General features: G+C 35.5%; 11 protein-coding genes across 17 annotated transcripts; 6 read left to right on the top strand and 5 right to left on the bottom strand.

Annotated features, from left to right (window-relative positions):
- Positions 1-406: 406 nt before the first annotated feature.
- LOC120635864 lies at positions 407-4,991 on the bottom strand. The gene is made up of 4 exons (XM_039907059.1): positions 4,697-4,991; positions 3,061-3,241; positions 2,527-2,715; positions 407-1,025 (listed from the first exon to the last, which is right to left on the bottom strand). Exons 1-4 carry the CDS (start codon positions 4,878-4,880, stop codon positions 866-868), a joined length of 714 nt encoding a protein of 237 aa, XP_039762993.1. The 5' UTR covers positions 4,881-4,991; the 3' UTR covers positions 407-865.
- Positions 4,992-5,483: 492 nt separating this feature from the next.
- LOC120635872 lies at positions 5,484-8,635 on the top strand. The gene is made up of 2 exons (XM_039907076.1): positions 5,484-6,089; positions 7,603-8,635. The coding sequence occupies exons 1-2, from the start codon at positions 5,773-5,775 to the stop codon at positions 8,606-8,608; spliced, it is 1,323 nt and encodes a 440-aa protein (XP_039763010.1). The 5' UTR covers positions 5,484-5,772; the 3' UTR covers positions 8,609-8,635.
- A 3,298-nt stretch (positions 8,636-11,933) lies between these two features.
- Positions 11,934-16,980, bottom strand: LOC120635701. Of its 2 annotated transcripts, XM_039906816.1 has the most exons (3): positions 16,700-16,980; positions 14,447-15,796; positions 11,934-11,957 (listed from the first exon to the last, which is right to left on the bottom strand). In XM_039906816.1, exons 1-3 carry the CDS (start codon positions 16,854-16,856, stop codon positions 11,953-11,955), a joined length of 1,512 nt encoding a protein of 503 aa, XP_039762750.1. In that variant the 5' UTR covers positions 16,857-16,980; the 3' UTR covers positions 11,934-11,952. The 2 variants fall into 2 exon arrangements, with proteins under 2 accessions (XP_039762750.1, XP_039762749.1); XM_039906815.1 differs by lacking the exon at positions 11,934-11,957 and having other exon boundaries at positions 13,991-15,796.
- A 909-nt stretch (positions 16,981-17,889) lies between these two features.
- Positions 17,890-21,867, top strand: LOC120635546. The gene is made up of 3 exons (XM_039906562.1): positions 17,890-19,049; positions 19,504-20,238; positions 21,599-21,867. The coding sequence occupies exons 1-3, from the start codon at positions 18,080-18,082 to the stop codon at positions 21,865-21,867; spliced, it is 1,974 nt and encodes a 657-aa protein (XP_039762496.1). The 5' UTR covers positions 17,890-18,079.
- Positions 21,868-27,169: 5,302 nt separating this feature from the next.
- LOC120635690 lies at positions 27,170-29,780 on the top strand. The gene is made up of 2 exons (XM_039906799.1): positions 27,170-27,326; positions 28,537-29,780. The coding sequence occupies exons 1-2, from the start codon at positions 27,191-27,193 to the stop codon at positions 29,424-29,426; spliced, it is 1,026 nt and encodes a 341-aa protein (XP_039762733.1). The 5' UTR covers positions 27,170-27,190; the 3' UTR covers positions 29,427-29,780.
- On the bottom strand, positions 27,320-30,134 carry LOC120635689 (protein ALP1-like). Its single transcript, XM_039906798.1, has 2 exons — positions 29,775-30,134; positions 27,320-28,412 (listed from the first exon to the last, which is right to left on the bottom strand). The coding sequence occupies exons 1-2, from the start codon at positions 30,098-30,100 to the stop codon at positions 27,518-27,520; spliced, it is 1,221 nt and encodes a 406-aa protein (XP_039762732.1). The 5' UTR covers positions 30,101-30,134; the 3' UTR covers positions 27,320-27,517.
- Positions 30,135-38,671: 8,537 nt separating this feature from the next.
- LOC120635687 lies at positions 38,672-112,159 on the bottom strand. Of its 5 annotated transcripts, none has more exons than XM_039906795.1 (26): positions 112,093-112,159; positions 108,355-108,460; positions 107,662-107,829; positions 104,537-104,609; positions 103,676-103,797; positions 93,082-93,142; positions 91,992-92,129; positions 91,072-91,142; positions 82,286-82,334; positions 75,524-75,690; positions 74,857-74,907; positions 74,634-74,715; positions 73,523-73,703; positions 72,152-72,371; positions 69,333-69,515; positions 68,961-69,165; positions 67,362-67,518; positions 57,427-57,594; positions 55,833-55,905; positions 54,016-54,077; positions 52,223-52,398; positions 46,793-46,940; positions 45,453-45,622; positions 44,834-44,918; positions 43,183-43,362; positions 38,672-38,841 (listed from the first exon to the last, which is right to left on the bottom strand). In XM_039906795.1, the coding sequence occupies exons 2-26, from the start codon at positions 108,456-108,458 to the stop codon at positions 38,675-38,677; spliced, it is 3,261 nt and encodes a 1,086-aa protein (XP_039762729.1). In that variant the 5' UTR covers positions 108,459-108,460; positions 112,093-112,159; the 3' UTR covers positions 38,672-38,674. The 5 variants fall into 5 exon arrangements, with proteins under 5 accessions (XP_039762729.1, XP_039762730.1, XP_039762726.1 ...); XM_039906796.1 differs by having other exon boundaries at positions 75,524-75,669; XM_039906792.1 differs by lacking the exons at positions 38,672-38,841; positions 43,183-43,362; positions 44,834-44,918; ... (12 more) ...; positions 74,857-74,907; positions 75,524-75,690 and adding an exon at positions 78,148-81,695.
- LOC120635688 (piggyBac transposable element-derived protein 4-like) lies at positions 82,627-85,503 on the top strand. The gene is made up of 2 exons (XM_039906797.1): positions 82,627-83,279; positions 83,547-85,503. The coding sequence occupies exons 1-2, from the start codon at positions 82,955-82,957 to the stop codon at positions 84,974-84,976; spliced, it is 1,755 nt and encodes a 584-aa protein (XP_039762731.1). The 5' UTR covers positions 82,627-82,954; the 3' UTR covers positions 84,977-85,503.
- LOC120635692 (craniofacial development protein 2-like) lies at positions 87,385-90,176 on the bottom strand. Its single transcript, XM_039906800.1, has one exon. It carries the CDS (start codon positions 89,924-89,926, stop codon positions 89,000-89,002), a length of 927 nt encoding a protein of 308 aa, XP_039762734.1. The 5' UTR covers positions 89,927-90,176; the 3' UTR covers positions 87,385-88,999.
- A 798-nt stretch (positions 112,160-112,957) lies between the features above and the next one.
- LOC120635571 (segmentation protein cap'n'collar-like) lies at positions 112,958-156,911 on the top strand. 2 transcript variants are annotated; one of them, XM_039906583.1, is made up of 6 exons: positions 112,958-113,092; positions 113,969-114,105; positions 121,280-121,453; positions 122,525-122,764; positions 123,540-123,708; positions 156,053-156,911. In XM_039906583.1, the coding sequence occupies exons 1-6, from the start codon at positions 113,035-113,037 to the stop codon at positions 156,091-156,093; spliced, it is 819 nt and encodes a 272-aa protein (XP_039762517.1). In that variant the 5' UTR covers positions 112,958-113,034; the 3' UTR covers positions 156,094-156,911. The 2 variants fall into 2 exon arrangements, with proteins under 2 accessions (XP_039762517.1, XP_039762518.1); XM_039906584.1 differs by having other exon boundaries at positions 113,034-113,156.
- Positions 156,912-161,442: 4,531 nt separating this feature from the next.
- On the top strand, positions 161,443-208,181 carry LOC120635596. The gene is made up of 14 exons (XM_039906606.1): positions 161,443-161,887; positions 181,797-181,894; positions 185,010-185,177; positions 187,964-188,077; positions 188,932-189,085; positions 191,156-191,301; positions 192,907-192,985; positions 195,285-195,376; positions 196,295-196,483; positions 198,872-198,979; positions 200,421-200,591; positions 201,470-201,589; positions 201,904-201,957; positions 202,837-208,181. Exons 1-14 carry the CDS (start codon positions 161,716-161,718, stop codon positions 207,076-207,078), a joined length of 5,907 nt encoding a protein of 1,968 aa, XP_039762540.1. The 5' UTR covers positions 161,443-161,715; the 3' UTR covers positions 207,079-208,181.
- Positions 208,182-211,130: the final 2,949 nt, after the last annotated feature.

Raw genomic sequence — 211,130 nt, 5'->3', positions numbered from 1 at the left:
TGCAGGTTTTCTCATTTTCTATCACCGCTAAAGCAAGTTATATTTTAATTGCTTAAACTAAAAACGCACATAACTCCAAAGTATTAAGAGTTGCGTGACGGGTATTGAACTTGGTCCATCCGAAAGGGAAGCCGAAGCCCTACTCACTAGGCTAGCAGTTTCGTGGGTTTCACTGGGTTTCTTACAAGGTTATGCATACAGCAGGTAAATTGCATAAAACGGCAAAAAATCTCCTTCTATATGAGTTATGTAAATTTTAGGCAGTGCTTTTGTGCATGTATGAAGTGCAAGTGTTTTTATTTAGTAGATATTTTCAAATATATGTTTAGTAAAATAAAACGCAACACAATGATTAAAAATGTTTTTTATTACAGTGAACTCTAATAATACCACTGGAACAGCGGGCCATAGGCAAATCACAACTGAAATCTCTTTAATGGAGTGTTCCGGAACTCGCCACGACGACGGAAGGGATATGACAGTGTTCATAATTCAAATTTTAGTTCCCAGGACACTCGCGTGACAAGTCCGAAATTAACAGCGCCAAAATGACGTCAATAAATTAAAGTCCAGCCAGTGACAATAACAGAGGTCAATGTTAAATACATGATCATTTCTTATTTATTATAAAAACACTGTGTGCATAAAGCCTCATGTAGGGTCTGGAAGTAATTTTTTTTTAGAAACACCTGTTTTATCTGCACTCTATTTTTTCGCACTTTCATTACGTTTAAACACATAAAAAAATTCGATAAAATAGATTAAAGAGAGGTTTTCTTTGCGCAAGTCTGCAAATTATTTTCTTAATAATTTTAAAATAAACTTTACACTAAAAAATTTTTGGAGTGTAGTTCGTCACAAAACGTCACTCATATACGTCATTACGTTGGCGCGCTATCGCCAGGGCACGTAAACGGTGGTGCGGGTCCGACAGCCAATCGTAGTCCTGATCGAACCGTGACGTCACAAGCTTCGCGACCAACCACCGCATCAGTTCTATTTTCTCCGTTATAATTTCTAGTCTCCTGGAAACAAAATTCAAACAATTCCAAATTCATTTCATTCAACGACTTTAACGAACCTGCTGACGGCAGATCAGAATACAGTCCGACGAGTAGTTTTCGCATATCAAACTCTGTATCCTCAAAGTAAAATGTGCCTAATATCAATCATTTTAGAGTTGCAAATCCTGTACTTGCGTTTACAAACTTTCTGTTATATGACAGAGCTAAAGAATTGTAGGTAAATTTGAGCTTTAAAACTATCCCGATAAGGTTCATTTAACTCTGAACAAAACTTGTACTAAGGCTACAGTTGTCCCCACCCCTCCTCTTTCCGCGGGTGTCATATAAGGTGACTAAAGGAATATAATGGGGAACGGGCATTGCTCACCCAATATAAGGCCTTATAATAATAATGGGGAATGTTGAGTGGACAGTTATTGTTCCGATCGTCGTTTCAGTCAATGGTCTTCTCGCGAAAAGCTTCGACCTACATCTTAAGAAGTTTTCGCCTTGTTTATGGATCAAGGGTCGGATACAGAAGGCAGTAGTCCTTGAAACGGCGCGTATTGTGAGGAGGTTCCTCACTCTGGAGCCCTGACCGCCGGTTGCTTGGGCATTCAAAAGCCCGGCAAGAGGAGGGTGGATTTTTTTTCTTATAAATTTTTAATAGTGTAGTTGTTGTAACCATTGTTAAGAATTTAAAAAAAAAAATGAAATTCAATAAATGATAGAATATAAAAAAAAAATAATAATGTTATTACCAAATTGTGGGTACATAACAAGTACACATTTCATTAAACAGACCCTTCACAATCAACTGTCACAGACAATGTGCAAATGTTTCTAAAACTAAAAAATTAAATATAAATTACAATTACAAATGTTGTTGTACAGTTACAAAAGTTAACTAAGTTTATATAACTGTAACGAAGGTATTCTTAAATCCAGCAGTGTACTCTTATAGGTTTTTGAAGATAATTATGCTTATACAATGTGTGAGCTAGTTACGAGATACTGTTGAAAGCTGCATAAGTACATTTCACAGGAAATCACTCTATAAAAATATTTATTTAAAAGATTTCATTTTGCAATAAAAATTAATTCAAAAAAGAGGCATATTCATTTTGCAATAAAAATTAATTCAAAATTTTCTAAGTGTTTACTTTTGGCAACCCTATATAAGATAAAAGACCGACACACCCAAAGTACCTATGCTACACAACTAAAGTGACAAGTCACTTGATATCTGGTTTCTTTCAGTGAAAACAACGGCTGTGGTTTACTCAAAAACTTACGGCTTTCGGTTTCACAGGTAAGACTCAGAGACAGTAAATAAAGAATGTGAAGTTATATTTCGGTTTTTGATTTACACATTGTATAAGCAATTTTGAAATATCGTATTAGACTGTTTCTTGACTCTCCGTCCTTTTAACTTACTCTACATCAAAATTAAAGTTCAAACAAACAAACAGACATTCGCAATATTATTAAGGATTATTACGTCCAGATAGTTACTACTTACTTAAACATGGGTCCATCATTCAGTTCCTCATTTGTCTCAACTTTTGGAGTATCCTTCAACTTTCCTACCACTGTGTCCCATCTTCTCTGCGCTTCTAGAAGCTTAGTTTCAGTCTTTTCGAGTACATCTTCTATGAAGCACAATTGGTTCTCATTTTCACCATATTTCGTTAGTTCTGTGATTATCTTTCTGAAAAATAATTTAGTAAAATTGTATGTATGTTGATGTAATTTGACTTTAAAATAAAAAAGGGAAACTCTGTAATTAGTTCATGAAGCCTTGAAGGGTTTCATTACTTAAACATATTGCTTGTGCAAAATTCATTAAATTTTGCACAAGCAATATGTTTCGTGAAACGTCAAGTCAGATTGACTTTGCTGTTATTGTTGTAGAAATTGGGTGTGGATGTCTTGAGGCATTGATACTCACAGTATTTGATGTCAACATTTTTTTTAAATACCAGCCTCATTTATATGTTTTAACAGTACATAACCAAAATCCCTCTTATTGCAACAGGATTTATAAAATACTCACTCTTTTTTCTCAATAAATTCAGGTTTCAACTTCTGATTAGGTGTTGTCAGTAGATTCTTAACCGTATTGGTTTGAGTGATTGCTTTGACTACCAATTGCTCGACGATCTTTGATGATACTGCTTCTTCATAGTCTAGTATTGTCTGCTCTGTTTTATTTTTCTCACTGACTTGTGGTGTGTCTGAGAAAGGTAAGAATAATGCAGTGTGAAAAATAAAATGATATAGCCAATTTTTTTATTGAATTCATGTACGAGATAGCCCTTCACTGCAATCTTAACTGTAATCTGTGGGATGATGCAGTCTAAGATGGAAGCAAGCTAAACTCTTTCACGCCTACTTTTGAGAATGTCCCATTTTTGCAAGCCTTTGCTCACATGAAAGATTTCTCAATTCCCTTAGCAGTTTATTGGCCCTGAACCTTAACAAGCATTGAGTTCAGTGTAACCAAATTACTAATTAATCAAATGTCTCTGAGACAGAACATAATGTACTTAGATGTAGCCTGTGAAGTATTATTCCGGTTTTGTTTGAAGGCTTTCTTACTTATATTGAGAAATGCTTTCCTAATTGTATTAGTACGGTTTTACTAGCCAGGTTTTACTAGCTTCAACAGTCATGTGTTAAAAATAGTTAAGTACCAGGACCAACAATTTAACATGCACTCTGAGGCATGAAGCCGGATAGCCCCAGATTCCAGGGCTGCCATTGTGTATTTTTAATAGTACCAAATTCCCGCCCAATAATCCGGTCATCTTATACAGGAACTTTTGACTATTACTTGCCTTTGAGACCAAGGTATGAAAACGTAAGTTTTTTTATGGCTGTATCTGAATTATTACAGTAAAAGCAGTGTGTATTTGTTAGCACAAAAGTGGTTAACACAAAAACTATTATCATTTCGGTTTAACAGGTAAGTCTCACAGACAGTTAATAATTTACCTCGAAAGCCTGTGACGTAATATTATAGTTTTCATTTAGATGTTGTATAAATGAACATGAAGATATTAATGGATAAGTGGATCACCACTTTATAATCATACTAGCTGTTGCCCGCGACTTCGTCCGCTTTTGTTTTTGTTTTTCGAAAGACTTGTGCCTCATAAATGTGGCAGCACTTTATGTATTTAGGATAGCTCAGCCTGGTGTAAAAACGTCAAACACTGTCGTCCCCTCTCCCGAGAGAACTGAGCTTAATTTCGGGATAAAAAGCATCTATATTACTTCTAATACCTACAGGAATATGTGTACAAAGTTTCGTAATGATCGGTTTAATAGTTTTTGCGTGAAAGCGTAACAAACAAACTTACATTCACATTTATAATATTAGTAGGGATAGGGATTATACTAGCCTAGGGGTTAGAGCGTTGCGTTGTTTACTTAAGGGTGGGACCGAGTTTAATCGCCCGAATTTTTTTAGCAGCTAGGTACATTCTGCAATTCAAGTTACAATGAAGGAAACCTGCATATTGGAGAGTGCTCCATAATGTAACGTTCTCAAAGGCGTTTAAAGGCTCCCAATACGCACCTGGCCTGGGGGATGGGCTAAAACATACACCCTTCTCATTCTGAGAGGAGAACCTTGCAGTGTAATAATTTGACGTAGTGGGTTGATGAGGCTGAAAAGTCGTACTAACCTGCAAAAGATTTCGCCTCTAATAATCTAAATTTTGAAGTTAGAAGTTTAACATCGCGTAATTTCTTAGCGACTACATGTTCGAAAGGTTCACTGAGTTTAGCAGAGAATAATTCCGCCGAGACTTGCCGCAAGTAGTGCTCGAATCCAGCAGACACATCTCGTAAAGCTTTAAAGGCTGACATTTTAGAGGTAAGTTTAATCTAGCAAACAGTTATTGTTTGTTTGCAAATCCTAACTTCTGAAGAAAGCCTCCGCAAAACAATTCAAAACAACGGTCACTCTCACATCAACAAACAAATGTTCACCACAGATTAGAAATCACAACAAACAAATGTCAACCACAGATTATAAATTTAGTTACAACTATATCATTAATCTGTGAAATCTTGTGCTGTTTTGGCACTACGAAAAGCCATAAATCAAAAGAAGAAGAAGAATCTGCGAAAAACTCTCGAAAAACTGGTTACAAACCACACACTACGTAATTCAGATAAAGATATAAAATTAGAGGTACAAACGCAAAATATAAAAAACACTTCCATTAGAAATATTAGAAATGGTGACGGTGCATGTACTACCTGTTACAAAACAAAAACTTAAACACAGATTTAACACGTTTTATATTTATTATATTAAATTAATTAAGAAAACCTTTGAAAATCGATTATATCATGCAAACATCAACTGTTATTTCCTACTTAAATGGTCTGTGGTGAAAATTGCGATTCCTATGATCTGTAAGTTATCTGTGGAGTGTTATAAACAATAAAAATTGCAGAAAAAAATTTGAAAACAATATATTTATGGCGTTTATTTTGAAACACAAACTGCAGATACAAAAAAAATATAGAAATTTTGAATTATTACTACATGGAGTTCACAACACAAAAATGAATTAAAACCAAGCCTGGTTAAACAAACGCTCAAACGCAAAAACCGCTTGGTTTGGTTGCAGTAGCTGCAGAGCCAAACAAATATCAAAATTTCAAAACAAGTAACATAAAAAATGTATTGAAACCTGGCAGCGATTTCAACTCATACCGAAATACTTATCTCTTTACAATAGCCAGAAAAATGGCCGAAGATAATATAGTCATTCAGGCCTCGTCGTCTATGTTGGACCATTTAAAGATTGTCTCGGATGCCGATGATATCCAAGCTGATTATATAGTGTGTTTACCCAATGAAGTGTTATTAGATATATTCTCATATTTGAAACCGAAACATTTAGTGAAATGCCGCGAAGTATGTTGGAGGTGGAAGAACATAGTGGACAGTATGTTAAAAAGCGAAGTTCTGTGGCGGAAGCACTGCAAAATTGATTTCATAGACATATACAGATCAGCCTATTATAAAGCGCATCCAGGACTCACGTGGAATAATTTATACAGGTGATTCTTATTTCTTGTTACAAAATTATTGAATGGGTTGAATTTTTAAACTACCACAAGAGACAGGGTTTGGAGACAGAGGAATTCCCCTGTAGCAAAATCTGCAGATTTTGCCTACCTATTTTCATATCGTATATGTCTGAAATAGGTTGTAAGCCAGGTAAAAAAACATAATTGTAACTTAAGATAAAGAAACATATTTTTCCACCAAGCCGTACTTACTGCCTTAACCCCTTCTCACTGTGGGTCTCCAAGCTTGCTCTGTAGTGGGTCGGGAATATGAAGATGATGACGACAAAGATACAATTCAAGATAACTAAAATATATACTTTTTGCTATATAAAAACTATCTACTGCTAGGGTGCAAAGGCAGCCTTATAACCGAAATTGTGTTAAAGGGAACCTTCCATGGGATATTGGTGAGCCCTGTGGTCTTCTAAGTCTGAGGGGAAGTCCCAGGTTCAATCCAGAATGAGGACAATTTCAGATTTTATTATTTCAAAATTTCTAGTCCAGGTTTCTAGGCTGTGGCTAGATACCACCCTACAAGTTAACTGTCCAGGTACTCCAGGATACTACTGTTTAGGCACCAATGTGGAGAACAAGCTGTTACCCATGTTTATTACAGTGCTTCCAAATCCTGTAGGAATCATTTGTTTTCCTAAGAATAGGTGGCCTAGGTCACTCTCTCTCCTTCCGAATAACTTTGTGCCATACTTTTGCACTTTTAATATTAGTTAGGATAACTGCCATATTCCTAACAGGTAAACACGAGACAAGAGCTCATTTGTAGTGAATAAAAAAAATCTCACCTGATAGTTAGTTATGATGCAGTCTAAGATGCAAAACCCTCTGATTGGAAGAGTTCTTTAGTTAATAAGTAGACTGGTATAGGCATCTTATAAATACATATACTATGACAATACACACATTGCCATCTAGCCCCAAAGTAAGCATAGCTTGTGTTATGGGTACTAAGATAACTGACGAATAATATACATAAATACTTATAATATACAAATATACACCCAGACACTGAAACACATATATTTTCATCACACAAACAATTTCCAGCTTTGGGAATCAAAGCCACAGCCTTGACTCAGAAAGCAGGGTCGCTACCCACTGCGCCAATCGGCCGTCAAATATATAATTATAATATACTAGCTGTTGCCCGCGACTTCGTCTGCGTTTGATTTTGTTTTTAAAGTATTCAGTATCGTTAAGCCTTAAATGAGTATAGTTGTATATATATGTAGGTATAACATGTGACTGTCAATTAATTAAAGACAAATAATTTGCAATAAAATAAAATTGCGACTATAATTAAAGATCTAAGCTATCCTATCTCTTAAGTTGGACCAGACTGCTCACGGTGTGCCAATTTAATTTAAAATCGGTTAAGTAGTTTAGGAGTCCATCGCGGACAAACATCGTGACAGGAGATTTATATATATTAAGATTTGGCCTGGAGGTGTTTGCGTCCTCACAATAATATTGTTGTTGCTTTCAGATCCCTCACATTATGGTCCAAATTGGAACACGCAACAGAATTCCACGACGAGTTCGCCTCAGCGTCAAGCAGTCGAAATGAAATACGCGATTTCCAAGTACTAAAACACGGCCAATTAGGCGTGCACACACGTGAAGGTATAATTTACTACGATATGAAAACGCTCAACCAATCGAATCGAAAAATCATAACCGGAGATTACTTGCGCTATTACGAAAACGACGAGTTAGTAATCGTGCTAGCACTGACAGCACATCTACATGTCATCCGCAAAGTTCTCCGAACGCCACGTCACATGACAGAGGCTTGGTTCCCATCCGTCATAAATTTCCTCATCCACGAAGATCAATTGTACTACGTTACCACCAACAATAATATATTCATATGCAATTTGTCCAACGAGAAGATCCAAAGCAGCCTTTTGATACATATGGAAGATGGAATCATGTGTATGGGGCATAAGAATGGATATCTAAACGTGCTTACGTACCTGCGTAACATTTTCACAGTTGTTGACGAGGTGAACGTATTCAGACGGACATTAGATGATTCCCAGAATCTGTTCCACGAGCTGGTCAAGTACAACCTATTGGATAATTTAGATTGGAGGGTATTTTTCCTGTGGCTGTTCATTCTGAATCGCACAATACCACATAACTCAATAAGGAATATAATTGTTACTAAGGTATACGGCGATGTGGTTTTTGTTGGCTCAATCTTGGGGGTGTTTCGCATATACTGCTCTCCTTACTTGAATAATGAATTTGATATATTCAATACTGAACCGGTGAAGCAGTATAATTTCATGGAGCGCAGCGACTGTCCGGTGCTCTCTGATAGTCCGATCATACAAATTGATGTCATCGAGGGGGAAGATAGCCATACAGTACTAGTGGGTATGCCCAAGAAGATAGCAGTTATCAAATTCAGACACGACATCCAATTAAGCCCATCTAAAATAGACCTAGGCGATCTTCAGATCATTGAAGTTAATGATACTTTGTAACAATGAGGTTTTTAATACTTCAATTACTAGGCATAGTATATAATATATATATATATATATGGTAGTATATAGTATATATATATATATACTACTATATATATATATATATACTCCATATTACAAGTGCATGGCATGTTTTTTTGTTTTAAAAAATAAAATGTAGTCAGTGTCACTCGTCAATGCATTAGGTTGTTTTATTATAGGCTGTATTTTTTTTTATGTACGCAACTTCGAATTATTATCTATATAATCGATTGTGATTTTTTTTTTGTTTTCGGTACAATTTATTTATATTATTATGTCAGAAAAACAAAAAAAAAAGGCACTTAAAGAATGTAGGATACATAAGTAGCGATCTCTGCCGGGCAACCTTAGAATTAGGAGAACACAATGTGTAGAAGCCAAAGACTTTATTATAACTGTCGTACTTAGCTGTAGCAGATTACCCCGTTCCTAGACCGCATAATAACTTACCGACAAGTGACATTGCAGGCAGTTAGTTCCTCTTTGCATAAGACTCATTATAATAGTTTCCGCCTTACCTTGATACATTTTCATATTTGTAAATATGACAAATCGTCTTGGGCGCCCACTCAGGATTTAATTCGGAGCCCCTAAAATCTACTTCGCTAATTACATTACAAAAATGTTGTTCATGACTGCCTTGTGTTTTTTTACCCGCTTTTTAGGGTTCAGTAGTCAAAAAGGAAACCCTCTTATTATTAAAAGATGTGTAAAGCTAGAATATTTACGCAGTGTTCTGTCTCACTTTATCTGGCAGCCCCTTTCATATGTCAGAGTGTGACAAGAAACTGCGTAACTACTCTGACACTACACCACGATTGGCGATAAGACGGTAATCGTATCGTGTTATTTAACTGATACATCTGATATGTAATTTAAAATTTAAGCCGGGTATACATTAGTCGTAAAAAAGGCGCGTTCATCACGCATGCGCTGGAACTACGATCACCGGTTCCCCGCACGGTTAGTATAGTAACAAACAAAAACATTTATCCCCCGATTATATCCCCCCACAAGGGATAAAATGTACTTGTCCATCTGTCAAGCACACGCACCAGGGGAAAGGAGAAGTATACCCTCGTTTGACATTACAAGTATTTTTATTATTCTGATACTAGCTGTTGCCTGCGTTCTTCGTCAAGATTTATTAGCGTTTTATACAAATCCCATGGGAACCGTCTGTTTTCCAGGGATAAAATGTTACATTCCTTCCTTTCAACTGACTTTATCCAAAAATCAAGTTGACCGGTTGCTTAAATTAGGGCGTGAAAGAGGGACAAGAAAACACACAGTTCATATTTATAGTATTTATTAATAAAATAAATTTTATCAATTTCATATGTAAAAGCTGTCAAAACTTCAATTTGATCCCAGATACTTTTTGGATATTGAAATACCCAACCAACAGTGGCGTGAACTCCATACATGCACAAAAGCACTGCATACCCTAAAATTTTCGTATAACTCGTAAAGGGGAAGGTTTTTTCAATTGTATGCCATCTTCCTTCTTTATGCATACCCTGGTCAAAAACTCTGTGCACGCCACTGGCAACCAAAGCGGTTTTTAGTTTTAGTAGCGTAGATCCAAGGGAAGCCTTAAAAAACAACCGTTATGACCTATTTACACGGGTCGTTACAGTGGTAACGCCCCGTATAGACCGGCCGTAAGAGTAATTTTAGTGTTAGTAAACCTTTTTGTGTCAGAAGTACCGTCGCCATGTTTATTTCTGCCTCCGCCAAGCACCTTTCTGTTTCGCTAAATTGTTGATGTTGGAAAAGAGTAACTGCTGAGTTTCTTGCCGGCTTCTTCTCGTTAGAATATGCCTTCCGAACTGGTGGTAGAGTCACTACACACAGACAGATTTGACGTTTCAAAAGTGCTTATATGTGTAGTGCTTATATATAGTATTAGTGCTGTATCTTCTCCCACAGCTTTATCAACTATTAAGATAAGATGTGTAATAATAAACGGGGGTAAACTTCTCCTATTCCATGTTCCCGTGTTTAAGCAGGTGGAAACGTTACTTATATCCCCTCAAAGGGATATAATCGGGGGATATAGTTTTTGTCGCCGGCCCGTGCTAGCCTTGCTGTTAAGGCATATAAGGCCATGATTTTCCAAATACCATCAGTTGTAGCTGCCCGTCAATTATTACTAAAAAAAAGTATGTGCTTATGAATTACGCATTTTGGTGTTGCCATAGTTATTCTATTCGTACTTAAATGCAAAGCTTATACTTGTTATATGTAAACTGGCTGTTGCCCGCGTTCTTTGTCCGCTTTACGGCTACGGTTTTGTGCAATACCTGTGGGAACTGCTTATTTTCTTGGGATGAGAAGTAGCTTATGTCACTCTCCGTCCTTCCATCTAACTCTATGCCAAGAATCCAGTTGGTTGGATGCTGACTTAGGGCGTAAAGTAAGGACAAACATACAAACAAAAAAAAAGTTTTTTTTTTTCAGTGATTTATTTTTTCTTCTGTAGTGTTCAGCTTGTCTGTCTGTTTGTTTGATTGTTACAACTCAACCGTTGAACCGATCTTGATGAAATTAGGTACACATATAGCTTGCATCGACAAACTTGGTAATTAAGGGATCAGAGAGTAACATAGGGGGGTATACATCAAAATGTCCACGCAAAACGGAGTCACGGGTAACAATTGGTTAGATAAATAAATATACTACGACAATACACACATCGCCATCTAGCCCCAAAGTAAACGTAGCTTGTGTTATGGGTACTGAGATGACTAATTAATTTATTTGATGAATAATGTACTAAAATTTATAATATACAGATAAACAGAACACACTGAAAAACATTCATGTTCATCACACAAACATTTGCCAGTTGTGGGAATCGAACCCACGGCCTTGGACTCAGAATGCAGGGTGGCTGCCCACAGTACCAGTCGGCCGTCAAATTAGTGGTTGATATATTTTATTGTCGCCATTGTTGTCTGGGGGTAACGTGATAGCCTAGTTGTTAGGACTTTGGCTAAATCTCGGGGACCGAGTTCGAATCCCAGCACGCACCTCTCACTTTACCAAGTTATGTGCGTTTTAAGTAATTATAATATCACTAGCTTCAACGGTTTAGGAAAACATCCCGCAAACATGCATACCTGAGAGTTCTCCATAATGTTCTCAATGGTGTGAGGATTCCACCAATCCGCACTGGGGCAGCGTGGTGGACTACGGCCTTAACCCTTCGTATTGTGGGAGGAGATCCGTGCCCTGTAGTGGGTCGGTTTTGGGTTCATATGATGATTATCCGTGACCCCAGTGGCGTGCACTTCATACATGCACAAAAGAACTGCCTACCCTAAAATTGGAATATAGCTCTAGGAGGATTTTTTCCATTTAATGCAATTTTTCTACTGTATGCATACCGGTAAAAACTGGTTGCACGCCATATTATGACTTTAAAACAACGACTACCGACATATTTCGTCCACTGCTTTCAGAGTCCAAGGTTGGAAAATGTTTGTGAATAACGTTTTTCAGTGTCTGAGTGTTTATCTAGTATTAATGTGCATCCCTACTAATATTATAAGTCAATGTAAGTTTGTTTGTTGCGCTTCCACGCAAAAACTACTTAACCGATCCTCATGAAACTTTGTATACATATTTTTGGAAGTGTTAGAAGTAATATAGGATACTTTTTAAACCGACATTAAGCTCGGTTCCCTTGGGAGAGGGGATGAAAGTGTTTGACGATTTTACACCATAACTCCGACGAATTATAAGCGATTTAAATAATTATTTTTGTACCATAGAGGTTGTAATATGTGTTTAATTTTGCCCAAACTTTGTGTAGATCTGATAAATGTGGTTGGAAATAGAGGACAGAACTCCTCAGCGGACAGCAGCAAACACCTCATTTAAGGCTTTGCGATACTGAATACTTTTAGAACTACAACTAAATTGAATGCCACATCAAAAAACAAAATTAAACGCATACGAAGTCGCGGCTAACAGCTAGTTTTTTATAATAATATTCAGTCATCTTAGTAGCCATAACACAAGCTACGCTTACTTTGGGGCTAGATTCCGATGTGTGTATTGTCACAGTATATTTTCATTATTTCGTGTAGCGGTTGTTACCGGGGGAAAAAAAAGATTAAATGATTTATATTTGCGTAATTTGCCTTAAAGGCTTTAATAAATAATGAGGCATAACGTTGGAATAGTTTATCAGTGTTTTCCACGCACTGACTATTGAAGGCTCTGTCTGATGTAGCGTGCCAAAACACTGCACACCGATTCCGACGTGATGCCACTTTTAATGAAATGGCCTTAGGGCCTTATAAATAAATATAGCATAATCTTGAAATTGTGTGGAGTTTTTTTTCCACGCTCTGGCATTTCGTGCTCACTATTGAACTGTGACAAATCCTTAGGACAAAACACTGCCAAACTATTCCGTCGTCGTGCCACGTTTATTTGTAAGGTACTTAAAGTTTAAGCACAATGTCATAGATACTCAACTTATTATAGTTTTAATTAAAAGGCTACAAGTATTATTAGGCTATATTTTAATGTTTATTATACTTTTTGTGATATTTCCCACTTTTCCATCAATAAATATGATGTGAACGAAATTTAAAGGTTTTTCATTTTTAATTAATATTCTGCTATTCTTTTGAACATACATTTTGTAACTAAGAGGGCGTTCATAAAATATGTGAGATGTTTAAGGGTGGGATGGGGTCGAGTCAAATCTCATCTAATCTTACGTTGGAGAGAGGGGGGTCTCGGAAAATATATCGCAATTTTTTTTCCTGATTGAAACAAAAAAAAATACTATTTTGCTCCATTGGTCTTTTTACAATAACAATCCAACGCGTTAACGTAAGAAACACATATTTAGAAAAATCTCACGTGAGTTTGTTTCAACCCCATCCGGGTGAATAAAATCTCACGACATCTCATCAGGGCTCCCCCCTGGAGGGACAGAAAATTAAAAATAAACGCATCACGTAATTTATGGACGCCCCCTAAGCAACAAAAATTAATCCTATAGCGAGTTTAATTCAAGTTCTTATATGCATTATTTATAAAATTGACACTTTCTCCAAGTGTAGATAAAATAAATATTATAAAAAGCAACGTGTCATCTCTTGTTCCGAAAGTATCTTATTGTAAGATGGACCTTTAGAAAAAGTAGAACTAAACTACAATGTTTCCTACTAGATGGCGCTACAGTCGCTACATGACTATATTATTTTAAATTAGTATATAAAGGCATATACTAATTTCGGCATTGGCGGTAGGAAAGCCGTAGCTTAATTGGTTAAAGCGCTCAGGCCGCGACTGCCAGAGAGTCGCAGGTTCAAATCCTGTTGGTTCCGAAAATTTTTATATGCATTTTAAATTAATAAAATAGGAAAGAACAATGCAGTTTAAAAATAGCGCAGGTCAACGAGAACCTGTTGTACCTAATTTTAGACTTGTCAGATTTGTTTAGAGATTTGCATGTCTTAGAAATATAGCCTATGTACTTCGGGACGTAGTAGGTGTCAGTATTGCCGTGTTAGGAATACCCTGTGTATTTCGGGGCGAAAACTGTGTCAGTATGGCCGTGTTAGAATATAATGAAAGTAAAGTAAAGTTCGTATATATGTTATGTATAGGTTTGTAATTGGTTATGTGAATTTTGTAATAGTCACGTCAAAGTGCCAAATTCAGAAAATATTGGTTTGCGTAACGAAACCTAAAGAACATTTTCATTAGTATTCATATCGAGCTATCGATAAAAATCTAAAATATCACTGCTTGAACTACCAAATATATTGCTAATTGAAGCATTACCATCCTCCAAATTTAACTCGCTGACCGACGGTGAAGAATGGTAGTTCAAAATAATTCTTTTCTCACGCTTCACTTCTGGAAGTTTCACGGGCTGTTCATAATCATATCCATAAACTTCTAGCGAATGGTTAGAAGGAGAATGACTCTTTCTCAAATCTTTTACACACTTTCGGTTGTTTCTCACTGTGTTCTTTCTTTTCGACCCAAATGATATCACTGTCCGACGTTCAAACATACATTCCTTATCTAAAACGTTTTGACTATTGGTTATTTTATTAACGTAATGTATAGATTTCTCATTACGCTTTTTATTTTTTGCAATAACTTTTAGAGCGTCGTATAAACTGTCTGGCTCATTAAAAGTGTTTGTGTCCTTTGCTAACTCTTCTTTTAAAAGGTTTATAATCTCTTTCTTGTTTGATTTCTTATTATATTTATTGTTTATTTCAAAGCTCTTCGATTTCGGTGCCAGCTTAGCTTCTCTAATAATATTTTTTGAGTATACAAATGATTTAGCTTTGATTTTCGGTTTTACTGGTGAACATCGTGTATACACCGATGGTTTAAGATCGATTGGTAAATTATTACTAACATCAAAAGCATATCTATGTTTAGATGTATAACTTATATTGTCGGGTGATGGTGAATCTTTTTTGATGTCAAGTTTTTTGACAACTGCGTCGTCGATTTCAAATGCTGTTCTCGAAACTTCGCGAACTGCTGGTAGTTCGTTATGATTCTCTGTTCTTACATCGTAAACGCTTATCGTTTTTTCTAGCAAGTCAACGAAGAAATTATACATGTTCTTGTCTTCTTTCGCTATTTGCGAAGCGATAGTTTCCGGTTCGTCGTTAACCCTTAGTTTCTTTTCTTTTTTTGATTTGCTTTCAAATATTTCTTGAGTGACCCTTTCGGCTACGATATTATGTTCTAAAATCTCTCTAATTGCATTTCTTTCCGGTTCGTTTTCATTCGTTAGTTTTATAAGATCGCTGGCAGGTTTAATTTGTACAGAATTATTTGAAGGGGTAACCGTTATTTCTTTTCTCGGTTCCAATATAATTAGTTGCTCCTTATCTGATTGCAGCATCTCATCGTTCAGAACTCTCGACCTATATTTATTTTTCTTTGTTTGATTTGTTCTATGTAGTATTCTAAATTCAGAATTATTTGTTTTTCTACACTGTGGCTTAAATTTCGTGACGTTATCATTGGCACTATCATGTATTTCTGGGTGCTGGGTACCCGTTGTTGATTTCGAGAGTATTGTAAGGACGGAAGCTAAAAACTTCTTTTGACCTGGCCGCGGTCTCCGGGGAGGTTTATTTTGGATTAGTACGTCTTTTGCTTCTGAAAAAACATTCAAGGGTTATATTTTTACAAGTAGAATTGTCTCATCTTTATAGAAGTGAGTTTTGCTTAACTACGGATGCGTTGACTTTAGCAGTTTAAGCTTGCAGAGAGACATAAGTTAACCCACAAGGGTCTCTATCCCAGAATTAGGAATTAGGCCTTAGTCCACTACGCTGGCCAAGTGCGGATTGGTACTCTTCTGTGTGAAGACTTTCTCTTTCTTCTTCGAGATCTTTAAAAACGTTCTGGGGATAAGTATGTCTCATAAGGAATCACCCTGTAAAAATATTAAATCAAAAGCATATTTATCTTCCAGCGTTTACTTATGACAAACCTAATGAAGATAAAAGACCGACACGCGCATAGCACCAGATTAGATTTTGCATGTGATGTTAGGGCTTTATCTGATTTTTTTCAGTAAAAACTATGGCAATTGCTTATTAAAAAAACATTAGCGTTTCGGTTTTACAGATGATTGTCATTTTCATATACACGTTGTAGAACTCCCTGAGTTTCTCCACGATTTTCCTTAAGCAAGTGACACAGAAATTCCTTACATTAATAATCCACGTTAGAGGTGCATACCTGGGCTTGAACATCCCAAAGGAAGTCCGAAGCTCTTACTACTAAGCTATCGCGGATTATTACTTGAGTGACTATAGATACTGACAAATTTTAGCGCTACAACCAATAGCTACCACGACCACGCTACGATCATCAATGAGAAATGTTGTGAAAACTGCCAAAAATATACTTCTTGAGAGATTCCGATGCGTGCGATGTGTGAAAAGTAAACGTTACGGAAGAAAGGTTGACTCATACGCGAACGAAGTCGCGAGGGGCCGCAAGTGTAAATATATTCTCGGATCATACACTTTCGCGGTTACGTCTAAAACTTACCCCGATTATCAATTGCTGATTGTATTTTCTTCTCAACATAAACACCCCGCTTCTTCGCGACTGACGTCTGGAAGGCAACGTTACTGAAGCTTCTTTTGTTACTAGTTGTTTTGCCGACCATCGAAGACTTCGATTTATCCACGTTTTTGAAATCCATGATGGCTATTTTTTTACTTACAACATTTCTTATATTAAGTAAAAATTGTATAGTTATGTTGAGAAGGCTGATTTTAATATTTTTTGCATTGTTGATTTCCTTATTTTAGTACAGGAATTTTGTATTTGACAAAGTGATTTTGACACTGTCAGGGTTCGGGCAAAGATAAGTAGAATATTCTTCTAAAAAAAACAAAGACAACAGAGAATTAAGAAAATACAGAACCCTTATTCGGACATTATTGCATGCAGTGCATTGTGTCCAAAAACGGTGAAAACAGTCTCACTTCACACTCGTAAACTTACTAGCTCATAAACTTTTTCCCATTTTCCCGTTTTATGGTAAACGTTAAGAACATTAGAGGTAAAATAAAATAAATAAATTTACTACGACAATACACACATCGCCATCTAGCCCCAATTGAAGCGTAGCTTGTGTTATGGGTACTAAGATGACTGATGAATATTTTTTATAAATAATATACATAAATACATAGAATATACATATAAACACCCAGACACTGAAAAACGTTCATGCTTTTCACACATACATTTTCCAGTAGTGGGAATCGAACCCACGGCCTTGGACTCAGAAAGCAGGGTCCCCGCAAACTGCGCCAATCGGCCGTCAAATAATTACTGTCAACTGCTATTTGGTATGAAGTGACTAACCGCCTGTTCGAGAAACACTACTAAAGTGGAGTGGTTTATGATGCTTCAATATTAGTCGTGTACGCGGTTTCTGTCTGTTCTTAATTCTGTGGTATACAAATGCAAATCCGTTGGTCGACTTTCCTGTGCAGAGTTAAACAATGTTCTTATAATTGGGAGGTCCCGGGTTCAGCAGAGTCCTAGTCCGAGATCCTAGCAGAGTCATTTGGGAATTATAAATTCCTAAATTTCCATACTAATTTTCCGAATTTTCTCTGGGCTGGTCAATTGCAGGCTTTGGCTGTGGCTAGTTACTGGCCAACCAAAAACGTGCTAAGTGATAAAGCGTTATGGTACGATGGTTATAAAAGTATGGGTTTAAAAATGCGCTGTGTAAAAACTCTTAAAAATGTTTTATACTTTAGTAATATTTTAATCATTGACAATTTCGTTCATTGACATACCAAAAAAATGTATTTAATCTAGATGGCATTTCAAAATTCTTCACGTTAAATCTATCTGTGCATTTTGGTCAAAATATTTCAAATTATTGCGTAGAAAATCTCATAATAAATGGAAAACAAAAGTCGTTTGAACATGAAAAAAGATAGAGGCGACCAAATAAAAAAAAATGTCAAACCTAAAGCTGTACCGAAAATAGATGCGGAAGCAACAAAAGATTTCGTCAAAGACAGAGGAGATTCTGTACCTAAAACAGTCGGGGAGAAATTCAATCCTAGAGAAACAAAACACAATGATTTAAATAATCATTTAGTCAAAAAATCTGTAGATTTTGTGGCCGTTAGAGGTGTACCAAAATACACAAAAAATATTCTCAAAAATGTTCAACACAGTGAAGCCATAAGTTTAGATAAGTCTGTTTCTAATGATCGTAAACAGAATGAGCCAGAAGGTTTATATAGATGTGCTCAGAAGCAGATTAAGCCAAAAGGTTTAGATCTGTCTGTTCCGAAAATTACTAAACGGAATGAGCCAAAAAGTTCAGAAAAATCTGGTCCCAATGATACTATTAAGCCGATTAAGCCAAAAGATTTAGATAAATCAGCTGCCAATAATATTAAACTGAATGAACCAAAAAGCTTAGATAAATGTGCCCCTGGAAAAGGTAATTCTTTGCTTATACCGCTGAATACCAAATCAATAAAAAGTAAAAATTTGGTAGAGAAATATGGTCCAGTTGAATCTGTAAATACTAAACATAATGAGATATTAAGTAGAAGATCTAAGAAATTACATCCTATTAGTTTGGTGACTGATAAAGGTGATTCGAAAACGGTAAAAGATAAAAAACTTAAATCAACTAAACATGATGAAGTACAAAACATGGATGAATCAAAGAATATTGTTTACGTTGCTAAGAAGAACGTCGTTAAAACTGAAAAACATGTGTCTCGTTTATTAGATGTCGATGAGAAGAAGCGAATAAGGGAGAAATATACATTTAAACCCAACGCTAAAGCTAAAAATAATAAAATTGATGTCAATAGTAACTTGGAGGATTCACCAGTTGAAGATAATAACGGTTTGTATTTTAATTACATTAAAATATGAAATGGTAGATGTATCTAAAACAGGAAAGACTTGATTTCGGTTCTCGCAAGACATTTTTGAGAACTAAACTTTTAATTTTAGCTAATTTTAGCCTCGTTCACGTACACTATTGATTTATCATTTCATTTTGATAAATGCGCGGTATGCAGTATTCATAAGGTCTTCTTTTGAATATACAATAGCACATTAAAATTAATGGGTTATATGTGTGCTTTAACTATAACAAACAATCTTCGATAAGTTATAAGATGACTGCACTAACACTAGTTTTGACACGTCATTGATAACTACTGCCAGTCTCAACTTGATAACTACTGCCAGTCTCAACTGCCAGTCTCATGCAGGTTTATGTAAGTATCTAACATCTGTAGGCTGTATGACTGCGCTAAATAATGCAATTTAAAATATCTTTCCCCTATCGACAGATATTTTTGAAAAGCGTAAAAACGTAACAGATAGAAAAGAAAAGTTGAACGATAATGCTTATTTCGATAGCACTAAAATTGATAGAGCTTCCAACTCCACAGAAAAATCACGAAAACGTCCAATCATAACGACTATTGTGGCAAAGAACGATGCCACCAAAGTATATAAAGCCGTGTCATTTGCTAAACAAAAGCGAGAATTAAGTGATAAGGTTTTGATCAAACACATCAATATAAATATACCGAATGATGCGCTGGCAGAATATCCAAAAATACCAGCGTTACCAAAGCCGACTTATGAAGATAACTTGAAAGAAAATATGAAAAACCCTAAAAAATCTCAAAATAATGACAAAAACTTGATAAAAAATATGAAAACCCCAAATATTTCTCAGGTTAACGACGAAAACTTACTGAGAAATATGAAAAAGCTAATGACTCATCTAAGTAGTGCGGGTAGCTTGGTGAATAACACGAAAACAACAAATGTTTTAGACAGCAATAATCCGAACTTGACGAAAAACCCAAAAATATCAACTGATACTTTACTCGGAACTTCTAAAATAACAAAACTGTTACAGTGTGAAGCTATCGGCATGAAAAAATTTGCGAAAGCGCCAAAGATCATACAGAACAATAACTCTGTTAGCAGGACAAGTGTGAGAACGAAAATAAGTAAGAAGGATAAAAGGAAACGTTTGAAGTGTAAACTGTCTCGATTTTCGTTAAGTCCAGGTGAGGCTAATAAAAGATGTTATACGCATCATTAAACTTCGGTATATTCTATTATATATATGTTTATAACACCTATTTAACCCACTTAAAGGACCACCTTTGTTTGGTATATTAGGTATAGTTTCAGACCAGTATTATAAAGCATGATATTGCAAAATTGTATGTTCTTTAAACAGATAGAAATACTGCTAACAGATGACGTTGGTGGTAGATTAGATCACACTATCATTGTGATTTTTAAGGAATATAATATAGGGTCTTGATAAATTTAAACAAGTACTTGGTGATCGACTTTTATGATACATAGCTGGCGCTTTCTAAGCTCAAATTATGGATCTTGCAATCCAGAGGGAAAATGGCGCCAGCGTCTGGTCCAGAAAAATCTAAATAATAAACATGCATTAAAGTAAGTTGGGTTCTTCGGGTAAAGGCCTCCTCCATCTTTTAGTTACTTTTTCAAAAAGTTGCAAACTCCTCGTTACTGGTACAAATCGCAGAATTTTATAGCGCCAATTGTAAACTCATCGCATATTTTGTATGGGGACTGCTAAGCAATTGCTGTGAAAGTAAGTGAATTGGACACCTGTATACAGCAGTAGATTAGAATACAGTTGACACTACCCCTTCCCTTCCCGTGTGTATTATACGAGGCGACTGAGGGAATATAACAGAAAGCGGTCAATAGCACCTTTTTGCTACCCGTCTGCCTACGTAGTTATTATGAGGAAAGCCTCTGTTGGCCTATCGTCCAGGAGTGGACTGCCACAGGCTATTAATGATTCATAATTTGGTCCGCCTGATTTGAGCGCCTATTAGGCTGACGTTGTCTATTGCATAGTAGCAGGCGTTGCTTTGCGGAATTCCATTATTATATATCATGAAAATTAAGCTTAATTTGCTATACTCCGCGAACATACTGTATGGTGTAATTTATAATTTCTTCAATCCTTATACTCCACACCAAACAGCTGTTCGGCAATGTACCCTCACGTGACGCTGCATATACCTTTTTACCAGTGCCTGATTAAGCAAGCGCGGGGCCCGTAGTAATTTCTTTAAAAGAGCCCTTGTCTTGGGTTCTTAAGTATAAAGTAGCAAAAATACAATTCAATACTCAATACGTATAAACGTATCTTAAACACAATACGTATTTGCTATCGATAGGTTACAATTTTGTGGGTAATTAATAGTGTAGTAAATTACTATAGGTGATGTCTGTGTGCGTGGGCGTGCGCGTGTGCGTGTGCGTGTTCGTGTCTGTCAGTCAGTCAGTCAGACAGAGATGAGTGGTATTAAATATGCGGGGCCCGCAGCAATTGCTACTCTTGCTACGTGGTTAATCCGGCACTGCTTCTTACAGAAAGCGCATCGCCGGAAACGGAAGTAGCAAAATGGGCGCCAAATTCCATAGACGAACACACAAAACCGTACTATGAGGCGTGGGTCACTCCAACGTTGTCGGCCGTCTCTAGGGACCCCAAAAAGGACAAGCTATATCACGAGAATCAAAAGCTCATCAAAACTTTAAAAAAACTGATGGAGAGAGAGTCCGAAAGCTACGAATTAATTCACGAAAACTATATGGATGCACGCTTTACGGGGAAGATTAAAATTAATCATAGACAATAAATATTTGTTTTTTTTTAGATTATTGTTTTTTTTTTGTCTTTTTTTTCTTTATCTTTCAAAATTCAAAAAATTCAAATTCAAAATTGAAAATTGATTTATTTCAAGTAGGCCTTTTAAGCACTTTTGAAACGTCAAGGCTGTCTGTTTGTAGTGATTCTACCACCGGTTCGGAAGGCAGATTCTACCGAGAAGAAGCAAGCAAGGCAAGAAACTTAGCAGTTGCTCTTTTCCAACATCAACAATTTACATTTTAACATTCATTTTTCTATCTTATGAGAGCTGAAAGCGGAGCCGGATGCTTCCAAGCAACCTTGTCATCTTTACCTCAGAGGTCCGATTTTAATGTGGTGAAAATTCAAGGTATCCTGAAGAAATCCAGCAAAACACCCCCCCCCATGTCGTGGGGCTGGGGCTCTCCGAGCATGGCGAGCTCTCGCGCGGGGGAGTGGGTGGTGACGCCGTAGCAACCCCTCGCGTGGTAATCGACAAGTGCTAATCCGAAAAAGAAAACTAAAAATAATTTTTCGTATCGGTTTATAAATGACAGAGTTCTGAGCTATAAAACTTTTAAACTATTCCACTGAATTGAGAACCTACTCCTTTTTCGTAAGTTGGTTAAAAATTAAAAAAATTATCTTATAAACAATCTTCAGATCTTCTAAGAAATTTCGTAGATAGGTACATCCATATCCACAAGGTGGGAGAATGAGCTTTCTTTTCTTTTCTAAAGCTTCAGATTTATTATATACTAATTGTACCCTGCCACGCTTCGCTGTGGCACATTTTTATTGAATGGTTGAGAACTGAGAAAGAAAACAAGGGATACATTACATATGTCAGAGTGTTTTTCTCGCTTTCGGCAGATTGCGCGGTCACTGGTACATCGATCGTTAAAAAAAACTAGTTTCGCGGTCGCGGATATGTGACTGATGCAAAAAATAGATAAAAACAATCCTTGATGCGGATTATATATCATGCTAAAATTTCAGCTTGATCGGTGCAGAACTTTTTGAAGCGTACACCAACCAACATAACATTTATATATATATATATATATATATATACAAATAGACTAGCGATTCCTTGCGAGCTCTCAAAAGGGAAAAAGCTGTGCTACTATTAGTCTTAGCGTGATGATACATAAATGGGCTATCCAACACTGAAATAATTTTTCAAATCGGACCAGTAGTTCCTGAGATAATCACGTTCAAGTAAACAAACAAACTACAACTTTATATATTAGTACGTATAAGATCAATTCATTAAAAGTAATTTACTAGCATTTCGCTCATTTGTGATCTTTAAAAGAAATAAACTCTCAATAAAGATTAGATAAGGAAAGGTGTTTATGAAATAAAGCCAAGAATACAAATTTTTCAAACTTTATTCAGTTTTAGAGTAGGCACATATTTTCACATTTATTTAATCAATTAATTAAACATAACAGTTCTAATTCCAGTTTCACAATTCAATTTTAAAATAGTCTCGCATAGACCCACCACGCTGCTCCAATGCGGATTGGTGGGCTATTATACTTTAATACCGGTTATTATCACTAACTTGTGACCGGTTAGTGATACTAACAAGGACCGACGGTTTCACATGCTCTCCGAGGCATGGGGGATGACGTTACCTAACTCCAGGCTATTACTGAAAATTCTGTAATAGTAGAAACACAAAACCTAATAATTTTTGGCCCTACCCGGGATTCGAACCCGATCCGTAGCTAAACATGCTAATCGCAACATCATAGAGACAGTTAGTACTCAGTGTTACAACAGATGCTAGACCTACTTATAGTAAAGGCTTCAAATAATAATTTAAAAATTACTGTTTTTATATTATAAAAAACAAACGAGTTGGAAAATTCCTAAAGAATCTCAGATTGCAGAGATTCAAAAAACGAGTTAGAAAATTCCTAAAGAATCTCAGTTTGCAGCGATTCAAAAATTGCATTGCGTATTTGTAAATATCTATTCTGAAATATTTTTTTTTCTGTAATGAAAAAACTTTGATGCCTGATCACATAAAAACGCAACATACGAAAAACGTCTCCATCTCTAATCATATTGATCCCAAAATTAGAGACTTATAGTCAGACAAAATACTATTCGTCTTTAACAAAAAAATGTTACAACGAGCGAGCGACTACTGGAGTCGGAAAAGTTCACACGAGATTTACATATATGTATTTTGTCCATTTGAATTTATGGACAAAATACTATTCGTCTTTAATGACAAAATGTTATAACTCTATAGTCGTAAAAATATAATAGGCCCGTTTTGACATTTGTGCATAGAATGTAACTTGGAATGAAACTGAAAGAAACAATAAAATAAAAATCAATTACATACAGTGTTTTAAAAAATACGTAAATTTTTTTGCGACGTTAAATAATATGAAAGAATATATCGCGAGTATTCTTTTTGCGCTTACTTTATCGTAGCATGCAATTTATAATTGTTTGAAAACAGTTACGTTCTTAGTCTTTTTTTTTTATACTAGAGCTGTAACCATTTTTTTACTGAATATCGAAATTAAATATTGTGTAGTAATCTTTACTGCAAAGAATGAGCTTGGTTCTCAAAATGGGTTCTAAATAATGAGTCTGGGTTGATGTATCTGACCAAACGGCACATGACTGAAGCGTCGCCGCGCGCACTGCGCAGTTTTTCGTTCCTCATCTTGTAAAGTTGACTGTGCGCTCGTTTAAGTTTTATATATATTGTTTACTATTACGTTAACTTTGGCTCTTCTATTTTGGACATTGATTTAATCATAGTCATTTGACTCGATTTTTGTGTGTGTTGTTATATAGTACGAACTTTGTTTCAACATGTTGAAAAGTGGACGTATAATCAACAGCCAGTCACGCGTATTGGTTGTGAAGTTAAAGGAATACTTTGAACGAACGAACACTTTACAATACATAATCATATCAATCAAGTACTGATAAAAACTTGAATTGATTTATCGTGAGTATCGAGTCCCGAGTCTTATGGTCCATAACTAGTAACGTCGCGATGACAAATGTCAAAACGGGCCTATTACATTTTTACGACTATAGTGACGTTGGAAAAATACAGGTAACTCTGACCATGAAATATCTTCAAAAGACACAGTTATATTTAAAACTGGCTGTTGTTTATTGGTATTTCATAAATTCTACGGGAATCGTACATTTTCCCGGGATAAAAAGCAGCGCATGTGTTAATCTATCCATCCATACTTACAAACTTTCACATATATAATATAAGTAGAATTTAAAATAAGATTCCGAGCGTTGGCTTGAAGAAACGAGAATTTTCTTACGATCATATTGCGACACTCGTCAGATATTCAATGGTTTCGTCAGCGATGAACCTCATATTATAAATATGTATACTAAATTTTACGTTTTGTAATTGGGCAAAAACGGATGACAAAAAAAAATACCCGGTTAAGTTTGTTGTGGGCTCTTCTCAGTCTAGGGCGCGTTTGGAACCAACCTAGCTTTAGGTTTAAGTTGGCGAACGAAGTTATCAGTCCCCTTAAATTTATGTAAACATACATGTATGAACGCTTCATAAGTGCCTGTGATGAATAAAGAATTTTTATATTTGAATTCAATGAAACCTATGATGTAAATGACCGTCGCGTCAAAATCAAAGTAACGTGAAAATGCAACGAATCACTGCTGGGAGTGTCTGGCTAAGTTTGTTGTGGGCTCTTCTTAGACCAGGGCGCGTTTGGAACCCCATTAGCATTTGTTTTAAGTGAGGTGTAGTTATCACTTGACCTCGTAATAATGAAGACATATGAACGCTTCAAAAGTGCCTGTGATGAATATTTTTTTTTATTTAATTCAATACATGTTAGAGGGTTGGCTGGTTACATTCATAGTAATATACTGCAGATTCTAATACAGAAAGTAGTTGCGTATGAGTATCATCAATATGGGATCCATCAAATATATACCACAAGAGGCCGCTATTCTGATCAATTCTGATATTAAAATGTAGTACTCGCGGAGGATCAAAATGCTACTACATAAGGAGATTGATGTCAAACATATGCATTTGTTTTCAAGGAAGAAACAAGTCAGGTAACAATTCTAATTACCTGTATTAAGTCAATGTTTTTTTCCAGATATTCAGTGGTTTCGCGAGTTTTCAACTTCATTATTTAACCGATGATGGAGATTATAAGTACCTTCCAAAATGCTGGGAAAATGGTATCAAAAATGCTGGCAACAGCCTTAACAATGTATAACAGAAGATTGCGCCACGGATGAACATTATCGAAAAATAGCATCCACAAAGTGGCCAATTTACTACAATGGACGACAGCTCTCACATCCATTAATTTCGATGATAGCATAGACAATAGTTTCCGCAGAGGACCGGGTACAGTAAAATAGCATCCTCAAAATGGCTTATATTATAGCCGCGAAAAAAGATTATTCCTTTTTATCCTATTAAGTATAACCTTGAACATAAATTATTAACAAAGACCATAGCTAGCCAAACAAACACTTACTATTCACTATCCCTCCCACTTACTGATGAGTATGAAATACGTAAAATAATAACCTCTCTTGATGAAAACGTTGGTTGGGATAGCATCCCAGTGGAAGTAATAAAGATGGCAATAAATGAACTTTCTTTTCCGATTGCGCACATATGTAATATGTGCATTACTTCTGGAATCTTCCCTGTTGCTCTTAAAAAATCAATTATCCATCCAATCCATAAAAACGGGGATAAAGACCTATCGACCAATATCTCTCTTACCTGCCCTATCCAAAATAATTGAAAAGGTTTTACATTCTCGACTAATATCTTACTTAGAGCGCAATCAGGTGCTCTCTGATAGCCTCTCTGATAGCGCGCACTGCGCGCGCGCCGACTGTTCGCCGTAAAATTTGCGGGTAAGCACACATCATTATTAATGTATGGGTAATTTCGGAGCGTTTGGTGTGTTGTAATAGAAAAGTGATTAATTTATTTGTGTGGTGTTTTGTAGTGTCATTGCACATTTTAATGTCTTCTTAGTGTTTTAATAGCAGGTAAGGCTCAACTCACACTGGCGCAGAGTCGAAGCGACGCGACGCGTCATATTTCTCCGCCTAAAGCATATTCACCTTTATTGTTCTACTATTTAAGTACAAATTTGTGCTATGTAAATATGGAAGCGCGCGTCGACGCGCGTTGACGCGCGCATTCGCGCTCCGACGCTCGGCTGGAGTCGAGCGGATTCGCGAGTCGCCGCGCGTACTCAGGCGCAGTGACGCGTCAGACGCCGACCACAACGGACGGACGACAGTGCTGAACTACGACGACAATGGACGAAGATGAAAAATTAATTTATTTAGTACAGAAGTATGATTGTCTGTTTAACGTCAAGGCGAAAACCTACAGTGATAAAAATTGTAGGAAAAATGCCTGGCAAAAAGTAAGCGGTGAAATGCAAATTTCTGGTAAGTACTATATAATTATTATTACATTTAGGTACAGACGACAGCACGTCAAACGTAACAGTTTGACCTTGAGCTCGTATTTATTCCGTTCGTGCTAATGGCGGCTTTCGTAGTGCAAGTGTTACACTTGACGTGCTGTTGTCTGTACAAAACACACACAGTTATATTTACGTAACATTATGATCACTTCTTTAACATCGTCTGATCATTTCAGTTTGCCATGGTACTGCCCCATGCTCGGATATAAAATAAGATTTGAATGTCTCTCTGATCACCATGGCATTTGTCATAGTATGGTAATCGACTGACCGTATATCTTGTAATATACTATCACTTGGCAATTCCAAGTTTTCGAGTTCGTAATTTTCTCTTACGTAATTATGCAAACATGTGCATGCAAGAATCATAGAATCAAGATGCATTGGTTGCATTTTTATTTTTTTTTGAAAAACCTCAAATTTTTGTGTCAGAATTCCGAAAGCACTTTCTACTAAGCGCCTTGCTCGGCTTAAGCGATAATTAAAAATTTTCTTATCATGATTGTCAGACACCTGATTTCCAGGATATGGTCTCATGATGTGTTCGGACAAGGGAAATGCTTCGTCTCCTACAAAAACAAGTGGCATTTCCTCTATCATACCTGGCAACCTTTTATTAGGCGGTATACCAATCGTATTATTTTGTAATCGTTGTCCAAATTTAGAATTGTTTAATATGCCACTATCGCTGTTACGTCCATATGCTCCGATGTCAACAATAATGAATTTGTACTTTGCGTCAACAACAGCTAACAAGACAGTACTAAAATATTTTTTGTAATTGAAGTACAAACTGCCGCTATTCCAGGGAGCTCTTATATTGACGTGTTTACCGTCAATTGCCCCTATACAATTAGGAAAATTCCATATGGTTCTGAACTCCTCCTCTATTTTAGTCCATAATTCTTGTGTTGGCTTCGGCATGACAATTGGCTGTAAATGTTTCCATATTGCTGCGGAAACTTCATGTACAATTGTTAAAACAGTGCTGTATCCAACTCGATAACTTTGAGCTAAGGCTTGAAAGCTAATTGCTGTAGTCATAAATCTGTAACAATTAAAAAATACACATATAATAATACATTTTATTGAATTAAAATAAGAGTTACAATTGTTTTGTGTTACGATAATTGTTTTGTGTTCCTAAAAATTATTTTGTGTTCCTTTTTCAGAGGCAGAGTGTCAAAAGCGGTGGAAAAGAATTCGAGATTGTTACAAGAAAGCAATTAGGCTAAGACAGTTTAAGAGTGGTTCTGCTAGATCAAATGATAAGCCAATAAGATTTGAAAAAGAATTGGAGTTTTTAAAACCATACTTGCAGAACAAACCACAGACGTCTAACTTAGAGAGCTCCGAAGAAAATGACGTAAACACTGATACCGACACAAACTTGTCCGTTGCGTCGCCATCTCGACCCGAATCACAATTATCCAGTCATTCCGATACTACTCGAAAGAAGTCACAACCACTATCACAAATGTTATTCGCACAATATTTGGAAAATAAGAAAACAGAAGAAGATCCAACGGACACTTTTTTTCTCTCTATGTCCAAAACGGTTAAACGGATGCCAATACAAATGCAAGTGCTACTGAAACGACAGATATTGCTTTTAGTAACTGACGCGGAAATAAAAGTTGCTTCGAATGAAATGTGCACCTTTCAACCTGAAACAACTAATATCAACTCAACGCAAGCAAATACTTCTTCATCCATCGGCTATACAACAGAACTACGAACCGAATCAGAAAGTCTTCAGCTACAATCTAATTCCACTAACTGTATTTCTAATTCCAACACTTATAAAATGCAGCCAAATACCGGGTATTATACAACACAGCTACCAACCATTTATACTCCTTCTAACACATACTCAATGCAGTCAAAAACGTCATCCAGTAGCAACAGCATAATCCCTAATCAGTTCGAAAATAGCACTTCTTCGAGATATCGTGTGGAAGATCGTATGGAAGATCTCGACCTGCCACCTTCACCATACATACCATTGCCGATTGGGACGACGACGCGGCAACAAAGGGATGGTGATAATGACTACAGTTAATGACGTTATGTATGACTGATTTAATGCCATGATTTACGGTATAAGGGACGGTTCTCCAAAAAATTATAAATACTTATTTTTTGTCATACCTACGCCTGTACTTTCCGGAAATAATGTGATGTAGATTTTAGCTTAAAATTATGTGATAGGTAGATATGCATGGTATCAGTTTTCGAAGAACTGTCCTTGTGTACTTAATAATGCGCGTAAAATTAAAGATAAATAAATCTATGTAAATTAAAATAAATGCTTTTGACTCTTCCTAATCAATTTACATTTTTTATTTTTATTTTAATGCTTTAGAATAGAATAGAATGGAAATCTAAGCTAGCTTAAAAATGTACTTACCTCAAGCATATTGATATCCGCTCTTCAACGGAAATAGGTATTCTTAAATTTGTTTCTTGCTTTTGGATGTGAGGCCTCAAAATATTTACCAAATTTTCAAACTTATCTAAACCCATTTTATAATAATCATAAAAATATCTTGGGTCCAGACTTAAATCATTACTACAGAGTGTTCTGAATTCGCCAAGTATATGTCTTTTCTTCCATAACTCGTGAACCCAAAATTTTCGTTTTATTTTTCTATCCTCAGCTGCTGATGTAAATTCACTTTCTTCCTCTTCAGCTTCTGATATTAGAGCAATCATGATAAGATCGATATCAACCATTATAATACTGTCGAGCGAGCACCATTCACGAATGTTCGAAAGTCTCTGAACTGGTTCCGTCACTACGCGCCGTCGCGCACAATCGCGCGTCGCCTCGCGAAGACGCGCGTCGCCTCGCGAAGGCGCGCGTCACCGTGCAAAACATGACGCGTCGCGTCGCTTCGACTCTGCGCCAGTGTGAGTTGAGCCTAAGTCTATCATGTTATGTACAACATAGGTAATTAATTAGTGCTTTCATTTGCTTATACATAACTAAATGTTCAGGTTAGCTACAACAAAAAATACACATAATAAGTACTTATAAGCCGAAAGTTCGTGGTTGATTTATTATGATATCCTAGACACAGATATCTAGTTAGGAGTCAAATATTCACCCTAACATATTAAATATCACTAGCTTAAAAAGGTGAAGGAAAACATCGTGAGGACACCAGCATGCCCAATAGTTCTCCATAACGATCTCAAGGCCGTGTGAGAGAAGACCCGTGCCCTGAACTGGGTCGGTAATGATGTCGACAGATATTCAGTGGTTTCAGTGGCGAGCAATCCGACTTCAGTATTTACCGATGATCGAAGTTATCAGAATCTTCAAAATGCTGAGAGAACAAAAGAAACCTGAATCAGCTAAGTTAAGTCGCGGACCTGTAAATGACAGTTTCAAAATTCATGTTGCAACCTGTCCAGATATTCAAAGTTTCTCTAACGTTCCCATTTGCCACTGCAATGAGAATACGATGTGACGGATCTAAACGCTGACGGATGAAAACCTTGCATCCTCGAAAAGGAACCGCTTGACGACACGTCTTCGTCGGTGGTAGGATGGTGAAAGGCTACGGTCGAAGTGAAAGCAGAGGGGAAATTTCGATATCATAAAATTCCCAAATATCCGCATATAATTTGAGCCAGAAAGGTCGCCTAAATCTCCGAACGTGTGGATGCAAGCACGAAAAAGCAACTTTATCAAGATGACAGATATGCAATGGTTTTGACAGACGAATAGTATACTATTCTTCTTCAATGACAAAATGTTATAACTCTAGTGACGTTGGAAAAATGCAGGTAACTCTGACCATGAAATAACTTCAATAGACACCGTAATATTTGAAACTAAAATTCCCAAATATCCGGATCATAATGCATTTGAGCCATTAAGGTCGCCTAATCCTCCGAACGTGTGGATCCAAGCACGAAACAGCAACATTATCTAGATGAGTACCATTTGCGAGAACCTGACACCACGGTGACAAATATGCAATGGTTTTGTCAGCTCTCCAACCGCTGCAATATGGATATGGGTATTATCAGCATCTTCAAAGGAGAGAAAATCTTCAGTACAGATAACCAACATCATAACCCCAATCTCAAAATGGCTAATATAGTTGGTCAAAAAATGATGTATCATCAATGAATACTACACAGGATGATAGCTGTACACACTCATGTAAGTATCTCTGCTAAAAGTACAGGACAACAGTTGCCACGGAGGATGGAGATTATCAAAAATAGCATCCTCAAAATGGCTTATATACTACATAGGATGACAGCTGTCACACTCATGTAAGTATCTCTGCTAAGAACACAGAAAACAGTTGCCACGGAGGATGGAGATTATCATAAATAGCATCCTCAAAATGGCTAATATAGTTGGTCAAAAAATTATTCATCATCAATGACAAAATTTTACAACAAACGACTAATGGAGTCGGAAAAGTTTAGACGAATTCTTAAAATCATAGGATATCCTTAGGATTAGAAGTTTATAGTTGGACAAAATACTATTCGTCTTTTATGAAAAAATGTTACAACGAACGACTACTATACTATAAGTAGAATTTAAAATAAGATTCCGAGCGCTGGTTCGAGGAAACGAGAATTTTGTTGCGATCATATTGCGACACTGGTCAGATATTCAATGGTTTCGTCAGCGATGAACCTCATACTATAAATATACTAAATTTTGCGATTTATAATTGGACAAAAACGGATTCATCTTTAACGAAAAAATGTTATGACATAATCATCGGTTGAATTACGAACTCACATCAACTAACACAGTAATATCAAATATTTTTTTAATGGATTTCCAGAAACTAAACGAGATAACCCAACTAAACGAGATTATGTAACGATGATATTGCGACACTGTCAATCTACATCAGCTAAAGTATATACTTCAGATATTCGATAATGATTTAGTCACCGTTCCAATAGACAAAGTTGCTCCTACACTGAGGACACGCGACAATGCTGGGAGAATGGTATCAAAAATGCTGGCAACAGCCGTAACAATGTATTTGTATGTATAACAGAAGATAGTGCCACGGATGAACAGTATCGAAAAATAGCATCCATAAAGTGGCAAATTTACTTCACAGGGCGACAGCTGTCACACCCAAGAATTTTGATCATACCATAGACAATAGTTTCCACAGAGGATGGGGTACAGTAAAATAGCATCCTAATTATGGCTAATATAGCCGCGAAAAATTATTCATCCCCAATTACAAAATGCCACAAATCACTGCTGGGAGTGTCTGGCTAAGTTTGTTGTGGGCTCTTCTTAGACCAGGGCGCGTTTTAACCCCCTTAGCATTGGTTTTAAGTGAGGAGTAGTTATCACTTGACCTCGTAATAATGGAGACATTTTCTGATACAGAAAGTAGTTGGCAAGAAGTATGCGAATCATCAATATGGGATCCATAAAATATATACCACAAGATTCCGCTGCCCTAATCAATTCTGATATTAAATGGTAGTTCTCGCGGAGGATCAAAAAGCTACTACATAAGGAGATCGATGTCAAACATATGCATTTGTTTTTAACGCAGAAACAAGTCAGGTAACATTTCAATTACCCGTATTAAGGGTTTTTTTTGTCCAGATATTCAGTGGTTTCGTGAGTTTTTCAACTTCATTATTTAACCGATGATGGAAATTGTAAGTAACTTCCAAAATGCTGGGAAAATGGTATTAAAAATGCTGGCAATGCCAGTAACAATGCACTTGTATGTATAACAGAAGATTGTGCCACGGATGAACATTATCGAAAAATAGCATCCACAAAGTGGCCAATTTACTACAAAGAACGACAGCTGTCACACCCATTAGTTTTAATGATAGCATAGACAATAGCTTCCGCAGAGAACCGGCTACAGTAAAATAGCATCCTCAAAATGAGTTATATAGTCGCCCCAATGACAAAAGCTACAAATAAATGTTGGAAAAATTCAAAAATTGAATAATATTTTAGTTTGTCAGAAAAAATACTATCCTAGGAAGTAATCGCAAAAAAGCAGCATCCACACCACAGATTTTATAATAATGCTGCAGCACAGATATTTTCAGTCGTTCCAGTGGCGAGCAATCAGACTTCACTATTTACCGATGATCGAAGTTATCAGCATCTTCAAAATGCTGGGAGAATAAAAGAAACTCGAAGTAGAAACGTTAAGTCACGGACCTGTAAATGAAAGTTTAAAACTCATGTTGCAACCTGTCCAGATATTCAATGGTTTCTTCAACGTTCCCATCCGCATTTGCCATTGCAATGAGAATACTAATGGACGGTTCTAAACGCTGACGAAAGAAAACCTAGCATCCTCGAAAAGGAACCGCTTGACGACACGTCTTCGTCCGTGGTAGTATGGTGAATGGCTACGGCCGAAGAGTTCCGAAGAACTGAAAGATTTGAGGAAATTCGGATATCATAGAAGTCCCAAATATGTATTGCTTTTGAACCAGAAAGCTTGCAAGATTTTTCTAAGCGCTCTCCTAAAAGCACTAACTCTCACATTGTGGTCAAATTGGAACTTAAAAACCATATCAAGATAAGTACCATTTTAATCTGCCACACTACAATTGCGAGCGCAGAAACTCTTCACCACATTGGCAGACATGCAATGGTTTTGACAGCGATCCAACCGCTGCAATATGGATATGGATATTATCAACAACTACGAAAGAAAAAATCTTCAGTACAGATAACTAGCATCATTCCAAAATCTCAAAATGGCTCAAAAAATTATTCATCACAAATGTTACCACAAACGACTACTGGAGTCGGAAAAATTCAGATGTATATCTGACCAACGAAGAACGGAGAGCCCAGGAATAGAAGACTCCGAATTTGTTTGTTAGCACTTTGGAATACAATTTATTTAACGACAAAACGTTACAAGAAAGTACTACTGGAGATGTAAAATATTTCAAGAGGACTCGAGGAATCCATTATTGTGTAAGGAGGTTATTTCGGTACTCCAGATATTCCACAATTTCGTAACTTCGACTGGGTCTTTCCGGTGGGTCAGTCACAATAATCTATCGAGATATTCAACGGGTTTGTCTGCGTACTCTAAACTCTAAAACCCTTTGTTATTCATAGTACTATCAAACTGATGTTGGATACCAAGTAACCAACTGTTGTTGTTTACCACAATCTCAAAATAGCTAATATAGCTGTTCTAAAAATTATTCATCATCAATGACAAAATGGCTTAGTATCTCTGCTAATAGCACAGACCTGCCACGGAGGATCGAGATTATAAAAATAGCATCCACATAATGGCTAATATACTACATAGGATGACAGCTGTCACACTCATGTAAGTACCTCTGCTAAAAGCACAAAAAACAGATGCCATGGAGGATGGAGATTATCAAAAATAGCATCCTCAAAATGGCAAATATATTACATAAGATGACAGCAGTCGTACTCATGTAAGTATCTCTGCTAAAAGCACAGAAAACAGATGCCACGGAGGATGGAGATTATCAAAAATAGCATCCTCAAAATGGCTAATTTACTACATAGGATGACAACTGTCACACTCATGTATCATAGTATCTCTGCTAACAGCAGAGACAAGAGTTGCCATGGAGGATGGAGATTATCAAAAATAGTATCCTCAAAATGGCTAATTTACTACATAGGATGACAGCTGTCACACTCATGTAAGTAATAAGTAAGTATCTCTGCTAATAGCACAGGCAACAGTTGCCACAGAGTATGGCGAACATCGAAAGTAGCTCTCCAACATGGCAAATAACTACACAAAGACAGTCATCACGACTGGCAACACAATCAATGACACCTATGAAACATCAATGAAAATGGCCTCCAAAATTTAAAAGTGCACAACGAAAGTACACACTAAATAAGCAAAAGACGTGTAAAATTATACAACGCTAAAAAAATAAAAATTGCGTTCACCCACTAGAAATGACAGTACTGTGGTAATGTATTGTGGAAATCACCACAGAATACCGTATGAAGCAGTGGACGTCGAAATTGTGGTGATGAAAATAACCCCCGTTAACGAGTTAATAATCTCAAGGAACTTATTTGTCGTACGTACGTACGTTACGAAGTGGACGTAACATGTTTTACGTCCTAGTTAAGTTAGCTTGCCTAATGTTTTTTTTTTCTTTTTCTATAGTGATAGTTGACCAAGCAGATGGCCAATTTAATGTCAAGTGGAAACCCATCGCCTACATCCAATGCAACACTAAAAAGGGCATGGAAATAACACGTCCTACGTACGTTACGAAGTGGACGTAACATGTTTTACGTCCTAGTGAAGTTAGCTTGCCTGTTTTTTTTTTTCAAAGGTGGTTGGCAGAGGACCAAGCAGATGGCCAAATTAATGTCAAGTGGAAACCCATCGCCTACATCTAATGCAACACTAAAAAGGGCATGGAAATAACTCGTCCTGCTACGTGCGGCCCTGTCTCCACCAACCTGAGGCGTAGGTGTTAAGCGTCTTGCGCCTGTAATCACACCGGCAACCACGCCCTTCACACCGGAACACAGTATAACAACAATGATGCTTTGCGGCAGAAATAAACATGGAGGTAGTACTTCCCCGGACGAGCACGTGTCACAAAAAGCTCTACTACCCATTAGAGATGTTTCGAAGCGGAACAGGATTTTAGGGCATAGGACCACCGCGCTACAACGCGGGTTGGTGGGTTTTAAGCACCACAAACTAGTGATAATAACACAGACGACGGTTCAACGTGCTCTGCGAGGCATGGGGGTTGACACCGCCAGTTTGGTAACTCTCAGCTGGCACTGAGAAAGAACAGATAAACCTACAATCCAAAGTGTTCGCCCGATTCCGATTCCGCATCATTAAACAAAAACTCGTGCACCTTAGTAGAACATGCTAACAGCCAGAGAAACGAAACACTTATTGTAGACAGAAGGCGAAACCCTTCATTCTACATAAATAAGTGTGGTGGGCATGAACTCTATACATAGAGGTCCTGTAAGCAACAGTGGACCTTCACCATAAGCTGATGTTTGTGATTTAAGTTTTATATGAATACCATAAAAAATATATAAACCATAAAAACTAACATAAGCCTACATACAAAATAAGTTTATAAGAATAGTGTAACTTAACAAAAATATAAACCTAAAAACTTAAAGCAATATAATAGAAACTTATTTTAAACTTAAATTATTCGAATAATTAACATCCAAGGTCAACTTGTAATATACTAAGTTTTAACGTTTACAGTATGTGTTAAACATAGTTTCGGTCAAAGTATAATAACTTATATTAAAGTGGGCTAAAACTAGCAGCCATGTTACATACACTACTTAAATCAGATATGAATTATGATAAAATAAACCGTAAATCATTTAGTTGGATAATAGCCAATGGCGTGGATAGAAGGTATGCACAGGGTATGCTGATGATATAAAATGAAGAAAATCTCCAGTATAAGTTATAAAAAACCTAAGGATAGGCATTGTAAGAGTTATAAAAAGCCTACCCGTAAGTATTTATAACTCGTACTGGAGATTTCCTTCATTTTATATCATATGCATACCCTGTGCATACCCTCTATGCACGTCACTGATAATAGCTATTTATGCAACGGTTACGCCATGGCGTGCTACGTGCACGACCAATCGCAAGTCGAACCGGTACGAGACAGTTTTACAATTGGTCGCAAGCAAAGGGGTTGTTTAATTTATAAAAAGGTACTTCTACACTCAAATAAAAATGGCATTAGATCATGGAAAAACAAAACTATATATCGTCGTTTCACAATGAATACAAATTAAGAAAATATATCCAGTAATAACATTATTTAGTAATGTCGGTTTTTATTATTGGCTTGAAGTCAAGTTAACAATCATTGCCTTTAAACAAAGAACACGTCGTATCAAAGTGCCGCCCGGCGCCCAAAAACCGCATGTGACTGTAATTACACCGATAATCACGCCCTTCAGACCTTAGCAAATCAAGACTGCTCGATGGCAGAAATAAGCATGGCGCTAGTACTCGGTCAAGCTTTTGTCACAAAAAGCTTTACTTCTAATAAAAAATATATTTAATAATTAACGCTTCATTGACATATTATTAAAATAGCAATTCGTTCCCCAATGGATCCGATAGAACGAATTTATAAGATGCCAATCCGTTAACTATAATAATCATAAACCTAAATAGAAGAATGTCACAAAACAATAAACTTAAATTATTATTTATTATCATGACCCTGAATGTTTTAAATAGATGTAAAATATTATTAAACATCCCCTTTGCGGTAACGCGTATGCAAAATGAAGAGTTTGAACTTACATATAAATTAAATCAATAGAAAGGGATTTGTCACAGAAAAAAAGACAAGTAAAAAAAAACTAAATGTTCTTCAAATAACATATAATGACAGCACGATAAATTATCGTTTAATTCACATTTTTGTAATATGAATTGGACGTCGGGTCTCATAGAAAATTTACGAAAAAAGTGTACCTAGTTAACCTACACATGTATAGGAACTTAAATAAATTATAACATTTCAATTTGAATCATATCGACATACCATTACTGATAATTTTTGTTTGCAACAATCGCCTTATGCAGCTTTGAATGGGAGGAGTTCAATAAAATCACCTTACGAAGCCGTACGAAAAGGACAGATATGCTACTTTTTTTTATTATTTAGTTTTGTGATAGGTTTTCAAATTTATTTTGTGAACAAGAAACATATTTACTGAATACTGTTTCTTAGCAAAATAATACTTAAAAATAATAAAACAATCGTTTACATACTGGAAAAATAGTATACGCGATGTTCTTTTCTCAGTTTAGTTGAGTAGATTTTCCATGTTCTTGCCATGCAATATGTCATTTTGTACGTGTAATCTGTTAATGAAGACTTAAGTGTAGTGACTTAACGGTATGAATTTTCTTCAAGTTAGTAACTTGAAGAAAATTCATACCGTTTTTGCAGTTTCATGCCCTTTTTGTTCGCGTGTTTTTGAGCGCTAACCAAATGTCCATTCATATTACGTCAGTGATAACTTTTCATCAGCTGTACAACGATTTTTAGAAATGATTATTTATTTATTGGTAAAACTTCAACTAATTTGAATAATGCTTAGAGCTACTGTAGATACTATAGATTAAAGGAAACGTGCTGTCACTAGATGGCGCTCATTTGATACCATATAAATTTAGTCAACTAGTATCGATCATATAAGTAAAAGTAGGTAGAAAACTTCACACTAGGAACCCTGAACGCAGGTCAATAGGTATTTTTACCTGTGACCTATATCTATAAAGCCCCCATAGCCTTCAGTAGGTCGGGAGCGTCAACCTTGTATAGGCCCGCGTCAATCTTCTCGCAGCGCGTGACAGTGAGGTACCCTCGTCCCTCCTCGTCGATCTTCATATACTGTGCAGCCCTGACTAGCATCTCATTGGTGGGTGATTCGGGCCAACCTGCAAACAGTATGTTAACATCAGCTTCAGTATATTCAGTATATATAGACGGGCGATATATTGTTTTTACACGTAATACTCCAATGCAATGGAGTAGCGGAACAACGCTCTGCACACCTTGGCTAATTCTGCTAAGCTTCTAGAGTGAGCTGACTGGCTGGAGTGATCCAGCTGGGAGCCGCATCAATGGCCATACATACAACAGACGGTATCAGACCAACAAAGTACGAAGTAAAAGTAGTAGAAGTAGTAGAAGAAGCAGAAGAAGAAGCCTCGTGGTTAAAATCTCGGCATCCCAGTCGGGGGGAACTAAGTGGATCCCCGAAACATTTTTGACTTCTCGAAATTTGATTGTTTAAAATAAAACGCATCTTCATTTTTTAAATTCAAATCATTGAACCAGCTGTTGTGCTCAAAGGCGAGTGAGTCTACCAAATATTGGATAGAAACAGGCGTTACTTTGCGGAAATATATTATGAAAATTAAGCTTTATTTGCTTTAGTCCGCGAAAGGCAGGAGAATCTGTATGGTGTAATTTAAGTTTTTTTTTTTTTTTTTTTTTTTTTTTTTTTATTAACGATAGGCCAGCGTTTGACGACAATCATGCCCGTTAGAAAGCAATGATGAGGTCTAGGTTGGAGCACGCTTGCCTAGAAAAAGCCTATTCACTCTAGCCTTGAAGGTACCTAAATTATACGTGGCAGGAAACACAGTTACCGGGAGGGCGTTCCACATCTTAGCGGCACGTATCAGAAACGTGGATAAAAAACGTTTCGTGCGTGTTGATGGGATATCAACCACATAAGGATGCCACCGCTCTCGGTGTCTCGCTGTTCTGTGGTAAAACGGGGAAGGGGGAACAAGATTGTGAAGTTCCTGAGCACACTCACCGAAGTATATCCGGTAAAAAACCGATAAACAGGCAACATTGCGTCGGTGCTGGAGACTATGTAGTTTCGCCTGCGTTAACGAATTGTCGCCTATAATTCTCCTGGCGCGACGATCCACCGAATCCAAAGCTTCAAGTTGGTACTTGGCAGAGCCACCCCACAGGTGACTACAGTACTCCATGCAGGTTCGCACTTGAGCCTGGTACAGTGCGAGGCGTTGACCTGGCGTGAAGTACCGCCTAACCTTATTGAGGATACCAAGTTTTTTAGCTGCCACTTTGGCTTTGGACTCGATGCATTTGCCAAAATTGAGATTGGATGAGATGTTGACACCCAAGAGCTCAATATGGTCGCTAATTGGTACGGATACACCCCGGAAAGTGGGAGCCAAGGTGAAAGGGCTCTTTTTTGCGGAAAATAAACACGACTGCGTCTTGGCAGCATTGAACTTAACCAAATTGGCGTCACCCCAATCAGACACCTCTTTTAGAGTCAAGTTAATACGCTCCACCAAGGACTCTCTATGCTCAAGGATATCATTAGCACTGGCCCTAGGGCTGGACAAGTACCTCTCCGTAACGGTGCTGTCATCAGCGTACCCAAAAAGATTGGGATTCAAAAGATCGTTGATGTGTAGCAGAAAGAGAGTAGCGGAGAGGACAGATCCCTGAGGAACACCGGCATTGACAGCCATGAGGTTAGAAGAGTGGCCATCGACAACCACTCGAAAAGACCGTTCCCTCAAAAAATCAGATATCCAGCTGCAAAGGCCAGCAGGTATTCCGTAAGCAGAAAGCTTACTGAGAAGGCCGCCGTGCCAGACCCGATCAAAAGCCTTGGAGATATCCAGAGAGACAGCAAGTGCCTCACCGTGTTTCTCAATGGCTTCGCCCCATGTATGAGTGGCATACACTAGAAGATCACCAGTAGACCGGTTCTTACGGAAACCATACTGTCGGTCTGATATAAGATCGTTTCCTTCTAGGTATGAGAGGAGCTTGTTATTGAGTACACGTTCCATAGTTTTACAGAGTATGGACGTGATGGCAATAGGTCTGTAATTGGCCGGGTCCGCACGACTACCTTTCTTGGGTACTGGCTGCACATTCGCAATCTTCCAAGATTTTGGGACTTGAGCAGAATTTAGAGAGAGTCGAAACAAGCGTGTCAGCACAGGAGACAACTCAGGAGCACAGTTCCGCAGGACAACTGCAGATATACCATCTGGGCCACTGGCTTTACTCACGTCAAGGTTGCGAAGTGCTTTTAAGACCTCGTGCTGGTGTATATGGATCTCAGACATGACTGAGTCGCACGGTAGAAGGCGCGGTGGGGGGGTACTTCCAGCATCCAGACGCGAGTTTTCCGCAAACAGAGATGCAAGGAGATTTGCTTTTTCTGCTGCAGACACTGCCAATGACCCGTCAGGTTTCTGCAAGGGCGGCAGCGAAGAACGACAAAAGTTTGCCTCGACCGACTTCGCGAGTGACCAGAAAGCTTTACTACCACTGGGAAGAGCAGCTAGTTTACGTCCAATGCGATTGGTGCGGCCGAAGCGAGACTTTTTGAGGACCCGCTTGTAGGATTTGGCGGCAATATTGAATTCTTTTTTCTTATCCCTGACGTCCAAAGCCTTATGAGCACGAGCATCCGCCCAAGCTACAAACGCAGACTGTTTTCGTGCCTCTGCACTGGCACATTCAGCGTTGTACCACGGGGGAGTTTTGCCAGCTAGTGATACGTCAGAGAATGGTATGAAGAACTCCATTGCCTGACGTATCACGCCTGATATAGCTTTCTCACAGCTCGAAGGGTCTTTGGAAGAGAAACAAATTTGCCGCCAAGGATAGGATGCAAAGAAATGACGCATCTCATCCCAATCTGCCAACCTGTATCGCCACACTCGTCTCTTAACAGTGGAATCAGAGGCGGGAGGGTAGTAGTTTGATACAGACTTCACCAGACAGTGGTCGGAAGTACCTAAGGGAGCTGAAACTGACACCGAAAAACTGTCTGGGTCGGTTGTTAGCAGAAGGTCCAAACAATTGGGTGTATGACCGTTAACATCAGGTATCCGCGTGGCTACGTGAACGAGCTGAGAGAGATCTAACGATAATGCAAATTTGCGCGCCTCTCTCCCAGCATGATCGGTTTTCTGGTACGGGTATAGCCACTCTTGGTGGTGGGCATTAAAATCCCCCAGAAATACAAGCCTAGCAGTCGGATACCGACGCTGAACGGTATCTGCCCTTTCGCAGAGATAGTTGAACAGCTGAGTGGTCTCCTGGTCGCCGCTATGCGAACGATAGACGCACGCATAAATCGTACGCTCTAAACCCGTATCTACCAAGCACCACAGAACAGAGAAGTTTGGTACCTCCAAATTACGGAGACGTTGGCAGCAGATGTTGTCTCGAACGTACATGCAGACCCCTGCGCGAGGTTTAAAATTGTGCTCAAGCGAGTACCCGGGGTACTGCAGGTATCCTACATCTGCAGGACTGACTATTTGCGTCTCCGTAAGGAAAAGCATATGCGGCTTAGAGGTCTCAAGATGGTGATGAACCGCGTAGAGATTGGAGTGCAGTCCTCGAATGTTAGAGAGGTGCACTGTGAATGAGAGGTAGTGCAGCCGCTGTGTAACCTTACTTCTTTTTCTGTTACGCTTCATTATTATGTGGGGGTAGTGGATAGGTAGGGGAATTGGAAGTTGTACGAGATGCAGCATTTTAGATACCATGACCTTCGTCACCGCGACGCTGATGGTAGACTCGACTGGAGACCGCGGGGACGCCCGAACCCCCCTGGGAATCGCCATCGGGACCTCTCTCCGGTCGCCAACCGGCACGATGAAGGCCATCCCAGGATTTTTCGCGAGGTGGCGGGGCAGCCTTTCATAGGTGGCTAACCTACTAATTGGGCCCCCTACTACCTGCGGTCGGCCAGCGGTGCACCGTGCTTCGGATCCCGCTGCTCTCCAAATCGAGACGCCCGGCGCCATGACAACACGGATCAAAACCTATCATCAAATGCAGCACAACTGTACAAACCCATTTCCCCTCAATTAGCTACTACGAGCATCGCTCCGGAACACGACCAGTCGTATGACACAGTAAATCGTGACACATGGCAAATCATTTAGCGGCGCGGCTTTGCTCGCAGGGTGGTATTTCAAGCCACGGACCAAACCTACCACCTTTGTTTTTGTTGCTCATTTTGCACCACCCAGGGGCCACGTGTTATTTAAATATGTTAGTTATTTAAATCTTATTAATTATTCATTGTAAAGTCAACATTTCCTGATGATGCTCCGCTATCGAAGCGAAGTGTGCGTAGAGGGTACATTGCCGAAGATCTGTTTGGTGTGGAGTATAAGGATTGAAGAAATTATAAATTACACCATACAGATTGTCCTACTTTTCGAGGAGTATATCACAATACAAACACTAACCGCGAATCTCCAGCTGGGAGGCGAGCGCTGGATGTCCGTTCACAAACTCTGGCAACATCTTCCTGATAACGGTGACTGGAACAGTTTCCAGGTTTCCGTAGTCTATGTAGCAAAGGCGCACCTCCGAGCCGCCCGGACCGCCCAGCTGCTCACATAGCACCGCGCGGAACCATTGCGGGTCTGTAAACATAAATAGCGGTTATAGCCCAGTAAGACTACGACTACACTTTCGATCGGCCGAATTCGAATCAAAGCACGCACCTCTAACTTTCCTAAGATATGTGCGTTTTAAGCAATTAAAATACCATTTGCTTCAACGGTGAAGGAGAACATCGTGAGGAAACCTGCTTGCCTGAGAGCTCTACATAATGTTCTCAAACATGTGTGGAGTCCACCAATCCGCACTGGGCCAGCGTGGTGGAATACGGCCTTAACCTTTTCACCCTGCCTTGTACCCTGGCCTTATCGCTTAGTAGCGAACACTTCGAGGTAACCTTAGGATTAGGAAAACCAAGAGAAACTGATCTATCAACGCGCAGCTTTAGCCACTTGTCGAACCGGCTATAATTTTGCACACAGATAGTTTTTACAAAGCCGCTTAGAAAGGATTTTTGAAATTTCCACTCCAAGGGCATGAAAATAGGGGATGGTTTCTGATTTTCTAAGCAATTTACGTTAAAATTTTTCTATTTGAAGCAAGACATTTTTTTTAACCTCCGTAGTTTAAATTTACCAAAACAAAAATTGAACTTAACGTTGACGAAGCCCCTGGCAAAAGCTAGTCTTCAATAAAGTTGTTATAAGTAAACATTTATAATGTTTTGAATTAGTTTGTATTGAGAAAAAAAAAATACTCTTCTTTTATTATTTATTATTATTTAACTCTTTATTTGTACACCACAATGAAGTTAGGAAAATAAGAAAACAAAAGAAATACAAAGACAGAAGTAGAATACAAAAGGCGGCCTTATCGCTAAGTAGCGATCTCTGCCAGGCAACCTTTGGATTAGGACAAGATGAGAGAGAGAGCGGACAGGTATTTGATTTCTTCTTTCAAAAAAATTTGGTCTGGTGATCATTTATAATAAAGTAGATGATCCGGCGATGATTTGATCTCGCAGATAATGATCCTGGTTTGCTTTCCCAGGATAAAAAGGATACAAGCCTAAGATGAGTCAAATTTTTAAATTGGTGCAACCACACACCGATTTTGAAATATGACACATATTAAGCTTTAAAAAGGCTAAAAACTACTGTCGAAATCAGTTTAAATTTGACGGACTTAGATACATAGGCAATAATTTTAAATACATGCTATGCTCTTTACTGATTTAATAGTTTCTCTGACTACAATACTAATCATAATAATAATAATAATATCAATAATATAATATCTATATAATATCTTTATAATAATAATATCTTTATTTTATCAATCTGACCGGAACACAGCATTCTATCAATGCATCTTAGCAGCAGAAATAAGCATGGCGAAAGTACTTCCCCGGACGAGCTCTGCTGCTAGTAAAAAGAGTCTGTCATCTTAGTACCCATAACACAAGCGAGCCTCAAAGTAAGCGTTACTTTGGGGGTTAGATGGCGGCTTATGTATGCATTGTCATAGTATATTTATTTATTTATAAAAACTTACACGGTGGGAACTGAGCGATGCAAAGTTCTTCCAGCTTCGGTAGATATGGCTTTTTCCCCAATTCACTGTTACAGTATGCCTCTATCTGTAAAAGAATAAAATTAATTGTAGAGATCGTTTATTGAAGAACAAAACGTGCGTCCCTCACTACTTTTAGGGTATCGGCCTTATATATTAAACCACAATCGATTTATACGCTACATCGTGCCGGAAAGGTTTTGTCGGTGGTATCTGTTGTAGCCAAGTTTGTTCTGGAACTTTTGTACTGCAGAAGTCTTTTGTACAGAGGATGTGCTAGTATTCCAATATCTTTGAAATCTAACACGTAATAATAGATATAATTGATAGATAGATGGCTGATTGGCGCAGTTTTCAGGGACCTGCTTTCTGAGCCCAAGGCCGTGGGTACGATTCCCACAACTGGAAAATGTTTGTGTGATGAGCATGAATTTTTTTCAGAGTCTGGGTGTTTATATGTATATTATAAGTATTTATGTGTATTATATTCATAAAAATATTCATCAGTCATCTTAGTACCCGTAACACAAGCTACACTTACTTTGGGGCTAGATGGCGATGTGTGTATTGTCGTAGTATATTTATTTATTTATTTAATTACCTGCTTAGTCATGGCCGCCAGGGTGGCATCTGCCCCGGGACGCCCAGGAATCTTTTGGCAGCCGCACAAAGCACCTTGACTTATCATGCTCACATCCAGGATTTCAAACTCGCCGCCCCCGGCAGGCAGCTCCAGGTATTCCAGATCGGACAGCATGAGGGGTTTGGTATCTGAAAGGAGACAGGAGACAAAAATTTCAATCCCCGATTTGCATCCCTATATCCAATCCTTACTAATACTATAAATGCTAAAGTGCGTTTATTAGTTTGTTTGTCCATCGATCACGGCCTATCTAAGCAAGCAGTCGACTCGTACTTTTGGTATATTAGTGCAAATAACAGCACCGCGTCACATAATTTTTATTATTACTCAAGTCGAAGGTCAAAAATATCTTTTTTCAAGTAGGGCCCATAGATTGCAATTTTGATGCGTACATGACATGAGAATTACACGGTAGTGAGATGACGGCGATAACCACATTCGTAAACTTAAAACTAAAGCTACGAGGGTTCCAAACGCGTCCCGGTCTAAGAAGAAGCCCACAACAAACTTAGCCGGGTGTTTTTTTTTTTTTTTTTGTTATCGCCATCTCACAATGTAATTTTAAATTATTAGAAGAGCAACCTGGTTAGAGCAATAATTTACACCCAAGCTTTTTTATCGTTTACGTAGTCCTTTATACTATAATAGGACTTTTCTATAAGCTTACGTTTAATACAAACTTTGAACTTTTTAAGAGACATCTCCAAGATGTCAATTGGTAGTTTATTGTAGAATTGTATGCAATTTCCTTTAAACGAATTATGAATTTTATGTAACCTAGTATATTGCACTGTAAGTTTATTCTTACTTCTAATGTTTAAATTATTGCAGTTCGCATTGATGCGTACATGACATGAGAATTACACGGTAGTGAGATGATGGCGATAACCATATTCGTAAACTTAAAACTGAAGCTAAGAGAGTTCCAAACGCGTCCTGGTCTAAGAAGAAGCCCACAACAAACTTAGCCGGGTGTTTTTTTTTTTGTAATCACCATCTCAACAGATCTTCGGCAATGTACCGAAGATCTGTTTGGTGTGGAATGTTAAGATCTTAACAATTCAACATCTCCTGAGGATGTTCCGGTTTCGGAGCGGAACGTGCGTAAATGGTACATTGGGAAGATCTGTTTGGTGTGGAGTATAAGGATGAAGAAATTATAAATTACACCATACAGATTCTCCTGCTGTTCGCGGAGTATAGCAAATTAAGCTTAATTTTCATAATATATTATGGATTTCCGCAAAGTAACGCCTGCTTCTATCCAATAGATAATGATAGTGAAGATTTTAGCTCACCGACAACATCGCCACCATTTTCCTCTATCTTCTTCCAATCGGGTGTGCACATCAGCTCGATCTTCTTATTAACAGATTCTTTATTCTTCGCGATAGACAGTTTGACTTCTGCGCCACTCGGTGCGGACGCAGAGCCGTCCGGTAGAGTCTGCAACGAAAATTTTAATCCCATCAAAAACATGAAATGTACAAAAATGCGCGTCCCGCAACTCAAGTCCTCCCACCGCAAACAGTTGTGGGACCTCATGTGAGACCAAGCCAGTCATATTAGTTATGTAAGTACCAATTCAAATTACATATATTTTAAATGGACCTAGTTTATAAGAACTTTTGAAACGTCAAGTCAGTCCGTTTGTAGTGACTACCACCGCCGGTCCGAAAGCAGATTCCACCGAGATGAGCCGGCAAGAAAGTCAACAGATTAACGTAAGACTACATTATTAGTAAGATGCATTATCTTTGTTATACCTTATGTGGACTAAGTCGACTTTACACCCGATCAAGTTAGTGCATGGCAAAGTGAGCTTTATTCCGTGCGACTTAAAAACTCTGCTACAAAGTGTTTAGACAACTGACTTATTCTAAAATAAACATAACGTGTTTTTTCAAATAACCCTATGCCCGCTCCACACTCGTCGAAGAATCCGAGTGTGGAGCAGATTCGCATATTCTCCTTTGGTTGATGAGCAGAGAAGTTAAGTTTCCAACTCTTAGATAAAACTAACGACGCTAGGCGCCATCTTTTGTTCTACAAAGTGTTTAGACAACTGACTTATTTTGAAATAAATATAACGTTTTTTTTTAAACACCCATATGCCCGCTCCACGCTCGTTGCAGAACCCAAGTGCGGAGCAGATTCGCATATTCTTTTTTTTTTTGAATTACTGAGCCAAGGAAACTCTTATATCAAATGCCTAATGAGTTGGTTGGTGACTAGATAAGATAAAAGTTAAGTTTCCATCTCTTGGATAAGCTAACGACGTTAGGCGCCATCTTTTGTTTTACAAAATGTTTAGACAACTGACTTATTTTGAAATAAATATAACTTTTTTTTTTTTAATAACTATATGCCCGCTCCACGCTCGTTGCAGAACCCAAGTGTGGAGCAGATTCGCATATTCCCCTTTGAGTTGGGTTACAATTGAAAACCTCTTGTACATTACACTAAAAGTTACAAATACTTAATCTTAAAATAAAGGGCTACAAGACGGTGATGAAGCCACTAACTTCCCTAGAAACATCATTGTAGACAAAAGAGGCCTTTTAAAATAATAAAATATTGCTATTTTTTTCCACTTTGCTGTGTTCATTTTTTGTTATGTAATGGAATCAATCAAATAAATCGGAACAGGTCCACTTAAGTTGGGGGCTTTAACTGGTAACCATTAATAAAAAAAACATTACGCAGGTATAAAGTGAAACGTGCGCGGTAGAGTTTTCTATTTTTGGGACGCAATTCAGTGCATGCTGAATTAGAGTTCTTTCTGTTCTAAATTCTGTGGTTACGCGCAACTAATATAATGACTCGCACGGGATTATTTGCGCTCGTTTACATTAACTAATATAACTGGCCAGAGGCTTTCCTAACATCGCTTAAAGCAGTATTATTTTAAGGTTTATATGATCTGACGTAACGCCCCTATAAAGTTAAGAGTTCTGATAAACAGATGGTAAACAATATTAAAATAATATTGCAGTGAGTAAACGACGGCAGTAAGCCCATTGGTCTCGCATGAGATCTCGCAACTTTATGAAGTGGAAGGACTGCGTTGCGAGATTAGCATATTTGTACATTTCATGTTTTTGATGGGATTTCTTGTGGTTGGTAGGTGGTGCACTTTTTCTTTCGAGTTACATTGCTTGTTCAACTAAGGATTTTATTGAAAACTAGATTGAAACTGTTCACCTATGAAGCGTATAAAGCTATGTTATTCCATAATGGTGAGGTGGTTGTGATAACTCCTTTCGATAACTTAAAACTAAAGCTACGAGGGTTCCAAACGCGCCCTGTAAGAAGTAGTAAGAAGAATCCCACAACAAACTTAGCAGGGTTTTTTTTTGGTTATCACCACCTCACAGTCAAATACACTTAGCTATGAAGGTAAAGCACTTCATAACAAAGGTTTGTTCTTACCGTTCATGTAAACTAGACATTTAATAAAAAGTGATTAAAAACAAAATGCCCAAGTTACCGCTTAAGAAAATGTTAAAGTATATTTCCTTATGTGTCTATTAACATTTTGGGAAAAGTATTTAGACATTACTGAATTACGGTATAAATTTTTGTTTTAATCGAAACTACTCGACTAGAATGCATCAAAAATTGCAAATTGTAACTTCGAATTCGGTCAGGTCACTATCTTAAACGAGGTACTATGTACTGTTATTGTACAATAAAAACATTTTGTAATGCCCAACGTGTAACCTTTTTTTGAAAATCGTAATTATTCCGTAGCTTAGAATCAATTCAGCAAGATAATAAAAGTAATTTAACCGCTGCTAATATGTGAGAATAATTAATTTTGTTACGTGTTATTTTAGTTTTTATGTACCTAATGAAAGTGCAGTACGCAGAAAGTCAAAACGCTTTAAGGGTGCGATAAATACAATGAAATACTTGACCGTGTTTAAATAAAAATTACCATAAAGGTCTGGGCATATAGTTTTTTACATTAAAACTTTATTCAAAGTCTTTTTTTAACTGTAGTTTGTGATATTATTCTATATACAACATAGATACTCTACTTGTTACTACTCTGTAATGTTACATCGGTAACAGCGTTCGAACCAGTACTCTATGCAAACGGATATTTTACAGTCGGAAAAACTACCGGAGATGTCATGAAACTGTCGTGATATAAGTGGTAACGCCTCAAAAGTCGATGAAAACAAGTTATGAAATACATTTATTTTTACGACCATTCGGTGAAATACCAATACAGGAATCAAATTGAATAGTTACTGAGTACACTGCGAAATTTATCTTGTAGAATAAAGTAAGGTGACTTAACGAAGATATTTCAAAATTCCATTCTAAATCCGCAGGATATCATTAAATTATCAGGTCAAGTATATTTTAAAGCCCTACATGCTATTAATATAACCATATTTTAAGGTTGCACTAAAATATTTTATTTCCATGCAACCTTCGGCAATTACTTCACTGGACCGAGTGTCATGACACCGTTTTGTTTAGGCTATCGCTATCAAGATTTGAGTCAGTTTGACGTAAACTCGCTGTCATGCCACTATTTTTTTAACCACATATCTCAAAACACTAGTCTCCGATGGAATTCTTTTCTGGTCTACTTTTAAGATTTAGGAGGATTCCGAGATACATTTTATGAGATTAAAGTGAGTTATGAAATACATTTATTTTTACGACTGTTGGGTGCAATAACTATTAACAGGCGTAGATGGAACCAAATTGAATAGTTACTGAGCGCACTGCGAAATTTATCTAGTAGAATAAAGTAAGGTGACTCAACGAAGATATATCAAACTTTGCAGATAATCTCTCTTGTAGTGAAGTTAAGTGAACTGAAGTAGTGGCCCTCTTTTCTGCTTTACCTTGAGATTTATGATAATTAAAAAAAAAAAAAAAAACCCACTATTACATGTGTGGCCCTCTGAAGCTACTCTAGCAAAATGTGCAAACTTATGTCTAATTTCAAAACTACCCGTACATTTAAGACAGTCGGCTGGCAGGAATTCAACTTCAGGGTTATATAACGTATAACTACAAAAGCTAGTAAACCTCTTCGGTTTAAGATAGTTAAAGTATACAGACAGGAAACGCTCTTATGGTCCTGTTAAACTACTCTCCAGTCGGGGTAGGTAAGACATGATAAGTAGCTTTTTTTTTTTAATCTACTGCCCCCTATTAATCAACTAGATCCTACCAATAAGTAGGTAGTGTCCGAAGCTTTAACATATTAACCTATGAGAACTGATTTAAAGGGGGCATTTTGAGGCTATAACTTAGCTTGCCGCGTTCAAATGCTACCTATCATTTACTCTTAACCTTGCCACCGGATCAAAAGCACTAAGCTGGTATTTAGCAGAAAACTAAGTACCAACCTTTTGTACCACAAAAGCATTCGTAAAGTTCTAAAGAGGCACTGGGAAAGATTGCCATGATTTAAGCGTCGTCGAAGTACTCTAACTTGATATGTAAATATTTTATTTAGCATTTTCCAAAGTAACATTAAGACATAAAAGAGGGTATCGTTGAAACAAAGTTTTAATGAATGCTAATTTTTTTTACAATATTTTTTATTAGTCTACCGCCTATTATTGTAGTCTCTCCCGAATTCCGATTTACGCGTTGTATTAATTTATACTAAAGTAGAATTAGCTCCCCCCGCACCGCAAAACACCGTTACACACGATATACAGATGAGATACGATAGTTTTATATAAGGTTAATCGTCGATCTTCAATTTACGTTTCGACCCGTACTTAAAGAAATAAGTAATAAATAACGCGGGCGGGCGTTCCACCGAGAACGGACTGGATATATTTCTTAATTAATTTATAAAATGTATAAAAATTTACTTTATGCAGACGAAATCGCGGAGAGTAATTGTGATAACAATTTAAGTAGATGCATACTAGTCAATGTAATTAATTTGGAGGGCGATAAGACGCGGACGATTTAAGCATATTTTATTACGCAGACGAAATCGCGGGAAGTTATTGTGATAACAATTTAAGCAGATGCATTCTAGTCAAAGTAATTAATTTGGAGGGCGATAAGACGCGGACGACCTGGGCATATTTTATTACGCAGACGAAATCGCGGGAAGTAATTCTGATAACAATTTAAGTAGATGCATTCTAGTCAAAGTAATTAATTTGGAGGGCGATAAGACGCGGACGACCTGGGCATATTTTATTACGCAGACGAAATCGCGGGGAGTAATTGTGATAACAATTTAAGCAGATGCATTCTAGTCAAAGTAATTAATTTGGAGGGCGATAAGACGCGGACGACCTGGGCATATTTTATTACGCAGACGAAATCGCGGGGAGTAATTGTGATAACAATTTAAGCAGATGCATTCTAGTCAAAGTAATTAATTTGGAGGGCGATAAGACGCGGACGACCTGGGCATATTTTATTACGCAGCCGAAATCGCGGGGAGTAATTGTGATAACAATTTAAGCAGATGCATTCTAGTCAAAGTAATTAATTTGGAGGGCGATAAGACGCGGACGACCTGGGCATATTTTATTACGCAGCCGAAATCGCGGGGAGTAATTGTGATAACAATTTAAGCAGATGCATTCTAGTCAAAGTAATTAATTTGGAGGGCGAGAAGACGCGGACGACCTGGGCATATTTTATAAGAAAATCTAACTTTTACTATTAGAGTACGCGGACGAAATCGCGGTGAGACACGCACTCTAGTCAACCACAAGTCTCACCAAAATAAGTTCAGCATTCGTGTCGCGTAGAATCTCGATGTATCCCTCCGCCGCGGGCGTCAACGCCATCGCGTTTGTCTGGATCTTCGCCACGGACACCACCGTTGGCTTTGTGTTCAGATCCAGTTCTTGGGGGCATGCGTAGATTGTCTCCAATGTGTTGATCTCAATGTTTCCTGCAAAGGAGAAACAAGATTTGATTTAGCAGTCATTATATCAGGCATCTATCAAGAGTTTCAACAACTAGCGACCCCAATTAGTATCTACATTGCGCCCCTGCTGCAATGTATACACTAACTAGCTGTTGCCCGCGACTTCGTCTGCGTTTAATTTCGTTTTTAAAGTATTCAGTATCGCTAAGCCTTAAATGAGAGGTTTGCTGCTGTCCGCTGATGAGTTCCGTCCTCTATCTCCAACCACATTCATCAGATCTTCACAAAGTTTGGGCAAAATTAAACACATATTATAACCTGTATCATACAAAAATAATTATTTAAAACTGTTATAATTTGTCGGAGTTTTGGTGTAAAATCGTCAAACACTCTCATCCCATCTCCCAAAGGAACCGAGCTTAATGTCGAGATAAAAAGTATTTTATATTTCTTCTTCATGAGGATCGGTTAAGTAGTTTTTGCGTGAAAGCGTAACAAATAAACTTACATTGACATTTATAATATTAGTACGGATGTGGGGCAGTTTTGAGTGATTAATTCAGTAGTAAATTAATTTACTTTTTCTCTACACAGGGTTTAATAAAAATACCAGAAAACACTCGGCCTTCTAGTTCCCATCATTAAAACTAACAACTTTTTTTCTACTACTTTTCAAAATTCAGTATTAATTTATCTCATACAACAAAAAAAACATGTTATTTCTGTAAATTGACATATACTGTGGGAACGAATACATGTGATTCGACAACTTCATGTAGTCGGGTCAGTGTCCGCACGATAAGAAGGTAGGTAGGTAGATCTTCGTAAAATATTGCATATTTAATGTTTTCCTAACTATCGAGTTAAAAAAGATTCCTAGAACAAAAGTTATTAGTTTTAATGTAAACTACTTTTTCTGTAATTTTTTATAAAAGTTTAATAATTCGTTGAGCAGTTTTCAAGATTCAAGCGTAAAAACGGGGAGCGATTCTGTTTAAAACTATGTAAAGATATCTTGTCGAATGACGGCCGACTGGCGCTGTGGGCAGCGACCCTGCTTTCTGAATCCAAGACCGTGGGATCAATTCCTACAGCAGGAAAATCTTTGTGTGATAAACATGAGTGTTTTTCAGTGTCTGGCTGTTTATATATATATTGTAAGTATTTATTTGCATTACTCATAAAAATATTCATCAGTCATCTAAGTACCCATAATAAGCTACGCTTACTTTGGGGCTAGATGGCGATGTGTGTATTGTCGTAGTATATTTATTCATTTATTTATACAAGGTGTATTTATAATACAAAAAATTAGAAAATTATTTTCAAAATTTCGTTGTTTTACACTCTAATTTGCTTGGGTACCCTTATGTCCTTTAAAATGTGAACGATGAAGAGGAAACATTTTCAAATCCATACTTATAAATGTGAAAATGTGTTTGTCTGTCCTACCGTCAAGCTATAACTAAGCAACCCGATCAACTTGTCACTTAGTTGAAAGGACGGAGAGTAAAGTACGCTGCTACTTATCCCGAAAACCAACGGTTCCCACGGGATTTGGAAAAAACCGTTATAAAACGCGGGACAAAAAGAAAGCGGTCAACAGCTACTGCAGAAAATATTTGTTAGATAGATACTCACCAAACTCAATGTATTCCAGTTTGTATTTGTTCATCTTGACACTGGTCCGAATGCACAATGCCCTGTAACAAACAAAAAGTATTACATGTTTTATATTATGAAAATTAAGCTTAATTTGTACCCTCTACGCACGTTTCGCTCCGAAACTGGAGCATCCTCAGAGACTTTACAATGAATAATTGTTAAGCCTTTAAAACAAATTGCCATAGATCTGTTTGGTGTGAAGTAAAGGGATTGAAGAAATTATAAATGACACCATACAGATTCTCCTGCTGTTCGCATGGATTTCCGCAAAGTAACGGCTGCTTCCATTCAATATTACATGTTTTTTTTATTATAATTGACGGAACAAGCAGAGGCCACCAGCACAGCTAGCATGGGCAGGAAATAATTATATCCCGGGGCAAGAATAAAAATGTATCTTCTCCCACAACTTTATAAAATCTCAGAGCTTTGGCGCACAAGTGGGAATAATATCCAAATAATATATGTGTAATAATCATCATTTCAACCAATCGACGTCCACCGCTGGGCATAGGTCTTTTGTAAAGAGTTCCACAATACACGGTCCTGGGCCGCTTGCCTACAGCGGCTCCCAGCGACTCGCTTGACGTCATCTGTCCACCTCGTTGGGGGCCGACCTACGCTGCGCTTACCGGTGCGGGGTCGCCATTCCAGCACCTTAAGACCCCAACGTCCATCGGTTCTCCGAGCTATGTGCTCCGCCCATTGCCACTTCAGCTTCGCGACTCGCTAAGCTATGTCGGTAACTCTAGTTCTCAAACTTAGCCGGGTGTTTTTTTTTTGTTATCACCATCTCACTTTTTTTTTTATCACCATGAACCAGGTTAGAGCAATAATTCACACCCAAGCTTTTTTATCGATTACGTAGTTCTTTATACTATAACAGGGCTTTTCTATAAGCCGTTTAATACAAACTTTGAACTTTTTAAGAGACATCCTAGCTGTTAGCGACGCAAACAGCCCTCTTGTTAATTAATAATTAATAAATTATAAATAATTAATATTATATAAATTTGCTCTAATAAATATTTGTCTATGGTTTTTATATAAATAATGTGCAAAAAGCGGAACGTAGGTGGCGGGGGTGGCAAACCGTCATTCTGACAACCGCGGCGGTTCAAATTGTAGACGTTCACCGCAACCGACCGCAGCCGCATCGTTTAAATTTCGCAAACCGCTACACACGTTCCGAAATCCTGTGTTTTCACTTGCCCTGACCCCTGGCCCACTAGCTTAGCTAAGCGATAAGGCCGCCCTTTGTATCCTACTTTTTAAGTTTATTTTTGTTGTGTCCATTGTTTTTTTTCCTATTTGTAGGTGTACAAATAAAGTGTAGAAATAAAATGAAATAAATAGCTCTCTCCATCGCCTCCCGAGGACTCTGAGCCTTCTTATGAGGCCCAAAGTTAGCGACCATGTGTAATAAATAATAAACGGGGATAAACTACATCTATTCCATGTTCCCGTGCTTTAACAGGTGGACACGTTAATATCCCTTGGCAGGGGACATAACTTTTGTCTCCTGCCTTTGCTAACCCCTGATGATGGTCAGTGGAAAAACCATAATTGATATTAGCCTATACTATTATAGGCTAATATCTATATATTAGATTTAAAACTGGGTGTCTGGGTGTTTATCTGTAACTATTTATGTGTATTATATTCCTAAAAAAAATATTCATCAGCTATCTTAGTACCCATAACACAAGCTACGCTTACTTTGGGGCTATATGGCGATTTGTGTATTGTCGTAGTATATTTATTTATTTATTTATTTATTTAACTTGATTTACCTATAGCATAGGCCATCGCTGAACTTTCCGATCACGACCTGACCTTTCTGCGGGGGTTCCTTTATTGGGGAAGCTGTAACAACATACATAATAATATTAGAAGTGTTAAAATGTTTGTTTGTCTGTTTGCTTGTTGCGTATATTCAGTGGCGTGCACAGGGTTTTTATACATAAAGCCGGTACATGGCATAAAATGGAAAAATTCCCCGCCAATACGACTTATATAAATTAATTTGGGTATGCAGTGCTTTTGTGCATGTATGAAATGCACGCTACTGCGTGTATTAGATGTGATCATCATCAGTCAGTTACCGACTCACTATAACAGGTTCTCCTCACAGCATGAGAAACCATGCTTGCCAGCTGTGGATTGATGATGGAACTCTCAGGCATGCAGGTTTCCCCAGTCAAGGGCTAACATAAAATTCAAAAAAAGTTCGAAATTCATTTATTTCAAATAGACCTAATATAAGAACCTTTTGAAACGTCAAGTCTGTCTGTGTGTAGTGACTCTACCAGCGGTTCGGAAGGCAAATTCTACCGAGAAGAAGCCGGCAAGAAACTCAGCAGTTGCTCTTTTCCAATATCAACAATTTACATTTTACATTTTAAAATTCATTTTTCTATCTTGTGAGAGATGAAAGCTGAGGCGGATGCTTCCAAGCAACCTTGTCATAAAGAAATTCAACAATTGTATAGTAACCTTGCTGTAATAAATGTGTTTTAACACATTCTTTAAGCTTATGCATTGGTAGGTCCAAAATTACCTTAGGAATCATATTATAAAAGCGTATACTCAATCCCACAAATGACTTCTGCACCTTTCGCAGACTATATGCAGATGACACTAATTTATGACCATTTCTTGTAAGTCGACTGTTTATATCCACTTTTTGTTTATAAAGACTAATATGTTGTCTTACAAATACTATATTGTTATAAATATATTGTGAGGCTACCGTAAGCATACCTATTTCTTTAAATTTTTCACGGAGGGATTCGCGTGATTTAAGTTTATATATTGACCATACAACTCTTTTCTGCAATATGAATATAGTTTTAATATCACCAGCTTTGCCCCATAATAAGATCCCGTAAGACATCACACTATGAAAGTACGCAAAGTAAACAAGTCAAGTCTAGTCAATAAAAATAAAGTGCTGATGCAGTAGAGGTGAAGGAAGTTGTTGAAGGAAAACATTTGCCGGCCGATTGGCGCAGTTGGCAGCGACCCTGTTTTCTGAGTCCAAGGCCATGGGTTCAATTCCCACAACTGGAATATGTTTGTTTGTTGAACATAAATGTTTTCCAGTGTCTGGTTGCTCATATGTATATTATAAGTATTTATTTATATTAGTCATAATAATATCCATCGGTCATCTTAGTACCCAAACCACAAGCTACGCTTACTTTGGGGCTAGAGGGCGTGATTGTATATTGTCGTACTATATTTATTTATTTATTTATTTATATAACTTGTAGAGATATAACTAGAAAAATAAAGAAATAAATTTCACCCACATCATCTGGATGCCTGGTATTCTTCTACTATTCGATAATAAAATTAAAAAAAAAACCATTATCTTAATCTTACCGTTCATCCCAAACTGTAGTACGTCTTGGAGCACGGTATCAAACTTCCTCATAGATTCAGTGTCAGCTGGACGCACCAACGCTCTATCCAAAGCAGACGCTTCCACCAGTAAAACTGTGGAGTTGTTCTTTAGGTTCGGCCTAGGAACTTCGACTGCCGGGGCCGGAGCTGGAATATATACAAATCAAACTATACACCAAATAGATGCTACCTGCATTATTCATAAACGTAGCAGCCGTTTTATGCTATTCAAATTCAAATTCAAAATTTCTTTATTCATGTAGGCCTATCACAGGCACTTATGAAGCGTTCATACATATTTGTTTACATAATTGTAACGGGATGGTGATAACTTCGTTCGCCAACTTAAATCTAAAGCTACGAGGGTTCCAAACGCGCCCTGGTCTAAGAAGAGCCCACAAACTTAGCCGGGTAAATTTATTAATTGTCATCACCATCTTCCAGTAAATTTAAATTAAGCTATGAAGCTAGAGCAATTCACACCCAAGCTTTTTTATCGTTTAAATAATCCTTAACGTTATAATAGGATTTTTCTGTAAGCTTACGTTTTATATAAACTTTGAACTTATTGAGAGACAACTCAAAGATTTCATTTGGTAATTTGTTATAAAATAATATACAATTGCCCTTGAATGAATTAGCAATTTTGTGTAGCCTAGTAAACTGCACAACGAGTTTATTTTTGCTTCTAATATTTATATTGTTACAGTGCATTTTCTTTTTAAATTTTGATATATTTTTATGGACATAAATTAAATTTTCATATATGTACTGACTATGCACCGTCATTATTTTAACTTCTTTAAATTTATCCCTTAATGACTCTCTTGGGCCCATTTTATATATCGCACGAACAGCCCTTTTCTGCAGGACGAAAATAGAATCTATATCAGCAGCATTACCCCATAATCATTCGTCGCGTACGGGTAGTTCGATTCGGACGTTTATAATGAAATGTAATGTTATCTAAGCCGCTGGCCCAAATTATAAGGTATGGCGGGTCAAGTAATAATTAATGAATTCTTGACGTTTGTTCAAAACAAAATAGATGTGTTAGACGAATTGAGTATAGTGCAAATTTGTGCCACCAACTTTTTGGATGCGGAAATTGAAGCTGGAAAGAGTACTCTGTACAGTGCGTGTGGTGACAAAGTACGTATTGTACAAAGAAAAGGAAATGACAAGAAGAAACGCAACATAAAAGATGTCATCAAATTACTGAAAGAAGTGGACCCTGATGCACAACCGACTTTCGTTGCCAAAGACCTGGGCCCCAAGTCTGCTATTACAATTGTGTGTCAGTGATCGATCAGTGACTTCATAATTGTCAATTTTGGCATATTTGGTAGTCTGCTAACACAATGGTGTCATTATGGTGTCATTATGATTTTCCGATGGAAAACCACTGACACTTCAATGAACATTTGCTAGTCTGCTGCACAATGATAATTCAATGATCGCACGAATTGGTAGTCTGCTAATATTTTGACAGTTCTATTGATCATTGTGAGACCATTGAGACGCAATTCTGCAGTCATTGCCTTTTAGCAATATTATTGTTGATTACAATTAAATTGTGAAGTGTGAGATCATAATATTCAGATTAAGGTGGAATATTTTTAAGTTGGCTAAGACTATTGATGTTCTTCAATACCATTTGATTAAGCGTAGCAGGCGCCGTCGAGCCCGCAGCTTGCTAAGAAACAATGTAGACTACTTTAGGATATTCCCGATGCGGAATTTATAAAAAAAGGAGTTGCTTGGGAAGCAGACTGTAATGAGTCAAGTGTGGGAGCTCGCTCCACTTAGGCATTCCCAAACCACGGAAAGAAAACAACTTTAATTTTCGTTGCTTTTTAATTAAGTATAGTACCTATATCTCAGAATAAGTTATGATGGCATGGCTGTAATGCTGGTATTTCTGTTACAGTTACTGGTAGCACTAGCATTTTATGCATCTGGCTCTAAATAACGATTAACGATTGGGCAGAGAGCCCCCCACAATGTTTCTCAGATCACTGCCTCAAGAGCTGTGGGACAAATAACGGAGGTGCTTAACACCAAATTTAATAAAAAGTGTTAAATGTCCAGAGTGATAAGGATGCTGAAGTGGAGTGATGGATGAAGGAAGAAATTATATTTTACCAGTTATATGCTGAGTACTTTACCAAGAAGAATGCTTTTTCAGCTTCTATGAAAAAAATTACTTCAGATATCATAGATGGGACACATGTGGCAATAATAAGGCCAAATGTTCATGAAAGGCAATATTATAACACTAAGGTATTCCATTCCCTAACTGTTATAATAGTAACTTTAATATTGAACTCATATTTTAATATTATGTGATATATCTAGCCAATAATCTTCAATTTATTTAACAATCTGTGACGCAGATTTAAATATATTGTGCCTGCAACCCAGGCTCTGCTCTTAACTCCAATGTGTGGCAGAGTCACCCACTCAGCCAACACTTAACTCCATTAAATGATAATGGGGCATGAGGTTTTTTTTAGGTATTACTTATTTTAGGTTTTTTTAATTAATTCCAATATAGATTTTTAATCGTCAAGGTTAATATTGGTTGGATTTTCAGGTGAGTTTTTCCTCTGTGGAAAACTATGATGACCACAACTTAAATACTATAGAGGGGAGATACACCACACTACTCTATGCATGAAACTTGTGACTGTATGCAATACAGTAGAGCGCTGTAAAAGTATATTGGAAGAATGTTTCAGGTAAAGTAAATAAAATGCTTTAGATAGCATGTTAGGGTCTCCTAGATTGAAAACTGTAGTAAATCATGTACATAGTTTGATGGTCAAGTGTTTTATTTCCAAATATCTTTTTCTGGTAACTTACTGTTGGTATTTAACAATTGCACTGCTGGCAAGATTGCAGATGCATGTTGTGTTTGGCACAATATAAAAGCCACAACACAATTAAAGCAATTCTTTTGCAAGAGGCATTTAACTTTTGTGTGTTATTAAAATTATTTTTATAAATCTATGAGGAGACAAATAATACAAGTTAATAAAGATAAGACACTGAACAATGATTTTTATTTACAGTAATTTAGTTTACAAATGAATACATGTAAAAAATGATGACTCTTCAGCTGGCTTCCAATAAAAGCAGGAGGATATAATTTCATTTTGAAATCCAAACCTTTATTGTTACCCTTTTTATATTCATTCCAAGAATTATTTATTTTATCTGATGAAGTTCCTTATAGATAGAGGACAGAATTCTTCGACAGATAACAGCAAATCACTTTGTTCACGATTAGAGCCGAGTTGGAAAGCTCTATCACATAAGGACTTGGTTCACAGAGACTTCAACGAGTAAACCAGGGTCTGCTTGAAGGTTGGGCACTGCAGCAGGCTCTTGTCAAAAGACTGTGGACAAAGGCATATATTATGAGTATATGTGTTCCATGGGTTAAACATATTGTTTTGTCCTATTAATCTATTGTTTTTAATTATTCTACAACAATTTTTTACTCTGTTACAGGGATGCTGGTCACAATTTGTGCAATACCTTAAATGGGTCCACAAGTTAAATTTTTTAAAAGAAAATAGAATGGAATGAAAACCTCCTAGCTTTAGTTTTAAGTTAAAAAATGTAGTTAGCACCACCATGATAAGTACAAGTTCATTAGCACCTGTGATAAGCGTACATGAATAAAGAATTTAAGAATTTTATTAAATTTTTGATTACTCCCCATATTTGTGTTTTTTTTAATTAAATTACCCGAGATACTGTTGGAAACACACCAATTTGATACCTACTTAGACTTCATATCATGCTTAAACAGTACAAGATTGCATTACTTACTTTCACTCTTCAGTGGGAATTTATTTATAAAATTTGAGCGTAGGTAAGCAACCCAATGTCGCTTCGCCGGGCAACGTCCGTTATTGGTACAGCTGCAGTGTCCAGGCTGATCTGTCCAAAAGCAGCGACGAAGTTTGCTCGATGAGGAGCATTTTGTTTGTTTTGATTATAATTTATATATTTTCACTAGCACAAAATAACGTCAATGAAATTTAATGTCAATTCGACAGTTACAGATTAAAAATAATTATTTTTGACAAAATTTGGCACACAAAATATTGGGTTGGGTTTTTTGGGTTCCTTCGATTGTTTTACCAAATGTGATACAAAGTTCGTCTTTAGAACACAAATCAATAACATTTAAAAATATTTCTAATCAAAAATTCGCTTAATTGGACATTATTAATTAATGGTAGTTTTTTTAATTTTACTTCTCAAACACAGTTTGACCAAATGGCAACACTGATTCTCTTTCTACCACAATGCAATTATCATCCAATTACAATCCAATTGTAAGACCATTGTGAATTTAGTAGACTAGCGACTTTGGGCACAATGATAATTGGATTGCAATGGAATGGTGTCATAATGACAAATCTTGTAAAATAGCAGACTTGGGGCCCTGAACCGGTTGCCACCGGTCTCTTTTGACTATGTCGATGTAACTCGACTTTTAAAAGACATGACGACCATGAAGACAGAACTCTCCGAGTTTCAGATGAGAATGAGCACGGAAATAGTTGATTTGCGCAACTCGTTTGAGCAACAAACGTTTAAGTGCAAGGAGGTTGGTCCGCTGCATATATCGCCCGATAAAACAAAATCGCTACCGCTTACGCCCGAACCATACGCAAAGAAGACATGCCCGACAAAACCGGTTGAGACGATGTACACGCCGACGTACAGAGACATTGTGCATAAGGCACCGCGCTCTCGACGTGCTAAAACCACCCGTATTCATAGTAGTCAGACGGATGGGGATCGTGTACTAGTTGATAGCAGGCTAAAGTTAAAATCGAATGAGGTAGTTAAGGGACGGGACAATTACCTGTATGCGATGACGATTTTACTTTAGTTATGAATAAGAAACGCAAACATAAAATTAATAACTTGCGAGGGACATTAGAAAGTTTTGGGAAGATAAGGGTGGTAGAATCACAATGTTCAATTTATGTCTCACGAGTTATGAAGTCTGTTACTGAAGCTGATATTAACGACCATATTACGGACAGGGGCGAACAATGTAGTAAGGTCGAATTGCTTAAGCAGTTCCAAGAAACATCGTTCAACTCATTTAAAGTAACCATACCTACCAGTAAATTAGAGACATTCCTGAATCACAACTTTTGGCCCGCTGGACTGGTTTACCGTCGTTATCGAGAACGCAGATTTCCCACCGTCTTTAAATAATCATTTAATGGACAGAGCTAACAACCTATCAATAATTAAAATGGTCACGTTCAACTGTAGAAGTATAAAAAGATCCATAGAACAAGTAAGATCCTTGTGTCAGTTTGCTGATATTGTGGCGCTACAAGAAACGTGGCTTTTACCTCACGATCTTGGTTTCATCAATGAAATTAATGACGAGTTCGGATGCTTTGCCAAATCTTCTGTCGACACTTCCTCGGGCGTTCTAAAGGGGCGGCCATACGGTGGCTTAGCGCTGATGTGGAGGAAATCAGTATTTCCCAGTGTTACTTTAGTAGACTGCACTAGTGATAGATTGGCCGCAATTCAAGTTAACTTGGATTGTCGTCAATTTTTGATTTTGAGCGTTTATCTGCCTACAGACTCTGAAGAGAATCTGATTGTTTTCACGGATTGTCTTGCCAATATATCTGCGCTAATAGATGACAGTAACGCTGAAACCGTATATGTTTTGGGGGATTTCAACGCTCACCCTGGGGCCAGATTTGGGGAGGAACTTAAACAATATTGCTTAGATCACTCCTTGATATGTGTGGATAGAGAACTTCTTTCGGCCGATACACACACGTACGTAAGTGATGCACACGGAACCAGGAGATGGCTTGATCATTGTGTCGTTACTTGTGCTGCACGTAATACTGTTAAATCTGTTCATGTGGAATATGGTGTGTACTGGTCTGATCATTTCCCAATGGTTATTACTTGTGAGATGGACACGGTGATTCGTAAAGTTATTTTAACCAACGCGGACTACCTACAGGGAATAAAGTGGGGTCATAGACGGGATGACCAAATTAAATTATATACAAAATACTGCTGTGATAAATTAAGTTCCTTATATTTGACTAGTCATTGTGATAATTGTCGATCTTATAATTGTAACCAACATTTTTATTTAATTGATGATTTTTATAATAATATTGTATCTACACTACAGTCTGGCGCTAAAAACAGCGCGAACATTCCGAATGGTGCACTGAAAAGGCCTAAGAAAATCTTTGGGTGGAACTATCACGTAAGAGAGTGTCATCAAATGGCAAAATTGTATTATGGTTGGTGGAGCTGTAATGGTAAGCCTAGTACCGGTGAACTTTATAACAACATGATTGAAAGCCGTAAGGTATTTAAAAACAAACTGAAGTGGTGTCAAAATAATGAGGAAAAAATTAAATTAGACGCGTTAGCAATGCACAGGACAGATAAAAATTTCATTAAATTTTGGCGTACTACAAAGTCTTTAAATCATAGATCCAGCGTACCTGAAACGGTAGAGGTAGTGAATGAAAAATATAAGATAGCAGACTTATTTTCACACCACTTCAAGGTCAATCCCTTTCCGGCTCGTACTGCATTAAACCCTACTAAGGTAACTGTAGATATAACAGACACTGTAAGTTTTACTGCTGGCGATGTGGCTAGTGTGGTTCATCAGATGAGTAAGGGAAAGTCTCCTGGGTTCGATGGTTTAAGTCTTGAACACATTATGTATGCTGGCGAATCAATATTCAGAGTTTTGGCCACCCTGTATAATACTTGTATAAACTTTGGCTATTTACCAAAACAGCTTATGAAAACCGTGGTAGTTCCAATCCCCAAAAACAAAACAGGTGACCTTTCCAGCCTAAAAAACTACAGACCGATTTCGCTAGGCACTGTGTTAGGAAAAATACTGGAAAGGTTAATACATCCGAGCTTAAAGAATAACATCAAGCTGAATGATGCACAGTTTGGTTTCCGTCCCGGTCTTTCAACAGACTCGGCGATTTTCAGCTTAAAAGCAACCGTGAGCCATTATGTGAACAGAGACACATCAGTTTACGCGTGCTTTCTCGACTTAAGTCGTGCTTTCGATCTCGTAAATTATAATTTACTTTGGGAGAAATTACACGACTCTAAAGTCCCTCTAAAAACGATTAATCTGTTGAAGTACTGGTATGGTAACCAAGCAAGCTATGTAAGATGGGGCGACGCGACTTCTAGTGAATATAAGCTAGAATGCGGTGTTCGTCAAGGAGGATTGACCTCTCCTGACCTTTTTAGCCTATACGTGAACGACTTGATTGAGAGACTGAGAAGCACCAAGATCGGTTGTCATATAGGGTCCACTTGTATGAACAACTTTAGCTACGCGGATGATATGGTTCTTCTCAGCCCCTCTATTAGAGGACTTCGTAAACTAGTAGCAATCTGCGAGAGTTATGCTGCAGAACACGGTCTTAAATATAACGTTAAGAAGACAGTTACGATGGTGTTCCGATCTGGCAGAGGTCCGGGGACTATTCCGGGGGTTTTCCTTGATGGAGATTTGCTCGAGAGAGTTGAGCGGTTCAGATACCTTGGACATATTGTGACTGAAGGCCTTGTCGATGATGAAGATGTAGAGAGGGAACGACGTGCTCTGGCTGTTAGATGTAATATGCTCGCACGTCGCTTTGCGAAATGCAGTGACCAAGTTAAGGTGACATTGTTTAGAGCATACTGTTTATGTTTCTATGCATGTCAACTTTGGGTAAAGTCCACCAGACGCGCTGTCAACAATATCAGGGTGCAATACAATAATGCTTATCGTATCTTGATGAAGTTGCCAAGGTACTGCAGCGCGTCGGACATGTTCGCTAGGTCCAGAGTACCGGATTTCTTTGCGATCATAAGATCGCGAATAGCAACATTTTGGAGTCGTTTGCGAGCCTCCGATAATGAAATCCTAAGCACGTTGGCAGAGGGTCTGGACTGCTCGATTTTCAAGCACTGGCTTTCGGTGCACCGTGAGGCAAATAGAAAATAAACTGTAGTGATTTTGTAAAGGTTAGGTATAAGAAAACCCATAAACTATGACGAACTATGTAATTAATGATTATTATTATGACGGACGTGAGTTTGCAATATTTTTATATTGCAATACTGTTACTTATTATTATTATTTTGTTATTTAATTTATCTTTTTATATTCTTATAACTGGGTTTATACCTTTCAATAAAGATTATTATTATTATTATTATTATTATTATAATAAAATGCCATAGGACATAATGCTGTGAAAATTCACAAAATCTCATCGAAATAAGAACTATGAGCGATACTGTAGGAATAGTTCGATACTATACAACAAATCTCACTGCAAGAAAAATATGGTTCGATTTTATACTATTCACCATATCGCGCTGTAATAAAACGTACGAGCGGTTGACACTTTTCGCCATATCTCGCTCATCGGTGCAAAAAAACCTAGGACACATTTTATATTACTCACAAAACCTCGCTTCAAAAAAACCTAGGAGATATTTTATACTAATCACAAAATCTCGCTGAAATAAAACCTAGGAGCGGTTTGATGCTATACACTTATACAACAAAATTTCTCTACAATAAAGCGGAGAAGCGGTTTTGTACTATTCGCCAAATCTCGCTGCAATAAAGCGTAGGCCCGATTTCATACCATCCTTATATTTCATTCCTCTACGTACTCACGTCGAATGTTTTCAAGCTTTGTTTTTTTTAAAAGAGATAGGAAATTTCCAATATAGTATAAAGGATTACTTAAACGATAAAAAAGCTTGGGTGTGATTAATTGCTCTAATCAGATTGCTCTTCTAATAATTTTAAGTGACAATGTGAGATCGTGACAACTAAAAAAATAAATTAAAAAAAAAAAAAAGCACCCGGCTAAGTTTGCTTTGGGGCTTCTTCTTAGACCAGGGCGTTCGGAACCCTCGTAGCTTTAACTTTAAGTTTGCGAATGTAGTTAGCAAAGCGCCATTTATGTGCGTATTTGATAAAGAAATATTTGACTGGACTTGACTTTATTGCACTTGTGTATTACTGTCAGTTTACGCACACCAAGTGATTCTCAAACTTAAAATGTCACTTTTTTTATTCTTTATTGCATTTACAAGTGAATATAAATAGACAAATGTTGAGGAAAAACACTATTTTTAACACTCGTGATATTTTTAAATCTCTTTTTATTATTTAAACTAATTAAAAAAATTGTTTAAAAAACTTCTGTCTCGGACGTCCGTGTGTCTGTATGTGCGGATCCCGTATCTTGTGGTCACTATAAAGAGCGAAATACTTCACTTATCGAGTTGGTTTTATTTTTTTATAGGCTTCAGTATTTCGAGGAATAGAAGCCTATTACTTTTCACGGTATAATTAGATGTAGTTAAATTATTATTTAATAAACTAGCGTACCCAGCCCGTTTCGCCGGGCTAGATTTTACTTTATTTTATTTAAACAATAAACTTACATCGTTAAATTTTTAATTTAAGTCTCATAATACATTAAATAATTTATTTCTCTCCGTATTCATTCTCTTCTATTCTCTTCTCGAGCGGGTGAAGATCATTATCTACACCCAAGTACACCCAACAATAGAATATCATCATAGTAAATAAAAGCTGTATTTGACAGTTTGACAGTTCAAAAATAGGAGTGCTCCGATCGTCACCAAACTTTACAGGATTACTCGCCAGGTCAATCCGGAGATTTCCTGAATGTTTCATTGAAATCGGTCCAGCCGTTTCGGAGCCCATACGGAACATACCCACACACTCTCTTTTATATTATTTAATAATAATAAATTTAATGAGAATGAGATTATGAGGCGTGCACTTTTGGATTTTCCAACTATATTTCTCTTACCAGTGGGCAAAGGTTTTGGCACAGGGTACTCCACCAGCGGCATCCAGCGGCAGACTTCGCCCTCGCCGACCGACGCTCCTGTTTCCGCGTTCTCAATTTGCACTTTGTAGCCCTCGGGAGTTTTCGCCTTCAGAGTGATTCTAACGTTGTCGCCAATCTGGAAGAGACGGAATTTTATCGTTAACATCATGCCGCTTTGAGTCCAAAACTTGAACAATATTGGAAAGTTGAAAAAACATTTATTAGTATTAAAATATTATGTGCAACTTATGGAGAAGTTTAATTGCATCATGTTTCCAATGCACTTTCCTCTCTTTTACGTAGCCGACTTGACATGCCAGCACAATATCATAATTCAACAAAAAAAAAAAAACAAAATTTAAAATTCATTTATTTCAAGTAGGCCTACTTCACAAGCACTTTTGAAACGTCATGTATGTCTGTTTGTAGTGACTCTACCACCGATTCGGAAGGCAGATTCTACACATAAGGGCCGGCAAGAAACTCAGTAGTTGCTTGTCCAACATCAACATTTACAATCATTTTTCTATCTTGCGGGAGATGAGAGCGAAGCTGGCCGCTACCAATCTACCTTGTCATTAAGAATTTCATCAAATGTATAGTAACCTAGGAATCATGTTGTAAAAGCGTATACTCAACCCTACAAAGGAGTTCTGGACTTTTCGCAGACGATATGCTGATATGATTTTGCTATACTCGCGGCCTTTGTAACAACATTTGTAACTTGTTCATAATACCTACTTTTATATAATTATTTTTGACAACCTCCCGGGCACAACGGTGGGCGCTGTGAATTAAGTAAGAAGTCCCGGGTTCGATTCCCGGCTGGGACAATTTGGAAATTTATTATTTCTGAATTTTCTGTGGTCTTTCCTGGTGGCTAGTTACGACCACCCTACCAAAAAAGACGTACCGCTAAACGATTTAGTGTTCCGGTGTGATGTCGTGTAGAAACCGATTAGAGGGTGTGACTACCATACTCCCAGTGGCGTGCACTTCATACATGCACAAAAGCACTGCATACCCAAATTATTTTATATCACTCGTATTGGAGGGGAAATTTTCAATTTTATGCCATGTAACTGCTTTATGCATACCCTGGTCAAAAACCCTATGCAAGCCACTGCATACTCGCTAACAGGTTAGACTGCATCATCACTTATCACCAGGTGAGACTGCAGTCAAGGGCTGACCAGCACAGCTAGCATGGGCAGGAGACAACTATATCCCCGGGAAAAGGATATAAATTTATCTTCTCCCACAGCTTTATCAACTCTCAGACCACTGGCGCACAAGTACAGGAAATAACATCCAAATAATATATGTGTATCAACGGGGGTAAACTTCTCCTATTCCATGTTCCAGTGATTTAGCAGGTTAATTATATCCCTTGTCTGGGGATATAGCCCTGCTGAAATGGAATAAAAAAAAAAACTATGTCTCTCTACTCCATCACTCCACTGAGCCCAAGGCCGTCGCATCTACGCCTCTTTAGGTCGCCCTCCATCAACATTTTTGGGCTTCAAAAAGACACTTTGCTTCAAAAAAAAAAGCCGTATCTATACAGATGATACAAACCTTAACATTGGGAGCGTCTAGAACGCAGGAGAACTCAACCAACTCTGCATACTTTGGTGTTATTATTTTTAGTTTATCTGTCGGACTTATGTTGACGATTTTGCTGGAGTCTATTAACGCTGCGCTCGTGGCGTTAAGAAGCCTTGCTCTATAGTAAGCACCGTCTTCTGGATTGCAGTAGGAGAAGAGTTCACCAGGGTTTGGTCTGCAACCGAAAGAAACCTATTAGTTTTGTACACGTTGGAGCACAAAAGATCCTGGAGGGTCGAAGTGCATCCGCTGAAGCAGGCCTCATTACAAGATAGATCGATTTGTACACGTTAATGACTACAGGCTGAGAGCTTTCTCGTATTGTTTACTAATATAACTTACTTGTAGTCCGCAGCAGTTTCACTTTCAACTGAATAGTCAGCGCACAACATCTGATAGTCTTGCTCGCACTTCTCATGTAACGACAAGCAGACGTATCCACTCGCCTTGCTCCTGCAGTCAGATGCTTTGACATCCACGGATAGTAGACCAGTGTCTCCGATGGCTAAGGTTCCGATCAGGTAACTGCGGATAAAGAATTTTGAGTTAATGTAATGTGGTAATCAGTGAGAAAATTTGAATAAGCAGTGGTAATTTTTATTAGTGTTTTTACCTACACTTTGGAGGAATTATCAATTTTGTAAATTGAAAATGCATAAAAAAATTTTCGGTACCGACAGGATTTGAACCTACGACTCTCTGGCAATCGCTGCCTGAGCGCTTTCTCGAATTAAGCTACGGCTCCCCTACCGTCGATGCCGAAATAAGTATATGCTTTTCACATCAGTCTTATAGCGACTGTAGCGTCATCTAGTAGGAAACGTTGCAGTTTCGATCTACTTTTTCAAAGGTCCATATTACAATGAGACAAGTTTGAAACAAGAGATGACACATTGCTTTTATATAATTTTTATTAGTGTTTTTACCTACACTTGGAGGAATTATCAATTTTGTAAATTTAAAAATTTTCGGTACCGACAGGATTTGAACCTACGACTCTCTGGCAATCGCGGCCTGAGCGCTTTCTCCAATAAAGCTACGGCTCCCCTACCGTCGATGCCGAAATAAGTATATGCCTTTCACATATGGAGGGTAGAGGTAAGGAGAGTCATCTTATATGGGAGAAAAGTTGAAAAAGTGTCCAGTGTATGCGCTAAATAACAGTTAAAAAATCCTCCACAATGGCGCTGGTGGATGCACAGGGTATGGTATGAATGTAGCAATCGTAGATGAATTGAAGTATGCCGAGTAAAAAAATTTAATGTCATTATCGACTAAAGTAGTTAATTATTGAGAATTTTAACAACTTACGTTGTACAAAATATTGTGGTAAATATAACCTTATTTCCTTGTATCTCCATACTTCCTTGTTTATTTTTCAAGCCTACTCTAACAATATTTATATTTGGCGCTTCTTTTGAGAGTTACCCTGATGCAAATGTGGCGCCATCCTAATTTAATACATTTTGACGACACTTTTTCATATACACAGATGACTCTCCTTACCTCTACCCTCCATACTTTCACATCAGTCTTATAGCGACTGTAGCGCCATCTAGTAGGAAACGTTGCAGTTTCGATCTACTTTTTCAAAGGTCCATATTACAATGAGACAAGTTTGAAACAAGAGATGACACATTGCTTTAGGTAATTTTTATTAGTGTTTTTTACCTACACTGTTACTTTACTACAACTTGAATTATCAATTTTGTAAATTTAAAATGCATATAAAAATTTTCGGTACCGACAGGATTTGAAACTGCGACTCTCTGGCAATCGCGCCCCGAGCGCTTTCTCCAATTTTTCTTATATGCATTTTAAATTTACAAAATTAAGCAGTGGTAGTTATATAGGCCGGTGTCTATGGATAAAGAATTTTGATATTTGCATAGGATAAACAGTGAGAAGTACTTCTGCCTTCAAGAGTTGAACCCCGGCAGGCACTTGTAACTTTTCAGTAACATGCGTTTTAGCAATGAAATATAACTTTTTTTTTTTTTTTAATAATTTATATACTAAGACAACGCACACATCGCCATCGAGCCCCAAAGTATTCGTAGCTTGTGTTATGGGTACTGAGATGACTGATGAATATTTTTATGAATAATATGCATAAATACTTATTATTTACAAATAAACACCCAGACACTGAAAAACATTCATGCTGATCACACAAACATTCTCCAGTTGTGGGAATCGAACCCACGGCCTTGGACTCAGAAAGCAGGGTCGCTGCAAACAGCGCCAATCGGCCGTCAATTTGTTTTAAAGGTGGAGGAAAGTATCGAGAGGATACCTGCATGCGTGCAGTATAATGTTCTCATAGGCATGTGAAGTCAATGCCGATCCACACTGATTATGAGTGACAATGCAAACATGTTTGTAGCTTTTTGTCTGTCAGTCTATTTGTCTTTATTTGTCACGATACCGATTTTGACGGGCCAGGTAAAGGATATGTTAATATTCATTCATTAAACCCAACCAATTAACAGAGTGAAAAAATTAAATAATGAAAATGGGAATTGTTCCATACTAACTGATAGAAATTTATGAACAGTAAGACTTCAAGATAAAACATACCAACATTGGATAGAAGCAGGCGTTACTTTGCGGAAATCCATGATATATTATGAAAATTAAGCTTAATTTGCTATACTCCGCCAAAAGCAGGAGAATCTGTATGGTTTAATTTATAATTTCTTCAATCCTTAAACAGATCTTCGGCAATGTAATAATAACACAAGCTACGCTTACTTTGTGGCTAGATGGCGAAGTGTGTATTGTCGTAGTATATTTATTTATTTATTTTAATGTACCCTCTACGCACGTTTCGCTCCGACCGGAGCGTCCTCAGGAGATGTTGACTTAACAATGAATAATTGTTAAGTCTTTAAAACATATTGCCATGAATCTGTTTGGTGTGGAGTATAAGGATTGAAGAAATTATAAATTACACCATACAGATTCTCCTGCTTTTCGCGGAGTATAGCAAATTAAGCTTAATTTTCATAAAACACCAACAGATATTAGATTTTTTTTTTTTTAATTAATAAATATACTACACTATCTTGATTGTATTACTGCGTATGGACAGGCCATACACAGTAACATAATCAACATAATAAGTCAATGTACTTTATATGAGTTATTATTAAACTTACTTCTTTGGAACAATCTTCCTTGTGGGTGTAGTATCTGATACAGTAACCAGTGGCAATACTTTCTTGACCTCCGGAACTGTTTTAATTTTGGGAAGCTCGGGTTCTTTATTCACTGGTTGGTAAGGTTTACTCGGCGCGGGTATTGCGACCGGTGTAGATGCTACATTCGTTACCACCGCTTTCGGTACAGAGTGTGGTACAGAATCAGATTTTGGTGGTGCTAAAAAAAAAAGAAGAATATTTATGTTAATTTTGTACATCATGTGATGTTAGAAATTGGGACTATCTTTTATTTATATCGACTGAAAAGGGATAAGATTTACCCCTGTTGGATATTTATCATCATAATGCACGGCTCTCCTCCCACAATGAGAAGGGGGTAAGGCCATATTCCACACTCTAACCCAGTGCCGATTGGTGAACCCCGTACACCTTTGAGAACATTATGGAGAACTCTCAGTCATGCAGTTTACTTCACGATGTTTTTCTTTACCGTTAAAGCAAATGATACATAATTACTTGAAACGCACATGACTTAGAAAAGTTAGAGGTGCATGCTAAGATTCGAACTCGGCCCCCAAAATGTCTTTTGGATATAATTTCCACCAGTTTTAGGAATCTGATGTTTTTCAAGGACCAGTTGACTTTTTCTATGGTTATAGTCTCTGTCCTTTCACCTATCTTTTTTTAGTCAAAGGTCAAGTCGATTTACCGCTTAGTTAGGGCGCTAGCATAATTAGTTAGGATTTAATCATGATAACATGGCCCATTTAACAAACACCTCAAACGTCAAAGGTTGTCTGGAAGAGATCGCTTTTGCGATAAGACCGCCTTTGCAGGGCCCATTTTCTATTCTGTTTCTTCTGTCTTATGTGTTTACTTTGTGTAAAATGTGTGTGGGCAATAAAATTTACAAACAAACAACCATTTCATTTTAGGTATAACCGATAGTGCTCAGTGCAGAGCATGCATGGAGGTAGATGAAACTCCGACACACGTAATGTCCTAATGTAGAGGAGTAGCGGAGCCACGCGCAGTATACCTTGGCTCCCCAGCTTCATTCCCTGAAGCACTTGGCGACCTGGGCGGCCTGCTAAGCTTCTGGAGTGAGCTCGGCTGGCTGGAGTGAGCCAGCGGGGAGCCGTACCAGTGAAGGTTCCCGCCGATCAAGTACGGAGCCCAGGAGGAAGAAGACGCAGGAGAAGAAAAATAAGAAAAAGAAGAAGAATAAGAGTGCTTTTCGTGTGTCTTAATTACCTTAGTTTTCATATAAGGTAATTAAATTTGCGCAGAATTGTTAGTTAAGCGACGATGTATGCTTTAGTGCCTTAGTTGGGACAAATTTGGGTGTTTTTTACTACTTGTCCTTACCTCTTGGTTCCCAGCTGTCCTGCTCTCCCTCGTCAGCATCATTTTGTCTCATCGGTCGCCTGGTGTTTGTATTCCTGGGGCCAGTATTAGCACCACCACGGTTTGAGGAGTTCTTTGTGTTCTGGTGATTTTGATTCCTATTGCCTTGTTGGAATCTGGTCTGACCCGCCGGCATGAAATTCTGAAAAGGGAGCACGAAGATTAGGTGCAGTTCAATAATAGTTAAGCGTTACCAGTATTACAGTAATAAAACTATTTGCTACTCTTTGGTCTCTAAAGTATGTCTTTAGCATTCTTTTGGGGAACTATATAATACAACCAGAAGATGCTTTATTTCTTCTAGCCAGCAAGGTGCTGCTGTTATTGGCGGCGAACAGTGCTTGTTGGGAGATCTAGAAAGGGGCGTCGCAATAAATAAGTAAGCGGTCGACGTGACACCAGGGACCAGGCGAACCTGAGCCACAAACAGAAGAAGAAAAAGAAGAAGAAGAAGAAAAAGAAGAAGAAGGAGAAAAAGAAAAAGAAAGTGTGTCGTACGTCTTACGCGTTTTTTTTTTAATACGAGTTTATTTTATATAACGCACCTATAACTTTAAGAAGTTATGTTCATTTAAAGTGATTTAATAACGTCAAAAGGAATTTCTTAATGGTAAGAGATAAGTTCCACTCTCATCTACCACAAGATAGTAATAGATATTGGAACAGTGCAACTGCTGAGTTTTTGGCCGGTACCGTCTCAGTGAAATCAGCCTTCTAAACCGGTGAAAGAATCACTACAAACTCACAAATTTGATGTTTTAGAAGTGCTTATAATGATTTTTTTAAGCTGTGAGGTCAAAACAATTTCAATTTCCTTGTCTCTGTAGGACGTGTGTAGAGAGCGTAATTCTTAAGATCTATGTGATGTGGCATATATTTTTGGAGTTGCAGTAGAGCCATGCTTATTTCTGCCGCCAATTCGAATTGTTGCAATGCTATGTTCAAGTCTGAAAAGCGCTGCTGCCGCTGCTATGACAGGCAATTAACACCTACGCCTCAGATTGACGGACCAAGGGCGACACTTTGTGGGAGTGTTTATAATAACGGTTTAAAAAAAACTGGTGATGCTAACCTTCCTGGAACGATCGTTGTTTTCATCACTCTTAGAATTCGATGCGACTGGCGAGTGCGGGCGGCGCAGCGGGGCAGGGGCGCTACAACAATCAACATAACCACTTATTTACTAAGAAACATTTGAAGTGAATCTAATATCAGAAGTGGGATTTACTCAACACAATCAAAAAATTCTGTGTTCTCTTAATTATAATTATTGTAATTTACTTGACAATACTTACGTTGATTCAGCGGCTTTTATCTCCTTATCAACCTCAGTAACTTGCTTGTTCCTGTAAAAATAGAAGTTTTAATTTATAACTTATATAACTGAACTAAAATATTAAACCAATTTTGTTATTTCATATTTATGGTGATGATCGACCCAGAGCGTGAGTGAGGACTACGGTGTTAGCCATGAAAATTGGCGGAGTTGACAGAGTTGTTTGACAATTCGTCTTCGATCTTAGACTTAGCAGAGCGGCTGGCAAAGTACGCGTGTGGGACTTTTGTAAGTTTCTTTTATCCCGAGAACACGTGCAAGAGCGGTTTGATATGTACGTGTCCAGATCACTCTGTTGTGTCTGTATCCCGGAGTCAAGGAAGATGGGACTGCTCACTGGGCGAGGTTGTGGCAGACGGAGTGGTGCCGATGCACCCAGTGCGGTACGCGTCGGCAGCTGTACAACAGCACAGCAGCCGCGACCCAGATCGTGAGTGAAGACTACGATGTGTATTTACCGGTTATCTTGTGTGGCGTTGAGTTGACAGAGTTGATTGACCGCTCGTCTTCGAAAGTACGCGTGTGGGTCTTTTGTAAGTTTCTTTAATTCCGGGAACACGTGTAAGAAGAGCGGTTTATCATTTCGTTATCACTGTATGCGAGTCAAGGATGATGGGACTGCTCACCGGGCGAGGTTGTGGCAGACGGAGTGGTGCCGATGCACCCAGTCCCTCTGCTGGCACTGTGCGCCGCAGTAGGGCGCGACGCCGCACCGCGCGCAGTACGCGTCGGCAGCCGAGCCGCACCAGAGACACAGCCGCGACCCAGCGCGCTGCAGCGCGGGAAGTGATGACTGTGGTGTTAGCCATGAATATTTACCAGTTACTTGCCCTGCCTAACTGTTATCTATAGCCATGCACAAAACTTAAAACGCAGATCGCCACTCCATATCAACAACGTAGGATCTACCTCCGCTTACTTATATTACATTTTATAGCACGGAGAACCGATGGACGTTGGGGTCTTAAGGTGCTGGAATGGCGACCCCGCACCGGTAAGCGCAGGTTGGCCCCCAACGAGGTGGACAGATGACGTCAAGCGAGTCGCTGGGAGCCGCTGTAGGCAAGCGGCCCAGGACCGTGTATTGTGGAACTCTTTACAAAAGACCTATGCCCAGCGGTGGACGTCTGATTGCTTGATGACGATGATGCTAAAATTTCAGCTCGATCTGTGTAGAACTTTTTGAGTTTTCGAAGCGTACACCATCCAACATAACATTTTTATATATATAGATTAGTTTTTAGTACATTATTAGTTATTATTAAGGCAATAACCCCGCTTTGTATCCTCTGCCAATAGGGTACACATGTTGAGAGCTACCATATAAATTAGATCATGACCAAATTAAGGAGGTAAAAAAGGAGGTTATCAATTCGAAGCGTTTTTATATTCCTCAACCGAATAGGAGGTTATCCAATCGGGTGTGTTTTTTTTAAACAGAAAAAAAAACGGTTACAGATATTATGATACAGAGGGCACATAGCCGAAGATCTGTTTAGTGTTGAATATAAGGATTGTAGTAATTATAAATAACACCATACAAATTCTCCTGCTTTTCGCGGAGTATAGCAAACTTCATATTAATTTTCATAATATTATCATGGATTTCCGCAAAGTAACGTCTGCTTCTATGCAATAGTAATTCATCAATTATTACGATTCAGTTGTACAGTGACAATTACTAGTAACTGGGTGCTGGATGATAGTCTTTGGTATATCATGGATTTCCGCGATTTTAGGTTTATTGTAACTCCGCCATGGATGGACTGATTTGTAAAATTATTTTTTTGTTCGAAAGGTGTTTGTTCCAAAATGGTCCCATGTAAATTTCATATCGCTCTGATGTCGAGATTCAGTGACAGACAACGGAACTCGTCAATATATTAAAGCCAGTGAAAAAATGACTGAAATTACTGCTATTACATACTGTTTACTTATTCACAAAATATAACATAACGCCTCTACACTGGTATGGGTTATGCATCCTAAATCAGTATAAGGGTATGTTAACAAACTTGATTTTCTATAAGTAAACAATATAAATAAATAAATATATTACGACAATACACATATCGCCATCTAGCCTCAAAGTCAGCGAAGTTTGTGTTTGTTCTGAAGCTTGTGGGTACTAAGATAGTAGTTGAATATTTTTATAAATATAATACACATAAATACTTATAATATATACAGATAAACACCCAGACACTGGAAAACATCCATGTTAACCACAAGAAATTTTCCAGTTGTGGGAATCGAACCCACGGCCTCGGACTCCGAAAGCAGGGTCGCTGCCCACTGCGTCAGCCGGCTGTCAAGATTGCCAGCTAAAATTTAAAAGAAATTTATACAAAAGAAGTCGCGAGCTAACATTGAAGACAAATGGTATTTATTAAAAGACAAATTTGTTATTACATGCTTTATTAAAAACGTTAAAACAAACACGCAAACGAGACGGAAAAAATAACTTAAAATAACAATAACACTAAGACAAAACACAGTTAATATAACATAATAATACTTACCTATAAAAGTAGTGTACAAATGGTAAAAAAATATTATTAAGTCCAATGCTGCGTTATATTAATGAGATTTCCGATACTATTAATTTGAACGGACATAAATAAGTGACTTTCACGTCGTCTGCGAAAGGCGAACTCCTTAGTGGGGTTGAGTATACGCTTTTACAACATGATTCCTAAGGTCTGGACCCACCAATGACAAAATTTAAGCAATGTGTTAAATCACATTTATTACAGCGAGGCTTCCGCACAAGTGAATCATTTCTTAATGACAAGGTTTCTTGGAAGCAGCCATCTCCGCAAGATAGAAAAATGATTGTAAATGCTGAGTTTCTTGCCGGCTCATTTCTCGGCTTTCCAAACGGCTTTACACTTGTACACAGACATACTTGACGTTTCAATAGTGCCTGTAAAGTAGGCCTTCTTGAAATAAATGAATTTTAAATCTGGTATTAATACCTAGTTAATAGGGAGTAGGGGTTTTTTTTTTTTGAATAAATAATAATAGGTATTTTAAAACTTGTATGAATTGTAATATTATAGTGAGTATTTTAATTTTAATCTGTATACGAAAATCTATTAGGAAATCTTATTAATTACGCAGCAATTTCGTTACGAAATAATTAGGGACATTAAAATAATAATGCAATCATGTATTTGTATGAAATCATTATAAAAATACATTTTATTAATTGTAGTAAATATACCAGATCCTATCAAAATAATTATCCACCAAATGCAAATAAAACAACAATAATAAACAAGGGCGAAATAACCTATTCATCTTTTTGTTAGTAAACAAAGTACCAAACAACATACCAAAAATAAATATAAACAAAGTACCAAAGCAATTAAGATTTTTAAAACAAGTTGCGGGGTAGAAGTTCGTTCAGAAGTAAAACTTCAACTTCTCTCCACCCAAAGTTGGGTCGAACTGCTTACCTTTTATAACTGATGCTGACTGTTTATCCACCAGAACTATAAACCTACCCTTTTCGACCTGAGATTTCTTCTCCACTTTCCACAGCTCGGTATTCAAACCGGGATTTTTATCCTCCAACAAATCAAATATTATTTCTAAGCCATCGTTAAAATCCGGCAAAATGTGAGTGGGTATTTTAAGAACCATTTTCGTAAACCCCTGTTCATTTTCTTCAATGTAGTTAAAACTGTTTATCGAATCCTTATCCGATGATTTGCTATAAAAGAGTATTTTACTTTCGCCAACATTCAATTTTAGATCTTTATCCATTATTAATTTTGCATCTTCGGTTTTTGTTTTACTTACGGCAACATTAGTACTTGTTTTGTGTGAATTATTTGATTCGCTTGTAGCCAATACTTGATCGACATTAGTCTTTGTTTTTTCTTTTACTTTATCTTTACTTGTATGTTTTTTCGATGTTACTTTACTCAATTCTTCTAGGGTTTTTCTTTGTAATAGCGATTTCAAATGGCCGAGGTTAAACTCTACGTTACTTTCACCAATTCTATTGTTAAACTTTTTATCTGTTATAACATAAGCAGAAAGTTTGTCGATTTGTAAAACTACGTCGAGTTTCACTTTACTTTTAACTGTACTGATCTTTCTCCAATATTTCGTGCGCAGCCTTGGGTTTTGCTTTTGCAAAGTATCAATGACTTCCTCAAAATCTTTGCTAGTTTTCACAACCATGCTTATAATGCCTACTGCTCCGCGAAATTCTGTCGCCTTCAAATTCCCGTTTAATTTATCATTTATTGATTTAATGTTCTTTTCTATCCAGAGCCGCGAAGCCATATCTTGGCAAATGATGAATATGACGCCATCAAACAAGTAAAAATCATGAATTTTGGGTATAAATTTATCGTTCTCATGGTAGATAGCTTCAAAAACAACGTTTTCAAATATTTTCTTTATAGACAAATACATTGCTTCGTCGATGCGCATTTCTGGATAGTTAGCTGGGCCAACATACAGTTTGAAATCATCTGCAATGACATCTGAATAGTGGTTGGCTCTTATTTTGGTTAAAGTGGCGTTCATTTTATCAGGTTCTATGACATTATACATAGTTTTAACAATTCTATCTCTTAATATCTTCGCCTCTTCGCTTTCGATTTCTTTACTTTCTACCGTACAGTTAGATTCTTCTAAGTTGACTTCTGGTTTCTGTCTGTCAATAATTCTAAAAGCAATTTTTTCATTTTCATAAGTAGGATCGAAATTGGGACTTTTGATTACATCCAAAGATTCGGGTTCGACACCGAATTGTCTTTTCTGTTTGCCAGCAACATCGGAATAGTACTTCCAGCAATCCAGTTTTAATTTGGGATATTTTTCTTGAAGTTTGAGCAAAATTTCACGAGATCCTACATTAGCAAGTTCCTTTGGCAATCTCATTACTATTCTAGTATACCTTACTAAGTTTCTAATATCTCTAAATGTCAGTTTTAAACCTGTAGCAGTGACAAATTTCGGAAGAATTTCTGCCACGTAGTCCTTAGTTTCTAAACTATCACAAATGTATATCACAGCACCATTTGACAAATATATGTCTTGGAATTTAGGGATAATGAAATTTGTAAAACGTTGCATCTTCATATCTTTGTGCAAGTAGTCTTTAAATAAATGCTTCAATCGTCTTATGTGGGTACCTTCTAATTTATTTTGAGGGTAGCCTTCTAAAACTATAGCTATTTTAAGTTCGTTTTCTATGTGCAAGTAATTCGTACGTCTATGATAAGCAATACCTCTATTACTATCAATGTGTAGATTGCTGTTCCTGCCAACAAATAAATGTTCACTACTTTCTATAACAGACTCAGTTACATCCGAAACAGCTGCTATAGAAATATTTGCTTCATTGAGTTCCATTTCAGATTCATTTACTTTAGCGATTTGCATATTAAGATCCTCGCAACTATTATCGTTGGCTAGACTGGCAATAATTTCACTTGCCTTTTCTGTCAAAGCTATTTTAATCTCTTTCGGCGCCTTTTTAACATCGAAAGATGCTAAATTCTCTTTAAAGTCCACAATCTCACCTTTATTTTCATTTTCATTTATTTTTTGAATACTAGAAGTTTTTATTTCTTCACGACATTCTTTAACATTTACTGTACTTTTCGTGTCATTTTTGTTGTCGTGTTCAATATTATCGTTGACGTTTTCACGTTTGTTTCTCGGTGTAACTTGATTTGATCGCAATTCCTCAAGAACTTTGACTCTTGAAGCAACGCTAGACAAATCTTCATCGGATTCCGAAAGGAAGCATTCATAATAAATCTCAGAATAACCGGTCAGTTCAAACTCCATTTGGTCGTAATCTATAATATTTTTGAAGTTAGGTCCACGAATTATTTCCCCAGACACTCTATCTACAAGGAAAGAAGTTACTTCTACATCGTCATGAATTTTTTGAGCATATATTTTCCACAGATGAGTTTTTAAAGTCGGGTTGAAGTACTGCAAAAGCTTGAACGCATCATGAGCGGTCGCCGGCCAGCAGGATTTTGGAATCTTGATTACGGCCAAACATAACCTTTTGACTTTCGCTTTAAGCAGAATTAAGTTATTAAACATGCGTTCCCGCAATCCAGGCGTAATCCTAACCACCCAATCTCTACTTTCAACATCCTTACAAATGCACACAATCGCACCTCTGTTGAGATAATAGTCCAAGAATTGCGGAGTTTGCTTCATTAGACCTGCTTTCAATTGCATATTAATAATACTATTCAGTGAATGTTGGAATTGTTCCATTTGTTTTAATCGCATCTTCAATTTAGGGTAACCTGCGAGTGTAATGACAATTTTCAATTTCTCATCAACTATGTCCATGTAATCTGCATTTCTTAATATTATAAGTCTGTTTGTTTCGTCAGCTTCATCGTCGCTGTCACTATAAAAGTCACTACACTTAATATCGCACGTTACGTCACTCTTTCTAGCTAATTTAGTCAGTCTCTTGCTAGTTACATCTGATTGTTTTGTTACAGTCTCGCTTACTCTACTATAATCTGACTTACTTATGATGGATTTGGTTACCTCTGTCATTTTACTGTACCTCGAACACTCGGATTTTTTATCTGTTTTACTCAAATCTACAGACTTGGTTACTGTGCTAATGGACTTTACATATTTGTCGGGTGCCTTGCCGTACTTTACTGGTGACTTATCTTTAATCGTAACGCTCCTGTCTTCGGAACAGAGTACGCAAGTGGATGCACTGGAACTTCCTGAAGTTCCGGCTTCGTTCCACGCTCTCTGGTCACAGGAACATGAATTTAACGCCCTCTGTCGACAAAGTGCTCCACTGTTGTCAGTGCTCACGGTTTCTAAGCGTAATCAAACCCATGCAGTACCTCCTAAAGTGTATAATGTATCATACATGAAGTTTTTGTATATTTCCGTTGGTTTAGAGAGGAGAAGACGTTCAATATAGATAGAGTGAGAAATGAAATTCAGTTTAAAAAAATATTCAAATTGAGAATATTGGATAAAAGCAGGCGTTACTTTGCGGGAATCTACGATATAGTAGATGTTGACTTTACAATTAATTAAAGACTTGTCTTAGCAATTGTTTATTGTAAAGTCAACATCTCCTGAGGGTTTCGAAACGAAACGTGCGTAGAGGGTACATTGCCGAAGATCTGTTTGGTGTGGAATATAAGGACTAAAAAAATTATATATTACACCATACAGATTCTCCTGCTTTTCGCGGGCTATAGCAAATTAAGCTTAATTTTCATAATATCAAATTTAGAATATAAACTCCACCAAAATTTATATTATAAATAACCCGAAATTTATATATACATTTATATTAGAAGACATACTGTGGGATAACTGTTAGAAAATGTATGTAAAAAAAAAATTAAACTCACCGAATCTCCAGCAGCAGAATTGAAAATGCTATCCGGTTGATCGGCAGATCTGTAAAAGATAATAATTTTTGATCATCAGAGTTACCGATTTTAACATCATCATTCTAAGCATTTTATTATTCCATTGCAGGGCTAGCACAGGCAGGTGACAAAAATTATATCCCCTGGCACAGGATATAATTAAGTTGTCCACCTGTCAAAGCACGGGAACATGGAATAGGAGAAGTTTACCCCCTTTTGTTATTACACATATATTATTTCCTCTCTTCCTCTGAGAGTTAATAAAGCTGTGAGAGAAGATAGAATAATAGAATAAAATAGAATAAATTTTATTGCCTTAACACGTTGGCTGCCATAGAAGAAAAATTTTTTTTTACATAAAAAGTTTTTGATGAAATTTGGCGCGGATTGTTAAGATATGAAAATTTATCTAATTTAAAGTGAAATCGGTTCGATAGTTTTCAAAATATTTTCAAAAAACCTGACGAGGTCACCGGTGACCTGCATGGCGCTGTGAACCGAAAATATGAAAAACCGTTACGAAGGCGCCGGAGTGACCGCAACCCCGGTCACCCGCTCCCCGCAGTCGTACGCCAACACTGGAGGAGCGCGCACGGTTATATTTTCAGTTTTGTTTCGTTTTTTCGTAACGCTGAACGTTTATGAATCATGGATATTGAAACTTTAGATTTGGAAGATTTTAATATTACCCAAGAAGATTTACGTGACATCGATTTACTTGAAGCTAGTATTTTTGAAAAGATAAGACGGGATTGTGATTTGAGCGAAAGTCAAGATACAGATAGCGAAGAGATTATTCATGTTCCGAGAAAGCGCAGACGTATTTTTATTACAAGTGATTCCGAGACAGAATGCGATCCCGTGAAAAAGTTAGTTACAGAAAACATACCTAGTTTGAGTGGAAGTACATCACAAAAATGGGTTGAACCAAAGGGGCACCAACCATCTGTTATCGCCTTTACAGAGCCAACAGGTAATTGTTTTTAACCAACCATTAATTTTTAACCAACTTTAAAAAAACAGAAGTAACAATAAAACCTTTGCCGAGCTGCGCAATTTTTGTATACAAATCAAAACGCTCTAGCCAACGTATTGATATATCGTCTTAGTTGTGAGAGAAACTTGACTGCTAAGAAAGTTGTTCTTTTTTATTAGAATTTATTCATTTGTTAGTAATAATTTTCGGCTAACATCATTGCAGTTAAATGAAATATATACATAATTTTCTATTATTTTAAAGGAATGAAGGAACCATATGCCAGTCAACTGCGGAATGCTGCCCAAGGAGAATATTTCAGCCTGATGGTACCAGATAACATCTTCGAAGAAATCGCAGTTCAGACTAATTTGTATGCAGAACAACGAGAAAGAAGTGTAAAGCCTTCGTCACGTTCACATAAGTGGAAACCAACTACAAAAGATGAGCTTAAACGATTCTTTGGCTTAATATTATACATGGGTCTTGTGAAGTTGCCAAAAATCAGTCTTTATTGGAGTACAGACCGTGTTTACAGGCAAACTTTTCCTCCAACTGTCATGAGCCGAAACAGATTCGAAATATTATTGCAGAATTTGCACTTTACAAATAACGAAACAGCTGATCCTAAAGATAGAATTTGTAAAATACGACCTCTCATCGACAAATTAAACGAGAACTTTGAAAAACACTATGGGCCTAAGGAAGATGTCTGTGTCGATGAAACGCAGGTCCCATTCAGAGGCCGTATAATCTTTAGGCAATATAATAAGAGCAAAAGACACAAGTATGGAATGAAATTATTTAAACTATGTACAATACCAGGCTATACATGCAAATTGCAATTGTATGCAGGTAAAAATAACGAGGTTTTAAATACCTCACCCACAAAAGTTGTGATGTCTTTATGTGACCACATATTAAGTTTGGGACATACAGTTTCAACAGATAATTGGTATACTAGTATAGACCTGGCAAACCAACTTCTTGACAAAGATACTCATTTGGTCGGAACCCTGAGGAAAAATAGGAAAGGTTTGCCTAAAGCAGTGGTAGAGGCTAAATTAAAACCAGGTGAATATATTGCAATGGAAAATGAACGTGGCATATGTGTGCTAAAATGGAAAGACAAACGGGATGTGTTGATGCTATCGACAAAGCACTCAAAAGGGTTCTCAAAGGTTACTAAAAAGGGCAGGACAATTCGAAAACCAAGAATGATAATAGCTTACAATAAAGCAAAAGGAGCGGTCGATATGAGTGACCAGATGACTGCGTATTCGTCGCCATTAAGAAAAACAGTAAAATGGTACAAGAAATTAGGAATTGAAGTTATTTTAAATACAGCTGTTGTAAATGGATGGATTATGTACACTGAAAATAAAAAAGTTAAAGAAAGTATAGTAGAGTACAGAAGGCAGTTAGTGGAGTATCTGGTAGATTCAGGAAAGGATAGTGAAAACCCCGAAAATACTGAAAGACCGAAACGACTGAAGCACCAGTTGGAAAAGCGAGAGGGCAATGTTAGAAACACAAGACGTTTCTGTTCAGTATGCTACAAAAAAAACACTGCAATACTCGGTTATAAAATTGCCAAGAATAAAACAAAGAAAGTTGCGACATACTGCAAAGAATGTCCAAATGAACCATATTTTTGTTTGGCTTGTTTTAATAAGTTTCATCGTTATGGTTAAGCTTTTTAATTCGACATTTTAATGTTATTTTTGATTGATACTTTTGAATATAATAATTGATGCGCTGTGATTTTCATACTAAAGTTGTTTTATTTTTCCTTCAACTAAAATTTCAACCCTTATGATTTGAGCTCATAAGTACGTGTAGAACATTTGAGATTGAAATAGTATTATTCTATTATATTATTCTATCATATAAGCTATCCCTATGCTAAGTTTTACTAAAATTAAGCTTATGGATAAGTGATAAAAGCACAAACAAGTTGTTTTTTACTTATCACAAACTGTCATGTTCATCATTTTAGAAATATTTTCGAAATAAAATTAGGTAGGCAGGAACCACGGCAATGAAGTATTCTACAGCGCCACTCCGGTCACTTCAGTACATAAAATGTATTAGAAACGCATCCTCCGGCGCACAAATTCGTTCCAAAAACAGGTTTACCTTGAGGTCACCGGTGACCGTAATGGCGCGTAGATGTAGGTAGGCGTCCGGTCACCGGTGACCGGGGTGGCAGCTAACGTGTTAACTGTGTACATTTTTTTTGGTTGTTGTAAGTGGGAATAGTTCCAACAGTTTGCCACTTTCTGGCGTGCAATTTTCTTACATATTTAGAGTTTATATTAGAAATTACTATAACACTTAAAATTTTAAACTTTTGACACTAACTAAGAACTGTCAAAAATATATTCATTAATATTATAATAAGAATTAACCAAATTCTTAACCTATTTTTTAAAATATGTCCGTCTAATTTTTTTACCACGAGTGGAAATGGTTAATTTTTTTTTAATTAAATTTTAAAATAAAGATAAAGTTATCCTATTCCGTGGATATAATTGTCTCCTGCCCAATGCCATTGCTGCTGCTGGACACAGGCACTATGTAGACATTGACAGACTATTTTTTTAATTAATTTTAACATTAGATGGACCTAGCAGATTTCCCCAACCCATTGTAGGAGCAATAACGTCGTCAATTAACAGAGCAACACTTCGCAGAGCATGCAAGGTGTCCAACAAAGTGCCGCCCTTTTTCCATCGACCTGAGGCATGTGCCTGTAATTACTCAGCCAACCGTGCCTTAAAGCTAATAGCTTGGGCCCTTGATACTACTTCAATGTGAATTCAATAGTTCTGGTTCTTCTTTGCTCTGAGCCTTTACATGGAAATGTTGCTTGTTGTACGTCAAACTTCTCCACTATTCTTGCTCTAGTCATCCAAAATCGTTCCCGAAGCCTGAGATGCCACCCAGGTTGCCAAGGACTTGGGGGCATGTCACTGAGAAAATTTGTTTATTATCACAATTTAGTGATAATAACTGGAGGGCTTAACATGTCATCAACACGGTTTGTACTGGAAATTTCTCATCAGACAATCCCAATAGCTACAAAATCTTTGGCATAAGGAGTCACACACCTTTTAATCTGAAGACCAGTAGCATGCACTTAATAAATAAACAAAAACACTGCCCACCCTAAAATTTATATAAAGCTTGTATAAGAGGAGGATTTCTTGTTGTACGCTGACTTTGAGCATGCTGTTTCATAAAACTAAGTTTTATAAGCATTCATTCATTGTTCAAGCTACTTAACTGTGGAATGCACTCCTAATAAGCATACGACAGTCAAGTCAGTAGAAATATTCAAAAATGCTGTTAAAGCCCATTATCTTGAGCAACAAAGTGGTTGACTCTTACTAATATTTAAGTATGTATTGTATGTTATAGTATTTATTAGTTTATTATTTTTTATATTATTAGTATTTTATGTGTGTAATCTTGATAAGTATTAGTGTGTAATTGTTTGAAAGTATGTATATTAATAATACACCCCACCAATCGGATTCCCTTGGTCTTCCTAATCCTAAGGTTGCAAAAGTAAAAAGTAGGATACCTTTGTATCCTACTTTTTAAGTTTATTTTGGATGTGTCCATTGTTTTTTTTCCTATTTGTGGTGGTCTAAGAAAGTGTATAAATAATATAAAATAAAAATAAATGTTTGCCATTTTATGCAATTTTCCTGCTGTATGCATACCCTGGTAGGAAACCCAGTGCAGGCCACTGCTGAAGACTAGTGTAAAGATGTTAACAATTAGACTAACGAAGCAGCTATAGATTTCAAACGATAAGAAATACAATTTTCTTTCTAGTGGTTATATAAATGCAAACATCAAAATTTTTTTGACGAGTATTTTTAAGTCTGACAAGTTTTAAAAGACATTATTTAGAATATTTTTTCATAGTCTCACTCAATAGATCTCACCCTTAGGACTTTATTAGCGATTTTCACACTCCATGGACTTGTGTAACTTGTTTTTATTTTTGATTTTATCTGTCTATTAATACACATAAAATAAAATAAAATAAATAAAATAGCCTTTTATTTCAGAGAAGTTACATTAACTTTTTACATTTCATTTTATCATTAAATAAAGTCCCTTAGCTCTGTGTGCCTCACGGCAAAGGCCTCCTCCAGCTCTCGCCAGTGCTTACGATCCTGTGCCACCCTTCTCCATAGTGGACCAGCTGTAAGTTTCAGCTCGTCTTCCCAACGTCTTTGTTGCCGACCCTTTTTTCTTTGTCCATCTCGTGGATACCAATGAGTTACTAGGGTACTCCACTTTCCTTGGTTGTCTCGTAGCATGTGACCCGTCCACCTCCACTTGAGCTGATCCATCCTGGTTAAAATGTCTGTTACCCCGGTTTTGTCTCTAATATCGGAGCTCCGGATTTTGTCTCCTCTCTTTACACCCACCATGCTACGTTCCATTGCTCTCTGACATCTCTCAAAACTTTCTCTGTGGGATTTGTTTAGCGCCCAGGTTTCACAGCCATATGTGATGCATGGAAGGATGCATGTATTAAAGACTTTTTTCTTCATGTTTAGATTCATCTCCTTGCTTTTTAAAATTTCCTTAAGCGACCAGTACTTTCTCCAGCCTAGGGCTATTCTTTTGTTTGTTTCCTTAGTTGTTTGATCCTCTGGTGAGATTAATTGCCCCAGGTAGGTGTATTCTTTAACATATTAAATGACTTCTCCTCCTAAAGTGATTGGTGTTGAGACGCTACTTACGTTAGTCAAAACTTTTGTTTTGTTTTTGTTTATTTCTAGGCCAAAATAGCTACTTTCAATCGCCAGCTCTTGTATCATCTTTCCCAGTTTTGATGGTGATTCTTCAAACAGCACTATGTCATCTGCAAATCTAAGATGATGAAGTCTTTGCCCATTTACGTTTAACCCGTTTTCGTTCCAGTTTAGGTTTCGGAAAATACTTTCTAGGACAGCTGAGAATAATTTAGGGGACATCGGGTCACCCTGTCTGACACCTCTGTTTATGGGGAACTCATTTCCCAATACTTCCAGCTGTATTCGTGCCTTGCTATTTGTATAGATACCTTTGATAATATTAATATATGATCTACTTATACCTTGTTGTTCTAGGCTTGTCCATATGCGACAATGGAAGAGACTGTCGAAAGCTTTCGTATAATCGATAAAACCCATATAAAAGCATTTATTATACTCATTATACTTTTCCAGTAGTTGTCTAACCGTATGGATATGGTCGATTGTCGAAAAATTTTTGCGGAAACCTGCCTGTTCATTTGGTTGCTGTTCGTCAAGCTTTGCCTCTATTCTACCAAGAATGACCTTAGAAAAAATCTTGTATACATTTGACATTAAACTTATGGGTCTGTAGTTGCTTATATCCTCTTTTACCCCTTTCTTATGGATCAAAATGATGTGCGATATTCCCCATTGTGTGGGTATTATTCCAGTTGCTAGGATTTGGTTAAATACTGAGGTGAGCACTGGGGCCACCTCATCCATCGTACCCCTTAAGAGATCATTACTTATTTTATCCGGCCCTGGAGCTTTGTCCGTTTTCTGGCTTTTTATTGCTTTCACTATTTCGCTCAATAAGAATTTTGGTTCAGAGTTTGTTTGTATTATTTGTACCGGCTCATTTCTTGAGCAGTTATTTGAAGAGTAAAGTTCGCTGTAGAAGCTTGTAGCAGCCTAGTATATTTCTCTCCTTTTCGTTATGGTTTTGTTATTTTTCTTTATTTTCGCTATCCACTCCTTTCCTGTCTCTCTTAGTTCTTTTAAAGCTTTTCCCCTTCCGCCTGTCTTTTTTATGTGGTGCTCTAATCTCTCGAGCCTCCATATTTTTCTGTCACGTCTCATGCTTTCTCTAATTTTTTTGCTGATTTCGGCCACCTTGCGGAGGTTTTCTTTTTTGTTTTGGCCTTGTAATGCAATCCTCCTTAATTTTATCAAATTCTTAGTTTTTTCACTTAGACTACTAGTTTTAGCGCTTCTTAACTTTATTGGTATTCCTTTCAGTACTTTCTCTATCTTGTTATATTTTTCTGATACACCTAGAGATTGGTACGAAGTCTGAATGATTGTCTCATGTAGTGATTTATTTGTTTCTGTGATTGCATCGTTAGTATTATTTAATTTAATATATTTCTGGTGACTGAAATTTTTCCTTGACGTTTTTGGTTGTCGTACATTTATTTCCGCTCTAACCATCCGATGGTTTGTGTTAAAGTTTAAGTTTTGTATAACACTTACGTTAGTAAAGGCCTTACGGTAGTTACTTGTAATGTAATCAATTTCATTTTTGTATTTTCCGTCAGGTGATACCCAAGTCCATTTGCTCTTAACATTTTTTTTAAATATGCTATTTAAGAGTATCAGGTTATTTTCTAGTAAGAACTGAATTAATTTCTGCCCGTTCTTACTTCTTTTACCGAAACCGTATTTTCCTAAGACAAATTCCTCTGTGCTAATCCTATCTCCCACCTGGGCATTAAAATCTCCCATCATTACTAGATATTTATTTTGATGCCCCTTTAGAATTTCAGATAGGTCATCATAGAATTTATTTATTTCCATTGGGTCTGATTGTTCTGTGGGAGCGTAGACTTGTATTATCATCCAATCTTTCTTGTAGTGAGGTACGTTTATGAGTACTGCGGCTATCCTTTCTGAAATTACAATGAATTCCTTTATGTTAGGTTTAAAGTGCTTCTTAATCAAGAATCCAACTCCTTTTTGACCCGCGGTTTCTCCTTTATGGTAAAATATGAAGTCATCTATCTCGTTCTTCTATTGTTTCCCCTATTCTTCGCATTTCACTTATGCCTATAATATCCCAGTTTAGGTCTTGTGTTGCTAGTATCAGTTCTTGCAGACTTTCTTCGGTCCTGAGGGTTCGTGTATTGAGTGTTGATATATATAGATGTTTTTTTGTGGTTTGCTTATTTTTGTTTGTGATGATGGAGCTTTTGATTTTAGATTGACCATTTTTCGTGTAGAAGTAGTCAGTTTTTAATGTTGCTGAAGGGTTTTGGTCTTCAGGCACTCCCGCGAGGACCGGCCGTGGTGGGCCTAAAATGTATATAATAAAAATGTATGTAATACACATACATTTTTATTTTTTTAATGTATATTTTTGATAGTGCTATAGGGATATGATAAGGCAGAGCATTTTTACCTTTGCCCTAGGTAAATTTTTAAGATAAGATTGCAAAGTTCGGAGACTGACATGGCAGCCAATCTCTTTAATTTTCAATGAATTATCAAATAGAAATAGAAATATAATATATTAATGTATGTTGAACAGGTGTCCTAAGGAAATTCTTGACCTACCAATGCATACATTTAAAAAATGTGTAAAAAACGCATCTAGTACAGCAAGGTTACTATAAATTTGATGAATTCCTCAATGACAAGGTAGAATGGAAGCAGCCAGCCTCGCTCTCATCTCCCGCAAGATAGCAAAATGATTGATGTTGGAAAAGAGCAACTACTGAGTTTCTTGCCGGCTCTTCTCGGTAGAATCTGCTTTCCGAACCGGTGGTAGAGTCACACAAACATGCATACTTGACGTTTCAAAAGTGCTTATAAAGTAGGCCTACTTGAAATAAATGAATTTGAATTTGAGTTGTTTGAATAGAGTGAATGACTGGAACGGTGATTGCGAAAGATTCATTAATTTGGGCATCCACAGCAGTGAATCTATTGCAGTTGTCACAGGTTATTTCTTAACTTAAATAATAGTTATTATCTGTTAATATTACCTGTCATTAAAATTGCGAACGACTACTCTTCCATCGGGTAGAATGCACCGGTTGGCGAACTTTTGCGCACTCTGTAAAAAATATATCTTCATCATTACCATGAAAGTGCGTCATTGGTGTAGACCATGTTGACCTTGAAATAGGTATTTGATTGTTTTTCTTTTATATTGCCTCGGATAGATTTTTAAGCCTACTTATCTCCAGTGAGCCAGACGGCCCTCGCCCAGAAGTGTAACATTAAAAGACCAAGTTAACTTAAATCAAGATCATTATTTGTCAACTGTAATTACTGTAAATAATATCTCTGTAAAAAAAATCCATCTTCAATAACCTATGGTATTTCAAATCCTATAATTAATTACACACGGCAAGGTGAAACTTCCGAGAGATTGAGATGGATATAAATTAATGTAAGATTTATTTTTACAGAGGTTAAAATAATAACTAATAAATAATTAATTAGAAAATAATTAGTAAATAAATTCTTTATTAATTCTTTCCTTTTCAAAGAGTTATCGAAAAGGGTTATCGAGTCTACCGGTGATCCTAGAGCGGGCAGTTACCTTGGCCAACAAATTAGTTTGGGCATCCAGAGGGGCAATGCTGCCAGCATCTTAGGAACTGTGCCTCGCTGCGGTGGTTTCGAGGACGTTTTAGATTTTATTTAGTTTTTAAATAGTTTATTTTAGGTTATAGTTATGTATTAATAAAAATTATATACTTAACTCTAAAAAAAAAAAAAAAATTCTTACATATTTAATTAATAAATAGTTTTCAAGAAATGATTAAAATTATACTTGATTCATGACATTTTGCCAGTGGGTATTTCAATATAAAAGTGGGTGCATTTTCTAAACAGTTCACTCCAGTATGGACTCGAACTGCAAAGATAACGCCCAGTGTCTTAGTTGTTAACTTACAGGTTTCTTGCCGATGCGATTGAGGATCAGCATGCGCTGCTTGCACTGTATCTGCTCCTCCTGCAGCTTCAGATAATCCAGCTGTAGCTGCTCGTACTCAATCTCCAGTTCGGGATCCAACCCTTGCTCGAAACCCACCTGAAATATTTAGTAAAAATAACTGTTTAATGCAGGTGACAAGAAATTAGATATATTGCCATATTTGCTTAGATAGCCTCAAAGAGAATTGAAATGCTATGTGCTTCAGTTTTCTCCAAATCCTATATACTATGTTTAAAAAGAGTAGGAGTAAAATTCAACAGGCCTTTACTGTATCACATTGCAATGATGTTACCAAAATTGTTAATTTTTTATGAAACAACTGTCATACAGACACATTGTATCTTGGCAATCTTGATGACTGTTAGTTTCTAACATAGTTAAATATGCAGCAAGATACAATTTGCCCTAGAGGTTTGACCGGAACGCTAATAATGCTAATCATTTGTATCCAATAGCCCATAACAGTCCACTGGGTTATTAAAGGCCTCTCCCAAAGAGTAGATTTGCCGGTTTTATAGTTGTAGATGGCAGTTCTCTGTTAACTTCCCTTAGTTGCCAGTACAAAGAGGATGGGGAAAAATCCCCACTAATCCCTACTAATATTATAAATGTCAATGTAAGTATGTTTGTTAAGCTATCACGCAAAAACTACTTAACCGATCCTCATGAAACTTTGTACACATATTCTTGGAAGTGTTAGAAGTAATATATGATACTTTTTATCCCGACATTAAGCTCGGAGAGGGGATGAGCGTTTGACGTACACCGTAACTCCGACAAATTATAACCGATTTAAATAACTATTTTTGTACTATAGAAGTTATAATATGTGTTTAATTTTGCCCAAACTGTGGTTGGAGATAGAGGACAGAACTCCTCAGTGGAAAGCAGCAAACCCCTCATTTAAGGCTTAGCGATACTACATACTTAAATTTGATTTAGATCTACAACTAAATTTAATGCCACACCAAAAAGTAAAATCAAACGCAGACAAAGTTGCGGGCAACAGCTAGTAATTTATAATTAAAAGTATTACGTTAAGCCTTACATTATCATCATGAATACTCCCATGATCGTTGATTCCATCATTAGTGATATCCCCATGCTTCCTGCAACAAAGAAAATAATTCATTAAATTATGTGACTCGTACTGAATCTACAGGAAACTAGTTCTCCAGACACAAGTGTGATTACATGTGAAATTACAGCGGTATTTCTTTTGGATTCAGTATTGAGACTATAAAAAGGTTAACCGGTGCAAGTTCAGCTGCAAGATTGCAGCCACAATTTTTTTATACTTTTTTGAATAAACAGGATTGAGGAAAAAAAAAGAAAAGGTTTAGTAGCTAGCTAAACCTTTTCTTTTTTTTCCATTAAATTGGTATCATTGCAGAAACAGGCAACCTATATAGGGAAACAAAAGTTGAAGATGGCACCAGCAAGTCTAGCATAGGACAATTAGCTCAACAGGGAAAAATAAGTTAAAATTTATCTTCTCCTACAGATTTATCAACTCTCAGACCATTGGCGCATAGATGGAAATAATATCCAAATAATATACATCTAAATATCATAAAACTTCTCCTATTCCATGTGCCCGTAGTTTTTTAGATGTACATGTTAATTATATCCCCTGCAGGAAAGTTAATCAAAATCAGGTCACATGCTTAGAGAGAAATGGTAGGAAAATGGACAAAAAGCCTATGCAATAGTGTGAAATTACAACAAACAACAATTGCATAGCCAAGACCAACCTATGAACCTATGAATCTTTTATCTAAAACCTCTTTGTGTACTAGCCATCCTTCCAGACTGCACATTTCCCATGACTTCAGTAAAAAGGGCTGTCCAATCAGTACAACAAACATAGCCAGGAGAAAAAATTTGTATCAATTATCTCCACTGACAAGGGATAAAATTGACTTGTGTACCTGCTAAAGCACTGAACCATTATTTGTATATTATTTCTTAGTACCTTTGCTCTGAGAGTGGCGCAAACTGTGGCAGAAGATAAAACTTTTTGGGCTTTCCCTGTGGAATAAAATGTCTCCTGCACAGCGCTGGGATATAATTGTCTCCAGCACGGCTAGTATGGGCAGGAGACAATTATATCCCTGGGGAATGGATATAAATTTATCTTCTCCCACAGCTTTATCAACTCTCAGAGGTGCACCAGTGCTCTGTGTGGAAATAATATCCAAATAACATATGTGTATTAATAAACAGTGGTAAACTTCTCCTATTCCATGTTGCAGTGATTTAACAGGTGGTCACGTAAATTATATCCCTTGTCACAGGATATAATCGGGGGATATAATTTTAATCTCCCGCCCGTGCAAGCCCTGCTGCCATGTTAGTTGAACTGTTTTAGTTTACTTGTACATTTGTGATGGCAATTCTTGTATGAAATTTCTATATTGTACAAAGCATTTTGTACATAGTAAGTGTTCAAAAGGGCATTTGGTATGTAATGTCAACATGATCATTTGGATACACATTTTTTCTGGATATAGGTAGGTTGAAGGGTAGGAGATGATATTTATATTCATTCATCAGTATCAACCCATCACCAGACCACTGTGGGACACGAGTCTCCTGCGGGACACGAGTCTCCTGCGGGACACGAGTCTCCTGTCAGAATGAGAGGTCTAGGCTGTAGCCTACCGCGCTGGCCAGTTGTGGATTGGTAGATATCGCACTTGAGAACATTATTTATTTATTTATTCACAAGACACACCAGCAATTAATTGTAACTACATTCATAAAAAAAAAAAATTGTGTGTAATTACAAATTCTGTGTAGTGCCATTACAATAATCAATTATAGGTGTATACACCATTATTATGGAAAACTCTCAGAAGTGCCGGTTTCCTCATGTTTTCACCGCTTCATCATCCACGTGAAATTTTTAAAGGTTCTTTCGATTATATTCACGGCTTTAAACTTAGCACGGTACTCAAATTTCGGTGTTTATAAACTGAGAATGGTGACTTGGTAGATCAAATTGCATGTCCAGCATTATATAACATAAATAAGCCGCGTTTAATATCGTGTTTTCATTACTACCCTTTTGTTTAGCAATAAAAACAACCGCCATTTCAAACTTTTACAATGCTGATTCCATAAAAGTACCTTTATATAAATGGCACAAACACTTTATATAAATTACTACAACGTCGTAAATGACTAGACAATGTCAAACCACAAGTTGTGCCTACGGTTCATTTGATATGAAACAACTTGGAAAATCAACTTACGAATTCTCCATGGTGGTTTGCATTGACGAAAAGTACTTATTTAGCAGCATTGTTTGCCTGGCGTCAAGTTCACGATATTTAAACGCGACACTCTTTCCTTTTTTAACCAATCAACTCACAATAGTCACTAATCAATCTACTTATACGCAGAAAATTATAGAAATAATACGATTTTTCTAACTAATAACGTGTAGCGGTCAACCCAAATTTTAAAAGTAAGCACAAGTTTATCTCTTTAAGCGCTGCACAATTCGATTTGTTAGACAATAATTTTGTTGTATTCGTATAAAGCGCTGTAAGCGTCTAGAGAACATAATAACCAATGCCATGATTGGCGGATATTTGACAGATAAAACGATTGCACGAATTGTGTTCGTTCCAAAACGGAATTTTTGTCAATTGTGACATAATCTTTTCAGACTACAAACAAAATATATCGTAGAAGTAGAAAATAAGCAAACTTTTCATTTTATTTGTAATCCCCGGGAATTTCGATACTTTTTGATACTATATCCTTGCTAGGGTAATCGCATACTGCAAAATATTAATGTACGGTCACTGACGTAATAAGAAATGGACGGCGGGTGGCATACATAATTTTCGAATAAAGTTTTCCGAAGTAACATAAACTTGTATAGATATTTAAATATATAAAAACATTACGATTAGAATCATATTCCATCATATCATTACTGATAATTTTTCCTTGCAGCAATCTCATCACATTATGCAGCTTCGACTGGGCTAATTCTATAAATTCACATTGAACATAAATGTATTTTACGAGTTGCTTTTGGGGTTTTCTGGGGGAAATTCAAATATCGTGCTTTGGTTTAATCTATGTGTTAATGAAAACCGATATAATACTTCATAGGCTTTTTATCTCAATTCACTTATTTATGGAAATATTTTTTTAATTTTTAGACTCAAGCTAAATTATTTAAAGAAATCGATTATTTATTTTAGTGGGATCGAGGAAAAATCGATTTAAGGTAAATACCTAATACCTAACAAAAGTCAGTCCGGCATAAGAATCAAAAATGCGAGGCAGTTTATAAATTAAAAAACTAATAATTACGCAACTCTATATATACTCTCTTGATTTATGTGTATATCTCTGTGACTACTTTTTTCTTTGGTGTATTCTCATTCTGCGTATGGATGTCATAAACTTATCAATTGTAGCTCCAATGAGGGTGGCGGTTCCGGTTAAGATTTAAACAAACCTTCAATTAAATTAAAAAAACAAGGGCTGACCTGAGTATCAACTATGCCATAATACGAAGTACAACAATACCATTAAACGAAGTAGTTGATGAATTAATAACGATGTCGTAAAGAAATTCTAATATAGCTCCGATGTGACGTCAGACGTGGCTGGCGTGTTATAACTCAATTAAATTAAAAAAAAAAAAAAAAAAAAAAACTTAGCAACAATTAATCAGATAAGCTAACCAACAATCGAGGCGGTTAAATAAATAAACAGAACCCGTAAATACAATTAAAACACAAAACAAAAACAAATAATACCTAAAAACAATGTTATTTGATAAATAAATAGAACCTATCATTACAATTTAAAAGACAAAAAAACAAAAAAAAAATCTAACAAAAATAGGCCCGTCCTAGGAATCGAACATCCCGATCATCAAACAAGGCGGTTCATAAATAAATAAACAACCCTTCAATACAATTTAAGAGAAAAAAAAAAGTACCCAGCAACAATTGGCCCGAACTAGGATTCGAACATCCTGACCATCACAAAAAAAAAAAAAACCTGGCAACAATTGGCCTCGGATTCGAACGTACTCGCCAACAAATGAGATGATTATAAATAAAAAAACACAACCCTTCAATAGAATTTAAGGGGAATAAAATTACGCACCTATAATGGCTGCTCGCAGACGTCCGCCTCAAAAGTTGGCCGGAATCGAAAAGGCCGATTTAAAATCTAGAGCTCATGCTCAGTACATCCAAGATGCTGTATTGATTTATACGCCCGGGACTGTGGGGAAGGGGGTTTGTTTGTATTGACATTGAAGCGGGAGTAATCTCCCGTCTGTGTGGGGTGGCGTATTATTAGCTGGTTTTCCTTTAATTGGTATAAAATTAAATTTCCGAGCGATACATTTTTAACCGACAAAAGAAAGGAGGAGATTTTTAAGTCCGGGGAAGTACTACCGCCCTGCATATTTCTGCCGCTAAGCATAAATAAATAAATACAATCCTTCAATAAAATTTAACGAAAGAAAAAAAAATTACGCACCTATAATGGCTGCCACGGCGTGCAGACGTCACCCTCGAATGGTGGCCGGAATCGAAAAGGCCGATTGATAGAATCTAGTGCTCATGCTCAGTATCCTAGATGCTGTATTGATTTATACGCCCGGACAAAGTGTGGAAGGGGGGGGGGGGGGGGGTCGACGTCGAAGCGGGAGCAATCTCCCGTCTAGGGGGGAGGTGGAGGTACGTATATTGGTGTATAATTTAATTTCCGCGCGATACGGTTTAACCGACTACAAAGAAGACCAGAGAAAACTGCCCGTTTCGTTGCTACAAGAACTTTTGTATAACATTAAAGTAATGAACAGTGGATAAAGTGGTTTTTCACCTAACGCCCAAATGAATTTTAAATATATGGCTTAGCCATTTGGTTTGACTTTCACTATTTTTAGACCAATGTTTAGCATAGCCCTTATGAAAATGATCATAATTCACTAGTGGTGCGATCAATACGATTGTTCTAACTGAATTAATTCGCATTGCCGCCATATTGAAAAGAAAACCAAATGGCGGACGAGCACTTTAGCCACATTATTCAAAAAAAAACACTCAAAAACATCGATTGTAATTAAATTCGCGTGGCCGCCATTTTGAAAGGATAAGCAAATGGCGGACGGTTAGCTGCGCATACATAATATACAAAAGACCTTTCATCAAGATTGGTGCAGGGGTAATAGTAAATCGCATGGCATCGCATTTTTAATACTGGTACCTACCTATAGTATTTAAAACTATACGCATAAATTATAGCCTAGAAAAGGGTGGATTTTCCCTCAACGGGGATGACGTCTTAATATAATAAAAACCTTTAAAATAATGGAAAGAAAAATATAAAAATAAATACTATCGGAAAAAAAAGAAAGCAAAATAAAAAAAAGCGAGAGCCTTTTGCCTATACTAATAAGTATTCTTAGTTTTTCACAAACGACGCAATCATCATATTATGCACCCATTCCCGGCACCCCCACTACAGGGCACGGGTCTCCTCCCACAATGAAGAGGGGTTAAGGCCGTAGTCCGCCACGCTGGCCCTGTGCGGATTGGTGGCTTCCGCACACCTTTGAGAACAGTATGGCGAACTCTCAGGCATGAAGGTTTCCTTACGATGTTTTCCTTCACCGTTGAAGTAGATGATATTTTTAATTGATTAAAACGCGCCTAACTAGACGGCCGATTGGCGCGGTGGGCAGCGATTTGCTTTTCGAGTCCAAGGCCGTTGGTTCGATTTCCACAAATGTTTGTTTGTCCTGCCTCCACGCCCTAATTAAGAAACCAATACATTTGTCTTTTGAGTAGAACAGGCTACTTTTTATCCCAAAAAAAAAAACTGTTCCCACGGGGCATGTAAGCAAAAGCGAATGAACGCGGATAACAGCTAATCTATACACATATAATAAAATTGGAGTGTCTGTATGTAATATTAAAGTTTTTAGTAGATGTTCAAATAAATTCAAAATTCATTTATTTATTTCAAGTAGGCCTGATATAAGCATTTTTGAAACGTCAAGTATGTCTGTGTGTAGTGATTCTACCACCGTTTCGGAAGGCAGATTCTACCGAGAAGAAGCCGGCAAGAAACTCAGCAGTTTTTTTCCTATATCAACTATTTACATTTTCATGTTCAATGAATATATATACGGTACAATGTACATACACCAAAATAACATTGTTTACAATTTTTGTCCGTCTGTTTGTTTCGCCTAATCTCTGAAATGGCTGGACCGATTATGACGGGACTTTTATTGGCAGGTAGCTGGTGTAATAAGAATAACTAAAGCTATGTTTATTTTAGAAAAACTCTTCTATATCAACGTGAGATTAAAACCTAAACAAAACGTAATTGGAAAAGTTAAATTTAAAAACTACACCCGAATTATTTTATCATGAATCTTAAAACTTAAAAACCTGTTTTGTAAACAAAGACAAACGCGGACGAAGACGTGGGCTTGTAAATAATATAATACACACCCTCCACTTGGTGACCGGGCACGTATCCGAAGAGACGTCAACACGGTAGGGCGGCCGCGAACGAAATGACCGAGTCTATGTAGAAGCACAGCCTCCGCTGCTCATGTCCGGTAACCAAGGTGATGGATGTATTGATTTTGTTCTATAACGGGAATTTGCGTGGGTTGGCAACGGGGGGGGAATGATCCGCCACTCAAGGGTCCTGGAAAGGGGGTTGGGAGGTTGTCGCTTTCATAATATCCCCCGAATCACGTAGATGGAACAGGATTGTGATTTTTCCAGAAACTTCGTCGCAGGTTAAATCTAGGACTCTATGGAATAATGGAATGGTTTGGATAGGGTTAGTCTTTGATATACGCAAAACCAGACATATCTGCACGATGAATAAACGACGTAGATGGAATCCCTAGGGGGATGGGTAAAGACAAATTCCATATCTGTCGTGGTTTAGGAGCCAAAAAAATTGGATTAGTAAACTCATTTTCAACGTGTAATTTAAAAATGGAACGATCTTTTTATCCGAGATATGGTTACCTCAACTTATTATGGGTGTTCTTTAAATTTCGAACTAGCTTGCAAATAGAAAGCTTTTTAGTCAAAAAAAAATGTGTGAGCTGTCACGGGACGCCTTTTCGATGTGAAACATCGAAATTGTTTTGTGTTGTTTTTTTTTTATTTATTTTACGGCCATGGATTCAACTCCTTTAAGGCCTTTTTGTATAAGTTATATGCATAAAACTGACGGCCGACTGGCGCAGTGGGCAGCGACCCTGTTTTCTGAGTCCAAGGCCGTGGGTTCGATTCCCACAACTGGAAAATGTTTGTGTGATGAGCAATAAGTGTTTTTCAGTGTCTGGGTGTTTATATTTATTTTCTAAGTATTTATGTATATATAATTCATAAAAATATTCATCAGTCATCTTAGTACCCATAACACAAGCTATGCTTACTTTGGGGCTAGGTGGCGATGTGTGTATTGTCGTAGTATATTTATTTATTTATTATTTTTATTTATAAAAGAAGGGATTACAACAGGAGCCAGATGTGGTTTACTGAAAAGATAAAGCATACAATCGTAGTGTGATTTTGCTTTCTTTGTAGGAGGCTGGCTGCACACTTTCAAATCCTGGATTATCGCTGTCAGACATATTTTATCGTCAGAAATATTATTTTAAGTAAAACACAGGTTATCCTCACATGTTTAACGTAGTAAACAACACTGTACACAAAACTACGTATGGACAGTAATAGTACATATAGGAACGGCGTGTATTGCCACGCCAACAATCAGGTTTACCTTCGCCTATAAATGTTTCATATAAAAAAAAAAAAAAAACAAATTAACACTTTATCGCGGGAAAATTATTGATGTCAGTTGTTCGACATTGATTGTTCGAGAAAAAAAAAAAAAAAAAAAAAAAAAAAAGTTACTATCATCTTATTATATATACTGATGCTTCAAAGCTGTCTCCAGAAGGTTGTGTTGGTGCTGCATGTTGGGTTCCTGTTTATAGAATTGTTTTAAAATTTAAATGCCCTCCCGAGTCTTCTGTGTTTACCGGAGAGGCCATTGCTCTTTTGGAAGCAATCCTGTTTGCACTGTCCCATAACGTACAACAGACGGTTATTCTGACTGACTCTTTAAGCTGTTTAATGTCTATTAAAGAAAACCCCTTTCGCAGCAAATCACGATTTCCCATTATCTTAAAAATCCGGAAGGCTCTGCTCTCTTGCAATCAAAAAGGACTATTCATCTTACTGGTTTGGATTCCAAGCCACTCAGGTATTCCAGGAAACGAGACTGCTGACTCATGTGCCAAAACAGCTGTTGAGTCAGGTTCTCTAGATCATTTTAAAAATTCATCGCAGGACCTATGTACTCTTGCCAAAACATATATGGAAACAGCCTGGAAAATTTTTTGGAATGATTCCAAATTGGTTAAGGGTAAGTTTTACGCTACCATCCAACAAAACATACCAAGACAACCCTGGTTTGGTCACTCTCGGAGTACAAATCGCTGGACTTCATCCACAATTTCCCGATTGCGTCTTGGTCATGCTAGCACACCTGTACATCTGGCCAAACTCCGGATAAGGGACAACTCCATCTGTGAGTGTGGCTTGGATGAGGGCACTATAACTCATATTATTTTTAACTGTCCCAAACTTACCTATCCCCTCTATGACGTTCTTCCTCCCAAAGTCCCCCGTCCTTTGAGTGTTAAATGTTTTTTAATGTTTGTTTTCAGTCCTTATTGTAGATTTTTATGTAAATATATAGTAAGTAATAAAATTAAAGTATAATGTACAAAAAATATCCGTGTTAGATATATATGCATGTGTTGTCTGTGCTGCCTTAGGTTAAAGAGCTAACTAGCTAATAACAACTATTTCTTGGTACAAATTCAAAATTAACTTTTCATTAGTTTCACCGATCAATCTCCTTCGTGCCTTCTTCATCTACAAGACATTGGCGAAGTACCTTGTGCCCAGTTGGCACAGACAAAAGCCATAAACAAGAATTGAATTGAATTGAAAAAAGTTATTGTGCCTACTAGACAAAATGAATTCAAATCACTGACCTAATATGAAATAGACTTCGGGTCAGCGCTCAAAAACATCCGAACTAAATGGGTATTAAAACGCAAAAACGGTATAAATTTCGCGCCAGTCTTCTTTCGACAATCGCTCGAAATGGTCGAAGCTGCGTAAGGTAATTTTTTTAGCACTCCTCCCAGTAGAAGCTGCGTAAGTTGATTTTATAGAACTCCTCGTAGTCGAAGCTGCGTAAGTTGATTTTATAGAACTCCTCGTAGTCGAAGCTGCGTAAGGTGATTTTATAAAAGTTCTCCCAGTAGAAGCTGCGTAAGGTGATTTTATAGAACTCCTCGTAGTCGAAGCTGCGTAAGTTGATTTTATAGAACTCCTCCTAGTCGAAGCTGCGTAAGGTGATTTTATAAAAGTTCTCCCAGTAGAAGCTGCGTAACGAGATTTTATAGAACTCCTCGTAGTCGAAGCTGCGTAAGTTGATTTTATAGAACTCCTCCTAGTCGAAGCTGCGTAAGGTGATTTTATAAAAGTTCTCCCAGTAGAAGCTGCGTAAGGTGATTTTATAAAAGTTCTCCCAGTAGAAGCTGCGTAAGGTTATTTTATAGAACTCCTCGTAGTCGAAGCTGCGTAAGGTGTTTTTTTTAGAACTTCTCCCAGTCGAAGCTGCGTAAGGTGGTACATTGTCGAAAGCAAAAATTATCCGTGATGCTATCTTTGGTGATATATGATTCAAACTGAAAAATTTTAAATTATCTAATTTCTATACATGTACTAGCGGACCCCAACGCTATCTGTCGTGCTAATTTGTGAATCTAAACCATCCAAGGTGCCAACCGATTTGAATAAATTTTTGGTATACGTTTACCAAAAATTCATTCAAATCGGTCCAGCCGTCTAGTAGGAGTTCATTGACATACACACGCACACAAGAAATATATATATAATTTATATAACGTTTTTCGTAAATTTTGCATGTTACCCGCTGTCCAATTCATATTACGTCAGTGGTTCAAGGGAATAAATGTTTGAGAAAAGCACCATACGAGGCCCAACTATGCAATGATGGACTTACGTGTACACGTTTGTCCAACAATTCCGGTTTTTCTGGTCGCTGCAGTATTGTAGTACTAAATATTACAATAGAAAAGTGGCGTGCACAGGAATTTGGACCAGCGTAAGTATAAAGGGGTAAAATTATTTTTAAATTTAAAAATAAAACCGACTTCAACATTCGCCCAGGAACTAAAAAACAAAAAAAAAATTTGTTCCTTTGTGTACATTATTGTTGATTTTTTAATAAAAGCTCGACCTATTTCCATAAAATTAAAATGGGACCACCTGGCAAGTATGCCCTGCAGAGCAAAAAAAAGAATTTTTCAAATCGGTTCAGGCGTCTTTGAGTAATCCGGTAACATACATAAAAAAAAAGATTCCGACGAATTGAGAACCTCCTCCTTTTTGAAGTCTGTTAAAAAAGGCATAAAATGGCAAAATCCTCCTCCGTTGCCATTTATATGAAAATTTAAGGGTAGGCAGCGCTTTTGTGCAACTACGAAGTGCACACCACTGCATTAGAGTACTCACATGCTGTGACGATCTCGACTGCTGACGCTGCCGTTATCGTTCCGGTGGGAGTAACTCCCAGAATCTTGGCCATAGTTGTTGTACCTTCTCTCCTTTTGCTGGGACTGCGGTGCGTCGTTCTTCTGTTAACAAATAGGTATTCGGTGCAATGTCTTAAGTTACGGGGCGCCGGGTTAAATCCCGAGTAACATCATTATCGGCCGATTGGCGCAGTGGGCAGCGACCCCGCTTTCTGAGTGGCTTTCCAAGGCCGTGGGTTCGATTCTCACAACTGGAAAATATTCGTGTGATGAACATGAATGTTTTTCAGTGTCTGGGTGTTTATCTATAAATTATAAGTATTTATGTATATTATTCATCAGTTATCATAGTACCCATAACACAAGCTACGCTTACTTTGGGACTATGGGCAGATCAGAATACAGTTTCCAGCACCTGTTCAATAGTGTTCTCATAAGTAATACAGGGTGATTCCTAATGAAATATACTTATACAGCCTTTCAACATTATTTCGTAATTCGGTTGCACTTTGTATATTTTCTGCCCCAAATTAAGGATGCGGAGTTTGCTTCACTCGGTATTATAGATGCAATACTGCTACTCACTTGAATATCTAAATCTGGATCCAACTTTAAAAAAAGAAATTTCCAGTTGTGAAACGTCAAGTCAGTGTGTTTGTAGTGACTCTACCACCGGTTCGGAAGGCAGATTCCACCGAGAAGAGTAGCCAAGAAACTTAGCAGATTGCTCTTTTTCAACATCATTTTAAACTTTACAATGAAAAAACTTTTATATATTTTTTGTTTTTTTCAAAAAAACCTTTTGAAGCAATAAATTCAAATATTTGTATCTCTGTCTCACCTTATGAGCTAAACATATGCTAAATCTGAGTGGTTCTGTTTTATTCAGTTTCATCATTGCCAACTTCGCTTCACTGTAACAAATTAAAAGAGGATAATTTAAGAGAAATAACAATATTACTAGTTAATATTTCTACACTTGTATGCAATGAATAAATGAATCAATGCATGAATGAATGAATTCAATATTAGTGCACACCACAAAAAGTACATAAAAAAAAGAAAAGTATAACGAAACAACGTATACAATTAGGCAGTTTTATCGCTTCATAGCGATTTCTTCCAGGCAATTAATGGCGAAGAAAACAAACACAGAATACTTAGGTGGTGCATATATAAATAAATATATATAAAACAAAATTTGTAACTAAAGAAAAAAAAATTAATAAGTAACTACCAACATATGTTGCATTACTGGGAAACTGTTATTTAAGTATTGCCACTAGGTAGCGCTCATGGGATATAATCTTACCCAGTATGGTAAATAGATGGCGCTGTTTCGTTTCCATGCAAATCCTAGTTAACATCCTAAGGCACCCGAACACCCTATATCATTAGTTCCAGAGACACTCGAATGTCACATGTGAGGCTTCGAAACAAATGTAACACTCGCTCTTTTTGTAACAATACTGGGAAACAGTATTTCCTCGTCATGTCACTAGGTGATGCTCTACGGATATACTGTTTCCCAGCATAGTAAATAGATGGCGCTGTTTCGTTTCCATGCAAATCGTAGTTAACTTCCACAGGCACCCTGAACACCCTATATTATTAGATCCAGAGAGACTCTTATGTCACATGTGAAGCTCTGTGTCAAATTTAACACGGGCTCTCCTTGTTACAATACTAGAAAACAATTTTTTCCCGTTCTGTCACTTGGTGGCGCTCTTCGGATATACTGTTTCCCAGTACAGTAACTAGATGGCGGTCCTTTGATTCCATACAAATCGTAAATAACTTCCACAGGCTCACTGAACACACTATATTATTAGTTCCAGAGACACTCGAATGTCACATGTGAGGCTTCGAAACAAATTTAACACACACTATTTTTGCTACAATACTAGGAAACAGTATTTCCCCGTCTTGTCACTAGATGGCGCTCTTCGGATATACTGTTTCCCAGTATAGTAATTAGATGGTGGTGTTTCGATTATATACAATGTAATGTACAATATGTTACATTTGATACGAAGCGTCACATGTGACACTCATATGTAACATGTTAACGCTTCGAATCAACTCATTCTGACGGCCGATTGGCGCAGTAGGCAGCGACCCTGCTTTCTGAGTACAAGACCGTGGTTTCGATTCCCACAACTTGTGTGATGAGCATGAATGTTTGTCAGTGTCTCGGTGTTTATATGTATATTCTATGTATTTATGTATATTATTCTTAAAAAATATTCATCAGTCGTCTTAATACCCATAACACAAGCTACACTTACTTTGGGGCTAGATGGCGGTGTGTGTATTGTCGTAGTATATTTATTTGTCGTAGTATATTTTTTTACATGTGGCGCTTCAAATGGGAATCGAAATTTGAACTATAATTTTCAAACGGTTCGATTACAGTTGATTAACTGCTAAATAGCATACGATTCCAACCTTCTGGCTGATGTTCAATCAAATTGAGGCAAAAAAAACCGATTAAATTAAAGTTCAACACCTTTAAACTTTCGCACGCCTAATAAACGAAGCGTTGTGATGGGTATTACTGTCAGTTTACGCACACCAAGTGATTCTTCAACTTAAAATGTGTTAGCAATTTCAAATATAATTAGTGTCTGTCAATGTGCCTCATGAAATAATAAGTGTAACCACTTAGGTTAAAGAACTAACTAGCTAATCACAACTATTTCTTGGTACATATTCAAAATTAACTTTTCATTAGTTTCACCTCTCCTTCGTGCCTTCTTCATCTACAAGACATTGGCGAAGTACCTTGTGCCCAGTTGGCACAGACAAAAGCCATAAACAAGAATTGAATTGAATTGAAGTGTAACCACGTCAATATACCCTTGTTGCATACGTTTCATGACGTACATTGACAGGTAGTGATACCGATTTGTGTATAGTTACATACTGATGAGACTTGTTAGCATTGAATGATTGAGGCGGACGGCAGAGTATTATTCCAAATTACCCTTCTGATCCTACAAATGTAACTTTTTTATTTTTTATTGCTTTTATAAATGAATATAAATAGACAAATGTTGAGAAAAAACACTATTTTTAACACTTTTAAATCTCTTTTTATTATTTAAACTAATTAAAAATTTGGTTAAAAAAGTTCAGTCTTGACGTCCGTGTGTCTGTATGTGCGGATCCCGTATCTTGTGGTCACGATAACGAGCGAAATACTTCACTTATTTTACTTTTTTATAGGCTTCAGTATTTTGAGGAATAGAAGCCTATTACTTTTCACGGCATAATTAGATGTAGTTTAATTATTATTTACAAATAATCTCAATTTTATTGTAATGAATGAGATTATGAGGCGTGCACTTTTGGATTGTCCAACAATTTTTGATAGGTTTTCGACTCGTCTGAACCTATCGACGTTCTTCAAATGGTTATTGTTTATGCTGAGAACGTGAGTTTTTTTTTTGATGCAAATAAATATGCCATCTTTTGTACATGTTCGCTCAAATTGATTTAATGTTGGTCAATTAAAATCGAACCGTTTGAATATATACACACCGGTAAACTCAGAAGGAAGAAATAGGTACTCGGAGTTCGCTCCAGATAACGCTAAAATTCCCACAACTGGCAAATGTTTGTGTGATGAACATGAATGTTTTTCAGTGTCAGGGTGTTAATATGTATTATTCAGTAAGTATTTATGTATAATTCATAAAAATATTCATCAGGCATCTTAGTACCCATAACACAAGCTACGCTTACTTTGGGGCTAGGTGGCGATTTGTGTATTGTCGTAGTATATTTACAAATTAAAACAATTGCATAAAATGTGATGTTCAGTTGTTTTCTTAATTTGAAAATATTTCTTTTTAAATTAAATGACGTATAAACCAGCCAGCAACCTTATATGATAACGTTTTTTTTTGTGTTCCGCTAAATATGCCGGTGTGTGTATAGCGTTAATAGTATCAGTTATAATACCTGGGAGTTTCGTATGTTATAAGGGCAAATCTCTTATGAGGATCCTTGCTGAAGTAAACTTTCTGGATGTTCCCGTAGGCTGCGAACGCGGTGCGAAGTCCTTCCTCGTTTATAGCTTTGGTTATGTTTTTAACGTATAGCTTGCAGTGGTCTAGCTGCACACCGCCACTGTGTAAAAGAGATCAATCATCATGTCTCCACCCAAAATCCCGTAAAAAGGCCGTAGTCCACAACGCTTGCACCTTTTTTTTTTTATTCCTCTACAAAATAGCCCTTGACTGCAATCTCACGGTGAGTGATGATGCAGTCTAAGATTGTAGCGGGCTAACCTGTTAGGGAGTATGGTAGTCATACCCCTGATCGATTTCTACGCGACATCGCACCGGAACTTTTAATCTCTTAGCGGCACGTCTTTGTCAGTAGGGTGGTAACTAGCCACGGCCAAAGCCTCCCGCCAGACCAGACCAGAGACAATCCGTAAATTATAAATTCCCAAGTTGCCCCTATCGGGGATGGAACCTGGGACCTGCTACTTAAATTCACAGAGCTCACCGTTGCGACTTTTATCGCCATACATTTTTTAGGTGAGCTCAAACATTTTCTGCGAGATTTCAAGGGGGGAGCCACTGGATTGTTGTTGAGATAATAAGGAATATGTTTGACGAGTGGAAACTTTAAGTATGTGCCGCATACCTGTTTATGTCGTCGTCTGGATATTGCGCGTCGTACGTATTGTCGTAGTCATCTCTCATGGAGTCCCAGCCGTGGGACTGGTTGAAGCGGCCTCGTGACATCATCTCTGTAGAGGCAAAATGAGACGGGTTTAGGCCGTAGAACAAACAACACGCTGGCCAGGTGCGGATTGCAAGTGATATTTTAATTGCTTAGTTAAAAACGCACATAGCTCCGTAAAGTAAATGAGTCCCGGGGGTCCTTCCGAAAAGCCGAAATCCTAACCACTAAGCTACCAGCGCAGCTTTACTAACTCGTAATCCATACTTCCCTGCTATCCCTACTAATATTATAAATGACAATGTAAGTTTGTTTGTTACGCTATCACGCAAGAACTACTAAACCGATCCTCATGAAACTTTGTACACATATTCTTGGAAGTGTTAGAAGTAGGATACTTTTTATTCCGACACCATAACTCCGACAAATTATAAACGATTTAAATCATTATTTTTGTACTATAGAGGTTATAATATGTGTTTAATTTTGCCCAAACTGTGGTTGGAAATAGAGGACAGAACTCCTCAGCGGACAGCAGCAAACCCCTCATTTAAGGCTTAGCGCTACTGAATACTTTAATGTTTTTTTAGATCTACAACTAAATTTAATGCCACATCAAAAATCTAAATCAAACGCAGACGAAGTCGCGGGCAACAGCAATAACAGGGTTATTTATATTAACAAGAATGAATAAATTATGCGTATGTATTAAAAAGGAATTGACATGCCAGTTCTATATAGCTACAGATCCAATAACTGAAATCCATACACCTAAAACTAACTATCTACCTAAAAACTATTTTTCTGCCGTGTTATAGCATTAAATGCTCAGCAAAGACTAGACTGGACTTCTTCGCGCATGTCCTAGAAGTAAGCAGGCGCGCTTGTATCGATCGCATGGTAGCCGAGAGCTACAGACAGACGACATCGACTTTGCAGATTACGTGTAAATGATTACGTGTGAATGATTACGCGTAGATGAAAACCGAAATATTACTTCACAGTATGGAGGGTAGAGGTAAGGAGAGTCATCTTATATGGGAGAAAAGTTGAAAAAGTGTCCAGTGTATGCGCTAAATAACAGTTCAAAAATCCTCCACAATGGCGCTGGTGGATGCACAAGGTATGGTATGAATGTAGCAATCGTAGATGAATTGAAGTATGCCGAGTTAAAAAACTTAATGTCATTATCGACTAAAGTAGTTAATTATTGAGAATTTCAACAACTTACGTTGTACAAAATATTGTGGTAAATATAACCTTACTTCCTTGTATCTCCATACTTCCTTGCTTATTTTTCAAGCCTACTCTAACAATATTTATATTTGGCGCTTCTTTTAAGAGTTACCTTGATGCAAATGTGGCGCCATCCTAATTTAATACATTTTGACGACACTTTTTCATATACACAGATGACTCTCCTTACCTCTACCCTCCATACTTCACAGGCTTCAGAAATTAGAGGTACATTATTTACTGTCTCTGAATTCTCTGTGAAACCCAGTTATCCTCAAAGTTCTGTTAAGCCGATAACATAAACGATTTCAACGTCTGAAATCTGAGTTTATAAATATAGGACTTTAATACAAACTTCCAACCGCTATTTCACCCCTTCAGTAGGGTAATTTCTCAAAACCGTTTTGTTAGCTGACACCAACCTCCTAGAAGGCAGCTACCTTTTAAATTTCCAGTTTGTAGGCTTTATAGTTCCTGAGATATTGTGATGAATTAGTGAGTCAGTGGGTTTCGCATTTATAATATATAGAATTCACTAAAATATTAATACTCAAAATTAATTTATTTCAAATAGGCCTAGGACCTTAGGTAGTTTCGTGTTTAAAATCGATACCAAAGCAATCGTGTTTTGTTGTATGTAGTAGAAATGTAGGTAGCAGGCACATAAAATTCAAAAAAAAAATCAAAATTCATTTATTTCAAGTAGGCCTAATATAAGCACTTTTGAAACGTCAAGTCTGTCTGTTTGTCGTGACTCTACCACCGGTTCGGAAGGCAGATTCTACTGAGAAGAAGCTGTCAAGAAACTCATCAGTTGCTCTTTTCCAAAATCAGCTATGTATTTACATTTAACATTTTAACATTCATTTTTCTATCTTGTGAGAGATGAAAGCGAAGTTGGATGCTTGTCATTATTGTTTTTAAACACAGAGAAAATTTTTTAATACCTTTAAAGATTTTTAAAAATATATTTCATGAATTTATAGTAAACTTCAAAGTCCAAAGATGTTGATATGCTTTGTTGATAAACAAACTCATTTATAAAATGAGGTAGAGAATTTTAACACTTCTATTTTAATTTTCTTAACCATCCATAGCAAATATGATATTGATGTAATCATAGTGCTCAAGCACTCAAGAAAAAAGAACATAAAAACAACAGCAAAAGCAGAGATTGTTTTACTATGAGGTACATACATTTTTTTAATATATGTTTATGTATATATATATATATATATATATATATATATATGTATATATATAGTATGTAGTATATATATATTTCTTATTTTTTTTTTTATCTCTTGCCTGTGTACGCTTCATTGTTTGCACTGTCCCTCTTGTTTTCTATCATTACTTTCACCAAGGGTTGTCTGTAAGAGATTGCTTTTGCAATAAGGCCGCCTTTGCACACAACTGTAATTAACTTTTTTATTATTTTTTTTTTTTTAATTGTTTTCAATTTTACTTATTTTTTTTGTTTGTTTTTTTGTGTGTTTCTTGTATTGTTTCTAAGTTTGTGCAATAAAGTATTCTAAAAAAAAACCTAGAAAAAGCCAGAGAGTAACTCAGCAGTTGGTCTTTTCAAACCTAAATATTTTACAATCATTATTGTCTTGCAAGAGATGAAAGTGGTGTGTAGTGCTTACATACTTGCTGTAATAAGTGTTTAACAAATAATTTTATCTTATGCATTCTCCTTCTTTGAGTTAATAGCCGAGCTCTTGTCAGTGCAGGACTCCCCAATTTTCCCTGTCCATGGCTTTACCTTCCTATAAGTCCCAACCTCTTTTGTTTTATTTCTTACAAACCTATGCATTGTTAAACTGTGTTATTTTTGTAAATTATGAAACTATTAAACAAGCCAGCTAGCAAGCTATTTCAACATTGTTAAACTTCCTTATTTATCTAACTGCGTAGTCAGCTGAGTTATGTTTATCCAACCCAGTCTCTCTATATGGGCACCCTAGAGAAACATTTAGCCTTTACCAAAAAGGTTTTAAACCATATTACCAAGACCATTTTCGGAAAACAAATTACACAGTTAGTACAGAGGGACAACCGAGTCGGACATGGTAGACAAATCCAAAAAAAAAAATTAACTGCCAAAGGTTAATTCTAAGACGTATTTACGGACAAGTAATAATAATTTTAGTCAAAACACATTCCGCAAAGCCAATCTTTTTATTAATAATATTATCCTAAAAAATTACACACTACATTAGATCACACCAACTATATGAACGGAATGTTCGCATTACTTACAAACAATGCTAAATATTTGGAGCGTGTTGGCCAAACATTATTTTTTGTTCCAGAATTTAAATCGCGCCGGCAACAGTTCCCGATGAAGCACATGTTACGTCAAAACATCAATCGCTTTTATCATACCATTGAGTTTATATCCCTTCAAATGCGGGAATATAGCCCAATAAGTCAAATAAATAGAACTTTCTTACTTACCGGTAAAATAATGATTCCTCAAAACAATAAAATCGCGAAAAAAACAAAAAACCACAACGCTTCCCCTTTCGCGTTTTGGATAGACAAGCAAAACAATGTTGCTAGGCAACAAAAATAAAATTTACTGGTCTTTGATAAAGATTTAATAAAATAAATGCGAAAATGTGTCTGCTTGTTTTTGATACCTAAGTTTGACTCAACCAACATTACGATCAAAATCAAAGGAACAATCTTGGCGAAATGGCGACATTTTCATCATCATTATCATATCAACCCATTTACCGGTCAATACAGGTTCTCGTCCCATAATCAGTAGTGCTAACTCAGGCAGGAGACTAAATTATATGCCCCGATTATAACGTGCTCACATGCTAAAACACAGGAACATGGAATAGGACAAGTTTACCCCCGATTTATATTACAGTAGGTATTTTATTTGGATATTATTTTCACTTGTGCGCCATTGCTCTGAGAGTGGATTAAGCTGTTGGAGAAGATACATTTTTATCCTTTTCCCGGGGAGATTATTATCTCCTGCCCATGATAGCTGGGCTAATGGGGCTAAGGTAGTAGACTAGGCCTTTACCCCATCGGCCCGGCTAACTTGCGGCACGCGGATAACTCTCAGACACGCAGGTTTCCTCACGATGTTTTCCTCCATCGTTAAAGCAGGTGATATTTTAACCTCTTAAAATGCAAACAACTTATAAAATTTGGAGCTTCCGAAAATATGAAAAACTTTTAATTTTATGAAAAGATTTAATTTTTCGCTGTAGAAACACAACGCTTTGACATACATTTGACAATCACGATTACGATGATTGACATTGACATTTGTCATTTGACAAATGACAAACTGACATAACCTATCGTCTGAGAAGTTTGGCCAGTGCAAGTTTTCGTAAAAAAAAGTGTTTTAAAATCGGTTTAGAACCATGAAGAATGGATGATTTCGTGAAGAACGTCCCCTCCTACCAATTGGACCAAGAAATATTGGACGGTAGGTGCTTTAAATGTAGTTTCTCGAATGAAATTTGAGACACCCCAGTTCCGAGAATCAACAGGTATGACGCAAAAGTACTTGTAAAGTTTTGATTTTATTTTGAATTTTTGCATTCTTGTTACTTAGCAAAACTATATTGGAACTGCGTTTTATTAAACGTTAATCTACATAATTGCATAGTTTTGTAACATATACGTACGAGTTACGAAACTTTGCCCTACTTACACGTATATTTATTTATGTAGTAGTTTTCCTATTATTTTGCATAAACAATACTTGTTGGAAAGAGGTTATTATTCCGATGGGGTATTATACCAATCATAAAAAAAAATTTGTACCCCTACTTTTCCCTGGGATTATTTTTTAGATTATTATCTGTATTAAGTTTGATAAAAAAATTACGCAGTGTCAACCATAACATAAGCTGTGTTTACATTGAGTGAAAAAAACAAAATTTAAATTTACTTTGTTTTTTTAAAGCTAATATGTATATAATATTTTTGAGTATTATATGATATGTAACACAAATATATAAAAACTGAAATATACTCAACCTAAGTCAGTTAGTAGTAGTAAAGAAGCATATTTATTTTTCCATACAAACTAATTCAACCATTCTGTTACAACCCTATTGAAGATAAAAGACCAACGCGTGCATAGTAACTATGTTACGCAATGTGTGCCTAATAAAGTGACAGGAGTCTGAATGGCAGTGCTTTACTCATAAGCTATTAGGTTTCACAGATTAGTCTCAGAGACAGTAAATAATGTACCTCTAAACCCAATGTTACTTTACAATTAACATTTCGGTTTTCATTGACACATAGTATATTAGTCTATGATTAAATACTTGTCTGTGTCATTATATTCTAGCGCGCGGCATAGGAATGACTGTTGAAGAGGTAGCAGGGCTACCAACATGCAAATACACACAGCGTGTTCTTGAACTGAACCTTGCCGAAGATGACCTGGCTTTCCTAAAAATGCTGAGGCGACGGATTAAGAATAGAGTGAGTTTTTAAAAATATTTAGTAGTAGTAGAGCTATTGGTGACAGAGCTCATGGACATAGGTCTTTTGTAGGGATTTCCAAAAACCAACGGTCCTGGGCTGCTTCCAGCGACTCGTTTGATGTTGTCTGTACACCTCTTTGGGGGCCAACCAACCCTGGTCGACCACCAACGATAACTGTGCGAGGTGGCCATTCCAGAGCCTTGGGACCCCAACGTTCATCGGTTTTCCGATCTACGTGGCCCGCCCATTTTCACTTCAGCTTTAGAACTCGCTGAGCTATGTCGGTAACACTGGTTTCTACAGATCTCATTTCTGATTCGATCACGTAGAGATACACACATAGCTCTATTCATCGTCCACTGAGTGACTCTGAGCCTTCTTATGAGGCCAATATCAAGCGACTACGTTTGAGATCCTTGATGGCTTGTTTGCTGCTGTAACACTTTACATTTAAACAGGTTTTCAGGTTGATCAAAATAGGGCGGTACTTCGAAAGACATGTTACTTGCGTAACCAACAAAGTCACATTGTCAAAGTCAAAAATATATTTACTGAAGTCGGCCCATAGATGGCACTTTTGATGCGTATATAAGAATTACACGGTAGTGAGATGATGGCGATAACCACATTTGTAAACTTAAAACTAAAGCTACGAGGGTTCCAAACGCGTCCTGGTCTAAGAAGAAGCCGACAACAAACTTAGCCGGGTTTTACTTAAATTAACATTGTTTGGAGCCCCACGACTCTCGGGGCTCGACAGTGAGCATATCTTTGCCGGATTCGGCTAGGCTGGCTTCGGCCTTAGAGGCGTTCAGGCACAATCCCGCGGATGGTAGCTTCGCACCACCGGCCGCTCAGCCGAGGGCATGAACCAAATATCCGAAACTGCGGTTCCTCTCGTACAGAGCAGTATTACTATCGCAACGACTAGCCTTCAGTAGGGTAAACCTAACCTGTCTCACGACGGTCTTTTACCCTATTTTTAAGCAATTTTATAGATAAAATGAAATGGATACAGAGTTTCAGGACGTCATAGAAGAAGAAAAATGCAACTAACTTAGTCGAGAAAAAAAAAACGATATTTTTTTTTAATTTTAACCAGAATTGTATAAAAAAGAGGTTTTGTTTTGACCAAGTTTGCTAGCGAATAGAACCGACTGTAAGTATAAGGCGAAGAAATCTGCAATGTGTAAAATCTTGTGTTACACTGCCATCTCGTATTACACTTAGTGGTGAGTGACGATGCAATAACCGTGGGAACGTTTGTAGTGCTATGTTTAGTGGTATAAGTGCGTGGAATATTATCGGGGGGGCGCAGGTTCGGCTTACGATTTCCTATAGTTTTAATTTTCTAATAGTTCTGTGTAGTAGCCCCTCTAATACAGTTTCCTTTACCGAAAACATATGTATATATATATATATATATATATAAATATATATATATATATATATGTTTGTATCCACAATGATTCTCCAAGTTCACGGGATATTATAAGCGCAAGTGTCCGCGCGAGCACACCTCACCCTCTATTCTCTCATTTTCATAGTCAGATGAGACGGCAGCTCCGACGCGACCGGAAAGATATATATATATGTATCCACAGAGATTTTCCAAGTACGCGTGATAAGCGCAAGCACAGCTCACTCTCTATTCTCTCACTCTCATAGTCGACACGACCGGAAAGATAACAGGCCTGGACAGAGAGCTTAACGTGCTCTCCGAGGCACGGGGGTGAATCACCACCAATTTCTAAACCCCGCGCTGATACCAATTTCTTGATAGAAAAACCTAATGCTTTTTATTGGGTCTACCCGAGGATCGAATACAGAACTTCGTGGTTGACATTCAGTGAACACGAACGATGCGCTTTTCATCTAAGTTCCGTCGCTAGCCCGAATCCCCGTCACTCCTGTCGCCGGAACAGAGGTTCGGCCTAACATGAGCCGCTCTCAGGCGGACGATAACTTAAAAAAAAGACAAAATTCATTTATTTCAAGTATTCATTTATTTCAAGTTTTCATTTATTGCAAGTATTCATTTGTTTCAAGTATTCATTTATTTCTAGTACGTATAAGCACTTTTGAAACGTCAAGTCAGTCTGTTTGTAGTGACTCTACCACCGGTTCGGAAGGCAGATTCCACAGAGAAGAGCCGGCAGAAACTCAGCAGATTGCTCCTTTTACAGTTTACAATCTCCAAAATTTTCTATCTTGCGAGAGATGACAGTGGAGCCTCCTTCCAAGCGGCCTTGTCCTTAGGAAATTCATCAATTGTATAGTAGCCACGATTTATTAAATGTGTTATAACACATTGTTTAAACTTATGCATTGGTAGGTCCTAAATTACCTTCCGTCCAAAACTGCTTTCATAAGTAATATCATAGAAGATGTTACCTCGATTTATTAAATGTGTTATAACACATTGTTTAAATTTATGCATTGGTAGGTCCTAAATTACCTTTCGTCCAAAACTACTTTCATAAGTAATATCATAGAAGATGTTACCGCCATTTATTAAATGTGTTATAACACATTGTTTAAACTTATGCATTGGTAGGTCCTAAATTACCTTCCGTCCAAAACTACTTTCATAAATAATATAATAGAAGATGTTACCTCGATTTATTAAATGTGTTATAACACATTGTTTAAATTTATGCATTGGTAGGTCCTAAATTACCTTTCGTCCAAAACTACTTTCATAAGAAATATCATCATTCAATCAATCTCTCTCTCTCTCTCTACTACATGGCGATTAAAGGTAACGGCTACGTAACTTAACGTGCCAGACATATCTACGTGCAGTAGCTATGTTACTGGAAATAGCGTCACGTTAACCTTAGTAATGTTACCTCGATTTATTAAATGTGTTATAACACATTGTTTAAACTTATGCATTGGTTGGTCCTAAATTACCTTCCGTCCAAAACTACTTTCATAAGTAATATCATCATTCAATCAATCTCTCTCTCTCTCTGTCTCTCTCTCTCTCTCTTCTACATGGCGATTAAAGGTAACGGCTACGTAACTTAACGTGCCAGACATATCTACGTGCAGTAGCTATGTTACTGGAAATAGCGTCACGTTAACCTTAGTAATGTTACCTCGATTTATTAAATGTGTTATAATACATTAACTACTTCCATAAGTGATATCATCGAAGATGATTGCTTGCAGGTTGGACTGCAGATGAGTGAGTCACGGCTGCGCTATATCAAATGGATTGGGGCGGCAGTGATTCGCATATTCAAATATTTTTTTTTTAATATCTGTTAGTTATTTATTTATTTATTTATTTATTTATTAGCTTTTCAAGGGAAACAAACAGTATAATTATACATAAAAGTAATGCCGTATTTTTGTATCACATAGACCAATGAAGTTTCCACAACTTGGTTATACATATAACACGATAACATTAACCACAATTGCTTAGGAGTAAGTACCTAGCAAGCAATTATTATACAAAAAAAGAAAAAATAATAATAATGTAAGTAAAACAAAAATGAAAAACAAAAACTTTAAAGCTATAGTACTTATTTTGTCAAAATAAATTTTCTAAACGTGAAAAATTTTGACATTAAAAATGTCCGTCTCACAATATTTGTTGTTAAAAGCATTGCACGCACTTTTTTGCCGAATACCTTGTCTTCCATCTAGCCCACGCAAAGGGAGGTTTACGCCTTGCATTTAACCTACGACATGCAAAATCGGTATTACTTAGAAGTGGGGAGTCAACTAAATTATGTATTATTTTATATAACAACATTTGATCTCTTAAATCGCGTCTTTTTTCTAAAGTAATTTCAGTTGCAGATATACTGTGATCACATACTAAATTGCGACGTTTAATATAACGCAGAAATTTATTATAAATCCTTTCAATTGCATCAATGTACACGTTATACTGCGGATTCCAGCATGCTGAACAGTATTCAAGAATAGAACGTATTAAGGCATTAAACAAAAGAACCAGAGTTGACGTCTTCTTAAAATCCTTAGTAACACGCATGATCATCATCATCATCATCATCTCAACCAATTGACGTCCACTGCTGGACATAGGTCTTTTGTAGGGAGTTCCACAATGCACGGTCCTGGGCCGCTTGCCTCCAACGGTTCCCAGCTACTCGCCTGATGTCATCTGTCCACCTCGTTTGGGGCCGACCTACGCTGCGTTTACCGGTGCGGGGTCGCCATTCCAGCACCTTAAGACCCCAACGTCCATCGGTTCTCCGAGCTATGTGCCCGCCCATTGCCACTTCAGCTTCGCAACTCGCCGAGCTATGTCGGTAACTCTAGTTCTTCTACGGATCTCCTCATTTCTGATTAGATCACGTAGAGACACTCCTAACATAGCTCTCTCCATCGCCCGCTGAGTGACTCTGAGCCTTCTTATGAGGCCCATAGTTAGCGACCATATCTCTGATCCGTAAGATGACTTGCGCATGATAAAACCAAGCATTCCAAATGCCCTATTATGTAGAAATAATATATTTTTACTAACAAATGAAAAGAGTGTGTCCGTGTAACCTTTACGCGCGAGTTGAGTTTTTATTCTCTTTGTTATTCAAAATTGATCTGTTTGAAAATATTGGAAATAAATAATCCTAACTGATTACGATATTTGCCACTACAAATACACAGCGCATAAGTCAAGAAGCGTGGAGCATGTGACATATATACTGTACTTACGACCAATCTAAATTATCTTATATCTTTAAACGAGCAATTCTTGTATATATATAATTGGAATCTCGGAATCGGCTCCAACGATTTTCATGAATATTGGAATACAGGGGGTTTCGGTGGCGATAAATCGATCTAGCTAGGATTCATTTATATTGGAATCTCGGGCAAAAACTGCCAAAAATATCCTTTTTGAGATTTTGATGCGTGCGATGTGTGAACGGTAAACGTTACGCCAAACGACGGAAGTATATCGGAATTGTCGGAATTGTTGTTTCTTTAAAGTTCTATAAAACAGTTCGCGACTACATCCTAATATTTTTTTAAGTCTGCTAGTTATTTTTAAATAGCGGAAACTACACAGACGTCTGACGTAAGCGTTACTTCCGTCAGAAAAAAAATCTGAGTTACTCCCTAGTCGCGCCTTAAGAAGTTTTACTTTAAAAATATGAGCCTTGATGCCTGAAATAGAAATTATTTTATTATTATTATTATAAAATAATAACAGGCACCCACTTATTTTCATTTCATTTTTGTTTTCATCAAGGGAATAGGCAATAAAAATCGGTCACTTTACCTGGAAATAGGACTTGCATATATCTAGTTGATCATTATTGATCGAAGTTTGAAACACAATCGTGTCGCTATGCGGTTGACCACGAAATTCGATAGCTGCACGTTAGCTACCGCGGTTGAATGACGTTTTATATCGCGGCGTGATAACTGCCTCGTTGGCGTAGTGGTTAGCATGATTAACTACGGATGACGAAGACCTAGGTTCGAATCCCGAGTCGGGCCAAAACTTAAAGAGAATTGAAACCAGAGTGTAGGTACCTACTTTTTCTGACATGGATGCAAAATTTCAATTCAATCGGATGTATATTTTAATAGTTTTACGGAACAACCGTAAAAAACTCTATAGATTTATATATTAAGTATAGATATAGATAGGTAATCGTGAGGGTACAATAAAGTAAGTCTAACTTAAGTAAGTAATTCCGGACTGTCTATTGACCCTCTAACAATGTTACGTAAGATATTGGATAGAAGCTGGCGTTACTTTGCGGAAATCCATGATATATTATGAAAATTATGAATATCTACGCACGTTTCGCTCCGAAACTTTGTTAAGTTACAATGAACAATTATTCATTGTAAAGTCAACATCTCCGATCTCCAGAAAATTAAGCATAATTTTCATAATGTTAAGTAAGAGACTAACGTCGGCAATGTTTCTTAGTATATGAAGGGGTACAAAAACAAGCGTAAACCTCCCTTTTCGTGGGCTAGACGGAAGACAAGGTATTCGGCGAATAACTTTTTATCTCGTGCGTGCAATACTTTCAACAGCAAATATTGTGAAACGGGTATTTTTCACGTCAAAATTTGCACTTTTAGGAAATTTATTATGGCAAAACAAGTATTATAAGCTTTAAAGTTCTTGTTTTTTTATTTTTGGTTTCAATTTAATTTAACTTCGTTGTATAATTTTCGCTTGGTTAGGTACTTATTCCTAAGCAATTGTGGTTAATGTTATCGTTTATGTATAATTAAGTTGTGGAAATCATCAAACAGCGCCTATCTTCTGCAGATTTCTCAGTATTAGTCAGTATCTTCGGTCACGTGTCCAGGCGTAATGACGTGTCCATTGACGTGTCTTGTGGTTCAAGGGATAGTAGAAGGTAAGAGCACGCGGTAGATTTTCGATGAGATGGACGGACCAAGTGAAGGCCACAATCGAGGCTCCTCTACATGAATGCGCAAGAAAGGCAACCGTTAGAGAAGAGTGGCGAAGGATTGTAAATCGAGCCACAATACCCAGATGACGACCACGAACAGTCTGTCAAGACTGTAACTACTAAGAAGAAGAAGAAGTTGTGGAAACTTCATTGGTTTATCTATATATATAAAAGAGAAAGTGTGTGGGTATGTTCCGTATAGGCTCCGAAACGGCTGGTACGATTGCAATGAAACTTTCAGGGAATCTCCGGATTGACCTGGCGAGTAATCCTGTAAAGTTTGGAGACGATCGGAGCACTCCTTTTTTTGAACTGTCAAACTGTCAAATACAGCTTTTATTTACTATGATGATATTCTATTGTTGGGTGTACATGAGTGTAGATAATGATCTTCACACGCTCGAGAAGAGAATATAAGAGAATGAATACGGAGAGAAATAAATGATTTAATTATTTAATTTATTAATACTTACTCTCTATTTTATTGATATAAAAGTGATACGCACTATTCCATATTTGGCAAGCATACTCTAAGTGATTACGGACCAATGAACTGTAACGAATTCCGATGGTTTAAAATTTTTGAATGGCTTACAACACAATGCGGAAAATAAAACCTAAGGGTTTTAATTTATTGTCGGTCTTTTCATTATTTTTTTTATACACAAAATAACTTTAAATATGCTATAAGAACAAAAACCAACAGCTAGTCTGATGTAAAGATTTATGCTTCTCCCCTCCAGCTGGCGTCGCAGAACAGCCGTCGCCGGAGTGTCGAGCACCTACGCCAACTAGCGCGCGAGTTACGCGCGGTGCGCGCGTGTCGTACCGACGCGCTGAGCGAGCGGCGTACCTTGGTTCACACGAGAACCGAGTTGAGGAACAGCTTCGCTAAGCTACGGAACTATGTCTCCAAGGTAACTTACAGCAAACTTGAGCAAGCGTCATAAGCGTAATCAAGCTTTAAGTTAGCTGAGGAGTTGAGTTGTTCATCGTATCAACTAGTTGAGCAAGCGCCATATTTACATCACGCTTTTACTGAGCTGAGGAGTTGAGTTGGGTGTCGTATCAACTGGTTGAGCAAGCGTCATACATCAAACGTTAACTGAGACGAGACACCGCTTCGCTGAGCTACGAAGCCAATAGCAGCATTACGAGTTGAGTAAGCGTCGTACTAACATCGAACGTTAACTTAGCTGAGGAACTACCTTCAACGTTGATCCAAAATGTAAATATTAAAAACATTAAGCGTAAACTCAAAGAATACTTTTTAGCGAAGTTAGTTGGCTGACTCTTTTGTATCTCGTATAGTTTATATTATTTTGGTACTTACTACTATTAAAAATTAAAATTGACAGTCTTACTTACTATGATTTCTGTCACAATTTAATAATCGTGTGAATAAATGATTTTATTATTATATATTACTTCGTTCCTATCGTTCTACAATGTAGCAGTATGTTTTTCCCACAGCTGGTTTTATTCTTTTAATTAACACCTTAGGTAATCGTTGCAGATAGCCACCGAGGACAAACCTCTGCGGTTTTTTCGGTGTTTTTATACTAACCATTTTATTGTAATTGCTTTATTTAATAAATAAAAAAAAAAAAAAAAAAATCTTAGCTAAGTTTCAGAGCCATATCGCTAATGTAACTTACTAATAGCAACCGAGTTGAGTTGAGTGTCGTATCAAATGGTTGAGCAAGCGTCGTACTTACATTAATCGTCAACTGAGGTGAGGAATCGCTTCGCTATGCTGTTAAGCCAACGTGCAGCATCACCGCGCTAGTTGAGTTAAGTTTCGTATCAACTGTGAAATTAAAATTTTGCTATGATTTTATAGCAGTTCGGGCTTATTTATCATTCACGTAATCCTTCATTTGAAATAGGATTTTTTTTATAAGCTTGTGTGTCATATAAACCTTGAACTATAGTATTGCACAACTATTAGAAAGAGATGTTTCAAATCAAAACCAATTTACTTCCAGGTTCTCCAGGACCGCTCAGACCCAACAAAAGTGCCAGACATCGAACCGGAAAGGCTGCACGAATCTCACAACCACATCCGCAACCAAAATCACAACCACAATCACGCGAAACCGGCACCGCCAAAACCATCCATAGACAAGCAGATAGACATAAACATATACGACAACCAGATAGACAAAAATATATTCGAGTGCCGAATAGAGAAATTGGTGCAACAAAGTGTCAACCATATGTTTAAGGTATGATGTTTTTGCTAATCGCATGTAAAATAACATCATTTCTGATGATGAAATGAAAAAATTAAAATGAAAAATAATTTAATTTTTTTTTTTTATATCTTTACAAGTTAGCATTTCACTGCAATCTCACCTGGTGGTAATTGATGATGCAGTCTAAAAATACGAATCGAATTTGCACTGGAACACTAAATCGCTTAGCGGCACGTCTTTGTCGGCAGGGTGGTAACTAGCCACGGCCAAATTTCCAAATTGCCCTGCCGGGAATCGAACCCGGGACCTCTTACTTAAATTCATAGCTCTCACCGTTGCGCCATGAAGGTCGTGAAAATATTCACCTTTCACCAATCGATTTTCACTAAGCAACTCATATAACCTAACTAGCCTAGACACATGGTGTGATTTTAGTATAATTTTTTGTGTTTGTATTATCATATTTTATTAGAAATAATAGACATGTTACACAGAAGAAGATAACTTAACAAAAACATTATTACTAATATCATCACAAATAATCTTTTCTTTTTAAACCTACCCTCGTTTTTACGTTTATTTCTTGGTATGGAAGAGCGGTGTCTTCTGACACAGGGTTAGTAATACTACCCTTAAACGAAGGCTCCTGCCATTAGCGTTTACTTAATTTTATTTACCCAAATAAACTATTTTTATTTTTTATTTTACCAATTACACAGGCTACGTTTACTTTGGGGCTAGATGGCGATGTGTGTTCTGTCGTTATATATTTATATTTATTTATTTATAACATTATTTATTACAGGAAAAAGAGAAAAGGATCAGCGCTAAGACAGTGTTCATTGACAAAGTCGGTGACGTCCAGAGGATGGAGTGTCCCGACGGAGTGCTGAACCTCTGCATCAAAGAGAGGAGGTCGCACGGGCGGAAGCAGCTGGCGCCAAGACGGATCGCGTACTACGACGATAATGACGGTGAGAACGTAATAATGGAAAAAAAACAACCGACTTTGTTACACAACTAAAAAGCAAAAAAAAAACATTTTTTTACAGCATTTAAAAAAAAAATGAAGATTTTTTTTTACTACGTACATTATTATATACAAAGTACATTATTTACTAATATACATAATTTACATTTGAATACATTATATACTGAAGTACATTATATACTTAAGTACATTATATACTTCAGCACATTATTTACTTAAAAACATTATATACTAAAGTACATTATATACTTAAGTACATTATATACTAAAGTACATTTTATACTTAAGAACATTATATACTTCAGCACATTATTTACTTAAAAACATGATATACTAAAGTACATTATATACTTAAGTATATTATATACTTATTTACATTATATACTTTAGTACATTATATACTTAAGTATATTATATACTTTAGTACATTATATACTTACTTACATTCTATACTTATTTACATTATATACTTAAATACATTATAAACTTAAGTACATTATATACTTATTTACATTATTTACTTAAGTACATTATATACTTAAGTACATTATATACTTACTTACATTATATACTTAAGTACATTATTTACTTAAGTACATTATATACTTATTTACATTATATACTTTAGTACATTATATACTTAAGTATATTATATACTTTAGTACATTATATAATTACTTACATTATATACTTATTTACATTATATACTTAAGTACATTATTTACTTAAGTACATTATATACTTAAGTACATTATTTACTTAAGTACATTATATACATATTTTACATTGTATACTTAAATACATTATATACTTATTTACATTATATACTTAAGTACATTATATACTTTAGTATATTATATACTTATTTACATTATATACTTTAGTACATTATATACTTAAGTATATTATATACTTAAGTACATTATATACTTACTTACATTATATACTTAAGTACATTATTTACTTAAGTACATTATATACTTATTTACATTATATACTTTAGTACATTATATACTTAAGTATATAATGTACTAAAGTAATAAGTAATTTACTTTAGTACATTATATACTTACTTACATTATATACTTATTTACATTATATACTTAAATACATTATAAACTTAAGTACATTATATACTTATTTACATTATTTACTTAAGTACATTATATACTTAAGTACATTATATACTTACTTACATTATATACTTAAGTACATTATTTACTAAAGTACATTATATACTTAAGTACATTATTTACTTAAGTACATTATATACATATTTTACATTGTATACTTAAATACATTATATACTTATTTACATTATATACTTAAGTACATTATATACTTTAGTACATTATATACTTTAGTACATTATATACTTAAGTACATTATATACTTAAGTACATTATATACTTAAGTACATTATTTACTTATTTACATTATATACTTATTAACATTATATACTTAAAACATTATATACTTATTTACATTATTTACTTAAGTACATTATATACTTATTTACATTATATACTTAAATACATTATATACTTATTTACATTATATACTTAAGTACATTATATACTTAAGTACATTATATACTTAAGTATATTATATACTTTAGTACATTATATACTTACTTACATTATATACTTAAATACATTATAAACTTAAGTATATTATATACTTATTTACATTATTTACTTAAGTACATTATATACTTAAGTACATTATATACTTACTTACATTATATACTTAAGTACATTATTTACTTAAGTACATTATATACTTAAGTACATTATTTACTTATTTACATTATATACTTAAGTACATTATATACTTAAGTACATTATATACTTTAGTACATTATATATTTAAGTACATTATATACTTACTTACATTATATACTTAAGTACATTATTTACTTAAGTACATTATATACTTATTTACATTATATACTTTAGTACATTATATACTTAAGTATATTATATACTTTAGTACATTATATACTTACTTACATTATATACTTATTTACATTATATACTTAAATACATTATAAACTTAAGTACATTATATACTTATTTACATTATTTACTTAAGTACATTATATACTTAAGTACATTATTTACTTAAGTACATTATATACTTAAGTACATTATTTACTTAAGTACATTATATACATATTTTACATTGTATACTTAAATACATTATATACTTATTTACATTATATACTTAAGTACATTATATACTTTAGTATATTATATACTTATTTACATTATATACTTTAGTACATTATATACTTAAGTATATTATATACTTAAGTACATTATATACTTACTTACATTATATACTTAAGTACATTATTTACTTAAGTACATTATATACTTATTTACATTATATACTTTAGTACATTATATACTTAAGTATATTATATACTTTAGTACATTATATACTTACTTACATTATATACTTATTTACATTATATACTTAAATACATTATAAACTTAAGTACATTATATACTTATTTACATTATTTACTTAAGTACATTATATACTTAAGTACATTATATACTTACTTACATTATATACTTAAGTACATTATTTACTAAAGTACATTATATACTTAAGTACATTATTTACTTAAGTACATTATATACATATTTTACATTGTATACTTAAATACATTATATACTTATTTACATTATATACTTAAGTACATTATATACTTTAGTACATTATATACTTTAGTACATTATATACTTTAGTACATTATATACTTATTTACATTATATACTTAAGTACATTATATACTTAAGTACATTATTTACTTATTTACATTATATACTTATTAACATTATATACTTAAAACATTATATACTTATTTACATTATTTACTTAAGTACATTATATACTTATTTACATTATATACTTAAGTACATTATATACTTAAGTACATTATATACTTTAGTACATTATATACTTATTTACATTATATACTTAAGTACATTATATACTTAAGTACATTATATACTTAAGTACATTATTTACTTAAGTAAATTATTTACTTAAGTACATTATATACTTAAGTACATTATTTACTTAAGTACATTATATACTTATTTACATTATATACTTAAATACATTATATACTTATTTACATTATATACTTAAGTACATTATATACTTATTTACATTATATACTTAAGTACATTATATACTTAAGTATATTATATACTTTAGTACATTATATACTTACTTACATTATATACTTATTTACATTATATACTTAAATACATTATAAACTTAAGTACATTATATACTTATTTACATTATTTACTTAAGTACATTATATACTTAAGTACATTATATACTTACTTACATTATATACTTAAGTACATTATTTACTAAAGTACATTATATACTTAAGTACATTATTTACTTAAGTACATTATATACATATTTTACATTGTATACTTAAATACATTATATACTTATTTACATTATATACTTAAGTACATTATATACTTTAGTACATTATATACTTTAGTACATTATATACTTTAGTACATTATATACTTATTTACATTATATACTTAAGTACATTATATACTTAAGTACATTATTTACTTATTTACATTATATACTTATTAACATTATATACTTAAAACATTATATACTTATTTACATTATTTACTTAAGTACATTATATACTTATTTACATTATATACTTAAGTACATTATATACTTAAGTACATTATATACTTTAGTACATTATATACTTATTTACATTATATACTTAAGTACATTATATACTTAAGTACATTATATACTTAAGTACATTATTTACTTAAGTAAATTATTTACTTAAGTACATTATATACTTAAGTACATTATTTACTTAAGTACATTATATACTTATTTACATTATATACTTAAATACATTATATACTTATTTACATTATATACTTAAGTACATTATATACTTATTTACATTATATACTTAAGTACATTATATACTTAAGTACATTATATACTTAAGTACATTATATACTTACTTACATTATATACTTAAGTACATTATTTACTTAAGTACATTATATACTTAAGTACATTATTTACTTAAGTACATTATATACTTAAGTACATTATTTACTTAAGTACATTATATACTTATTTACATTATATACTTAAATACATTATATACTTATTTACATTATATACTTAAGTACATTATATACTTAAGTACATTATATACTTAAGTACATTATATACTTTAGTACATTATATACTTTAGTACATTATATACTTAAGTACATCATATACTTACTAACATTATTTACTTAAGTACATTATTTACTTAAGTACATTATTGTACTTTAGTACATTATATACTTAAGTATATTATATACTTTAGTACATTATATACTTACTTACATTATATACTTATTTACATTATATACTTAAATACATTATAAACTTAAGTACATTATATACTTTAGTACATTATATACATATTTACATTATATACTTTAGTATATTATATACTTAAGTACATTATTTACTTAAGTACATTATATACTTAAGTACATTATTATTTACTAACTTATATTATGTACTTAATTACATTATTTACTTAAGTAAATTATATATGTACTTAAGTACATTATATACTTTAGTACATTATATACTTATTTACATTATTTACTTAAGTACATTATATACTTACTTACATTATATACTTAAGTACATTATTTACTTAAGTCCATTATATACTTAAGTACATTATATACATATTTACATTATATACTTAAGTACATTATTTACTTAAATACATTATATACTTAAGTACATTATTTACTTAAGTACATTATATACTTAAGTACATCATTTACTTAAGTACATTATATACTTAAGTACATTATTTACTTAAGTACATTATATACTTATTTACATTATATACTTAAATACATTATATACTTATTTACATTATATACTTAAGTACATTATATACTTTAGTACATTATATACTTTAGTACATTATATACTTAAGTACATTATAAACTTACTAACATTATTTACTTAAGTACATTATTTACTTAAGTACATTATTTACTTAAGTACATTATATACTTTAGTACATTGTATACTTAAGTATATTATATACTTTAGTACATTATATACTTACTTACATTTTATACTTATTTATATTATATACTTAAATACATTATAAACTTAAGTACATTATATACTTATTTACATTATTTACTTAAGTACATTATATACTTAAGTCTATTATATACTTACTTACATTATATACTTAAGTACATTATTTACTTAAGTACATTATATACTTAAGTACATTATATACTTATTTACATTATATACTTTAGTACATTATATACTTAAGTATATTATATACTTTAGTACATTATATACTTACTTACATTATATACTTATTTACATTATATACTTAAATACATTATAAACTTAAGTACATTATATACTTATTTACATTATTTACTTAAGTACATTATATACTTAAGTACATTATATACTTACTTACATTATATACTTAAGTACATTATTTACTTAAGTACATTATATACTTAAGTACATTATATACTTTAGTACATTATATACTTTAGTACATTATATACTTAAGTACATTATATACTTAAGTACATTATATACTTAAGTACATTATATACTTAAGTACATTATATACTTATTTACATTTTATACTTAAGTACATTATAAACTTAATTACATTATATACTTATTAACATTATATACTTAAATAATGTACTTAAGTATATGATGTAAATAAGTATATAATGTACTAAAGTATATAATGTACTTAAGTACATATATAATTTACTTAAGTAAATAATGTAATTAAGTACATAATATAAGTTAGTAAATAATAATGTACTTAAGTATATAATGTACTTAAGTAAATAATGTACTTAAGTATATAATATACTAAAGTATATAATGTAAATATGTATATAATGTACTAAAGTATATAATGTACTTAAGTATATAATGTTAATAAGTATATAATGTAAATAAGTATATAATGTACTTAAGTACATAATATAAGTTAGTAAATAATGTACTTAAGTATATAATATAAGTTAGTAAATAATGTACTTAAGTATATAATGTAAGTAAGTATATAATGTACTTAAGTATATAATGTACTTAAGTAAATAATGTAAATAAGTATATAATGTACTAAAGTATATAATGTAAATAAGTATATAATGTACTTAAGTATATAATGTTAATAAGTATATAATGTATTTAAGTTTATAATGTACTTAAGTATATAATGTACTTAAGTATATAATGTAAATAAGTATATAATGTACTTAAGTATATAATGTAAATAAGTATATAATGTAAGTAAGCATATAATGTACTAAAGTATATAATATACTTAAGTATATAATGTAAATATGTTTATAATGTACTTTTCTTATTTTGCCGGGGTCCAAGTGACTTTCCGCTTGTACTAGCCAGGATAACCTCGATGCAAATACGATTGTTGGAATTATTTATTCCATTGTATTGCTGAAAATTATTAAAAGCAAGAAAACTTGAAAGCTCGTTGACTAATTCCGATGAAAAGTCACCCAGGAGAGACACGTGTGGATGCACATTGCTCACCCAAGTAGCATTAGGTATGTTGAAGTCCCCAAATACAATATAATAATCATCAGGACTAGCCAAAGTCAAATCCGTCATTCGTTAATAAAAATTTAACAACAAGTCCCTGTGAGCACGACATGGAGGAAAATAGCAACAATAAAAGTTCCAAGTTTGTATATGTCGGCTTTTAATGGTAACTGAAACACAATTAATGTCAGCCACTGAGTCGGGCGATGGGATGGTAGTTGAGTACTTAACTTTGAGTTCACGATTAACTGCTATTAAAACACCGCCACCCATTTTGTCCCCCCTCAGTACATAGTTACGGTCACAACGATAGACACTGTATTTGTTGTCAAATAATTCGAGATCAAAAATACTCGGGAGCAGCCAGGTTTCCGTCAGACATATAATATCATAATCACAATTTAATACACTTCTAAAAAGATTATTTGTCTTCGTACGTAGCCCGCGAACGTTTTGATAGTAAATTTTCAAATCAGACGCGTATTCTAATGGTATAAGTATAATACATACAAAATAACTATTATGACATGTGCCAAGTTGTCGTTAGATGAAACTGACGTATGAATATAATTGTGTCGCAGAATAAACAAATTATTTGTTTATTCTGCGAAGAAAAAAGAAAAAAAGAATTCACATGATAAGTAAATTGTAAATAAATGAACTAACCTACACATAATGAGATAAAACTTTATACTTAAACTATTATTTACCACAAAACTGACTTGACGCAGAATGGCGGGCTCACAAGCCATTACCCTAGCACCCTTGAACCAGGCCTGCGCCCAACTCTTTAAAGTTAAGAGACAGTGGATGTATAGGTCTTTCAAGGTAATCAGCGAACAACAAAAACATTCGGAAAAACACTGTAACAACCGAATAATTAAAGATCTTCGGACATTTTTCATAGTAAGTCTCAAACTTATATAGTAATAAAGTACACGTTCTTCATGACATACAATTTTTATAATTTCAAATACCAAAAGTAACAGAATGGACTTGACATTCCAAAACATATAGAAATATCTTATAAAAACTAAAAACATTAAATAAACTCCATGGAAATAAATAAAACACCCTTCAAGCACTAATGAGAATAAAAACCTAAAAATATTCTTTAAGCCTTAAAAGACTTAAATCTTTGTAATTTCTTGTACTAAGTCTGGAAAAAATAATATTTAGAGTAACTTTGTAACTCTTTAGAAACAGCAAACTACTTATATAAATATACTCTCTAATAAGTTCTTTTAAAAACAACAAAATCATGAAATCTATATGATCCATAAGAATAATTAGGGAGAATTGGTAGAAGAAAGTAACTATTCTACTAATATACATTGACAATTATCTCTGATTTTAATAAAAGTGACTAAACTAAATATTATAACATTATAAACAAAGATGGCACTCATTTTATTTTGAATAAATCTGCCTCAGTGTTAATGTGAAGAACGGGACTAGATTCGGATTTACGCACCATAACACTACAGTTTTTAACCCAAACAAAGCGATACTTGTATTCCTTACACTTATTTTTAGCCTGGTGTAATAACCCCTTATTTGCACTTGTCAAATGATCGATGATTTACATTATATACTTAAGTACATTATTTACTAAAGTACATTATTTACTTAAGTACATTATATACTTTAAGTACATTATTTACTTAAGTACATTTTATACTTATTTTCATTATATACTTAAATACATTATATACTTATTTACATTATATACTTATTAACATTATATACTTTAGTACATTATATACTTATTTACATTAGTTACTTAAGTACATTATATACTTACTTACATTATATACTTAATGTATGCGCCAAGTTATATTAAGTTATTTAAGATTTTTATTTCGAATGAGTGGACTGTATTTTTTGCGGTAAATTGGTGTACAAAAGAAAGATACAAGGAATCAGAGCACAAGGAAGACAGCACTTACTTGACCTTATTTTTCATGGGTAGGAGCACGCCGTCCGTTGATCCAAATATTCCTCACGAAGTCCTCTCTTCTCGAACACCACCACTTATGTTATATTTCGGCACACACATAAATATGGGAATTATGCTTAAAAGGATCTCATTGAAACTTTTAAGGTATATTATGATATTTTATGGCTTATTTTCAGGCAGCCAGTAAACTCGTATTGCCCGTTACTTTTCGCAATCGGAAAGCAAGTCGTCCGCAAACGTCTTAATCGTTTGCTTCCGTTAATTTAAGTGACAGCTCTGCGTTCTAGTGTTTTTGAGGCGTATGAGGGCGCCAGTCTCTTCACGGAGAATCGTTCAGTGCTGTTTTAGGTTGGATATGGGAGAATAGGAACACCAATGAAATTTTAAATTATTATTTAAGACTTAATTATAACTTGGCGCAACCATCCACCCGCCCTTAAAGGGTCACCTTTAAGAAAAGCTCTCATAAGGTATGAGGTAGAATTGCCTCTTTTAAGAACGCGTATTGCGCATGGGCGTATTTCATATAAGTATGTGTATATTTACGAAAGTATATTAAAAAATATTAATTATTTGTAGAATTATTATAAAAGAGAATAAAGTCTTAACGTATGAGCTACTTAGTACTAAATTATGAAACTATAATTGTTACGCTTATTGCGTCGGAAGAGGGCATAAGCGAACGACCGGACGGACGTAAGTTCTCCCGGAAATTTTAACGGTCGCTACGCGTATGACGCCGTCTTTCGAGGGATGCACTTTCTCTACTACTGCTAGAGGCCAAGCCAGAGGCGGTACGTTGTCATTTATAACTACGACGACAGTTCCCGGCGTAATAGGTACGGAAGGCGTATTCCATTTCAAACGAACTTGCAATCCGTGCAAATATTCCATCCTCCAACGATTCCAAAACGATTGGACCATTTTATCTATTAACGAGTACCTGTCAACCAAGTTAATTTTGTCTGGATTGACATCAGGCGCAGGCAAGGAGAATAGAGGCGCAGTATGTAGGAAGTGACTTGGAGTAAGAGCCGAAGGTTCGGCAGGGTCAGAGCTTAGTATTGTTAGCGGACGCGAATTGAGAAGACATTCGACCTGAATGAGCACAGTGCAAAGTTCCTCATAAGAAAGGAGCTGTTGCCCTATGACCTTGAACAGGATCGTCTTAGTCACCTTGATCATACTTTCCCATGAACCTCCAATGTGTGGGGAATTGGGACAGATGAATTTCCAAGTTATGCGATTTTCAGCGCATTCCTGCTCTAGCTTCGGGTAATATTCTTCTCTTAGAAATTTATAGAGGTCCCGAAGGTAAGAAGCAGCACCCTGGAAGTTTTTAGCATTGTCGCTATGCAGCACCTGAACAGGACCACGACGTGATAGGAATCTTTTAAACCCGGCGAGGAAACTGGGGGTGCTGAGTGAGGTAGCAACCTCAATGTGCGTAGATCTCGTAGTGAGACACGTGAACAGCACAATATAAGCTTTCTCACTGTGTACGCCACGGCGACGTACAGGAACGTATGGTATAGGGCCTGCATAATCGCAGCCGGTGAAACTAAAGGCTTTCAACGCTGGACGTGTACGTATATCAGGAAGATCCGCCATCAGCGGAATGGTTGGACGCGGTTTAAATCTAAAGCAAGTATTGCACATATGTACTCTTTGCCTGACAATACGGCGTGCCGACAGAATCCAGTACCTCTGACGAAGCAGGGCCATTAGGAGTTCGGGTCCAGCATGTAAATGTTTAATGTGGTAATAATCAATGATTATATTTACCACGTGGCCATTGCGAGGCAATATAACCGGATGTATTTTTTCAAAGCTAAGTCCAGAGTTGGCGAGACGACCGCCAACGCGGATAAGTCCATCATCAATAAATGGTCTTAGGCGATTAAATGCCGGTGAACATGTTTTATTATTTTTAATAAGAGAATATTCTTCAGCAAAATGCTGATTTTGCAGAGCGCGAAGCATTCTATTCTCTGCGAAATTTAAGTCGTCAGCGGTAACTGCACTAGTGCCGCGACGAGGCAGTAATTTAGCAAATCTACAAATGTATACAATTATACGTAGAAGTTTGCTCCACGAAGAAAAACGGAGAGCAAGCTCGTGTAAGTCGTTCGGGAGTATAGGTTTACACACAGTGTGTATAAGAACCTTCTTCTCGGGTACGTCTTCAATAGACTCTCCCTCTAGAGTTTTGAGTGGCCACTGAGACGGATGCATTGATGCCCATGGTGGACCATGCAGCCACAGAGGGTGTGAGAGAAGCTTCTCAGGAGTTACACCTCTCGATAGAATATCAGCAGAGTTCTCAGTGCCAGGGCAATGATAAAAGTTGTCTGGTGAGATATTCTCAGTTATCTGTACAACGCGATTCGCGACAAAAGTCTGCCATCTATGCGGTGAACTTTTTATCCAATATAGGGCGACTTTGGAATCGAGAAATGCATATGTAGCCTTGATTGGGATACGCTCAGAGTAAGTGTCATGTACTGTACGAAGCAATTTCGACAGTAGGACGCCACCTAATAGTTCGAGACGAGCAATTGAATGAGGTTTCGTCGGCGAAACTTTACTTTTCGCACAAGCAAGACGCACAGTGTTACCAGTAGGGGAGCTAACGTGTAAATAAACGACAGCACCATAGGCTGCGAGACTAGCATCTGATAGTCCCAGGAGAGTGACCTCGCAGTCTGTTGTCACGCCCACATGACGCGGTATGTGTAGCTTATTTAGAGCTGGCAACTCATCGCAAAACTGTCTCCACATCTTAATGATGTGTGGTGGAGCTACAGTGTCCCAATCAAGATTTAATTGCCAAAGCATTTTAATTAATATTTTGGCATACACGACTGTGGGAGCAACGAAGCCCATTATGTCCCACAGACGGGCAACAGTCGACAAGATGGAGCGCTTAGTGCATGTCACATCGTCGGGCATAGAAATTTTAAAATAGAAAGCGTCATTTCCAGTAGACCAATGCAGACCAAGTATTTTATGGTGCATGGTTTTGTCAAACTCCACTTCAGTCGGAAGTTTGTGGGACGCAGGAAGGTTATCTAAGACCTCGCGAGAATTGCTGTTCCACTTAACTAATTCCCACTGTGCACCCTTAAAAAGATCGATCATCTGCAGCGACACAGTGACTGCCTCTAGTTCGCTTGGAAGCGAGAAAGCTACGTCATCCATATAAAGCGCGGGTAGCACAATGCTATTCGCTCGTGGATATTTTGCGCCGTCGTCATTCACCAGCTGTCTTACCGTGCGCAGTGCATGGAAGGGACTGGAAGTGAGACCGAAACAGACTCGATTGAACTGGTATAGCACAAGAGGGTCTTGTGGATTAAAGCGGTATAAGAAGCATTGATAGCGACGATCAGCTTCGCGCATAACGATTTGTAGAAACTGTTCTCGGCAGTCGGCTGTCATTGCCACTGCATGCAGACGAAAATTCAAAATTATTTTAAAAAGATCTCCCTGTAAATTTTGACCGGAATGTAGCAGATGGTTCAGTGCCTTTCCAGAACTAGAACGACAAGAAGCATCGACGACTAATCTCAGTCTCGTCGAGAGTTTGTCTTCACGTAAAATCCCCGTGTGTGGCATCACGTAAATCGGAACGGGATCTTTAGAATCATATGAAGGCGCGGGAGAAATATAATCTTTCGCGAGATAACCTTTTATGACGTCATCATATGCCGACCTCAATTTATTCGAAGCTTCAAGCTTTCTTTCGAGGCAGATGAAACGTTTCTTAGCTATGTCCAAAGAATTCCCTAGGGAATATAGATCCTCTTTAAATGGCAGGCCGACAACGTATCTGCCCGTATCGGGATCTCGGACAGTAGTCGAAGTGTAGAAGTCTTCGCATTCATTATCATCAGGATTCTGAATGGAAGCGGAAGGAAGTTCTTCAAGTTCCCAGAAACGCTTGACTAAAGAGTCAATAGCAGGAGGCTCTTGAACGAAACAACATGTCAAGGCCGTATGAGTATTTATAGTAGGTATCGTAGGCGCATTGCCCATGAACACCAGACCTAACACCGTGCGCAATGCAACGGGCACCGACGGGTCGCGACGTGACGTATGGACGTCGTCGGGGAGAAGCAAATGTGGAAATAGGGAAGCTCCTATTAAAGCATCAATTTTATCAGGTACGCCGTAACTCGCATCGGCAAGCGGAATACCTTTAAGGTGTGATAGGACTGCCGTATCTATCACAGCCGTAGGTAATTTGTCTGTCACTTTATCAACAACAAGTGGCGAGATATTAAAACTAACGTTATCATCAAAACGCGAATAAAACGTCAAGTCAACCGAGCTGGATTGTACAACCTTCTCAATTCCACCGAACCCCTTCACGATAGTACGTTCTGTGAATTTAGTTTGCAAACCCAAGCGATCACAACATTCTTTTGAGAGGAAATCGGCCTGCGAAGCAGAATCCAACAATATACGTATAACTTGCCGTTCACCATTACAGTCGTAAACAGCAACTTGTGCGGTAGCCAATAAGACAGTAGTTCGCTTGTCTTCCACACGATTCATTAAATTGCTATTATACACCTGCGTAGCGCTTGTAGACGGGCTTACGCGCGTAGCGCACAGTGCTACGTCGGCGCGATCATCCGCTACGGGCGATGACGCGGTAACGGTAGGTGCGTTCGGTGGCGGCATGACGGTATTCAACTGAGGCGCGCGGGAATGTTCCTCGCGCTGGTCAAAGTGCAGCCTTTTGTTATGTTTCTGACCACACGAACAGTGCGGGGAGACTTCACATTGCCCGACTTTATGTTTTATAGACAGGCAGTTCACACAGGCATTCTTCTCCTTGACGCACTTAAAACGTTCTTGAGGAGTTAATAATTTATTAAAGTCAACACATTTATATAAATGCGCATGTGTTATATTTCTACATAGACACTTGGACGTAGGCTTATCAACCGTGCTTATATAGGCCTGATACTTCGGCGCATTGCCAGAAGTCCCGTTATTCAAATGTTTTATATTTTTATTATGACGCGTATTGGAAGGGTTTGTGACATTCGTATTCGTACGCTCAAACACCTTCGCGCGTGTTGTGATAAATTCCACAAAGTCGTCGAAAGTAGGTATATTCTTGCCGCATTTAATTTCAAACGCGCGTACACTCTCAGTATCGACCCTTTGTGTAGCTATATGTAGTATGATAAGATCAGCTAGGTTCTCTAACTTTAGGTTTTTTAAAGCGCTTACTGCGCCAGCGAACCGGTCTATGAAATCTTCAAAGTTAGTCGCAGAGGGAGTCTGAAAACCCTTATAGCGAAATAATTCATGTAGGTACGCGGAAGTCAACATACGTTTATCATCGAACCTATTGACGAGTGTTTGTAAAATGAGCTGATAATTCTCAGCACACGGAGAAATTCCAGCGATTGCGCTTTTTGCCTTCCCTGTCAGCTTCGGTAACAGATAAAATAGCTTTTCTGCATCTGTGAGTGATGGATTATTATCTACTACTGACTTAAAGGTCGTATAAAACATCTGAAAAGATTTAATGTCACCATCGAATTCTAATATCGATATGGGAGCTAGCTTCGGCTTGGCTTTTAGCAGCGCGGAGGTCGCATTATGTATTTCTGGTGTCGTATTTAAAGTTGAGCATTTTGTATGAGTTCGTTTGACCCTATTATACAAAGTCTCAAAAGCATACAGACTTTTGTAATCAGGTTTTGCATCTGAATTTAAGTTTAATAAACGTGTATTATAATCGTCTACAATAGACTCGTACTTTAAACGCAATGAATCAATTTGTGAAGATTCGTCTAGAAAATGTTCTCTTTTTTCAACGTTCGTATGAACATTGGGTTCACGAGATAAGTCAAAGACATTTTGCATGATACCGAATATAGCTTCACGTTTAGCAATTAAGATAGACAGTTTAGTATCCTGAATCTCCTTATCACTTTCGCTAGTTTTAGAATCTACTTTAGGAGGCATTTTACTAAAGTGTAAGTGAGACAATTATCTAACGATCACGAAATACCTATATTTTTATGTGAGTATGATAGGTTAATAGCCAATCATATACTGGTAAATTAAGTAGGTCGCGCGGAGTGCGGATAATATGCGCAAGCGCGCTTCGTTCGATATTACGCGTGGTCGGGTTATATCGAATGTTCGATCGACCAGAGGTTCGTATAGACAAATCTCGACCTTATATGCTAGGTCTTACGACTCTTGAGTAAATGTTTCACAACCGAAGGTACTACAATAATTAATAATTGCAAGTTTTAAGATTTGTTTTAATTGTTAATTCAATTTAAATACACTAATATTTATCGAAATATACATAAATATGTGTAGATAATTAGTATGTCTAACTGGGGAAATAGCTAGCTCAATGCTATAATGCCGCTTATGCCAGTATTACGACAAAGAAAATAGATGACGCAATGACCTATTTTATTTAAAATTATATTATTTCAATTATTAGAGCCTATAGAAGTATTCTAACAAGGAAACTAATGCTTCAATACGTTAATATGAAGGAAATGCTGTAAATATCCGGCTCGACGGAACCAAATAAATATGTATGCGCCAAGTTATATTAAGTTATTTAAGATTTTTATTTCGAATGAGTGGACTGTATTTTTTGCGGTAAATTGGTGTACAAAAGAAAGATACAAGGAATCAGAGCACAAGGAAGACAGCACTTACTTGACCTTATTTTTCATGGGTAGGAGCACGCCGTCCGTTGATCCAAATATTCCTCACGAAGTCCTCTCTTCTCGAACACCACCACTTATGTTATATTTCGGCACACACATAAATATGGGAATTATGCTTAAAAGGATCTCATTGAAACTTTTAAGGTATATTATGATATTTTATGGCTTATTTTCAGGCAGCCAGTAAACTCGTATTGCCCGTTACTTTTCGCAATCGGAAAGCAAGTCGTCCGCAAACGTCTTAATCGTTTGCTTCCGTTAATTTAAGTGACAGCTCTGCGTTCTAGTGTTTTTGAGGCGTATGAGGGCGCCAGTCTCTTCACGGAGAATCGTTCAGTGCTGTTTTAGGTTGGATATGGGAGAATAGGAACACCAATGAAATTTTAAATTATTATTTAAGACTTAATTATAACTTGGCGCAACCACTTAATAACATTATATACTTATTTACATTATATACTTAAATACATTATAAACAGTACATTATATACTTACTAACATTATATACTTAAGTACATTATTTACTAACTTATATTATGTACTTAAGTACATTATATACTTATTTGCATTATATACTTATTAACATTATATACATATTTACATTATATACTTTAGTATATTATATACTTAAGTACATTATTTACTTAAGTACATTATATACTTTAGTACATTATATACTTATTTACATTATTTACTTAAGTACATTATATACTTACTAACATTATATACTTAAGTATATTATATACTTACTAACATTATATACTTAAGTACATTATTTACTAACTTATATTATGTACTTAAGTACATTATATACTTATTTACATTATATACTTATTAACATTATATACATATTTACATTATATACTTTAGTATATTATATACTTAAGTACATTATTTACTTAAGTACATTATATACTTACTAACATTATTTACTTAAGTACATTATTTACTTAAGTACATTATATACTTGAGTACATTATATACTTAAGTACATTATATACTTACTAACATTATATACTTTAGTACATTATATACTTAAGTACATTATAAACTTACTAACATTATTTACTTAAGTACATTATTTACTTAAGTACATTATATACTTAAGTACATTATATACTTACTAACATTATATACTTAAGTATATTATATACTTACTAACATTATATACTTAAGTACATTATTTACTAACTTATATTATGTACTTAAGTACATTATATACTTATTTACATTATATACTTATTAACATTATATACATATTTACATTATATACTTTAGTATATTATATACTTAAGTACATTATTTACTTAAGTACATTATATACTTAAGTACATTATTTACTTAAGTACATTATATACTTAAGTACATTATTTACTAACTTATATTATGTACTTAATTACATTATTTACTTAAGTAAATTATATATGTACTTAAGTACATTATATACTTACTTACATTATATACTTAAGTACATTATTTACTTAAGTACATTATATACTTTAGTACATTATATACTTTAGTACATTATATACTTATTTACATTATATACTTAATAACATTATATACTTATTTACATTATATACTTAAATACATTATAAACAGTACATTATATACTTACTAACATTATATACTTAAGTACATTATTTACTAACTTATATTATGTACTTAAGTACATTATATACATATTTTACATTGTTTACTTAAATACATTATAAACTTACTTACATTATATACTTAAGTACATTATTTACTTAAGTACATTATATACTTAAGTACATTATATACTTAAGTACATTATATACTTAAGTACATTATATACATATTTTACATTGTATACTTAAATACATTATATACTTATTTACATTATATACTTAAGTACATTATATACTTTAGTACATCATATACTTTAGTACATTATAAACTTATTTACATTATATACTTAAGTACATTATATACTTAAGTACATTATATACTTAAGTACATTATATACTTAAGTACATTATATACTTAAGTACATTATATACTTAAGTACATTATATACTTAAGTACATTATATACTTTAGTACATTATATACTTTAGTACATTATATACTTTAGTACATTATATACTTTAGTACATTATATACTTAAGTACATTATATACTTACTAACATTATTTACTTAAGTACATTATTTACTTAAGTACATTATATACTTAAGTACATTATATACTTAAGTACATTATATACTTACTAACATTATATACTTAAGTACATTATTTACTTAAGTACATTATATACTTATTTACATTATATACTTAAGTACATTATTTACTAACTTATATTATGTACTTAAGTACATTGTATACTTATTTACATTATATACTTAAGTACATTATATACTTATTTACTTTATATACATTATATACTTATTTACATTATATACATTATATACTTATTTACATTATATACTTAAGTACATTATTTACTTAAGTACATTATATACTTATTTACATTATAAACTTAAATACATTATATACTTATTTACATTATATACTTAAGTACATTATATACTTATTTACATTATATACTTAAGTACATTATATACTTTAGTACATTATATACTTTAGTACATTATAAACTTACTAACATTATTTACTTAAGTACATTATTTACTTAAGTACATTATATACTTAAGTACATTATATACTTACTAACATTATATACTTAAGTATATTATATACTTATTTACATTATATACTTATTAACATTATATACTTAAGTACATTATATACTTTAGTACATTATATACATATTAAGTACATTATACACTTATTATTTACTTAAGTACATTATATACTTATTTGCATTATATACTTATTAACATTATATACATATTTACATTATATACTTTAGTATATTATATACTTAAGTACATTATTTACTTAAGTACATTATATACTTTAGTACATTATATACTTATTTACATTATTTACTTAAGTACATTATATACTTACTAACATTATATACTTAAGTATATTATATACTTACTTACATTATATACTTAATAACATTATATACTTATTTACATTATATACTTAAATACATTATAAACAGTACATTATATACTTACTAACATTATATACTTAAGTACATTATATACTTACTAACATTATATACTTAAGTACATTATTTACTTAAGTACATTATATACTTATTTACATTATATACTTAAGTACATTATTTACTAACTTATATTATGTACTTAAGTACATTGTATACTTATTTACATTATATACTTAAGTACATTATATACTTATTTACTTTATATACATTATATACTTATTTACATTATATACATTATATACTTATTTACATTATATACTTAAGTACATTATTTACTTAAGTACATTATATACTTATTTACATTATAAACTTAAATACATTATATACTTATTTACATTATATACTTAAGTACATTATATACTTATTTACATTATATACTTAAGTACATTATATACTTTAGTACATTATATACTTTAGTACATTATAAACTTACTAACATTATTTACTTAAGTACATTATTTACTTAAGTACATTATATACTTAAGTACATTATATACTTACTAACATTATATACTTAAGTATATTATATACTTACTTACATTATATACTTAATAACATTATATACTTATTTACATTATATACTTAAATACATTATAAACAGTACATTATATACTTACTAACATTATATACTTAAGTACATTATTTACTAACTTATATTATGTACTTAAGTACATTATATACTTATTTGCATTATATACTTATTAACATTATATACATATTTACATTATATACTTTAGTATATTATATACTTAAGTACATTATTTACTTAAGTACATTATATACTTTAGTACATTATATACTTATTTACATTATTTACTTAAGTACATTATATACTTACTAACATTATATACTTAAGTATATTATATACTTACTAACATTATATACTTAAGTACATTATTTACTAACTTATATTATGTACTTAAGTACATTATATACTTAAGTACATTATATACTTATTTACATTATATACTTAAGTACATTATATACTTTAGTACATTATATACTTTAGTACATTATAAACTTACTAACATTATTTACTTAAGTACATTATTTACTTAAGTACATTATATACTTAAGTACATTATATACTTACTAACATTATATACTTAAGTATATTATATACTTACTAACATTATATACTTAAGTACATTATTTACTTTAGTACATTATATACTTACTAACATTATTTACTTAAGTACATTATTTACTTAAGTACATTATATACTTAAGTACATTATATACTTACTAACATTATATACTTAAGTATATTATATACTTACTAACATTATATACTTAAGTACATTATTTACTAACTTATATTATGTACTTAAGTACATTATATACTTATTTACATTATATACTTATTAACATTATATACATATTTACATTATATACTTTAGTATATTATATACTTAAGTACATTATTTACTTAAGTACATTATATACTTACTAACATTATTTACTTAAGTACATTATTTACTTAAGTACATTATATACTTGAGTACATTATATACTTAAGTACATTATATACTTACTAACATTATATACTTTAGTACATTATATACTTAAGTACATTATAAACTTACTAACATTATTTACTTAAGTACATTATTTACTTAAGTACATTATATACTTAAGTACATTATATACTTACTAACATTATATACTTAAGTATATTATATACTTACTAACATTATATACTTAAGTACATTATTTACTAACTTATATTATGTACTTAAGTACATTATATACTTATTTACATTATATACTTATTAACATTATATACATATTTACATTATATACTTTAGTATATTATATACTTAAGTACATTATTTACTTAAGTACATTATATACTTAAGTACATTATTTACTTAAGTACATTATATACTTAAGTACATTATTTACTAACTTATATTATGTACTTAATTACATTATTTACTTAAGTAAATTATATATGTACTTAAGTACATTATATACTTACTTACATTATATACTTAAGTACATTATTTACTTAAGTACATTATATACTTTAGTACATTATATACTTTAGTACATTATATACTTATTTACATTATATACTTAAGTACATTATATACTTAAGTACATTATATACTTAAGTACATTATATACTTATTTACATTTTATACTTAAGTACATTATAAACTTAATTACATTATATACTTATTAACATTATATACTTAAATAATGTACTTAAGTATATGATGTAAATAAGTATATAATGTACTAAAATATATAATGTACTTAAGTACATATATAATTTACTTAAGTAAATAATGTAATTAAGTACATAATATAAGTTAGTAAATAATGTACTTAAGTATATAATGTACTTAAGTAAATAATGTACTTAAGTATATAATGTACTTAAGTAAATAATGTACTTAAGTATATAATATACTAAAGTATATAATGTAAATATGTATATAATGTTAATAAGTATATAATGTAAATCAGTATATAATGTACTTAAGTACATAATATAAGTTAGTAAATAATGTACTTAAGTATATAATGTTAGTAAGTATATAATATACTTAAGTATATAATGTTAGTAAGTATATAATGTACTTAAGTAAATAATGTACTTAAGTAAATAATGTTAGTAAGTTTATAATGTACTTAAGTATATAATGTACTAAAGTATATAATGTACTAAAGTATATAATGTACTTAAGTATAATGTATATACTTAAGTACATTATTTACTTAAGTACATTATATACTTATTTACATTATAAACTTAAATACATTATATACTTATTTACATTATATACTTAAGTACATTATATACTTATATACATTATATACTTAAGTACATTATATACTTTAGTACATTATATACTTTAGTACATTATAAACTTACTAACATTATTTACTTAAGTACATTATTTACTTACTAACATTATATACTTAAGTACATTATATACTTAAGTACATTATATACTTAAGTACATTATATACATATTTTACATTGTTTACTTAAATACATTATATACTTACTTACATTATATACTTAAGTACATTATTTACTTAAGTACATTATATACTTAAGTACATTATATACTTAAGTACATTATATACATATTTTACATTGTATACTTAAATACATTATATACTTATTTACATTATATACTTAAGTACATTATATACTTTAGTACATCATATACTTTAGTACATTATAAACTTATTTACATTATATACTTAAGTACATTATATACTTAAGTACATTATATACTTAAGTACATTATATACTTAAGTACATTATATACTTAAGTACATTATATACTTAAGTACATTATATACTTAAGTACATTATATACTTTAGTACATTATATACTTTAGTACATTATATACTTTAGTACATTATATACTTTAGTACATTATATACTTAAGTACATTATATACTTACTAACATTATTTACTTAAGTACATTATTTACTTAAGTACATTATATACTTAAGTACATTATATACTTACTAACATTATATACTTAAGTACATTATTTACTTAAGTACATTATATACTTATTTACATTATATACTTAAGTACATTATTTACTAACTTATATTATGTACTTAAGTACATTGTATACTTATTTACATTATATACTTAAGTACATTATATACTTATTTACTTTATATACATTATATACTTATTTACATTATATACATTATATACTTATTTACATTATATACTTAAGTACATTATTTACTTAAGTACATTATATACTTATTTACATTATAAACTTAAATACATTATATACTTATTTACATTATATACTTAAGTACATTATATACTTATTTACATTATATACTTAAGTACATTATATACTTTAGTACATTATATACTTTAGTACATTATAAACTTACTAACATTATTTACTTAAGTACATTATTTACTTAAGTACATTATATACTTAAGTACATTATATACTTACTAACATTATATACTTAAGTATATTATATACTTATTTACATTATATACTTATTAACATTATATACTTAAGTACATTATATACTTTAGTACATTATATACATATTAAGTACATTATACACTTATTATTTACTTAAGTACATTATATACTTAAGTACATTATTTACTTAAGTACATTATATACTTATTTACATTATATACTTAAATACATTAGATACTTAAGTACATTATTTACTTAAGTACATTATATACTTAAGTACATTATATACTTAAGTACTCTATATACTTATTTACATTATATATGTATGTATGTAAGTAAATTATATATGTACTTAAGTACATTATATACTTTAGTACATTATATACTTATTTACATCATATACTTAAGTACATTATATACTTAAGTACATTATTTACTTAAGTACATTATTTACTTAAGTACATTATATACTTAAGTACATAATATAAGTTAGTAAATAATGTACTTAAGTATATAATGTAAATAAGTATATTATGTATTTAAGTATATAGTGTAAATAAGAATATAATGTACTTAAGTAAATAATGTACTTAAGTATATAATGTACTTAAGTAAATAATGTTCTTAAGTATATAATGTACTTAAGTAAATAATGTACTTAAGTATATAATGTACTTAAGTATATAATGTACTTATTTATTTATTTATTTTTATTAGGACTACCAACAAAATTACATGTATTATTATGTTATGAATAAAGCTAGCCTTAGGTTACAAATGACACATAATTTCACTTATAGGTAGTCACAGCATGCACTGGTTAGTATGTACGATAACACAATTTTATACAAGCATTATTAAAAGATATGTAAATTTATAATAATAAAATTTAAACAGAAAGCTTCATAAGTGCCTGTGATAGGCCTACATGAATAAAGAAATTTTGAATTTGAATTTGAAATAGAAACTTACATTACCAATGTTAATATTTTAGGAACTTAGAAAACAAAGTTGAGGTACCTATTTATCAGATTACGAGTCACCCTCTAGCGAAGTGCCAAACGTTTTAATAATTTTGGTTTTAAATTTTCCTAATGTATCGTTTAACAAATCAATACACTCACTTTTAGCACTAAATTCATTATACAATCTACTTAGCCTAGGTATTAAGGAGTGGTGGCCGAGATTAGTTCTATAAAATTTGTGTGTGAAGAGTGGAATAGGGTACCGCGGCATACGAGAGGGAACCTTAAGGTATATTTGGCTCAACAATTCAGAGTTATCAATGGTGCCGTTTATGAGTTTATGTAGAAATACCATATCGTGTAGCCTACGTCTTTCCGATAATGAATTTAACTTGAACGACTTGAGTCGATGTTTATAAGGCTTTCTTTTATCTAATCCAATCGAATAAAGTTGCGTGAATCGTCTTTGTATACTTTCCAGGCGGTCTATGTGTACCTGGTAGCTAGGGTTCCATACGACCGAGGCATACTCAAGTTTGCTTCTAACCAACGTAGCATATAAAAGTCTTTTAGTTTTAAGTTTTTTAAATGGTTTCGCATTTCTACACATGAAGCCGAGCATTTTACGCGCTGATCTACAGATGTTTTCAATGTGGACATTAAATCGTAATTTGGCATCAATAGTTATTCCCAGATCGCGGACGAGTTCAAGTTTCTGGAGTGGGCCATTATTGATTGTGTACTTAGATTGGAAGACAGAATGTTTGCGTGTAAAACTTATGAATGAGCATTTGGTAGGATTAAGGTCCATGCCATTTATGTTACACCAATCAACGACTCTATCAATATCTTCCTGTAGGGATCTAACATCTTGATCTTTCAAGATCATTTTTGCAATTTTAAGATCGTCGGCGAAGATAAAATATTTTGAATTCTGGATACAGCTAGTGATGTCGTTTATAAAAATATTAAATAAAAGAGGCCCCAAAATGGATCCCTGGGGAACTCCTGATGTTGCTCTGAAAGTCATGGATAAGTGACCCTTGATCGCCACGTAAGAATGTCTGTTAACCAGATACGAAGAAAACCACGACAAAAGCGAACCACCCAGCCCAAATGATGAGAGCTTTTCCACCAATAGTTTGTGGTTTACCCTATCGAAAGCCTTCGAGAAATCTGTGTAGATAGCATCAACTTGATTACGTGAGTCCACCGAATCTGTCACATAGTTCACAAAGTTCGTTAAGTTTGTAATAGTGGATCTAGCACTTACGAAACCATGCTGAGCTTGCGAAAGCGCGTAGCGAACGTGGCGTGATACTATCGGGTGGATCAGAGACTCGAAGACTTTTGAGAATGCAGATAATATCGAGATAGGCCTGTAGTTGGCAATATTCTCACGACTACCCCCTTTATGGATAGGTACTATTCTAGCGCGTTTCCACATATCCGGAAAAGTGCCAGTCTGCAGAGATTTATTAAAAATCAAATAAATGGGTGAGGACAAGGGAACAGCACAATTATGTATCAGTAATGGAGGTAGGTCGTCAGGACCAGCACCCTTTTTTATGTCGAGTCTTTTTAATTTTTGGATGACTTCCTTAATGGTGATATTGACGTAACACAGATTATTATTAGACATGGTTTGTGCATAATAAGTGCTGTTTGGGAGGTCGCAGCGGCTATAAACCGAAGCAAATGAATCCGCAAACAAATTGCATACACTAGGGCCGTCAGTAGCAACCTTATCGCAGAATACCATTCTAGTCGGGTAGGTGTTTGGTGATCTTCTGACGTTCTTTAAATGTGTCCAAAAGTATTTGGGATCTTTAGCGAGGTTATCTTCAATTGTATCGATATATTTATTATAGCATTCTTGAATTAAAATGTTGCTGTTAAATCTCAACGATTCGAACTTTAGTATATATAAAGGATTTTTATATATTTTAGCTTTTAACCTATATTTGTTCTTCATATTTAACATAAAAATTAATTTATTATTATACCAAACGGGAAAATTTTTATTTCTGGGTTTAGTCTTCGGAGTGTGTTTTTTAATAATTGAGTTTAATTTTTCGTAAAATATAGTGAGCATTACACTTAAGTACATTATATACTTATTTACATTATATACTTAAATACATTATAAACTTAAGTACATTATATACTTATTTACATTATATACTTAAATACATTATAAACTTAAGTACATTATTTACTTAAGTACATTATATACTTAAGAACATTATTTACTTAAGTACATTATATACTTAAGTACATTATTTACTTAAGTACATTATATACTTATTTACATTATATACTTAAATACATTATTTACTTATTTACATTATATACTTAAGTACATTATATACTTAAGTACAATAATGTAAGTAAGTATATAATGTACTTAAATATATAATGTACTAAAGTATATAATGTACTTAAGTATATAATGTACTTAAGTATATAATGTAAATAAGTATATAATGTACTAAAGTATATAATGTACTTAAGTATATAATGTAAATAAGTATATAATGCATTTAAGTATATAATGTAAATAAGTATATAATGTACTTAAGTAAATAATGTACTTAAGTATATAATGTACTTAAGTATATAATGTACTTAAGTATATAATGTACTTAAGTAAATAATGTACTTAAGTATATAATGTACTTAAGTAAATAATGTACTTAAGTATATAATATAAGTTAGTAAATAATGTACTTAAGTATATAATGTAAGTAAGTATATAATGTACTTAAGTATATAATGTACTTAAGTAAATAATGTAAATAAGTATATAATGTACTAAAGTATATAATGTAAATAAGTATATAATGTATTTAAGTATATAATGTACTTAAGTATAAAATGTAAATAAGTAAATAATGTACTTAAGTATATAATGTACTTAAGTATATAATGTTAATAAGTATATAATGTATTTAAGTTTATAATGTACTTAAGTATATAATGTACTTAAGTATATAATGTACTTAAGTATATAATGTAAATATGTTTATAATGTACTTATCTTATTTTGCCGGGGTCCAAGTGACTTTCCGCTTGTACTAGCCAGGATAACCTCGATGCAAATACGATTGTTGGAATTATTTATTCCATTGTATTGCTGAAAATTATTAAAAGCAAGAAAACTTGAAAGCTCGTTGACTAATTCCGATGAAAAGTCACCCAGGAGAGACACGTGTGGATGCACATTGCTCACCCAAGTAGCATTAGGTATGTTGAAGTCCCCAAATACAATATAATAATCATCAGGACTAGCCAAAGTCAAATCCGTCATTCGTTAATAAAAATTTAACAACAAGTCCCTGTGAGCACGACATGGAGGAAAATAGCAACAATAAAAGTTCCAAGTTTGTATATGTCGGCTTTTAATGGTAACTGAAACACAAATAATGTCAGCCACTGAGTCGGGCGATGGGATGGTAGTTGAGTACTTAACTTTGAGTTCACGATTAACTGCTATTAAAACACCGCCACCCATTTTGTCCCCCCTCAGTACATAGTTACGGTCACAACGATAGACACTGTATTTGTTGTCAAATAATTCGAGATCAAAAATACTCGGGAGCAGCCAGGTTTCCGTCAGACATATAATATCATAATCACAATTTAATACACTTCTAAAAAGATTATTTGTCTTCGTACGTAGCCCGCGAACGTTTTGATAGTAAATTTTCAAATCAGACGCGTATTCTAATGGTATAAGTATAATACATACAAAATAACTATTATGACATGTGCCAAGTTGTCGTTAGATGAAACTGACGTATGAATATAATTGTGTCGCAGAATAAACAAATTATTTGTTTATTCTGCGAAGAAAAAAGAAAAAAAGAATTCACATGATAAGTAAATTGTAAATAAATGAACTAACCTACACATAATGAGATAAAACTTTATACTTAAACTATTATTTACCACAAAACTGACTTGACGCAGAATGGCGGGCTCACAAGCCATTACCCTAGCACCCTTGAACCAGGCCTGCGCCCAACTCTTTAAAGTTAAGAGACAGTGGATGTATAGGTCTTTCAAGGTAATCAGCGAACAACAAAAACATTCGGAAAAAACACTGTAACAACCGAATAATTAAAGATCTTCGGACATTTTTCATAGTAAGTCTCAAACTTATATAGTAATAAAGTACACGTTCTTCATGACATACAATTTTTATAATTTCAAATACCAAAAGTAACAGAATGGACTTGACATTCCAAAACATATAGAAATATCTTATAAAAACTAAAAACATTAAATAAACTCCATGGAAATAAATAAAACACCCTTCAAGCACTAATGAGAATAAAAACCTAAAAATATTCTTTAAGCCTTAAAAGACTTAAATCTTTGTAATTTCTTGTACTAAGTCTGGAAAAAATAATATTTAGAGTAACTTTGTAACTCTTTAGAAACAGCAAACTACTTATATAAATATACTCTCTACTAAGTTCTTTTAAAAACAACAAAATCATGAAATCTATATGATCCATAAGAATAATTAGGGAGAATTGGTAGAAGAAAGTAACTATTCTACTAATACAATGACTCAAATACATAAATATTGTTGAGTATGTTAACTTGATAATACCTAAATGGGCAAAAATGTGACAATTATCTCTGATTTTAATAAAAGTGACTAAACTAAATATTATAACATTATAAACAAAGATGGCACTCATTTTATTTTGAATAAATCTGCCTCAGTGTTAATGTGAAGAACGGGACTAGATTCGGATTTACGCACCATAACACTACAGTTTTTAACCCAAACAAAGCGATAATTGTATTCCTTACACTTATTTTTAGCCTGGTGTAATAACCCCTTATTTGCACTTGTCAAATGATCGATGATTTACATTATATACTTAAGTACATTATTTACTAAAGTACATTATTTACTTAAGTACATTATATACTTGAAGTACATTATTTACTTAAGTACATTATATACTTATTTTCATTATATACTTAAATACATTATATACTTATTAACATTATATACTTAAGTACATTATATACTTATTTACATTATTTACTTAAGTACATTATATACTTACTTACATTATATACTTAATAACATTATAAACTTATTTACATTATATACTTCAATACATTATAAACTTAAGTACATTATATACTTACTAACATTATATACTTAAGTACATTATATACTTATTTACATTATATACTTAAGTACATTATATACTTAAGTACATTATATACTTACTTACATTATATACTTAAGTACATTATATACTTAAGTACATTATTTACTTAAGTACATTATATACTTAAGTACATTATTTACTTATTTACATTTTATACTTAAGTACATTATATACTTATTTACATTATATACTTAAATACATTATATACTTATTTACATTATATACTTTAGTACATTATATACTTATTTACATTATTTACTTAAGTACATTATATACTTAAGTACATTATATACTTACTTACATTATATACTTAAGTACATTATTTACTAACTTATATTATATACTTAAGTACATTATTTACTTAAGTACATTATATACTTAAGTACATTATATACTTAAGTACATTATATACTTAAGTACATTATATACTTAAGTACATTATATACTTATTTACATTATATACTTAAATGCATTATATACTTAAGTACATTATATACTTTAGTACATTATATACTTATTAACATTATATACTTAAGTACATTATATACTTAAGTACATTATATACTTTAGTACATTATATATTTAAGTACATTATATACTTACTTACATTATATACTTAAGAACATTATATACTTATTTACATTATATACTTAAATACATTATAAACTTAAGTACATTATATACTTATTTACATTATATACTTAAATACATTATAAACTTAAGTACATTATATACTTTAGTACATTATATACTAATTTACATTATTTACTTAAGTACATTATATACTTACTTACATTATATACTTAATTACATTATTTACTAACTTATATTATATACTTAAGTACATTATTTACTTAAGTACATTATATACTTATTTACATTATATACTTAAATGCATTATATACTTATTTACATTATATACTTAAGTACTTTACATACTTTAGTACATTATATACTTATTTACATTATATACTTAAGTACATTATATACTTAAGTACATTATATACATCAGCACATTATTTACTTAAATACATTATATACTAAAGTACATTATATACTTAAGTACATTATATACTTAAGCACATTATTTACTTAAATACTTTATTTACCTATTCACATTATTTACTTTAGTACATTCTTTAATTAATTACTTATTTATTCTTACGTACATTATTTACTTAAATACATTATTTACATACGTACATTATTTACTTGAGATAAATTATTTATTTTTATAATTTACTTACATTATATACTTATTTATTATTTACATTCATTATTTACTTACATATATTATTTACTTATTTACATTATATACTACGTACATTATTTACTTAAGATCAGTTCTCCCGGAACTTCATCAACAGTTCCTTTATTGTGACGAGCACATATTGCTTACCTACCATCAATCGAATAAATAAAATAATCGAAGCGCAACAAGTGTAATATTATTGTGCATTTCCGGTGGCCATCCGAGGTCTACATCCGCTGCAAATCGCTTCATCCGCCGCGGCAAATGCTCACGTTCCTTTAAAAAATCAAAATCGCTATAGGAATCCCTATAATATTAAAAAAGTTTCCCCAATTTCTCCAGGAACCCTTCAACAGATCTTGACCTGATGAAAAGGAAATACCAATATAAAAATAAATAAAATAAAATAAAAAAACCTTTATTCTACTACTAATAAAAAAAATATTTTTATACATTTTTCTTTTATTACATTTTTACTAATTATTATTTACAAATTTGAATTTATTTGATAAAAAATATAAGTATAAAGTTAATTTTGTTTTGTCTTTTAATGTCTAATTCTTGGGTCTAATTTAAGGTAGAAGTCGCCAGTCGCCGTCCAAAGACCCCGATCCCTACACTTGGTCATCCAGTCTGTGCCAATTTTCTGCGCAAAAACAAATCTCCACCTTTTCTTTTGACGACGTTTATTCCTTTTCTTGTCTCTAGGTATCCATTCAGTCAGTCGCTTAGCCCATCTTGAGTCATTCATGAATGGGTGGGTATATATTGGTACTTTACAATATATACCCATCAAAAAACCGTGATTAGGCAGAAGAAGTTTTTAGGCAGAAAAGAACCGACTTTGTAGAACAACGAAAAAGCAAGAATTAAACGTTTTCTCCAAAATTTTTGAGTTAAATGTAGAAAAATATTAGATACTTTCCTTGCTAAAATTAAGAAACTAAAGTGTAAATGTCAGAGGCTTTAGACGTATATTATTTACTGTGTCTGAGACTTATCTGTGAAACTGAGACGCTAATAGTTTTTGAGCAAAACATTGGCATAGTTTTTAGTGAAATAAATCAGATACAGCCCTAACATCACATTCAAAATTAAAGTCAAGTCTGTCACTTTATTGGTACGCGTCGCCAGTGGCGTGCACTTCATACATGCAGAAAAGCACTGCATACCCAAATTATTGTATATAACTCGTACTGGAGGGGATTTTTTCCATTTTATGCCATGTACCTGCTTTATGCATACCCTGCTCAAAAACCCTGTGCACGCCACTGCAAATCGCGTAGATTAGGTACATTATTCATTGATCTTAAATAGGTACTATGCGCGTGTCGGTATCTTCAATAGGGTTGTCATAAGTAAGCATTCTTAGTATGTTTTGAATTATGTTTGTATAGAAAAATAAGAGTAAAATTTGGAAAATCCAAAAGTGCACGACTCATAAGGCTCATTTAATTATCAAATAATGAAAAAAAAATTAAAAAAAATTAAAACAGCTGTACTAGGAAAGTGATGCACAGGCGCCCCTGGTGGAATAAAATGTACATAATATCTATAGATATAGATATATCACCATCCATGTTAATTTTACATGGATATATATAGATATACACATACAGTCTTGTAGTTTTCGTTTTTTATTAATTGCAATTAAACTACACTGAATTAATTAATCATTCGCATTCAGTGACCTACAATCGTCGATTAGAATTAAAAAAAAAAAAATTAACTAAAATAATGGATTTTATCACAAGTTAGAGTGTTTTCGGGTTTCACACATGACGGACAGGAAATTTTTTTGACCTATTTTGGTGTTTTTTTCCAATTCTATTGCAGTAAATAATTTTTTTTAAAGTATGGAATTAATCACCATTAAATTATCTCGACAATAGTATGCAAAATATCTTGATTCCGTGAACTAACAAGGCTATAATAATAAAAATAGCCGCCGAAATGAGGCGAAAAACATTTTTCGATCGTAAAGCACTCTCTGATGCTTCGCATCATGAGTCGTGCAATACATATGCTTCTTTCGATTTAATATTTATACAGGCTGATTCCTTATAAAATATACTTATGCATTCTTACACATTATTTCGTAATTCCGTTACACGTTGTATAACAGGCATAACATTTTAGCATCCTGTTACAGTCTACTAATGATAAGAGATTATCCCAAAGCTTTATCAACCCTCCGAGCTTTGGCGCACAACTGCAAATACGGTAACACTGATAGCTCAGTGGGTAACGCTTCGGCTTTCCTTGACACCGAGTTCGATGTCCGGCACGCACTACTGACTTTTCGGAGTTACGTGCGTTTTTAGTTTAAGCAATTTTATTATCACTCGCTTCAACGGTAAAGTAAAACATCGTGAGGAAACCTGCATGCCTGAGGGTTCTCCATGATTTTTTCAAGGGCGATTGAAGTCCACCAACCCGCACTTGGCCAGCGTGGTGGACTTGGAAACCCGGGTATTATGAAACTATAATACGTTTTTTATTTTTTTATTACAGGTGGTGTCCTCGATTTGAAAATAAAGAAGGAGACCCAGTGACGTTGGTGGATGTTCAAGACGTACAGTCAAAATATACGGAATATTTGTTAGCCATTACGTAATAGTATACGTATAGACCAAAAAATGATTTATATTACCTACTAGCTGTGCTCGGCCACACTTCTCTATGGCTCAGTCTGATATTAATTCCCGTTCCCGTGGGAACTTAGTAATAAAATATGTATACAAACACTCTTAAATAGAAATACAATGTTATGTTAAAAAAAATCCAATCGCTCCATTGTAAAAAGATATCCTGTATGTTGCATACATTTTTGGTCCAAAAGTCGAAAGAGCCGTACAAGAAAAAAAAAATGTGCTATATTTTTTAATTTTGTAAAAGCGGTGATAGCCTCGTGGTTAAGACTTCGGCTTTAATGTCGGGGGTCCGAGTTCGCATCCCAGCACGTACCACTAACTTTTCTAAGGGGCGTAAACTTAGGAAAAGTAGCCAGTACAATAGATTGAGTTGGAAAAAAATATATTCTAATGTAAAAAAACTGAATAAAATTAAATATATATAATAAATAATTATAAATTAAATATAACTAAAATAGGAAATGGGAAATAATTTTCCATACCATTCTCTCTCATTTATGTGTTTCTTACTTTATCGTGACGCGTTCTCATTTGTTTTTTTAAGTTTAAAATCACAACGGTCCTAAAGACATTATCCACATTAAAATAGGTACACAATATACAAGTTACTTCTGAATAATTTTGCTTGAATATATTTCTCGATAGATAGTACATCTGTATTTTTATTTTGTGAAACAAGAGGCGCAAAAAAAAAAGAGAAAAAAAATATTGAACAATTAATATAAAATCTTTCTTGTGTGAGTGTTTATGTCACTAAACTCCTCCTAAACGGCTGGACCGATTTGAATGAATTTTTTGGTATGCGTTTGGGTGGCACCCTGGATGGTTTAGATTCACAAATCAGCCCGACAGATGGCGCTGGGGTCCGCTAGTAGATATATATATCGTAGAAAAAATATAGTTTTTTGAATTCAAATAATAACAAGTTTAATAGACCTACAGCTTCGGTCTCATGATAAGAACAAGACGGACGAACAAGAAGTGTTTAGACGGACAAGTTCTAACGAAATGTGGCAAATTTTTATTTTCGGCGGCACTTACAGTTTTGGACCAAAATAGATGTCTAACGGTAATTTTTTATACATAGATGTAAAAAAACCACTCGCGTACCTTACAATACTTTAAAGTAAAACTAAAGGCATAAAACGAAAAGATATTTATTCCTGCGACCGTTTTGAATACAGAAATTTTTACAAAATATATTCTAGAGTATTTAGTGACATAGTGAATTATAAAAACAAAGGTGAACATATTGTATACTCACAAAAATTTTTACATACAAAGATAAAATACATACAGATGGGGAAAAAAAATATATTTAAAATTATATAGGTATATTACAAATATAACGTTAGATATGCCAATGTGCTTTATAAAAGTTATTTTTAATTTGGACGTGCGGTAATTTTTTGCGTATTGCATGCAGTACTAAAATAATTACCGCATCTGTTTCATATTTTATTTTAACCTAGGTGGCATTCATTAATTACGTGAGTGCTTTGCATATTTTTCGACTGCCCCGGGGGAACCCTTGTGATGAAGATTTTCGACCCCCTTCTAATCCGTGGGATTTATCAGAATGCGTTTTGAACTAAATATTTCAATCTTGAGTACTCTCTTGATTGAAAGTACTTTTAAACTAAATATATAATTTGTGTGCGTTATTACAAAAAAGAAAAACAATTTGACTGATACTCTACTTTTGACGGCGCTTCCCTGGCGCAACGGTGAGCGCTGTGAATTTAAGTAGAAGGTCCCGTGTTCGATTCCCGGAAGGGCAATTCGGGAATTTGTAAATTTCGAATTTTCTCCGTTCAGGCGAGAGGATTTGGCCGTGGCTAGTTACCACCCTACCGACAAATACGTGCCGCTAAGCCATTTAATGTTCCAGTTTGATGTCGCGTTGAAACCGATTAGGTTAGCCCACTACCATCTTAGACTGCATCATCACTACCAGGTGAGATTGCAGTCAAGGGCTAACTTGTAGAAGAATAAAAATTACAAAAAGAAATACTTAAGACTAGCTGTCTCCCACGGTTACACTCGCTTGAACTAAGCGTCGTAACGTAATGTTAAAGCGGCCTCTTAATGCTTCTATGGCTTAACTATGATATTTCCTCGCGGATTTATTTTTGCAGTTAATAACGAGTACTTTAATCATACATACATTCAAGTAAATAAGTTTCAAGTATCAGCAATAGTTTTCTCAGCGCGCTCCAAATAATGAATGTTAAAGGCAAAATTTTGCCAATTCGGGTTACAATGTTGCAATTTTCTTGAGAATCTCTAATAGTTTTAGAAAATACTTTGTTATTTCATGATAATGTAAATAAATTATTAGAATCGGTGCAATATTTTTAGAGCTTAACGGGTACACGCAAATAAACCTTACTTAATTTAACGCAGTTTTTTTTCAATTTTAAATTGCTTCTTATAGAAAAAAATTACGTTATAGGTACTGCCCCCTCACGTGAGATTGGACGAGATTCCGCTCTACCCCCTTAAGGACTCGAGTAATTAATTGATGCACCTTTTAATTAAAATTTTAACAAGAACTGTTAGGTTAGTAATGATATAAAATATCTATATTATAGTTATTACTAAAACACTTCATATTATGTACAGTACGTGCCGTATATTTAAAGTAGTGGGGTGACAAAATAAAATTGAATACCCCTTTTCCAATATCGAATATAGACGTCTAATAGCAGATTTTTCGATCGATTTTTTTCCTTACTTGGGCAAACATCGGTCAGAATTTCAAAATTATGTTATATATTTTAGTTTACCTACCATTGTTTGCCATTTTTTTTTAATCTTAAGCGACCGCTCGTAAACTTGATAATGTTAAAGGTGAGAGCAATACAAATAAGATTTACTGTAAAAGATAACCTGTAAATGAGTGTCTGAAAATACCATGTAACTAAAATTAATTTCTGGTTTGTGATCGAGACTTAGTTCCATAAAACAACATTTCGTAGCCAATTCGTATGTTTTATTTTAGTTTTGGGTTTATTTATCAATAAAAACTTGGAAATCTTATATCTCTGAAACCGAACGCTTTAGATGATTTTATCTTACATGATACGTGTTTATATTTATGTTACTTTTACGAGAGAAAAATGTAATGCGTGACTGCTATTTCAAAAAAAAAAAAAAATGGCGGACCGTAATTAAGTAAGTTGGCCTCCACACTAAAATATTCAAACGCCTATGCCATTCATATTTTCATCGTAAATTTGCGATTGAAAAATTTGCATCACATAAGTTTAGTACCTATAAAGAATGAAAATATAAAAGCACCAAAATAATTTTAAGTCTATAGTGGTACTAATTCTATTGTACACAAAACTCTAAACAAAACTAAATTGACAGGTGTAAAAATAGTGACAGTTTCCACAGCAAACACCACTACTTCAAGACCGGTCGCAATGGAGGACTCATTTTCGAATATGTTATACTTGAACAACGTAGTTAACTGGATCTAATAGTTATTGGATTAAAGCTCAAATTTGCCTACAATACTTAAGTTCGGGCTTTTGACAACATTAGTAAACAAAAAACATAAGACAGGATTTGAGACTCTAAAATTAGTGAAATTAATTCCATTTTACTTCGACGATACAGAGTTTAATACTCGAAAAGGAATCCTCGATTGCGAGCAAGCATATGTTAAGGCGATTGTTAATTTAGTTTTGTTTAGAGCTGTGGTTTAGAGATATGTGTACAACAGTATTGACACCAATGTTTAATATGTGTATTTGTTATGTCCATTTTATATTTAAGCAGTTATTTGTTAATAAACCGATTTATACAAGAATTTTACAAAAAGAATTGGTGCAATTTTCTTATTCAGTATTTTTTGTTTTATCACAAGCCTTATTAATGGACCACTGCTGGGGTTGGAGATATAGTGGTGTCAAGTTTGGTGTAAATAACTACACATAACTAAATTAACATTTCTGACAACGAATTAAAATAAAACATGACTGTGTATTTCAAATCTAGTTTTGAGTGATTATTTACAGTTAACAGTGGTTTTAAGAATATCAAATTTCTGTGATATTTTTTGAAAATATTTGAAGTCCTTTAGGAGATAACGTTATTATTAAAAACTGTTTTATTCGTAAGAACGGTCTATATAACAGTAGCATTTCCATATTTTTTACCTACTTGACATCAGAACCAATCATGGTACTTTTGTAACCAACTGAAGTGAGCGCAATTTAAAAAATATATATTTTCTAGAGATAAATTATGCTTCACAAAACTAGTCAAAGTTTTGTGAAATGGACCAGAATTAAAAATGATCAATTATAAATTTAAAAAAAAAGTTTAAGGATCACCAGCACAACCCAATCAAATAACCTATTCACACCAATACCTGATTATAGTCGCTTTAAATCAGCATCATAGATTTGTATAACTTCGCATCGCCTAATAGAGAAAGATTGTTCCATTCCCAGTTGTGGGAAATTATAGGTGCTTTAAAAATACTGAATAATAAGATTACTCCTTTAGCTATAAGATACACTTGTAAAAATTTATAATGTGATGTTGAATTTAAATAAATAACTTTAGTTACCTAAACTTGAGTATTATTTTCAAAGCAAAAATAAAAGGTTTTTTTGTCTTAGAAGTGTAATTTGGTGTCATTAACAGCAGGAAAAATTTCGGAATTTATAAATTCTGAATTTTCTTTGGTCAGATCTGGTTGGAGTTCTGGCTAGCCACTTCTCATCGACAACGTGCTGTCGAGCGATATAACTTACATACGCCCCACGTAGTAACCGATTAGGGGTGTGGGTCTTATATAACTGCTATGTCCAAAAGGTTAGCCCGCTACCATCTCAGAGTTTGGAGTATCATAATCATGCAGTACCATCCCAAGATAAAAATAGTATAGTTACTATAAAATTGGTTCCATCGTGATAGTAAATTACTGCCATCTAATTTCATCTGTTGTAACTATACCAGTTCTTAATTAACAGAATAGATGGCACTTATTTCCAAATAAAGAGACATCTATTGCCCAGTAGCTTTACTACAAAGTAAATTGAAACAAATTATTTTTATTTTTTCGGAAAAATAAAATTCATTTTAACTTTGTGAACATTTTAAAAGAAAACTAACATTTTTATTTTTTTGTATTGTTTTTAAAGCTAGAATTTATCTTAAAATGGCAACACAGCTAGTTTAAAAGCGCCCCCTAGCGTCGCAAACAGAAAACTATCCTTTTGTCTTCTTCAATCCAATATGGCGGTAAACGGTGTATGATAAGTGTAGAATGTTTTGAATCGAAAACTAGAAATAAAAACCTCAAAAAACCGTCGAATCGCGATAAATATATGCAATGAATGGTGTTATCGCGGTTATGTCGCGTTGACGAGACGCTCAAGTGTAATGACCAACTTGAATTTTGTGTGAAATCCAATGTTATTTTTGTGAGAATTTTGCTGTGTTATATATTTCGCTAACTGATGTGCTCTACGGTGATATGTGGTGGTAGATTCCGCGAGAGATATGTCTACCAATGATAAAGCTACAATCTCGGGAGTGAGTGATAAAACTGGAGTTTCTGGGGGGACTGCTTGCAGCGATGTGTCCGAGAAGAAAATAAATAGGAAAGTCAGTTTTCCAAACGATGAGCACCTAGTCACACAATACTTCGAGCCCTCTAACCCTTGGCAAGATGGTAAGCCCAACTTCCACACCTTTGGCACTAAGTCAAATAATCTTGAAGGTTTCCTTACGGTATTAAACATGCTGGCTAATAAGTAGGTATTGTTTTAATTATCGTTTCATATGACTTGCCTTCGCAGATTACTGTTACTCATAATAGCATTTCGTCAGCTTCATGATCATATCCTTCAGCCATACCAACGTTGTAATGCGAAAGATTTTGTTTGTCTGTTTCTTTGTTACCCTTTGTTTTTGTTGTGCTGAAAGAACTGCATTTGTCAGCAATCATGTATGTATATCCATGATGAGGTTCAGGATCCAAAGGATAAAGGTGGCCGGATGCTACCTATGCAAGCCTCAATGGCTGAACCAATATAGGAAAAATCATGTTTGTCAAGTTTTTCCCTCAAAGTTGAACAAGTTGGATAAAAAGAGGAACCTCTCCATGACAGTCTGGAATAATATCTTACAGATCCTCAGGGAGACTTAACTGACTATGCGATATAAAAGTGATTACAACCATACCCCTTTTAACTGGAAGGTGGCAGTTAGTCCACCAACAAAAACATTCTGTCAGCCATAAAAAATATTTATTTACACTCTTTATTTGTACACCACTCAGAAAAAAGAGAGAAAAAAAGAACAAACACATGAAGAATGAAGTAGGATACAAAAGGCGGCCTTATCGCTAAGTAGCCAGGCAACCTTAGGATTAGAAAACTAAAAAGAAAAACGGGGTACACTATTTTGTACATATATATAAATATCTACATACTAATACATAAACCAGACTACACAAATACAATAATACTAGTGATAAATATAAAAAATAAATTTACTAATACATATTTTAACATACCATAAATACTTAAAAATGAGTTTGAGTAGATACATAAATTATAATAGTTGTGTTTACTGAGCAAGATAATGAACCTTAACAGCATTTTTAAAGATGCCCCAGAACTAAAACATCAAGTCATGCAGTTTAAGGAAGATCTGTCCTACGAACCCTACATAATATAAGATATTAAAAATTATAAGATATAGGCTGGAGGCAGGCATAAGATGTTTTGTATTCAGAAAATGGACCCAGGCAACGTTCCTGTAATTTAAAAACATCACTTTTGTTGTATAACAAGGAGACACTGCTTTACATTTGAATGAATGAATACACTTTTACCTTACCGAAAAACAGGCGTAACATAAGGTATTCAATTTGGCAGCTTTATCAATATATAGCAATGTCTTTGAGGCATAGCTTCATTGCTAAACCGATTTTGATTATATATGGCAAAGTGGTAGCTTGCATTGCCACCTTACATATTTCCTAGCCTATTTATTTCTAGGTAAAGCAAACAGTTCCCATGTCATTTATAAAAACCAAAACAAGTGTTGTGCAGTGGCGTTCCTAGGGTTATGAATTTGAGAAAGCACACTTACCCAAGGGACATGCTATCGGGTTAGGCCGGTTGCTACCACAGAGTCTACCTGCCAGAGTAACGTAGTGCTTGCAGTAACGTAGATAAAGAGTATATACATTATTTAAGTTAAAATATTCTGTTTATATCCTCATTGCTATCAAGTGTTAATTATTCTGTTAATTTAATTTCGGAATAGTCGAGAAAACTTCAAAATAGATATTTATTGTAACGCAAGCCCGGCTTTTCGGCTTGTATGGTAGTACCGCCACTGGTGTTGTGGGCTAGCAAGGTAACAAATTCTGATAAAATTGGAAGCCTTACTTGTACATCTGTCTGCTCCAGAGACTTTGACCCTATCCTCACTTGTGTCATTCTGTGTAAGGTTGGTCTCTGCACTACTTTGATGTCATCGTAATTTTTTTTTTTTATTACTAATCTGCAATCAGTCGCGAGACTATAATCAGATGTGCTGCGTGAGTTATTGGCATTTACAGACGAGGGAGCCATCACTCAACCGTCTGTCAATTGTTGAACACATCAGCTCGTTTTAGGTGTTTCATACGTGGTGCTACTAATAGTGAGATAGTAAGACGGTTGGGACATTTAGCTAGGAGTTATTTGTGTTATCATCATTATATCCCTTTTAAATGGTTCATTGAGAGCAACTGCTAATTTTGTTGGCTGATTCTTCTTGTTAGAGTTGGCTTCCAATATGTCCGGAGTGTAGGCAGACAGATGTATCAATTTTTTTATTTTACTACAAGTTAGCAAACAGCACTGGGTTCTAAAAGTTGTTATCATAATATGATTTTGATTTACAACAAATTGCCTATAGCTATTGAGTTAATATTCATTGTAAAGTCAATATCTTCTGAGGATGCTCCAGTTTCGGAGCGAAAAGTGCGTAGAGGGTTTATGACGAGGATCTGTTTGGTGTGGAGTATACGGATCAAAGAAATTATAAATTACACCATACAGTTTCTCCTGCTGTTCGTGGAGCATAGCAAATTAAGCATAAATTGAATTTTCATAATATAGTGCTTCAGCAATCTTTGCTAAGGCAAGAATTAATTGCTGTTAATTTGACTTTGATGCCAAATAAACCCAATGTCACTACTAAGAGGATTTGGGGAAGCAGCAACAGTTTTCTGCTCTTGATAGCAGCTAGAATATATTTTGCTCTGTTTTAGAAAGTACTAGCGTACCCAGCCCGCTACGCCGGGCTAGATTTTGATTTATTTTATTTAAACAATAATTAAATTTTTAATTTAAGTCTCATAATATATTAAATCATTTATTTCTCTCCATATTCATTCTCTTCTATTCTCTTCTCGAGCGGGTGAAGATCATTATCTACACCCATGTACACCCAACAATAGAATATCATCATAGTAAATAAAAGCTGTATTTGACAGTTCAAAAATAGGAGTGCTCTGATTGTCACCAAACATTACAGGATTACTCGCCAGGTCAATCCGGAGATTACCTGAAAGTTTCATTGAAATCGGTCCAGCCGTTTCGGAGCCTATAAGGAACATACCCACACAGTTTCTCTTTTATATAGATAGATGTATTTTTCGATCCCCTTTAGTAAAGGAATCGTTTTTTTTTGAATATTTTGAAAGTAATGGTAATAAGAATCTTTATTATCTTATAAATAAATAAATGATAATAGTAACCAAGAATCAAATCCAAGACCTTGTATATTGTTGAAAATGCTATTAAGCTAACGATGCAGCAAATAGCTTTCTTGGGAAAACATAATCAACATTACATTGTAGGTATGTTTGTTTTTGTTTGTATAATTAAGCATACGGTAATCTTTACTAAGCATTTTATAGTGTTCTTATTTTTATTGTTATTAACTGTCCGCATTCTGCTGTACATGCAAAATGAAGTTTACATATTGTGCATAATATAAGTATAAACATTTTGTTGCAAAATACAGCAATTTACCCATCTATACCATTATTATAGGCTAGATTGTTTGTCTGTTTACATGCACTAACAGTGGGAAATATCAGGCAGATTTGAAAAACTTTTTTTTATTTGTTAGCCCAATTCTTGGCTTAGGTTATAGGCTTTTTTAAAATAATGTTACAACCTGAAGCTAAGCGAATTCAGAGTAAAAACGCGTCGGGTCTGCGGTTGTGTAGAAGAGCATATTAAAGTTTGATTTACTGATCAAAAGTTTTAACCGGTGATATGCAGGTGCCATGTACAGTATTATTACTATACTATGTATATGCATGAAGCAGAGTTTGCTTAAAATGAAAAAATCTTCTAATCAGTTTAAACAGCTATTCGATTTGATTAAACTATCTCCTTTCTACCATCGGACTGCGAGGTACCGAAAGAATCTGCACCGTTACGTTGTTGAAATACCATCAACAAGTACGAAGCGTTTTGCTTCTTCCTTTCTGATCCGCACCGCAAAGGCCTGGAATGCCCTCCCAACTTCCGTCTTCCCCGATACCTATAATTTGGGTACCTTCAAATCAAGAGTGAATAGGCATTTATTTATTTATTCAATTACAAGTCCATTAAAATGTCATATAGGTAACATAATTATAATATTTTTCAAAAAGAATGTCAATCTAATGTTTACATTTGAAATGGAACCCTGTGAGGGTGCTGTAACCAGATTGAGAGGCGGACTTATTATTGTCAATATTAAATATTCTCATTTAGGAAGTCATTTATTTTATAATAAGCTTTCTCTAGCAAGTAATGTTTTAAGGAGTTTGTAAATGAGTTTATACTTCTTCGTTTATGCATCTTCTAGGCATGCGCGCTTCATATTAGGCTGCATCATCACTCACCAAAATGTAAAGTATGCATGTTGGAAAAGAGCAACTGCAACTGCTGAGAATCTTGGTGGCCTTTTCTTGGTCACTACAAACAGAGAGCCAAAAAGCATAAGGTCAAAGTCAAAGTCAAAAATATTTTTATTCAAGTAGGCCCACAGGTGGCACTTTTGATGCGTACATAAGAATTACACGGTAGTGAGATGATGGCGATAACTATATTCGTAAACTTAAAACTAAAGCTAGGAGGGTTCCAAACGCGTCCCGGTCTAAGAAGAAGCCCACAACAAACTTAGCCGGGTGTTTTTTATTTTATTTTTATTATCACCATCTCACAATGTCATTTTAAATTATTAGAAGAGCAACCTGTATAGAGCAATAATTTACACCCAAGCTTTTTTATCGTTTACGTAGTCCTTTATACTATATATAATAGGACTTTTCTATAAGCTTACGTTTAATACAAACTTTGAACTTTTTGAGAGACATCTCCAAGATGTCAATTGGTAGTTTATTGTAGAATTGTATGCAACTCCTTTAAACGAATTATGAATTTTATGTAACCTAGTATATTGCACTGTAAGTTTATTCTTACTTCTAATGTTTAAATTATTGCAGTCACATTTTTTCTTAAATTTAGAAATGTTTTTATGAACGTACATTAAATTTTCAAATATGTACTGACTATACACTGTCATTATTTTAAAATCTTTAAATTTATCAAAACTTCTGAGTACTTGAATTTTATATGGATAGTAAAGTTGTATGCACTATGAATAGAATTTCTATTCCAGTTTTGTACGTCCAAAACCATGGAATTGTACTGACAATTAACTATGATTTATGTTTAAGTTTGCTCCGATGGTGTGATTATCATTCCACCTGTATGTAGGAGTTTGAAGCTGATATTATATCCATTCGGAGAATTGGCAACGTTTCAAATTTTGCCACGATAACATATTTTACCACGTGAGATTAATTTCTAATGAGTGTATAATTTATGTAATCAAATATTTGCAGTGCAGTTTCCTAAATAATATTGATATTCTTTATCTATACTAATATTTTGAGAGGAAAGATTTGATTGTTTGTTTGTTTGTAATCTACTGCACCAATCATAATTAATCCTTCACCAATACACAGCTTTTGGTTATCTTGGGTTACTACTGCGAGCGAGAGTTATCGTTTTAAGTTTACGAGTTTCCGGTCGCGGGTTCGATCCGGTCTTGTGCATCCCTACTTTCCTACCAATAATATAAATGTCAATGCAAGTTAGTTTGTTACGCTTTCAACGCAAAAACTACTTAACCGATCCTCATGAAACTTTGTACACATATTTTTGGCAGCGTTAGAAGTGATATAGGATACTTTTTATCCCGACATTAAGCTCGGTTCCTTTGGGAGGGAATTAAAGTGTTTGACGATTTTACACCATAACTCCGACAAATTATAACCGATTTTATTAATTATTTTTGTACTGTAGAGATTATAATGTGTGTTTAATTTGGCCCAAACTGCGGTTGGAGACAGAACTCCTCAGCGGACAGCAGCAAACCCCTCATTTAAGATATAGCCCTAGAGTCACATTCAAAATTAAAATCAAGTAACTCCTGTCACTTTAATAGGATGCACGTTTCGGTCGTTCATCTTCAAAAGGGTTGTCGTAAGTGAACACTTACAAAAGAATTTTTTGAATTGGTTTGGATGGAAAAAAAAAATGCTTCTTTTGATTTAATATTTTTACATGGTGATTCAATATGAAGTATACTTATGTATTTATCAACAGTATTTCGTAATTCCGTTACACGTTGTATATTTTAAATAGAGCATAGAATATGCACTGTTTGTTACAGACCCCGAGGTTACATATATTTGCTGCGTAAGTCATCTATGGTATAACATATATAGCTCATATTACATTATTTACGCTTTAATTGCGTCAATGAAGTGTTAGCAAAAACTAAATTCCTTCCCATTATAGCGGAATGCACATTTTTTTTCATTGTTTCAAGTCACTTTAAGATCCTGTTTAATGCCAAAAATAGGTTAGGTTTCAGAGGACATTCGTGTCGGGTAATTATATATATTTTTTTGAGATTTTACTTTGAGATGTCTCTCAATGAGTTCAAAGTTTTTATAAAACGTAAGCTTAAAGACTCCCCCCCCCCACAATGAGAAGGGGCTAGGTCCACCACGCTCGCTCACTGCAGATTGGAGGACTTCACGCGCCTAAGAGAAGAGAACTCACAGTCGTGCAGGTGTCCTAACGATGTTATCCTTCACCGTTAAAGCAAGTCATATTTCATTGCTTAAATTAAAAACGCCCATAACTCCGAAAAGTTAGTTAGTGCGTGCCGTGTATCGAACTCTGTCGCCCCGGAAGGGAAGCCGGAGCCCTTACTACTGAGCTGTCACCGCTTATTTGTACATTACATTATCATATCATGGGTCCCAGCCCATGGGTCTCCTTCCACAATGAGAAGGGGGTCGGGGCTGTAGTCCACCACGCTGGCCCAGGGCGGATAGGTGGAGTTTACACGCCTTTTAGAGCATTATGGAGAACTCTCACGTATGTGGGTTTCCTCACGATGTATTCCTTCACCGTCGAAGCAAGTGATATTTTACTTGCTTAAAACGCACATAACTAAGAAAAGTTAAAGGCGTGCTGGGATTCGAACTCGCTCCAAAGTAAAGTTGTAATAGTACCCAATGGGCTGGCGCTGCTTCACGAAAAAAAAAGAATAATAAAGGTTTATTTTATGATAACATTTATCTAGATACCAAAATATTTGGAAGTGGTCCAAGATTCATATCTGTACTGGTCATTCTCCTTTGTACAAAAGCCGAACATAAGAACAAAGCCGCGGAAAAAAGATCATCATCAGTGGCGTGCACTTCATACACGCACAAAAGCACTGCCTACCTTAAAATTTATATATTTGGTACAGGAGGAGTTTTATTGGCATTTTATGGATTATGAAAATTAAGCTTAATTTGCTATACTCCGCGAACAGCAGGAGAATCTGTGTGGTGTAATTTATAATTACTTCAATCCGTATACTCCACATAAAACAGATCCTCGGCAATATACCCTCTACGCACGTTTCGCTCCGAAACCGGAGCATCCTCAGGAGATGTTGACTTTACAATGAATAATTGTTAAGGGCATTTCACAGACCCTGGTAAGCAGTGGCGTGCACTTCAAACTGCAGAAAAGCACTGCCTACCCTAAAATTTTTGTATACCTCACAAATATTTTTTTTTCCATATTTTTTAATTTTTATAAGTGTTTTTACCTACGCTTGCTTTTTGTGTCATCTCTTGTTTCAAAAGTGTCTCATTGTAATATGGACCTTTGAAAAAGTAGATAGAAACTGCAACGTTTCTTACTAGATGACGCTACAGTCGCTATAAGACTGATGTGAAAGGCATATACTAATTTCGGTATCGACGGTAGGAGAGCCGTAGCTTAATTGGTGAAAGCGCTCAGGCCGCGATTGCCCGAGAGTCGCAGGTTCCGAAAATTTTTATATGCATTTTAAATTTATAAAAAGATTTTTTCCATTTTATACCATCTTCCTTCTTCATGCATACCCTTGTCAAAACCTCTGTGCACGGCACTGCTGGTAAGAAACCCAGTTCACGCTACTGATCATCATCCAAAGCCTATAACAGCGTGTAGGTCTGTCGCAATATAACCGTCGGCCTGTAACCAGCACGCTGGGCAGACGGGCCCATGGCTCAAAATGGCTCAAAATGGCCCATGGCTCAAAATTCAAAATTCATTTATTTCAAGTTGACCTAATAATATCGCGATCGCAGTATATGGTAGTAGTAGCACAGAACACGCTGCTGCCCGCTCTCAGTCATATTCCCTTAGCCAGTTGCCAACAGTCGCCGTGAAACTTTCCTATTCCGCAGAAGCTCGTTCGATATTGCGATATTGTGAGGTCGCTATTTCGGTTTACCGCCAACTTGTCGAAGACAAACATTGGAAAATACCTATAACGGAACGTTAGGGTTGTCACCTGCGATATCCTATTTTAAGTTCAAATTTGATTTCAAAGTTTTGTTTGTTTTCTACGGCAATACACACATCGTTACCTAGCCCCAAAGTAAGCGTAGCTTGTGTTATGGGTACCGAGATAGCTAATGAATATTTTTATGAATATAATACACATAAATACATATAATATACAGATAAACCCAGCACTGAAAAACAATCATGTTCATCACACGAAAATTTTCCAGTTGTGGGAATCGAACCCACGGCCTAGGACTCAGAAAGCAAGGTCGCTGACCAATGCGCCAGTCGGCCGTCAAAAGTAGGCCTGATGATATAAGCACTTTTGAAACGTCAACGTTCGAGTAGGTAGTAAAATTATTTAAAGAAAGAATATTAATAAGAATAATGATAAATAAAGTATCACCTCGTTGTCCGCTGGGTAACTCGGCCACGCTGGCTGCACAATGTAGCTCGTGCCCGCAACGCTACGTCGTAAGGACTAGAATGGAATGAGTGGACAAAGCCTAGAAAAGCATTTAAAACAGTATACCCACAGCCGGGCTTACAGTTATAGTATTAAATAAGTACAATCGCAATGTAGAATAAAATATACATATGATTTATTAATAATTAAAATAAAAGTGAAACAAATCCCTTATTGTTTTGCCTTCCCCTTACACTGATTGAATGATAGTGGTAATTGTTTTAAGACCGAGGTCTGAGTCCTTATGAAATTTTGTATTAAAGTATCTTCTTTTTCTTCTTCTTTTTTTTCTTCTCTCTCTGGGCAGTTTCCGCACTTAATAACGTCGCTTGTTCTGTTGTGTCGAAATTTCCTTCTGTTGCTCGCTGCTCCATCCATCCTACCTCATTTTTTTAAAATGTGTATAGACGAGCGCTTGACTGCAATTACACCTGATGATATAAAGCAGCCTAACGTGGAGCGCGCTTGCCTAGAAGATGCCTATTCACTCTTGATTTGAAGTTATTCATAATGTAGGTACTGGGGAAATTGGAAGCTGAAACGGCATTCCAGAACCTAGCGGTGCGGGAAGAAACGAAGATTCGAAGCGCTTCGTACGCGTCCGCGGTATACCGACCACGTAGGGATGCAGATCCTTACGTTACCTCGCGGTTCGATGGTAAAAAGGCGAGGGGGGTACTAGATCGAACAGTTTTTGAAAACACTCCTAAAGTCAACATCTCCTGAGGATGCTCCGGTTTCGGAGCGAAACGTGCGTAGAGGGTACAGCGCCAAAGATCTGTTTGGTGTGGAGTATAAGGATTGAAGAAATTATAAATTACACCATAAAGAATCTCCTGCTTTTCGCGGAGTATCTGTCCTTACCTTATTTTTCTATACCTAAGTCTTATTACTTATCTTCGCACAGACAGATTCTCAGACTTACCGATTTTTTACAGACCGATTATGCAAAAAGAATCATAAGAATCGGTCAAGCCGTTACAGAGGAGTGTCCAAACACTATGACACGAGTATTTTATGTATATTAGACTAGCTGTTGCCCGCAACTTTGTCTGAGCTTGTTTTGGGTTTTAAAAAAATATTTTCGAATACTGAATCCTAAAAAAATTGTAATCCAAAAAATAATAATTAAATTTGAGCGGTGGATTACTCTCTTAATTTATTACGACCGATTCTCAAACTTACCGACTAAGCAAAAAAATCTGTCTAGCCGTGTCGCAGGAGTGTGTCACCGAACATTATTCACGGGAATTTTAGTCAAATATTACTTTATTCGAATAGGCACATATATGGCACTTTTGATGCGGTACATTACATGTAAAATATGACATAGAAGTGTGTTGATGGCGATAACTAACTCAACTCCGGTCTAAGAAGAGGCCCACAACAAGCTTAGCCGGTTGTTATTTTTTTATTATCACCATCCCATATTGTCATTTAAAACTATTAAAGAAGCTACCTGGTTAGAGCAATAATTTGCACACAATCATTTTTATTGTTGACGAAGTCCATAATACTATAATATGACTTTTCTATAAGCTTACTTTTAATATAAACTTTGAACTTTTTCAGACACATCTCCAAGATATCTGGTAGTTTATTGTAGAATTGTATACAATTCCCTTTAAATGAATTATTTTATGAATTACTTATTTTATGTAGCCTAGTATATTGCATATATATTAGATCGTAAGCTGAAAAACTGTCTGAAAATACGGGGCAACCCTACAGCCTAGCTTTGTCTAAATATAACATTTTAATGAATGAACGACAGCTACTTACGTATGTACACCGAGTACCTTCATAAGTTTTCGATAAATTAATCTGTCAGTATGTACCAAAGATTTTAAGTACACTTATTCAAAATTCAAAAAATGTTTTATTCATAAAGACCTTATAACAGGCAATTATGAAGCGTTCATACATTTAACATGTTACACTAATGTTAGTGATGGTGATAACTGCTATAACCGTGAGGTTAGTGGGATCGTAGGTCTGGTCTGCTGGGAGGCTTCGGCCGTGGCTTACCACCTTACCCACAAAGCCACTAAGGGGTATCGGTTTGTTACACAGACAGACATACCCCTAACAGGTTATGCCGCTATCATCTTATGCATGCATCATCAATTATCACCAGTAGACAGAAATTATATCCCCCGATTATTTCCCATGACAGGGGATATAATTAACGTATCCACCTGCTGAAGCACGGACATCTATATTTATATAAAAGAGAAAGTGTGTGGGTATGTTCCGTATAGGCTCCGAAACGGCTGGACCGATTTCAATGAAACTTTCAGGGAATCTCCGGATTGACCTGGCGAGTAATCCTGTAATGTTTGGTGACGATCGGAGCACTCCTATTTTTGAACTGTCAAACTGTCAAAATATACAGCTTTTATTTACTATGATGATATTCTATTGTTGGGTGTACATGGGTGTAGATAATGACCTTCACCCGCTCGAGAAGAGAATAGAAGAGAATGAATACGGAGAGAAATAAATGATTTAATATATTATGAGTTTATTGTTTCAATAAAATAAAGCAAAATCTAGCTCGGCGAAGCGGGCTGGGTACGCTAGTATGGAATAAGCGAAGTTTACCCCTTTTATTATAGCACAATATAAATTATTTCCACTTGTGCGCCAGTGCTCTGAGAGTTGATAAAGCTGTGGGAGAAGATAAATTTTTATCCTTTCCCTGGAGAGATAATTGTCTACTGCCCATGCTAGCCGTGCTGGTGACCAATCAAGTGCTAACTTATGGTAAAATAAAATTTAAAAAAAAAACTACGTACACCGCCCGCCACTATTCCTGTATCAATAGACGCGCGGTCTGCGTGAAATTTGGCGGAGATGTATGTGTTTTTCTTGTTTATATATAAATGAACTAGCTATAGCGGACGATGTCGCGGGCGACAGCTAGTTACTAATAGTTTAAAATACCTTCAACCTCATTTCGGAGTACTCGGTACCTAAAGCTAGGACCTAAAAAGTATATGTGCTTGTTCAATACAAAACGCGAGTGCGGTGGCGAATTTATGTTCGCAATGGCCGCCAGGCGTTTGCGCGAGTGTGTCGTGACGTCAGAGGTTTGAAAAGATCGGACGGCGACGATCTATTATTTTTAATCGTAAATTACCTACCCTATGTGGGAGATCACAAAAATTTTAATTTTAGAACGATACTACGAAATTAACTATGAAAATTTTATACGTTATATAGGTAAATAGTAAAGTGAGAGAGAGTCACTGTAAGACTGATAAATGGATATTATACTAATTTCGGCATCGGCAGTTGGAGAGCCGTAGCTGAATGTGGTCAAAGCGCTCAGGCCGCGGCCTGAGAGTCGCAGGTTCAAATCCTGTCGGTTACGAAAATTTGTATATGCATTTTAAATTTATAAAAAATTTAGAAAATTCCTTCTTTTTTGGGTATACCAGGATGACGGTCAATTGTTTTGATTCTAGCCTGATATAAAGAAATTATAATGAACTCCATGTGCCCTGCGGCTTCGCCCGCGTAATTTTGGGAGGCAGCGTACTGCTACTTAGTCTACACCTATTGTCGTATACGAGATTTTGAGATGTTTTTCACAAACATTTTTTTATTTTACGTATTTTTTTCTAAGTATACTACGTTATTTCTAATACCTCCGAAAAGCGAAACCTAGCGAAAAGTTTAAACTTGTTGAAGCTAAAGTCGCCAGAGAACCCGCCGTTAATTCGACGTGAACACATACAAACAAACATCAAAAGTTGCTTGGGTGTTGCGCTAAACGTTTCACCAACTCCTGGATGATGACTATCTTCCTTAGGCGCTAAAAACGTCTTAAAGTAACGACACCGATTTGGCGGTGAGTAACGTTTAAGGTGTAAACTGAGACTTGACAGATGACAGAAATATAAAATTCGGTTTTTTAAGAAAATTGAAAAATATGATACAAAATGCGACACCTTGTGGCAAGAAACACGGCCAAGTTAGGCTTCATGGGTTGCCCAGTGAAAATCGATTGGTGAAAGGTAAATGTATGCCTAGGAATCTCCTGTGATGAGTCGTTAAAGAGCCGTGACCTTGTTGGTCGTTAGTGAAATCGGCCATTAGATATCTAACATACTGTATGATAGTTATATAAATCATCAACGTTTTAACTAGAAGGCGGGTCGCCAGTTCCAACTAATTATAGTGTGATTAAGCCAGCTGTGGGGCGATGATGTAATTTGTTTTATGTTGCGGTGTCATGCTGTACGTATGTACATTTAAATATACATCATTACATATATATTCAATCCATGTATGAGTCTATATCTATACTATTATTTCTATCATTTATGTAATTACTCTTATTTCCACATATAATAGTAGGATCACTTTCGCATTTGTTTTATAAATATAACCTACACAAACATATAAACTTACTACTACTAAACATACCCTAAAAACAACCTACTTATAAACATAACCTACAATAAACTATGTAAACTAAATAAAATCTAAAACGTGTTTGAAACCACGGCAGCGAAGCACAAGTTCCTAGAATGCTGGCAGCATTGCCCCTTTGGATGCCCAAACTAATTCTTTGGCCAAGGTAACTCTAGGATCACCGGTAGACTAGATAACCCTTTTTGATTCTTTGAAAAGAGCTCGTGCCTCCGGACCCCAAGGTCCCAAAACCTCTACTCCAAAAGGCACAAAAATGAAACTGCTATCTAGGTTTTCATATTTACGCCTATTGGCCTGCTCGGCACTGGTAGCAGCCGCACCCACCATTGACGAGGTGGCCTGGATGTTTGATGCAGCTAGGGTATCGACACAAGTAACCTTCCCAGCCTCCAAGCAGTGGCGTGCACTGGATTTCTTACCAGGGTATGCATACAGTAGGAAAATTGCATGAAACGGCAAAAAGTTCCCTACAATACGACTTATGTAAAATAATTTGTGTATGCACTGCTTTTGCGCATGTATGAAGTGCACGTCACTACCTCCAACGAATGAGCGTCAACCAATCAGGTCTCTTGCCATCGCTCCGCGCCAGACCAAAAGGTTCTAATACAGCTGGTACGTGAGCGGTAGCAAGAGGTCGTCGGATGATTTCGTTGATGGTGCTATCATTTATTGATTTTCAAGTTTTTATTTTTAATTTTAAAATATTTCAAGTATAGAAACGCTAGTTTGTTTTAATCTATCAATTTCTAGGCGAAGCGAAAATTGCCAGTATGTCTCGAAGAGCCACAACACCTTTGTTCAGCGTCCAAAATTACGTATGACTAATGCGCCCACCTCGTTTCCTAGAAACGTGCATGAAAATAAACATAGCTTCAAAGTCATGTGTCAAAGCCAGCTGTGACATAATAGGCGTGTCATCGGGCGACTAAAACCGAGATTCGGTCTTTGAGGCCTACCGCGTGTATTATGAAAATCAAGCTTAATTTGCTATACTCCGCGAAACGACCGCCTAGAATAAAATGGAATAGAAAAACTTTATTGCACCACAACACAATAGGAAAAATACAAAGAAAACAGTAATAGTACTTAGTGCTAGGGTGCAAAGGCAAACTTTGCCTTATCACTAAAAGTGATCTTTTAAAGGCAACCTGAGCGTACGAAGCCGATAAAAAAGTGGAAAGTGCAGCAAGCAAAGTATGTTACAAAAAAAATAAACTTACATGAACATACATACTACATTTACCTGTTAACTACACAAATACCGATATAAATTTATATATACTATAATAGATATATATATGATATATTTTTATGCTATTATAAACTTACATAATACTCAATTACATAGATAAGTAGTAGTAATTTTTTAAGCCTAGGTGTACAGCGTGGGCTTTTTTTAACCAACTTCCTTTTAAAGGAGGAGGGTATCAATAACGCTGTTTTTTTTTTGAATAGGCTCCGAAAGTTCTAGGCCGATTTTAACCATTTCTTTGCCAAAAGAAAGCTTAACTATCACGAAATAACATAGGTTAATATTTATAAGAAAATTGCAATAATGTAAACAAAGGTTGCGAAACTTTGCCTATAAAATTTATCACTGGACGTGCGCTGATAAAACTATTGATAATACATACAAAAAATGCACTAAATGATTAAAATACCCATTATTAACTTACTGTAACAGTAATATTCTAATCTGACGGCCGACTGGCGCAGTGGGCAGCGACCCTGTTTTCTGAGTCCAAGGCCGTGGGTTCGATTCCCACAACTGGAAAATGCTTGTGTGATGAGCAATAAGTGTTTTTCAGTGTCTGGGTGTTTATATGTATTTTCTAAGTATTTATGTATATATAATTCATAAAAATATTCATCAGTCATCTTAGTACCCATAACACAAGCTATGCTTACTTTGGGGCTAGGTGGCGATGTGTGTATTGTCGTAGTATATTTATTTATTTATAATATTATAAAATGGGTATATAATTAAAACTTTTGTTAACCAACGACGACAACGATGCGCTACGCGTTTTGTTAAAAAAGGCGAGGTATTGCAGTGCGTCGGGCATGTTTGCCGATGCTGGAGTCCCCGACTTCTACGCTGTGCTTCGTAAAAGAATTGCGAGTTTCTGGGAAACCGTCGAAAATTCCTTAGAGTCGTCGCTCAGGCATCCCCTGACAGCGTATTTTTTAAACATTGGCAAAAAGTGCACAAGATTCCAAACATGGAATAATATAAAATAGTTGGATTTTAATTTAGTCTAATTTTAATTCTAGATTTTACTTCATTACTGTTTTTTTTTTCTTTATTTTTTTTTATATTTATTTTATTTTAACCTCTCAATTTTTTATATACATTTCATGAATTCCTCAATGACAAGGTAGAATGGAAGCAGCCAGCCTCGCTCTCATCTCCCGCAAGATAGCAAAATGATTGTAAATGTTGATGTTGGAAAAGAGCAACTACTGAGTTTCTTGCCGGCTCTTCTCGGTAGAATCTGCTTTCCGAACCGGTGGTAGAGTCACACAAACATGCATACTTGACGTTTCAAAAGTGCTTATAAAGTAGGCCTACTTGAAATAAATGAATTTGAATTTGAATTTATATGGGACCTGAAATAAAATGATTTTATTTTTTGTTATTATTTATAGATTCATATTGGCAAGATATTTTATTAAATTGATTAGATTTTATTATGCTATGAATTATTATTTGATCAATTAATAGTTTTGAAGAAACAATTTAATTATATTTGATTAACAACCAATGTACATGACATTGAGTTGGTGGGTATTTCGAAATAAATACGACTGCATTATCGAGACTATAGATTCATATTGGCAAGATATTTTATTAAATTGATTAGATTTTATTATGCTATGAATTATTATTTGATCAATTAATAGTTTTGAAAAAACAATTTAATTATATTTGATTAACAACCAATGTACATGACATTGAGTTGGTGGGTATTTCGAAATAAATACGACTGCATTATCGAGGCACTCCAGTCCTACACGATGACTCGAACGATGCACAGATACCCCCGGTCTTTGTCGTTATCATAATATTAATATTAATATTGATTATACACTCGGTTTTTCACACAGCAAAGACAGAGCCAAGATTTAGTATACACCCGATTTTTTTTTGCGACAGGGCTATAAGGACTGATAACGATAATCGGCCATTTTTTTCTCAGTATTTACACAAATCCGTTTAAATCCAGTATGACAGAAGCCGTTGGAGCGTCGCCAACCCGTCTGTCTGAAGTTGGTTAAACTGCGATGTTGAACACGGCCGTTGACCGGTGTCGGGTGGAAAAACACTGGATTTGTTTTGGAACTGCCACGTGGTCCGATCTCGTAGCATAACGTCTATAAATAAATATACTACGACAATACACACATCGCCATCGAGCCCCAAAGTAAGCGTAGCTTGTTTTATGGGTACTAAGACAACTGATGAATAATTTTATGAATGTTCATCAAACAAACATTGTCCAGTTGTGGGAATAAAGCCCACGGCCTTGGACTCAAGAAGCAGGGTCGCTGCCCACTGCGCCCACTACAGTGCGTGCGTAGGCCTTAACGTATCTCAGGACGAGATGGGTTAAGGCCGTAGTCCGCAACGTATTATCAAGCCATAACCGGCCCACTAAGCAGGCCACCTGTTCAAGTTTAAAGCAAGTTATATTTCAATGCGAAAATTAGAAACGCACATAACTCTGAAATGTTAGAGTTGCGTGCCGGGAATCGAACTCGGTCGCCCCAAAAGGGAGGCCGAGAAACTGAGAAATATTAACCAATAGGATTGCACAAAATCTCCGCTGCTCTTAAGTGAACCAGACACAGTACGCAACTGCGCTCCGCATTAGTCCGTTTCTCGGCTCCGCTGCCTCGCTCCGCTCCGGTGGACTGGCAGCCTAAGAATCGATGGTCCAAGCTGATGTATCATCTGATGATGCAGGTGTTAAGCCTCTTGTGCCTGTTACACCAGCATTCAAGCCATTCAGACCGGAATGCTGCTTTGCAGAACAAGCTAGGCGCAATAAGCATCACGTTCGTACCTACTTCGCCGGACCAGATGACACAAGAAGCTGTACTACAATGATTTATAACATAACTAGCTGTTGCCCGCGACTTCGTCTGCGTTTGATTTTGTTCTTCAAGTATTCAGTATCGCTATGCCTTAAATGAGGGGTTTGCTGCTGTCCGCGTGTGGGGTATACGGATTGAAGTAATTATAAATTACACCATACAGATTCTCCTGCCGTTCGCGGAGTATAGAAAATTAAACATAATTTTCATAATAAAATTTATAGTATTACTAACTTTTGCCCGCGACTTCGTTTGCGTTTGATTTTGTTTTTTGATGTGGCATTCAATTTAGTTTTAGTTCTAAAAAAAATTTAAGTATTCAGTATCGCTAAGCCTTAAATGAGGTGTTTGCTGCTGTCCGCTGAGGAGTTCTGTCCTCTATCTCCAACCACATTCATCAGATCTACACAAAGTTTGGGCAAAATTAAACATATATACCTCTATAGTACAAGAATAATTATTTAAAACGGTTATAATTTGTCGGAGTTATGGTGTAAAATCGTCAAACACTTTCATCCCCTCTCCCAAAGGAACCGAGCTTAATGTCGGGATAAAAAGTATCCTATATTACTTCTAACACTTCCAAGAATATGTGTACAAAGTTTCATGAGGATCGGTTTAGCAGTTTTTGCGTGATAGCGTAACAAACAAACTTACATTCACATTTATAATATTAAGTAGGGATTAGTAGTGATATGCGCATTGTATTTCTTTTCTTTGTAGTCTGAAAGCGTGCTTATGGCTGAGCTGGGACTTTTATTGGGTCACAGTGACATCACGGTTCTCACAAAGTGTGGAAAGGTCAGAAGTAAAACTCGGCTGAATAATGCATGGAAATAATACATTGCAAATAGTTCTTTCTCTCTGCAATACGTTTTCCACAGTGGCAAATGGCATGATTACGGTAACGGAGAATCGCTAAAATATTGTATTTATCTTGTGATTAATTATGATGGTTAGATTTACACGTTGGCGGACTTTTTTTTTGTCGTGATAACGACTGAGGGAGAAGCCGCACGGTGCGGTGCGGACGCGGCGCGGCGCCGGAGCGATGTCGCTGCGGCGTTCTGCATATAAAAATCAATGATATGCGAGACGGTGCGTTCCGGCGCCGCACCGCAGGCACACCGCACTTCGATTGAGCGAGACGCGAGGGGAGGAGGGGAGTGTTTCTCCAGCGCCGCGACATCACTCGCACTTCGCTAGTTCCCTGCTCAGCATACTACGGCGCCGCAACGGTGCCGTATTGCCGCGCCGTGTACACTTGTGTACAGTGTTGCGGCAAAATGTTTGCGGTGCGGCGCCGCACAGCACCGTGTGGCTTCTCCCTGAGACATAAGCACGGCTAGGCATGGGCAGGAGACAATTATCTCTCCGAGGAAAGGCAAAATGTATCTTCTCACACAGCTTTATCAACTATCAGAGCACTCGCGCACAATTAGATATAATTTTTATGAAAAAAAAAAAAAAAACAAAGATATAATAACTTAAGGGTAGGCTTTTTATAACTCTTACAAAGCCTATCCTTAAGTTTTTTATAACTCGTAATGGAGATTTTTTTCATCGTTAATCGATTACTCATAAATAAATAAATATACTACGGCAATACACACACCGCCATCTAGCCCCAAAGTAAGCGTAGCTTGTGTTATGGATACCAAGCTAGCTGATGAATATATATTTTTTATGAATATAATACACATAGATACTTATAATGTACAGATAAACACTGAAAAATAGGGTTAGATGGCGAAGTGTGCGTTGTCGTAGTATATAAAAAAATATATATATATTACTAGCGTACCCAGCCCGCTTCGCCGCTACATTTTGCTTTATTTTATTTAAACAATAAATTTACATCATTAAATTTTTAATTTAAGTCTCATAATATATTAAATCATTTATTTCTCTCCGTATTCATTCTCTTCTATTCTCTTCTCGAGCGGGTGAAGAGCATTATCTACACCCATGTACACCCAACAATAGAAAATCATCATCCCTACTATCCCTACTAATATTATAAATGTCAATGTAAGTTTGTTTGTTACGCTTTCACGCAAGAACTACTTAACCGATCCTCAAGAAACTTTGTACACACATTCTTGGAAGTGTTAGAAGTGATACAGGATACTTTTTATCCCGACATTCAGCTCGGTTCCTTTGGGAGAGGCGATGAAAATGTTTGACGATTTTACACCATAACTCCGGCAAATTATAACCGATTTAAATAATTATTTTTTACTATATAGGTTATGGTATGTGTTTTATTTTGCCCAAACTGTGGTTGGAGATAGAGGACTCATTTACGGCTTAGCGATACTGAATACTTTAATTTTTATTAGATCTACAACAAAATTTAATGCCACATCAAAAACAAAATCAAACGCAGACGAAGTCGCGGGCAACAGCTAGTAGTAAATATAAACTGTATTTGACAGTTTGACAGTTCAAAAATAGGAGTGCTCCGATCGTCACCAAACTTTACTTTAATCCGGAGATTTCCTGAAAGTTTCATTGAAATCGGTCCAGCCGTTTCGGAGCCTATACGGAACATACCCACACACTTTCTCTTTTATATATATAGATTTGTGTGTACAATAAAGATTTCCTAGCACGTTCGAGAGTGAGAGGTTGTTAACATGACGTCTGTCTTTTTGCAGTGCCGTCGACGACGCGTGCTCAGCTGGCCGCGGAATACCTCGAGGCGTGTCGGTGCCACGGTACGCCGGCCATCGAGTCGGTGCTGCAGCAGATACGGGTAAGGGCAGTGCCCGATTAAGCAAGCGCGTTTTTAATTCTTTACTTTTTTAATTTTTTTTATTTAATGTTTATAGACGAGCGCTTGACTGCAATCACACCTGATTGTAAGCGATGGTGCAGCCTAAGGTGGAGCGCGCTTGCCTAGAAGATGCCTATTCACTCTTGATTTTAAGGTACTCATATTGTAGGCACTGGGGAAAATGGAAGCTGGAAGGGCATTCCAGATCCTAGCGGTGCAGATCAGAAACGAAGATGCGAAGCGCTTCGTACTCGTCCGCGGTATATTGACCACGTAGGGATGCAGATCCTTACGGTGCCTCGCTGTTCGATGGTAAAAAGGCGAGGGGGGAACTAGATCAAATATTTCTTGAGCACTCTCCGAAATATATCCTACTAGCTGTTGCCCGCGACTTCGTCTGCGTTTGATTTTGTTTTTGATGTGGCATTTAATTTAGTTGTAGTTCTAAAAAAATTAAAGTATTCGGTATCGCTTAGCCTTATAACCTCTATAGTACAAAAATAATTAAAATTTGTCGAAGTTATGGTGTAAAATCGTCAAACACTTTCATCCCCTCTCCCAAAGGAACCGAGCTTAATCTCGGGATAAAAAGTATCCTATACTACTTCTCACACTTCCAAGAATATGTGTACAAAGTTTCATGAGGATCGGTTGAGTAGTTTAAGTAGTTTAGTTGCGTGAAAGCGTAACAAACAAACTTACATTGACATTTATAATATAAGTAGGGATAGAACACCGAAAGGCAGGCAACCTTGCGACGATGTTCCAAACTCTGAAGTTTTTTTATTGGATAGGTCACCGATGAGACTTCGAGCACGGCGATCCACCGAAATTTTTTAAGAGAGCCCTTGTTTGGCTATGGGTTTTTAAGTATAAAGTGGTAAAAATACTATTCAATACTCAATACGTATAATTTCCATCTATAAGGTTACAGTTTTGTCGGTAATTAATAGTGTAGTAAATTACTAAAAGCGATGTAAGTGTGCGTGCGCGTGAGCTAGATCAGGCCGACTGAAATTCTACACGCTTATACACAGTGGTGTGCACTTCATACATGCACAAATGCACTGCTTACCCTAAAATTGGTATATTAGCTGTGGTAGGAGGAGGATTTTTGCCATTTATGCTATTTTCCTGCTGTATGCATACCCTGGTAAGAAACCCAGTGCACGCAACAGCTTATACAAGCGATGTACATTTTGTGCGTTTACCGTAAGAAATTATTTAATTTATTAACGCCAAGGAAATAGTCGGATACCGGGTGTCTCAGTAGGAAAAGAAAAAAAATCAACATAACATCGTTAGACACTCTCGGCATTATCCCGTTCTCTTGCTTTAAGTCCTATCTACAAAAGTTGCCTGTAAGAGATTGCTTGCAGCAATAAGGCCGCCTTTGCATGTCTACATTGTGTACTGTATACTCCTTACCGTTTCTTTTCCTGTATGTTATACGTGCAATAAATAAAGTGTTTCTTCTTCTTCTATCTTCTTCACTCAAAAAATTACGCGTAGGCAGAGATGAGTGGTATTAAATACGTGGGGCCCCCTTTCGCGCGGGGCCCGTAGCAATAAGGGAGACCTCATCACGATTCCATTTCAGTATGCAACGGTGAAATTTGCAATTTATAATAATGATTCTTAGGAGTCGTCGAGTTGATCATAAAAAATAACTAAAAATTAAAAACTCCCGACAGAAAATAAAATAATAATTAAATGTAATTCAAATATAGGATATTATGAAAGTGAAGCTTATTTTGCTATACCTACTCCGCGAAAAATGTGCGTAGAGGGTACATTGCCGAAGATCTGTTTGGTGTGGAGTACAAGGATTGAAGAAATTATAAATTACACCATGCAGATTCTCCTGCTTTTCGCGGCAAATTACTACTTTCCGGTGGCGGCGATATTGGATTTTATATTAATCGATTCTTTACAAGATCCCTCGAATAGATCTTCACCAAATTGAAATGGTACTATAACATACCTATCTAACAAAAAAAACATATATTCATCAATATCATATATTCATAGGTAATTGGCGGAGTAATCGCGCTCAAAAAAAAAAAACATACAGTCGAATTGAGAGCTTCCTCAATTTTTTATAAGTCATATATGGTTTTTTATGGCGTTACAAACTCCACGATTCTCGGCCGCTTGTATCGAGCGGCTCCCCGCGACTCGTTTGATGTCGGCTGTCCACCTGTTTGGGGGTCGACCAACGCTGCGCTTACCGGTGCGGGGTCGCCATTCCAACACCTTGGGACTCCAAAGTCCATCGGTTCCGAGCTATGTGCCCCGCCGTTTGCCACTTCAGCATCGCGTGTCGTTGAGCTATGTAGGTAACTCTAGGATCTCATTTCTGATGTGATCACGTAGTGATACTCCTAACATAGATCTTTCCATCGCTCGCTGAGTGACTCTGAGCCTTCTTATGAGGCGCATAGTTAGCCACCACGTCTCAGATCGGTAAGTCCCCCGCACCGTTCGAAAATCGCGTTACGCTGTTAATTCATTAAGTTTAATCAGCGTTTGTCATCAACTTACACGACCCGGTTGGGACAGCGGCTTGCCGTAGCCCATAGCGAGGCAAATGAGGTACGAGGGCGGCACCTGTGCGTTCTTAGGAGTTCCCGGAGCCTCCCAAATATGTGCCGAGGATGGCCACCGAGGGGGTTTTAGTGGGTAAAAATCCCACATAACCCGAAGGTTTTACAAAACATTGATCACTTAGGACATCCTTTTAAGTAAGTATTATACCTGTGCCAGGATATCCCGCCCTTCCGTAAAAAAGCTTTATCTTGGATTATCAGACAAAATTAAATTAGAAATTAAATAATTTAAAAAAACCAAAAAAAAAAAAAAAATGTTTGGGTGTGCATGTCAGTGCGCGTGTGTGTGTGTGTGAGTGTGTGTGTGAGATCGGGTATCTCTGAAGATTTCACCCCCGATAACAAAGAAAAAAAAAAGTTTAATCAGCGACACATAATCCGAAAAAAAGAATCCGTACGGGGCCAGCGTGTTAGACTACGGCCTCAACCCTTCTCACTGTTGGAAGAGACCAGTGCCGTGTTTACATGAGATGATACAATTCCAGGAGCTACCGGAGAATACAATCGGCGGTTGCACCCGGGCGCCCCGGCTCTGCCTGTCGGACTGCTCGCTGCTCGGCAGCGCGCCGACGGACGCCCTCGAGGCCTTGCTCCGGAAGGTGCAGTTCCGGAGATTGGAGATCGACCATGCTGGCATCGATGACAACGGAGCGGTGAGTGGATCTAGCTCGACTGTGAATTTGTTCGTCTACCCAAAACCTTGCACCTTGCACCTTTTGCACGACTCATGATGCGAAGCATCAGAGAGTGCTTTACGATCGAAATTTTTTTTATTATTATAGCCTTGTTAGTTCACGGAATCAAGATATTTTGCATACTATTGTCGAGATAATTTAATGGAGATTAATTCCATACTTTTAAAAAATTGATTTACTGCTTTAGAATTGGAAAAAAACACCAAAATAGGTCAAAAAATTTTCCTGTCCGTCATGTGTGAAACCGGAAAACACTCTAACTTGTAAAAAAAAAATCCATTATTTGAGTTAAATTTTTTTTTTTTAAATTCTTATCGACGATTGTAGGTCACTGAATGCGAATGATTAATTAATTCAGTGTAGTTTAATTGCAATTAATAAAAAACGAAAACTGCAAGACTGTATATCTATATATATCGCCACCAACTCACTATAAAAGTATGTAAATTATGTATTAAAATGTAATTAAATAAATAAATATACTACGACAATACACACAACGCCATCTGGCCCCAAAGTAAGCGTAGCTTGTGTTATGGCCCTATGGGTACTAAGATAGCTGATGAATATTTTTTTTTTTATGAATGAAATACTCATAAATACTTATAATACACAGATAAACACCCAGACACTGAAAAACATTCATGTTCATCACACAAACATTTTCCAGTTGTGGGAATCGAACCCACGACCTTGGACTCAGAAAGCAGGGTCGCTGCGCACTGCGCCACTAGGCCGTCAAAGTTAAATTATAAAATAATAGTCAAAGTCAAAGTAAATATTTCTTTATTGAAATAGGCACATAGATGGCACTTTTGTTGCGTACATTACATGTAGAATATGACATAGAAGTGAGTTGGTGGCGATAACTAAATTCGTCAACTTAAACTAAAGCTACGAGGGTTCCGAAGGCGCCCTGGTCTAAGAAGAAGCACACAACAAACTTAGCCGGTTGTTATTTTTTTCTTGTTATCACCATCTCACATTGTCATTTAAAACTATTAAAGAAGCAACCTGGTTAGAGTAATAATTTACACCCAAACATTTTCCAGTTGTGGGAATCGAACCCACGACCTTGGACTCAGAAAGCAGGGTCGCTGCGCACTGCGCCACTAGGCCGTCAAAGTTAAATTATAAAATAATAGTTAAAGTCAAAGTAAATATTTCTTTATTGAAATAGGCACATAGATGGCACTTTTGTTGCGTACATTACATGTAGAATATGACATAGAAGTGAGTTGGTGGCGATAACTAAATTCGTCAACTTAAACTAAAGCTACGAGGGTTCCGAAGGCGCCCTGGTCTAAGAAGAAGCACACAACAAACTTAGCCGGTTGTTATTTTTTTCTTGTTATCACCATCTCACATTGTCATTTAAAACTATTAAAGAAGCAACCTGGTTAGAGTAATAATTTACACCCAAACATTTTCCAGTTGTGGGAATCGAACCCACGACCTTGGACTCAGAAAGCAGGGTCGCTGCGCACTGCGCCACTAGGCCGTCAAAGTTAAATTATAAAATAATAGTTAAAGTCAAAGTAAATATTTCTTTATTGAAATAGGCACATAGATGGCACTTTTGTTGCGTACATTACATGTAGAATATGACATAGAAGTGAGTTGGTGGCGATAACTAAATTCGTCAACTTAAACTAAAGCTACGAGGGTTCCGAAGGCGCCCTGGTCTAAGAAGAAGCACACAACAAACTTAGCCGGTTGTTATTTTTTTCTTGTTATCACCATCTCACATTGTCATTTAAAACTATTAAAGAAGCAACCTGGTTAGAGTAATAATTTACACCCAAGCATTTTCATCGTTGACTTATATATATTACGTATATTCATTTAAATTATGTATGTATTTGTATCTATACAGTTTGGTTTTTATGTATATATAACAACACTCTTGGCACTATCCCGGTCTCGTGCTGTAAGTCCTATCTACAAAGGTTGCCTGTAAGAGATTGCTTGCAGCAATAAGGCTACCTTTGCATGTCTACATTCTTTACTGTATACTCCTTACTGATTCTTTACCTGTATGTTATACGTGCAATAAAAAGTATCTTCTTCTTCTTGTATATTTGACGGCCGATTGGCGCCGTGGACAGCGACCCCGCTTTCTGGGTCAATGGCCGTGGGTTCGATTCCCACAACTGCAAAATCTTTGTGTGATGAACATGAATGTTTTTCAGTGTCTGGGTTATAGTTTGTGTCCTTATCCTTACAAATATTAATATTACTTAATGGCCGATTTGCGTACTAGGACCCTGCCTCTGTTTTTCAGTGTCTGGGCGTTTATCTGTATTTACGAATATTAGTCATCAAAATATTCATCAGGTAGTTCCCATAACACAAGCTACGCTTACTTTGGGGCTAGATGGCGATGTGTGTATTGTTAAATAAATAAATACACTACGACAATACACACATCGCCATCTGGCCCCAAAGTAAGCGTAGCTTGTGTTATGGGTACTGAGATAGCTGATGAATATTTTTTTTTTTATGAATGAAATACACATAAATACTTATAATACACAGATAAACACCCAGACACTGAAAAACATTCATGTTCATCACACAAACATTTTCCAGTTGTGGGAATCGAACCCACGACCTTGGACTCAGAAAGCAGGGTCGCTGCCCACTGCGCCACTCGGCCATTGTTGTAGAGTATTTATTTATTTATCTTTGGGTTTGCAGTTAAGAGTTTTCTTGTCATTAATTAAAAATCTCTTGATTTCTAGGAGGCGCTGTTTGACATGGTGGAGTACTACGAGAGCACGAGCGTGCTGTGTCTTATTGGACCGCGACAGTTCGGCATCAGGGGATGGCAGGCCGCTTCGAGGATGATCAAAATGGTATTCCGAATTCTAATTCAAAAATTCTTAATGGATAGAAGCAGGCGTCACTTTGCGGAAATCCATGATATATTATGAAAATTAAGCTTAATTTGCTATACTCCGCGAACAGCAGGAGAATCTGTATGATGTAATTTATAATTTCTTCAATCCGTATACTCCACACCACACTATTCAATTAATGAATTTCTCAATGACAAGGTTGTTTGGAAGCATCCGGCTCCGCTTTCATCTCTCACAAGATAGAAAAATTACTTTTAAAATGAGAAAATGCAAATTGTTGATATTGGAAAAGAGTAACTGCTGAGTTTCTTGCCGGCTTCTTCTCGGTAGAATCTGCCTTCCGTACCGGTGGTAGAGTCACTAGACACAGACATACTTGACGTTTCAAAAGTGCTTATATAAATTCAAATTCAAATTCAAAATTTCTTTATTCATGTAGGCCTATCACAGGCACTTCTGAAGCGTTCATACATATTTGTTTACATAATTGTAACGGGATGGTGATAACTTCGTTCGCCAACTTAAATCTAAAGCTACGAGGGTTCTAAACGCGCCCTGGTCTAAGAAGAGCACACAACAAACTTAGCCGGGTAAATTTATTTTTTTGTTATCACCATCTTCCAGTAAATTTATATTAAGCTATATAGCTAGAGCAATTCACACCCAAGCTTTTTTATAGTTTAAATAATCCTTAATATTATAATAGGATTTTTCTGTAAGCTTACGTTTTATATAAACTTTGAACTTATTGAGAGACATCTCAAAGATTCCATTTGGTAGATGATATTACAATTAACATATAACATATTACACATATATTGAAATTTATACTAAACAATACATTGTTTCAGAGTGCAGAGCTATCCGAGATAGAGATATCCGAGAGTCCGCTGGAGGCGAGTCACGCGACCGTGCTAGCGAGATCCATACGGCCGGCCGGGTGTCGGTTGCGATCCGTTTGCCTTCAGCGGGCTGCACTCGCGGGGGAATCCCTGTTGTGTCTCGGTGAGTGTCACTGCGTAAAATCAGCAGTGGAGCTTTTTTTGACGGAGCTCGCTCAAGAAAATAAATGGCTGCCAGCAGACAGACACGCACGCATACACGCACGCATGCAAGCACGCACGCACACACAAATATGTGCTTTCTCAATTGCTGCGACGAATACATTTTTATTACTTTATTATTACATTAGTCTTAATAGCTTTCTTTGTTTCTTTACGTCTTGTGTTCACACTTTTATGTTATTAACTTTTTTAAATATTTATAATTAAAAACTTAATTATTTTTATGTTAAATCCGAGACTATTTCTAAATGCTATGTTTATGTAATCTTTGTGGCCTTAGATTTAAGTAAAAGTATTTATAAATATATTTTTATTGTAACGCTGTTGATTACGAATAAATAAATAAATAAATAAATATGGGCTTAACGGTTAAAGTCTTAGGTTGATTGACACAGGGCGGCAGGTTGCAGGACGTATTCCTTGATCTGTTAAACGGGCGATTGGCTTCCAGTTACCATCAGGTGGCCTGTATGCTTGGTGCATCAATTATTATTTATTAAAATAAAAAAAATAAAAATCTTTTCATATCTATACTTATAATAAAACTGTAACCGGATGATTTCTGTACATTTAATATATTTTAAGTATTTATGTATGATTGAGTATATATTAGTTTATTATTTTATATTTATTTATTATATTTTTCTTATTTGTGCAATTTTGTTTATGTATTTGTATTTAGCTATTTGAATGTACGTTTATAATAATTTTACACCACCTATCCGCTCTCTCTCATCTTGTCCTAATCCAAAGGTTGCCTGGCAGAGATCGCTACTAAGCGATAAGGCCGCCTTTTGTATTCTACTTTTGTCTTTGTATTTCTATTGTTTTTTTTTCCTAATTTCATTGTGGTGTACAAATAAAGAGTTAAATAATAATAATAATAATAATATTTTGAAAATTTTGACCGGGGGACGCTTTATAATCGATGCTGAGTCCAAAAAAGATTTTTATTTATTTTTGTCTGTCCGGGCATCACGTAAACACTACTGAACGGATTTAGATACAATTTAGTATAGTGGTTAGCTGACATTCCGGGTCAACATATAGGCTACTTTTATTCCGATAAACAATAAGTTTCCTTCGGGAAATGGGATGGAAGTTTTTATCAATTTTACTTCATAGCGCCGTTAAATTTTTACCGATTTTAATTATTCTTTTTTTATTTGAAAGTGTATTCTGTAATTTTAAGGAAGATCTGATTAATAATCTCGGATGTAAAGGGCATAACTCTTCACTGATAACAGCATGTCGCAAGGCATATGGGACAACGAATGCATGCGCACGAAAGTTTGTGAGAATGGATGTATGGATGGATGGATGGATGGATGCATGTTTGTTTCACTTTAACGCCACAACGGATGATCCGCTAAATTGTGTCTTGTCGTCACATGTCTTTCGAAAAACAAAACCGGACGAAGTCGCGGGCAACAGCTAGTAAATAAATAAATAAATATACTACGACAATACACACATCGCCATCTAGCCCCAAAGTAAGCGTAGCTAGATGGCGATGTGCCTATTGTCGTAGTATATATATTTATTTATTTACTAGATGTTGAATTCGACATTTTGTTTTTTGATGTGGCATTCAATTTAGTTGTAGTTCTTAATAAAATTAAAGTATTCAGTATCGCTAAGCCTTAAATGAGGAGTTTGCTGGTGTCCGCTGAGGAGTTTTGTCCTCTATCTCCAACCACATTCATCAGATCTACACAAAGTTTGGGCATAATTAAACACATATTATACCCTCTATAGTACAAAAATAATTATTTAAATCGGTTATAATTTGTCGGAGTTATGGTGTAAAATCGTCAAACACTTTCATCGCCTCTCCCAAAGGAACCGAGCTTAATGTCGGGATAAAAAGTATCCTATATCACTTCTAACACTTCCAAGAATATGTGTACAAAGTTTCATGAGGATCGGTTAAGTAGTTCTTGCGTGAAAGCGTAACAAACAAACTTACATTGACATTTATAATATTAGTAGGGATTTTTTATTGTTCCAGTGATCGCGCTCAAGACTAACAGTTCGGTGCGGGAGTTGCGGCTCGGGGACAACAGTCTCGCGGCGTCGGACGCGTCGCAGATAGCCTCATTGCTGCGGTACAACACGCGATTACAGCTACTCGACCTGTCCAACAACCAGATTCAGGTGAGTGGCGCGACACGGTTTCTGGAGCCGACTCACTTGGAGAATTATTTACCGGGGTGAATACAGTAAGAAGTTATAAATAAACGCTGCGATGTGTTGCTCTGTTAATGGACGATTGGTTTCCACTTACCATCAGGTGGCTGGTATGCTTGGTCTGATACCTCAAACTATTAGGTTTTTGGTTTCACAGTCTTTGAGGCAGAATATAATGTTCCTCTAAAGCCTGTGAGGTTTTATTTCGGTTTTCATTTACACGTTTTATATTGATATGTGAATCAAAACCTTTGAAACGCTTTTTTCGAAAATTGCTCGGACTGTCGGATATGAAATTTCCAACACTTATTGTTCATAGAAGAGTGTAGAATACTAATATATTTTTTTTAATTATGCAAAATAAATAAAATATTAAACTTATTTGCACACAAACACGCACGCACGCACGCTAGTAGCTATATATTTATTAGTCATTTTTTGGATTATTATTTGTTTTAAAATAATAAATAAAAAAAAAAAAATACTATGACAATACTATGAAAATATTGGCAAATTAACAGTGTCAGTGCTTCGGCAAAATCTGTGATTATAGAAGTTAATAATGTACAAACGTATTATTTAAATTAATTATGGTCGATTTCGGGCGACCACCAGTTTGAGTATGTGTACATTTTTTGTGTAAATCCACAATGACACTACTAACTTGTCACTTGCTAGGTTGCCTTGTAGAGATCGCTTTTTAGATAAGGCCGCCTATTGGGCCTGCGAAATATTTGTTCAATTCTTGCTATCTATTTTGCTGTCTTGGTGTACAATAAATTGTACAAAAATTTCATTTAATACTAGGAAACAATACAATTTGTATGGAATCTAAAGAGCGCCATCTAGTGACAATAATGTTAAATAGGAAGGTGGGCTAGAAAAGTAGTGTACGCGAGCTATGATGATACGCTCGACCGTAACAATAAGAAGATCTTTCACCGAGCGGGCGTTCTTGCTCGGGGACCGAGGTCCGACCATTCATCTTTGGAAGTTGTAAATATATATGTCGGAGGCGGAGGCGTGTCTCCATATTGCGGGCATGTTCTTCATCATGATCTTATCATATGGTTGCGGTTACTCTGGCAGATAAAACACGAGAAACTGATTACATGGTTAATCGCACACTATAGTTACACTGGGTATTTCACAATAATTCGATAAACCATTAGGTGCACTATGGAACTATATAGCGAACGATGGGTTCGGTGCGGCGATATGACTACCGACCATCCCATACGGAGCTTACGACTAAACCGCCCGGCGGGCACCAACCCCACTCTCGAATATGACAAATGATCATCCCCGCCACACGAACTCCATCCAGTTTATAATTTTTTTTTTGTTATTTATAATAATTGCATTACGTTGATAACTAGATGGCGTTGTTAGCTTTAATTATAATTTCCGACATATAGTCATTATTAATGAAAATGTCGCTAGCGATGCAGGATCTTTGTGGCGCCATCTAGTTAGATAATTTGGAGACAGCCACAAGAGGCAGAGGTCGATACCACCATAAAGCCTATTATTTGAACAAATCGCTAACGTGTGCTAATGTTTTTTTTGCAGGATACAGGCGTGGGTGCTATAGCGGATGCGTTGGAAAAGCAATTGGCGGACTCTCCCCCCTCACCGCACCAATGCCCACGTGAGTACAGCCGAAGTCACAGCAATAGTCTGTGGTGCACAATTGCAATATGGTGCACAATTTACAAAGTATTATACTTTACAGTAAATTATTGTTAAGTATGTAAGAAATCTTCTCGTCACGATAAAGAAAGAAACACATAAATGGATGGAAAAGAATGAGATAGAATATTAGGGTGATCCAAAAAAATTTTTTTTTGTTTTTTTTCCAAACAGGCTCAAAATTTATTTTGGGGGTAAAAAAAAATCTGTGAAAATTAATATTAAGATTGTCCTCATCGCATTTTTTTAATTCCCATAGGAATAACGCAGGAAAAGTTTTTTTTGCTTCTTCTGATTTTTTTACCGTTCAAACGACTGGTTGACTGATAAATCTCTGTTCCAATCTTTATAGAGAATTGAACGCTCAACAAAAAAGGTCTGATAACATTTTTTGATTTGTCCACGCGTTCAAAAGTTATTCAAGATCAAAGTTCGATTGTTCAAAAATTTGATCGAATTTTATAAATTACACCGAAACGGTTGGTTTCAGTATTAAAAAAATGCGATGAGGACAATCTTAATATTAATGGCTCAATTTTTCACAGACATTTTTTTACACCCAAAATTAACTTTAGAGAAAAAAAAAAAAGAAATTTTTTTTTTGGGTCACCCTATATAATATATTTATACATTTTGTTTTCTATTTTAGTTACCATGAAAACTGAATTATATGTAGTACATTTAATATTTAGGTTAATTTTCGACAGTTTCACTACTGCCGTGTGTAAGTTATTGCGCATAATTTGAAGAAGAAATACTTTATTGCACACAAACATCAGAATATACATAAAATAAAGAATAAGCCAAAGAACAAGAATTGTAGGCATGCAAAGGCGGCCTTGTTACTGCAAGCAATCTCTTACAGGCAACCTCTGTCAGATAGAAAAGCTACAAGAGAGTGGGATAGTGCAATTATATATACATATATGTTCGAAAATAAATAGACATACATAAACATTTAATAAAATAAATATATATATAAATACATATATAGGCGTAGGACCTGACATCAGAACTAAATTAACAACTCTGGTTTATTCATAAACTCAAAAATCACTTCAAAAGTCTGAGCCGGTTACAACTTAATTTGTCTCTTCCGATTTTCACCGCATTTACTTTAGAGATGATCACGAGCGATGGAACATAACTTTAATTGTCATTTAACAAATCACTGATATCACAAAACACTAAATTAACTTAACAATTTCAGTATTGACTCATGGAAATAAAAGTAAAATGGCGGTTTGTTATGATAGACCACGGTCCGTGCACCGATTCGCGCAGACCCTAATCATAGACTAAAAAAACTTATCTGACAGGAATGTCATCTAAGGAAAAATGTCACAGAGTATATTTAGCGATCGGTACACGTGCCGTCAGCGCTTCCTGTCGCTGTCTATCAACAATCAGCTGCCAAGCCACTCAGGTATTCCAGGAAACGAGACTGCTGACTCATGTGCCAAAACAGCTGTTGAGTCAGGTTCTCTAGATCATTTTAAAAATTCATCGCAGGACCTATGTACTCTTGCCAAAAAAGATATGGAAACAGCCTGGAAAATTTTTTGGAATGATTCCAAATTGGTTAAGGGTAAGTTTTACGCTACCATCCAACAAAACATACCAAGACAACCCTGGTTTTGTCACTCTCGGAGTACAAATCGCTGGACTTTATCCACAATTTCCCGATTGCGTCTTGGTCATGCTAGCACACCTGTACATCTGGCCAAACTCCGGATAAGGGACAACTCCATCTGTGAGTGTGGCTTGGATGAGGGCACTATAACTCATATTATTTTTAACTGTCCCAAACTTACCTATCCCCTCTATGACGTTCTTCCTCCCAAAGTCCCCCGTCCATTGAGTGTTAAATGTTTTTTAATGTTTGTTTTCAGTCCTTATTGTAGATTTTTATGTAAATATATAGTAAGTAATAAAATTAAAGTATAATGTACAAAAAATATCCGTGTTAGATATATATGCATGTGTTGTCTGTGCTGCCTTAGGTTAAAGAGCTAACTAGCTAATAACAACTATTTCTTGGTACATATTCAAAATTAACTTTTCATTAGTTTCACCGATCAATCTCCTTCGTGCCTTCTTCATCTACAAGACATTGGCGAAGTACCTTGTGCCCAGTTGGCACAGACAAAAGCCATAAACAAGAATTGAATTGAACAATCAGCTGTCACCGCCGTCACATATATAAATAATATATATTTTAGGATTTGGATTTGATTTTAGTCTATTGTCTTTTTCAGTGGGTGGTTACGAGACGAGAGGACTGGCGTTTCTAGTACTATGGAATAATCAGCTGACGAGGAACTGTGCGGGGCATCTGGCAAAAATTTTGGTAAGCACTTGAAAATTTTAAATGTCCCGTTGGTCAAGTAGATGGCTTAGCAATGGATCACGTGGTCCTGTGTTCTATTCCAAGGTTTTCTTTTTTATAAATTTAAAATGCATATAAAAATTTTCGGAACCGACCGGATTTGAACCTCCGACTCTCTGGCAATCGCGGCCTGAGCGCTTTCTCCAATTAAGCTACGGTCCCCTACCGTCGATGCCGAATTTTTAGTATATGCCTTTCACATCAGTCTTATAGCGACTGTAGCGTCATCTAGTAGGAAACGTTGCAGTTTTGATCTACTTTTTCAAAAATCCATATGGGTCCATATACAATGAGACACCTTTGAAACAAGAGATGACACAATGCTTTTTTATAATTTTTAGCAGTGTTTTTACCTACACTTGGAGGAATTATCAATTTTATAAATTTAAAATGCATATAAAAAGGTTTTCTGTTGGGTGTCATATATATATTTTTTTTAATGAGTGACGCCTGCCATTCCAGGACCATTCTACCTTATTCCCCATGTTTGAGACACAGGTTTTACTGGTGTCCCGACAGCATCCACCCCTGAAACCTACCTCTTAGTCTCTTGGGTGAACTTAACAATATCCCATGTTTTGCTAGGTCTTCTTCACTTATACTATCCTTACCTTGTAGTTCCCATCTTACCAGCGCGCACATGGGGCACTCAAAAGTGAAAGCCGGTTTCCACCTCACCACACTCTGGTCAGGATGGATCCTCGACAATTCTCTTCTCTCAGTTATTGGGTTACTCGGTAAAAAAATCTCAGAACCAGGCCGAAGTAGGAAAATTGCTGCATTTCTCAGAGACAAAAATGAACTAAGTCGTCTGTAAAAGCTGGTTTTAGCAGTATGTCTCCATTGAATATACCTAACGTTATCTTTTCTATATTACAGAGGGCGTCCCAAACTCTATGCGTGTTAAACGTAGGGCGAAACGCTCTAGGTTCAGACGCAGTGCGGGCGCTACAGACAGACAGAATCGGAGGTGGCCCGCTAGTGTCTTTAGGCCTGCAAGCGGCCAGGCTTGGACCGGAGGCTGCGAGGGCCATCGCAGATCTTATCCGCAACGATTCTAAACTACAGGTCAGTGTTTTTAAAAACATCCGTTTCGAAGGACCAATTTTCATAGACTTTGAAAATAAACCTTATATTTTTGTTTTTAAGCTTCAATTCTTCTACACTTCTACATCCCGCTGTCACAGCAAGATGTTTGTAATATAGAAATAAGCATAGACTGTTACTTTTAGAACTTATTATATAGATTTAAAAGAACTCAGCAAGCGGTGAGACTTAAAACGGATGCTGCGGATCTTATCCGTAACGACACAGGTAAGTGCTTTTAGAAAAATCCGGTTCGAAGGACCAGTTGTCATTTACTGTCAATTACAATTGTCAATTTTTTCTTACGATATTACGATAATACAGAATCGGAGCGAATAAAGAAACACCGAGGTCATAGTAAAATGGGCCTTATGACTTTGATCTCAGTGGAAGGTTTGTAAACTAGTAATCAGCATCAGTGGCGTGCATTGCATATATGCAAATAAGCAGTGCATACCCTACCCTCAGGGTCTTAAAGAGCCTTCAGATAGGACCATTAAAGTTTTGTAATTAAAAAAACACTAAGTAAAAAATATATGAAAGCGCCATCTAGTAATGAGCGGCCAAACTTCTAGGTCAATTGTCGCAAGACAGGCGACAGCGCAACCATTGCGCTCGAGGCGCATAGCGTACAAAATAAAATCTTCTACTTCGTATTTTAATCATTAACTGTAAACGCTAAACATTTACCTTATAAAACACGTAAAAATACCTATATTATTATTTAAATCTTATGTTATCGATTGCAGGGTAAATCCATTATTAAGAATCACTCGACATATGACGCCCTCTACTGTTGCATAGAAATATCAAATAAAATAAGCACGCCTAAAAAAAGAATCGTTCTGCTAGATGTGTTCGTGCAAGTTAGTAGTGGGTAATGTTAGTAATGTTATAATCGTGCGCTTGTACTTACAAGATTAGCATCGGTTCACACAAGAACAGTTTCATTCATAAATTCTTTAAGTATGGGTATCTATAAGCACTGCTTACGGAAGTGGATAATCAATTACGTGTTTGATTTTTTTATGAATAAAATGATTTGCTTGGTTTGTTATTGTTGTTACCGGTCATTATTCTTTTTTTAGAATTAAAAACATTATTCACAAATATCCTTTACCTTTTAGTGTCTTTTAAGAAAATTAAGGAACTAATATTATCGAATTAGTCTTTCGTTTTGAAAATAATCTATGAAACCAAACGCTGTCTAAATTTTGAAAAATGAATAATTTAGGTTTTCCAGGAATCATTGGAAAGTGAGAGAGTTAACAATAAATATGGTTTCTATTTATTGTTTACATATCAAAATAAAATAGCGTTCGTACCCATACTTACAAAAAATTAAAGACTATTTTGACTAATTTCGATTGCAATATTATCATTAGCATATTCAATCGCCATTATTGTTTACCTTCGAACAATGCTGTATGGCGTTGGTGATAAATAAACGGTTCAAGTGCATAAATTCAGTAACTTATAAAAGTTTGAGTAGTGATAGTTTAATATGTTAAGGTTAATTTATAGTTTATTCATTCATTTTATAATGAAAGCATATTCGTGCGGTCTTTGTGTGGGTTCAGTGTGCCTGGAAAAAGTACTTAGAGAAAACTTTAATTTCTATCCCTATATCGTAAAATTAGAAATCACCAATGTACCAATGTTACAAATATCCCAAAAAAAGGTGATAAAGTAACACGTATGTTTAAATTTTCATAAAGACTCTAAAAACATGATATGTTGGAAAAATATTATCATCATCAGTGTGCTTAGAAAATGCTGCCGAATGGTGTGTCATAATTGTGTGACGTAAATCAGGGTATGTACTTTTATTCAATTAGCAGTAGATAGACGATAGTATTAAATCAATCAAAGATATAACTTTCGTAAAGTAATTTGATTATAAACCGACATACCTATCTTAAATCTAAAGTTTAATTTTACTTTATGTTTGTGCTGAACACCTTGTGCATACCCTGGGTCCAAGGGCTATGCACGCCACTGATCAGCATATATCACGACTGTAAAACGAACGTGTTTACGTCCCCTTTACGAGTAGTAGACGCGCAAGCGGTCACTGTCGCACTGAAAGTTGCAAGGGCCATCGCAGATCTTAGCCGCAAATATAATAAACTACAAGTCAGTGTTTTTATAAAAATCCGGTACGAAGGACCAATTTTCATAGTCAGCCAATTGCAGTCGTTTTCGCATATCGAAATACTGCAATGTCAGAGTAAAACGGACCTTATACTTTATTGGATAAAGTTCAAATTCGTTAACACTCCTATAGCATGTTGCGTTCATGGAATTCCGCAAATTATCGCCTGGATCTATTTAATATTTTTATATGTATGTAATCTGTTCTACTTTCAGAGATTAGATCTCCGTGACAACAAACTGGGTGCGGCGGGACTGCAAGCGATACTGAACGCGTTGAAAGAGAACACTACGTTGACGCAGATCGATTTGGACGATCCAGTTGTGAGTTTTTTTTTTAAATATTCCACTACATGTTAGCCCGTGACTGCAATATTACCTGCTGGTAACTGATGATGCAATCTAAGATGGTAACGGGCTAATCTGTTGGGAGTATGGCAATTATATTTAACCCTTATCGGTTTCTACGCGACATCGTAACGGAACGCTAAATCGCTTAGCGGTACGGTTTTCAAAGTCAATTGATTTTTTTTTTTTAATATTCATCACACTTTTGAATTGTTTATAACATATACATTTAACTTGTGAGGTGACCGACGGTGATAACTATATTCGTTAACTTAAACTTAAGCAAACAGGGGGTTGGAAAGGGATAGAAATACTTTTAAATATGTCAATTTAGTTTGGTTAAGAGATTTACTAACTAATATATTATTTAACGGTACGGCTTATTACACATCACTAGCGGACCCGCGCGACTTCGTCCGCGAATGAGTCGACTTAAAAAAAATAGTCGTATGTCCAATATAAATGATTCTGAGATTCAAATATAAAAGAATTCTAGCTAGATCGATTTATCGCTTCCGGTATACTTCGGAAGAAATTCGTTAGAGCTGATTCCTAGATTCCATTTATATATATATAGTATAAACTAGCGTACCCAGACCGCTTCGCCGGGCTAGATTTTGCTTTATTTTATTTAGACAATAAACTTACATAATTAAATTTTTAATAAAAGCTGTGTTTGACAGTTCAAAAATAGGAGTGCTCCGATGGTCACCAAACTTTACAGGATTACTCGCCAGGTCAATCCGGAGATTACATGAAAGTTTCATTGAAATCGGTCCAGCCGTTTCGGAGACTATACGGAACATACCCACACACTTTCTCTTTTAACACACGATTAAAATTACATTTTCTAAAAATGAATTCTAGCTTGATCGATTTATCGCCCTCGATACCCCCTGTATTCTAAATTTCATAAAAATGGATTTAAGGTTTTAAAAAAAACTTTCTTTTTTTTTCATCTGTTAAATAAATAGTAATAATAAATATTAAACATATCAGGACAACAACTCACATCGCCATCTAGCCCCAAAGTAAGCCTAGCTTGTGTTATGGATACTAAGATAACTGATCATGGCCAATCGGCCCAAAATGTCAGTTAAGAGAATATAACCGATAGCGGGCAGCATCTACTGCGATCATGGGGAATCTCCACCGCCCCCAACCCTAGGGTTGGGAGAGGCCGTAGTCCAGTAGTGGACTGTTACAGGCTATTGATGAAATGTCAGTTTACGAGTTCCTTAAGGCTAACGCACAGGCGTATCGATTTCGTAACTTTAGATGCAGCTTACGATACTTCATCTAAGAGTTGGTCAAATGTTTGGTTTCTGTAGGATCTAGGTGTTACAAAAATCATTAGGCAACCGTTTTAGGCGTTCACCTAGCTTTCGTGAAAACGTTCTATTATTGTTATGACCAGGAAACAACAACATCGGTGGGCGTCCAGAGCTGCACAGAAACTGCGACTGTCGCGCGTCTTTTACGCGACATCCGCGCTCTCTGCCGCCGCAACGAGCCGGCCGCGCCCGCACCTCCGGACAGACTGTTGAGGAAGATCAGTCTTACCTGTCACACCGCTCCAGCTCCAAAGGTTGGTTGTACTGAGGGGTCCGATACTCAGAACCCAGTTGCTGTACTGGGTCTCTAATGTCCGTCTGTTTGTCCCACGTTGTCAATGACAAACTGAATTGTAATAGGCGTTGGCAGGCTGCTGCATGTATTTGGCCAGTATAGCAATTTTTATTTACAGATTCAAATTCAAATCGTTTATTTGCAGATTGGTTTTACATTGTTGGTATATAAAATATAGGGACAAACAATCCGCCTTAGATGGCATGCAAAAAATATATATGTTCGTACACTAATTCCTACTTACTATAATAATACTATCCTAAATCAATCGACATTATTAAAATAACAATAAAATTTAAGACTTATATCAAAATTACAAATATCTAATCAATTATTCAATTCATGTCAATTATTCAATTATAATCACTGTAAATGTCAAACCTATAAATGTCTGTTATGTGTTATGTGTGTGTCTATGTGTCTGTTAAATATTCTTGCATGGTATTAAAACATTTCCCAATTAGCAATTTTGTAATCTTATCTTTAAAATCTACAAGTTTATGTTTCTGTTGGCTAGTGACGCTGGCAATTTGTTGTATATTTTAGGCGCCATAATGAAAATACTATTCCCAAATAATCAAACCAATCTGTAAATAAACGATTTGAATTTAAATTTACAGATTCTCCTGTATAGCAAATTAAGCGTAAATTATAATTATAAATTACTGTTAATCTTTGCACAATTGGCTAGAACATTGCAAGTATACGGGATTGTAAAATCCGATAAAACCGATCAAAACTTGCTAAATGTAAATGGGCCAAATCGGTTCAACTGTTCCCGAGTTTTAGTGAGACTAATGAACTGACAATTCATTTATTTATTTATTTATCCAACAGCAAAGTATGCCCGTGGAGGAGGAGCGTAAGGTGCGACTACGTTCCCCTGCCCCCTCGCCCGCACCGTCACCCGCCGGCTCCCCCGTACCCGCGGCCGGAAGTGGCAGTTCGCGTTTCTCGGTACGTACAGAGAAGCGGTGATAACCTATTGGTTAGGATTTTGCACGCACGCACGCACGCACGCGTGAATCAGCACGCGTGCGTGCGTGCGTAACTTTTTTAAGTTATGTGCGTTTTAAGCATATTATAAAAATTAAGCTTAATTTGCTATACTACGAGAAAAGCAGGAGAATGTGTGTTGTAATTTATAATATCTTCAATCCTTATACTCCAGGACCAACGATATTTTTTTCAAACGTATGTCTGAGACGGCATTTGGTGGGATTAGGCTTCTGATTTCGTATTCCTAATTTTAACATACTTTGCCCATTCAGGTAATTCCGGTGACGACAGACTGTCCCTCTGCATCAAGATTTAAAGTTGTACAGGTATTAATTGATGTTACTATTAAATGTTATATACACACACACGCAAACACACACACGCACACATACACACACACATACACAATAATATTAAAATAAGAATATTAATTATCATCTCGTTCATCGTTTATCTATCACCTTCTCATTAAGAAATTTCTTACGGACCTTAACACGATATATCTGCTGTAATTAACTACCTGATGTTGCATCAAATCTAGGTTAGCATTTCATCCGTAACAGTTTGTAAGACCTTTCAAATATTAAATTAGGTGATTATATTTAAACGCCTCAACGGAACGAATATGATTTTCATACGGAAAAAACTGCATTAACATCTATGCTTTTAAGAGCTAAGAGGGCCCATACAGACACACAGACACAGCCGTTAATTTTATATCAAACACACCTAAACGCTTTTTTAGGTAAGTTAAACCCAATTGGCATAGAACTCCTTTTCCACTGTGGGCTATCATGGGCAGGAGATTAAAAAAATATCCCCCAACTATATCCACTGACAAGGCCGACAAGACGATGTAGGCAAGCGCGTCCAATCTTAAGCCACATCTACACTTTCCATCAGATGAGATTGTGGTCAAGCGCTAGTCTGAGAGCGAAAAAAAGAAAATGTTACTTTTTCACCTGCCAAAGCACAGCAACAGGGAAATGTCTACCCCCATTTAATATTACACTTAAATTATTTGGATACTATTTTCATCCGTTCTCGGATGAAAACCGGATAAAACGATGGAAAAAACATCTTATCCCTTCTCTCGCAATAAAAAAATTCTGCTGGCAATTTTAGCCGTACTGGCTTTGCATACGACACAAACTAACAATCTAGAGATAGTTAATAATTGAAATAATCTTTTTCTTGCGTTCCAGGTGGCAGATCCAGTGCAGCATACACCAAGAAAAACACGATTTTCCGTAACAAGAAACTACGACAAAATGTACAACCCTACTTTGCCACCCACGACGCCATCACCGTCACCCTCACCATCGCCATCAACATCACCCGCCCCAGAAATAATCATAGAATATAGCAAAGATAACGATAAGACGGACTATAGTTCAAATACCCATTTAAACGAACCTATGTTTGATTATTCAACAGATAAGGATAATGCACACACAGTCAAATCGGAAAAAGATTCAAATAAACCTATATTTGACAACACTAGAGATAAAAATAAAAATAATGCGACACAAGAAGATGAAATAAGTATAGATTTAAATACGAATAAAAATAATACAGAGAAAAGGCAAAATGACGTAAAGCAGAGTGATTTAAATAAGAATAATACGAAACAAAATGCAATAAAAAATATTATAGTTTCAACGAAAGACACTGAAAATTGTAAACTTAAAACAAAGACTGAAAGTAAAAATGATAATATTGTTATAGAACAAGATAAAAGTGGAAATTCTTGCGATAGTAATGTCACAAAAGTAGTTTCAAATACAATAACTAAAGATTATATTGATATCAAACTAGATACAGATTCGAAACCGAAATGTATACAAGATGAAAAAGCTATAAAACTCGATCCAGCTAAAAAACCAACAGGTTCAGTTGACACGAAACCAGAATACGTTATAAGTAAAACAGTTATAATCCCTAAAACGGAAAATAGGACTGTTTTAACACAAACAGACGAAATTATGAGCGTGCCTGACTTCATCATTCATGATACTGGCAAAACAAGAGATGAAAAAATGACTAATGTAAAAGATAAAAATGGCGGTGATTGCAACAGTGGTATAGATAAAAGAAATATAGCAGTAGATTTAAGAGAGGGTTTTAAAGTTGAGGCCGAGAGTATAATAGCAAAAGACTTGAAAGAGAGTTCTAAGTCTGTAAATATACCTGAATCTGTGATAATAGAACCTGAATTAATATCTAATTTAGGTTCTGAAGTTTATGAGAAGCCACAAGAGCTTGCAAGTTTATTAGATTCTATTTCAAAAGAAAGTGAATCAGACTATGTTAAGAGTGACATTGTTGATATAAAAGTGAGTGAAAGTGATGTTAAAAATATTACTGTTAGTAATTCGTTAAACAACGAAAAATTAAAAGATACAGAAGTTATAGGTGATTATAGTGAAAATTTAGAATTAATTAATGTTAGTGATACAAACAAATTTAGTGAAAGTGTTGGAAGTGACACGTTTGGTGATAAAATCGAACAAATGTCTCATAATGAGACCGTTGATTACCGAGGTGACGATAAAATAGTTAAGACAGAGACAAAATTAGTTAAAAGTAGCATAGAAGTGAGCGAAACGGACAGAGTTGAAACAGACGTGACCGTAACTGTTAGGAGCGAGAATAGTATAAAAACCAAAGTACATCGCGACCAAAATGTAAATAAATTAGTTAAGGAAGAGAAACGGGAAGTAGCGATCAAACAAATTGAAGCCATAACAGAAGATTTAGGGAACTTAATTCAGGAAATGCAAGATTTGTCCACAAAGGCTATGAGTAAGACCGCTACGGAGGATGTAAATGTAGTTATAGGTGTAAACAAAGTACCTGCAGTTCGAGATAATGTAGTTTTAAAGAAAAACAAAAGCGAATCGAGTTTAGACAGTCCAGACCTAGAAGTGTCCAGACTGATGAGGAAACCCATTAGTGCCTTCTGTGATAGCAGCTCTTCTTTAGAAATTTCTGGAAGTTCCGTCGAAAGTCTCAACATAGAGAGAGCAAGACCGATCATAATACATGAGGAGACTCGATTGTCTAAAAACAGCAGCATAGAATCTACCAGTGAAGTGACTCCAGTGAATTTAAACGTATCAATAAGTTCTAACGAAAGTGTTTCCCCTATTATATTTGGGAACACTAAGAAAATTCACGGTTCCTTATCAAGTTTGGAAGCTAGTATGAGCTCGGTAGATTCAGCTAGGCATGAAAAGGTTATGGTGACATCTGCGGATTCTGGAATAGAGTACTCTTTACAAAATCCCTCAGAAATCAGAGAAGATAGCTCGTCAAACGAAGGCACACTCACCTGCAGCTCGAGTTTGAAGGAATCAGTTAGAAAAGAGCCAAATGAATCACTAACATCTCCGAAAAGAACGTCGAGTCTGTTAGATGTACCTGCTTTAAAATCTAAAGGGCTAGAGCGTATGAGAAAAATATCTTGGGTGGCGCCGTCTGCCAGTTTTCATTTACCGAGGCCTGAGGAGAAAATAGAATACAAACTTCCTACTAATTTAGAGAAGTTGTTGAGTTTGTTTCAACATCCGAGCAGTTTGTTTTCTAGAAATAATAGTGACGATGATAAGAAATCGTCATCTAGTACTCCTCCCAGAAAGGATTCCTCGTTGACAAGCTCATTCTGGTCCTGGGGCAGTGTAACGGAGAAAGCAGATAAAGACGACGCGGACAGTCTATCTGAAGCGACAGATTCGACGCTTTCAGAAAGAGTTCAAGTGTCTTTCGTAGATGAGTCGTTTTCCAAAAAACTCGATAGCAAAACCCCATCAACCGATACGGATAACACGCTAAGCGAGTTCCAAACTTTCCCCAACAGTGCGGAAAATAATCCGAACAGCGGGGAAGGTGCAACAGTTACCGAACTAACCACCGATGAGAAATTAGTACAAAAATGTTTAGCTTTAAGCGATAATGACACATGCCCGGAAGAACCGGGCCCGTGTGATAAAATAGATCTCAATACACCCAACGATTTGAATAGAAACGTAACGCAAGCGTCCGAAAAACCTGAGTACTGCGATAAACTGGACACAGCTGCGTGCAGCGAAACCTTAGTTAAATTAGATGATGAAAAAGTAGATGTAAGACCGCGGACTTTTGCTTCCGTACTAACGTCTTCTTCCGAAAACTCCTTAGAAAAGCAAGCAAGCCCGGAAACCGTACATCCTGTAGAGAAGCTTCCCAGCAAAGTAATTCGAGGGATTAAAGAAAATATCAGCCCCGAGAATACGTTAACTTCAAGTATATGCACTGCAGCACTAGCAATGGATATAAGTGAGAGGCAAATGAAGAATAAACCAATAGTTAACGCAGTCTGGGAAGTTACCATGCCGTGTTTAGAGAAAAGTGAGACTAAAACCGAAGAAGCGCCAATTAAAACACAAAGTGAATTTGCGCCGATCAAGACGCAAAGTGACTTTGCGCCGATCAAAACACAAAGCGACTTTGCGCCGGTCAAAACGCAAAGTGAATTCGCGCCGATCGCAACGATAGATGAAACTAGCGATGTGGCTGCTGATGATCTAATTCAATTGGCATATATAGATGACCCAAAAGTGGAAGAAAGAGTCGTCGATGTTGAAAACATGACGAAAGCGAAAAGCGAAAAGCATGGTGTCGATAAAGTTGATTTAGGAAAAGATGCGTTGGCATATTTAATGTATGAAAATCAAGATTTCGAAACGGAAGGGGCACATTCTGTCGCAGAAGCAAAATCGCCGCAGGGATCTCTCGCTCAGGAGCTAAGGGATGCCGAAATCAAAGAAATGCTGGACCTATCTCCCGAATTAGTGATTGACGAAGCTGTAGAAATACCAGAGATATTCACAGTGGAAATAAAAGGCCGTAAAAGTTCCCCGGTAATACCAGAACGGGCTAAGTTAAAAAAGTCGAATTCCCTAGAGGATTTGACTAAGCGTCCGGCAATAGAAGAGAAGGACAGTCCAAAATTGAAAACGATAGCTTTCAAAGTTCCAGAAAGTACAACTCCAAGGGATATACCAGAAAGAAGGGGAAAGTTAAGATCCAGAAGTGGTTCTAGCCCGAAATCATTGCCCGAAAGTCTAAATAAACCCTGTCCACTAACAAAAATGGATTCGGTTATAAGTAAAAAGAAGAAAAAAGTTTCTTCCCTGGGAAAAACGGCGCGTGATTCCCTGTTAATGTTAAATATGAGCGAAGAGGAAATTGCTGAGTTCAGGCGGCCGTATAAACTTACTTCTGTCGAGAGCTTGAGATCTCTGGAATCCGTTTCTGAGGATGCAAACTCTCAAAGTGGGACCTCTGTAGATTCAAGATGCAGAGCCTGTTTGAGGACGTCCCAAGAGAGTCTTATGTCCTTGGATTCGATAACTGAAGATTGCCGATGTTTGGAGGAATGCGAGAAGAGACATTCGAATAGATAAAGACAGTCTACGGTTGGAAGTTTGCGATTTATCCTCGACATTTTTGTCGCTGCGACATTTGTGTCGCGAATGTTGGAATTAAGAAATATTGCTTGGACACACGGGTATGGCTTGGGTTTTAAGCTCACTTAGACGTTTTTTCGAAAAGTGAAATGTAAATTTCTTTTTTTTTTTTTTTAGTATTATTACGCCGTCGCCATGTTTGGCCGTATATTTATTAACTGCAATGTTGTAATTTGTAAAAAATAAATAAATAAAGTAATAATAATAGTAATATTAATAATGTTAATGATAATGTACAGATATTTTTTAAAAATGCCAGTTCAGAATTTTATAATTATCGTTAAAATTAATAACGTAAGGTTTTTCGCGCGTCGCGCAGATATTTTCATCTGCGTCATTTTATGAGTCAGTTAGCGGTGTCAGTAAGTCAGTCAGTCAGTTTGACTACCACAAAGGTGGTTCACAGTTGAATCTTCATCTATGACATTTCATGAGTCAGTTAGTTCGCCTGACCTCTAAAATCAGCGCCACAAAGGTGGTTCACTGTTCAATCTCATACAGGCCACGCTTCTAAGTCTAGAGATACTGAGTGATATTATTTACGGGATTTACTCATGTTTATGAGTGGTCCACAATAAAAAAAAAACGCGCGTTTTTTATTCTCGCAATTCAGTAACACTTGACTAATATTAACGCAGTTTCGATTTAAAACGTGTTGTTAAACGGTTATGAATATGCGGTTTGCTATAAATTTCATGCGGATTAAATTCACGCGATTTTTTTGTGCATGAAGTTACTTAAAAACTGACATAAATTTTGAGAACATTTATGTCAGTATTATTTATTTTATACGCAGAATAAAAATAACAGAGACGTTTATCGCAATTCTCTAGCAATCGAAATCACTTGAAAAACTTGCTCTTAAAATTTCGCGTGTTTTTATAATAATTTTCCAAGTTCCCTAGGTCATTACTTTACCATTTTAGACCGAAATATAAATCGCGCGAATAAACAAATTCGTTTTTGTTGGGAGAGGGAGGAGAGTTGTTTAATAGGCTCAAAATTTACCTCTGGCTCAGTGGCGTGCATCGAGGGTATGCACATGGTATGCAGATTATATCAAATGAAGAAAATCTCCGGTACGAGATACAAAAAACTTAAGGATAGGCATTGTGAGAGTTATAAAAAGCCTACCCTTAAGTATTTACCACTCGTACTGGAGATTTTCTTCGTTTTATATCATTTGCATACCCTGTGCATACCCTCTATGCACGCCACTGATCTGGCCGGAATAGTTTAAAATGTATTTTGGTTAATGCGTATCATAATATTAACGCCTCTCCGCGGGTGTCGTACGATGCAACCAGTGGCGTGAACTGGGTTTCCTACCAGGGTATGCATACAGCAGAAAAATACATAAAACAGCTCAAATTCTCCTTCTTTACGAGTTAAATATTAGTTTTATGGGTAGGCAGTGCTTTTGTGCACGTATGAAGTGCAAGCCACTGGATGCAACTGAGGGGATCATCAGCCAATAGCATATGACTGTCCACTGCTGGGCTAAAGGCCTCTCCTACCAGCACGGCTAGCATGGGCAGGAGACAATTATAAAAATATTTCCCCGGGGAAAGTATAAAAAATTACCTTACCTTCTCCCACAGCTATACCAACTCTCAGAGTACTGGCGCACAAGTGGAAATATTTTTAGCTATTTATTTATTAGCTTTTCAAGGGAAACACTTAAAAGTAATGCCGTATTTTTATATGAAATGAAATGAAATGAAATGAAATGAAATTTATATTTGCCCACAAAATCGCTTACAATTGTAATACAAAAATATATGTAACATAAAGCATGTGGACAAATAGGGTTCCGCCTCAGCACGAAGCCGCAGCGAGCTGCGGCGCTGGTTTTCAGGGGGACCCTGTGTGCTCACAGACGTGTTTACGACTGCTTCATCCATGCCAAAACCTTCAGTCTATACATAATAAAAATAAAATTAAAACACGGTACGGAATATAAAATTTACAGAGCTAAACCAAGAAGCTCACCACAAAGTCGGGCAGTGTCCATGTAAACGCTAGATACGCCGTCTGTACATACTCCAGAAATAAATTACAGCCCTGTATCACATAAACCAATGAAGTTTCCACAACTTAGTTATACTTATAATACGATAACATTAACCACAATTGCTTAGGAATAAGTACCTACCGAGCGAAAATTATACAAAAAAAATAAATTAAAACCAAAACTTTAAAGCTTTTAATACTTATTTTGCCATAATAAATTTCCTAAAAGTGCCAATTTTGACATGAAAATGTCCGTCTCACAATATTTGCTGTTGAAAGCATTGCACGCACGATTAAGTTATTTACCGAATACCTTGTCTTCCATGTAAACCACGCTAATGGACGTTTACGCCTAACCAAATAATGTATTTGTAATATTAACGGCTGAAAACTTCTTCTATTACCTATTACCGTGCTTTGCAGGTGGGCATTAATTATATTCCTTGTCAGGGGTTAATATTTTTGTCTAGTGCCTTTGCTAGCCCTGCGAGGGTAGCCAATAATCACCGCACTTGGCAGACGGGTCGCAGTAGATGCTAGTTGTAGTACAGTGCTGCCCGCTCTCCGTTATATTCGCTTAGTCGCCTCGTACGACACCCGCGGGAAGAAAAAGGTTGGTGACACCTGTATTCTGATCTACCGTCACCACAGTATTTTATACTGCAATAGCCGTTATCCATGTTGAGACGTCCGCGCTTATTACATGTTTTAAAAAATCCTGGGATAAAAAGTGGCCGTACTTTCAACTAACTCTATGCCAAATATTAAGTTGATTGGTTGATAAGTTATTGCGTGAAGCACGGACAAACGAACACAATTTCGCATTTATATGAGCGCCATCTATTGGTTACTTAATCAATCCAGTCAACTGGCTATCGTAAACCGCCATCTGTTAGAATCTTATCGAACTAACTAATAATTATGATTCTTTGTCAGATAATAAACAAATAATTAGCAATATTGCGATTGTAATATTGTGATAGTTCGACCTCACTTTCGGGGGGCCGAGTTCGAATCCCAGCACGCCCCTCATTCTTTTTTTTCATAAGTAATTAAAATATCACTTGCTTCAACGGTTAATTAAAACATAGTGAGGAAACCTGTATGCCTGACAGTTCTACATAATGTTCTCAAAGGTATGTGGAGTCAACCAATCCGCACCGGGCCAGCGTGGTGGACTACGGCCTTAACCCCTTCTCATTGTGGGGGGAGACCCGTGTTCTGTAGTGGGCCGGTAATGGGTGGATATGATGAACGTTTGCAACTGACTTGTACTGATAAAGAATATCGTAAACAATCTGCGCGACGCGAAAGCATCGCAGCTTTTGCGGATGAAAAATGAAATGCCATTTTTTATTAGCGGCTTTGAATATTACAATATATTGTACGCAATCCGCGAGCGTGCGTGCTTGATAATGTCATAATTTACTTATATTTTTTTTTACAAACGAAAAACAGTCTTCCTTTTTAACTTTTATATTTACTAAAAGGGTTATTAAATTTGGTATGAATCCAGCTTGAATACTAGCTTTCAGTGCCGAAAAAAATTGTAACTATTACTGTTGCTAGAAAATGTTGGTGTAACCTGACATACTGAATACGTCTGCGTAACCCTTTCGAGTTTACAGGCGTGACGTTATGTTGCGTGGTATTGTGAAAAAACGCACTTTTATGCGAAAGCAGCCATCGCGGTTGACTATTTAAAAAATTCCGTTGTCTATCTCCGAAACTCTTGATCGTATCAGTAAAATTGAAATGGGACCATTTTGGAATGAGACTCTTTCGAACAAAAAAAAAGGTTTTTTTGCATATCCGTCTACAAATGACGGAGCTGTGCACAAATATATATTTCGGTTATACGAATATATATTAGAAGGTCCGAAACTTACAATCTTGTTAAAACTATTTTTGATTTTTGGATGTATTTCGGAGAGTGTGCTCAAGAACTGTTTTATCTAGTTACCCCCATCGAACCG

This window comes from Pararge aegeria, chromosome 27, assembly GCF_905163445.1.
Source record: "Pararge aegeria chromosome 27, ilParAegt1.1, whole genome shotgun sequence".
Taxonomy (NCBI): Eukaryota; Metazoa; Arthropoda; class Insecta; order Lepidoptera; family Nymphalidae; genus Pararge; species Pararge aegeria.
The sequence above is the reverse complement of the archived record's forward strand: the minus strand, read 5'-3'. Positions and strand labels throughout refer to the sequence as shown.

Bases quoted from the DNA above. Each gene is read 5' to 3' on its own strand.
- LOC120635690 (XM_039906799.1), top strand. From the start codon at position 27,191: ATGGACGAAGATGAAAAATTAATTTATTTAGTACAGAAGTATGATTGT. The intron at 27,327-28,536 runs GTAAGTACTATA...TTCCTTTTTCAG, and splicing joins CGGTGAAATGCAAATTTCTG to AGGCAGAGTGTCAAAAGCGG.
- LOC120635596 (XM_039906606.1), top strand. From the start codon at position 161,716: ATGTCTACCAATGATAAAGCTACAATCTCGGGAGTGAGTGATAAAACT. The intron at 195,377-196,294 runs GTAAGCACTTGA...TCTATATTACAG, and splicing joins GGCATCTGGCAAAAATTTTG to AGGGCGTCCCAAACTCTATG. The intron at 198,980-200,420 runs GTGAGTTTTTTT...TGTTATGACCAG, and splicing joins TCGATTTGGACGATCCAGTT to GAAACAACAACATCGGTGGG.
- LOC120635701 (XM_039906815.1), bottom strand. From the start codon at position 16,856: ATGGATTTCAAAAACGTGGATAAATCGAAGTCTTCGATGGTCGGCAAA. The intron at 15,797-16,699 runs GTAAGTTTTAGA...ATGTTTTTTCAG, and splicing joins ATCAGCAATTGATAATCGGG to AAGCAAAAGACGTACTAATC.
- LOC120635571 (XM_039906583.1), top strand. From the start codon at position 113,035: ATGGATGATTTCGTGAAGAACGTCCCCTCCTACCAATTGGACCAAGAA. The intron at 114,106-121,279 runs GTGAGTTTTTAA...TCTCCCCTCCAG, and splicing joins GGCGACGGATTAAGAATAGA to CTGGCGTCGCAGAACAGCCG. The intron at 122,765-123,539 runs GTATGATGTTTT...TATTTATTACAG, and splicing joins GTGTCAACCATATGTTTAAG to GAAAAAGAGAAAAGGATCAG.
- LOC120635864 (XM_039907059.1), bottom strand. From the start codon at position 4,880: ATGTCAGCCTTTAAAGCTTTACGAGATGTGTCTGCTGGATTCGAGCAC. The intron at 3,242-4,696 runs GTTAGTACGACT...TACCTTTCTCAG, and splicing joins AGAGGCGAAATCTTTTGCAG to ACACACCACAAGTCAGTGAG. The intron at 1,026-2,526 runs GTAAGTAGTAAC...TTTTGTTTCCAG, and splicing joins AATGATGGACCCATGTTTAA to GAGACTAGAAATTATAACGG.
- LOC120635872 (XM_039907076.1), top strand. From the start codon at position 5,773: ATGGCCGAAGATAATATAGTCATTCAGGCCTCGTCGTCTATGTTGGAC. The intron at 6,090-7,602 runs GTGATTCTTATT...TGTTGCTTTCAG, and splicing joins ACGTGGAATAATTTATACAG to ATCCCTCACATTATGGTCCA.
- LOC120635687 (XM_039906792.1), bottom strand. From the start codon at position 108,458: ATGATGTCACGAGGCCGCTTCAACCAGTCCCACGGCTGGGACTCCATG. The intron at 104,610-107,661 runs GTATTATAACTG...AATTTGTTACAG, and splicing joins ATAACATACGAAACTCCCAG to TGAAGCGAAGTTGGCAATGA. The intron at 91,143-91,991 runs GTAAGTTAACAA...TATTTTTTACAG, and splicing joins ATCGCATCGGCAAGAAACCT to AGTGCGCAAAAGTTCGCCAA.
- LOC120635689 (XM_039906798.1), bottom strand. From the start codon at position 30,100: ATGGTTGATATCGATCTTATCATGATTGCTCTAATATCAGAAGCTGAA. The intron at 28,413-29,774 runs GTAAGTACATTT...TAATTGTTACAG, and splicing joins CGGATATCAATATGCTTGAG to ATTTATGACTACAGCAATTA.
- LOC120635688 (XM_039906797.1), top strand. From the start codon at position 82,955: ATGGATATTGAAACTTTAGATTTGGAAGATTTTAATATTACCCAAGAA. The intron at 83,280-83,546 runs GTAATTGTTTTT...ATTATTTTAAAG, and splicing joins CGCCTTTACAGAGCCAACAG to GAATGAAGGAACCATATGCC.
- LOC120635546 (XM_039906562.1), top strand. From the start codon at position 18,080: ATGGAAAACAAAAGTCGTTTGAACATGAAAAAAGATAGAGGCGACCAA. The intron at 19,050-19,503 runs GTTTGTATTTTA...CCCTATCGACAG, and splicing joins ACCAGTTGAAGATAATAACG to ATATTTTTGAAAAGCGTAAA. The intron at 20,239-21,598 runs GTGAGGCTAATA...TGCTTCTTACAG, and splicing joins TCGATTTTCGTTAAGTCCAG to AAAGCGCATCGCCGGAAACG.
- LOC120635692 (XM_039906800.1), bottom strand. From the start codon at position 89,926: ATGATAATACAAGTCTACGCTCCCACAGAACAATCAGACCCAATGGAA.